Consider the following 237,256-nt stretch of genomic DNA (forward strand, 5'->3'; position numbering starts at 1 on the left):
TTGCTGGAAAGTATTTCATCACACCCTTCTTTTTTTCATTACAAGTTGTCAGAAACCAGTGAATTAAACAGACCTCTCTGCTACTTTTCACATGGTAACTCACTTAATACTTACAGTATTTCACCTCTCAAAACATAAGGATCTTTTAAAGTACATTTTAAGTTAAAAGAGCTGCAGTGTTTATACAGATTGATCTGCAGTAATCTATCCAGAGTTCTTTGCCTTGATGAGAGATATTTGAAGTGGTCCTTACTGTACTCTGAAGCTTCACCCATTGCATAAAGAGCTGCTTCTCAAAAGCCCGTGATGTACTGGGTAAAACATCAAGGGCAATTAGATTTAGCAAAATTATTCAGAAGAGGCCCAAGATCAAATAAACATTGCTTTTGCATGGCAGAGGGGAACACTCTCCTATTTTTTGCCCAACAACAAGGTACTGACAGCAGTGTTTCAAGTGGGATGGGTCCAGACTTTGATCTCAGCAGGGGGGCTTGTGTTAACCACCAGCGCAAGCTGCCTTAAAACCCACAGGTCAAGCAGGTATTTTTAGTTTTATTTTGAAGACGTAGAAAGATACCTTCTCTCATTTCAGCAGCAGGTCTATTTATTTGGGGGCAGGAAGGGAGGGGGAGCTGCAGACAGATGTATACATTCAATATTTATCCATTAAGAAAAACCAGAATACTTCCTGTGTGACAGAATCTCTCCCATTTCTTTTAATGACTAGCATATTATCTCATAAGTTAATAGTAAAAAAACCTAAAGAATAATGTTCCACAGAAGCGGTCCTACACATTACATTAACACTAAACTGTACTATTTTGAACAATTATTGCTGGTTATTTCAGAAGTCATTTAAAGGAATAAATCAGATCCATTCAACATTAGAAATACTGCCACACTGGGCTCAAGTTGTTTTTTAATCCAACAAAGTCAAATCTTCCAGGGTATTCAGCGGTCCCTGCAGCACAAACTGGCAGGACTGTATGCTTGTCTTCTGTCTGTATTTTTACCCTAAGGCCAAACAGCAGTGGGAAAGAGAGAGAAACACCACCTGTTTCCTTAGTTTCTCCCTTGGAAAGGCCTAGATGCAAAAGAAAAAGCAGTACTGGAAACAGCCTGCATGTGGTTATGGCTTTAAGCCTGCAAAACTTGCACACATGAGTTTCCCACCAGCTTGGATGGGAATTTTGTGCATAATCATTTCAGTGTCTGACCACAAAAGCCATAATTGGAATTAAAACATCAACTGAACTGTTAAATATCCAGAACTTTGGCACCAAGATAATATGGTTTAACTTTAGTCTGAATAAACGACATTTACATCTCTATATTATCTTATGTGATGCTGGGCATTTTTGTAGACTTTCATTTACTGCACAGAAAGAATAAATTAAAACTTGCCATATATGGTGGTAATAAGGATATTACAAACCCATCTTTTAAATGTTAAAACAATTCCCCCCCAACTCATGAAAATTATTTTTAAAAGAAGAGAACAAACCACAATATTTCCTTGTATTTATTATAAAAGCTTTTTTTTTTCCCCCCCATGGTGTTTTATCTATCTATAAAAGGCGAAAATATTTTGTATGTAAGCCTCAACCTTTGGCACTCAACAAAATGACTAAGTTTCCTACAAATAATTTCTGTTGCCCTTTTGTTTACCAATGTGCTCGTTTCCCATAATCCCCTTGGGAAGACATTATATCCCTGTGCAGATGTTCAATGCTATAATTGGGCAGCGTTCAGTAGAAATGTCATCAGTGACACAACACTTTAACAATAAAAGAAAATGAAACAGACATCACAAGGGACTCCCATTTCAAAGCAAACCTTCAAGGATCTGAATGGGAAGCATATTTTCCATTTTACAAGTTCTCATTTAAATTACAAAAAGTACATTGACATTTATTTCCTGAGCAGATGAGTTTATCACCAGTTTCGTAATGAGTATCAATGGCAATTGAAATTACAATTCCTTTCATACTGAGCTTCTTGTGATAAGTGCCTTGTTTTACTTTCCTTCTCACACAGATCTCTTTTATTCTGACCATAACACCCAACATTTTGCATATACATGAATTTTCATTATTGCAAAGACTTTTTGATGAAACAAATGTTTTTGCAGAACAGCACAAAAAAGCCCTGTTCAGACTAGTGCCAAAAGTGATTTTCCCATCAATCTAGATTTATTTGTGTACCTGATCTCATGCTCTAAGAAATCAAAGACAAATAGCAATACTGACTCTGCTATTCCATGCTTGCTATGGGCAACAGAAGCCGATGTGCCAGCAAGCTGAGTATGAACGCAGTACCTGGACTCATGGGAACTGTGTTGAAATGCCTTTCTGTTCTTCAACAGTTACTTTCACATAAATGAAAACATGAGAGTTGGCCATATAGCTATTAACTGATTTCTTCTGGCTGTTGTGTGACCACCCAGTCAGAAATCCAGGGACCTCTTTTCTGTGAACCATCATCTCACTAACAACCAGCCACACGTAGATGGATATCGAGGGAGAAGATCTCAAGGCGTGTCTAAAAAGTTTCAAAACCAAATTCTGTCCTCAGTTCCTCTACAAGGAAAATCCTACTGCTTTTATACAGGCAGGAATTCAGAGAAATTACACGGGTTAAATTCAGAAACAGAACAAAATTTGGTTATCTGTATTCCATCAGCTTAGTACAGAAGACAAGTAAAACTGGCTTCCCCACATTCTCTCCCAGAACTTGGGTGGTGGAGATCCCTGCCCAGCTAACTAGCAGATCAGCCAGAGATGTGTTTAAGTGCTACCACAGGTATTCCACAGGAGAACATTTGGGGCACAACAGCAGCAAATGAGGGTATTCCTACCATGCATTTACTTTCTCAGACTGAGAGGATGCACTGATAAAGTTGATAGTCAATAAAATAATACCCAGTTTTTGTTAAATACTCAGCAAAGGCAATACGTGAGTGAAAGTTTTGTGCTGTCTGACCTCACGTTCCCTGTGTACAGAAGTACAGAGTTTAAGAATCTCCAAAGAAGGTTCAGGAGAATGATCCTCAATTAAACTCATCACAGCCAGAGAAGGTTTTGCATTTGGCTGCAGAACAAACAAATAAACTCATGTAGAGTAGCTTTCCAAAGAAAACTTTGAAGTAACTGTCTGATGCAGTCTGAAGTATAATGTGCTAAAGAAGCCTCAAACAAAAACTTGCAGTCCACAATGAGGCAGGGCAGAGGGAGGCATGGAAAAAGAAGTATAAAATGGAGCAAAGAACTCATACAATATGTCCTCCTTCAAAGTACCATTAATATTTGTAACTTAGGAAGCTGTAGTTTGCAGGTTTGTTGTAAATATTTCTGTGATGCAGTAGAAGAATACCCATATCCAGTCTGCAAGAGAAACAGGCTCTCAAAATACTTTCAGGTAACACAATTCTCACTACTTCAAATGCTACAAGTTCCTTTTTTTCTCTATAGAACTGGAATTCTCTTGGAATTTCTGTAACCTACTCTGTCTCTATTTCATGCCCTTCTAGAGCTGGACAACCAAGCACCACACCTAATAAAACAACAAATTGCTCAGATGGAGTGACAAACATAGGAGGAAGGACTCTCTTAATCCCCAGAATGTCACTCACCAAACTAATACTCCCCTTTGCTGCTGCACTCACACAGAGGAACAAGAGAACAAAAAACATAGAACTCCTCTCCTGTCTTTCCCCAGCAGACTTTTGACCCTTCCAAGAAAGATATTCCTGAGATTTTACAAAGTCCAGCAGGAACTTGTTTTTGTTATTGATTTTACATGGAAGCCAGACAAACGGTGCCAAGGATGATGGTTTGAAAAAGCTCTAAGTGACATTGCTCACACGCAACCTCTAATGACAGGGAAAGAATAAATATAATACCACAGCCATATTCTGTGCCCTCTTCAACTCAAGCCACCACAAGACTTTATTGCTTTCTATAGATCTTGCTGCTCTGGCAGTGTCTTTTCCCACCTTCTCCAGTCCTTTCATGCAATTGCATTTTCTTCTGCCCTAAAATCAAATACTTGTTCAAGGCTCCATGTAGGGCACAGCTACATTTCTTACTTCATTTTCTGCTGCCCTCCTCCCTCTCTCTCCCAGATGTTCCCTTAAAATCTCAACAGTCTCCTTACCCTTTCCTCTTAAGTTACTCTGACAGCAAAGCCAGAGTTTCACCATATCCCCCTTCCTCTTTCATCTATAAAAACAATCCATAGACTCTGCAGTGATCTCCATATCTAGTGGACATATTTTTTCCCCTCTTTTAACTATTGGCATAGTTGCCATAAGCTGCATTCACTTCTTCAGTGGCACACTGTAAATCCTTTGGGGCATTTGCTCAGCATATTTTCTCCTCTTGCACTCCCACTGTGAATAAACCGGCAGAGAACTTTGGATGGATTAAAGCAAATCTGGCTCAGTCAATTTGTGCTTATGCTGATGTGAGGCAGCATGCAGCAGATTTCAGCTATGAAAGCTTTCTATTTTTTTTTTATTTTATTTTTTTAGGAATATGAGGTCACATCAAGAGACAGGTGTCAATTTGTCTGCTGAATATATCTCTTAAATATAATTCACAGTTCCCTATAACCTTAAAATAGACCTAATTCAACATTCTCAAACACCTCTGCAACTTCAGTGGAAAATCTGTGTAGGGAGGTAAATTCTCTTATCTCACCACTGGTAAACCCAAATGATATGCTTCTGATTAGTCCATTTGGGACTGGAAACTGCTAATTCAGCCATAAGTCAGAAAAACGTCACATGATACGTGACATTAATGCTACAGTGGGTCAGAGCTGGCTTCTGAGGGGGAAATTATTCCATATGGAACATGAATAAATCACACAAAGCCAGAATGCTAAGAGGAAAGGGAGGGGAAAAAAAATAAAAATGGGAAAGGGCAGTGGAAAAAGGTGAAAAATGATAAATAGGACAAATGGATCAATTTTATGTGGGGGGTTCTGAAAATCAGCAGGCCATACATTTGTTACCTGTTCCTACCTAAAAGGGCTCACACTAACATTGGAACTCTTTAAAATAAAAAAAATAAAAGAAAAATGAAGGAGGGAGATGGGATAAAACTTTCACGAAGGTAATAACAGAAATGTGGCTTTCCCAGATAACACGTGTCTATGAGATACTGATCTGTTATTCTTGATTTAACAGTGGAATTTCCAGAATTTGTGAACATATTTTATAAGTTACATTACCTATTTTATGATGAACCAGACATCAGTTTGTACTTCAGTATATCAACAGGAACAAAGCAGCTGGGAATAAGAAACTCAAGAACCTACCCTACAGATTCTTCCGCCGTATCCCATAAACTTGGATTCTTCATTCAGATCCCTTAAAATAAACTATCAAGGGCAGGAGAGGGTGTTGAAAACAGCTTTTGAAAGTTATCTGAAGTTCTCTAACATACTACAATGTATGTACATCTGTGCTGGCTGTAACAGATGTTGGAAAGTTTGCTTTTTTTTTTTCCCCTCCAAGAGAAAAAGAGACAACCAGGCCTCTAACAGACCCTCTTTGATCTCACCTGGGAGGAAAGTTATAATGTGTCCCTGAGAAACTCTACAGTTCAGGCTTAAAAGACAAAAGAGAGGAAAATGTGAAAAGAGCAGGAAGCAGAACATAAAATAAAGCAAATGGGCTTTGAAAAGCAGCCTGGTTCCTGGGAATGGCACTCTGTCTAGTTATGTCCTTGGAAGGTTGTGTTTTACGGAAAAAAAAAAAGTCTCAGAGATGTGCCAAACCACTTGCTTTTGATTTGGGTGGCAGCAAATGGGACATGACAAGTAGAGCAGAGCTTAGTTGTTACGCTGCCCACAGCAAAGAGAGAACCACTTGGAGGATGACAAGAAACGAAGAGGTGATAACCTCTGAAATTGCCCATCTACAAAAGAAAAGGTTTCAAGAAAATTATATTTTAGAAAACACAGCCCATCAGTACACACACAATGTTAACAATTACTCTCACTGTAATATTTTCATTTCCTGAAAACACTAACAAAAATTCTACCTACTTATTATGATTAATAGTCTTAAAACTGCAGCCAAGAAAAAGTGCTGGGAGTTAAAAAGGTTCTGAAAATCTATAATGGAAAATTAACAGTAGCTCCTGCGCTTCAGAATCCGTCCACTTATGTCATTTGGCAGGAGCTGCTGTTGTCCCATTGCCATCCTGCACATGGTGGAGATGCAGCGCAGGTACTGCAAACAATTATGATTCATTATCACAAACAAATGTTGCTTAGGATTTTTCAGCACAATATTTTCTTGTTTATTTTCTCTTCCCCCTTTATTAACAAGGCAAATCCTTTTTCACTGCTTACCCTCAAGGGATTCTGTTATTACAATTACTTTCATAATTATAATTGTAGTGCAAATATATGAAAAAAGTCTAAAATACTGTCAATATTAGAACACAACAGCCCATTCCCATATTCAGGGACCTGTTGTATTACTATATTATTCAGCACGGCAAGCAGGACATAAGAAGCCACATTTGAGAATACTCAGTCTAAATAAAATTTGCTCTTCATACTCAGAGCCACGTGAGGTCACGGTGTTCCAAGTAATGGAATTATCAGGGCAATGATGACAGACAGGTGAAGTTCTTGAAAGGCCAGGCCGTGTTCAGCACACAACCCTCCAGAATAGATGCTTCCAGGAACATTTCCAGGCTTGGGCTTAGTGCCAGCCAAATACACAAAAGCAATTCAGATATAGTTATGCCAGGCTTCCCAAAGTTCCTGGTTCCAGACACATGGCATAGACACACCTAAACAAACTTAATATCTGGGTAGATTTATTAGCCTAGGCCCAGTCTGACATGCACAGAGATCAGAGCAGACAGCAGGATCTGTGCACCTGCATTCACATCACACACACTGAGCTAAAAAGCCCTCCTAGGGCAGAACCTGTTCAGAGCTGGTTTGAGCAGTCCAGGACCTGTGATTCTATCTATATGCAAGCTGGAGAGAATCATCAGCAGATGAAGAACTGAAGGCAGATAGCATGGACAAACAGCATGCAAAGACACAGAAGCAAAAATATTTCTTGAGAGATCCACAAATTTCTGCCACTTTTTCAACTCAAGATGAAAATCCTTAAGTTTACAGCTAACCCCCTCCTTTGTGAGAGATACATCAACATACATCATATTTTTCTCGCTACTGGGGTAAGTTTCGTCATAAAAATATGAACCTCAAATTCCACATAGTGAAATAAGGGAAATGAAATTAGCAACAATATAGGAGATCTCCTAGATGAATTGACAGTCATTAAATACTCCAGTTGGCCAAAACCTTGTTCTAGTTCATAGGAAGTTAAAATACACTTCAGTAATAGCTCTGAAATTGTCGCTCTGCAGACATGAAATCTAGTTTGCATTGGGAACATTAAAACTTATCTTGATTTCCATAGATCAAATTTATGATCTTAGTTTGGTTCACTGGATATCAAGTGTCAATTTAAAGTGGATGTTAAAGAACTTTAATTTTCAGCCCTCCTAAAAGAAATCCCCCCCAAGCAGTCAGCAAAACAGATCATGTTTCCTATTCCGAAGTTCTACTTATAGAACTTTGATGCTAATATAAAACTCTTTAATCTGTGGCATAATCCTGAAGATAGCATGCTGAAACTTGAAGGACACCAGCATGCAGATGTTTTAAGAGACGTGATTTTAACCCCTGGGCTAACTTGCTTGCCAAGACAATTAAATCTTTTAACATGTACATTCCTGAACAGCCTTCTGTTAATAGTACCTATGGGAGATCAATGTTTCCTGCCAACAAGGGTCTGATCCTGAAGCTACCACACCTGATATCTAGACAGGGTGGAGAATTTAACAGGAGGCTTGGCAGTGATTGGACAAATGGTTAGCAGAGCCTGTTTTACATAATTCCTAAAAGCTTTAATGAAAACAAACAAAGTGACCAACACTTTCTCACATACTCCATTAAAAATTTTGAAAACCATCTCAGGTTTGTATGTCTGATAAGTGGTAAAACTCACTCAGTGGGTCATCACTTTAAAACAAGAGAACTGCAAATAAAATGAAGCAGATAGACAAGGTTTTGCAAAGCCAAGGCTTATGTGCAGTGAATGCATCTTACATTTAGAAAAAAACCATGGTCTGTGTATAACTCTTCTACTTTGTCTTCAAAATTAAGTTAAAAAGGTACAAAATGACAATCAAAAAAGCACACTGCCATATAGTTGTAGAGATATGCTTCTTAGCATGACCACAATGTTGTATATGCAATCTCTTATAAGATGTCTGATGTTGAGTTCAATACTTATTCCAGAAATCCAAGGGATGTGAATTGGGAATTTGTGCTGGCCACTCTGCTGGTTTGTTAAGAAGCACTTTACCCTGTCATTTTTGAAGTGTACTGAATCTTCCCATTGTGGAAGAGATGGAGAGTGACAGGTTGCTGAGGTGCACTGTCATTTGATGTCAAGATCATTGTAGGCACAACCCAAAGAATGAAGACTTTCAGGTGCATGTGAGATTGGAACAATTGCTTCATAGAGCTCATTTCACAAGAACATATAAGAGCAAGGAGAGTCTGAAGAAAAAAAAAAGGCCGATATAAACAGCACTAGTAAGCATTACATTTGATTATGTATCATGGCTGCAACAATTAAATCTGTCAGAAAGCTGCCTGTTGGAGGCACTCAGATTCCTTTGTAATTAGCACACTGGTAAAATCCAAATGCCAAACCCTAGCAACCTCAAGGAGCGTGCAAAGGAGCAAAGTAACATAGCAAAGAAGTGACATCTAGGTGACCCTTTTTTTCCCTTACAATATCAGGCAGCTGGAAGATTGCTGCTCCTGGAGAAGGAGGAACAGGGGAAGGGGAGAAAGAATTACTGAAATCAATGCTTTGAATATTGAGTACTTCTGTAACTGAGACTTTGGCCTTGAGAAACTTTTCAGGACCAGGAAATAAAATGGGAAGAAATTTTATCTTATCTTGGCTTAATTAGTCAGTGAATAGATATCATCTATATACAAATAGTTGTGTCAAACTTAAAGCCTATTTTGACCTGAAATTTTCTGAAACTTGAGTGCTCTCTTGTTGTTCTTCTTAAAGATGATCTCAGAAAACAAGCACAACTTTGGAACCATTTTTGAAATGCCTGTTATTGATCTACATTAACTTTAAAAACTGTATAAACTTGTGCTCTGCATTTGCTATTGCTGATCCAAGTTAGGGTTGCTTAATACAGTATGTATAGTAAGGCTAAGTGCTTTGGAACCAAGCACAATACTCTGAAGACTTCAATAATTTGCTCTGCATAGGACTTATAACAGCATCAGAGTTCTGATACACTTGAGCTGTTTAGGGTTAGGGCAGCTGACTGCTCAAAGAGCTGGCCTTTAAAGAAGTGTATATTCCAACATAGAGGAAAACTGATTCAGACCTCCTCTAGCAACAGATAAGAAGCATATGACTGCATCTGTTTAATACTCAAAATTCATCTGAAGTTCAGAAAAATGTGAAAGGGAAAAACAGTCTCTTTCCCCTGGTTTATGTTTTGGAGAGTGATACAGCAGTAATGGTTTTTGTGCCTATGAAATCATGACTTGTAGGAACCTTTAATTACGCTTTGTAATAAACCTACTTTGGATTCACAAAGTTAAGCTTGAGAAAGAAAAGCATTTCCAACTCAGCTACAGTTTTGATGTGAAGGAAAAGCTGCCAGCTCAGCAAGCCTAGCACCTCCCTCCCTCCAGTCCCTGTTTGTAACCTCCTGTAGGCTCTGGCTGTACTTCTGAGAGACTCTTGCAGCCCAGATATAACACTGTAGCAGGAAGAGGCAGTTGAGAAACTTTTTGTTCTTGTTTGTCACACAGACAGTTCCTCAAAGCTGCCCAGCAAGCTGGAAGGTTTTAATTGCAGATTTTCTTGTTATTTAAAAATACACACCATTCTTGTTTCTAGCTGAGCAGCAGCAAAAAGCCTCTAGTCTAGGAGTTATTCTACATTAAAATTCTAAGCCTCTTATGGGTCATGATCTAGAAGGGCAAAATACTACCTACACTCAGACTGTAGCACACTGAACAAGATTAAAATTCCTGATTTTAATCTCAATTTACATAGAGAAATATTGTTTTACACCTAGATCTAACTCTAGTCATCTTAGCACACATCTAGAGAAAAGCAGGAGAGAAGAGGATGCTGAACTTCATACTGCCTCCCATCTCTATAACAAAATAAAGCGATAGAGAAGTTGTGTTTACACAGATAAACTCACAGTTAAACGTATTTCAGCAAGTTTCCAGATTTTCTTTGCTTGCTTTTGTACACTTTGTCCTTCCTGCATTTTGAGATTTAGAGCACAGTTCACATTTCCTAAGATTTACCCTTCACTGGAAAAAACAACAGAACCCACCCCACTCCCCTCTCCCCAGCAGCATTTTACAGCAGGACAGATTGCTGCGATTCCTACCCCTTTATTTCTTCCACTCTGCTGTGTGCCTTTTGGCACAACAACAAAGCTTGAAGCAACTGGGGCTGTAATATTCAAGTATTCCCAAATGTCTCTGGCAGTCTTATTTCTGCTAATATTTTGCAATTCAAGTTCACGCAAATTTACATGGTCAAAATACAACATGTGGAAACAACTGAAACAAAAATCAGTTCTTTGCAATACCAGTGCTCCATTCAGAAGATTATCTCCCTCCTTGAAGATACCTTTATGAACCAGTGCGAAGGGAAAAATTATCTTTGCATAAACTGCCAAAGCTAATACAATTGTGCATGGTCAGTGATTAAGTGCCATTATCTCAGTTTCAGACATGAGGCTTCATAGAGCAGTCAGTCTGGTGCTCTGTTAAGCCTCTAACAAAAGCCTACAGCCCACTGTAATTGCATGCAACAGGTTATCATATCAGCTGAGACATTTCTACTAATTTTCAATCTGCAACACTATGGACAACTTTCTGAAGTCTACTTGCAGCCTGATCTTTTCAGTGATGCCTAAATATGATAATACAAAGCATGTCATATCCCATTGTGGAAGACCACTGCTTCCTTTGAGGAGAATGGCACTATCATAAGGCCAGTCAGAAACAGGCTGGATTACTCAGCTCTTACAGTAACAGCAAACCAGTCAGATAAAAACTTGGAAATTAAACAACTCTATTCCTGATTTATTTTCCCAGCTATAAAATGTGGATAATTATCAGCTACTTATCAAGTGCAATTTGCAGTTTAATTGATATTTATCACATCCCTAGGTATTCCTAGATAAAAGGTGTTAAGCAGTCTTTGCATATTTTAATGAATAATATTGGGTAAGTAGAGAACAAAGGACTCCAAAAATTAAAGACAAATTATCATCTGTTTAAGGATACTTTTTGTAGTAGTTTCTCTAGAGGACCAAATAAATCTGTCATATTACACCACTACGTATCATAAGAAAGACATGAAATCTCACCCAAAGTAACCAGGCAGTACAGAGAAAAAGATATTTATAAACAGCTGATAAAGTTAGAGGAATAAAAATCCTTATTGTCAGTGACTTGCTGCTTTATTTCTCTGCCCCCTCCACATACTTCTTCATCTGGGTATTTAAACTTTAATTGTTCGGAGACCAACTCTCACAGCTTTATTTATAACAATGAATCACCCTCCATAATAATTTTGGAAAATGCCTGCCTGAGGGTATTCCATTCTAGACAATGTTCTGCGACAGTTACTCCTGGCATTGCACAACCTCCCTCTTACCATCTTTCTCATCCAGATAGTAGACAAACATTCAGAGCTATAGAAGCAGAAAGGTCCAGGGAATTTCGACCAAGATTAATTCCTAGATGAAGACCAGAAACTGAAATCCATCTGCTTTATCTGCTGGACCACATCATCACTGTGACAAGCCCTAAACCTGGTCTTTCTATAATTGCTAGATGGCACATTGTGCTCTGCAGAAAGGATCACGTGGCTAAGGGCCATACACTCTGTATTTTGGAAACATGAAAAAACTCTATTCAAAATGATTGTATATGGTGCAAACAGACCGTTGGAATGACTGAAACCTAAACACCAAAAATTGTATGGTCAGCTCTCCAAAGACTCAACAGAAGTGTGAAGTTATTTTCATATGTCATTCAGAGAACAGCTCAGTAGCTTGCAGGAAGGTGGAAATAAATGCAGCTCTGTGCCAGGAGCAAACTAGTTATACCCAACTAAACCAAAATGATGAAAATGCTCACAGCGTGTTGTCTGTGCTGTTATATAGCTCTTCCATGTAATGAGAATGTCATAACATCTTAAACTTGCCTATAAAGAAACAGATGACAATGATGGAAATACTGAAAGCACATAGCTAACCTCTCCACATGGTGACATCTCCTAGGAAAAGGAAGAGAGAAAGAGCTGTCTCATCACTGCTCAATTTCAGACCAGCTGGGGAATCTTTAGTGATAGGGATCAGCCATGTAAGACACACAGAAACCACAAACTGGTAACAAAACCAATTAAAAGCTTTGGGTTTCAATTTTCACTTTTATTTTTCCTTCACTTTCCTTAAAGATTGATGATAGTGGATATAGAAATCCTATATTTCATGACAAGTTGAGGGCAGTATCAGCTTCCCCTATCAAGTCATCCATAAATATTCTCTGACAGGACAGCACAACTCCCCTTTTCAGAGTATTGTTACCCTTCATTTATTCTACCCAGCTACAGAAAGTGGGCTTAACAAATAGCCAAGCAAGCAATTTTGATAGCTTACTTTCTACTTCTATGTAGATATTCAAGGAAGCTTGAAAGCTAGGACTACTCACTTTGCATGCATCCTTATGACATCGTATTAGAGAGAAGACTAAAAGAGGGATGTGGTGCTTTAAAATACAAATTCAAGGAAGTAAAGCTGAGGTCAAGAAATAGTTGTCCTGATTCTAGTCAAATTTTTTTTTCCTCCCTTGACCATCCATGTGGAGCTGCAATAATTCAGCCCTTTATTTGGCTCTGCAAAGCGCTAAGAAATGCTCAGTAAATCAAACGGGTGTGAAGTAAGTGCAATAAGTCTAACCCTTACCTTCCACGTACAGAGATTCTGTACAAAGGATCTCTGCCTGAAAAGAAATGTAGGTTTTTAAAATTAGATTTTATATACTAAGGGTAAAAAAAAAAGGATCTGAAGTGCTTTCTAAGTCTAGATGTCACTGCAAGATTTCTCTGAATTAGAGGATTTCTTGAAGAACGTAGATACAACTGTATGTGAAGAGAAGCCAAACATGTTTCTATACACAGTATCTACATTGTTCACAAGGCAGCTTCTGATTCCAATCAAAGTAACCTAGGACTAGCATAAATGGATGGCACATAACAAATGGAAAAATCAAAAGGTGGCAAAGCTTCTTGCTCTTCTCCCTGATTCTCTACAGCTTACCCCAGGCATTGTGACACCTTAATGCCATTCAGCAGCTAGAGGCAACTGATCTTCCTTCCCTTCCTGCATGCTCAGTACGTGCTGTAGTTCAGTAGTTCCTTCTTCTCTCACTATCACATTGAATTTTTAAAATTATTTTTAAATATTTTAATTATTTTGGTTGCCCTGGCATCAAATTAAAGTCTGAAACTGTACTTTAAAATACATGTTCTGTTGTGCTTAATTAGCACCCATCTCCTGTTCACTCACTGGGGATCCCAGGAGCTACTAATATTAATGTAAATACTGCAGCTTGACAGTAATTGCTGAGCCAGTACCACCAAGGTACTAATTTCTCTCACAGGTAAGGATTTTTTGTTAGTTTATTCACACTTCTGCCCCAGTTGTTACCACCACAAAGAACTGAATGCAACATTTTCAGGGAGAGGTGGTATCTTGTATTGGATCTGCCTACAGGAAAATACAGCAGTTCTGACAACAAAGCAGCTAAAACAGGTTTAACCTAATTATGTTAACCACTTTAGCAATTTAAAAGAAAAAAACATGTTTGAGTGGAACAGGGAGAAAATGGTAGCACAGAAAAGTTACTGAAAGACACTTAATCTAATGAAGTCAATGCACATGCAGTTCCGAGGCTCCCAGGAAACCACGCTGACCTTTCCATTGAATAAATTACCCAATGTAGATATGATATGGCAAAATTAAAAGCAAAAAAACCAGTGTTTTTTTTCCTCTCTTCTGTTTGTCTTTGTTTTAAAACCATTCATAAGAACAAGGCAGCAACACTGAGAGTGCTGGTACTTTCTGAATTCACCTATTTCTGTTTCTTTACAACTGCTTTCATGGTGAAACCAAAAGCAAAAACTTCTCGTACCTTTTTGGCAATGTTAATGGAAAATATCCCTTGATCCAAAATAATTATTACTGAATTAACATTTGGCATATGGTCTTTATGACCAAATGAGCTACATCAAAGAAAGGATAAGGGCAGGGAGCACCAATATAAATACAATGACATTAAGCTCAGTAGTTTAGGGCAAAAGGGGGCAATACAGCTGTGAGAGCCATCTAAGAAAGACAAGAACTTACCTTGTTAAAAAACCCTTACTTTTAGATTCTAAAAAGATGAAATAAGTTCCTAATCTAAGACAGCTATCAAAAAAGGCTACCAACACAAGATACAGATTAAGGGCTTATTGGGCTGGATTATTGGATATGAATACACATCAAGTTAATCTGAAATTATGCCACTTTCAAAACCACAGGAAAACTCAGTGTTCACAAATTAACAACTAAAAGACAGAACTTTCACTTTTGAATTTGTACTCTGCATTTTTACTTACTCAAAGGCCTATATCCCTAACATCTACAGCATTTGAATGCTTGAGCATTATTAGATGGAATTCCCCAAGGTATACTTAACTCACACAAACAGTAAGAAATTTATCAATGGGAAACCATTAGATAAAACCTTTTTAATTTAAATTAATCGTGTATTAATAATTCGTGTGCCAGTATCCACCATGGGATTTTTACTTCACCTTTAGAGAACGTTCGATTGATAACACTGCCCCTATGTGGCCACAATAGCATATTAATAGAAAGCAGTAGGCCCTTAACATGTCTTTCCTGGCCTTCTTCATTCATTGGCTGTTCTGTCAACATTTAGACCCTCAACTCAGGTGCATATTTTACCCTTCACACTACATAGCTGTATAACTATTATTGCCTTTTGCAGCTGTGAAGAAGTTAAATGCTATTGCATTTAACATAATTGAAATAGCTATGTATTTGTTATCAGCATGGAACAAGAGCCTGCGTGTTGTGGTGCTAAAAAGCTGCACCAGTAGAGGTAACCCACTTCCATTGTCACTACTGCTGGAACACACTGCTCACTGCCCATCTGGGCTCACATGCACTGTTTGGTCTCCATCAATGCTCAGCATACATCAGTGGAAGTCAGTACGTGCCACTACTCCCCTGTATAGAGGAATTCAATTCCACACCTTTGTTTGAAACACACTTCCGTGTCAGACACCACCCTATTGGACAGCCCCTCTGCTGTAATACAACCAACATCCACCTCTGATACCATGGGCCAACATAATAAAATAGCAGGCATTACTTTTGGAACAGACTTATTTATATCTTTAGAGTCTTCTTATACAATTAATGTCTTTTTTCCCCCCATTCCCCACAGAAATATAGCCAGCAGCAGGCAGGAAGCTTGATTCTTCCAATGATTTCAGATGGAATTTAAATGAAAGATTACCCTTCTTAATTGCAGCTTCAATAAATCTTAATCTGCAGAAAGCAAAAAATGGAACTGTTCTACTTGAAAGAGGCACAGGGAAGATATCTCCTCTGGAGACATGTTCATACTGCTTGACAAGACCAAAGGAATGAAAATGAACAGACGAAAAGAGTAGAAATCCCATGTGTTTATGACATCTTTGACACAAGACAGTGAAGCAGCATATTTCCCACGATATAGCTTGGTTGTATTTATGAGGATAGTACAAAGCTATTCTGTATTAAGGTCTGGACACAACCTGTACTGGAACTATGAGCTGAATTATAGAGTAGAAGAGGCTAAAGGGTTTCACTTATGTCTAGCTCTGTTTTCCTATGGGAAAACTACTGCAAACTGTAACGAATATGAAGCTACCTAGCACTGCATTCATTATCATTTTTAGCAAATACAGACTTAGTGAGATAAAACAACGGGGAAGGATACACACCAACATATACATCTAAACTCTATCAAACAAATTAATGACACAATAGACTTTGTGTTACAACTAATTTACATTTCAATATCCCACATATATCCCCTCTGTTGACTGTGCCCAAAGGACATGCTTTCAACTTAGTTACAATCTGTTCTATTCTGCTACAGATTCAATTTATATTAGTTTTCAGATCTACAGACTTATATGCAACTTTCAGTATCAGGAAGGATTACCACATTGCCGTGGGGTACTAGGCTGAAATGGAGCATATGGCTAATAATATTGTTATGAATCTGTGCTTTAGGCTACAATCAATTGCCTTTGGGGTTCTTATTCTTAAGAAGAAAGGACTGAGCTGTACTCACCCTTCTTTTGGTGCAAGAGGTTTGGAATATATAAATGCTTTTGCACACTTATTTACAAGCTTCATCTACACAAACTACATAGTAAGAATGTATATAGGATTCTGGCTCTTCATTCTGTTGCCAATTTTTAAGCATTTTTTCCCTGCTATTGTAAGAAAAAATATCAGTGTCTTTGTATTAAGAATATTTAGAACCTCCTGCTTCAGTTCAGTCTCAATGAATTACTTAATTTTTATGTACTAAAAAGAACTAAATTTGAATTACATTCTTGAAATAACTCCTTTCAAATTGTTGCATCTTGGCTAAGAGTAACCAAACTGAAAAACACTGGTGTGCAAAGAGAAGCTAAATTTACATTCCATAAGTGGGGTAACTTGAAGAGCTGAGAGCCAATTACATCAACAATCAGTTGCAATCAAAGCTTCAACCTCTCTTCAACAGGCTAGCTGGCTTGAATTTAAAGCATCAGTTAAACTGAATTAGATATTTGCATGTGTAAGAGTTGAATTAAAAACAAATTTTAAGAGTTATTTTTGCCTTACAATGTACAGAAGGCCCAGATTTTCACCTGATACCTTCATGAAGATGTGGAACAACAGGATACAGATTAACAAAATTATGTCAGGGGTCTGGAAAGTGTCAAAGGGTATTTAAGTTGAATGGAAAAGTGGTATTTGGAGGGATAGATTTACATAGAATTACTGACCTGGACTTTCTAACTTCTGTCTCTACTGACAATCCCCCTTTCTTTTCTTAGTAAAATGAGAATAAAAGAATTTTCAGAGAGAGAAGGGAGAGCTGAGATTGCTTAGTACTTTAAGTTCCACAGCATGAAAAAGCAAACCCTGCTGAAAAAAAAGAAAGAAAGAAAGCAGGAATGAAAAGACAGATTTACTGAATAAAGGAGCATACGTAGATCCTCCAGTTCTGGAGTGGCTTTGATTTACAAGCCATAAATAACAAACCAAAAAAAAAAAAAAAAAAAAAAAAAGAGAGAAAAACAACTACACAACCATTCTTTTAATTAAGACTTCACATTATGATTACTTTATCTTTCCTCAAACAAAACTAACAATCTAACATGACTGTGCTTAATTGAGAAAAATAAAATAGTGATTGATGGCATTATAGTACTTAGTCACCTGAATATGAGAAGTCAGCAGATGCAGCTGACAAGAGCAAGATTAAAATCAAGCCTTACCCAATACATGGCCCTGTCCTCAGGGGACCATGCTGCTATAAGGTGGGGCTGATCATGTTTTACAGTTTGGCAATACTCAGCGTGGATTGAAACAACTGGTGTGTATAAAAACCCAAGCACTGAGCTCACACAGGTCTAAACACCACAAGTGATAGTACCCACAAAAAAATACAGAAGCCGTCAACTAACCATAAACTGCAAACCTGCATGTCTGAGCAGGTCCTTCAACGTGCTAATGATATTCCTTTATAAGTACAAGTAGTCATTCTACACACACACTGAGGTACCCTGTCTCCAAAGACATGTGCTGCGTTTTGCAGGTACCAGTTTGCACACCAGCCTGCAGAACCATTAAAAACATCTCAGGTGTGAGAAAGCTACGAGGCCATCCCTGCGCTTTCAAGTAGTTTATGGCAACAGTTTACAAAGATGTTAATAACCATTCACGTTTTTAAGACCTCCTCCATTCAAACCACTGCAGTCAGAGCGCTTAGCCCATATGAAGTACCCTTTCAAAGAAGCGATGATTTAAACCCTTCCCCCATCTCTCCCTCTCGCAATCTGAGATACATTCTCCCTGTAACTGACACTTTCTCATAAGATTTTATTTTGATACATCTTTTGTCCTGCAATGTTTCACCACACAGCAGCACTCTGCTAATCTACACTTCAATAGCAGAATCCACCAGAGGTACAGGTTTAAATAGCACATATTGAGACGGAAACAATGGCTCTACAATAAATAAATAAATAAAGCCCTATCACACACTTAAAGCCAAATGCCTGCTGGGACTTTGGTTCAAAAGCACGTTTGGAAACTGATCCCTTGAGAAGATATGTTTGTTACAGTGTTTGGCCTCAGGATTTAAAAGGATTTGCTTTTAAACTCTTACTTTACTGCAAGTATGTGACTGGAAGCCTCAGGTGTGAAAGTCTTTTGATGAAAGGGACTAGTGTGTGCCAGATACAGTGAATGAAAAGCATTAAGACTAGCAGGAGCTAGGAAGTGGGAAGCAGAAAAAGGAGGTGGATGAAGTCCATCAAGTTTAAGGCAAGCAGATGCTTGGAATGCAAGTGGGGTGGGAAAAAAAATACAACACAAAAGCCCTTGAACTCCTTGCTTTGCATACGTGAGAGATTACAATAACAAACTTAGAGAACTGAGCAAAGTTGCAAGGAAGGGTCATTCCCATCTAATCAGGTAAAAACTGGGCTGCAATCCACACACAGCTACTGATACAGGCTGATATGTTCAACAATAGAGATCAGTATATTAGTTTAAGGGTCAATATATTAGTTTAGCAAAAGGAAACAATGAGTACCAATTTTAAAACTTTCCATTTCAATTTTGTTTGGTGTGTACAGCCTTGTTTTCTCTTAATTCTGCTTCACAAGAAGCATTGGAGTCACAAAAGACAACTTTATCTTTTACACCCTACAAGTGCAAGGACATCTTCCTTAGATTTCACGTATATTATTTTGTGAAGTTGCTTGTTATGGCCTAACAAACAAGGGAAATTTGCCAAATTGGAGAAAAACAGCTAAAGGTCAGCCAAAAGCCTCAATGATAAACCAGAAGGTGGGAACAAAAATAGGGAAAAAGTTAGCATACAACTACCCTTAATGCAACCACAAGCGTCCAGAAGAATATTAGCATATGTTAATGAGTTCTTGGAAAACTATGAATATGTATGAAAATCTATTGCATATGTAGGTGTTAACTGTTCAAATGTATAACTTGAACTGAGAGCACATGCTTGTAAAGTCACCCAGTACCGTGAGGGTATTTTCTAACACTGCAATGGAGTTAGAGACTGTCCCCTCAAGCTTTCAGATGACACAACTACTTCCATAAAATGCTGCAGCTGCAAGGAATCACAGAGCTCACTCAGGCCCCCTTGCTTTAATAGTCCAGTGCTGTAAATTCTGACATCATACATTGTAAATTCTGATTAAACGTTCAATGTATGGTGTAAGGCATAAAAAAAAAACAAGCCTTTTCAAAACGTGCATTAAGAAATCATTTCATTCTACTTGTGGTGCCCAAGGATGCAAGCACAAATGGAGAAGCAGGGAAGCTTTCAGGCCTATAAAAACCAGAAACAGAAGCTCTGCAGAAACTCTTACCTCTGAGAGGTTTCCCTAGCATTCTACATCATAGATCACGTCTAATATAAACTTGTGTCTAATGCAAGCTATTTAAATCCCATAGTATTTATTTTATGTGATGTCAAAGCACTTCTGGATTTCTCAAATCAGAATCAAGAAACAACCTACTATTAAGGAGCTGTTATTAGGAGCCCAGTCAGTCTTAAATGTAAAATACTCAGACTTGGGTAGGAACTTGAGTCTGAGTATTTCAGAGAATATCTTAAATGCTACATTAACATTACTCTGAGTCTCCACGAATATTTCTCTTGTGAAAGTAAAATAATTCTAGCTTCCTTTTTACAATTCACATAACATTCCAAATTTAGTGGACAAATGATATTTGTAAATACACTCTTCCATCCCTCAGCTACTAACAAGCATACAGCTGTTATTTTACTTCAAACAAACAAACATTCTTACAACAGTGACTAAGCCCCCAACAACCATCCACAGAACCCGATTTTAATCATTGTATGCAGCTCTACCTCGTGGCCAGATGTGTGTATTGCAATGCCGTTAGCAAAACAAGCAAATGGAAACAAAAAAAACAGAAGCTGTTTGCAATAAAATACTTTCTTGGCTGCTTTGGCAAGTGACATCAAGTGCATCAAGTTATCATCTAGTCCCAAAGTACAAAATGAATCTTTAACCCTAGTAGTGCCATTGCTCTGGGGATATCTCACTCCTCCATTTCACTTTCTCCACCACCAGCCACGGAGTCTCTCCAGTTATGACTGGGAAGAACAGCGTAGAATTTAGAATTATGCACAATTCAGTTGGGATATAATCGTGTTTTTCTCTGTTGAATGTTCATTAATACAGGTTGTGGGTCTTTTTTACCCCAGTTACAGCTAGCTGAGATATTCTGCACACACAGCATTAAATGCTGAAGTGCCCATGTTGACATTCTCTGTATTTCCTTTTTCTATGGATCTCTTTCTGAAGAAATAAATTGAACTGACATAACACCAATGGTAGAATACAGAGGAAGAAAATGCTTAATCAAGGCAGACAATCTTGAAATCAGCAGCTCATGCATGCCAGGAAACAATCTTAGGCAGCATTTAGAATGTAACTGACTTTTATTTCTCTATATTAGGGCATCTTGTGGATTCTTATTCATTATGCAGAACTGCAAAGTGCAAATATAATTAAACTCAATAAAAGAAACAAAGTGGAAAAAGAAAGTTGTGATACTTAGTTAAGGATGCTACAGCAGAAGACTCCAGGAAGCAACAGTGTAATTCCTTTAATCATAAATAACAGTTGACTAGTCTGTACCAAAGTTAAAGAAGCTCAGCATCCCATCACAGACCAGAAGCTATCCTAAGAGTCAAGTCTCATCCATTTAATCCCACTAAACTACTCTTCACCAACCTTTCTTTCAGGTGATATGTTATTTAATGGAGCAAGTAGTTTTAAAAACAGTTCTGCACAAGTTTAACTGTAAGAGAAGGTGTAGTTGAAATAAGAGACTCTCAGGTTCTTAGTAATTGTCTCCATTACTCAAATAACGAGAGTTAAACATCCACAAATCCTTTAAGAATCTGAAGATTACATCACATTCAAATTGCTATTCCAACTACTGTTATAGAATTAGAATGTAGTAGATCCCACGGAGTTCTATCTTAAAGCAAGCCTAGGAATTTATGATCTTTTCAAGTAGAAGTTCATTTAAGAAACCCTCATTTGTCAGAATTTGACTTCCAGCAGTTGATGAGATTGAGCCATACATTTTAATCAAGAGTTGATTAGTGTTTCTTCTCTCCCTTCTTTCAATAAAGGCTCGATAATATGTTCTGCCCAATAACCCTATACTCTATTACTCCCAATTGAGACAAATGAAGTCTTGGTCTCTTTAGACAGCCTGATTTCCCAAGTACACATCAGTTGATCACTTGCTACATTGTCTTGTAGCAAAACTGTTTATTATATAGGTAAGTTTCTATTTAGCATACCTGAAGTGTATGATTAAAACCAGAGGTAATCACATAACTCGAAATTCACACTGAAACAGTGGTTTGCATAAAAGGACTAATAAGAAACGTAACACTGATGCCAAAAGTAACCAAAAGCTCTACGCAGGAAACAAGATTGCAAGGGATGACCAGCAGATGACAGCACACACTTAATGTTAAGTTGCTTCCAGCCTTAAATCTCACTTAATTTTCCCACTTACTAACCTGTATGAATACACCTATAACTCATTAGCTACATCCTATAGCAGAACACATGCAAACACTTCAAAGTATTCTCATAACTAAAGTATATTGGCACAATTAAAACAAGCAATTTTTTTTATTTTTTTATTTTTTTTAAATACACCAGCAAAACTCCTGCTTCATGATCACAAGCCTACAGAACACCTTGATTTTGTTTTGGCTTATCTCTAAGTCAGCAGGAACAGATTTATCAAATGCATTTTGAAGACAGGGCATTAGCAGAACTCAAACTAAGTAGCCATGTATCATCACATGCTCTGAGCCAAAGTGGCTCCTATTTTTATATTCACTTTCTGAGAATCTCTCACTATACTTAATGTCACCTACCAGGTGCCACCACTGAGGTATTTACAGTGAGTGGGGCTAAGATTCTTCCTCTATTCTCCCCTTCCCTAAGTCACTGGTCTATTTATTTTCATATCGTAATCCTTTCCCACTGCTTTGGTTCATCCAATTTAGAGAAATCATCACACTTCCTCTTTTCATTACATGTGCTTAGTACTCTTTGTATAAAATGAATACTGACTGGATCAAAAAATATACATATTTTTGATAGGAGAAGGTTTAAGCCAAGGCACTAATTACAGCACAGATGCAGGAAGTTAGATTCTGATGATGCAATCAGATATAAAAGAAAATAATACATGGTCAAAGAGGGAAAAATGATGCATTATACCCTCAAGAAAGGGATTTGATTTGTTTGCCTTTTAAAGTCAACCGCTGAAGCCAAATGAGCTGATATCCAGTTTTAATGTATGGAGAGGAACATCTGTGATGGGGATGGTCCAGAATACACAGCATATGGAATGATCAGACAAAAATCCCATTTCAGCTTCAGAGGAAAAAGGCAACCCTCCCCTCCAACTACAGATCTCAACAAGAGCCCCACAGAAGGCAGTGTCAGTGGTAATCAGCAAGCACTAATGCATTTCAGATGTATCTGTAAGTAATACACCTGTGTTACAGTCAGCACCTTGGCCTGTTACTGTGCTGAAGCAGCTACTTTTACTTTTAACAGCAATAGTAAATTCATTTCCTTTGAGGAGCAGGAAAGCAGAAAGCTGTAACTCACATAGAGCAGAACTGCTATGGTACGGTTACATACACAATTCAGTACTTAAATGGGATCTAGGAGAGGTGGAGTCAAGCTCCAACCCTTCTGGGAGCACAGCTAAATTACCTTCACCTGTGCTTCCACAGCTGACTCGTTGCTTGCTTCATATGGTTAATCAGTGGTTCAGGCTGTGATCAACCATTTCCCTTACAGCAACCTTGGTGATTTTATAATTTTATGTTTGGGGCTCTGATGAATTTTAGCACTGCAGACTTTAGTGATAAGTTTATTATGGGTGAATCATGATATAAAGTAATTAAATATAGCAGAACCTCAGTTCTTCCAGTATATCCAAGCAAGTTTCATTCTTTCCAACTCATGACAAAGGTTGCATACACAATTCTTTCCTGCTAGCATAAGTATTCAAGCTTTTACTATTGACAGAAATCAAATCTGTATTAGAAAATCAGAACCTTTTACAGAAGAAAAAATGAAGTTTACTCAGCCATAAAGCTTGTTTAGTGGAAAACAAGAATTAATTCAAATTCCAGCATACTGTTCACTTTTAAAAAGCATTTCTAAAAAACCCTTGACAGTATTTTTACAAGGATAAATCGATTGCATGCTAGAAACCATATTTACATCATTCTCTTCACAGCACCCCCTCTGACTAAAAGCTAGAAATGCCAGATAAACTGTCCCATTTCTAGGTGGAAAGTTGGCACCAACATTGACAGTTAACTCTAATTCTGATTTCTTTCATGTGGTATCAAAACATGCGAAAGAGACACCTGTTACAGTCTGATAGTCCACCAACCATCTCCATAAGCTGTTAATATATAAAGAACCTTTTCAAAAGATCAACTCTTACCTTCCAACAGAAGTCTGAAAAGCTCTTTATTTCAGTTCTCGAAAGGACTCTATGAGATAAAAGAAGTTTAAGTTAATATCCTTTATGTTTTTAAGGCAATAAACATACTGTGATCTGACAATTACATTTATAAGTAAATCTCTCCTTCCCCCCAAACCTCCCAGATTTTTTTTCTTAGGGAGAAAAAACAAATGCGAGAACCCTTCATTATCTTCAAAAAAGCTCTTCTAATGCACTTCACCATTATTATTGTTATTTCTCATGGAGAAAATTGATGTAAACAGATTTGTTTTTCCTAAAACACTTTTTTATAAGCACTTTTGTTAGCAATTAGTGTAAATGCATAATTTCTAAACATCATCCCTTGTATATCAGGCTGCACAATAGGCCGGTACCAACCACAGCAAGGATTTTAGATATTCTGATTCCCAGTGTAACACAATGGAAAGCACAGCAATGATAGCAGAGCAGCAAGGTCCTAGGCTGTAGCAAGTGAGGGCTTGCTCAAATGCAACAGCCATAGGCACAGAAATAAAGGAAATAAACTGCTTACCCTCAGAAGGCCTCAAGAAAACAGGGATCTCTATCAAGATACCCCCATCTCCACTGCCAACACTTAAATGAGGGCTGGATCCTGGCTCCACTCTTTCCAGTCAGTCAGGTACACTGCCTGCACCTGAGCTCCCCTGGGTTGGCCCTGCCTTCCCACCAGGTGCTCCATCAGTGCTTCAAGCTGTGACTCAGCATTGCTATAACACCCAGCTTCTGATCCCCTACTGGATTGTGCATCTACTTTCAATAAATAACAGGATTGCAACATCTACATAATTTTTTTACTATACATACAGCATTTTTCTTCCCCTTGGGAATAACAAAATATCGCCTTTTCCTGAGTTACAGTTTTTGAATGCTGAGCAGACATTCTTAGTCAACAGCTCACATGTTTGTTAGCATTTATTGTAGAGCATTACTGAAAACTCAGTATTAAACACCAGAGGCATCTTAAACCAGGACTAAAGAACTACAGTAGCCTTTCAGGAAGCTGTAATATCAGTGATATTTGAAATTGGCATTTCCCACCCCAAGTATGGCATTGTGCCCATAGAAGTATCCTGAATTCCAGCTTCTTCTCATTCTCATTTAAATGCAGTTCTGAATCATGAATATACAACTGTAGATACAGCTAAACAAATCTATGCAGGTCACTTCAAACTTTTTTGAGGGAGAAGGAATAATGCATCCGAGTCACTTCCTGATCGAAAGACAGAACAGCTTGTAAAGCAGTTCTGACATGAAATACCCCTCTTTCTTAAGCTCAGAATATAGAACCAGCCACTAAACTCACATGGACAGTGGTGAATCGACTAGAATGGAAAATTAGATTTGTACATGTCAAAACCAGAATAACCTATCAGAGGTAAAGGCAGATTCAGAAAGGCTAATAAGGAGAACAGCAAAGAATCCTTTTTATTGCTGAAGTGAGACATCCAAATTAACACAAGACCATATCTGTGCAATTAAAAAGACCATGACATAAAATAGCAAATGTTCAAATAAAAAGTAATAAAACATTAAAGTTCCTGTGAAATCTCAATCAGAAAATCAAATGCAGGTACTCAACGAGAAGTGAATTAGGTAATTATTTTAAGGTTTAAGATCAAATGCTTTTTTATTACTTTATATTTGAACACATACATTAATATCAAGTAGTTTTGAAGCAAGACCATAAGAATTTACTCTGGATATTTAAAAAAAGGCAAGAGTTTACTGCTTGAGACAAACAGAACAAAACACAGAGCACTACAGTTAAGTGGAGGAGATTATAACAGCAAATTTTACAGACCTTCTTGAGCACACAAAGAGCTAATCTAATTCCCAACTACTTTAAATTACACCTGTGGGCAATGACTGACCAAGAATCACCTGTGACTTGCATAGCAAAGTGAGGGAAAGTCCAGTACTGCTTGTACACATGTGTGTATTAGAAGGAGAAAGAACAGAGAAGATCAAAGCTGCACTGATCATCCTTGCTGGACTAAGTTAGGTTCTTGCCTGCTGATCCCAAGCAAGAACATCTTTACCATTGTTTGCTTTTACACACAAATAAGACAGGCTACCATTTTAGTTACTACCTTCAGTGCTCCTTTGTTACTGATGACAACACTATGACTTAACTGTTCAAATCAGAACACAGTACTTTGCTCATGGTACAACACAGAGCAGCCATTTTATTTCTGGATGCTCTTTCACCAGTCCCATAAAACAGAGAGGGATTGCTAAGAATTCCAAAATGTTCTTGGGAATGTAATTGATTTCTAATGTAATAAAGATCTGGCACCTGCTGGATCTCCAAGAGCAGGAACCTGGCATGATTTATTCTTCTCTAAGCAGTTTATTTTTAAAAGACCCTGGAAAAATACTGCTTGAAAGGAAACATTCCATTCCCACAACAAATCCATTATTTGCTCGTGTCCTGATTACTATAATTATTCTTTATTCATTTTGAAAGATACTATTATGAGAATTCAGACTTATTAACTTGTGACAGGAATCTGAAAGTGCTAAGTTATTTTACAACACGAAGCACAAAACATTTATTGTTTGCATAATTTTTCCCCCAAGTCCTTTGAATGTCAAAAGCTATTTCCCCATACAGAAAGGAAAGTACTATTCTTGGAAGACAACACAAAGAAAAGTTCACATTCTCAGACTTCAAGCCATCCCTAAAATAGCAAGAATACGCGTACCATTGTCTTACCTCATTATTTAGATGGAGTAAATTAGAATTCTGAAGTCACATTCGGCTTCTTACCTTTGTCTAATGGGTGCAGAGCAGACAACAGAAGAACAAAGATGCACTTTTAAAAGGAATGCTCACCTTGTTCCAAGCCCATCTAACAGTGCTAACCATACAGTAAGAACAAGCTGCTTCATTTGTCCTACATTAAGACAGTGAGAGACCTCAGAACTAATACACCAGTTGAACAACATGTTGTGTGCTGTTTCCACACAGCTGTCCCCAGGGGGTCAGAGCTACTGCTAATTCAAATACAGCTCACAATTGTGACCACATTGCTCAGTGACCACTGCGGCTTTATTTGTAACTGCTATTCTTTAAGGTCATGTTTAAAGTAGGAACTGCAGAGAAGAATCATGCTTAACTTGCTCATTTGCAGGCAAGCAGGGCACTAATTAGATACAAGTGTCTGTAAAAGCTTTAGGAACAGGCACTAATTTGGTTTGCAGCTCTGGCACTGAGGAAGGTCAGCACGTGAGGCTGATTGGGCACACACAGAAAGAAGACTGAATAGGAAACATCATAGTTTACCATGCATGATAATAGCTTACCATACATGATAACCAGCATGATTGCAAGTCAAGTTGGACTTGCTTGCTCTTTTGTGGGGCTTAAGCTGTGGGCACAACAACATTTCCATTTGGGATCATACATGATCTGCTCTGCACGGGCACACTGAACCACATTAAAGCAGATGAAATCAATCCCTGTGAACGGCCCAGCACTCTGCACTACAAGAAGGGCTCGAGTGAGCAAGAGCAAAGCACACAGATCCTGAGGAGCACTGCAGCACCCTGCACTCACCTGCAGCATCCAAAAGTCCACCCTCCTGCCTCCCCAAGGAGAGGAAGACCAAGTGATGAATAAAGCGACCCATAGCAGTAGCAAAGCTAAGAAGCTCTGCTACAGGCTCTCCCACCCCACAACCCATCAGCCTCCAACCAGACAGCAAGCAGAGCTGCACAGCTTCCCATCTAATTGAGCAGAGCACGTTGCTCCGGCTCGTTGCTTCCCTTCACCTGCCGAGCACTGATGGGCTGCTGGCTGGCCGCCTGCACGCCGGGTTTGCAGCGAGCTCGTGTTGCCTTCAGCAGGTGGGACGTGCGCTGCAGGGGGTGCTGGAAAACGGCTGGAGGAATGCTGAGAAAGGACGAAGGGTGCTTCACCCCGAGGAATTAGTTAATTTTTAAGTGAGGTATCAGCTTAGCCAACATAACTTAATTTGGCAAAAGCGACTTTCTTCCTCGTGCCTTTCTCATGGTCTGTAGCAATATCACTATGCCTGGTGGGCTCAGTGTCCAACCTCCCCAGACCCATTTAAGGGCTGGCAGCTGGGAGAGAAACACATGTGCTCAGAGATTGCCTCCTTTGAGTGTTTGCTGATCCTCAGAAAGGGTAAGGTGGTTTTTATTACTAAACTATGATAATTCATTGTTGGATTGTGGTAATTTCTTTCTTGGGTAGTCTAAGATCTGGTTGGTAGCAGTTGTATCTCCTGCCTTATGCAATACAATGTGTTGTATTGTATACATTGTACATCTAGCAGTGTAACTCTGTATGGGTATGGTCTCAGCCTATTAGTATTAAGATGAATAGTAGATATTGTTTGTATCAATAATGAAAGTGTGTAGAAAAAAGCTTTTCTTTCCAATTGCTTTCCCTTTCTCTCAGTGTAATTGCTGATTGAGAAAGGCCTCTCATAATGGGAGGGAAGGATCATGACTTCTCAAGAGTAATATAACTTTTTTTTTTTTTTTTTTTTTTTTTTTTTAAAATCCCCAAATCCTTAAAACTAAACTTTTAATGATTTTAGTAGTTTTTCTTGGCAGTGTTTCCTTGTGCATTCTCATCTCTAAGCACAAATCCACCATGATACCTGGAATGATGACCATGCTGTTATGTTGGGTGATGGGTTTTGAACCATTCTCTTTCTTTTTCCAGGAAGATTCTCAGCTTGAACAGGCTTCTGAGACATAATTAAAGGTAAGAACTTCAAATCCACTGAAACTCTTAAGTGTTTGTTACATGCTTTTAGTTATCCATAATTGAATATGTAGCTAAGAATTCAGTCAATTTGTCTGAAAGTATTTCATCTCATTGGCTTCATAAAATCTCCTGGGTCAGTCATTACGTTATATTTGCTGAATACCTTCTCCTCTCATCCCTTTTGTTTTCCAGTTAATGCTTAAGCCTGTTTCTATGCAAAGGTGAATGAGAAATGAACAATCTGTACCTTGGTTTTGTTTATATACACTTAAGTCCTAATCAAAACTTTTATGCTGAAAATATTCGGGTTAATTTTAAGCAGTACACTTAGCAGGTTTATTCATGAGTAAATATTTCCACGATTACTTTTGTCATAGAACATGGAGTTGAAGTGGAATTTTAGTATATTACTTTATTCTGTGAATGTAAATGTAATAGGAGAACATAGCTTTTTTTTTTTTTCCTTTGTTCTTTTTAAAAATATTGCACAGATTTATGGATTTAATTAAAGGGAATTTATCAAGGCATGACTTAGAAATTGATTATATGAGAATATAAAACACAGATACTTCCTTTATGTTGCTATCCCTTGGGTTTCTGTAAGATTATTCAATGTTAAGTTGATAAATCTTACCATAGTTTTGGTAACTCAACTGCTCTGTTCAAAGCTGTTTGAAGAGCTTACTGGATTCTCAAGTCTGAGCTAAACCATTTCTTCTGGAAGCAAGCTCAAGAATCTTCATACTAATGCTAGGAATTCATAATTATTAAAAGTAATTGTTAACAGCTGGATGATCTTACATAAATACCCAAGTCAGTAGCCATTTTAATAATGTCACTCTCTACTTCTGTTTCCTTGAATCAGACTGTGATGCATAGAAGTCAAAAGATCATAACCTGTTGTTTCAATATGCTCTACACCCCAAGCCAGTCAGTCCTCATGTATTTAACATTGTGAATGCTGTACTAATTGCCTCTCAAGCTACTACAGGCAGCTCGAACACTGTATGAATTGCCATTCAAGCTGCCACATGCAGTTCAAACATTTGCTTATCTACAGTATCGAATAGCTGTGACTCAATAAAATCATGGCTATAATGAGAATTATGAAATTGTGCTCCACTTGTAAAAATACTCTTTTTCTTCCCCCCTCTCTATCCTGATTTAAGATATAACAAAGCGTCCTCTCACTAAGGATACTTCATGAGTGGCTACATAGCGAGTCTTGCTTTTGGTCACAAAAATAAGCTTTTTAAAGTTATACCTTCTCAAACTGAAGTCACTCCAGGAAACTCAAAGGCTTTTTGTTAGAATCAAATTAACTGCACATCCTCTGTAGTGTAATTATAGAGTTTTTGCTGTTTAATTAAGGCAAAGAAGAATACATATTGCTCTTTCTTTGTGTAACGCTCCAGTCAAAATAATAGCACCCATGTTTTGTACCTCTTCTGCTTAGTAGTGTAAGTTAGGAACTATTATTTCTCACTGCTGGAATGTGAACCAGAGCAATTAACATCAGATCTTTTCTTCCCTGATAAAATTGTATATGATTTTCTTTTAGTTTTCTAGTCTGATTAGTGATTATTTTGACTGTGCTTGTTTTGTCCATTTTAAGTCAAGAAATAAAAATTCTCAGAAGTTCAGTTGTTTATCTTCCTATTGCTGGGGGAAAAATGTGAATGCAAATAGGAAATAGCTCCCCAACTCCACACCTCACCCATAACACAGATATTAACCAACTAGTTAGCAACTCTCTTTGCTTTCTAAAGATGATTTGTAAAGCTTAATTCAAACAGGGCAGTTATCTTCAGCTTCAGTGAAAAGATTAAGTAGAATCCCCAAAATGAGTAATATGGAGCATACACTATCGTAGCACAGGTTTAGCAGTAGAAGAGAAAACAGGTTAGAGTTCAGCAGAGACTCATTGCATCTACTAGTGTTTATGCTGGAACTTTCTTAGTGAGTGATTGGCTACAAAGGGACCATTCTGCTGAATTAAGAAGTGTTTGAGAAAGGATGCTCAGATCTTGTGTAGCAGTAGGAATACAGGTGATGCCATCTAGCAACTTCACCAGTTCATGTGGTGTTAGGATTTCATTCAGGCTCTAAAATTACTTAATATGGCTAAAATCTTCATTTTCCCCTTGTTTAATGGATGAGTATCTAAAAATAGTGCCCTTTAAGCCTCTCTAGCTTAACAGCAAACAGCTCTAGTTGTCATGACAGGGCATAGCTGAATCAGTTATGCTCAGTTCAGCAGTATGAATGCAATTATAAGATTTGGGGCTTTCTGTCCTCCTCAAGAAGGAAATCCCAGAGTACGTAGAAATATTTATTGCAGTAGTATGCTCTAACTTTATACTTGGAGAGAGGTAATGATATTTTTTTTGTTGTTTATGATGCAGTTGAGAGGCTTGCCTGTGCTCAAAGGAAATAGACTATAAAATAAGGTTATGTAATTCATACAGGAATATGGAATTGAATGCTGACTAGTACTGATTCCTACTCAGCATGTGGGATTTCTTTCTTGGATAACAGACCAAGAACAAGGAGGTATCAACAGCTGGTGAGAAAGTGCTTCTCTCTCTACTGCATAAATGGGTCATAACTTATAACCCCTCATTCTTCATTAATATGCAGTTAAACAATTTATACACTACTTTATTCATTAGCATATAAATTGCCACCAATATGCTGCATTCCAAGAGCAAAAATAAACCATTGTGAGAAGAAAAAACTACTGCAGAATGTATAGTGTTTTTTATATCTATAGATGCTTCAGTAGTTTTTAACCCAATGGAATTAACTTCTACATTGCTTTGATATGCAGAAGTGCTGCTGTGATCAATTCCTCATCACTGTAGCTCACTTCTATTTCAAAATATTTGATATTTTCTGAAATTAAATCATTACTTCCTGTTGGAGAAACAAACAAATATCCAATGTGCTTTGAGGTTTACCAGCCTGTGTGAAATCAGATCTCACGTCTGAACTGACCTGTTTCTATCTGGCTGAACAGAGATCTGTTAGTTTCTCTCCAGACTGTGCTGAGGGTTTCAGCTGATTACTTTCCTAAGTACTAAGCACAGAACTTCTGCCTGATAATGGAGCTCTGTAACATGAACATCTGGGGAAGAACAAGGTGTCTCATTAACATTCTTGCAAGCTGCACATGTAGTAGGATATTATGGAGTTGCTGATAGTGTGACCGTGTATTTTTGATAACAATTAATTAGCAGGCTTGATCTAAAGCACTGTAGCTGCAGTCTGGTACTCACACAAAGTTCTCTTGACCTGCTGTTGTAACTTTTGCTCTCACTGACAAGACAGATAAGGGATGGTGGAGGGTAAACTGCAAGGATACCAGAAGTATTTATGTCACTAAAACTGAACTTCAGCCTAGTTTTAAAATGTTTTAACTTGTGTGGCAGATAAAACAGCCTGCTTGAGGCCATTTTAATACCTGTATTTACTACAGCATAGACAAACACTAGAAACTAATATAAATATGACCACTAGGCCTGTAAGAAAGCATGTACGCAAGGGATACAAGGTAAACACCCACAAAATCCATAGGAAAATACAAACAAAGTCAGCCTCCTGTAAGCAGTAGCACATGTGATTTTTAGCCTTTGTGAAGACAGAAGTGCTATTCAGATTCATTTATTTATCCTTATTTCCTTTAGTTTTAATGGAATGGTAATTCTGGATAGTTCAATGATTACTCTGCTGTGAAAAGTTAGAAACCATGTCAACTTTGATGCTGGCAGATAACTTCGGTAGATAGTTGAACTTTTTCTTTTATTATATGATCTATTTTTGCGAGGTAAAAACCATGACTTAGATTAACTAAGTGCATATGAAAATAAAAAATGCTGAATGGGCAGAAGAAATGACTGCTCAAATCAATATGTAGTTGGCTACCTGAGCAGCTGCAGATTGCATCCTTGAGCAGACAGATGGCCAGATTCTCAGTTGTAGCTCCACTGAGGTCAGTGGATGGTCAGACTTGCATAAACAGAGCCGGACCTGTTCCTGTCCGAGGCAAAGCCAAGCTTTTTTTTTCAAATTCAGCAGTGAAAAGCTCTAGAACAGCAATGAGCTCCTAAATACACAAGCATCTGAAGCTCAAGTAATGCCACTGCCTGTATTTTGACCACTTAATAGTACTTTTATAAATGCTTCATTTAACAATGATTTCCTGTTTCCTTTTAAGTTATCTTTACCACTTATTGTTCCCAAGACAGCTGTCTAGTATTCAGGTGCTCGTAATGCTTTCTGAAATTTAATTTGGAGTTGGTATTTTCCAAGTGAAGGGCAGTAAAAGTGACTTACCTCTTCTGTCTTGTGGAAGGATATTAAAAAAAGTTCAGGAGTTTGTGAAGTATATTCGAAGTGCTGAGATGTGGCCATGAATAATTTCGCTCTTGGAGGCCTGTAAACTCCATTGAGTTTGGAGGCTTGTATCCAAAAATCGTTTTCATGGTAAACCTAGTCTGTGCCAGCAGTGATGCAAAATGGGATGTTAGAAGTTAGCAAGTGATGGACAATATTGTGCACAGTCCACCAAAACTGTGGTGGGAAACATTTAAAGCTTCAGCTTTAAAATAGATTGCAGAGCAAATGGGAGCTGATATTTGTGAAAGAGCAAACAGTTCATTCATGTGTAACTAAATAAATAAATAAACAGTTCATCTCACAAGCTAATTTCCAGACAGGTAAGGCTGTCTTATTAAATCATATTTCAAACTGTGCTAACCTACTTTACTGTTACAGTCACTTCTATTTTATCACATTAACTAGAACTGTAGTTTCAAATGTTCGCAACGCTCATGTTCAGGCTTCTGTTCTGAGCAAGGCAGCCTGTTTGGTGCACTGCTGTGAGAGGAAGGATTCTTCTTTGTTTCCCCCTTTCTTCTCTTAATGAGATAATTTATCAAGCATGAGTGAAATTCTGTTTCCTTCAACTCTTCTAGAGGTAACTGCAAGGATAATGGCCCTAATAACAGCGCAACTGAACTGCAGAAACAGATCAAAATGTCGTCTTAAAATTTAATTGCCAACAGAGCCATGAACTCTGCACACTACGGTGGAGAAAGCCAATGGGCTCATCTTATGCAAAAAGATTAAAAACATTAGGCTCTAGGTATTAAGAATTTTGTTGTCTTTTTTGGAATGTGCTGGAGTTGACTATGTGGTTTTATATCATGTCAAACTATTCTGCAGATTAGATGATGTTACATTTTGCAAATTAATTCTCTGAAATGTGAACAGGGTTTATAATTATATTTATTAATGGGCTTGTTGTAGATCTTAATGAATTAAGTTAACATAAAAATAACAGAGGTTCTTAGCTTTAAGGGAAGAAGCCAGAACTACTGGAAATAGGTTTGAAATAATAGCCAGCATTTTTGAGATGGCTTGCTATGGAGATGTTTATATGTGGCAGGGTGACAGCTTCAGTCAGTGCATTTTGAAAGGGGTAGAGGTTTTCCATGAATGCTTCTGGGATTTGAATTGGAGGTCTGTGATGTGGTGAACTATGGTAGGAAAATCCATGAAGCTTTTGATGAAAAAAATCAATGTGTCATCAAAGAGAATTTTAAAAAATATCTACTTAATGAATTTGTCTTACTAACTCTATAAGCGACAATCTATTAGATTAAGATATAAATACCAGTTTGAATCCTCTCTTTTAGAGGTGTATTATTAGCTTCTCGGGATTACAGTTTCAGGTAATTGAATTGTTTCTCAAGGAGACTTTGTTTTACAAGAACAAAGCTTTCTTTACAGTCTTGCTCAAGACATAATTAGAACAATTAAGTCAATTTAGGTTAACCTTAGTGGCAAATAAACCCACAGATATTAATAAGAGCAGAATCAGCTTTGAACTAAGCTTAGGCATATTTTATTCTTATTCCTTTGAAGGCACAAATAAAATAATCTCTCTCACATGGATAGATTTGCTTGTTAATTATCCACAGCATCTGTAGCATAGAATTCACCTCTATGCTGCTTAAGTTTTGGCAGGACAGAAGTATGACTGCAATCAGAAAATTGCATAAAAACACTTTAATATCTTAAACTACCGTGGGCTTGATATGGTGAACTTATCTGTAGGTGCCTCACTGAATGCTTCCAACAGCCAATGCAATGTCCCTCTGTTATTTGTCTCATTTCTAGTACAGACATTGTCAGTGGTTATTTGCCAGTCAATAAATACTTTGTCTCTTTTCCAAGCTGTTGTTAGGGCTCTTAGATACTGTTTTATGTGAAATGCCATTTGGTACATTACTATTGCAGATTTTCAGTGTTGAAAGTGCAATAGGCCTCACTTATAGAATTATCTAACAGTCTTGTTATTGAGATAGAGGCTACTTGGAAAAGGATGATATTATTCACCATTTTGAGAAGAGTTACCGTTCCCTGAGGAAATGCAAACATCCCACAGTCAGTTACTTTATTCAAGTGTAATTTAAAACCAGCTCTCAAGCATAATGGGATGTTACAGCCAATATTTATTTTTCTTTCATTAGATAAATAGTATTAAATTGCAATCCTTGAGAAAATTGTACAGACTGTATCACATCTGAATGTGTTCGAGCTTGAGACTTGCTCAGGCAAATTCTCATCGTATTCAAATAACCATCATTATGCAAATAAGAACATCCTTGTTGCCAAGCAAGTTCAAAATGGATGTTTGTTTTTTATCTTGATGAATTATATTCCTCCTGGTTGCAGACAGCTACGTGCACCTCAGAAGAGCTGCACAGGTTCTGTTTATTCTTCAGACTTCTCTTGCCTGTTGCACTCTGAATTGTTTGGTACTTGGATAGGCTTTAGTAGTTCTTCCCATGTATCTTGCTTGAAAAGTAGCCTAGCCCAGATTTTCTTATTAGTTTTTGGACTTTTATTGTTTTTTACCAAAGTTGCTCATAACTATTCTTTTTAATGAGTCAAGCAGTGTCAACACGAGGTCATTGATTTCAGGAAGAAGCCAGCACTTCATAGCAGTGGAATTATTTGTTAATGGCACAACTGAATAGTTTATCTGTTTAAAGCACATAGCATACACCCTTTGTATCTTCCTTAAATTGTTAAATCCTGAAGAAGTGTGTATGTGTGTGTGGGGGGGGGGGGGGGAGGTAGTGATAGAGTAGATGTTCCATTATGCAGGGGGAAAAAAGAATGCGTTCATTCCTATATAACATCATTTCAGATATAATGATGCAATTTATGTTATTCTGTATCTGAACCAATATTGTTTGATTAAATCATCTAAACATGCATTGCTGAGACTCTTACTGTGTAACAATGACACTAGTCTGACTAATGTTAGTGTAAGATTGAGTTTAAAACAACTTGAAAATATGCTGGACTTTTTTTTTGTTTAAAATTGCAATTTAGGAAATCAGTGCCATAATGCTCTCACTCCCACTCGTGCTCAGTTACGCAAAGAAAATGTGTTTTTTTGACCTACATGTAACCACCTGTATGAGCCGATGTTCATTACAGTAGCAGAGAGGTCAAATTCTTGACCTTAGACGAGACTTTAAAAGTCTGGTATGCTACAGAATAACTACTTCAGGATTAAAAAAAAAATGCTAAGAGTATATACAAAGCTTATATGTCTCTTAGGAAACAAAGTTAGGCTGATACCAATAAGCAAGAAGCTCAGCTGTATGGTAGAGATTGAGTGTCTCATAAATTTGAAGTCTGCAATTAATCTTGTGGCTGAAACGTAAGACTATAGGCAAGGAAAAGAAAGTTTCCTGGGTTTTCAGACAAGTCTTGTGGACAAGATCCCATAAAAGCTTAATTTCCCCTAGGCTTGAGGAGACCGACACGGATATCTCCAACTATAGTCTGCCTTTCTCTTTGAAGCTAAGTCATAGTGCATCCAAGAATGGAAAATGTGTGAGCCTGGAAGAAGGAGAAATAAAAGGGAGTTAAATCATAGTGACTTGGGCATGTGACTGAGAATGGGGAGTTCACACGCTGCATACCTGATTACTGGTGAGCACTGAATATATAAAATTAACCTGAGAAAGTCTCCTAATCTTGGAGAGTATCATGGAAATGCTTGTACTCTTATTTCCTGAAGGTAATCTCCTATTTTATTGTGGTCTAGAGAAGCTCAATAAGCACAGTTCAGATAAGGGGGGTCTTGGGTAGTATAATCTCAAAATAAGCACAGAAAACCCTTTCCTTGGGATTTTAGGTTTATTTATTGTGTTTCTGAAACAATCTGAATGCTAGCAATCACCTGGCAAACTGCTGTTTATTGTCTGATGCAGCTGTACCCATTTATTTTGCAGTTTAACTAGCTTCATCTGCACCTGATTAACTACAGCTGATGAACTCTGAGCAGCTGTAACTAATTAGTGCACTCTAACAGAACTTTGGGAAGGTCAGTTTTTCAGATATGGTACTAGGAGAGTGTTAGAAATTCCTGAAATGGCTGGGGATTTCTTTGTCTTTTTTTTCTTCATATGTTAGCACTGTTGTGGTTATAGTATCATTTGTTAGCATTCACAAATTCCTACTTGACTTTTGTCTACTGGTGAGCACAGGGCTGATGTTTTTAAAAGCTTGATGTGCAGTGACTCTAATATCCATCTGTTAGGTATTAAGAGTTAGAATCTGTCAGGGTATATTTCCCTTCAAGTACCTTTTCCACTGTGTTGCTTTCTTTGACTCTAGTCTTGCTCATCAATATCATACTGCCATTCACACAGAGAAAATGGGTGTTTTTGTCCTTAAGTTTGTAATGGATTCATTTTCTTAATCGACCATTTTGGTATTATGGAAGCTGATAAGGAAAGAAAAGATTGTTATGGAGTGAATCAAATATAAAATCCTTTCTGGAACTGAACTTGTCTTCTGCACAGCTTAGGTGCATATATAAAGCTAATTGGAAAAATGAAACTATGATAAAATACTTATTTTTTTAAAAAGCACTTCTAGGCAATATATAACTAAGAGAAACTTGGTTTTGCTCCTAACTCTAGTAAGGTGTTTTGTAATCCGGATTGGTTATTCCATTTCCTGTTGTGTTTAAAATTTCCATTTTCCTTACAGTATTTTTATTATATCTTTTTATTTGTAAGCCATATTGTGATGGAAAATGCTATAAATTGAATGCAAAGCATCAGGAATGTATATAAATCACAGTAGTGATCGTGACTGGGGTATTTCCTGGGAAACATTCACTCTGTAGAAGATGTTTGCTTCTGTTCATTAACCTCAGGAAGAGCTAACTGTTAATGGCCTTAACCACTCAGGTGTGTTTGCCCTCAGTAGGCTGTGAGCAGATAGTTAAGAACTCAGACTGCTGTATTTTCAGAGGATTTTATTTTTGCATTCATGTTACTGCAATATGGGCACTTGCATGGAGTTAATTTCCTTGCCTGGTAGATTGAATCAAGCTTTCTGAAAAAGAAATCTAGATTCTATTAAAAACTGACAATTTCAAACCTTAAGGGAGTCATAGGCTACAGGTAAAGCCTTAGGAATCTTGGCAGGGCAATATTATCTGGGAAGAAATTATTTTTGAGGCAGCAGGCCTTATTATTCTGGACATATCAGGAAGCATAAATGAATTTAGCTTCAAGAAGCCACTGTCAGTAATGGCTGACCTTGATGGAACAAAGGCAGCTTAAAAGATGACGGTGTTCAGTGCAGTACTCTACTAACAGGGAGAACCTAAAATGGTATTTGGAATAATGCCACAGGAAGTTTTAGACTATATTTAATTACTGGGTTGAACTTCATTCTGGGCATCTCTGACTGGTTTCGTGCAGGTTGAATCAGGATAGGGTATTGATAGGCTAGTACTTTGGCAAGCTACTTTTTTATATCGCAAAACAAAAACTTGCTCAAGCTTTGGTGGCAAAAGTACTCATTTCTTTCAGTGGTATGAGAAAATAAGGATAGTCTGCCACTTATAGCTAACACTATAAAAAGTGCTGTAGTTATCAAAGCTGTGTAACTGCATGGATAGCGCTCTGAGTGACCACTCAAATAACAAAAATGCAAGCTATGTAGTGGAAGGGAATTTGCAGATGCAAATATACAGTAGGATTAACATTGTTCAGCATAGTGGAAAAAAGACATTGCTCTGTTATCATATGTCATCTTCCAAATGTGTTTTCAGTTGGCTGGAAGTAGTAGGAGGGGCTCTAAGTACAGAACAACAGGCTGCTTACCATAAGATATCTGTGAATTGATGTTTGATAAGTTGGAATTTTCTATGAGAGATTTTCTTTGGGAAAGATTCCCCTTAAAATTATTTATCTCAAAGAATGATGAAATTTCATTCCTTTGGAGGGGCAGAGGGTCAGATTAACTCATCCATTTTTCTTTTTCCCTTCTAAATTGGAAGTATGTTGATCTATATTGTCTGCTTCCTCTAGAAAACTAGAGTTTAACTACTTCATTTGCTTGTTCCCTTTCAGCCAGGCTCCATGATAGTACTGTGATGCACTAGAGTGCAGTATCAGTTCAGTGCAGTGGATTTAAATATTTACACTTCATTGTCTTGGTAGAAACCGAAAGAGAAAACCAACATTTCACTTCCACCATATGGGCTTTTTGTAGGCTGTTGGAGTTGGTATGCAGCTTTTATTCACAAAAGGAATGTAGCAACCAGCAAACTTGTGCCACTTTGGGGGGTTGGGGACTGCTAATTAGAACAGCAGTGTCTCCAGACTGAATGTCAGCAACTCCCTTCAGGTGGAATTTAGTGCATCGTAAGGTAGCCCTTATAAACCTTATTTAATAACAAGAAGCTGGATTTTATTATCTCCTGAACCATCTTCTTCTCTCTTTACTTTTTAGTTTTTCTGCTGTAAATTCATTACAGGTTCTAATGCATCAGCTTTTCAATTTTCTATGCAATTTTAATTCTTGTTATAAGGACTGACTTCCAATAGTGCTTTTTATTTTGAGTTCAATGTTCACGAGTCTAGTGTTATTTCCCTCATTCCATTTCCTTCTCCAGCAGCTTCAACTGCAAGGACAAGCAATGTTTGTAGTGTGAAGGTTAGAAAACTCCAGATATCTTCATTTGCTTTCTCCTATTTACTGACTCCGTGGTTTCAATATGAAATCTACTATAATGTGGAAGCTGTTTCCAGTATACTGTAATGGCTTCCTACCATATGTTCTCCCATCTGTGGTAAGGGTGAGGGATCTGGAAGTGGGGGGGAAGAAAGGAAGGCAAAAACTTAAGAATGAGTTGAACTGTGTGCGATGTTTCCCTTCCTTAAAGAGGAAGTAAATATGTTTGTAAATATGCTTGGAAAGTGAGTGTGTTTTGCACATCATGAATATTTTGTTCTCCTGCTTATTCTACGTTATTTATTAATTATTAAGGGTTTTCTGTAGAAAAAATAAGGGTTATGAGTCCTAGAAAAATTAGCAAAACTGAATACTGCTCAGCAACTGTAACAGAACAAATGATTTGAAGTCATTTCAATTGATTGAAGTGATTTATTTATTTTTTTTTGTCTTGGAGGGGAGGAGGCCTTCAGTGATGGTTAACACTCTGGACTTTTGCTATGGATAAACCATAACAATATTTTAAACAGAAATGCTTTTGAATGATGTGTATGTGTTCTGCGTGTTCTTCTGTCTTATGGTACTGAGAAAATTTAGCAAATTAGGTTTGCATTTTAAGAGGTACACTTACACAGAAGGTTTAAATTTGAGTCTATATGTCTTTTTGTTTTGCTACACTTTTTAATCTTCCATTCATAAATAGTTTAGAAAGAACCTATAAATAATTAAACTGTAGAAACATTATAATATGGTTATAATTATAAAAGCTATAATAAACAGTTATATGTGTCGATTATTATCTTTTAGATAAGAAAATGAGTTACACGTCTGACTCACAATAATGAGGCTTTGTTCATTCATGCATCGTGAAATGTGTAGCACTAGAGGTCACTAACACTCCATCATTAGCGAGTATCTACTGCAAAACGTGGTTGAGTCTGGTCTTAGCAACAAGCCTGTTTTGCTATGAAGTTCAGTAATATTTGTACTGCCAAACAGACAACTGTTTTAAGGTCTAATGTATACGCATAAGTAGACACCATATGTGTTTACGAATATATGTTTACAAAAGATCACAAACAATTCAGAGCTGCTTTTTTTTTATTTGCAAATTTGGATTTCTCATTCCTGCCAAATTCCTGGGTTGTATTCTGTTTTGTTACAATTTCATTCTAATATGCAGCCAGCCTATAAGTGATTATACCATATTTCACTGAGTCTTGGGGAACCACACACCTTTTAAGTCCATCTCCCAGCATGTGGCACTAGAAAAACATTGTGTCTTTGCTCTTGGGCACAAATTGTGAACTTAGAATTCTCTATTTATTTTACTCCCCAATTATCTGGCCCTATACACAGTATTGTGCAACAAAACAATGTTTTTCCTGACTGTTATGTTAAAACTATCAGTTGAATGGCATGAAGTTACGTATTTAGATCCTTTTAATAAAAATTACTTTTTTTTTCAGTATTTGCCTCTATTCATTATTTAGACCTTCAGTTTAAAAAAAAAAAAAATCAACAAAACACCAGACCCTGTATGTCATCAAAATCACTGTCAGTAATGGCTTATTAATTAAATGTGAAAAATTGTTGGGATGGGATTCAGCAGGGATGATGGAAAATAACTTTTTTAATGTGCCACATGCTGGGATGTTCTGATTAGATGTGTCTCATTCAGCCTATATTAAGATAAGGACATCTTAAAACAGCAGATATTCTATTTCTGGCTCACACTAGAAACACTGTAGGCTGTTACTGGATGATAGGGTAGGTCTCATTCCTTGTCGAAACAACACTAGCGTGTAGTAGAGGTTGGTATTACAACCATAATAGCAGAAGAGATGTGGCAGTTGTCTGTAAAATGAAAAATGTCATGAAAAAAGAAACTGGGGATTGATTGATTTCTGCTCTTTTCCAGTGGAAGTTGGTTGAGATGTTTGTAGTGTGGGTTATGGGTAATGATCTTGCATGTAAGGTGCAGCTAAGCTAGGGATGTGGTTTACTTGAGGGCCAGAATGTTGATGTCAGAAGTTATGAGTTCAAGGGGAGACCTATGAAAGGAAAAGTTACCATTTTTCTAAATGCATAGAAGACCACCTGTGGCTCAGGTGTTGGGTGCTGGGGAAGAATTCAAGGGGATGATGTATTTTGGCCTTGTTCTTGGCTGTGCATGCAAAAAGTGTTTGCTTTTTGAATCAGTGGGAGGCAACATCAGGCTATACAGGGTTCTCATCTGTCCCATCCCTATGCTCTCATTCATTTGATATCAACAAAGGTATGTTAAAAAAAAAGCAGGCAGTGCCTGCAGGAAAATTTCTAAATCCCCCCTACAGTCATGTTAAATGGGCTTCACCCTTTCAGCAGCTTGTGAAACATCACATCAGCTTGTCTGTGGTTATGTCTCAGAACAGTCATGGTGACATCCTCAGTTCTACTGTCTCATGATCTCTGCTGCTATGAACAACTGTCCTTTTTGAAAGCTACACCATTGAGAATATTACAAGATTTCAGACTGGACACTGTCCATGTTAGCAATGGCACAGATTTGTCTTTCAGGTTCTTTCATCTGTTATAACTTCCAAAGTGCTCATTATAGTGCAAAGCATCTCACTGCTATGGAGACCTGAGTTGGGTACAACCAGGCAGATGGGGTTTTCATTTGTATCTATTAATTTTCTTGTTTGTTTCTTCCCATAGTGATTTTCTGCCTGATGTGTACACTTACTGGTTAGCCTATTTATTGAGATTGAGTTGGTTTCTGTGCCTTACAAGATTTTGGTGCATGTAAATCTGTGCATTTTATCATACTGTGAGTACTGTAACTTGTAGCCAAAGCTGCCTTTAAAATCTTGTTGTTAGATGAAGCAGGTTACTGTATTAGTTCATTAATTAAATAAAAGGCCTCTAGCTATACTTCTATACTTGTCTATTAGAGTGCTGCTGATTTGACTGATAACAGCTAAAGAAAAGTGACAAAAAAACCTTTAGAATTCATATGGAACCAAGCTATTTCTGAGTTTTCATTGGAAACAAGTAAAGGAGAGTGCAAACTGACTGACATCATCTACTTTTTCAGCCATTGTGAACTGACAGCAAGCCCAGCAACATAAAGTAGCCTGATAGGAATGCTATTCTCCAAGAAGGTTAGTGTTTGATCATTAAAGAGATAGGCACTCCAATGGGTATTACCATTGACAGTAGAACTACAAGCTGTCAAATATATTTTTATTGGAGCCCTGCAAAGATTTTGAACTGAATCTGACTCTCTCATATAACAAAAGCACAGTAAGCAAAGTGATTTCATTTTATTTATTTTCTTGAGTTGTATGAGTTGAACAGATGAAAATTAGTTTTAAATGTATTAAAGATTTAATGTCTCATTCTGCCTTCACTGAAACAAAAATCTGTGTGTTGGTTAATGTCAAAAAGGAGTAAGATCCAGACATTAATGTGATATTGAAGAGTGTGATTTAGTTTGGTCTTGGTGGTGTCTTCTCTTACCACAATCTGATTTTCATATTATTCATGTGGGAGCATCACAAAGAGCCTTCAGCTGCTGCCTGTGACTCATCTGGCTGAGATGCAGTGTGCACACGTGACAAAAGGAAGTCCCTTCCTGAAATACTCTGTATAGTCTAAGCAGAGAAAAGAGAAAACGGAGGTGATAGGGAAAAAATGAGTGATAGATGCATAAAATAGTAAGTTCCACAATTGGAGCAACCTATATTTTGTTTTATGAGCAGCCATTACAGTACAGCTACTGCATTGTGACTGTTAAATGTTTTGAACACAACACATTAAATTGTATAAAATTGCCAGGAGGTCAAACTGATCATGCAGATTTCTTTTCATCTTCCGAGTCTATAATTCTAATTGCTCTTTATTTTGAATGTTGTGTGATAACAAGCCCAAATAATCCATTTCAAGGTCCTCTGTGCACTCTTGAAGCAATTGCGGGTGTTAGAGGGAGGAATGAAAATCTGCCTCTAAAAATCAATTGTAAAGTATACAGGGGCTTCAGTGCAGAGGATTTTTCTCTCATTTTGGAAAGTAAAAAATATTTTTGGAGAAAAACATATAACTGCTTTGTTTAGAAGGCCCCTGCTCCATTTAACATGCCATGCTATTCCATGTCTGTGGACAGAAAGAATTATTAGAATACAATTGGCTTTTGAAATGACTTATTCTTAGATTATGGGCTGTGTTTAGTTCCCACATCCTTACATATGTATATACATCTTTTATAAATGACATGTTTTTCTACTTTTTAAACACTTAGATACTGAGCAAGATTTTTCTCTGCTGTGGAAACACATAGGAGTGAAAAAGAGTGGGCAAAGATATTTCTTTCCCAATCTACCTGGCTATGTTCTGTTCTTTAGTCTGCTCTTCACTGTATCAATAGGACCTCTCCTAAACCTGTACTTCCAGGCTGTTAGTGAGGGAGCATTATTGTTGGAGCACTAGAACAGGCTGTACAGAGAGACTGCAGAGTCTCCTTGTTAGGAGACATTCAAGACCCATCTGGATGCCAACCTCTGTAACCTACTGTAGGGAGTAACCTATTGTAGGGAGCAGGCTTTAGCAGGGGGTTAGACTCAATGGTCTTTTGTGGTCTCTTCCAACCTCACCAGTTCTGTCTCTTAAAAAAAAAAGAAAAAAACAAACAGAACAAAGGAGGTGAATCAATGAACTGATTAGAAGAATTAGTAATTTTAATTAAATAAAGCAGACTGTATCCATTGATATATTGCATTGACGATGAAACAGGAAGACTCAGAGTAACGATGGATTTTCCCATTACTTTGTCAGATATAGATTTTTCTGCTTTTCTGGTCAGCCATAGGTTGTGCAAATGCAGTTTTGCAAGAGTCTTTGTTGCCTTTTGTTTTCCTAAAGCCTGTTTTCCCTTCACAACTAGTTGTGTGTTAATTGCCTGGAAAGCTTTAGACATGTTTGCTTTGCATATTGCTAATAAAGAAAGATGTTTTCTCATTACTTAATAGTGAGAATGGATATTTTTCCATGAGCAGTATCTAGGAAAGCTTTCCATCACTGGTCACAAAGCGTTAGATGCCCAGGCTAGAATTTGTCTTGTTCAAGTGTTTTCACTTGTGCTTAGAGTGAGACATCAGAATTGGGACACAATGCAGAGTGAAACTTTACAGGGCGATTGCGTGAGAGTTGCATTCTTGTCTTTAGCACCTGAAGGCAACAGATTGCTCGTAACTAGGGAGGCCTTGTGAAGGGTTGGAGCACGGAGCTGGTTAATGGGGACAATGGGAGAGTGGAGAAGGGTGTTGACAGGACACTGTGTGTCCATTACTGACTACTGAAAGTGAAGTGTCTGAAGAGTGTTTTGAAGTGAAAAGGCTGGTGAGGCATAACATTTAATAATTAGTTACTGACCTTTTAAAGTGACTTTTACAAACATAAAGGAAATAAATAATAGGTTGAATTTAGTTTTATTTTATGAAACAAAATCTCTCTATGTTGGGTAACACTGGAAGGTTTTGGGCTGTAGGTTGTGTCAGTAGCATTTTCTGTCTTTTTGTCAGAGTTCCTGTTCCGATATGGTGCATTTGCTTCAGCCTCAGTGCCATTTCCAGAGATCTGTTCCATTTAGGTCTGGGATACCCCCTGGGATTGGTGATATTTCGGAAACTGACACTAATTTACAGGATGGATCTGCACTGTCACCCAAATACAGCATTTTCTCACTGTGTGGTTGAGTGTGGTTTTGAGGGTTGGCAAAGTATGTAGAATCAAAGTTTATTTTGAATGACCTGCTTTAAAGCTTCAGCAGTGCAGATGTTGCTCCAGGAAAATATTTGCATTCCTTAGTAGATACACCACGAAGGGACAAAGTGGTTGCGAGTTCTTGTAGCTACATTTTTATTTATCTTGTTTAGAATAGGCTGCAGCAAATTGGGTTTTGCTGCTATTCTATCTGCCAAGCATAACGCAAATCTCATTATTAGGCTCAGCTAAAGGTTTGGCTTAGCAGAACTGTTGTAGCACTCATGTCTCCTGCAAAGGGAAACCTCAGTGCAGTTACTTACCTCCTTGTTCTTCTGTGATTACTATTTAGATCAACTGTACACGTTGTTTCTTCTGTTCAATAGGTACAATACACAATACAATAGGTATTGTGCACTTTATTACGGAATCTTCACGTTATTTCCCCATTCTGTCCATGCGTTTCGTTCTGCTCACGACAGATTCAGTAGACGAAGGAGAGCTCCCAACCCAACCACGTGCGGCAGCACACATTGCCAAAGCAGCGTGCTCTGCCGGCTCCGGCAGCCCCAGCTCCGGGATCGTTTGGGTGCCGGCAGCAGCTCAGCGGTACCAGGAGCCCGGTTCGGGGTCTGTCTCCTGCAGCTCTGCCCTGGGCTGCCGCTGCTCCGCTCCCGGGCGGGCGAAGCCCCGTCCGCTGGGCAGGGGGCGGCGGCGCTCGGTTCTCCGCTCCCCTTGGACCGGGGCCGGGCCAGGCGGTCCCGCTCCGCCCCGTTCCGCCCCGCTCCGCACCCCGCTGCCCTCGGATTGGGGCTGCTGGGCTGCCCGGTGCGAGGCGGGGCTTGGGCGGTGGGCTTTATTTATCTATTTGTTTTCCTTTTATTTATTTATTTATTATTTTTGGGGAGGGGGGGGGATATTTTCGCGGCGTCTCTCGACTTAAATCTCTGCCACTGTCAATAGCAAACGCGGCTCGCATAGGATGGGCCGGGGCCGGCGGAGGCGGGCGGGCGGCACGGACCGGGCTCCAGCCGCGCTGCATCCGCTCGGGCTGCAGCTCCCCGCCGGCCCCGAGCGCATTGAGCGGTCTGCGGCCATGGCTTTCGGAGGGGATTCGCGTTCTTCCCCTCTGTCTCGTGCAGAAAGTCTGACAAGTCTATGAGGAAACTGAGAACTTCAGGAAAGGGGGAGGAAAAAAAAAAAAGCAAAGAGAAACAAACGAGCGAACGGCAACAGCAAAACCTGCCTCCGGGTTCGGATGATCTCTGGGCTGATCAGCAGCAGCCAGAGGTAAACTTTCGTGCAGCAGCGCATCTCCGGGCTGTGCCTGTCGCCGGGGCTCGGGCTGCGAGCTGAACGGTTCCTATTTCTCCGTTGGAACGAGCGGGTTTTACTTTCACAGCGTCATTTGTCTTGAAGCTAGGAGGGAGGCTAGGGGAGGGCTCGAGGTGAAGGAGTCAGTGCTTTCTCCAAAGGAAATGCTTTTTGTGCTCAAGATGACCTCTTCTGAAAATGCAGCCTCTCCAGCGGACTGGTTGTTATTTTGACTGGGAAGTGTGTGAAACTGAGCCCTAACTTCCCACAAACCCTTAGGATGTGCACTTCTGGGATTAGCAATATGGGGCATCTGTTATCACCTCTCCTCTTGAGCCTGGCAGCTCTTTTTTCCAAAGGTAAGGCTCCGCCTCTTCTGTCTGTCTTACTGCATTTATTGCATCTTGGTTCTTGTTTGTTTTCTATATGTCCCCTCTCTCTGTGATGCCTTGAATGTTGACACTGATGAATCAAGACTGGAGGTTTTGGGACAAGTCGAGTGTTGGTGAATAAACAAAGATATCTAGATGGGAAATCTAAGTGGCAAGATGTTTTTTACTGTACCCTTTTATTGGGGCGTTTGTTACCTGCAGGGTGAGTTTTTGATCCCATCGATGCTGGTGATCACATGAGCTGATAACTCAGTTGTGGATTGTGAAGGGTTTTGTTCAAGTCTGAAATCTTTGGGGTACGGGCTGCTGGATTCAGCTGCTCTGCTCTTATAAAATAAAAAATTTGATAAGACTTTTCAGACTTGGAAGTGTTTTTTACTGAATCAGAGAAATACGTGCTTGCTAGAATGTTTAAAAGCTGTGATATGAGCCTGAAGCAGGCATCTGGTATTTTGCACACTGAATAGAGTTGGAATGTCCTGACAGCATGACTTCGGAAGACTCAGTGGTATCATGTTGCCCTCAAGTGTGTTTACAGTAAAGAAAACCAGCATGTAGACAATGCACTTATTTGTGTGTGCCTTTAAAGACTCTTTTGAACTTGTCAATGATGGCCCCAGCCAAAAGGTGAATGCATTTTTGCAATAGTTAATTTAGATGATCACTCCTGTGTAAAGTAAGTTGGGACAAGCATATGTTTCTACTGAGAAGGCATTGTACATTAACAGCTATATCCTGGCAGGAAAAAAAAATTGAAAGCTCCCATGTGCTCAGTCTTCAGTGAGGAATAATAGCATATGCATTTAATCTGTGAGTTTGCAAACATACTGATAAGGAGTTCTGCTCAGAGACAGATCACTGATCGAATAAAATAGTGCTAAAAGATGTCAACACTTTCCTTTTTGATTGAGCTATTTTTACTAATAACTTTTTATCCAAAACTGAACTTAACTGACAGAAGGCAGAATACACAGCTGTCTATTTCTGGGGTGGTTCCCTATTAAATAAATAAACAAATATAATCTTTTCTCCCTTAGAACAGGTTGAGAAAGAAAGGAACAAAACTGTGAGTCTTCTCCAGTGTTACTTAACTGCAGTGCCTACATAAGTACAGTTTAAAAGTTGTGATTGGAAATGCATTAGCAGCAGGAGCTGGAACTCTGAGTCTTCTGAAAATATTACTGCTTTCACTTGGCACACAAGAAGCTTTTGATTACCCAGCTAGACTGTAAATCATGTACTTCATTATAAGCAATATGAGTACTTTGGACAGGCTAACAATGCAGAAAGAACATGAACTTTTTCATCTTATTTTTTTGTGTGTGAATTTGTTTCGATTTGCAGCTTTAACACTGCAATAACAGTGTTTGACTGTGATGGCAGCTTACTGAAATCTCGGAGTATGAGTGGCATTGTAGCCCTATGGAGTTCAGTGCTTTCTTTATTGCTATCTCAGCAACTATAACACTCAGATACTAATTTGTCCTTAAGTGTTACTTACATCTCCTTTGAAAGATAAACAGGCAGAAAATTGAGCTTGGAAAGGAGGTCTCTCAAGTAGAAAGAAAATGCTGTAGAAACCAATGGGTGAGATTCTTTTCTGGATATTATGAAGTCTCATTAAATCTGGTATTTCTTGAAACTGGATAGGCAAGATCCCATTAGAATTACTGGCATTTTCTGTTATTTATTTTGCACTTCAGATATCTACATGCTGCTGTATGACTGCTGGGACTTTCTGCTCTTCAGTAATACAGATATCTTCTATCTTTAATATAATTGTCTGTTACTTAGCATGAACAAAGACTCTGTCTGCACTTCTCTGCTTTAGTACACTTTGGAAAAGACCAGAGCGTTCTAGAGATTTACAGTATGAAATAGACAATGCATGAGGTTGATTCTCTTTGCCCCCTTGAAACAGATTAAAAATAAACAGCAGGACTTACTTTTTACTGCTACGGGGCATGTTTCTTTGATGCTTTTCTGTTACTAGTAGAAAAACTCTAATTTATGACATGATAAAGTTTTCCTAAAGAGATACAGAATCTTCTAACCTACAACAGCAATCAGCTGTCTATTGTGCACAGGTCTGTTGCTGATTACTCAGAACCATGGCAACACACCTTCTCACTGTACAGTTTCAGGTAATAATGTTGAAGACTTGAGAATTCTATTGCAGTTTTGCTTCGCTTTTATCTTGTATACGAAGAAAATAGCTCCAGCCTGAGAAGTGAAATGTTGTTTTCTATAAAGAGCTTCATGTTCTCATCAGAACAACTTGTCACTGATGATATAATCCATGTTTTTTAATAAGTTTTTCAGCCTTAAAATATAAATGTGCCTGTATACATATATATCTATGGAGAGAGGGGGACAGAGAGGTTGTAAGGCTATGTAGTTGCAATTAGGGATGGGTACGTTTTGCAGCCTTGCCATTGACTAGGAGAGTTTTGGACCAGTCTAAGGGAGCTGTTGCTTGCTCTCAGGTAGCTGGGCTTGTTGCTATTTGGCATCACCCATGAAATGGAGTCCCCAAAAACCTTCATTTAAGATGTAGCCAAGCCCAGCTGATGAGGGAACTGACACTAATAGAAATAGGTTCATTAACATGGGCATTTTGTTCCCTTGCTAAAGGGAAAAACCTTTCATTGGCTTTGCTGAGCTAGAACAAAATCTGTAGTACTGTAAACCCCAAATTTCATGCTTGGTACAAATTGATTATGTACTTAAATCTCCTTAAATATATATATAGGATGTGTATTTTGAGACTTAAGACTAAGAAACCTTTTACATTATGAATATATGTTGTCAAAATATTCAATTTCAGATCTAAATTGAGAGCAGCAAAACCAAGAATACTATAGTGACTTACTGCCTGTGTTCTGATGGGCTTTCCATGTTCTTTGTCATCCTGGGCTGAAATTGTCCTGCAGGTTTCTTTCCAATGAGATCTCAGGCCTCATAGCTGCTGTTCTCATCTTTTTTTTTTTCCCCCCTTGGTTTTTAGAAAACCATGGCTTGGCAAATGTGTTGGGCATGATTGCCTTGTACACCCTGAAGAGTGCTCTGTACAAGCTGTGGATGTTCTGTTTGCAGTGTTGCCCATCACCTGTTATGGGAAGGCTGGGGAGGGGTGGGGGGGGGGTGGGGAGGGGAGGGTGTAGAGGATCTCCAAGAAACCAAACCCCTAAAGATTTAGTCTGGCATTTTGTAGTATCCTTTGAAACCTCTTGAACCCATGGATTCTTATATTACAGAATGTTTTTGTCTTGTTATGGCCAAATTTCCTCTTTGCTGCTTTACTCATTTTTTTGTGATGATACCTAATAGCAGAATATGTTGATTATGCTGGAATACTTCAGTTATGACTTCAGTAGGCTGAATATACAGTATATCCACTGGCTTCAGTGGGAGCAGTGCTGCACAAAGAACGAGGCAGCTGAGCTTCTTGGGTGTGTTCCATCTTCAGAATGCTGTGGGCCATTTTTGATGATATTTGTCTGCAGACTGAACTGACATTGAAGTGTGCTTTGAACCCAGTATAAATAGAAACATGGAAAATGAGAAGCTGAGGAGTGCTACAACTTGTCTTTCGGCACTACTTACTTTGTATCATTGCTCTGGAACACTGATAGCAGAGGGATGGAAAACAGAATTGTACATGAGATTAAAATTGAGGGTTATTATATTTGATTTAAGATATTTCTCTCCCCCAACCCCCCTACGGTGTCTAGATGGGAGTTTGGAATTGAATTTCAATTCATGTTGACAGATTTTGATGATGATGATGAGGGACGTGTGGTTTTTCTCAGGGTAACTGAGCTGACAATACTTGTGGGCAGACTCCTCCCAGGCACCTGCTGCTCTTGCTGTGCAATTGGTATGTATAGAAAACACACTGCATGCTGATTTCAGATGGCTGCTACTTAGGTGATCATAAAGTACCAGTATGGTCAGTAAGAGTATTTCTCTTACGCTCTGTCTGTACACAGAAATCAAAACAGGTTAACTTGAAAATACAAGAGAGAGAAGAAATCTTTCTAGCTTAAGGTTCAAGCTGTTTCCATTAAAAACAAAGTTCTTGTACTTTGCCTCAGCTGCACTGAACTCACTGTCTTCTGAGAAATTATGTGAGGGAAGGGGAAACTGAGATGCACGTTGCTTTCTGTTTCTTGCCAGCGTATTTCTGGGAGAAACCCAGTTCTGGTTTCTTTTAGAAAAATAATAATTTCAGACTAAGCTAAAAAAAAATTCTACAGCTAGACCCATGTTTTATTTGTCAGCTGCAGTACTGGCTTAATGTGATTTGGCTTCTAATATTTCCCTGTAATGTTCTCATTTTTTACTTGTGTCTTTTCTATTATTATTTCCCTGGGACTGGCAGGCTTTGTGACACCAACCAATGTTTTGGATGTTAATAAAAGCAGCTTTATTCAATAAGGATGAGTTTTATTTAATAAAAGAATCGAAAGATAACCTGACTTCTCATGCTGCATTCACATTAAATCAACCTCCTGAGGTTGTTGTGGATGCTACATTTAGTGGCAGTCTTTCACTGGTCCTGGATGCACAAACCTGACTCCAGACAGACTGGTTGCAGAAAAGCTTCAAGAGGTAACTGAGATTCATTGCAGGTTTGGTTTATAAAGTGTTACATTAAAATACTCGATTTTCACCCATCTCCCTAATGTTGCCAGCTGCAATATTAATGGCAATTGAAAATGAAGTGGATTTTAAATACTTCAGAGATGTTTAGATAATGCTGATTATTATGAGTGGATTAAGGTTCATATTTGAGTATGTTGGGCTACTTTGGCCTCCTGTGTGGGGAGAAAATTTACTCTAGAAAGACAATTCATTCCTTCTATTGCATAGGCTTGGTTCCAAGGTAGGGTGCTAGTCTGGTCCTGCAGAGCTAATGGATTGAAGCCTTCATACTCCAAAGTGTACAGCCTGTGTGGTGTTTGGGCAAGCCTCCATTTTTCCTATTTAGTAGCGCAACTTACACAAGAAGATGACATAACTTCCAGATCTATGGTATAATATATTTGGGCCCATCTGTAGGTCCACAGTGGGTGTGAACCAGAGCATATTTAAATCAGTATATCTTTTCATTGCCTCTAGTAAGCTTTAATTCAGAGTGTAGACAGTTTTCTGGTGCAGTGTTGTTCAGACGTGGCCCACACACCAGTAGTGATTCATGGAACATCTGAGCAGTGTTGTGAAACCAGTGCCAGACATCTCATGCATGCAAGCTAGAAAAGAACATGGAGAAAATAAACGTAGAAAGGATGCATTCAGAGTGCATCCTGATTTCTCTTTGGTTGTAAGCTAAAACATTTGTGACAGTACTGTGCAAGATGGTCCATGTTTCTTTCAGAAATGTTAGTTTGTTCTTGTCCTTAAAAGGTTTGATGAAAAACCACTGTAGTGAGGCTAACTGTAATAATTTAAAGTATATTTCTCTGAACTGTTTATTACCTTAATACTTTGGACACAGCAGTTGATAATGTGAATGTTTTTAATCTACTCCAGCACAGGTTTGCTAAAGTCAGCATTGAGTAGTGGCTCAGTGAAGCAAGGTAGTAGTCTACTTGAGTTGCTTATGACATCTGTGCTGTAGGGTCAATTAACTTCCTAAGAGGCTCCTACTGTATTCTCTGGGGATGAATGTTGGCTTTCACACTTCTTGACTTGATTTTCTTTCTTTCTTTCTTCTTCTTTTTTTTTTTTAATAAAGATTTCTGGAGGTAGTTTTCTGTACTGCAGATGATAGATTGCCCACTTGAAAGATGCTCAGCAAGATGTGCTCATTTTTGGTTCTTGTACAGCCCATGTAGAAATGGTTGGCAGTCGCTCTACTTAGACCAATGCCATCCTTAAACTTTACAAAATGTAGGGCGTTTCCCTTCCTTCTGCAGTCAGTTCTTTCTCATAGGCCCTTCTAGATCCATCTTTAAAGTTAGAATTGACCTGAAAGAAATCTTGATGTTGTTTCAGTGGATTGTATCTTTACAGGAGTTTGCTTGCATTCATAAGCCTGTGCTGCTGGCAAATGATGTCTTGATACAATCAACAATATGGAACTTAAGGCAGAATCAAGCAATCCTGGTTCTGCCCAGTGGAGGGCGGAGGTTCAATGTACGTTCTGTAAGTTTATTACCACATTTAGTTACTTTGTAAGCAGCGCAAGTTGAGTATTTCTAGTTTTCACTGCTCTGTCATGTTTACACCAATTTTCTTTGCCTTGTTCTGTTTAGCATCTCTGTTAACTCAGATCATATGAGTTAGGCTCTTTGTTATGTATCATCTTTGCCAACAGAATTTGGCTCAAGTGAAAATAACTTGAAAAACTTATTTTAGAATAACTTGGTCTAGCTTCTGTAGAAGAGGATGGAAAAGGAGCATTTGCGAAGGAGGTATCTCCTAATCTAGTAAGCATGTTAGTGCACATCACAGACTGACTGGACCGTGTCATCTAGATTCTAGTGGCAAGAATGCTTTTCCAAGATTAATGTATGCTTCTCAAAATCTGTCTTTGTGAGCTTTGTGGTATCCCTGTTAGTGACAGAGCTGTTACGCCTTCAGTGACTACCAAAAGCAGGGTATTGCTTTTTAAAGACTGATACACTGATTTCCATAGATCATTTGTTTGTTTACTGTGGGTTTATCAGTTAAGGTTCTTTGATTCCATACCCTTGTCCATACCACTGGGCAAACAGTTGTACAGGGATCATGACTTCAGCTGTGCTATACTCTCTCCTTTGTGGTTGACTGTGTCCCCTACAGCACTTGTCTGATAAGAGATGATTTCTTGCATACTGAACACTTGTGCACAGTAGGATTCTGTTATATACTTCTGACTCTTTGACACCATCTGCCCACTAAAGTGGTTTTAATGGCTTTCCACTGAGCCAGGCTGTACTACAGCCCTGACAGCATGCTCCTTGTTCTTAAAAAATAAACAAAATCTCTTTAGAAAATCTATCTGTGAACACTGGCTTCTGTAAGAAAAATGTTGATTACATACCACTGCATATTCTGGAATCAGAAATATCTCCTCTTGATGAGTGTTAAAATAGGAAAATGACTGATGGTGCCAGGTTGGTTTGTTGTTGTTTTTAACAGTCTTATTAAGCATTATTTCTTGCCCCTCACACCCCACCTATGTCGGGGTGGATCAGATATTTCTGTGCATTTACAGAAATGCAATAATTTCACCTCGTTGGCATGCTCTTCTTCTATGAAAGCTGAGCAATGCAGCAGTTTGCTATGGTGATTTAGGTGTCAGGGTACCCGCTGGCTTTCTGTAACCTTTGGAAAATTACTTCAATTCCCTTTGTCTTCCCCTTTGTCTACTCTGAATGCAGGTTCTTTAGAGAAGGAACTGTTAACTTGCTGTTTATGTAGCACTTGCCCCTCTTCTCGGATGAGATGTACATTTTACCATGCTAGAAGTGATTAATTACTAATGGCTTAGTTACAAATTGGAACATAGCATTCTGATTGCCCTGGTCACTGGACAGTATTAAGAACTCCGAGTTTTGTTAGAATAGAAAATAAGAGCATGTTAATGGAAAATTAAAAATGAGATGAAAGTTCTCGTCTGAAGCATGTGTTTCTTTTCTATGCCTTATTCTGTACTGCTGGTTTGTATAGGGAGTTAATACAAGATATGAACTTCTGTTTCTAGCTGCCTGTGTACTAGAAAATAACATATGCTAAGACCCAATAAAAACAGTCTTCTGTGATATTATGTTTTGAACTTTTCAGTAGGCTGAGAGATGTGCAATGCCTTCATCCCAGAGAGGGGAAACTAAAAACAACAAAGGAAGAACTTCATGGCAGTCATAAATCATTAGCTGTGAAACTTCACATTGGAAAAGACATTTACCTGTGGAATACGTATTTATTTATTTAGGAAACTGACAACAGTTCCAAACAGTCATTTAATAAAAAGTAAAGAATAAATGCAACTATGATGTTTTTGAATGTCATCTTTACTGCCTTCAGATTTTATTTTTATTTTATTCTTTATCAGAGTATCTGCTTCTTGGCTTTATGACTTGCTTCAGGTAGACAATATATGGATGGACAATGTCTATCACCAGAACAGTCCCAGGTAGTCTGATGTTCCTTACGTGTCTATACTACAGCCCATAACATTTGATTTGAATTTATTAAAACAGTACCAAGTTCTATCCTAATAAATAATATAATTATCTTAATGTTAAGTAAAGCATTTTGAATCAAGGAGGTGCAATCCAGTCTGCACAAAATATCTGAGAGTCAGAGCTGTTTTTGAGGTGATTCTTATGAAATTTAGAAACATCTCTAGTGGAGGACAATGGGAATTTTAATTTTTAATTTCAAACTAAAATATCAAAATGTCAGAACTAACCATAACGTAGATCAAACTTAATTCCTCCTGTTTATTGTAAACTCATGTTACAAGCAGGCAAGATGGATTTCTGCTTTTTTTTTTTTTTTCATAATTGTGTATTGCTTTTTTTTTAATATACCTTCCTTTTAATAACAGAAGCTCTTACACTTTGCAAATGCCTTTAGTGTCCTTCCTTGACCTGCTGGCAAAAGGTGAAATTGATGTGGGTTTTGTTTACTCCTCAGTTGAAACAGATTGCAAAGCTCTTCCAAACAGACCTTGCCTTCTGCCCTGGTGCTGGTAAGAAAAAACGTGGGTACTGCATTATGTGGTATTACAGATACCCTGCAACTTAAGGGAAAGTGATAATGATGTAGTATTTTATTCTGCAACTAAAACTGTGTTAAATGCTGTGAAGATATAGAAACAATAGATCTTTTGGAGTCAAGGTCCAGATTTAAGGAGGAAATGTGGTTGCTGATCTCAGTGCCTTGGGATTCAGCTATAAAACTCCAAACTGAAATAGATACTGCTTATCTATATGCTTGGATGTTTTGATGAGTGAGCTGAAAGGGTTTGAAGTGATCTTATTATTTTTCATCCAGCCAAAATTCTGCAGCACTGATAGAGACTGCAGTATGATATTGAAGATCACGTGGGTATTTCTGGGAAGAAATTCGGACTTTAATTCCTAGCCCCAGTCATGTAGCTGTGGTCACTTTCAGTTACCGCCAATGGCTGCTGTTTCAAGTGTTTCCAAAAAGCTGAGCATCCCCTTTTCATAATCATGGACCTGGGCCAGCCTAGCAATTTCTCTTTGGCTTTCTGTTCTGTATTGAGCTTTACAGACCACTATTGTATGAGATTTCCCACATCTGCCTATCATTCAGGCAGTTCCCATTTCTTAGTCACTTGTTTTTTTTCTTTCCTTATGAACTGGAGCTGTGACTAAATTGGTTAGTCTTAATGGCTCATCATATCTTGTGTGGGCTTCCTGTTTCCGACCCCTGTTTTCTCTTCCACTGCCAGAATGTACACACTAGTAGACAAATGCCATCTGGGAATTGTAAATCTGTCATCAGTACTACTGCTATGGTTTGTGTGTGTAGAGATGTGAAGACTATTATAAGGGCTGACTAATCTGCATTGGAATTGTAATTTTTTAAAATGATGTCCATCTTGATTCTTGAGGCATCCAGCTTTTGGGTCAAAATCTGTAAGCTCACAATGGTGTTTTATTTTATTACAGCTCAGTGGTTAAACCAGCATGGGGTTAAATGGCTGTTTGAGCCATGGACCAATACCTAATTAGTCCTTGATGGGATTCAAGTAAATATTTTTGTTGTGTGAAAGCAGTACTGTTATATTTCTTTCTAAATTCTTTTTAAGATGTCAGCATGTAGCCTTAAGGATGTGAGAGAGAAGTAAAGCTTGTCAGCTTCCTTGCCTGCACAGAATTAGTCTGAGCCTATTGGAAATGAAAGGTTCAGAGAGCACAGATGGAATAGATTGAAGTAGCAGCTTTGAGTGAATTGAAAGGGCAAGTTTACTGGCTAATAGTGATCTCAATGGGCAGAAAGATACCCAATAGATACAGATTGTAATTGTCAGACTTTGTAAAGTCCTCGAAAGAACTGCTCAAGGCTTTTTGCTTTCCAGTCCCAGCCTATGGTAGCCTTTTTTTTTCTTTAATTTCAACTAAGATATCTTTTATTCCCTTGTAATAAAGGTAAAACATGGAAGAACGTAATAATTATTGGATTACTGAGGCAAAAACTTTTCTCTCATTGGTTTTCTGTTCTCTTAAGATAACAATATTGTACAGATGCATCTATTTAGAGATTATTTCTTCATTCTGTGGATGAAAGCTAGATTTGCAGAAGCATTTTAATTTTAATTTAGGCACCAAAGTGAGTAGTGAGATGTTAAGTTAGTCTCAGCATTTTGATGTGTGCTTTCAAGAAAGTCCATCCAGAAATGTCACAGTGGGAGGTAGTGAATGCTGAATGCTGCGAACCCTCCCACACCAATCCAGGGAGTAGAGCAATAGAAAATCTGGGTCTGAATCATCTGACAATTTTACTACAGTTCCCAGCTCAGTGGACAGAATCTTGGCTGGACTTTAAGGACGCTGATACAATATTAGGAACTATTAATACTGCACCAAAATTTAATAAAGTGATCTTTTAAATTTCAGCTTCAGTTGGCTTCACTTAAAGAAAAGAGTGATCTCATACTTAACAGTTCTATTTAAACAGTACATTGACTTAAACCTAGAAAAGAAGTGTAGACTCTGCTTTTTAAATTTTTTTTAAATACGTATTAATCTCTTCAAGTTGATCTTTAAGAAATGCAATGAGCTGTTTGAGATTTATATACCATTTTATCATATAACTTCCTAATGCCTCAATAGGAGACAGAAAGTGAATAGTGGACTGGGTTGCCAGTCTACGGAAGGTGCAGAATCATTTGATATTGTACTGTTGTTTTCATAAATGACAATGTGCCTTTGTTTTTAATTCAGATTTTGTTTCACTGTTCATGGTTATCTTCTGCTGTCATATTAAAATCTATTTTGAAATTCAAAGTCACTATCAGTGCAATCACTAATACCTAAAATTCTTCAATCTCTCCAAACACCTACTGTTCAAATTACAGAAATTAGGGTTGTTTTAAAGCCATCTTAAACTGATTTTACAGTCATCCCCTCTTTAGATATTAGAGCCAAGACTGAATTTTGCCTAAAGGCTTGAACTGATAACAGAAGCTTTCTACCACAGCCAGTGTTTTTGCTATCAAGTCTTCTCACTTATCCTACCAAAAATTTTCCTGTAATCTTAGCAGTTTCATATATCCCTGTAATGTTCTTAAAGCAATACAAATACCAGGTAAGATTATGGGAAAAATACCAGAGAACTGTAGTGTATGTCCTGTCTGCAGAGGGACTAGAATTTTAGGAAGAACAAGATGGCAATAAATGATCAGAACTGTCAGTGGCCTGGGAGGGTAGGAGCAGTATCTGTGCTTAATCAGTCCTCCCCTTGCATCCCATTGATTTCATTGTTCTTAGGCCTTTCATTGATCACAGAACTGAACAACCTTCTCCTTTTACTAGGGTTAAACAAACTAACGATACCATGCTAGGTAGTTTGTTCTCATTCCCAAACAAAGGTTTTACACATATTGCATGCACTGTAAAATCTATATCTGCTTCCTAAAGTTAAATTCTTGCTACACTGATTCAGGGCTGGTTAATCTCGCAATATCCACTTCATTTTTGGAGTTCCTCTTCCCACAAATTGATGCTCCCAGAAAGAAAGTGGTGCTTGTTTTTCCTCATTTTGCTTTCTTACACTAATTTCTTATAATTTAGAGCGTATTGTGAAGTCAGATTTGTTTCAAAGCTGACCAAGCTTGCAGTTTTCAGATTATTTTTTTTCCCCTCTTACTTAGATATCCACAGGCCTGCTATTTTTCTCATATGCTTAGAAGCTGCAGGTGGGTGTGCTGATTGCATACCATTTCAGAGGTGCTGGCTACTGAGACATGATTTAAAACACTAGAATAATTCAGTAGTTTCTCCTGTGAGTTCCCATATGGGCATATTGTTCGGAGGCAATTTTCCCTGAGGGGCTGCTCATCTACATAACCCCATAGTTAATGTACCAAAGACTGTTTGCTTAGTTTTATTCTTTTGATGGAGCAAAAAGAAAAAAAATGTTGGTGGAGATTCATTTATCTGTTTTTGGAATATAACATAACATGTTCATAGAGTCTCCATTATATTAATGTGGCATATTAATGCTGTTGGGTGCAGTTTTGATAGGTTTCTGGTTTTGTTTTTCTGCACTGAAGACATACGGGGATGTAATGCTGTCATCTGGAGTTGAGAGCTAAATGCTAATAACCATATTCATACCTAATGAATTCTTGAATGCTTCCTCGTGGTTGAATACAATAGATCATTGCATGAAACCATTATTTCTAGCATCTGACAGCTCCTGCACCATCATCAGAGTGCTCACCTATTCCACATATCATCTTTTCTTTGGTAACACATCTGATAGGTTTGAGCACAAAGCAGAATATTTTAAAAAAACTTATATTAAGTGTATTAAAAAGGAATATGTGAGGCAGTGTAATGCTATTAGAATTTGATTATTAATTCAGGAGAAAAAAAAAAGGAGCAAAATTAACACAACCTTGGCTGAAGTTTATAGCTTTGAAGAAAATGGGGCCTCAGAGGAGCAGTAAGGACTCAGGTTTGATTAAAGTGGGATTTCAGAAATTCTCTGCACTGAATGAAATAAAAAGGTATTCAATTTAATTAGATAGTACTGTGGAGGGAAGAGAGGTATTTCTCACCCATTGGCTTTCTATACAGCCTTTAAAACATGGAGTACGTCTGTAACAGTTTTGGTAGACTTATTTTTTCAACTCAAGGGAATTATGCTGGATTTATAACTTTCTGATAACTTTCCTTAGACAGACTGGGGAATGTTCCTATTAAAGCACACAAACTTTCTGGAGTCCAGCTCTGTAAGTTTTTTTTTTTCCTGATGAGAGCAGTTCATGTTGGGATCAAATACCTTTGAGAGTGAAATGTTCAGAAGGAAATGCTGATTTTTCTCAGGATTTCCTGTGCTGCTCTCTCTAGATAGCTGCTTGTCTGTTGTGTCAGAAGATGCCCACAGAGTCTGGAGTCACTATACTAATGAAGCTTCTTTTTGCTGTAATGCAGAGAAAGAGACACTTTTCTTGGGTTATGCCAATATTAGTGATACAAAACTTAGTTCCAAAAACTTATAATCAAGCAGAACTATGCCTTACTGTTGTATAGTGCTTTTGATCAGGTGATTTCAAGCTACTTCATGAAGAAATTTTATGCACAGAGAGGCTAAAAGAACTCAGGTATGAAAACTGGCACAGCCTCAGTAGACTGGCTCGTGCTTCAGATGTAGGTTAATCGCTTTGGATTAGCATGGCAGCTCATGGGTCAGAATTTGTCTTACTCTTAGGAAATTTACCTTTTTATTTCTTGCTGAAGAGCCTGGTTAAAATCCATTAAGTATGGACTGAATGGCTTATTTCTCAAAAACTTGAAGGTTTGCTTGAAAGAATGGAAGTTTGGAGTGCTTCATGTTTTACTCTTGACTGGTTTGGATGTACAAAGAGTGTTTAAGAGTTCTAACAATGAAATAAGTGTTATACTGTTTAAATGTCTTGATCTTGAGATGGAAACAGTTGTATGTTTTCCAAAATGTATGGCTATTCATGTGTTTTTTTTTCCCATCACTATAATATTAAACTTTGATGTCTAAAAACTTAGATTAATCCAAGTATTCATTAACAGAAACAGAAGCAAAACATTTTAAGATAAATATATTGTACCAGTAAAAGAAGCATCTGCAATCCTTTGTTAATAATAGCCCTCCCACTACCTTTAAATATCCGACTGTGGTAGTGGTTTATGTTCAGGAATCAGCTGTAGCAATTTGTGTAATGGAGAAAGCAACTGTTACGGAGCAGTGCTGAATGATCAAATTTTATTTGTTCATAAAAACCTTGGAGGTTAATAACTTTGTTTTGTGAAACAGATGCTTAATTCTGAGCCTGGGCAATTGCCTCTTTTATGTTTGGAGAGGAAAAAAAAAATGGATGTTTTGGATTACAGTTGACTGTGTAATTGTATACGACAGATGTATTAAATTAGCCTTTCTCAAAGCTTTTGGAGTTCTGCCCCTCTGAACTGTAAATTTTACTTGACTTTCTCATTTACAGGTTGCATGAGACCATTCTGTGCATGTTTTGCTTGTCTTGAGATAAAATATTCTGAATTTGCTATGAATTTACAGACATACATATGGGTAGAAGACAAATTCTTTAGCATCTATGATTCAGACTATGAAGTAATAGGAGAGAAAGGAAGGAATCCTTAAAAAGAAGTGCTCCAGTGCTTTTGATTTGCCTAAATCCAAAACTTGCTCTCTATATTTAATGTTCCAGTTTGTGCCACAGCCTGCTTTCACTCTTTGAGTGCATGAGGGCATTCTGCATGCATTTAATGAACCAGGCACTTCTGAAGTCTTATTAACAATATCTCAATTGTATTTGAGCCCATGTCCTCATACTCTGCTGATGAAAACAGGACAACCTTTTATAAAATGGGATGCTGTGTGTGTGAAGGTAGCAAGTGTGGAACGTAGTTTTCATCTGATTTTCAAAGAACCCCTACTAAATTCAGCTATGTCTCACCTTTATGTGAAGGTGGAGCAGTTTCCATGGAATTACTATGGGTTTACTTTGCCTTAACAGGAAACAGAATTTATTCCCTTGATTTTAATAGGAGAAACTTTAAATAGAATCACTTCTGCCTCCACAGCACGTACATTTGCTACATGTACTTTCCCTGGTTCCATTTCCTGATATGCTAAGCATTTTCTGAATCTATTCCTCAAAAGCTGGCATCTGTTTTTGACTCTAAAAATGACCTTAAAAGTTTGTGCTTGAATTACCTGTTTTATGTCCTCATCTCTCCAATGTATCAAGAAACAGAACAGGAATTTCTTATTTGGAGGGAAGATCTTTAATAATATTTGTTTCTTGTTAAAATAAAAAGTGGACGTTAAAAATATTTTTCAGTGGAAGTGCCCACTAATGAAATAACTGTACCAGATAACAGTTTAAAGTACAGGTAGCTTGTAACAAGAAAATTAACGTTCTCCAATGACAGTAGGAGAATTTATGCTTACGAAAAAATTAATCTCTGTTGCTCTCAGGAAACTGAAGATTTCTGTAACAGTAACTTGTCCTAAGAATGGAAACTTCTTTGACTAAATGCATTCTTATGTAATTATAACCTGAATGTATTCTTGAGACATTTTCAAAGGATACTTCTAAAATTTCCTCTGATGATAGTAGAGCATTGAATTCAATTAATTCTGGATTGAGTGCTTATTTTTGAGGAAGAATTTGATTCTTGAAGACCTCTTAAGAATGAAAGTGTAATACAACACCAAATTTCTTGAGATTTAGCGAGATCATTTTTCACAATTAGAGTTAACTGATGGTATTTGATGTCAGTTTATACCAGGTCTGAATCTGGCTCTTGATCCTGGAGATCCTGTTGAAACTAGATGTTATTATTTGTAGGAATATTCAATCAATTTCATTGTTTTTACTCATGCCAATGGAAGAGGAAGCAAGCTTGGCATTGGCTTTTAGTTTTTTATTCTGTTCTGTAGTAATTAAAGAATATTTTGTGTTCACAAATGGGGAAGAAAGCATATATATTGGCCACAACTGTTTTTCTACTGCTCACTTATCTGCCCTGCAAACTAACATAATGCTCAAAAATGATTCTTCTTTTGGGTGATTTTTTCTTATTCTTTGGAAAAGTTGAAATCAATTCTGATGGATTTATTAATGGCTCTCTTAATTAGTTTGTTAATGGCTATTTTTGCAAGACTGGCTGCGTAAGTCTTATTATTCCCTGCTGGTTAGAATATAACTATTATTGATCTTTATGCACTGTGCTAGAGAAAAATACATACAGATTTACTGTTAACAAAAGAAGCTTTTGAAGTTAACTCATTCAGATTTTGGGAGTGCATTTGTCTATGTCTTATGAGTTATTATTGCTAATGGGAGTCATACATACAGTGGGAGTCGAAATCAGCTATTAACCTACATAGCAAGCTGTGGAGTATTGTAAATCCTTCCTGTCTATGTTATGGTGTGATCCATTTGTGTGACAAGCAGGATGAAGATAAAGTAATCATGTATCTTTCAGACTGAAAGACAGCTGGGAGAGAACAGGCACAGCGGGGCCTCTGCAAAGATGAAAATTCTACCTTCCTACCAGTTAGGCTGTCTGCTTTGTACCTTCTGACAGTGATTTTCCTCTAAAATACTCCTTTAAACTTATTTGAGGAACCTTTCATTAGTTGTATTTCATTTGCTTGCATAAGGGAACTGTAAAACTCTGGCAGTCTTCCTGCACTTGTGGCAAGTCAGTGCTGTTATTGATCACTGAGTTGAAGAACAATGAGAATTAAGTTCAGGACTTTGATTAATACACAACACATCTTTTATCTTCACTAGATTAGCATAATCGTTGTAGTCTGCGAGTGTATTTTCACTCTTTCAGTACCCTTCTGTAGCAGTCAAGGAATTAATTGCGCAAAGTGAGGAGATGATTATTTGTTAAGAATTTTGTTTTGGTTATTAAAATCTCAATCTCCTGCTGAGCCTGCAGTAGAGCCTTGCCAAATGGCAGGAGTAAATCTAGGAGTTGGTGATACAAAGCTCTGAATAATGGTAGCTGATTATCTTTCTCATTTAGATATAAATTTCTTCCGATTAATCTGGAGGAGACAAATGGTGGGGCAGAAGAAAGCAGACTCTTCCCACTGTTCTGGAAGCCTGTAGCTGTACGGATTAAAGTGGTTTGGTGTGAAGGTACTCAAGAAGGAAAGGGAAGGAGATGGAGGGTAAATGTAAAGGTTATTTTTCATTTGGAAAATAATTTCAATAGATCAAATTTGTTTCATGACAGCTGTGCTAGTCTCACTTTATTCCAAACGTATACTTAAATTTCCCTGGCTTGGCCTTGCCCATTTGTATTTCTAGGGGAATAACTTCAGTCTCGTGTTTGCTTTCCAGTGTTTCAGAAACCTTTATAGTAGGAACACAAATTACAGAGATGAGATATTCTGACCGCCTTCAGTTGAAGGATGCCAGAGGCAATCAAAGGGCTACTCGGCGTAAGGAGAGATGACAGCATCTCTCCACACGTAGAACCATAAACACATCTGTGGAAAGAAATACTGTGAAGTTTGTTAGCTGATAGTTATGGGTTTGCTCTTCCTTATTTTCTAAGGCAGCAACACGGGAAGGATTTTCTTAGGTGAGTCTTGGGATTTTACTGTGAATGAAGGGAATATTCTGGTTACCTTTTTCTCTTCAATCACTAATCCACAAAACATTCAAACTTAATGGTGTATCAGCCTTTGCTAAGCCATATTCCCTTTTCATACAACAGAATGTGCACAAGGAGCCATGTATCACAAATGCCTCACCAAGAATAATTATATCAATATATCAGACTATCAATATATATATAATATTATGGTTTGCAGAGCATTATACATACCCCTGTGCTACTTTTTCTTCTGTTCTGCTCTGTCTTTACACATCACTAGTGCAGTGTTTCCTCTGCATCAAAGAGATGTGGTTATAAGGCACATGCTCTGAACCTGTGTAAGCAGAAGCTTTCATTTACTGTCTACCTTTAGGGTACACTTTATTTCACTTAGAATAAATTATCATACGTTTATCATTAGTTTGCAAGTTATTAATGTTAATATAAACAAATACATGGCACACATCTTCATGAAGATTACCTTTAAATCATGTAGGGAGAATAACAAGCACTTCTGCTTGTTTTATTTTTTAAAAGAGATGTTTTCTGTTTCTACATACATGTATGCAAATGTCAAGAAACTTGCCTTTGATTCCTTGTTAGCTCCAGATTAGGAGGGGATTATGAGCTAAGAACAAAAAGAAGTCCAACAGCAGGAAAATCAACAGCCTATACAACTGAAGCCAGTGGAAAGCAGAGTATGTTGAAGTCTTTAGTTGGTAAACTTGCTGCTTCATGGGTTTTAATGAGGAGGAGATAGTATGGTCCCAGATCATTTTTCTCCTTTACTTTCATTTCTCTGTAAAGCTTTAAAGCATTTCTCCCTCCTAGTGTTCATCTTACCCCCTGCTTCAAGATTGTTCTCCAGATTCTTCTTCCTCAGAGGCCATCTGAGGAGGAATGCTTGCTCTGAATGTATGTTTTTACTCTTGTACAATATTATTGTGGAATCTGCAAAACAGATTCAGGTCTTCTCCCTCTACAGGCTGTCTGTCCATCTATATATCATGCATGTTTTGCTCTTAAACAGAAAATCCCTTCTAACAGCTGTGATCATTCATGCATGAACGCAGCGTTTCTTCCCATTTTACCAAAGGCTATTGTGAATATCCTACTGGAAAACGCTGTGCAGTAGTACTGATAGGCATGATTAAAACTATGGTTATGTTCTTCTGCTGCAGAATTGGCCATCTTGTGCTATTTGATACTTCTCAAAAGTTATGGATTTAGCTATGAACTGCACTTTCATTTATTAAATTAAAAAAACCCACAACTTTAAACTTATGTGGTTGTGGAAGAAGCTGAGCATATTTGAGTCTTTAAGGCTTACATATGAAGGCAAATAAAAAGAAATCCTTAATATTTCTTTGTAAGTTATTGCAATTCATACTTCGTGAGACAGCTATAGCCTCAGCCTTTTTTCTCCTATGAGATGTATTGAATCTTCAGTCCTTACTTACAGGCTTAAACATTAGAGCCACAGTTGTTTTCTTTGTGACTTACTGTTTTGGGTTGTAGAAAGTGTTCAAGGTCAGTGGAAGTCTCTGCTGGCAGTTTAGCTCCTTGTTTATTTTTCTGCAAGTTGATTTAGACAACAATATTTATTATAATGCCATCAGCATCCTTGAGTAAGGAGTGTTATAAGAACATAGCATGCTATACTGTTTAGTTATTGACTTCATTTCTGGTCTGTGCAGACAAGAAGTGCTGTGAAAGGTAACTACAAAACTGAAACTGCAAACAGTGCGTGTATCTACTCCAAGTATTTATTTCCTTCCCAGGCTCACCTGATAGACTTTGTCAGTTTCTGTAGGGTGTTCTACTGCTGTTACAGTTAATAAAATACCTGGTGCTATGCTGGGGTCTTGACTTTAATATCTTTTGTACTGTAGATTCCCTGAATTGCATCTTTTTCTGCATTTGCATCATTCTTATTATCTTTAATGCAGGTAGGAATGAGATGAAGAACACTCAAGTAAGCTATGAAAGAGTCAAGAAGACTTACGCTGCCGTTTTTCAAGTAGATCTTGCATTAATGTAGCTCCTTCCTTTCGTCCACAAGTTTTTCTGCCTATTTCCAAAAAAAACCCAAAAAAACCCAACAACACCCAAACAAGCTTAAACCAAAATGCAATTGTTCAGATGCTTCATTCACTGAATATCAGCTTTCATAATCAGGCTCATTTATTCATTTTATGCAGTATTTTTAAGGTGTTATAACACTGCAGAAGCATGTTTCTCCCAAATTTTGTCATAACAAACAAACACAATTTATTCTCTTGGCACATATTTTTTTTTTCCAGATTATGAAAGAATGATTAAACTGGATTTTTCTTCTAACTCTAGCTCTTATTTTCCCCTCTTGGGAGAAGGGTTGCTGAGCTCGAGCTAATGGATGACTGATTAGAAAGCAGTACAGCATTTCTGCTATGAACTTATTTTGCTTTTAAGTACTTTTGTCTGAAAAGCACATCTTTCTCCATAGCAAGATGCAGTTGGAGAAGTGGTTTTTAAGAGTGAAAAGGTACTCCAGTGCCTGCTTTGCTTTTTTCTTATTTAATCTAAAGCATTAAAGTAACTTACCCAGTCTCTTTCAATGAGTGTTGTTCAAACACAAAGATACTATGAAATAAGCCTCACTACAAATCTATATTCTTACTAAACAGGGCTGGTTGTAACTCTACCTCTTTAAATGCTATAGATAACTGTGAAAATATCTCATTGAAAGGCATATGGAGAGTTTCTTTTTATTTATGAGTGTATTTTTCACTTTTCTGATGCATCTTTTTATTCTGCATGTCTGGAGCACACTCTATGCATGGTGTCCTAATGTCTTAGTTGCACTAATGTTAAAACTGCTGATGTTTTTACAGCTTTGTCTGTTGTAGCTCCTGCAGATAGATGAAGTTAATTTGATTGTATCTTGCTGTGGACTCTTAACTAGAATTCTGAAATCCAAAGGCATAGACATGATGAATATTACAGGTAATTACCAATAATATCCAGCAGAGAATGAGAATTAGAAACCTGTTTAGAAACAGACAAACTAAAGATGGGGGAGAGGGGGAGGACAGAAATCCATGGCAAGTGGTTGAAAGTTAATATATAAAATCACTTTTTCATATACCTTCTAAGGAAACTTTTCAATCATCTAGGCTTACCTCCAGGGCAATTGGATTGATGATCAGAGAAGACTTTTTCCTTTTGGAAATAAGGAACGGTCTGTGTCATAAAAGTCAAGTAAGATTTGACCCTTTGTACTAGATGTGGATCTGGTATAAGCCCCAGGAACTGATGCATTTTACACTTGGTTTATAAAAAGCCCCTTTTTTGTCTGCAGAACTTAAGACTGGATCTAATGCTTGGTTGTTTCAAAGAGCTAACTAGTGCAGAAAATTCTTTAAAAATTCTTTAATGTGAGGTATTATCATAAGGCCAAATAACACTGCCATACCAGATCATCTTTGCATTCTTTAATCCATCTCTTTGCTTAAAGCATCATATTTTCTTTCTAGCGAGCCTGAGTCAGATAAGGCATAGAGGAAATGTTGGATGTGTTCCTTGATATTCAGTTTTCCAACAATTTTATTGGCAAACTGACTTTCCAAAGGCTTGGGACTATGATGTTTTCCAAAACAACCTGATGCTGTAATTTTATACTGAATATTAAAAACCACATAGCATGTTCTATGTGCTTTCTTTGGTAGGTGATGAAATGATCTGGATGTTTTAATAATGTCTGGTAAATTACTTTAATTTCCCCTTTTGTATGATTAATAATAGGCTAGATAGACACATGGATAGTGTCTACTTCGTTTGTGGATTCATGTATATATAAAGTAATATGAAGCTAGGATGGATAGAGAAACTAATAAGAAATCATAATAATGGTAACAAGTTAAAAAAAATAAATCATAACCTCAACATTAAAAACCTTTTAAAGATTCAGGGTTTGGGATGTGAAATCATGGTTTACTTTTACAGCTTCAGTTACTCACTACAGAAAATTGATGCTCAAGACAAAAGAGGCAAATTCTTTTGAATGGAATCTTTTGCTGGAACAATTGTCCTGGAACATTTGGTTCATCCAAGGATTTTCCTATATGCTCTTTGTTCTCATTGCATACTTGTCTCACTCAGGGAAAGTGCCATTACAAACCAATAAACTTCTGCTGTACTTTGGCTTTAGATTTCAGTTTGGTTTCCTTGGGGTCAACAAATTCCAATGTCAACAACCAGAGTATTTGTTTGCAAATTAAACTGAATCAGGACTTCATAAAATCAATTACTTAAAACTATAGGTAGTGTTTTGTAAATAACTACCAGAGAGTCACTCAAAAGGAAAAGCAGCAGCAAAAATTTTTTCATGGATATCTCTTCCTCTGTATGAGCAACAAGGACAGCTTGCTTAAATGCTCCTTCACTAAGCCTGTGGACCTTTGCATTCAGCATTAGCTTGTAAGCACAGCATTACTAATGTTCCTCGTGTTTTTGTTAATCACAGGTCTGCCAAATCCAAGATTTAAAATACAACTCGGTGCATATCAATGCTTTATTTTTGTTCTTAATTGTGGTCCAAAGGCCAGACTGAATTCTTCAAACTGCCTATTTCACAACATGCAGTTTTCCAGTATTTATTTAGTGCAAAGCTGTAGACCATACAAAGTAATCCCACTGCAATATCAACTCGCAAACAATTTTATAAAGCATCTTTAATGCAGAGTGTTACTGTACCCAGAGGTGTAGGAGAGCAGTATTAATGCAGGCATGATAGTTCTGAGTGTTCATATGAGTCCTCAAGGAATAATAAACAGCTTGAAATAACAACTGACAAATTCTCCAGATGCTTTTTATCCATGTGTTGGCAACTGTGTTGATTCCAGATCAATGCAGGGTATTAAGACATTTATATGATTGAGCTAAAAAGCTGCCAGGTTGTACAAGCATCAAACTTGTATAAAACGGGAGACCTGAGTAAAGCCAATTGTATTCTATTTGGAAAATTCAGGAATAGAACTTCTTGGTAAAATCAAAATCTTTCCACTGACAGTATTTATTTTAGTTCAGTATGTGCACTGGCAAAGCTGACATATTTCTAAGTCTCTCGATTACTGGAATCCCAATATCTGAATATTTTTCTGGTATAAAATGAGAGTCCTGGCAGTAAGGTGCAGCAGAAACAAAGCTTTTATTTCACATGCAATCCCAACAGACCCCAGAGCATACCTGTCATAACAGTTATCGGTTTTGACTCATGTTCCTGGATCAGCACAACTAAATGTTTCTTACTGATGCCAAAGTCTGGCATCATGGAGCTTTGCTGCAAAGCACTGAGTATACAGAGTAGTCCTGTGGCAATCAGTTGTTGTCTTGGCTTGTATCATGGAATGAAACCTAGACAAAGAAACTGATCTGAAAATGATGAAGCCTTCTGGAAGCCTTTTTAATTGGCTGTGTGGAGACCTGGATCACACTGTACATATTTACTGCACATGTCAAAATCACATGCAGTTGAATAAAATGGATTCATTTGATCTTCTTGAAATTATTTGATAACCAAAAATCAAGATGGCATCGCAGACCCAGCTAAGAAATTGATGCAAACTGCCATAAAGTGAATTCCTATTAAGTTCAACATTTGTAGACTTCTACTTTTTAATTTAAAACTAAAAAAAATTACATAAGTAGATACAGAACCGTACTCTGTTTATTACTAAGTCATCGACATCAGAATATTCATGTGTTAAAATCCAAATGGATCAGTGAAGCCAAATACAGCATAAAAGATGGTTCAGATCTATGGATCTTTGCCAAAAAAAAAAAAAAAACCTGCTTTATTTTATCTGCCTTAAAATCTTCCTGTGCTACATTTGTGGCTGAAGCACAATGGGAGAACTGTACTTTGGAGGTGATAATGAAGTCAGAGCACCTTTGACAGATTGCCACTGCATGCTGGCTTATGGTGGGCTTTATCCTTTTCATCTCTTGAATTTTTTCAGCACGTGGAAGGTGTATTTATCTACCTGTGCACCTTCATGTACGCTTCAGCTTTGCTTTCTTAGTTAATTAGCCTTGGTATCTGTGGCAGAGTGCTAGCAACAGCAGAATCTGTGACAGGGACTCAAACTTGCAGAGCACTCTACATAGCTACCGGAGTAATTTGTCCTGTTTCAAGCAGTCAGAGACGGAATCTCCACCCAGGATGGCATTTACCAGCGTTCAGGTGCTTCTTTACTTAGTAGATCATTAAAGCATACTGCAACTGATCATTTTGAAGACTGAATCTACTGTTGTAAGGGTGCTTCTGTGTGTGAAGTTGGGAAACTAGGTGAGCTTTTGGGTTTAATTACTTCCTACCTGAAGCTGGGGTTTTCTCTTGCCTCAGTGAGGATATGTGCTTGTAAATGTTTTTAAATGTTTTCTCTATGTGCTAATTATTGCACTTCAGGCCCTGTAGGATAAGGACAGAATGTGAATATCTCCTTTTGGTGTGCCTTTATTAACTTTAATAGAGCAAAACAAATCTCAAAACTGTTGTTTCTCGAGTTCTCTCTGTCAACATCTACCAGTTCTACCTTTAGTTATTCTTCTTGTGTGTCTGTAAGTTACAGACTCCTTTATGCACCTGAACAGGATCTCCCAATATGTGGTACAGGCTCTGCTTCACTGGCACATATAATGAGGTCAAAATTGAAATGTTAGATGAGTCTTCCCTTCACAAAACTACAGATCAGAAGTAACAGCTTTGAAGTATTTAAAACTAGGCACATTGCTGCTGATGAGAGAAGGTCCCTGAGAAGTGCATGACAGCTCTGTCTCCTGTTCTGCAGGTGAAAACCACTGCTGAGCTTGACATTGGGGATTTTATGCTGATTGCCTGTGACATGTAGGCTCTTAGGGTGAAGAGAGGACTTCCATCAGTCTAGCACCCTTCATTCACATGTGCAAACTTGAAAGATTCTTAATGCCCAAAAGAGAAGAAAATACCACCATTGTGTGAGGAAATCAGAACAATCTGGTACCTCACTTCTCACGTGGCCTGGCTGACATCTGTTGAGCTACCCCCAAAGTAGTTCTGTACTTGAGTGTGGTGCATACAGTCTGATTCCAATTAAGGGCTTCTTTTCCAGCCTAAGGCAGGAAGTGAGCTTACCTTTCAGTAAACTAGCAGCCATGTATTCCCAGGAGCGTATTGACCATGTTTTACTTGTTCCCCTGCCACTCTGTCACAGTGAGATGAGAAGCATTGTTTGTTCTTTACTCCCCTCCTCAGTGGCCAAGGTAATGAATCTCCTGCAGTCTGTCAATGTCTGCGTCCTCTCCACTCCTGCGAGACATTAAGCAAGATAAATGGTGCTGTGTAATGACTGTGTAAGAATTCCAGTCATGATTTGTCTAGGTGGGCAGAGCAGCTCCTGGTGTAACACACCATCATCCTGCAGATCCTATTTCAGCTGGACTTTGAACTTAGCTTTTGATGTCTAAACTGGAGCTCTACTCCCACAAATCTCAGATCAAGTGAAGTCTATTACAGTGTCTTTTCTTGCATGGTCATTTCTCATTACCTCCTATTTTAGAAGATAATGGATGCTGTAAATTCTCCCTTAAGAGCACCTGTGTTAGTAAGAAACTGTGCCTCAGAAAATGAAATTCTTCCACTCTGTTAAATGCTCAAATTTCAAGGTGTAGAAGCTTTCCAAGTAAAAGCTACTCAGTGCATAGTTCCTCTGTGAGCAAAGTGCTGTATGCTCAGAAGTCATATTGTGTGATTGCCTTTTCCTTAGGTAAACATAGAAAATAGATGTGCTAAATCTGCTTTTCTAGATACTCAGATCCTTAGTTATGCTACAGCTGGAACTTTGAATTGGACATTATTCTTGTGAATGGAAATAGCTACTAGTGAAAGCTCACATCTTGATCAGGAAATGTATAATCACCAAGAAAGGTAGAAATTCTAACAGCCCCTCTGAAATTTCTTGCTGATTTGAGTAATATGAAGTTTTCAGAGAAAGATTAAAATAATAAAAGGTTTTTGATCACTCACTTGTTCTAATAATACCTGCCCACTGTGAACTGGTAGAAGAACAAAACTTTCATGTAGGCTAATGAACATAGGATAACAACTTGATTTAAACTTAATTTCACCATGGCACAATGATCAGCTAATTGATCTCCTCTACAAAAGACTGCAGGTCATTAAATACTAGAAAGGATGATGTGAACTGAGCTGTATTTTGGTCAAGAAAGAAAACCATTATGGTTTGTAGCTTTGATTACATTCTTTGTCTTCAGTGATTATTTCCTTTTAATTCACTGACTTATGAACGCAGAATACTAATGGTAAGAGGTCATCCTAGCTAAGATTCAATCAAAGGGGAATTATTTTTGGATTTTGACTCTGTTTGGCTGTAGTTTTAGGCTTGAAATAAAAAATAGCTGTAATTGGGTTTGACTGAAATAAAGTTTCTCATCTTCAAATGAGATGCAAAAATCCAGCATAGAGCAATCAACAAACAAGACAATTGTGTATATCAGAACACAAATCATAAAGATGTGGAGTTAAAAATCTGTGTATATTCATAGAGCACTGTCATGTCTACTCATCTTGGTCTCTGGGAAGTTACACTTAGTGGATCTATGTGGCTCAATAAAGAGAAGAATATATCTGACTTCTATGGTGGATTGTACAAAATCGATGTTAAGAGCCACATAAATACTTCTGCACTACTTTACAGTAGTCTCTTGTTTGTCACTCCAGATTGAATAGGCAGTGGGCAGTACTGGATGACCTCTGGTTCACTGCCAGATCCATCCTCAGGTATGTGGTACCTGAGAATACTGCTGGTATGTCTGTTCTGATGAAGCTGAGTTTCTTTATAGTTCATATCAGGGCTTCAATTAGTACCAAAAGGACTGCAATTTATTTATTTATTTTTTTCTAATCTTCTGATGAAATCATAGTAGGGCCAGTTGAAAATACTTGTTTTTTTCTTAGCACTGGGTTGGGATTTAGTGAGGTGGAGCTGAAATAACTCTCTAAGGAGCTTCTCTATAAATGCTTTGAGAGCTAATACTTCACCCTGCGCAGTATTAAAATACTTCCTCTAGGTTTTTTGTCCCTTTTCTGTGCTTATGAGAATTTCTGGTCTTTGCCCTGTTATTCCACACCCTTAAATAATGGGAAACCTTTCCTACTCAGGTCTCAATCAGCCTGCATGCTAATTAAGCTAATTGGCAGAAATGTGATGCACTCCCTTAATTACAGCTGCAGTTTTTTTTTCTTAAGAACAACCTTACTGCAATTTTTCTTCCATTAAAAAAAAATAAAACACAGCCCTCACCTCCTAATCTTCAGCTATTCCGTGTTAGGATTGCTAATACATTTTCAGAAGAACTTGTTAAGGTGGCTCCCTGTCTTCCTTGTGTTGCTGAGACCTCTTACTACTACTGAAGCATGCCAGGTAGGCAGTTTCTTCTCATGAGAGGATTTCTGGTGAATAACTGGTCAGAAAGTGGTATCAGGAAACGCATTACTGGAGGGCATCAAAGTATGAATACCGTAAGGAAAGTTTATGGAAGACCCTCACAAGCTGATTTAATCGAGAGCAGCCTTGGAGTTTTGCTAGGTCAAGCAATTAACCAAACCATCCCCTGGCGTGGGTTCTAATTAAGTACTGAGTTCTTCCCTGACCCCATCATCCTACCTAGTGATCCCACCTATCAGTTACAATAGCTCTGAAAGGATGACCTATTATGTAATAGCTGCAAATCCTGCTGAAAGAAGTTTATTCATACTTTCTGTTAAGAGTTTAGTGCAGACAGGAGAAATCTCAGGATTTAAATTGAGCTATTTGTAGTACCTGATATTAACGTACTATTTGCATTTATAGAAAAGGCCTCAGTTGTTTATGAATTAGACTGATTTCATGTTCTGTTTTGTTTTTCACTTTGTGTGTGTGTGTGGGAAATGTATCTTCTATTTTAATTTCATATTTCCTGTGGATTGTTGGTTTTATGCATAACCTTTTGCATCTAGTATTATTTCAACTGTGCTGCCTTGACTTATTTATAATCAGTCTCCAAGTGCAGTACCAGATCCAGTCGTCTTATGAAGAAGTAATTTTTTGCCTTGGGCCCTGTAACTAGAAGGGAATAATGCTTAAGCAGAGACACATACACAGGAAAGAAGACAATGACTTCTAACACTGTTGAAATGTCAGACCATGACCTTTAAAAAGACTGAAAGAAACCAGAGGGCATAAGCCCTAAGGGATGTTTCTGCATGAACGGGAGTGGGAGTTGACTATTTTTGTATCTACAAGAAAAGGTGAAATATTGTTGCCCTTATTCATTTGGTCTAAGGAATTTATTACTGGAAACTTCATTGCTGAAAACATGTGCTCCTAAGGAGGGATCACATCGTGCCAGTCTTCTTTTCAAAGATTAGATCTGTGTATATTTACATAGGAGGACTCACTGTAATAATACCTAAGTGTAATCTGGAACATTTCATGCTGAACCGCTGCAGCTATGAAGTATTTACTTTAAAGCCTTGTAGTAACAGCAAGGCAGGTTTTAAGTTATTTTGTACTGAGGAAGGTGCTGCACACGTGCACAGCAGAGATGTAACATCAACCTGAAAGGACTGGCTATGGGACTGCTCAGCACTCTGTCTGCTTGGGCTGCTAATTCTCATGGGATGTGATGCGAAAAGGTTTTTGTTGGGAACATTTATCTTAATTCTGTACATTAGCTGAGATTCTTTCCCACCAATTGTAAATGTCTCCTCCCAAGATATCACCAATGAACCTTATCTGCCTGCCTTCTTCAGGCTGTGTTGTAAAATTATTTAACATACGCAGAGGTCTTCAATTTCAATGCTTGTAGTCTCATTAATGCTACTTGCTACCTGTCCAATCTGAAACCCTCAAGACTTAAATTTTGAATGTGGCATCTCTGTGAACCGTATGTAATTTGGGAGAACACTTCTAATGTGTCATTTTAATACTTTTGCTTTCCTTCACTTTCAGTGGTTTGTCTTGGCTGATTTATCCCTGGATATTTTCTAAAGTGCCAGGCAGTAAATGTCTGTACGCTCTTGTGATTTATTTGAGCAGTTTTGAACCATTTTTTCTGTGATCAGGAAAGGAATCTTATGTATTTGTAGACTGTGTGCATAGATATTCAAAGCCTAACAAATTTTAAACCAAGTAAGGTACTGTAAATTATATTAAATAATCAGCGATTTTCTGTTTTGTCTTAATTATGTTTGTTGTCTTCACAAGTCAGATTTAATCCTCATCTTTGTTATCTAATAACACAGTAGTTGATAGTGGCTTGTGGATCATGGTAACCAGTCAGAAATATCTGCTCAGCTATTTATTCTATTTATCCAGTGATTTGATTATTATCCAGATAGGTCAATGAGAGATAGCTAACATGTTCAACCATGCTTTCCTAAGAATGGCTCCTCTCAAACTCTAAAAGATTCACCTTTATTACATGTTTAGTAGCTTAAAAAAAAACCTGATACCTCTTCTATGTGTCTCTTTCATAGAAAGGCTGAAGGAAGAGCCTTCCCTTGAAAGTTATAATTGAAAATGGAGTTTGAGAAGAAAAGTTTTGAAGGCTTTACATTTCAGATTTGTTCTATTTTTTTTATATACAACTGTGTGTAAAATATATGAATACATTAATGTATTAATATTCATCCTTGAGACCTTATTAGATTTTTCTTTCATGGGTTCTCTTCAATATTGATGGGGTGTAAGAAAATTTCACTTTGAATTGACTTGAGATCATTGTTTTTGCTATTTTTTTTCTAATCAGCTTAGCTGGACATCTGAAAAATTAATAATTTACATGAGCTTAGAGTAGAATATATCAAATTGCAGCACTGAGTCTATAAATTATTCCTACTGAATAAGATCTAGTGACCAGTGCAAGTTCTAAATGCAACTTAATTTGGTTAATGCCTTTCTATTGGTTTTCTGCTCATAGAGAAATCCTACCATCTGTCTTATTCTACCTAGTAGATGCTGCTCTTTACTCTGAGGACATTCAATTAGTAGACTTCATCTTTCAATCTGTTATTTACTAGCAGAGATGGGAAGCATCAGTCATTATACGATGCTAGAATGTTTGCACTAGGGTTTGCTCATACCCACGGAAATGTAGATATTAAAAGTAAATTAAACCATTTTAAATGTGTGCGTGGATTCACGTGTGCAAATGTGTACTGTGACAGTGGTGAGGATAATTACTTTGGATGCTCAGAGAATCAGGCTCTGAGAGCTTGCAATGACAGGGACTTCCATTTGTGCTCTTTGTAAATGTGAAGACCTTCTTGGCAGAAAATGTGTCTGTAATTTGTTTTATATGTAGGATTGTTATTGTTTCTGAGCTTTCTATTGTAGGCTTTTCACCAGTTCCTCTGAAATCTTTTGTTCGAAGCTTCTCAGTGGGACTAGAATGCAAAACTATTCATGTCCATGTAGCAGGGATTTTTAAGTATCCAGGATAATTACAGGGTAGAGAAAAATAATTTGAGCTCTCAGTGGTTCTTGTGCAGCTCCCCTGCAGTCCTCATTGCTGCTGAATTTCAAAGATCCTCTATGTTTTCTAGGAGAAACATCCCTGCAATTAAATAGACAGAGTCCTCAGCTCCATGCCTCACAGCATCCTCCTTGGAGGATTGTGTGTGACACCAACGGTTTAACATTCCAATTTCCAGTCAGGCTTCAAAAAAACCCGAATATTTAGCTGTGGCAGATTTTAATATGACCTTTAGAATCTGCAAGGAGATGTGAAACTGGCTCAAAATTGACAGAGCAAACTCATGAAGAAGTGCTAAAGAAAACACTGGAGGGTTTATCAGGCAGGGGAAGGGAAAAAGTTCCAGTTTATCTTTCTATTTTTAGGTGTTTATGGAGTGTCAAATGCTGTAGCCTCTGTATCCTCATCGGCTTCTCTACAAACTGCTTTTACTTCCATCTCATAGCTATTTGAAAGAGGATTTTGTAAGGTAGAATCTGTTTCTGAATAGAACTGTGGAGATTTACGTGAGCAAAGAACTCTTCCTAAGTTTGGTTAAATGAATACTAGATGAGATTGTGGCCCTCGTATGTGTGTCAAGGTGGACCAGTGAGCTGCTGTAATCAACACGCAATGGTGTGATGCTATCTTATGTTTCATGTCCTTTTGTTCCTTGTATCACATGCAGCTGATGGATTGGGGACTTCTCTCTCTGTGATTACTGATATTTTGCATCTGGAGCTACAGAAAAGTTTTAGTTACTCTTCCCTCAGTACTTAATGTGACTGTATTTTTTTTCCCATTGTAAACTTTGTGGTGTCCATCACTGCTTTGCCCTTTCATGTTCAGGCTGACATCCAATCTTGTGTGAAAGTGTCATATCCTTTCATCTCAATATTTTTCTCTGTGATTATTACTTTGCTGCCTTTTCAGGTGGGAACTTTCCTTTGTTATGTGATTTCTCTCTGATCATTTCTGTATCACTTGGTAATATAAAGCTGTGTGTGTTCCTCTGTGGCCCTTTCTGTTTAAATGATTTTTTTTTATCTGTCTGTCAATGTGAATAATAAAATAACTTCAGGATTGTTCATTTCTCACCTAGTAAATGATGGGATGTAGTGTGTCCAGACATCAATGATAAAGTTATGAAAGTTTCTATAAACTTCAGTAAAATGAGATACTCCAAGAAAATAGTTAATCACACTGTACAGCTGTTGTCAAAAATCTTTTGACTGATAATCATATTTGATGAGCCTGATTAACAATAGTGAGGGACCCAAAACTGAACACAGTACTTTAGGTTCAGTCTTACCAGTGTTGAGTATGGAGGAATGATCACCTCCTTAGTCCTGCTGGCTGCCCTATGTCTGATACAAGCCATAATGCTGATGGCCTTCTTGGCCACCTGGTCATACCCCTGGCTTGTGGTCAGCCAGCTGTCAAGCACCCCACAGCTGTCCAGCCTCTGCCCCAAGCCTGCAGCATCGTGATGTATTACATCTTTTGCAAAGACAAAATTCCAAGGCATTACATATGTGGGAGAGGAAAGATGTTTGAAGATTTAGTGTCCAAAAGTAAAAGGTTAAATTTCTTTCTGGACTAGGAAGTACCACCTATCTCTATCTCAGTGATGAGCAGTAAACTTCGTGTATTTTATTGCCATTCTAATCTTGCAGCTGGTAAGGCAATTTTCCTAAGTTATTCCCTTCAGTCACAAGAAAAAAAGCAATTATTTTTTGTAAATGGTAATATTATATAATTGATTGGAAGAGTGTTTATCATAAATGTATGGTCATGGATAAAACACTTTAGAAATAAAGTGTTAGGGCAATGAAATCCCAAGGATCTGGCAATACAGAATAAAGTTAGTGGTCTGTCAGATTTCTTCAATTTTCTGAAGCTATGGTCAATAACATTGCAGTAAAACTGAGCTATGAATAGTGTTTTTGTCGTTGACTGAAAGCGGCTGTTACATGATACTAAAGAAATAAAGATTTAAGGTTTTTTAGCCAGACTGCAGTACAAAGTTAATAGCCTAATCAAGGAAGCAGTCTGAACTTTTGGAGGGTAAATGCAGCATGTTTACAGTATCATGTTCAGGGATATATTGCATGCATGAGCCTTGACTGCATGGGAGAAGGCTGAATAAGCTGCTGGTTTTTGATTTTTATTTATTTATTTTTTTTTAAATTCACTGACCTACAAGGAATTTGCTTCTTCCATCAATGACAAGTACTTTTTAAACAGTGTCAGGGAAGATTTACTAAAGAGAAAGGAAAGAAAACCACCCTCCTACAGCATCTCATCCCAGGTGGCCACTGACTGAAATCCTCAACAAACCATTCACAGCATGAGAGATCAAATACAGATGTAGTTTTAAGGCGTTGAGACATAATAGCTCCTGGCATAAGCACAGCATCAGAATTGGGTTGTATTGGCTTGTTTCAAACTGTTGCGGCTCATCTGGAACCAAAGTACTGCAACACTGGTCCACAAGTTCAGTAGGTATTCTTCAGTAGACCGCAAAGCAAAATCATGCACTCTAGGACAGGGTCGGTCCTTTGAGTTCAGTAATGCTGCACAGCAGCAGTCCCTCAGGACCCAGCATTGCCTGCTGTACTCCTCTGGAAGAATCTCTTTTTCCCCTGCAGTGTCTCAGCTTAAGATAGACTGATCTTATAGCTTGCCACAACTAATGAATTCCAAGTTGTGCAGGCTGCATCTAAATGCTAGGAATCTATCCTACTGTGGATGGACTGAACTCCTTGAAGGTTGTTCTGTTCTTTATTTTTTTTTTCCCTGGGTTATCCCTGTGGAAATATAATTGTGATGTTATAGGTTTGATGTAATATTTAGGATAGATGTTGTAACTGAAAATTTTGAATCTGGGTCTCATCCAAAAACGTACAAAATTGTAATCTTCTGCAATTTTTCCTCTTTGCTTCAAACATGCTTAATGTGTACAGAAATTGCCATGGTTGCAATCAAGGACTCTGGTAGTTTTTGTGTTTAATTTCCTATCCTTCAAAATCCTTGATAAACTCTCATGGTCAAAATCCAGATGGTAGATCAGAACTCAGTGTAGTGTTTGAGCATTTTTTTTCCCCCTGTTTGTGCTGATTATAACTCTTCCTAGATAAAGTGTAAAATCGTTTGAATGTTTGGCCTTTGGCTGTTTGGAAAGCTGCTGTCAGCTTCCAGCACAAATATGAATTCAGTTCACAGTGACAGCTTGCTGGTACGGCAAAGCACAGCCATGAGCAGACCAGTTTGCAGTCTAAAAACCAATGGACCCATCTCAATCTGCTGGGACTGTTTCCTTTTTTTATTAAGCATTTCTTCTATTCTGAACAATCATTGATTTACAAACTCTGAGGAACGCTGTCCTGTGGAGATGGGGAATATAGAGGGAAGATTTTTTAATCCCTTAGGTAATTAAGCTTTAAAATAAATGATTAAAAAATTATGAGGCGAAACACTCTGTTAGTTTTAATATAAAAATAATGTACTTCTCCCTGTGGAACGCAAGGAAGGGAGCTGCAATCAAAATAAGGGAAATAAAAAATTGAATACCCTGTGCTTTTTTCCTTTAAGTTGCCTCCTTGATGCCTCGCTGTGTTTAATGGTGCTTTGCCAAGCTGTTGGGAGGAGGACAAAATGAGCATGGAATTTATAAATGGGACATTAGATGGAGGAATGATGTTATGGGCTGGGTGATATGAGGAAGTAAAGCAGCAGAACAGATTTTGCCTTAGGGTTGGGTAGGAGAGATGCATCCCTGCAACTCCAAGTATTAGCAAAGCTGTTTAGAGTTGTTAGATCTTTGTTGGGGGACTGCTTAGGAGAAGGTCTTTAAAAGCTATTGCTCACTGGAGTGTATGGAGAGAGAGAAAGTGGAAGCCAAATGATACCAAAGCCGAAAGGTCAAGGCTAAAGTAAAGTTTTGTTTGTTTGTTTGTTTGTTTGTTTGTTTTGCATCCAAAGAATTGCTTTGGTTTACTCTTAGAGGAAATGTTTTGGGTTTCAAAACAGTTCTAATGTTCCTGCTCTTATCTGGGTGAGATCTGCACTGATGGCTTTGTTGTGGAGGTGCATTGCTGATGGGGAGCAGCAGCATGGCTTCCTCTGCGCTCATCTGCAAAGGCAACATTCCCTCTCAGGTCCTCCTGCTTGCAGGTGGAGAGGATGATTGTTGCTTTGAGCAGCATTTTCCAGTTTGTTTTTGGTGAACGGTCTGAAACCAGTTTTTAAAGAATACCTTCCCATAGGATCTGAAGGTAACAAGCCTCATCAAACCTGTTTGAGCCATTTTACAGTGAATTGCAGCACATAAAGGAGAGATTGGTAGTTAGAAAGAGCTGTCATCAGGTTAGGCCAGTGCACTTCCTAACTAGGCAATAAATATTTAGGTCAGATTCCAAACAAATAATAGGGGCTCATAAAGCATCTGTGGAATAGACCACGGGAAATTGGGTTGCTTTTGGATGTCATCCATGTCAACCTTTTGTCACTTTTCTGAGTAAGGTTACGGATTTGAATTTACTGTGGCAAAATAATGCAATTTATAGCAGAATTAGACTGTGAAGACATGAGCATGAAGGTCAGATGTTCAAACGGGGAAGGTCATATTGTATTCACATCTGTATTTTTTAACAGTGTACGTCTTTGCTCTTTGGGACTGACAGTTCTGAGAAAGAATGGAGAGTTGATTCTTTAATATGATAGCCTGCCTCAGGTAATTGCTTGGTGGCACAGTTAAAATAGATGCCTCACAGTGAGAGGCTCAGTGTCATTGAAAATGTTCTTTCCATGTGCAGTGGTGTACAACCTACAGATAATGCATTTGTATTAAGGAACAGCGTTAAGGTTGGGCAACAGTGGTGATATGAAGCTTGATGGTTATTTACTGGAGGAAAAAAAGCTACCCTTTTTCATACATGCACTTAAATAGAAGGGGCCATAAATGGGGTGCGAATAGAACTCTGTTTGAAATCTTGTAGTACTGGAGTATTGTAACAGGGCTTTTGTGTATTGTTTATTGTGCTAAGTGTTCTCCAGGAGAAATTCAGCCTTGTGCTGGAAGACACTTAATTTTGTTTATAATTCAGGTAATTTTGCTCTCCAATAACAAATGTATATTGCAAGTGAAGATGTGACCTTTGGCATAAGTAAACCAATTCAAGCTTCTCTTTGTATCTATCTGTCATATAGAACATAGAAATCCCTACTGCTTTCCAAGCAAGCTGGATAAATCACCATAGGCTACTTCTGCATGAGTTGATAATGCTTATTATTGCCACTAGTACCACCCACAGCACTGTCAAGCCACCATTAAAGTCAGGTAGGTTAAGTCACAGTATGATTTGAAGATTTCATCTTTTAAACTCTCCTTTCCTTTCAACAGTGACTGAGAGTCGAGGGATCCTGGAAAGCATACAGAGGTTTTCTTTACTGCCAACTTACTTGCCTGTGACATATCGTATCCACAATGCAGATGTTTCCTTCTTTCTTAAGGAAGCCAACCAGGATATTATGAGGAATTCTAGCTTGCAGTCGCGAGTGGAGTCATTTCTCATCTACAAATCCAAGAGGCCACCTGTGCTAAATGCCAGCTATGGACCTTTTTCCATTGAACAAGTAGTGCCCCAGGACTTAATGTTGTCTTCAAATCCATTTGGATCTACCAACAAGTTCTCATTTAATTGGAAACTTAAGGCCTTCATAATGAGTGACAAAATCTACCCTAGCAAGCCCAAAGTCCAGGTCCTGTTCTACATTGTGGGTAGGGACTGGGATGACTACAGCACGACGGAGAGGCTGCCCTGCCTGCGGGTGTTTGCCTTCCGGGAGACACGGGAAGTCAGAGGCAGCTGCAGGCTGAAGGGGGACCTGGGGCTGTGTGTGGCAGAGCTGGAACTGCTGCCGGGCTGGTTTAACCCCCCCACCGTTGTAGCTGGCCGTAAGAAACCAATGGAGCATTCTGAGGGGAGTCCTGTGGAGCTGTACTATGCCATACAACCAGGAGATGAGAAAGGGGAATGCACCAAGGAGGATGTAAGGAAAAGTAATGGGATCCGATCAGGGCGCAATGACATTGATGAGTCGGGACCTCCATTGCAGAGGATTGGAAGTGTTTTCCTTTACCAGACACATGCAGTTCCTTCCTTAAACGAAATGAGGTTGGATAATAATATTGCCATTTGGTATGCACCAAAGACTGTCAAGCAAGGTGACATCTTGACTTTCCTTGTATCTATTGCTAAAAATTCAACAGAAGATCAATTCACGCTGAGGTAAGGCTATTTTTTCTTTTGTACCTTTCCTTTTTTTTCCTACTCTTGGTATGGGAAGTCGCTTTCTCATGTAAGAATTTACCCAAAATTCTTCTATTACTTCTCTACAGAAAATGAATTACAGTTATTTGACTTGATTCTTTGTGTACTGCTCAGTCTAATACTGTATGAATTGCTGAGATTTGATCTCTTTCAGTGTGAAAGGATAATTTCAGCAAAAGGCTGTAGAATACTATGTATAAAAAAATTAAATTAGTAGACCTGGGTCTCATATATGTGCTAATAGGAGATAATATGTAAATTCTCCTGAACTGAGGTTTGTGGTGCTTCTAATCTCCCATTGAACTCATGTTAAGATTAGTAAAGCTCAAATCCGCAAAGGTATTTATGGGAATTGAGCAAAAATTAGGCATCTGAGATGGATTTATATGCTTAAATACCTCCCCACAGCTTGTTGTAGGCCTGTCTCTGTTTTATACTTCAGAAACTCAAGCGTGCCATTACTGACATACAAAGACCAAGTCTGGAAATGAAAAACACCTGCTTTGAGTATAACTTTGAAGTTACACTCTAAGTGCCACATTGACTTGGTTACTTTCCAAGGTTTGGGATGTTAGTGGGAAGTTCAGTGCAACTGCTGATATCATCCAAGAACAAACATATCCAAAATAGTTCAAGAACAAAGGCTGTCAGACTATACTGTGGTAAACTGAGGGCAGTTGTGCATTACATGCAAGTGAGATTGCCTGGTTGTCTTCTCAAGTCTGAGGCTCTGCGTGATGGCACTGTTGTGTATCTGACAATACCGTGGATGAATAGTGGGTGCAGAGCTGATTTATTTCTTTTAGCCCTTATAAATGAGTCACAGTAGCTCCATCAGAAGTGAAGCCATGTTGTACTGTGGTCACACAGGTTATTGCCAGCTATTATAATATGATGTAGACACTAGATTTATTCTAGGAGACATGGATTTGGTACCCAATATGCCATAAGCTTCCAGTGTGATTTTACTCAAGTTAGTTGATCTCTCTGCTTCTTCATTTTGCCCTTCTCTAACCTGGTGGGGCTGGTGACAGTGACTGCACCATGCCGTGTCCTCTGCTGCTGCAGTGCAGTACAGCTTGGGCATACAGTGTATACATGGTGATGGATATTGGTTGTCTTCATGGTTGCTGCTCCTATGCTGCAAATATCAGTAGTGTGAGAAAGTGCTGCATCTACTTGGTCTTTTTACAGTACTGACCTCTCTCATAAAGGAAAGCAAAGGTTTTCCCCCATAATATAACTATTAGGAGAAAATTGTACTAGTATTAATCTTTATTTTGAAACTGTCTCTTACATTTAGGAGTCCTAGCCTGAGTGGCAGCAAAACTTGGCAACTGTATTCATAAAGCAAGGCCAAGGGCTGCTGGCAAAATGCTTTTACCATTGCTTTTGCTCCATTGGACTGGAAATAGTGACTTGAACAGATGGAAAATATAGGATGTAGAGATCAAAAAGGAAGCAACAGTAATGTAAAACAACCACAAGTAAAACAAAAATAAAATACATAACTGTACTTTTTTTCAAAATAATTATATTGAGAGTAAACTCTATCCCGTCTTCTAATGGGAAACAATCTCCAAGGTGATCATTGTGGAAGATGCAAAATACTAAGTATATAAGCTAGTGTTGGGTGCCTTTGCTCTTCTTTCTTCTCAGACTGCTCTTCTGTGCAGTAAAATATTTAGATTGGTGTATGTGAGATGGATAGACTGTTTAATTTTGTGGAAGAGTTGGGGCATAAGGGTTAATATCTAGCTTTTGTTTTTAATAAAATAGAGAAAATAAAAATACAACTTGATTGCATGGATGGGAGAGAGAGAAGGAAGGAGATAAAATGGTGAATAAATATAGATTACTGCTAAGCCCCAGGTTTTGGGCTTATACTGGATCACTGAGCCTCGAGAAACTGATTTCTCAGCTTATATCCACACATTTGCTTCCCCTTTGGTCTTAGCTAAGTCACTTATCTTCTCTGAAGCCATTTTACCATGGCTAATATAAACTAGTGTTTGAAGATAAACATGCTATATACGAGCAATGAGCAATATCTTCCCAGTGAAGCAGTGTTAAATGCCCTTATAGAATAAATAAACATTCTGTGCCTTTTATTCTATTACTTAACCTTCTTTTGAGTGCAAATTGTTTGTTGTGTTCTTCGTAAGTGACCAGGTGGGAGGGTTGTGTGTGGTGTCAGTTTTAATACATCCCAGCCCAAAGAGAGCAGCTCTGGAGTCCACAGCCCTTTCTTAATGATCAAAGGCAAACCTCAAAGTCCCTTGATACTGACCAGCTCTGGACATGCTGTCTACACTGTCACAGAAACTGTTTTATCATCATTTAACATGCTGATGGCCAGAGAAGGCTGATGCCCTTTGTCACCTACAAGAAAACACTGGGTGCTTTAATAAAATGCTGAGCTCTGAAATTAACTTTCAGAGGAGTCTCAAACTGTGGCTGAAGATGGGATGGCACTAGTGGTGGGGATGCTGCTGCATGGTGATTTGGATTAAAGGGGAACCCTCAGACATGATGGGTACAGCCACAGGAAATTCAGGATGGAAGTACATTCAGCCACAAGTTTTGAAACATGAACTTTTAAACTTTTTCCTTATTTGCTAATAAGAAATCAGCAATTTTTATCTTAGAGAAGCAGTATGTTCTACTGATATCAGTGAAAACTTGGGATCTTTGGCTAGGACATATTCAAGAAATAGAAAGGGTAGCTGTAATCCCAAACCACAAACAGTTATCTGCTTGTTTGCTTCTACAATAGTAACTGATTTGATTATTGGCCAAAATTCTATTTGTATTTGAGAGAGTAATATATCCTATTGCCAATGAATTGGAATGCTTCTGTTGTTTAACTTTCCATAGCATCTTTCTTTTGATGTATGCATTTTCTTGATAAGTGCTAAAATTTCCTAAGGAAAATAAACTCTTAAGTGAAAGAGAATGGGATTGGGTTTCAGTTAAAGAATCCTGCCTTTATTTCTTGTATTCTGCCATGTCTGTAGCACTGTGGCCTTCATTTTCTTTAGATGCTGCTGCTGAGTGAGTAGCTATTAGAAAATATTTTCATTTGGAGCAAATCCAGTTTAGCTTCACTGGCAGCAAGAAATGTCCTATTTTATACTAAGCTGGTCCATTCCATTCTAACCCTTATATTGTTTTGAGCTTCACTGTCAAAATCTATCACTGGATTTCCAGAAGAAAGAAGTAAAATGTATAAAATACCATTATTCCTATGAAAGAATAGAAGGTTATATTTGAAGCTTGTAAAACAGATACTGTTTGAAAAGATGAACTGAAGTTTTGTGTATGATACTATTAGATTTATAAACCAAACTCAGGAGCCAGGCACCCTTTTTGTAAAGAGTTTGTTGTCTGGCTGTGGTATTTTTTAATGCCTTCCTTCTGTTGATAGTTGTGTGAATGCAGTGACTACTGTGAAATTGTGGTACTGAATAAGCGATGCCCATCAATAATCTGGATAAACTGTCTTAAAAAGCCCCTGGAGTTTAGGTTGCATGAGCTTCACCTATTTTTTCATTTTATCTAGCAATCAATAATAAGCCAGCAAACATGAAAAAGGCTGCATAAATACATGAGGGTGGTGGAGCCGAGATCATTAGCACTCAATTTATACAGCAAGAAAATTTGAACAAGACTGACATTTTATCAAATTGCTTGTATGCTGTTCTAGTTCTGAGCTAAATCTTTTTTTCCCTAGTCCTGAATTAAATCATATTTTAGTGGTAGAAACAATCAGGCAATAAGTGGTGATCAGGAAGGTTACCAGCTACATAAAACTCTGTAATGAGATGGGCTTTTCTCTATGCCTTAGGTTTATAGGGCTATTTGATGGTATCCCCAACCTGAATATGTACATGTTCTGCCAGATTGAGAAGAATCCTAATGTGCATTTTTCTCTTCCCTTGGTAGCTTTGATTTCTTCTGTCATTTAAGCTGCCCCATCTGCATTTGAATTTAAATACATATACATATATGTATGTATATGTAATGAAAATCTTTTCTATGGTATATTCAACTGCTTCTGCCCTTTCAACTACTCTTCTGGCCTGATAACGACAGAAAGCATTGGCCCCTGCCCCCTCAGCTGCACATTTTCCCCTGCCCTGTCACTTTTTGGGAGTCTTTGCTGTAATCTCTTCACCAAGAGATGGTACTGCTGGGAAAATGAAGTTTCTCTTGGCAGTATGACCTTGTCAGGCCAGAAAGTCTGTATCTGATTAGCAACTTCTAGAATTTATGTGTCTAAAGTTAGAGGTTGGATGTCTCTGATTTTTAGGAGGTATAAAAAGTGCGTTTCCACCCACTGTAAGGTTTAGTTAGGGATAAGGATTTTTTTCATTATAACTTTGATTAATTTAGGGAGGCTAAGAACATCAGCTTAAATTGGTTGTAGGAGGCAAATATTTGTTGTTTGTTTGTGTGTTTGTTTTCCTTAGGAATGAGGAGATTTGGGGCAATACGAGATAAATTTCTGGAATAAATGTCATTGAGTTTTATTTTCTTCCCATAGAACTTCTCAGTTCTCAATGGAGAAAATATTAGAGGCTCCTTTGTGGTAAGAAATGAAACAATATGAAAGAAGGCTGTCAGGTCTGTGCTAGATAAATGGAAGACAGATGGTAAGTGTGATTGGCACTGACAATGTGTGAGCTGCCTTGTTTGCAGGTGCTGCTCCTGTCATCCATCACACTTTCACCTAATAGTGGGAGATGTCACTGTGATGTACTTAAATTCCCAGCTGACGGATAAAGCAAAGCCAACAGGAAGAAGGGCTTGGGTGAGGGCAGTTTACTGGGAGCAGCCTGACTTTAAGGTGTGTTAATACAGATAAAGAAATATCAAACATTTTGTTTTGAGATAACACGCAGCGTGTTCTGTCCTGCTGTATGCATGCTCTCCCCAGTGTTGTTTGATCTGTGTGAGGATTTCCCATTGTTTTATCAGGACCAGGGATTATATATTTCACACCAAAGACTTTTCTGAGGGAGCCAGGGACAGCCCTCACAGTGGGTCACTGCCCATCTGCCTCCTGTTTCCTTGAGAATGAAACTTTCATGTTGTTGTTCTGGGACAGGGAAACATGCACCTTTAAGGAAGTTCAGAGGCTCACAATGCTGAGTTCTTGTCATCTTTGGATGTCTATTTATAAAGCAAGGCTTATCCATAACCCCTTTCAGAGTTTCTTTCTAGGTCTGATGTGCCCCAGTTGCAGTGCGGTGTCACCCAGTGACAAAGTTATACAGGTCTTTTATCAACCCGCCAACTGTCTGTCAAGAATCCCTTTGCCAGGTCTGGTTGTTGTGATGAACACATCCATTCCAGTTTCTCATACTTCACTTTTAATTACTGACAAGTTAGGAGCTGGATACTGCGTCCTGCGTGCTTTTCATATATTCTTGTTGGCGCTTACTCTGCTTGTGTTAATCTTAGTGGCCAAATACATCTTCTTGTTAATCTTTGGATTAATGAACTTCCTTCCCCTTTCTTTAACATGCTAGGAAAGCACTCTGTTCTATCCAGGTGAGCATTTTTTTTTTTCTATTTTCAAAAATACTTTATTAAAATAAAGCACATTGAGGAATAGAAGGCATTTTCATGAAGGTGGGGGAAATCTTCTACTTGAAATTATCATTGGCTTCTCACATTGTTTCATCAGCTCTTATATCCCATTGCATTCAAATCCTGTAAGAATAGAGGAGAGCAGAACTACTATTATGAAATCAGCATACATGCTGGCTGATTTATTCAACCCACAAAGAGTATCGATAGTAATAGCTTATGATAGATATTCATAATGCAAAATAATTAATCAGACGTGCATTATTGTAGATCAAGTCTGATCTAGGTAGGTAACAATTTAAAATAATGAAACTAAACTGCACCTACTTGCAACACATGGGGTATTGCCATTAGAATATGAAAAACAGCGCCAGATACTGAGTTTAGATATTCTGTATGGTTGCCCAAACTGATCCTAGAAGCTTCTTTACTGAAGCACAGGGTTAGTGTAATATTTATGGGCATTTCATAGCATTGTCTGCAGAGTTATTGTGGGAATAATGTTAGTTTTCTAAATTTTGATTAAGGTTGACATATTTAGAGCTTGTTTCCAAATTAAGTAGTATTTTGTTTCCATTGGCTGTTTAAAAAATGTATGTATATTACATTCTCATGATCTGCAAAACCAAAAGGCCGGTTCTCCCCAGATTCTAGCAAGGACAGTGCAGTGGATTTGGTGCCATGCAAGCTGTACTGGGGAGAGATCCTCAGCTTGGGCAAGTTGCTGTTTTCCATTACAATGAAGTCAAAGGGTCTGACCAGCAAAATATTATGGAGCTACTTAAACGGTTCTCTGTGACTCATCTATGTGACTGTGCATTTATCTGATGCAAGGAAATATGTGGAAGTAATGTAGGGAAATCTTAGTTTCCTACTGTTGTAATTGAGGCCACCTTATTCCTTTTTCAATGGTACTGTAAGGTTGAGTTCAACGTGCCTTATAAAGCTGAGCTACAAAAAGGTTTTTTTTTGCAGATCCTTGAATCTAATACCCAAACTTTTAAATGTTTGTGTATAAAGACTGTCGTCTTATTTGAGGAATTACTTGCTTCAAGTCTGCATTACTCAAGCTAACAGATACTGAAAATGGCTTTAAATCATTGGGTTTTTTTTCCTTCCTTTCTTGCTTTGTTTTATATATATATATTTTTAACTGATAGGAGTGTTTGCCCCCGGTTAGTGTTCATGTGTTAAAGTATTTTTTCTCTGCAAGCAGAAATGGTAATAGATGTTGATTTGCGTTACCAATGTAAAATAGAAAAACCTCTATGTTAAAATACCCTTTCAGAAATGTGCCTGTGATCTCGCCTTTGCAGACACAGTAATTGCTTTGCCAGTCTGTAGGTTGGAGCAATCTGTAAAAACTAAAAGAAAAATGTCTGTCTCCACCAGCTGAAGCAATTGTTTGTGGACGGATTCAAACCCAGATGCAGAAAGTCAATTTTCAGCATTATCGCTGTAGTTCAGGGAGACATTTAAATAGGCCTTCCACTGCTGAAATGGAAGGGGGAGGAAGGTGAGCTATAGATATGTGCTAAAAGAGAAAGGAGGAACAATTGAAGAGCAATAAACATCAAAGCTGCTGGAAGCAACAATATGAACTTACAGCTGAGTTTCAGCAAAAGCAGTTATTGTACTTGACTCTTTTGTATCATGTATTCTAGTAGATTCCTTTCGACTAAAATGCCTTCCTGTGATGATACTTCACCTTCTTCAATATCATTTCAATCTTTAATACAGGTGCTGGAGAAGCAGAAAACCCTTTTTAAGAAGTGCTGAAACATTTAGGCAAGTGTTAAATTCAACATTGCTAGGAAGATACTGTGAGGGGCAAGGTGGGCTGGAGGGGAGGAGAAAGGAGGATTGAAGACAGGGTGCTCAACCTTCAGGCCAGAGAATGTCAACAGGTGCCTTGCAGAGGAAGAATTTACTCATGTTCATCTGGAAGGACTGACTGCTGCCATTTCTCTTTTATTTTCAGAGATACATTAATTTCTCAATGAACCAAATGTGATGGTTCTTTGCAGCTGTGGGGGAAGATGGAACGATAATGGCTGTTTGGTTTTTTTTGGAAAACAGGTTCCAAATGTCAGTCCATAAATGTTTTAAAATAGGAAAACATTTGCCACAGGGTTGCAAATGAGCTGTCTAAGGCCTAACTGAATAAATAAGTTAACTGCAGAGAAGAATTAAGAGAAAGAGGAGATGGGTAGAGAGAAGGGCATTCCCCAAGATAAATTAACATCTGTGAAATAAAATACTTTTAAATGTATGCTAATGGCCTAAATGTTTCCATATTCAATTAAGTAATAAGTCCCCAGTTGGCAATATCATCCCCAAACATTTATTTACTAAGTGAAGGCTCCGCTGGGATGGCAACGGTGCCATAATGAACTGACATGGGCAGTAAGACATGATAATGCCTACTTCAGAGGGAATTACCACTTTCATAATGCAATTTACAACAGGAATGTAGTTGTTAGAAGAGCTTTTTTTTTTTTTTCCTCTTCATTATGACAGTGTAATTATGACTCTAGTGGCTCAATAATTTCAAGAGGAGTGAGTTACCAAAGCTTTTGTACTGAGTGTTCTCAGGCACTTTTAATATGGGACTAAGTGCTGCTGCTTTGATAAATAGTAATCAAATGGAAGGTTTACACAGAACAGCAGCCTACTTAAAGCTGATCTCATCCTCCTTCACCACTTTCTACTTAGAATGCACTTTATGTTATTTCTTTTTCTGTGTATAATTATTTATCCATTTGATCCAAAAACTCAAAACCATGTAATAGTTGTTGTAAATCGGTTTAGTTCAAATCAGCCATAACTATAGCAACAAGCTCTGTTAAACTTCATAGACTTAGAAAAATCTGACTCAATTTTGAAGTCAGGAGAGCTGAAAAAAGAAAGGAATGTGTGGCTGAATTGCCCAGTGTCAAGTCAAGAGCAGAGTTGATTATTTTTCCTCTTTCACTGTACCAGAATGCCTTCCAGCCTCCCTGTTTGATATATTAAGCACACCAGCAGGTTTTGAAGATAGGTCAGACAATACATGGGGAATAGCTAGGATTTTTTTTTCTTCCATCTTCATTTAATAGACTTTTGTTCTGTTTGCTCTCAAAAAGAACCAATAGCTTTAATATACAGTTTCTCTCTTCTGCCATCAGAATGCCAATGTGATGCCTGATGAACATACTCTCAAGAATCCTTTACCTAATGGGCATGTTAAGCCTAGTAATTATCAGTTGTTTTTCTGCTCTGCTATATATTGTGTTCAGTAACAGGTACACACTACACTGAGAAATCTTTCTGTGGGCCAGTGACAGGTTTCTGATCAGCCTCTCTTCCCCTTGCTATGGAACTGAACAAATAGATGCAGCATTCTCGGCCACTTTCAGTGCTCAGTGAATACAGCTTGGAACATTGCTGTTTTCAAGACCTTACCATGTTAGTAACCAAAATGTAACACTGAATCGACCTGTGGTCCAACATGTATATCCTTTTCATGTACTGTATGTGCCACACAGGAAAAAATGTTGGAAGAGCAGTCTGTGATTTCTGGTTGATGCAAAGGGGGTGCAGCCCTCTGTTTCTGACCCTCCCATGCTTGAACACAAAAGAAGGGACGTGTAAACCAAGAAAAAGCAGTTTAGCAAAGTTGATGAACATCATGTTTGATAACAGTGGTAAAAGATAAAAAGAGTTAGAAAAATAGCAACAGACAGGCAACAGGTTTATTTTTTTCACCTGATATGGCATAAACAATATGAAAAGGTCTTTAAGCAGGAGATGCTCTCAAAGCAGAAGAAACAGTGCTTTGATAACACTGATTTCAGCATAGAGTTCAACAGACACAAGCTATTTGTTCAGGGCCTCCAGCAGTGATGGTAGCACTGCTCATTGCCAGAATGAGCAATTGTTGTATTGCCTTGTAAAAGGAGTGTATAAGCTACAGGTTTATGCATAGATTTCCATCTCTCCTGCATAGCTGGAGTACAAAGGTAGCTTGCTTAAACTTATCTCAGTATCAAGTGTGCTTCTCTGGGTGCTTGAGATCCTGGCTGAAGCACGCTGTGCTTTCCTTCCTGCTCATAATTCCTTGCAGAAGTAGCCACAGGAGCTCGTGTATACCTAGGTTTTGTCCCAGGAGAATTTCAAGTGCAGGTGGAGCATTCTGAAATAGGAGCTTGAAAATGCACCCTGGTATCTTGGTTTTGACGCAGCCAGTGATGCCTGTCTAAGTGCTGTAGAGCAAGCTGGGTCAGAAAAAGGACTTAAGATTGCCTCCAGCATTTCCTGATGTCTGGTTTACTCATCTCTGTGCAGAGCACTGGGAATTGGGAAAGCCATTCTTAAAGGAGTAATCCTGCCCTTTTATAAGTAACTAGGATGCCTAATTGAGTCCATAAATGTAACTCCCTGATCACTCTCTTAAAGGTTGCATGCAGTGTAATGTTCGTGGATTTTCAAGTGAGCAACGTAAAGTTGGAAATGAGTTGCAGCCTGTATTTAAGAAGTCATAATTTCTAACTGATTAGATATCACTAAATCTGCGTGGCAGCATATAATCAGTAACAAGCCCAATTCCTATTAGGATACTCTTATTTATGACTGACCAACATACCCTCATCTGTCATCACTTCACTCTTACAATCTGTTTTCTAAATAAAATCATAACTTAACCATATGTTTGACAGAATTATGTAGCAGCTTTAGTGTGTTTATTTTTCACTCTGCTGTATGTATCAGTCTACACTCAGACTCAAAGTCTGTTCTTTATTACTGCTGTAAACTCAACTGGGCTATTTGTATCCTGTGGGCATTAAGAGAACAGCCATTTAGATTCAGATTTGTCCAGTGACTGAGTGTAGGAAGCAGCATTTGAGATCCTTAAGATATGCATTACTTTTCCTTCACAATGATTACAGTTTAAAGGTTTGGGATTTACAGAAAATTGTTTCACAGAACTTATAGTACACTATTTTATTTTTCCTTTTATTGGCAATCAATTTTTCACAAGATGAGGCAGAAACAAGTCGTTCAGATGCCAGCCTTCTCTTTGGCTCTTGGCACATCATGGTTTAATCTTTGAAGAATATCTTATCAGCTGATTGGGCAAATTAAAACCTGGCCGGCTGCCATATAGAACTCAGAAAACAGCTGCTAAATCATTGTGCTTTATGGGGGAAAACTGGTATGAGGTGAAACACTGGATATAAACAGTGAGAGAAGACGATATATATATTCCAATCCCAACAAAAACGACTTGATTTCAGATACATGTCAGGATTTCTGTGCATTGCTTTTCAGGTAATAATTGTAGCTATTAAACCAAAAGAACTGATTGTCTCAAACCTTAATACAGTCACAGGAGGAGAAAAATGACATTGTACCAAGGTAGAAAATGAGTCCTGTTTTTGTTCCAGTCACTTAAGCACACTTTGCAAATGGAAGTCATTCAGATAGGCTGCAGCTGGACTTGGAAAGGGATATGCCATGGGTTTGGCACCTGAATGTGTTTTGTTTTGATTGTGGATGTGGAATTCTTCTTTCTCTTATGGATAATGCTTTTGGAATTCTGTCCAGCATCTAAATTGCTTTGTAGCCTAGATGCTACTGATTGCTAATGGTGGTGTATTCCTATTGTGTTTATAAGCTCTTGAAATTGAATTATGGTTAAGGTTTGTGTCAGAATGGAGGCTGCATAGTTGGGATTTCTAGAGTTGTCACAGAGCCAGCGTTTGTAGGACCTCACTCAGCAAAGAACTGTCTGCATGTAGTTACTTTGTCAACGTGAATGATGTCTTCCAGGGGTCAGCAGTAACAAGCTTAGTGATATAAAATATAAAAATAGGTTTGTAATTGGCAAGATGAATTAATCAGGTGACAAACATTTTCAAATTATAACTTGCATATTCATAATATAAGTAATGCCATCTCTTCTACATTCCTTTGTGTACGCTAAGAGCCACTTCTCGTATGGAAACCATGTACTTCCTTGCACTGTCAAAAAAGTTACACTTCTTTCATTAGCAGTAATTAGTAACCACATAGAGAACTCATCGTCATTGGTCTTAGGCAAGAAAGATGTGGCAGCAGCATTAGAGCGGATCCTTTTCTCTGGACTGCAAAGTGGAGGTAGGCTGTGCAAACACTCCTGAAAATGACAGGGACAGGTTGGTGCATCTGACAAGTGAGCTGAGGGTGAAAAAAGTAGTTGGGTAAAAGCAGGTTGAAGTGTAAAATTATTATTTAGATGAATGAATTTGGAGAAGCTTTAGTACCTTAGGAAAGCTAATAGGCACAGTACCTCTCAGGGTGTAAAAAATGAGTGGTTCCTCCTGTTTCCATGGGAAATTTATAAGATCAATTATACGCATCTGTTTGGGAAGATTTATTAAACTTCTGAAGAAGTTTTATAGACGTCTCAAACTACTGGTGAAAATGATGTGTGTTCTGGAAGCAACATGGCTTGTTTTGAGATGCATTATGGATGCTGCAGGCGTTTCCAACCTTGAATAAATCATTTCAAGTATTTTTAACTACCTGTCTAGGAATCTTGAAATGAGAAATAGGCTTAATAAATAATTTATTGTGCAGAACAGGAGCAAATATGTATACTACACCCCTTGATTTCCAAACACATCTTTCTAAGCAAAGCCATGTGATTTAACACGCCTTTGCAGTACAGTGCTGGTTTAGTTATGTCTTAAAATAGACTTGTATGCAGTGAACCTGAGCTATCCTCAGTGACCAATGAAATCAATGGGCAGTTTTCTAGTGATAGTAATGTCAGCAGCACGATTTGGTGCTCTTGAGTAAAAGCCTTTTTCAATTCTTCTGGTGCTAGAACTGCTTTGCAGGGGCTGTTATCTTATTAGCTAGCACAGTTTTGAAACAGCTCCAGTGTATGTCGACAACAATGGCTAGGATTTCTGAAGGGTATTCTAAGGAAGCCAGAAAGAGAGTAATGGGTAGAGAGATTCCTTAATGATGAGTAAATCTCATGGTTTTATCGAGTGAATGCTAAAATGAAAAGAGCAGAATAGCGCAAGATAAGAAATGCTGCAAGTGGAATGGAATTGGTGCAGAGAACTCCTTGGGAGTGTGGAAGTAGGAAACAGGGTTGAAAATGGCTTTTTTGCAAAGATGTAAATTGCATCTGTTTTCTTCGTGAATTAGTCTTTCTCTGCAATGCTGCTATCAGTGGTAGTTGTGCTTCATTAGTCCCTAATTTTGAGGTCACATGTGAAGACAGTTTACAGCTCAGTTGTCAGTCAGTGCATAAAAAATATTCCCAAATTTCACTCAAAATTTGCTCTTCAAGGGAAAACTTTGTCATCAGATGATTCACTGTAACTGTATGTACCTCAGTTATTGCATCCCTGCTAATGCAAAGAGGATTTGTTTAGCACACTGCTTGCATTTGACTCCCAGGTGCTGTTAATGGATTTTCTTGTCTTCAGAGTGAGTTTGGTTTTTGACCAGGTGGACTGAAAGTTAATTAGTGCGCCATTTAATGCTGTTGCATTAAGTGTGTGCGTATATATATATATATATATATGTATATATGTAGTGATAGTTCTGTCAGAAAGTCTCCTAGAGGGAAGGTCTTCAAATTGCCTTCAGGAAGCCTTGTCAGATTAAATCGTTGGGGGTTTTGTTTCTAGCATGCACTATTTTAGTCAATCTCCCCCAGCAGTCACTCCCTGGCTTCCAGGCACATATTTATGGAAGAGGAAAAAATTCTTTTAGAAAAAACCTGAGGCACATTTGCCCTTTGTTACCCACAGTTCTCCCTCTACAGTGAAGATGTCCTGCATGGCTCTGTTCTGTGCGTGCATTCATGCCATGTGCCACAAGGGACCCAGTGTGCCCACGATGGTTGTGTGTTCTAGCTGATAGCATCTGTTTCTAACACTCGAGCAAGAAATGTCCAAATAAAGATGAAGAACTACCAGTGTTTTTGCTCAGGAAACATCCTCTCCAGTCAGACTCCGCATCCCCATGGAGTGGGGAGTGGGTAGGTCTTGTTACATGTAGTGACTGGTGGTTTTATGCTGTCTTTTCCCAAAGTGGCTTTGCTGCAACAAGCAACTTCTTGATAATGTTTGCAACAGAAGCAAAGAGTGATTCCTAGAAAAAGAAAGCAACCCTATAGGAAATTTCGATCATTGAAATATAGCTGAGTTACAGGTTTTGCCATAAGTGTTATAAAATCCTAATAGACAATAGTCCTAATAATAAGACAGCTTTATGATGATGATTGCTAAAATATTTTTGCCTGACTATAAATTTCAATATGTTTGCTTGCAAAAGTAATATGTCAAGAGAAAAAACAGTCTTTTCATCAATCTATTAGCGGCAGCCAGCAGGTCTGTCAACTAGAAGGGGCTTTTTATACCATAAATTATGCTTCTTTTTCCATTTCTCAAGTCTGGAAATGGCAGTTCCAAGGGAATCTCAGTAGCAACAAAGAGGAGGATGTGATTTGCTGCCTTCTTTCCATAAGAGTTCATGCAATTACATATTTGTTTTCCCAAGCCCTATATTGGCCTTGTGTGACCATGAGCCCCCTTGGACTCCCCTTCATATCTCTTTCACCATGCCATAGCATGGTGATAAGGAATACATTTAAATACCAGCCACACTTGCCATCCCTCCCTCAACTCTTTGGTTTCTTTGTTGTTGTCATGGCTTGCTTGCTTGTGCTCTTTGCTTTCAGCAGGTGTGTCACATCATCATCAGCTCTCTCACAGCAGGACCCATGGTGGCAGGGGCCATTGTTTAATTAGTCCCTCTACAAAGTGCCTCAAGCTGCAAAGGCAGTTGTTCAAAGGAATGTGCAGTGGAGCGTGACGCACAGAGCTACCTTTATTGTGGACTTGAAATAGGTCTTCAAAGAGAACTTTTTCTATAAAGATTTTGTGAAAGGTAGCTGATGAGCTGCTAATTTCAATGAGGTAGAATGAGCTGCAGACCTAATTTTTCATTACCAATGTTTACTGATTCGTTTACCTCTGTACTTGGGAGTATAACTGTGTGATTTTTAGAATGATAACATTGTATGCAACTTATGTACAAAGGAATTCTAGCTATTGCCGGAGAGACATTCTTTATGGAAAGCATACCTGCCCTTCCTCTCCCTTAAACTCATTTGAGAAAAAAATTGATCAAAGAAGGTGAGAGTAACATCTGTGACTCTTCACGAATTACTTGGAAATACCTTGATGTGAAGGTGAAGCGAGGCTGGGTTAGCTCTGCTCTTGCACTAGAAATCTCTAGTGTTGTATCTGGGATCCAAGGGATGTGGTACTTTTTAAATCAGAGTGGTTCCACTGCCGTATTGTTATCAATGGGACTATTGTCCCTGAGCCTCTTCAGTAAATACAAGACCAAGGTTAACATCTCTCTGCTGTGTTAGCTCACTAGGCTTTGTGTTTTTTTTATTAATGTGAATTTTAACCCAGTAGTCAAAATACCATTGTATTATATTCTGCTAGCATCAATTCTCTGTGGTGTTTCAGTTGGTCACAGAAGTAGGTGAGACTTGTACAGTACGTTTCATGGAATAGAACATACTGAATGTCTCAAAATGCCTACTATGAGAACAAATCTCTGTTGCTACTGGTATCTTGTTTGACAAAATAATCCTTATTTTTTGTGTATTTTCTTAAATGGATAATACTTAGTCACATCTAGTTTTTGCTATCATATTTGACACGTAAGTGTTAATGTTTGGTTTGCATCCTGAGCGTACTTTGAGTCTCTTTGTTTGCCCTCACCTACTTTGCTCTGATCTTTTTTTGAACATTAATTTTGAACACAGTGCTGTCAATATCACTCTAAGACCTCCTTCCAAAACAGGTTTGAGTTCTGCAAATCCACTTGGCAGGAGAGCAGAAGTTAATTGATCAGAGGCGAGGCTTAGCCAGCATACATTGGGGTTTTACTGGATCTGAAAGATGCCTTAATCCCCAGGCAGACTATTAATTTCCTTCTTACTACAACCATATGGGTTTCCCATGCTGAATGGTAGTGTTATGCTCTGTTATAAAATCCTTACTTTCTAATAGGAGCGTGGGGATTCCTGAAACTAGAGCTTACATTTCTCGTGATTTAAAGAATGAGAGAAACTTGATTTCTGACAAACTCATGGTTGAAATTATTTTCCTAGATCCTTTCTCTGCAGGTTTTCTCTCTGCATCAGATTTATTCAGCTTTCTTCTATCTCTCTCTCAGCACTTTGTTGTTCATCCATTTCATCAATTGTGTTGATGTTTTGATTGTATGATGAAGCAGCTCGTTGCCAGGCAGATTTAGTCCACCAGCTGGTAGCCAGCAATACAGCCATTTTCCTCTCAGAAACAACAGCCTGCTGGCCATTTTTGTCCAGTCTTTAGGGTGTTAACATTTTGGATGACTGCTCCTGCAGAGTGGTAATGGTTGATAATTTTGAACAAGTAAGATATGTATGTAGGCTCACCAAAACTTCTTACAACATTTATTTTTCAGAAAAGCAACCTCTAAAATCTGTAAAAATTACAGTGTGTTAAAGCTTTGTAATCTTAGATGCTGACTTTAACATCAAATAGGAGAAAAATGTTGTATACACTCTAATTCTCACTCAGTCCATATTTTAAGCTTCCATATTTCACTTTATGGCAATTAGCTTTGACCGTGGCTATGAGGTCAGTAGTGTTTTCCTACCCATCAATTCCACAGTAGGTTCACTTGAACAATTGTATGTGGTGAGGAAAAGCCTCCGCTTCCTTTTCATCTTTCTTATATTCAAATGCACAAATAGAATAAATGAGTCTATGGAATTGCATGAAATTTGAGGCTGAGAGGAAGTGCAATTATTAATTTTTCAGGATTTACATGTGGAGAGGATTACCAGCTGCTTTTGTGTTCCTACAAAATAGCTCTATCTTGGAGTGCAACTGACAAGGAGGGTTTTGTGTAATTCCGAGTCATCTGTGTTTCTGCTTACTTGGATCAGCCCAGACCTCCTCTATGATTCTTCCCACATAAAAATCAGAACCATAACTGTGCTGCGACATGCACCGGGGTTCACTGCTGCAACTGGATACAGGCAGTACTGTGTGTACCCTATGTTAAGGACAGAATAATTTTGAAGAGTGTCATTATTGTATTAATTGAACTCTCTTCTGCATCAGTGGCTGTGTTGTGATGTTAGGGTTTGCCTGCAGCAGAACTCCTTGCTATTATTTAGCAAATGTTGTTTTGGGAGCCACTCGTGCAGATGACACAGAAGAGGTTAAATGTGTCAGCATGGATATATAGCATACAGCCCCAGATTTTATGCATGTAACAAAAATCACTATTTGATTTGCTTAGTGAATTTCCATTTAATGCTGATAGCAACACTTTGAAGCAACACAGACTATTTCTCTGTTAAAGAATTGGAGCCCTTTAATTATACATTAGTTTACATTTTCTTTACTGTAGATCTGAATTGGTAAACCTTAAGTAATGCCATTAGGAATCAGCAAAATTGCTCCCACGAGTTTTTGAAAAAAGGCTTTGCAGACTCAGGGTTTTTGCAGCGCAGCTCATAATATGCTGCTTTTTCTTTTGCTTCTCTGATGCTGTTCTTTGAACATCTGACATGTATGTCATTGAGTGAAGGACAAACAGTTCATATGGATCCATGTGTCTCTTTTTTTATTAATTCTGGGACAAGATAATGCTGTGGTACAGCTCGCTGTAAATTGCTGCTGTGGAACCTCCTAGAGGGGTCTGCATGCAGGGAATGGATGAGAGAATTTGTATTTAAAGTAACTGTATTCACAGTGCATATGATGTCCAGAAGATGGTTTTGTCTGCAGCTGTGGGAAGTTGCTAGGGAACGTTGCTAACTCATTTTCGCTGATCGGCCTTCGTTAGCACTACTGAGGTAATCTTCTCATTCCTTACTCAGTGATACTGTCATTTTGTTTTGCATTAGGATGTGATTTGGAAGTAGCTCAGAACTGTCCTGCTTACAGATTTTGAAATAAGCTTTCAAATGATGAATTGATACCACATCCAAGCATTGCATCCTCCACTAAGACTGCTCTGAGTCTCAAGTTGTCACTGTCGGGAAATGAAAGGGCAAATTCAGAGCTGAGACTGACCAAAACAGTCTTGCATCAGACTCTGCTTTACAGGTAAACTCAGAGAAACAGACTTTCCCCATCCCATGTGGATAAATATCCCAGGGTAACTTCTCTGTATAGAGCATGCCCTGATGTCTTCAGAGAGATGAGCATTTCACCTGCTTGCTGTAGCTCTAAGTCTGCCAGGAGCCTCAACCGTGGTTTGAATCTGAGCTGTTTTCTCTGTGAGTAACTCCAGAGCTTTCCTGAGCCACTTAAGTATTGATACACACTGCTGTAGCATCAAGCAATCTATTCCATCTGCTGGCTCAACTTGCAACTCTTCTGGCATCTCTGACAGGCACAGCCTCTTCTGATGCCTGAGACTGCACAAGAGCACCAGGCAATTTGTTCCAGTGCTTTGCCATCCTCCTTAGTCATAAAAAGCTTTCTTGATGTGTAAATATCCCTTGTCACAGTGTAATCCCATTGATTCTTGGTAGATACAGAGAATATTTCTGCAACTGTCATCTTTGGAAGACTCATGCTGTGTGGTCCGTCAGCCTTCGCTTCATTCACTGCGCTCCTAACATTCTCAGCCAATTTAAGTGAATCCAGAGCTCCTTCTCTTGTTGCATGCCTGCTCAGCATAGAAATGTATGCACATTCAGAGACGCACACACATACATGTAAATGTCCATACAAAATTGTTTTGTTATTCCTTGCTTGGTTTTACTCAGCCTACAATGGGTAGCTGGATAATCCCTCATTATGCACACCTTGTGCTCTGGATGGCTCTCTGGGGATTGCTCACAGTCAGCTCCCCTTGCTTGCTTTGGGTAGCTGCTAGCTGTTTTTTCACCTGTAACATAAGGTAAATGACATTCGATTTTCTGTGCACAAAATCCCCAGTCATTTGGTAAGTTTTCACCCCCTTTTTAAAGCAAAGTCTTATTAAAGAACTTGTCTGAAGCACAGGCAGTGCTGTTAGCTGTTTTACTGTTGCCTGGTCAGGAAAGGAGGGAATACGCTGCATTGTTTTCCTTTTACAGGCAATTTAGAAGGATACATTTCAGACTCTACATCATATTTTGCATTTATTTTGGAAACTGTAGTTGGAAGCAGTCTGTTGGGCTCCCAACCACTTTAAATCAGCAGGCATTGCTATTCATCTTCGTCTTTCATTTCTGTAAACAAACAGCTTCCTTCACATACTTGAATACATAAATATTTAGTTTAGCATTGTTGCTCGTTATTTCTCAGTTTTCTATTCCTGTAGGAAAAAGTGCCATACAGCCTGGAGAGGTGACAGTAAATCACTGCTCCATTACAGTACTCTATTTGGTGAGTAGCTTGGGGTAAACAAAGTGTGGACTCCCTTCTCCCTCTCAAACCATGAACCTTAAGACGGTATCTCTCCTTCAGCATCTCTGTCATTATCATATCATTTATATTGATATATGGCTACAGGCTGGAGCACCAGCTTGTCCATCAGCACAATAATACCTCCTCAGAATAACTCTTCAAAGTAATATTGCCAGTTGTAATAGTGGTGTCTTATCTAGCCTGTTACTGAGATTTTGCCTCTTGGTAGCCTCTGTTTCTATAATGTCATTTCAGGATACACCACTGCTATTTTCTTCCTGCTTGCTTCTTTGCCACTTATCTGGCATTGCATATATTCCACAAGGTGAAGGCAGCAGAAAGGTTCACCAGCCAGGCTGCTACACACCCATGAAGTATATGAAAAACCTTTTCTTTTGTGCTGGGAGTCCCAGGATGACAGCTGCTGGGATCCCTAGGGAGGCACAGTGCTATTCTTATTACTCACACAACTTCTAAGGTTTGCTTCCTGGTCTCTGACTCAGGGTTTGTTCCACAAGAGGAAGCTCCAGTTCTGCAGAGCATCAGAAGTTCTGGTTCCTACTGAGAATTGGGGTCTCTCACGACCTGTTTAATAAACCAAATAGAGGTCAGACTACAGACCATATGTTTCTCCTATAAATTGATTTGTAAATGCTCTTCCCTTTTAATTCTCCAGACACTGGTGTATTTTGCATAATTTAATATTAACTTCCTTTTTGAAAGCCACAGGCATAAAATCTAAATCTGTATGCAATGCTTGCATTAGTATATATATCTACAACAGCACGCATGTAAAATATAAACACCATGGACAGTTTTCTCAAGTCCTAGAGATGCGTATTACAGAGAGATCTTTTTCACTTAACTCCTGGTATGCAAAATTCAACTTTTGAATCCTAAATCTGTCCTGTGCCCTTGTACTAATTGAAATAAATCCACCTGGACTCTATTCTTTTGTAATATCTCCATTTGAACGAAGGTAGTTTGGTGTCTGGGTGGAATGGTTTTTCCTCCTGAAATGTTAATTAGATGGGGAACATGTTATACTTTGGAAAAGCTGCATTGCAAACCCGTAGATAAACAGATTGATTTAATTTTAATCTGCTTTCGTGGTGATGCATAATGATAACTGGTTTCTGTCTCACAGGGCTGAAAACCACAGACCTTAATAAGAGTTTGTGGGTATATTATACAGCTTTAAATAGCTTATGTTGTGCTAGATCGCTCTCCATAAATTATTCTCACTCCATCAGTATCTCAGGGACTCCCGATTCTCTTCTGTTGTGGATTTTCAATCAGTGAAACTATTAGTGTAACCTGAAGAAACTTTAAGGCATCTTCTGAAAGCAACTGACAGTACTGGTTTGTATATGAAGTAGTCAGTTGGGAAAATAAGTGCAAGGCTTTCTAGCCTTGCAGAAGCCACTCTGTATATTATATCCTGGTATCCAAATATTCATTTTTATAAGCTGGGTCAAGGTTGGTCTAAAATGAAAAGCTCAGCGTTCAGATGGTTAGTATGAGGTCTCTTGATATATGATCCAGCTAAAGCCAGAATGATTGGCAGCAGTCTACAGGACTGGGTCGTAAGACGTATTTTTCCATATCTGCAATGAGAATAGAGAACCCTGAGGTTGCTCAGCAAAATTAAGACCTTGGGAAGGGAGGAGGTTGCTTCTGGAGGTGAAATATTGGCATGCAGATGTCATGTGGTCTTTGCTGGGTCAAGATTAGGCTCTGGGCAGTAAAAAGCACTGAAGATAAATAGAAACTCCCTCACGTTATTTCTGAAGAACTTTCAGCAAACATAGTGATGAGTCAGATCTGGAGCACGCTAAGTGGCAGCAATGTCTGCTTGGTGCCTGGGAGGTCTTGAAAATATACCCTTCTGCAAACAGTTTATCTGCCACCTTCCTGACACCACTGGTAATAGGATGATAACTAGGGGTAGTACCAGTGTTAACAGTCTCTCTCTCTCTTTATTTTTTTTTTGCCTTTGCTTTAATGTGGAAAGTAGCTCACTTTCTCAGAAGCAGCGTGAAGAGTTCCCTTGGGCCTTTGCCCTGAATGCTTGCAGGAATAGAAAGCTAGATTTAATGTCATGGGTCTGAAACACCTTTATTTAGAGCTGCTTAGGGGTTACACTCTGTTTACACTCACTTTGTTTTGGAGTGAAGCAATATGTGTTATTTGTGTGCTGCATGCAGGACACGGTCAGGACTGAAATGAGGAGGGGGAGCTCTGCCTGTGGCACACAGCTCCTGCGTGCTCCTAACCTTTCATCTCTGACATGTCTAGAGGGTGAATTTGTGTGTTCTGGCTCTCTCTTTCCCTTCTCTGTGCTATTTCAAACCAGACACTTTGTCGGCAGTATCCCGTGGCACTTAGCAGTACACGTGCTGTAAGGCTGTTATTTTTCACCAGCCAGCTGTTCCACTTTATACAACACTTAAGTAACAATTTCACAGCCATTATCAGCCTGCAGTAATGACATGGGCTGAAAGCTAAATGCTAACTGGTTGTAAGCCGCAAAAAGTGGGAGAAGCTAAAATACACTTTGATAAATGGAAAAGGACAATGCCTGCGTTCAAATCAGCTGAGTTGAAGCCTCTTTTATCACTAGAGTAAACAGTGGTTTGAGGATCATGAGATAGAACTGGGAATTGCTATCTTTATGCACTTAGGGAATGTATTTGCTTGATTTCAGGTGTGATGTATTGATTGTGGGACTTCCTTCTTCTTTTTTTCTTCCTCCTTCCCTTGCTTTGCATCCTGCCAACACTGATGGGTTTTCAGGAATTCAGAGCTCTCAGGGGCTTTGTTTGCTGTGATTGATTTGGGGTAAGGACTGAGCTACTTACAAGGCTCAGAACACTGCTCCAGAGGTAAATAACAAGCTGTGGAAACTGCTATGAATATATTTAGCTGAATAAACTCATTGTATGGGGGGAAAAAAATGGAAAAGTTTAGTAAGCCTTTTCTTTCCTCCACTTTGCCACTGTGAAATCTGGCCTGAAGTAAAGTGGTGGATATGAAATAATCCAACAGCTTTACTTTCTGCTGCCCAGCCATGGTATTTAAAGCAAACTTTTACTGAGATGTACATAACTGTTAACCATGAGCAAATACATGAGAAACTTGTGTCATCAGCCTTTTATGTGTATGGCACTTGGGAAATCTTGCCAGACTGAACTGTGGCTGAACCAAGAGGCTGCCTCATGAGCACTCTTAGAAGTAGTAGAAGGGTCGAAGATCCAGCTTGCCCTGTGACAGCCAAACAATTCAATAAAGCAGATTTGAAAGACAGTAACCAAGCTCTGACAACAGCCTTAGTGTTTTCATGTCAGGTACCTTCAATTTTATCTGCTGACAAATAGCATACCTTCAGTTATTATTAACCCTATTTCATCTCAGTCATCCTTTGGTAATTGCCAAGTGCTTTTGCCATCATAAAATGGGTGAATAAAATTCTGCAGTTCCTCCTAGAAAATAGGAACTGCAGAACCATCTCATACTGGAAGGATTTGAGCCAGCTCCGTTTCCCCTGAAGTGGGAATTGGTTTTTCTCTCATGGATCTTTGTTGACACCCAGCAGTTTTCCTTTCTAGAAGTGGAATGGGAAGGTGGGGCCAGATACAGGTCACTGGCACTAGCCAGAGCCATATGCTGAAATGTGTTTCATCCAGATCATTTGGCCTTTTTCCATCTCCCTCACTTTCTCTGTGATGCCAGGAATGCTGTTCAATTTCCACTTTTTGACCGTTGGTGTCTCATCCTGAGGGACATTCATGGTCTAGCAACTGCACCTGCTTAAAATACATTTTGTAACATTAGCATAGAAACAGCCTGAGCGCAAATTGGCAGGCCTTCACATTGTCATTCTTCCAGGTATGCTGAAGAAATTACAGCTACCGCTGTTGAATTAGTGGTAGAAGAAATGAAATACATTCTTTACTGTCCAAGGTGGTTGAAGAAATACTTTGGCTTTTTATTCTGCAAATTTATGTGATGTTGTCCTTCAAAGATCTCATGAGTAGGCAGAGATGGTAGTGTTTGTTCAATTGATATTAGCATCCCTATGTGGCAGCAACAGTTCATACAAAAAACATCACATACCTTTTTGTTTTATCCCCTGGAATTGAGAATTTGCTGTAAAAGTGAATGGATTTTGTGTATGAGATTTTGAGCAAACAATTAAATTGTCATTTCCTCACGGCTCATATATGAGGCTGTTTGACCTCAGTGGGCTTTGTGGCTTTGTAAACATATCTGAAAACAAGATGTTAAAAATAACTGAAACTCCTAATTCGGCAAATTGGCTGACATTACATCATGGAATAATTCAGTGGTACCTTGAGATATTTAGTTAAAGAGTGGGAGAAAAAGAATTAAGGAACTCAACATTGGCTAAGAGGAAATTTGATGTGGTTCCTCTTCTCTGTTGAGTATCTGAAACCAAAAGCATTATGTCAATTTGTCCCAACCAGAGGTCATTCCAGCCATCACTGCTGTAATGTTTTGTCATACATGGAGATAGGAAGCAGATTCTTTGGGAGTCTTTTGGAGAAATAAGGATATTTATCAGAATCAGAACTGATAGAATGGGTTAAACCCAGTTGGTACTGAAGGACAGTGAAGAAATTTCTTGTATTCAAAAAGGCAATGGAATTTTAAAAGAAATAAAAACCAGAAATATCTTCTTGAAGTAATGCAGAGTGCTGCTGGGGGATTTTGCTTGTGCCCTGAGACCTGACTCTCAGCTCCTCCCTCCAGTTATAAACCCTACAAACAACCTGACTTGATTTTAGGGCACAAATGGTATGTTTTTCTGCTATACAATAGCTTTTACAGTCAAAGGAGGTGTTTACACACTCAGTGATGTCCACAGACTGGATAATAGAAAAGCAGAATGCATCCACTCCATGATTCAGATAAAGTCGTAAATACCATTAGTTCAATAAGATTTTTATCATGGTAACATTTCCTTTTAAATGTGAAATGCTAAATTAATTCTCTCATCTCTTTTTCCTTGTAATCCTGTCCAACTCTGATGAGCTGTAGCATTTTTTGTGGGGTAGTGAGGAGAAAGTGAAGCAATAAGTAGCAGATCAAGCTGGTGAACTGCACTCTTGTTCCTCCTAGGGCAAAGGTGAAGAAAGGTGTGAATGTTTTCAGCATAAGAGCCAGCAACCCATACTTGTGGGATATCAGAGAGAGTGTGGATTATACGGGGAAATATGCACCAGCTGTTATTGTTTGCCAGAGAAAGTCTGCTGCCTCTGAAAACAGGTAGGTCATCTCCAGCATTCTTCCTTTTAATAACGGATGGCTTTTCTTGTCCCTTTTCAAAGTATTGTGCCATGGTTTTAATAAATTTTATGACAGAGAATGATAGAAATGCTTTTGGAAAAGATGAGGCTATCTTTGTTTTGTAGAGCATTGTGAACTGTGCCACGTGTTGAACAGAGATTGTTATTCAGTCTTAAGACCCAAAGAAAGTTTTAGAGCTAGTAGGAAATACTGTTTTAAACAGTGTTTAGAAGAATATGCTTCCTATCTCAGCATTTGGTTGTGACTTATTTAATCTCTTCAAATGATCTGCTGCCAGGCATTATACCATGGGTAATTATAGGGCTGTTTGGGAATTTATTTACTTATTTTAAATCCAAATGTTTTAAGGGAAATCTAAAAACTATTCATAGCATAAACATCCCCCCCCCCCTTTTTTTTTTTCTTCTCCAGTGAGATTTAAATGAGATTTTAAACTGAATAAGGATATAAGTTTTCCATTTTCCATTCCCGTCATGCAAATGCTTAGCTAGGACCCTGAGCTCTCAAACAGCCATTATCTGGCAGGTGGACGTTCCTATTCTAGTCACAACTGAATGCTTTAGTGAATCAATTTTTATATCATTTTCTGCTGCTTGTTCATTGCTTCTGGAAATGTATGTCAAGTGTGTGTTCACAAGGATCTGACTGCCTGCCATATGTATTGTGTTTGGTATTGATGTTAGGAAGTTTACCATGCAACATGGGAATTCCAATTCACATGTCTGACTAAATTTTATTGCTTAGAGGGGTGTACACAAGTGTCAACACCACGCCTTCCTATTTCTTAGCACAACCTGTTACGTTCTTTAAAATCCCGCTTCAAGACTACATATAGACAGTGCAAATATTTTCACTGCCTGAAATGGGCATTGCATCAGAACCAAAAATTATGTCAGCAATGAGTTTCCCATCACACTTTATCTTGTTGGGTCCATGGAATGCATTTGCCCAATTTGTCTTCCTCATCAGGAAAATATAATGCAACATCATGGGTAAATTGAAGCTTAGCATCTTATTTCCCTTTGATATTCATCATTCACGAGCAAGCTTTCAAAGTGACCCCTTCTTGTATTTTCATGTACTGAATACAAGCATGGCTTTATGTTTATTAAAATACATGTGAGTTGTTATATGTTTTGGAAAGAAATTCAAGAGCAGACAAGATAATAGATATGTATGCAACTCATATTTAACTTTTGTTTTTACTTATTTCATGTGAATTCAGCGATTGAGCTTTGTGGGCTTTTGTATTTTGAAAACAAATATTATCATCAAACATATTTGCAATTCAGTATATTTTCCTCATTAAGTTTAGTCATGCCTGCTTTACTATTCATTTTAGGAAGAATGATCAAGTGTTACATAGGAAAAGAGAGTATGCTCAGTATTTTATGGGAAACAATTTTTCCCAATTCCAGACATGTTTGATGAGACTAAATATGCACAAATGGATAGCAGTTAAATATTGATGCATTTACCAAATTGTTTGCCTCTCTAGTTCATTTACAAATTCTATGAGCACTATTCACATAGTATTTACTAATTCTTAAAACTGAGAGATCTGATCATATGAATGCAGAGGTGGCAATGTAATTAACAGGAGACTCAGTGCTTTAGTGTTTCTAATAATTTTACATGGATCAGAAGATAATGTCGATAAAGCTAACTTATAGTGACAGGTGTAATTTCACAGACTAAGGAGACACATGTGCAAGTGACAAACTTAACCAGGATGCCCAAGTGTTTCTTTATCTAAGTTTGAAATATATCAGTCATTTTATTTGGAGAGGTTTTGGCACCTAAAGCTTATCGTAACAGGATTAACATATAAATATTATCACAGCCAGCAGGGTGTTTTCGAATGAATATTAACAGCAAATATTATGAGTTTGTAGGAGAATAACTAATTAAGCCCATCTGTCAAATATGATTTGAAGTTCTCAGTGCCTTGCTTGTTATGGATTTGTGACTGTGTTCCAGATTACTGGTGAAGCAATTATGAAGTTCTTCCCAATTCTTCTGATTTCATTCTCAGATGATAATAATTTTGTAACACTCAAAATCCTGACCGATGATGTTATTAAATGGGCTTAATAATTGTATCATCTGTACAGCTTTTCAGTTCTCCTTTGAGGACTGTCTGTCTTCCATCTCTATTTCCATGTAGGCAACCGTTAAACCAAATAGAAAACTGTGTGATGTGAATTAATCAGTGGCTCAGAAATATGACTTGGGGAAAATTTAAGCAATGATCAAATCAGGGAATATGAACCCCAATATGCATCATCCTTTACTTCTTCTTTTCGGAGGTGACTGATATTTGATCTCCTTAATTAGGTGAATAGAAAGATAAGATCAGGTACAGCATTGTAAGAGTGTTTTCCTTGACTGTTGTTGTTTCTCAGTGTTTCTGAAGCTGAGCATCCCTGCTCAGCTCTCTAGTGAGAACTGATGAAAGAATTAGCAAAAATGCGAGATCTGGATTCTTACCTGTTCTTCTCTTTTGTTCCCTGTTTGATTGGAAACAGACTGGGCGCAAAGGATTTGGAAAACTATTAAGGCGGCAAACGATGTAGTCTTACTAGATTTTATAACATGCCCAAACCAAACTTTAAATAATTTCAGAAAATATGTCTAAGATATATTCAAGGACCTCAGTTCCTTATTTGGTAAACATTATTGATATCACTTTCCTATATCTGTAGCTGTGGAGACGATAAGCAGGATGTTCTGCTGTGATTCCAATGGCTACGATAATGCTCTGAAAATATTTTGTGCTTAGATCCCAGAGTACAAATGTTTGACATCTTATGGGAGAATAAGTTGTCGTTCTCTGTACTTGTGGAAGAGTGAGTCCGTTCATCCAAGCAGGTACAAAATAGGCAAAGCTTGGCCTCCACCATGTAGAATCTTTGTCTGAATATGGTTGTTTACTTTTTTATCTCCAAATTCTCACCTTATTGTTGGAAATGTTACAGAGGTGGCATTTCATCTGGTACGTTCCTGATCGTGCTTTTGGGTTACAGCTGTCTGGCACTGAAGGCTCGTACTGCTGGTAACTAGATGCTGGTCATGCTCTTGGTGGGGAAACTTACTTTGATTGTGAACTACAGGGTGAATGATTCAGTCTGTGATAACACTAACACAATAAGAACTATCAACAGCATTTCCTGGGCCATCTCCCTCATTTGTTCCCATGTGTCTCTTTGTTTTCATGATAATTGTATATTAATGCTTAATATTCTTATCATATATAATAATAAAAGAAAGTAACTTGATGTTAGATAGGAGGCAGGAAAATAAATGGCATAATTTTCTTAGATTTTCCTGCTCAGTGCTTTATTTTTATGATGTTTATACCTTTTACCTTAATACTCTATATATTTATCATTTTCACATCTATTATGGGATCTCATGGTAAGTTATTTAACATCAAGCTTTTATGTTGTAACAGCAGCAAGCTGCTGCCTCATTCTCGTACTTGTTGCAATTGCCAGTACGTTTGACAGACTCTGAAGAATGCTATAATTCTAAAATGGTTCTGAATGCTCCTGCTTATTGCAACAAAAGCAATGAATGTGACATAAATAATAGCCAGATAGGCTCAATAATTATATTGTGTGTCTTGTTGGTGGTCATAAAAATGTTTCATACACACTGTTTCATGATTTAGATCACCATTATTATTTTTCTCCTTGCTATTCATGCGTTCGCATGCCTTTAACAACTAGAGGTATTTTATTTCTTGGAAATAAATTTTTCTACTCATTGAAAGTACAGAAGTGGTACACACTGAGGCAAATACAAGCTCCAGTGTATGCTGTCCCATTGCAGTGTGAATCACTTGAGCTCATCATGTGGTAATGTTTCCTCATGAGAAACCTGTCATTCATCACAAAGAAACTGAAGCAAGAAAAGGCCTGTAGAAATCAAGCCTGCCTTCAGATGGGCTTAACTGCAAATATGGTATTAGATCAGGACAAGCAGAGTCAGGATTGAGGAAAGGGTTGAGCTAGTCTGTATGTTTGTGTATTTTTATGGCAAAATATCTTCAAAATATTAAGTGATACGGAAATGTGTATGATCATGAGCAAAAGAGGTTTATTTCTAGTTTTTAGGGTCTGAACAGATATCTTACATAGCTCCAAACTTGCTTTCTGAGTAATTATTCTATCTTAAAAAACTAGCCATTCCCTCAGCACCAATGAATTGAGGCAGATATAATGTGTTTACTTAACCCCGAAAGAGCAGAGCTTAACCCTTCTTATGCTTTCCAGTAATCTAGCTGTAAAAGCATTTATTGTGGTTAGCTTTGGTGTTTCATACAGTTTCATCCTTCTAAGAGTTTGTATTTTGTGATGATGTGAAAGTAGTGATGATCTCAGAAGTGCTGCTTATATTTCACGTATTTGAAAGCAATTAGTCAAAAAGATTGTTTCTCGTTTTAAAATCTGAATGTGGCCTCTGAGAGAGCCCTTTGAGATGTCAAGGCAAAATACATTTGTGTGAACCAGTCCTCAATGCATCATTCTTGTACATGCTGACCCACTTCTTTTTTTTTTCATTCTTAAAAATATTTTATCAGGGAATACTGTGCTTCTGTTGAAACTATCCTACTCAGTGCTGATACCCTAATTACAAAAGGTCTATAGTTATTATCTTAAGGCAAATCAAAAGGTGAAATATTAATGAGCAACTATTAGATAAACGCAGATGCCCCAGATATGAGTAACTGAGAAGAGTAATTGAAGCTTTAGTTTCATAGCCATCATGCCCTTAGCTTCTAAAGGTTGTATTTGGGTCAGAGGAGATCAGGGAAAGAGAGCCATGTTATTCAGCAGCAGCCCAAGCTTGGCTGACGTTGTAGGGCTTGAATTCTGTCTGGTGTTGGAGTAGCTAAAGGACATTTCCAATGGTCTGGATAACCTCATGCATATTTAGTGTCTTTATTTTTACCCTGGTGTTATCCAGCATGATAAATATCATTTTAAACCTGAGGAGGAAAGATTTCCCTTAAGAACCTTAAGGATTCATCATCATCATGCTTGCTCTATGTTTGCCGTACTTATCAGTGGAATCCTTAAAGCCTGAGCAGCCCCGGGGCTCAAAATAACAATTCCACTGGGACAGAAACAGTTTGCTGCCTATTAGAAAGGAAACAGCAACCGAGTAATCTTCTGTCTACTAAAAAATCTAATATTGAATGCAAAAATGTGTCTTGTGGAACTATCTCTGACAGGGCTGTTGATTTTCTGTTCCTTGGAGAAAATCTTGTAAGAAGTAATGCTAATTACTCAGACTAAAATGTTACGCTGAGAATGCGCCAGTTACTGTTGAGGATTCTTATTTTTGGGAATGAAAAAAGGTCAGCATAGACTTGTTATCACTTGTATGTAAGCAGAGAGCAACACTTGGATCAGAAGGTTAACAGAATTATGTAATTCAGTTTAGTATCTCCATAAATTGTTAGGCTATTCCTGCAAGTACAAGGATGAAGTTCACTGGGCATTTGAGTTAGACATCAGCTCTGAATCTATAGATTTGCTGGTTATGTGAATGAGCTGGGATTGCAGTATTAAAGATTCATATGTTGTCTATATGAACTGATAATGCAGATACAACTTATCCATTAATTATTTCAAATTAGTCACCTCTCAGTCTTTAATTGCATCTGTGTGGATAGGATAAGGCTGCTGTCCCAGCTTGACAGAGGCATAGAGAGGAAGTGTGTTGAACTTTGAAGACAGTTCTGATAGTAATGCACAGAATCACCTGTTAGGGTTTATGGGCATGGAGTGAAATGGGGTTATGTAGCTGGGCTTAGAATGAATTGCATAGAAGTCGATACCCTGAACAGGGAGCTGCACTGAGCTAATAACAAAGGCAATGCAGAAGTCAATGGCACGCTGCTTTATGACTCACTGTGACTGGGGAAGCCTTAATAACTTGCCCAAGGTCAAACAAGGTGTTGACAGAGCGGGAGTCTTTGTGGGTGTCATTGATTCTACCATGCACATACATATATATTTGTAAAGCAACAACAAAACCCCCAAGCTGCAGTAGGGCAGACAATGAAGGTGTCAGTTCCTATAGGCAGAGCTGTCTGTGATCACTGAGTATTTTGGCTTACATGAAAGGAGTGTGTAATATGATTCATTCCTCTTATTTTCAGGGATTACCTGAAGATAATAATCACATGTGCAATTAGCTGAATGGATGACTATCATCTCCATTCTTTCTTGCCATAATTTCTCTGGCATTTTTCAAATGCACGTGCCTGTCTTTCCTCAGATCTGTCTGAACTATCTGCAGGATACCTTAAATGTTGACAAGATACATTCAGGGGTGGCAAGGCACTATCTGTTATATGCTTTTATTTATTGGGAGCTTTCAAAAATATTAGTGTTGTGAACTTCAGCATGGGGACTGTGGAGCAGGATAAATATTCAATTTGTACTGTAGAAAGTGAGACAATATTGCTTTCATCTTTTATTTCTTACACTGCTTTTCTAAATCAACTGTAAAATCAATCCTGAGGCATGTTTCTGTTATACCTTAATGCAGCAGTCTCCATACGTTTATTTATAGTGGTGCTGGCATGTGCAGATGTGCTCTTATTCCATATAAAGGTGAAGACCATCATACCAGGAGTCCTAGAAACATGTCTGTGTGGCATAGAGCAGTGCTACATGGGGCTAAATGGGCTGGATCTACCCAGCCCTGCTCACATCATGTTAGCAAATCGGACTGTATCACATATAGCACATCACTGTGGGCTCAGAATGTACAGTGCTGAGTGGTGGTACTTCTTCATTTTCAGTTTATTTGAAACCTATGTTTAATCTTATACTAGAAGGAAAATAATTAGTTTGAATAATTTTTGATACAATTAATTTACTCCAAAGTGGCAAATATTGTACCTGGAAATGAATCGATTAAGAAATATTTCCTCTGAGATGTGTTTTCTTGTTAATTGCTGAGGCAATTAATTTCCTGACAAACATGTAGTTTTTTTTATGTAAAATTATTAAGGTGAGGGAAATGAAAGGCACAGAAAAGATGATTGTGATAAAATGCTAAATTTAGGAAATACAATGAGTAAAATTATAATGTATATATGTAATATATGCATATATGCATTTGTCAACATCTATAACAGGAGAACTTTGAAATGTTTCAGAAGTTAGGACATCTTAGAATTAATCTCACATGAATATTCATTAGAAAATGTTTTACTTACATGAACACATGGTATTTTTTTCCACAGGGCTCTGGGCAGAGGAGAATTTGGCAGACAGATTCTCGCAAACCTCTATATAATGTGTTTTTAAAATAATGTCTTTCTTTTCCTCCCTGAGACTTACAGTTTAAAAATATGTGGGCAGATTTTCTGAAGGGAAAGAGAATATACATTTTTTTTTTTTTTTGCAATGTGGATGTAAAATATGTCCAAATACCCAAAGAATTCCTGCATCGCCAGTTCCTGAGTTCTCTATGGGAAGCATAGAGCCAGTAGAAAGTTCTTCAATTTTATCTTTCTTTTCCATTCTAAACATTTTCTGGTCCGAGAAAAGCCATTCTCCAAGCTCCACAGCACATGGCTATATGGTTACAATTTTTATTTGATTTTTCCTCCGGTATTACACAAGATCGGCAGCTAATGAATGGAGAGCTGTACAACAAATCATCTTGAATGGTTTTAATTATTCTTGTAGCTGTCAAAAGCACAAGGAATATACTCCCATACTTTCACTGATTACTCTATTTCATTTAGAGATACACTCGCGCAGTCGGTGCATACATACTGTCTATATGCAATTCCTTTTTCAATCCTTTTAGGTTGAATCAAATATGATTTTATGCACATTAAATACCAAGAACATGTGCTCTGTGAAAGAGAGAGGGCGTGGGTGTATTCTACATTTATTTTATGTATTTCAGTGAGATAAACCCCTGATTTAGTCCCTGAGAGTCTCAAAGAGAATTACAATGTCTTGATGAAAAATTACTATTTGTTCAAAAATCGAGCTTTTGTTCTCATGAATGACATGAAAATAAATATTTTTTTGAGTCTAAGAAACAAATTGAGTAGGTAGAAGCTGTCTCTGCATGCATGGCATCAGAAATGTCACCTTCTGATCAACCTTTGAGCTGGTGGGCATCAACAGCTGGTTTGTAAAGGTAGTGCTTTTGCTTTTTACATCCTTATTCCTGTTTAGGCCCTCTTGTTATGCTTATGTAACTCTCCTAGTTAAATATCTCCTGCTCAGGGATTTAAAGGATTAATCTCGTTTATGAAAAGAAATGCTTCTGCTGCCTCTTGGATAAACCACAAATAAGGATCTTACTCCACAATTGTAATCACAACTTGTAAATTTACTGAGAAGGGTCCTAATGAACAGCTAATGACGATATGGGTCCTTCCTTCACCAACATAGAAATTGAGGATGAATTGAGGATGAATGCACCAGACAGGTTAAAACTACTGTTGCATATATGCCCGTGTATATTGGTTTACTGGCTGGCTGGGGTGAAAGCTGATACTGATCTCACTTTCACTTAAAAGACTGAGTTTTGTGTGTTAGGAAGATCCTTATAATGAAATACACTAATTGCATTTCTTGATTCACAATTCTAACATTCCTTTAATGTACTGATGGGTGTTACTTGCTCAGGCTCCCAAGTGTTGCACCACTGGAGCTATGGAAGATCTGTGGCTTCCACTCATCTGGAGCCTTACTTTTAGCTGGGGTGTTGAAGAGGGTGATTCCTGGGAACTGGAATTGTATGTGTTTGAGCCATTGTTTGCTTCTCTTTTTCAGTATTTATCTTTTTGGTAGTACTGGGATTTTATCATAGTGAATCTGAATGGCAATGAAGCATTGCCAGAGCACCGCCAAGGAGCGCAATAGGGAAGTAGGTCAGTGGGAAGGAAGGAAATGCTGCTCTCCTGACAGTACAAGAGGGAATTGATGATGCGGCTGTGTAAGGTGCAGATCACAGCATGCACCGACCTCATGGCCAGGTTGTGAGAAGCTAATCTTCCATTGGTTATAGGTAGCTGTAAGAGCTGCATGCTGTCTTCCTCCAGAATCAGGGCAATTACCAGCTACAGTGTGGAGTGCTGTAGGGAAGGTTAGCCAGAGCCATTTTAAATAGTCATCTCCCAAGGAAAAAGCAATCTGAGGATTGTTGTTTAAACATCTGACTGTGAGGAAATGTTCCTAAACACCAATTTTTAATTGTGAGTACTAAGTCGCTCAGATTCTTTGTCTTTAAGAAGCAAAAATCTATACTTAAACCAAACAGAGAAGTAGCATTTTTTGATCTGTGAGTGTGCAGAGCTCTCCTGTTCTAAAATTAGAATGTCAATTTTACTGTTAAGCCAGGGGAACAAGAAGCTCTACATGCCCTCTGAAATTAGCAATGAAACAAGTGTATTGAACTCATCTATAGCTTTACACCTTCAGGGCAGTGGTTGGAGCCAAGATAGACAATATTTCTCCAGGCTGTCACAGTTCTTTTACAGGAGGAAAAAGAGGAGAGTGGGGAGGGAGTTTCTTTGTTCTGATCTCCAAATGAAATAATCAGCTAAACTTTTAAAACCATCCAGAAGATTAAAGGACACTTCAAATAGTGTACTCTGTCAAGTTCTAATTTATTCTTCTGAATATCTCTTTCCTAATTGTGATAAAACTAAGCTAGCAGTCATGCGCTCTGTTGAAAGGTGCTGTCACTTTAGGGGAAGGTGCTGCTGGAGAAAGGGAGTGCGGAGGGAGGTCTCTCATGAAGCACAGACCTAGAAAAAAGAATTAAGGAAATACTTTAATGCTTTTGACTTTCTACGGACAGTGCTTGGGAAGGATTTAATATTATGGAAGGTATGCATAAATTGGTGTCCTTTTGTTGTAGCAGAGGCAAGTGTCATTGCACAGGCGGGCTCTGAGAGGTGTTATTAAGCAGATATGAAGGCAATGGCCATAAGCAGCTTGAATTCTCATCGTCTTCAGCAAAACTTGAGACTGGATGGGTCTGCTATTTTAGAGAGGTGTCAACAGCCAAGTATATATTCAGGTACTTGAGCATGCTATGCAGGCTTATTACTAATGATAGGTGTATATGATATTTTCCCATGAAGGAAAGAATTTATGCTTATTTACATTGTAAATAGCATTATTTTTACCTGTGCTATCTCAATATACGATTGTCATTTTTAATAAGTAAAGCAAGTAACTATAGCTAGGCCAGTTTTTTTCTGAATCTCATTGGTTTTTCTTTGCGGGGTAAAAGGGAAATTTTGGTCAAGTTTTCGTAGTAAATGAGCCTTATAATATCACACTGCCTGTGCATGTGTGGTTTTGATTTGACAGCAGCAAAACTGAACGAAAGGTGGTTATTTGTTATGTTTCATGAGAATAGGCAGACAGTAGAGGAAAAAGACACTGGAGTCCTCAGGCAGCTAAATTCTTATCAATAGCTAATTATGGAAAAATCTTCAATAACGGCTGTACTTTCTTGGACATGAGAGTCAATCAACTACGAGACAGAGCTCTGTAGGATACTAGCTTTTACTTGCTCCATCTTCATGAAGCTGCTTTTTCATGCTTATGTTATTCACAGAAAATCTGGCCTCCGTTGTGCAGGCCTGGCTTCAGTGCACAGCAATTGTCAGTGCGGCGTTACAGTGCTGAAAGAGCCCTTTGTCAGAAATAAGGTAGGCTGGATCTGGAGTTCAGTAAAGGTTTGACTTTAATGTATCCTAAAAGGGAAGAGAAGGGGAATTATTAGATTGAAATCTGGTCTGTGTCTTACCTCATTGTTAACAATGTGAAGCAAGAACAAAAGAAAAGCTAAAAGCCACAGCTCTGGAAACCAGATGTGAGCATCCCATTTCACTGGATTGTAAGGGAGGTGTTCCCTTGGCCCTTGGCTCTCCTGTTCAGTGTCAGGACAGGTGCGCTTGTAGGGCTCTTTTCTCCACTGGAATTAGGCTATAATCTCTGTTGTAGGAGAACATGGGGTGCTGTAGCCTAATGCTCCCAGTTCCAAGAGTTTAGCTTCCTAGCTACTGCAACAGATGCTGCAGTTGGATTCTAATCTGAATAACATCTTCACTGCTGCACACCATTGCCCTTTTTATCCTCTCTCTATTTTCCCATGAATTGGATTTATTTATAAGTGCATCTCTCCTTGTAGCACTCTCAAAGCTGAGAGCTGATAAAGTGTGGTTCAGTTTAATCCCACTGTGAATATCTGTAAACCCAAAGGATGTCCCTACAAGTACAGTCACTGACCTCAGCCAGACCAAACCACAAGTGCAGGGGTCACTCCACATGAAGTGGTTCAGGGCAGAGGGGCTGTATGAAGCTAGGAAATCTGTAGAGTCCTAGAATGACTCAGGCATGAAGGGCCCTTAAAATTATCTGTTTCCAACTTCTCCTTGCTGCATTCAGGGCTGCCAACCACTAAACTCAGCAGTAAATCAGGCTGCCCAGGGCCCCATCCAACCTGATCTTGATACCTCCAGGGATGGGGCATTCCTGTTAGTTACCAGTGCCTGTTCCCCTGTAATCAGACAGTTACTTCAGAGGTCAGTAGTGTCTGAATCTTGCAGTTCCATCTATACTGTGAGGAACTTCATAATGTTTGATTTGAAGAGCACTCGAACATCCGCAGTGGCATGGAGGCACAGCTTGCTGGCTCCATTTGACTCCAAAACCTGAACTGTAAATTTTCACATAGCAAATGTCTTTGCAGGGGGAAAATAGAAGTTAAATCTTCAAGGTTAAAAAGTTTTATCTCACTTTTCACATTATTGCTCAGAAGAATTAGTTTTGGAAGTTAATAAACCACATGTGTTCGCCTCATACAGCTATTTCCCTCTCTAAACAAATTGTTTTTATTGTCAAAAACACAAATTTAGGCACTGTGATCGATATCATCATTTTATGAGCTGTCTGTAAAGGGACTTGAAGATGCAGCCTTGCTTGATTGTCTAGGAATAAAGATTGATCAACCCTGTTGCTTCTTGTGTATAGATCTTCGGTTGATTCACATGCAGTATACAAAGCAAAGCAATATCACCTCATTCCTCTTCAAAATAACATAGTCAATAGCTTTCCTTGGTGCATTTCTGCAAACACTGGAGACTACAACCCCTATTAATATGGTAAAAAGGGCAAAGAGAGGAGGAAAGCACTTTGGTGTTGGGGTCTTTCCCTGATAGGAAATAATGTGATTTAAATTCCAAATTTTTCTTGGTTCACTTCACAAAAAGTATTGAGCTGAGACTGTTAGTTTTTACCCCTTTGTGTTTTCTTTTACTGAATTAAAATGAAGACAAGAAAAACAAGCATGCAAGATGGTATTGCTGTATTTATAACACAGGTGATATAATATGCTTATGCACAATGGAGGTCATCTATTGTCAAATTACTTAGAACTTAAGTAAGCTAAGAAGTTATGTGCCTTGACTGCAGAACTGGGGTAAGATAATTTCCCCATTCTTTGTCTGCCTTATTAAAACTATAAGCTCTTCAAGGGACAGATGTCTTGCACTGTGACACTTGGACCTCATAAGGTAATTGATTGATAGCATCTGTGCCACTCTTATCCTGAGAATGGGACTGGTCATTATAGGGTGTACTGTATGGGTGAATGTGTAGGTCACATAGCTAAACAATAATATGATGAAATCCAGAATACTTAGGAAAGAAAATGACTGATAAGATGTATAGGAGAGTCAGTCTTTTCCATAGGCATGTTAACTTCTCTTCCATAGTCTATCAGGAGGCACTGCATTTAAGTTCTCCCATATAGGTTCATTGACCTATAATCCTACTGAAATGGAGTGGAAAGCCCATGAAAATTTCACTGCATTTGCACTCAAGTAGCATATGGCCATGGTGTTAATTAAAAGAAAAAAGCAATGGCCTGCCAGTCTCCATGGAGACTAAGCATGCTGAAAGGGGGGGAGGGGAGCATAGAATAGTTCATCTTAGGTTGAAACACGAAGATCAAAAGTTGTTCTAGTTAAAATGCTGCACAGACTTCAACGTGCCAAGTAGAATGAGATGACATTTTGTACAAAGACTTTGCAAAATCGTTCAGATATGAGATTAAGAGAACGTTTCCTGTACCGTTCCTGGTGGGTTATTGGAATAGATCTTGAGGGATATTCTCTGTACTTCTGTTAAATTTCTACCAGAAAGCATAACCTCAAAGGAATAATATCCAACCTGGCAAGATGGAATTTTGTTTTACAGGGTACTATTTGAATTCTGTTAGAAGTTCATCAAAACTAATTCAAAGAAGATCCGGCAAAAATTGAGACTTCCTGTGTGATTAACATGTCTGGCTGGCATTTAAGTCTATAAAATAAGCTTTCCCAAACATCTGCCCTAGGAGGACTGGGAAAGAGACTCTTGGTTTTATTGATAGCTGGTAGACACTGGTTTGGTGCTATTTTTCAGTCTTCTGGAGAATAAAAAAGCGTGAATGTGAAGCATTAAAAATATCTGAAACTGGAAAGAAATTAAGGTGCTTGCTAAATGCATAATGGGAAGCAAAAAGTATATAGCAGTAATGTATCAGTGATATCCAGTTCGGCATGTTTTATGTGTTATTAGCAAAAAAAATGCATACTGATATGGGTTCTGGGATTGAAGAATTGCTATTTTGACTTTTTCTGTCTCAGGTAATCATGTTCTATAACAGTGTATTGAGGTCAGAATTGTGAAAGAACAGTAGCTTACTTTCTTGAAAATCAAACCAGTCCTTCTGTAAACTACAGTACTTTAGAAACTCAGATTGTTATGAGATTGGATACAATTTTTTCATCCTCATGCCCTTCTGCAATGCTTCTAGTATTTATTACGTATCTCCTAACTTCCTCCTTGTTCCAGAATATCCAGCTCCTCCCTATGTTCTCTCATTAGAATCCAAACAAGCAGGCAGTATCTCTTGCTGAATTGACACTGGCACTGTCAGAATGGAAGTGTCAGATAGATGGGCAGACAAGATGCCTCTGTAAGATTGTTTCCATGGGAAATGCAGTATAAAAACAAGCAGAAACATCTGGTTCTTCTTGCTGCTTATGATTAGGATCATTTATCTGGTCCTTGGAAGCTGAGAGCTGTTTTCTGTGATGTTTTGATCTGATGGATTTCTAGATAGATTTTTTTTTTTTCACGTGATGCTCCCGTTCCATAAATGTAACCAAAGATGTTTGATAGACTGAGAGGGAAAGAAGAGAAAATAAAATGATTTGAATGATCAATGCAGACAATTCCTCCTATTATTGATATAGTAGCACCCAGCGAGGATTTTGGAGTTCTCATTTGTTGAGCAAAACCTACAGGAGGTTAAGTCTAAAACGTAAGACTTTATTTTCCTTTTTGTTTGGTTTCTAAATGTGCCTGAAGAGGGGTTGTGAGACTGAATCTTATTGCTGTGAGATGGAGTTTTGCCAGACATAGAGTCCCAACAGGAATTCTATATTCCATTTTTTTTTAGCATTATTCAAACAAAACTTAAGAGGTCCCGTCCTTTGCTATCAGTGGGCCATAGCTGAATAAATATCTCGTTTGGGAAAGACTTGTAAGAAGAAGGAAAAGCACAAAATGCAAAAATGAATTTCATACAGTATCGCCGTCTGCTTTGAAATTGCTTTCCTCTGTTGATAAAAAAAAAACCCCACAACTGAACAGATGGAAAGGGCCTGAAACAAAGGGAAAACAAAAATGGTTAGCGCTGTTATCCAGAAAGTGTTTGAGCAAAGGCAGTCTTAATTTGGGCAAATAAATGAAAGATTGGCTCACAACATTTTGCGAGATGAATTAGAAAAAAAAGAACATGACATTGTCGAATTTGCTTTTATGAAATGAAGCAAACTTGAAATGAAAGGGAAGACATCTCATAATGTAGGTACAGAGCTCATTTGCTGGCACTACCAAAAATACAGATGGTTGTGATAGCTGCTAATGTGTCTCAGCAACCCGTGCAGCATTTTTCTTGTCATGTTCTGTGTGGGATGTGTCACTAATGGACTGCTTTGCCTTGCCTGTTGTTTTTTTTCCCCCTAGAGTCAAACTGATAGAGGATTCCCTGAGTTTCTCTATTTGCCTGGTGTAATTTAGTAACAAGGTTGGCTTGTTTGTTATGAATGCTGTTTTGTACTTTCCTGACCCCTTAATGGATTGGCATCAAGATATCTGCTTGAATTTAGGGGCCAAGTTTTTTAAGCATCACTTCAGAAAGGAATCCTTTATTTCCCTAGGGCTGAAAGAGTACACCTAACTTTTTAGTACCATTCTGTTTGACAGGATGTTCATATTGGATCTGTTTATTCTTCTCTACTTAAACTCCCTTTGATAAAAGCTAGATGTGTAATTAATTTAATAGCAGCAGCTGGGTCAAAGGAATTATTCCATTCCACCATTAGAGTTAGTAGGAATTAAGACATTTAATTTGAAGTCTATTGTGCATACAGGCGTTTTCTGTTTCAAAAGGAATAATTAGAGCTATTGTTAAATTAATTGCGTTTATCTTTGGCCAGCTTTACATCCTGGGATGGCTAAGAAAAAAATAGTTAAGACGTTTTCTCCGCTTCATCATCACTGTGAACATCACAGTAGCTGCTCAGTTTCAGTGCACGGACAGCTTTGGATCAGTCGTAGTCCAATTGCTTTGATTTTTGTGATTAGTGCAATTTGTAAATTGAGACTGCAGCTAATATTCACCTGAAAAAACATGTGCACTCCATTCCTTATTTGACTTCAATCATACAGCCAATTTTTACTAAACTTATTTTTTCACTTAGATGTTGATGCTCACTGGGCAGATTCAAATGGAATGCACTCTGAAAGTTAAAAGCCCTAGGCTAACCTCTGCTAGGCCAGCTTTTTGCGTGTGATTGCAGAATAGGAGAAACTTCTCCCCAGCCCCCCAAAGGGAAACAAAAACCCTCATTCTTTTATATAGATGAGCCCACAGAGCTCTTCACAAACACTCTGCTATGTTCACTTGTAACATTAATTTGTTTGCCAAACCTCTGTCTGGGTGTTTAATTTCATTTAAAGGACAGTGTGAATAGCCTCTGGTGCTTAATTTAGAATTTATACGAATTCCCCCTTCTCTTAGATAAATTCAAGTGAATGAGACATCTTCTATGTGAGAGGGAAGTTGTTATTTCCACCCCATTTATAACCATGTTTTATTTAGAACATTCTAGTTCTTCTCCTCTTGGGGCAATATCTAAAATTCCTTGTCAGGTAATTAACTATACTAGAGGCATCAGATTAAAACTTCTAAACACATTCTTTTTGGTTGGAGAATCAGTATTTAATGAATTAATCCTGTGTACATCTTCAGTAGGAGCTTGTTGCTCATTTTCTTCCTATCCTGAATTGCAGGAGTTTTTGCAAGTTCTCTGTAGAACATAAGTAGGAGGAGGCATGCAACCCAATCCTCTAATGCATGCCAAGGGTCCAGGAATCCACAGACCCGAGGTCCATGGGGTATTTCAGCTGTTGACACTGCAGAAAATAGGGGAAATCTACCTCAGAAATTAGACATGCACACACAGTAAAAGATGTGGGAGAGAACTAACTGGAATTTCACTGTCCATGTGGAAAAGGACAGGAGTGACCGCCTTCTTGGAAATAGGCGCTGCTTCATTGCTTGCACCTATACCAAAATTTGAAGCTTGCTTTGACTGGTCTGTTATATTCATATTGATTTTACAGTTTTCCTTGCAATTAACAGATAAGGTGCTTTTCTACCTCCATTCGGCATGTTATTTATCCTTTCTAGAAAAGGGTTATTGCAAGCTGTCTCTTTTCCTGGCAAAATCCAATACATTTTCTGATCTCTACTGTAAAAGTGGGCCAAATGGATTGTGCAGGGGAGTCATCTGTCATGCTTCCTTCTTAGTGTCTTGCAGGAAATGAGTAGCTAGGAAGAATATACCGAGCCTGGAAGATGGTATTTCCTTCCTTTTGCTCAACCCCAAAGAACAGTCTCAAAGCAATGAAGTTCATATTGAAGTTCACAAGTTCTTTCTCTTTAACTTGTTTTGTTTTAATGGTAAGGCTCACAAGAAGTTTGTGATATATTTGATGGGGCTTTGAAAAGAAAAACCTATCAATTCAGTTAGCATTGGCACGGTTTGTTTTATTCAGTTTCAGTTCATTAGCATGCACATACTTAGTCTCCTCTTGATTACTCTTGCTGCAATGCAAGAGGAGGTGGGAGATTAGCCAGCGAATCTAATATTCATCTTGTAAGCAATAGATAAAACCATGGTAAAGTTAAAGAGGGAAGAAGAATGAGTGCCCTTCACAGAGAATCACAGGCTGAAGTAGTGAACCAAAAAGAGAGAGCTCATTTTCCTTTAGATTAAGTTTTAGAAATCTGCTTTTTATGTAATTACTGTACTGCTAAATTCTCAACTTGGTAGCCTTCTATAAGGCCAACCTACAGTATGTGCTTTATCTCTCCCCTTGCTTCCACTTTACTGAAGTATTTAAGCGTAGTCTTAAGTCTTATTGCCATCAGTAGGACTTGAACACTTGCTTCACATTCACTGTGACGCTTTCTTGAATTTTTTATTTAAAAATAATCTTTTGGTGAAGTGGATTTAAGAGCAAATTTTAGAATTAAAATGGGAACAAATTGAAAAAAAACAAGAATGATGAAGTACAAAAGTACAAGCTATGGAATCGTAGCAACACGGATTTTATGTCAAGGGATACAGGTAAGGATCTTTAGCTACATTAAGTCATTTGACATCCTTCACTTAATAGGATAATACTAAATTACAGCAAAGTCTGGATTAACTATCACTTAAGTCAACAGGCTCTTCTAGATTTACACAGGCTGTTGCTGTGATCAGCACCATTGGGACAAGCAGCCTTGGAGCTGAAAAATACTGTTGGGTCCTACAATAAGCATGAAAAGATTTTTAAAAGTGAGTAGTGATTTAGCTTGCATTGAACTTGTCATCCTCAGCATAGAAACGTCATAGATATCTGACTTTCAGAAACGATTGAATGTTGCTATGTAGGGGAGAGTAGGAAAATAAAAACATTTGGACACAGTGCCCCAGACAGCACAGTATATCATGCAAATCTTGACCAAATGGAATAGAAATCTTCCTTCTTTTTTTTCCATTATTTGTCCAGTTTTTTTCTTTTTGCTATTTTGCAGCAGTGATGATGTAGAACAGATAGAGAAGAAAATTCTCTCCCCTATTTGTCATCTGGTTTCAGGGTGACCAGTAGGAGATAAATCTGTCAAGTCTTAGACCAGGCTATTGTGGCAGACTTTCTTGCTGAGGACATAATACCTCAGGGACAATGGTAAGAAAGAGGATCAGTCAGCTTCAAAGTTGTGAAGTGACAGTTCTCTCTGCTCTTCTGAGAGGTTACTGTTTGGTTACCTACAGCTGATTTTAAATTAGTGGACATAGGAGCCTGAAATGTATTAGAATAGGAGTTGGTTTTTTTTTAAATGAGAGAGAGTTTGCATTGCAAAGGTCACCAACATTGGCTACTTGACAGCAAGTGATTCTCAGTCTATGAAAATTAGCACATTTTAGCTTCTAACTGATAGATAGATGATGCTGCATTCAACACATTGGGGTATTTTCGATATTTTAATAGCAAGCTTGACAGTGTGGGCATTTATTTCATAAAGGAAGTTTATGCTAGCCTGGTATAACAGCCAAGTGAGCTGACTAAAGTTTGGCAGACCCTATTGACTTTTCTAATAAAGAAATCACTTACCACAGCATTCTTGCTTAAAGAAACAAGAGCAAGAATGGTGAAGAAATAAAACCTTTAGAGAGAGAAAGAAACTGTTGACAACAGCTTTTAATTTCCTACATTTAATCAGCAGCGCTCAGCTTTTGCCACCACTGTAACATATAACACAATAATACTGGTAATATATTCATTACCTGTCATTTACTTGAGCTCCCGGAAATTAGGAATGTGCAGAGGCTAACTTATGCATAATGCTATAAGAAGAGAGTGGGGAGTCTATGGAGAGTGCTATGCCTCAGTCACAATAAAGTAATTCCATGGCAATTTTATTCTAGACTTTCTAATTGGCTTATTGACTGAGGTTTTCTGGTCTCACTCATATTGCAGATTTCCCAGTGGGAGCCTCATAGTTTGGGTCATCGTGTGTTACTTGCAGTATAAACTACTTGCTGTGTTTTGTGCAAACCTGAATCCATAGTGGCTGTACAAAATTGGTCTCTAATGCGAAGCTTGCTGCTGAGCTTCGAGGGGCCCCAGTATCAATCATGGTGGCTAAGCATAGAAATAGAAAGGCACAGTGAATACAGGATTTGACTTTATCATCTAGACATGAAAGGTTACCTTATGCCCATACCACTAGGTAAATAAACCCTGGGGTCATTTAGTTAATCCTTACCATATTACCACAAAAACTGCATTGTTAATTACACAATGTTATTAATTCTGAACTCATGTGTATTACTTCTCACTTCAGATTTCCCAAGTATTTTATTAGTGGAAAAAAATTATTTCAGATCTTTAACAATAAAACATAGTTGTCTGGCATGCTTTTGGTTTAATATTATGATGCAAAATTGATTGCTTGCTTTGATAACTAAGAGAGCAATTTGTATGCCAGAGGTCTTCAGGAGTGAGTATTCAGTGGATTAGGAAACAATGTGCCACTGTGTGTTGCATCTGAAGGTATTACTGAATAATGGGCAGAGGATGATGTCCTTCCATCAAGAAATTCTTGAACAGGAAAGAAATTGGTACTATAGACTTAAGTCTAAGCAGCATAAAGTAAATTAAAAGCAAAGCAAAGCAGCAGCAGATGCAGAAAAAGTAAACAGATACTTCATCTATTTTATTTTCGTTTTCTATAACCAGTTTCAAGCACAGTATGTTCTTCAGTGTGATCTTAGAATTGTTTAGAGGACCTAAAGTTTCAAACAGGCTTAGAAGCCATTTAGTTTTAAGAGTAATCAAAGTCCTTAAGATATTCCTATGCCTGTTTTTATCCTTGTGTGCTTTAGAGTAGCTATTTTGTTTGCCTAATGAGGCTGTCTCATGGTGACCATTTACACTTTTAGAGGCCACTGCTTCTGGATTTTCTGTTTTATTATCCTTCAGAAGTAAAATTAATTCTCAGGAATATTTCTAAGTCACATTGCCCTCCTCAAAGCCTCCCCTTAAGAGCTCTCCCAAGTTCACCAACGGATTAAGTAGCTTGTCTGTCCAGACCTGATCTATGCCACTTCCCTTACCCTATATCATTCCTGTGCTTCCCTCAATGTCCGTATGCAGGCTTGCTGTTTTTTCATGATAGCATTGCAGCCTCCTGGGGTCAGGAGCCATCTGTTGCTCAGTGTTTGCTACCACACCTACCACACTCTGGTGTCTGTATCATGTTCTGCATGACCTCAGCTGAAAAAAAAAAATGAATAATTAAGTATGTGTATGTCCAGTAGTGCAGAACTGAGTTAACCATGTCATTGGGCATTCTCCTGGGAGCATTTGTTGATGAGAAAAATTTTATGAGCAGCATTAATCAGATGCTCTGCTCTGCTGCTAATCTTGCTGCAGTGAGTGGCGGTACTTGGTTTTAAATTTAGCTTTGCCTTTATAGCATTTATCCTTCACTTCCTAGGTCTTTATTTGCCTTAAAATGAATAACATGGAAATGAAGTACTGCAGAGGAGAGTTTAGATTTTTGAACTACAGCAATATTTGTTGTCCCAACCCTCCCAATTGTGTTTTTCCTCTACTCTAAAGCTGTACATGGACCAAGAAAATGAGAAGTGTGCATGAATTCTCCAAAAGTTTGCCTCACAAGTGATATTTATTACTGTCCAAGCCAACCCTTAGCAGCTGCCTCTTCTGCTGCTGTATATTTATGATTGGGTACTTGGATCTTTTCAAGATAGCTTCATAATAAAGTTGTACTGTCCGAGTTATCTATGTAACACACAAAGATTTATGTACCTCAGGCGTGCATGCAGCAGACACAAGTAACCTTGAAAATCTCCCCATTAAAATGCATATCATTTGGCAAATACCTTTGTCGATAAACCTTAAAGAACAAGCAGATCTTAGATTTGAAGTTCTTTGCATCTGCAGGTAGACCAGTTTTCTGTGCTCGTGGCCTCCTCCTTTGAATGAACTTTTGTACGTGTGCTATGTAACAACTTACGTGGAGAAGTGATTTTTCAGTGTGCGTGGCTTAGCGCCCTGTAAGACATCTCCTGGTTGTCTAAAAAAGGTGCAAAATTCAAATCTAAAAATATATCCGAGTGTCAGACTAAATTAAAATTCCTGCTTCATTAAATGTGTGCAGCACAAATAAAGGAGGTCTTGGTAGAAGTAATGCTGCTGCTCCTGTGTAAAACTAAGACTGTGAAGTCTCAAATCCCTTTACAAATGCTCACGGTATTGGGTTCGTGGTATTAAACTATAGGGTTAGGTCTTATAATGCTTTGGTATAATTCCTTATTTGCCAGAGTACCTGCTTCTGCTTTCACAGCAGTCATTACTGCCTATCTTCAGAAGGAGTTTAGGTTTCATACTTTTCCTTTATACTGAATCTTCCATTTCCTTCCTATGACATAAATACGTGCCAGATGCTGCAGCACATCTGTGATTTGCCAGCTGCTAGTCTCACATGATATATCAAGTACAACTATGGTCAGCTGGTGTGTGTAATGTGAACACATACAGCATATGTAGCCTCTGTACTGGTTAAATTCAATGTAGATATAGTGACTTGAACATATATGTCTGCAGTGTTTTTTTCCTGCCTTTCAAGTTCAGCGCTCAGCCATGTTTTAAGGAGAGATTTCAGCAAAACAGCTTTTTAGTATGAAATTCTGAGAGCTTTGCATTCAGACTAGGATTTTTGCCATGGTCCAAATGCATTCCTGAGCCATGACACAAAAGTGTTGTAGATAAATGTCCTGCATTTTCCATTTCTGCTGTTTCAGCAGTAGAGATATCAGGACATCTATTTCTGAGCTGAGAGCCAAAGTTTCTTTCAAAGCACAAAATCCAGTTGATTTCTAAGTGGGCAAGTCAGCTTCTGATACGGGAGCATGGATTCTGCAATAATTAACCGATTCCAAATATTAACTTTATAATGCAAGAAAAGTAAGGGAAAGCATCTCTTCAGTGGTGAGAGGATATTTTACTTCTTAGTACAAGGGGATGGTGTCCATAGGAGAGGCAGGCGCCCTGAAGGATGGATAGGTTTCCCATGTAAGAACATGTGTGATAAATTATTCTATTGCTTCGATGAATTCGAGCATGCATTGTCATTGCACTCTGAAATATTGCAACTATGTGAGGCCAGGGCAAGTTTTCCATGGAAAATGATAATGTTCTTCTTGCTTTATTTTAATTAGTATTTTAGTGGAAGTGAGAAATTCGCTGATTTATGTAACTCTTTAAACCAGGGCAGCAAGCTTCAGAATAATTTATTTCTTGACACATACATTGGAGTGATGTTGAACACTTTTTTTGCAACAGTTTGCAATCCTTTTCTGCGGAGCAAAATGTTCACCTCAAACAGTGGAATTTCACAAAGTCATCGCTGGTTTATACGCTTCACAGTTCTTTGTTATCTTTGCAGCCTTGTTTGTGAATTCTTACTATGTGGCTTCAGCAGGCATGGACATTTGTATGCTGTGCTGAAGGACTTGTGTGGATTGTTTTAAGAATATGTTTTTACCAAGTTTAAGGGGGGAAAAAAAAGATAATAGTGATAGTGATTGCAGAAAATAGAAGCACAGAAAAATGTGCTCAACCAGAGAAATGTGTTTTTCTAAGTGGAGGTTGACTTGAGCATGTAATTTTGAACTACTTTGTGCATGAATGCTGTCTTAAGTTGAAATTATCTGCTCTGTTTAAATACCTGCTTGAAGTCTTTGCTGGCTTTTCTGCACAGTGAATGCGGGAGAGATCAGCGTCAGGTAGTTTGTTGGAGGGGATGTAGCAGCTCCATGGCACTGCAGAGTCCTGGTGAAGGAACAAGCTCAGCTTGTAAAGCTGACCTTCCAGAGAGCATAAAGCTTTTTCCTATATCAACAGCTGGCATTGTAGATTTGTAGGCAATTAAGCATTGTTTTGCTCTAATGGGTAGGATAAGTCTTGCTGGGAGGCAGCAAAGTCTCCTCTTTATTTGCTTTCTTTTTTGCCTTTCACTTCCTGGTCTGAACTGATCCCTGGACATAAGCACCTGAGGCTTATTTTGCATTGCAAAGGTTTGCTGCTGTCCATGTGGTGAGGAAAATATAGGTTAAGCAGATGGGCTGCTTGTCCCATATTGCACTGAAAAAAATAATAATTCTACGTTGTAGTAAGTCTTAACATGGAATTGCATGTTGAAGACCAAAATAAGAATGTAACGCACAAGGCTGAATCAGTGCTTAAAGAGTGCAGCCTCTTCTGCTGGGTGAGCTACTCCTCTACTTGAGCCCTGATGTTAAGCTGCAAAAGCCCAGCTATGATGGAGGGTTCACTGAGGGATTGTAAAAACGTGTTACCTACCTCCATTCTGGATTTCTACTATCCATTTCAGTCTCCTGGTGACTGTTTTATAAGTTTCAATCTGTGAGTAACTGAGTAATGTCTCTTTTGGGAATGTATTCCTCAACAGTTAAGTGCTGAGAATGTTCCCTCTGGGCAGTCTCAGCAGTCTGTTTGGGAGCATCACGTTGCTTCCTTGCAGGGATATAGGAAAGAAAATAGTTGCCCAGCAGGAAATGTGCCACATGTGGTGGTGTTATTTGAAGAGGCTTCAGGAAGATTGATTTAGAGCTTCACCCTCAAGGTGAAAGTAATTCCTCTCCTAAGGTAAGGACAGGTCCACAATGGGATTGCTTACAAAAGAATCTGCATTTCTTCTGTGCATATGGATGTGCTCATGCTGCTTATTTGCCATTCAAAATTGAAGCTGCCCTGCTCATCCTCTTTCACATGTTTATTAACTTAGCTTATTAAAGAGGCAGAGTAGAGAAAATATATGTGCAATATCTATTTACAAGCAAACAATCTACAGAAGTATTCTTGTTAAGGGTCTTCCAGGAACAGATTATGCCTTGAAAGAATAACAGTACTTAACAGAAACTTCATCTGGCAGATATCACACCTGATTTTTCAGGACATGGTGTACAGGACAGTGTGGATAGTGCTATGAGGCATGTATATTTCTAAAGCTTATCTTGGTCTTGACTTCCACGTGAATTCTTCTTTATCATTCTTCACATGATTAGGTTTTACATAATAGCACTTGACAATTGATCTGTGTTCTTTCCTAAAAATAAATAAATTTAACTTACTTTCGGGAACTTTTACCTTGGCTTTAGATCCCCTGCACACTGCAAGTTGTGGAGGGACAGACTTCATCCAGCAACCAGATCTTACGTGGCCTGTGCTGAGCATGCATTGGTGTGACAAGGGGCTCTGTAGACATCCATGTGTCAGTGAGTTCCAGGACTTATGAGTGGCTGGGGCATCTGAATGGTTTATTGAACATACATTAAGCAAAGGCAATGCCACAGAAACATTAGCATGTGCTGGTTGCATTTAGCTCCTATAACTTACAGTGAAGCGTCATGTCGTGTTAGTAATAAAAAACCCCACACAGTTTGTAAAAATAAGTGAATTTTAACAGGCAGAATTCAATGTGGTGTTTGACATACGCTAAGAGGCCAGGACATCAGGCACTTTATGAGGGCTGCACGGGGTGCTGTTTAGCACAGTGCACTTCAGCAATGTTTCACTATCTGTTAATCAGATCTGAAGGTTACACATTGTTTTTGTAAAGTCAGCGACAATTTACCACCACAAATTATTGAAAGTGATAATTCAGTGGGGTGATTCATCTACACCATGCTCTTGTGTTTGGGGGGGGGGAAGCGTAGCTCTCATGTTGTTTAGCTGCTGGCACAAACTGACTAGCAATTGTCAGAAAGCATTTATTTTTCTCTCTTGACATTTCCTCCAAGTAACATGTAGTAGATATATTTCCTATAAATTATAATACTGCATTTTTCTCCTTTCTTCCTCCAAATTGGTGAGGCATATTAAGCACAGGGAGAAGCAAACATAGGCACATGGTGGGTTATGACCCTTAAATCCTTAGGGGAATTCCTTCTGTGAACCTGCAAGCTATGGTGTTTGGAAAGCAGCTCTGAAGAAAGGTTATGGAGCCTCCAAGAGTTTTGCAGTAGCTCTTTGGAAGTTAAGAGCACTCAAAAATTAGCCCTTAGAACTGATACAAATAGCGTATGTGAGCGACTTAATGCCTCTCATAAAGTCGGTTTAGTTTGCATGAGAAAAATAGAAGAGGCAAGAGTGTTAGTAAGTTCCGTGGTATCTCGTAGAGTGACATTATATCAAAAAGTGAAGTTGAAGGTGTATACATGTAAGATGTGTTCTTTAACCTGAGTTAGAAACTGGTGTCATCAGGAGCTGGTCTGGTTCTGGTTTCATTCGTGTCACTATTGGAAGTAGGAACGAAGAATGTTTTTCTCCACAGATAGATTCTCACCGTATCCCACACCTCAGATTGTTTTGTCTGATTCATGTTTGCAGACCACTTACCCATAGCAGCTTAATATCTCAGTAGACCACAAAAGGACTATGGCCAAGGACTTCACTTCTGTTTCTCCTAGAAGTGATAAACTCTGCACATCTGACAACTTTATGCAGCACTGCTGCTGATGGTGGGAAGGTTTGGAACCCAGTGAGCACTGCAGCATTTGGAAGTGCTGGCTGGGTTTAGCATGAGCCCTGCAGAGTTCAGGAGCCCTAAGGAGGTTTCCAATTATCTGTACTTCCACTGGGACGAGACAGTGCTGTATAATCTTAGAAAAGCCTTCCGGTAGAAAGAACAGCTGGAAAGGAGAGTTCATGGTAGGGGGAAGGATAATCTTAGGTATAAGTCAGTACAGCTTAATTCAGCTTTATGCCTGGCTGTCCGCTCTGATCTCCAGCTGGGCCATTCCTCACTCAAAGCAGGCAGGCAAACTTGCAAAAATGTATTAGCTAGTGTGGAAACAAAAGGTATAGGGTACAAAGAGAAAAGAATTAAGCATGAAAGGAGGAGAAATACGGAATTGTGGTGATATGTCTTTTATGTCTGGAAATGACCCAAGAATATTGGGTCAGAATATGAAGAACTGCAGTGGAATCAAAGGGCACCAGACCTGCATTTCTTAAGGGTGATGGTGAGTTCAGATTTTGTCTTGAGTGTCACTGCAGCACGGTCTGATGGATATAACAATAGTCCAAGGAGTCAAGGCTATTATAGTGGAAACTGCATCCTCATTGAAATGGCAAAACTCCCATTTATTTCAGTAGGGACTGGGGTTTACCTCTTCTCTGAGCTCTTTTAGTAATATGCTCTGGCTCCAGTCTTCCACTGAATACCAGCGTGGTGCCAAGCAGGGCTGCCCTGCAGGGCCAGTGCTGCTCCCAGTCTTGGAGGCAGGGGGGCAGTCATTAGCAGCTCATCTGTGCCCCACTGCGTGCTGCAAAGGTCCCAAATGTGCAAGTCACTGCATTTCTGTGTTTTGTGGTTTTTTGCAATGTGTGAAATGCCTGCTGGCTGCACCTGCATCTTCATAAGGGCTGTGCATGAAAGGCGCTAGACAGACCTCAGTGTTACTGTTATTATTACTACTATCAAAACATTTTCTAACAAATGGCCAGAATCATATGTCGAGATGCCTAAACATATGGGTAGAATCTGTCTTAAGGCTAATTTGCCTCTGCTTTTATTTTTCTATGAACTCTTTTTCTGTCACTCCCTCCTTCTGTGTCTGAAATAACAGCTACCTCTGCAAAATTCAGGGCTAAGGCTGCAGCTGGCGTGTATGAAGATTTCTTTTGCTCCCACAGCGAGGTGTATAATTGACAGTAATGGCTGTAAAATCTAGAGCTCAGAGACTGGGTTGTTGGTTTTTTTTTTCCTTCTGAGCCATCGCTGTGGGAAATACAGAGTTTGATCAATGGCTGAACATTTCAGACTGGTATTAATAAAAGCAGAATGTTAAGATCCATTTCAAGAATAAATTGTCTAATTTGGTTTATAATCCTAACCGTTGTTTAAAAAGGAAGAAGAGTAATAATGAAAACAAATTGCTCTTGATTTAAATATTAATCTTATATGGTAATTGTGCCTGAATAAATATTTCAGTTACAGAGAGTGGATTGTATTGTCAAACACAGGAAACTGTGCTGTGTCTGAATTCAATGCCCTGTATTTATGTTTTGTAAAGAAGAGCTGAGATGCTTTGAAAGCTTTCTTCTGCTCTGCCTGCTCTGTGTGTGTCACAGCAGATTATGGCGTGCCTCCATGAGTGATGTATGCTAACCATAGGAAAGGAAGGACATCAAATTGTCACAGACTCCTCACTGAGGTTGCTTCAGCCAGATCAAAATGATATATATCTTCATAAAGCCAGCAGCATCCATAGCACTGTGGGCTTAGTATTGTCTAGGAATGGGAAGCGCAGCTAAAAATTCTCTGTTGTAGTTTCAGGGAGAGCTTCTGTAGCTGATACTGTAAGTTAACCTAATCTAGTCATAAAATTACGTGCCACCAAACTTATCATGTCTATATAGGCAACTTACATTTCCAGTCATTTAGAAAACTGTGACGTCAAGAACTGCCTTCCTTTTTTCATCACATTTTGCTCTCCCTGGTGAATCTTAGTGGTGTCTTCACCACTGAGTTGGTGAGGACTGGAATCACTTCCTGCACAGTCCCCAGATTTGAAGAGCCTCAGAACAGATTAATGGAGGACTTAATATCTTTATGTGGAAGGTATCAGTGATCTAGTTTTGCTTCTTGCGGATCCTAGTTTAGCCCTTAGTAGTGGTAAAGTGGGCACCAGTAATTTGTTCTTGAATTTGCTGCTTCTAATTTTGCATCTCCTTGAATTTTGCATAAGATTTTGCCCCTTTTATGAACAATCAGTAAGAACTGTGAATTATTAAGAAAATAATTAAACTATTAAGAAAATAGTAAGAGGTAGAAACGTATTTGGTGGCTCTTTTTCTTTGGAAATTGTCAAAGAAAGGCGTGATTCATTTTGGTTTCAAACCAGATATTACTGGATTTTTTTTTTTATAATGAAAAAGAAATTGCTCTTTTCCGTTCCTTCCGTTTGAGAGATACTGCCATTTATTGTGTATCCGAGCATGCTGTGATGTGGAAAGTAATCCATATTGCCTTTTAAATCCATGTTAGCTGTGCTGGTGTTCATGAGCAGCCCACTGTATACAAGTTGTACTCCACTTTGAGAAGCTTGGTAGTAAGAGGGAGATTTGTGTCTGTGGTAACATTCTGAACTTTGGTTTACTGCTTTCTTTATATAGTCAGGATATCTGGGTGCAAAAGTGTAGGTCATGCTCTTAATTATGTGGCAGACCTCTTTTGAGGGTTCCGTGTTCCTACGGGGGTCATTTTCATGCAGCATTGAGCAAAGATCGGGAGTAATTCTCTCCAGATGTAATTTGGTGAATTTACTGAATTGAACTGGTGAATTTGCTGATAAATGATAGTCCAGCTCAGCAGAATAGTTAAATTCATTCCTATTAAGCAAAGTACTTACATATATCCTCACCTTATAAACCCAGACTGACCAGGAAGAGACTGAGCGAGCTTGTTTCAGTGGTTTGCTGATTAGGGGTCAACTTCTGAACAGTGGCTGTAATGCAGAGTAGTTGGCCATGCATGTCATGGAGTGTTTCGGTGAGCATCCAAAAGATTGAAGCCTGTTTTTTTGTATTTGCTCCTTTGGAATGAGTGTATATATGAATGCTTAGGGAGTGTGCAGCATCCTTCCTGTCAGAGGATTAACTGCTTCCTCGTTTCTACTCTACTGGCAGCCTGCTTCCCAAAACCTTAATAACCCTCAGCCTCTACCCTTGTGTCCAGCTTTGTTTGAATTGGTCAGTTGTTATTGGAAGGAACGATGGGCACACAGATTGATTGCACAATCCTTCCATTCTTAAAGAACCTGGCTAAAAACAAAAAGGGCCCATCAGAGTCATATCTGCCACTGTAAGAAAACAGTATTTCTCTTTTATCATATGTCTCAAAATTGGACTATGAATCTATAGTGCAATAGCAGTGAAAGTATAAAACAAAGAAGAGTCAATAATTCAAGCAACCTAATATTTAGGCGGCTACCATGAAATGAACTCCTGCCTGTGATAGTTGACTTTTTCAGTTCTGGCTTATTGTCATCTGCACGTCTAGCTGTGCTATTTATGAAAGGAAACACGATTCACAAATTTTAATAAAAGGGGCACATTTTGCAGCAGCTCTGAGTGAATATTGATCTTCACTCACTGCTTTCTATGTGAATGATTTATGAACCTGTTGAAAATATTAATGTTTGCTGGCGTTAGTGAATTCAAAATCCTAATAATTAGGGTCTCCCTTTCTTTTTCTCCAATTCTTTAAAATCTAACTTTCTTTTTAGAGGACTTAATGCACAGCATTCCACTGTCAAATATAAAGGCTTTCTAAGTGTAGTTAATGACAGTTTTACAAGTGGGAGCAGTGCAATTGTTGCTGTAGCCCAGAGCCCAGCGTTGGTGGCTGTTTCCCAGAGAGCCTTCATTTAAGATCCAAGACAAGTGTCTTCAAACATATTGATAAAAGTGACTTAAAAGTCCAAATTACATTAAATTGAAGATTGTCAAATACTGATGAAACTTATATGATTTGATATTTTCACCTTGATGTGGGATTCTCTTGTTAGGTTATGTTTCATGAGCTATCTCCCTAATTCATGTTACGTCTGTTTCTCTCTCCTCCAATTTTCTAGTTGTTGGTTTGATCATATTACTGTTTTTTACTGAAAGAGTGCTTTACTTTTGGAAATGACAAACAGCTGTGTTGCATTCTGACCACATACTGAGACAAGGAAATGAGGACCTACCATTTCTCAGCCTGCCTAGTTAGGTCAGTGGGTATTCAAAGCCCTCTTAAATTTATCTGCAGAAGAATTCTTTTGTTTACAGCTAAATTGAGGTAAGAAAGGAGGCTGGAAGTCATTTGAGGATGCAGAAATGTGGAAGGAATAATTCTGAATGAGAGAGCTATTATCAGCCATTACATGTTTCCAGAAGGTCTGCAGACTTATTTAATGTTTGGCTATGAGGACTTGTTGTAGGAAGCAGAACTATGTTTGGCCTGGCCACAATGTACATTTGAGTGTCTGAAGCGTGCCATGATCCAGTTGCTCTGAAGAATGGCTCATAGAAGGCTTCAGATCCAGCCAGGGTGGCTCCTCTGACTGCTTTAACCATTGGAATAATTGAGTTCTGGAGGAGACTTTCAGGGCAATAGAAGGATTAAGAAGCTCTAAGTACTTTTATAAAATGGAGCTTGATAAGTTTATCAAGAGATTTTATGGTTGCAGTAGCAGGAACAAATCCATATGGACCAAGATCTCTTCCTGCCCAGATCATCATGTAAGTGCAGCTCTGTCTTCCTTCCTGTGCTGTCAGCTCTTAATGTAGAATGAGCGATCATAGCTTTCATATTCATGTGATGTGTTCTTCGTGCTTGCTTTGGCAGCTCCCAGACTGTTTGCATATAGAAGATTGGGACTGCTGAATAATCAATTGTTTATGGTCATATAGAAAATATAGAACTCCACAAATGATCGTAGTTGAGTGTACTTGTGTGCATAAATCAGTGCAAATTGTTTCTGTTGTTTGGAGACACACTCTCAATTATCTTGGGAGTACTTTGCTGATCTCAGGGTACCTTCTAATGGATAATTCTCTGCAGCATAATAGTCATGGTCATAACTTGCCGTTACTATTTTATTCATTGTAATTCCTTGGAGAGTATCCAAGGATTTCCAGGCCATACATCTCCCCATATATCTCACTAATCCTAAATTCAGGTGAAGCTAAGCCTAAAAAGGCATGTAAAGTCAGGTGCGTGAACAGAGGATGCAGTGCAGCCCAAAACGATGATACTGCTTGATTTAATGGAATAGTTCATGCTAATGAGAATGTGGGTTCTGTGAACTTCTCCACTGACACATCTTTTAATGTCACAAGTGCATCAAAAGTAATGATTTGTTTTGACAGAGCCTAGAATTCAACTGCAAACCTCTCTCATCATTCTGTCTGTATGATTTCATCATGACTATCAGATTATCCCAGGGTGTACAGTGAGTAAATATCTGCTCAAATACCAAAACTATGCCATAGCTGGAAAAGTGAAAGGGAATCTGAGCATTTCCTATCACAGAAAGGATTCTGAGTTCTATACTTCTTTGGAAAACGATGTGCAAATATTTCAACTCTCATAATTTAATCCAACTTTGAAATTGGTCCCATTCTGACAAAGTATTAGACTAAATGGCTTTCAGAGGTCCCTTTCCAAGCAAGATCATTCTATATTTTTAATATGTTTCAGCCCAAAGATTTTTCAAAAGAGAGGGGAAAAGGCAACTGCAGTTATTATCTCTTTGGTTAATTTTTTTTCCCCACATTAATGCTTGAAAATAAGTTAGAAAGATACTTGAAGCTCTTTAATATCAAGGAAGCTGGAAAGCATATCTTTTTTTAAATTCTTGAACATTTGGGTTTCTTTATTTTAGCTGAAATGAACTTTGCACTTTTGCAAGAAGTTTGAGTTCAGCAGAAACACTTTCTCTACAGTTCACAGCAGAGGAAATTCCTATAGCGAGGATAATAATTTCATATATTGAGTATGTTCCAAAACAGGCACTGATTTTAAAATATAAAGAAACGTGGACTCTTGTGAAATGTAGAGCTGCTTCCTCATATAATTATGTTAAACAAGTGTGGGCACTAATAAGCAAGATGTGGAATGGATATGTTTCAGATCTTACGTTGGAGACAGAAAGAGCCAACGTGCTGAGATATTGGATCTTCCCATCTTGATATAAGACTACAATTGCCACAATAGAAACAAGTAAGAGAGATAATTTTCCAGACTTATATAGCCCAGATGGGCATCAAGGAGAACAGCTGATGTTTGGGTCAAGGATCATAAAGTACCAAAACACTGCACCTTTGCTGTGAATACAAAAATAATAACAGCCTTGTAAAGTATCATTTACTTGGGGAGGCTCATTCTTGAAGTACCTTTTAGACAAGTTTCCCAATTTTCTCATGCTGAGGATTCTTCCTGACCTTTTAAATATATTATGTTTGCTAGAAAAATAAAAATAAATGCTGCATCAATGGCACTAGTGATAAGATTATCTAAGAGATTCATCAGAAGATGCACAAGAGATGCAATCATGAAAGGTAATAACAGGTGGAGTTAAGGGAGTAAAATTTTTACTCTTCAGTGCTTCATAGCTTATGTGATTGGTTTTCACCAAGACTGTGATCGCTACCTGGAAAATGTTGTAAACTCTGTAATGGGCACTCTGTAGGAGGCAGAATTAATTCTGCATATACCTATTCTGCATGTTCCCTTTTGCAGGGGGCTCATAGGATGAGAATCAGTGACTGGATTATAACTTTGCTCAGTGAGGTTTTGCCTGATGGTATTTGGGCTACTTGGGCATCAGTGATTTATGCTGTGAGTTTGTATGCTGGGTATACTCAAGAGCAGGTATCTGTGGCACTCTCTGACTATGAAAATCTTGGGTCTCATTCCTTGCTGGTTGATTAGCACTGTGTTGGTGTGGCAGCTCCCTTTTAATAAAGGATTTGTTTCGTTTTCATGAGACAGTGATGTTGAAGTACTTGCGATATTGGTAAATGTCTGGGAATTTGTAATGTGAATGAAATATCCAAGGCTTTTTCTTTTAGAAATATTTAAGACTGGTATCAGACATGGACTTATGGGTCATGATCTGGGAGTAAAACTCCTATAGCTCTACAAGTCCCAGGCAAACCAATGATCTGAAAGTAACATATCACATCTGAATGCACCAGAGAGTTATTTAATTGTGGCTTTTAGACTTGGTTTTTCTACTCACAAAATCGGTTACTTTTCTCTTATTTGGTATCTTTGTCAGTTCAGAAAACAATCATCAGTTTCTGTAGCTGTCTTGTGCAGCACTGTCTGAGCCTCAGATGGACCCTGTAGAAATTCTCCCAATTAATAATGATCATTTTCTGCTATATACGCGCTTTACTCTTTTGCAGCTTTATCACATTTATGAGTTGTGCTATATTTATCATTACTTTTGTGCTGCGAACAGTAAAAAAAACAGCAGGTAGAGAAACCCAGACTGACAATGTCTTTGCAGGTTTTGTTAGGCTTAGTGCTGTCAGTAAAATTGTTTTCTTAACCCTGCAATTCAATCCCACCTGCACAGTAACTGTGGCTTTTCTACTGCTGCCTCATGATTGGGCTACTTCAAAAGCGCTTGATGTTTACTGACGACTGTGTTGAATAATTTATTGAGTGATTATTAGACTGGATGTAATAAAGTCAATGTTGATTTATCATCCCCTTAGCATAATGTGGTAAGTGATTACTGGATTTATTATGTCAAGAGATGCTAGGAATGATGGTTCTGCACTGAAATGCTGGGCTAGTGGGGAATTACTTTTTAGATTTATACAATATTTTTAAAAATGGTTAAATTTAATGTACTTCTGAATGGTTTTAATTATTTGGGAAAAGTGCTATCAACAGCTGGAAAATTGTATAGTGAATAATTTATATGAAAATAGCAAAAAAAAGCACCAAAGTCAAATAAATAATTCAGTAAATGTTTCTCGACCAGCACTGCTGATGCCACGTTCCATAAAGACAAATTGATTTTTTTTTTAAAGAACTTTATTACCTGATTAGCAGACTCACTTTTGGTAATTTTTCTTGCTAGTTGCTTCACTTTTACACCGATTCCTTAAGAAAAATGATTTTTCATCACTGAATTTTTAATACTAAGATGACAATGAATACAATTAAATTTTAACGTTGTACTCGATGTATCACCTTATCTTAATGTGTCAGTGTTGATTAATGATCTTCCCTGTAATACAGTGGGATTGTTTCTAGACATATTGGATTGCTAAAATTCCCTCTCACCTTGGGAAAGTCAGAACCCCGTGCCTCAGTTTCATGTCTGTGATCAGAATATTTCATCCTTTTTGCAGTTTGTTAAGACAGGTATCAGGGGCTGATGTGTCCAGTACATATACTACTTTACAAGTAGTGTGTGTTGCTGGTGTTGCACCATATTCTTTATATTTCTTTCAACATAACTCTAAATGTTTTGTAAACTCAGGCATTTCATCTTCAATAGCAAAGGAGAGGTGAAAATCTTGTTTGCCAGTTAGGGTCATATCCACTGAATGTATTGGTGGATCAAGCATTGGATGTGTGGAGCTCAGCAGCTGAGCCAGCTCCTCAGCTGGTGGCAAGAAACATCATGTTGTTAGCTTGTGCCATTTAAGACCATTATTCACCATTCAAATGAAGATGAAGCTGAATTTAAGTCATACTGCTGCTGCTGAATCTGAGCAGTGGCAAGACTGTAAGCCATCCATAAACCCTTTCTGCAAGCCAACTGATAGAACTGGAAACAGCTAGCATGGTGTGTTATCTACTATGGCAAAATAATATATTATCTTATTTTTACCCCAAAATTTGTACTTATTTTGAAATGACTTTATTTCTGAAGCTGTTGAGGACAGCCACCACTCTGTGGTGTATAAGTCATCCCTTTTTATATGGGAAAACCATTTTCAATTTAATTTTTTCTCCTGTAAAATGGGAATAACAGTTTTCACAAACTCCCCGAGGTCTCTCAGGGTCAGTTGTGCTGGTGGCTGCTTTCTTTCATGCTGGAAAGTTTTTTGCAGTTATCCATGGAAACATTTCTTCCTTTTCTGAGTGCTTCTGTTCCACCTCAGCCTGCCCTGTGCAGCATTTCAGGCCATGGGTTCTTTCAGTACTTTGCAAGAGCAGTGCTGGAGACATGGGTACATGTGTGGAGGTAGAAAATAATCAAAATTGTCTTCTTAGCTCTCCCTTAAGGCTCTTTCATTAACATTCCTATGATATATCTTATTTAGCATATTCATGGCTTTAGGCTTCTCGTGTCTGTGTAGCCTTCTAAAGACAGTGACAAAACTTTGTATGTCATATTATGAGAAACATTAAATGCCCAGTCCTTTTAGTATATTCAGAACAAATCTTGTTCTGCAAGCATTATATAAAGATCAAAGCTGATATCATAGCTAGTGAAATCATGAATGGGATGCCTGAATTGACTAACTCCCAGCATCCAGTTGCTATTCTTGGATTTACTGTCTTTCTGCTTGATTGTCCTGCTGGGCATACCAACACTACAGACCCAGAGGAGTGGCTTTTTCTTTTACTTCAAGAAACTTGACATAATGGGTTAGGTGTTAGAAATTGGCCATGGGCCTTGAAACCAGCCTGTCTGATTTAAAAGGAGTCCCAGGCCGAAAGGGCAGAAAAGAGATGAAATAAAAAACCATTGGCCTTATTTGGGGATGTCAGAAGAAAAAGGTACGGAATGGCTCTGCAGAGGAGGAAATACTCCCCCAGAGAGAGGACAGTGTTCTGCATTCTTAATTTGTTCAAATTGCTTGATCTCTTGGACAGGAAACAAAAGGCTGTTTAAGAAATACAGTGCAGACCTGCTCGTGCTGTCCTAGCTGACAGGAGGAAAGAGCAGCCTATTCCTTTCCAAGCAAGTTTCCTGTTTTATTTTTCACACAGATTTTCTGGCTTGTCTTTTGCGTTGAACTGAGTCTGTTTTTACGTGGGTTTACAAGACACATGGCTCAGCAGGGCTCTGTTCACAAGGAGAGTTTATTGGCACCACAATGAACTCTATCACACCTTAACAGTAAGTCTCAGAAATAGTGATCTCTAGAGTTCCTTCATCATCCTAGTGAAGGATTAGTCTTGAAGTTATCATCAAGAACTGTTCCACTTTGACTACTCCTTAGCTCAGCTCAGATTGCTGTCATTGAGTTTGGCCAGAAATTAAAGGAAAACACGTTCAGTATTTTGGTTAATATCCTTGTAGTTTCACAGCATGGGAACAGTTATTTATACAAATCATGCTCCACTTCTGTCTTCCCACCTTTTCCATTCCTATTCACGCTTCCTTTGTTTTCCTAGTAATTTTTGCCCTTTTGCTCCTGTGTCTTACTCATTTTTTCTCCTTTTCTTCTAATCTCTGACATACCTGGAAAAAGACTGAGTTGATTACTTTTTTTGATGATCGTTTTGGCAGTTTTAAGTTTTCCTGTCATGTTCTGCCCTGCGGTTCCCTCCTGTGTGGCAGCGGCTCATTGCTGTGACAGGACACATTGCTGGTGACAGCACCAATACTGCAGTGCCGATGACTGGTAGCAGTATACACCAATGCAAAAATAAAGACAAGCACCCTGAACAGAATCTCAAAACCAAGGTTCGTTATATGATGATTTAATTAGTTCTTTATATACAGAAACCGTGACAGAACATGTTGTACAAAACAGGACTGCTGCTAGGTATTTATAGGCAATGTGTTGCCCATTCCTGCTCATACAATTAAGGTAACTGAGTTTCCATAGCCACAGCTGTATGCAGCAGCTTTCTGATCCTTCCTTGGTCAGCATGAAATAAGACTGCATTCAGTGCTAGTTTAGAAATGGTGCTCTTTTTTTTTTTTTCTTCTTCTTTTTTCCTTTTTTTTCTTACATGAAGAAATGAGAAATTGAACACAATACATTCCATTTTGGAAACACAGAGGATCCTTTTAAATTCTACCCAGGATAGCAAAGACTCAATATACCCATTAAAATACAAACCTTAAAGATGATCAGATTAAATTCTTCAAGCAGTAGCTTTAGATAAAGCATTGAATTTAGCCAGCATGATAAAAATTCTGAGTATCTTGGGAAGAATCCCAAACAGGGGCTGTTGTCAAAACTAGCCTTAATAAAGAATATGCCTAATGTTCTCTGTTTCCCACATCAGCTAAGAAAACCTGCTGGGTTTATGAGCACTTTTTTTTCCTGACTCTTTAATCATTTTCTGAAATGTTTTCTTTTTCTCTGTGCTCCCCAACTAAAGTGGCTTGTGACACTTCAGTATTGTCCCCTTCTTTCACCCCTTGAATGTCACCCTGCTGAAAGAAATCCTGCTCTTTCCTTTCCCTCTGCACTAGCACTGACAATTCTTTGGCCTTCAGTGCTTCCAAAGTAAAAGCACTGTCATTCTCAGTGTTCCCTGGATTTCTGCACCATTAAGAATTTCTGCATTCCCCAACAGCTTTACAGTATATTGAGTATTTTCATGTCTCTATAAATGCCACTGGACTATAGAGCTCACCTTGCCAAGATACGCAATAGAAACTTTACTGCATTGCTTTCTATACAGTAGCTGATTTTATTACAAGCTTTGGAGGAACAGCACCTTTGAGCCCCTTTCTAACCTCCTCTCTTTACAATTTTGCTTTATGATATTCACTTACGAGGACTGTGTAACCTTTTATGAAGGACAGCATATAAAGACAAAGTAACATGGACAAGTTGTCAGTAACACCAATATTGCCAGAGTATCCTGGAAAGTCACGCCTAAAGTCTTTGTTCTTTTCTGGTGTTTTTACTCAAGGATTTTGAGTCAGATTGGCCAATACTGAGTAGTCCAGTTTTGTAACTCTCCCACATCTGGTTAAATTAGGTATTCCTGGTTTAGATGAGGGAAAAGCAAAATATCCAGAAATCATTTCCATGTTTTCTGACCCTCTGCTCTGAATTGCCCATGTTTACAGATTCCATTCAAAGCTTTAGCCTCTGTTGTGTTCCTCTTTTTCAAAAAGCAGACCATAATTTTAATGCAGTACTTTCCCATTTCAATGACTGTCTCCCTTTACATCTGATTGTATTTTGCCTTAGCAGGAAATAGCAATTTGCTCATCAAGGAGAGAGCCTTGGAGTCAGATTTTTTGGGCTGTGCAGATAAACTTGCCTGTAGCTTTAGCCTTGAATTTATGTTGATCTGCCTTTGTTTCTTTAACCGTAAAATGGAGCCGTGCTTGGTGATCCATGTCCCTGAGTGTTACTAAGTCACTTGAATGTATGGAAAGTACTCTGAGATCTTAAGACAAGTTCAAATGATTAATTATTAAACCCATCATCCACCAAATCCTCTTTGTGGAAGAGCCCTAATCCAATGTTTTATTAACATAAAAGCAATTATATTACTGTCTTATCAGTCATGTGAATGGAACCTTTATTTCTCTTGCTTGCTTCCAGTGCGGATGGTCCTTCTTCTGAAATCATGCAGATTGATTTTGAAATTGAAGACCTAACTGACCTACCTGAGACCCAGCTCATCACATGGCAGGTAGAATATCCTGGAGATACAACATCTGATCTCGGAGTATCCAAGATTTATGTCAGCCAGAAGGACCTGGTAGGAGTTCTCCCTTTGGCTATGGTAAGAGATTGGCATTCTATGAGTTTTGAATTGTGGTTTACAGTTCTCGAGTCTGATGGGTGCGAGTGATCTGCTGAAAGCCTAGGGGATGATTTCAGTTCTTTGAGAAACAAATCCTATCATGTGAAGTTTGCTTCGTATAGTGCTGCAATGTTTGAGGGCAAAACTCAGCTTCTTGTGGAAAGCAGTGCTATGCTCTCTTTGATGTGTGCACTGACTTCTGGGAGTCAGGGGCTGAATTTGTGGCATTCCCAGTGCTCAGACTTCATGCTTATTTCATGGAATAGCATCCCTGGACAATCATTTGAATGTGATGAGTGTCTCAGTTGAATCACAGGTAGCATTATCTTTGTTCTAGTGTTAAGGGCTTCCCAAATCACATTTTTTTCTGCCTTTCAATTCTGATTCCAGGATTATTTTAGAATAAGAAAAGTGAAAGTCGTTGTATGACTTCTGAGCGATTTTGAATTCCAAGTACAGTGTTTTTTGAGCTTCCTCTTCCATCTGTGTTTCTTCATTGTCAGGGATGAAGTATAGCAGTCTAATCCGTGACTTGCCCCATTTTGGATTTTAGACAATCTACTAAAAATATTGACACAGTATTATTTAACAGTGAAAAGAAAAGCAAAAAAATCAATCTCAGAGCCTTTAAAAAAATGTAACCTGGATGGTTGCCTAGTGATAGCCTGTTAATTATGCAATTACTGAAAGCTGTGAAGTTGTTCTATGCACTTTCAGATTCAAAGAGCTGATAATGGCTATTATTATAATTTACCAACTTTTTAACTACTCACATGTTGTGATGCTTTATTTCACTAGAGATATTTCTTCTCATTTGTAATGGCTCATGCTTTCATTACCAAGCTGTATGTCACAGCTGAAACAGCTCTTCCCATCTTGAATCATGGCCATCTAACAAGCAGAGCTGTATATCTAAATCCCTTTGTTTCACATGGCTGTTTTTATGGACTAGTTCCATAGGTAATCTTTGTTGTTTTGCTGATAGAAGAAGAGCATTTCAGGTCTTCAGATTGGGCCCTGATGTGCAGTCACATGAGTACTGGAGTACTGGGGACTAAGGCTGTAGAGGTGATCTGATTTACATAACCATACATAACCGTGCAGGGGTTGGTTATCTTAGTCTCTTAATGAATAGATTAAAGAAGTTATTTTTTCTTTTGGCTCTAATGGTTGCAGAAAATATTGGATCTTCTTACACATGTCCATGATCCGTGACTTCTTTAGTATAAAGTAATACAGTGGCCAAAAATAGCTCATAAGAAAAAAGACTGATTCTCCTGCGAATTGCTACAAATCAGCTCACTCTCTTCATTTCCATTAAAAGAAGAAAAAAGGCAGCCCAATTTCAAGAAGAACAAAATTCAAAGGTCATATAAAGTCTATAAAGTTATCAGTAGGTGGCATTTTACAAGGTGACAGGTGTTGGAATAATGGGTAACAGAGAAAGCAAAGATATATGGCTGAGATCTTCTAATTACTGACAGACTTGGAATGGTTTTAACCTTATTTGCATTAACTGAAGTGTCAGGGAAGAAACTCTGGGGTATCACAAATCTCCAAATATTTGTGACATCACACTTTTTACTCAGGAAAATGATGATTCGGGTGCAGACCTTTCAAGATGTGTAATTTGGTGCTTCAGATTTCCCCGTGAACTTAGCAGAGCTGGTTTGTAATTTTAAATTTTTAAATAATTGTAATAAAAAAAAAGAATAATTTATTCGATTTAGGATGAAGCGCTATGAAAGCAAAGCGCTACGTTCTCTCCTTCAAGAGACTGGGGTTAATTTGGGTTAGTGTTTCTGGGCTTCTTAGCAGAACACGTAGTTTCATGTTTAAAAGCACCGAAAAGAAATACTCTTGAATATTTCAATTGCAGATTAATTTTTCAGAGGAACCATTTTACTGCTTTAACGTCAGGCAGAGCTTTGTTGTTTGTTTGTTTGTTTTTTAATAGACTCACACATACCACCTCTGCACCAACCTTGTTTTTTCTGTAGTCTTTCTTGACAGCTATTATGGATTTGTAAATTACAAAGTGGGAGAATGGCCAATTTAGAGCTACCTGATCTAGTGGTTAGCAGCCCTGCCCATAGCTGAGGCTTAGAACTGGATGAATTTCTCTTCCAACCCAAGCCATTCTACGTTTCTAGGCCTTCTGCTGACAGTATTAGGACACTTGCTACAATCACCTCGCTGTTCTTCAGTGCTTATTTGTTTGATGACATAATAGCATTCCAGATTTTGAGACCCCTGAATTTCCCTACACCAATACCAGCAGCACAAGCTGCAGCAGAACGCTCTAAGATGTTGATAAAAGCTGTTGGGTGCATTTTAGGGATGTGTGGGTACCATAAATGCTGGCATTCCTGACACTTTAATAACACTTTTTCTAATTATGAAGTGTAACAAACAGAACCAATCTTGGTATGCTGTGCATGGGACCCCAGGCAGCTCTTGTTAGCAGAACAGGAGTAGCATGGGAGAAGATGTTTAATTTGGGAACATTTTAAGAGCCTGTGAGCACCTTTCTGGATATTTGCAATGCACGATCCTTTTGTTCCCTTAAGACTGATGAAATACAGGCAAAGATGTTTATCCAAGGTTATAAAAAAAAATGGGCCTTTCAATGTGATTGCTTTGTGGTGCCATGTACAGCCACCCACAAAACCACTGGGAGTATTTATGTGGTATAATTTTCTCCACAAGCCCAGCTTGTGCTGTCATTCACACATTCCTAGCATTACCACCATCCAGTCCCTTCCCACTTCTCTGCTGGCTCTCTTACTGAAGGGTCTGTGTCTATGGGTAAAATGTGTTCAGAGAACTGAAGAAGAGAGGTCTTAAGTACATGCTGATCAATACAGTAATGATAGAGTTCTGGACTCAGGATGCCAGTGGTACTCCATGGTAATTACGGCAAATTTGGCACTTTAGGGAAAGAAATCTAAGAATGGCATAGTGAAGAATGGGAAAAAGATAAGATATACATTGAGACACAAACCCAGCTCCTCTTAAGAACTTTGAAATATGGCAATAAAAAGGCATACGGTCCATTTGTTCATTAATTATCTTGAACATGCTAAACTACCGAGATTTTCTGAGTTGAGGATGGGCAATGTACTGTGACTGCCAGTGAGAATGTATGTTTGAACCTTCTAGAATATGATGTATTATATTCTATTGGTATCCAAAAGAGTCAGCTTCCAATTCCTATTTGACTTCTTTCTGGTGTTTCTTCCCTCTTCTATTTCTCTCCTTTTTGCTAGGTGATGAATGATATGGGTTTAATCACTCAAATTGCACATTTGCTGCTATTGATTCTTGTTGTATTTTAAACATTCTGTGAGCTTTTTCATAATTGTGGTGTTCACCTTTTGTTGAACCTTAATGATTAGGTGAGGATGAGAGACACATGAGCTCTGTAGCCATCTGTGTACATACAAGATAATCCCTAATGAGAAAAGCAGAGGGCAGACATGACATGCTGGTAAATGGATAAGTTGAAATCCGTTCTGTAAATAATAACAAAAATGGCGAGTGAAAATATACCTTGTCTGTTCTTTAACTGAACAGTCTCTGGACCTGTAAATTACTTGCCTTTGCTGTGCACACGTCTTAAACTTACACTGTTGGTGCCCTCAATTTGTTTAATATATGTATTCAGTATATGCTCTCACTGATAAGGAATTGGGGCAAAATCTCAGCTTCCATTTGTGTATATTCCAGTAGAGTTATCAAACAAACACTGAGTGCAAACCCTATCTCCCATTGCATGTTCTTTTCCTCGGACCCCATTAGGCACATTTTGGCTTGTGAGAAGCTATATTTATGGCAGTCATATTAAATAAATTTTAACAAAAACCTGAACACAAATTTAACATTATACCTTTTGGATAATTTATTGATTCAACTTGCTCCTGGTGTTCTTTATAAACATTTAATAAAAATGTTGACAGGAAATAAGCTGTTCTACCATCAGCATGAGGAGCTGGATGAATAGACCAGGTAAATAAATAAACTAAATTGCTGCAACAAAGAGGTTATCTATTATATAAGAAGTATTTCTGTATTAAAATAATTTCTAATAATTACAGGAATCAGATGTAATGGCAGTAGCAGCCACTGCAGGATTAAAAATGCTTATGGTATTATTGCTCATATAGATTTATCTACATTAAAGATTGCGTTTTTAGCTTGTACCATTTATATTCCGGTAGAGTCTCGATATCAAGCTCAGACTAAGCCACCAGTGTGCTCAGTGCTGCATAAATGCAGATTTAATTGTAGCCTCGCCCTGAGGAAATCAGAAGGCAAACAGAGGAAGCCAAACCATCAGGATAGCAAAGAAGGCCTGTACTGGGGGACCAAAATAGGATCCTTACTATCTACCATCTCAAGCTTGCTGTTAGGATGCTTTTAGGTGAACTGAATGCTTTCCTGAGAGCTGAAACCTCAATCCCCATCCACGTGCATGATGCAGTTGAGATCTCATAGGCCAAAACCAGCAGTTCTCTTGAGGGCAACTTTCATTAACACTCGTGCTGACACTCAGCTTTGTGTGTGAGATGTCTACTTTTAAAAATGTAGTTAAAATAGTATGCATTTCTCAAGAAGAACCGTTTAAATCAAGATGATATTAGTAAATCTGAGACAAAGTCTACTAAAGGAAAAGTTACTGCAAATAATCATTTCCTTTTCATAAACACATCCTATTGCTTCCTATAATTATGTAGGTCAAGGCCAGTTTCTTCTCAAAGAACAGACTTCTCAATTCAGGTTGTCACTGTAACTGTTGATGCCATGGATCTTCCTATCTCTGAAAGCCCACTCTATGGATTGGTTCTCTGTGGTTCAGGTCACTTCAACAGGAAATATTGAAAAGCCAATTAATTAGTCTTTCTGTGATGCATGAGTCCGTTTAGTTTCCATTTCACATTCTAATAACTGTAATGAGCCTGTACAGCTAATAGGAAAAATGTTTTATCTAGTAAACACATAATAATCCTTTATGCTTCAGAAACTAATTGAATCATAGATATGTGAAACTACAAGTCATATTTGCTTCATGGAGATGTAAATTTTTTATGTCTTATTGGAGCATGTGATACTGGCATCTATCTGTATCCAAACAAGAAAGCAGTGAGCTGAGCAGTCCAATCTGGTGTGACAGTCCTGGTATTCCAGATAGACTGTTTAAGAAGAGAATATATTCAGTTGCAAGGGGAGTAATGTGTAGAGTTTATTTCTCCATTACCATCACCTGTTAAGAATGACATTGTTTGGTCCTCTACTTATTATTACTATTATGTTAAACACTGGCCTTGCTCTGGCAGGCTCCTGCTGCCTAACTGCCAACAAAGCAACAGATGCACACATCACTAGAGCACAGAATTCTGGTTTGCATACAGGGTGTGGAATGAGAAAACAATGCAAGCACTTGATAAGGTGGTTGTTTCTGCCTTACCTCCAGAATCTACTGAATGCCATATTCTTTTGATATTTTTTTCCTTATGGAATTACTGATGACACCGTATCTCTTAATATTTGAAATAACAAGCATTGTCAATTTTCCTTTACAATTAAATTTTCCATTGACCTGTTGGGTGTGCAGTTAAATAGTAACTTTTATTCATTGCAGATGTTTTTGCTACGTAAATTACGAGCAAGGAAAGCCATTAAGCAAGTTTTCCAGCATCAAACATTTTTTTTTTGCGAAAGGTTGCTGTGGGTTCATGGAGAACGATCTTAAGGATGATGATGTTGTTTAAGACAAAAAGTTAGAAATCTTGTTTTTGTATCTGGAGCTGGAGTTGCTTGCTGACTAACACTGTAATCACCTGTAATAATAGCAGGCAACTGCCACCCTGGTTTTGTCTGAGTGGGGGAATGAGTAATGAGGATTCAGACTGGCTGCTGGCAAAGCTGCTGACAGCCACACAATTTGATGCGGAACATCGAAAATTAGGTTCCCTAGAGTAACAGGAACAAACACAGGATATTTTTCTTACGAATTAAAGTCTAAGAAAAATGGCTTTGCATAACAGCTGCTGTTCTTTCTTAAGTGCAAGTTACGTATGTTTTTCTTGATTAGAAGCGTGTGGTTGTTTTGGGGTGAAATAAGCTCAATCCTTCAGCCCTTGACAGTAGTTCTGTGTCGCTCTGAGGCTGAGTGATGCTGTGAAACACAGAAGGTACAGGAAAACAGCAGATACTGCAAGTTCTATCCAGAACTTGTCTCTGCTTCAGTGGATGCAGACTTAGAAGATGCAGTCTGTCCATCACTGACCCAGTCTTGTCACACTGCTGGAAAGCCATTGGCATTAAAGTGTTGTGCGTTTATAATAGATACGGCTTGGTGGTGAACTGAGTTTTCAGAAGTATTTGAAGGTTTCTGAGCTGTCTGGTTTGAGGCAACTGAAAGGGACTTTATTTTCAGTATGCAGGTAATTTTAAAGCCAGGATGTTCTGAATGCCCCATGCTGAGCAGTCAGGATGATAAATACTGGTAAGCACTGAAAGCCTGGCAGCGTCTAATCTGGATTACTTTTGAATATCTTTATATCTGTATGTTAATCAGACTGAATACAAAAGGCATTTCAAAAGTTGTAGGTTTAAAATTTTATTTAATTTTTAAATGAGGGATGGTGTTTGCCTGCTGTCACTGAAATACAGTCGGATTTGGTTTATAGAAAAGAGATTTATTTCTGTTCCTCTTTTGTTTTATGTCAGGTTTGGCCCACAGGATTTTTAGGAGTGTTGCCATACAAGGTGGTAAATATTCAGAACAGTCTTTAATTCTGACTGTTACATTGCTTTCACTGAAATCAAAATTGCAACTTTTTCTTCTGTGCTCAGATTCAGTGAATTTAGTCACATCAGGACACAGAGTTACATTGCTTTAAGAATTTCTCTTCATATGTGTATGACCCCTCCTTCCCCTCCCTTTGGATCAAGTCTTTCTGAAGAGCACTGAGCTTTGCAGTGTAACTGAGGCTGAAAAGGAGCCCCAGATGTTACCTGCACAGCTGAAGATGTCTTCATCTTCTCTTTATGCTCTGGTCAGGTAGCTACAGAAAGCAACACGTCTCCCCTTTGCCTTCTCCTCTCTGGGCTGAACAGGGCCAGCTCTATTCTCCTCTCCTTTATGCCCACAGCCAGCTTGGTAGCCCCATACTGGCCTTGCTCCAGCCTATCAATATCCCTGACTTGAGCTGCAGCCTCTGTTGGTTTCCCACCTTTTAATTTATGTGGTTATGAGAAGATTTTTCCCTTTTGGCATAATGAGAGGGATGTTGCCTTAATTGGTTCCCTTCAGATTAGTGGTTTGAATAAAACATAGCTGAAAAAGGAGCAGCAAATTTCTTGCTTCTGAAATACATCCATCACCACTGTTAGAGCAAAGCAGGCAGATATCACCATATTTTTCAGCTTCTTGACATCATATTCATCTGGTTTGTGATTCTAAGGGGCCAGGGCTTCCCCTTTTTCCCTCTCTTTTGAGGATTAAAGCTTTTGAAATTATTTATTTACAAGCCATGGAAATCTCCCCAAAATGGATTTTAACAAGTGTGTAATTGGATAATTTGACAACTGGTAAGCTGAAGCCCCAGAGATCAGGAATTACACTTCACTACAGAATAGTCGTACTTCATGCAGAATTAATTAGATTTCCTCTAGATTACAAGTAGCAAGAAGAGTAGTCAATTAAGAGAATTATTCTCTGACTCTTCCATCCTCCTTTTAATTGTCAGCCAGTGGTATTAAGTATTCTTTACTCTCTGTGGGATATCCTCAGACGCAGCACTCCAACCAAAGAGGGTGAGGGACAGTGGATTAAACACTGGGCCAGGATTTGGAAGCAGTGGGCACTGTATGCAACTGACGCTCATTGTGAGAGGCTGTTTTCTGGGTCTGAGTGGTGCTGGCTCCATGGGAGGCAGACAGCAAGGTGAATACTGGCTCCTGACCAGGTGATGATAATGTATTTCAGCAGCGTTGCTAGATTGAGTAATGCTTACCTGGCTCTCAAGTTGGGTTGCTACTAATGCGTATGTAGCTGCTCTTCCTTTTCCACTGGGTATTTCTAAAACCAGCTTGGCCCCTCACCTTAATCCATCATCCACCTGTACTAGACCAGCAAAATGACCTGTGGAGGGGCAGATGCCACTTCAGCCAGTACCACTCTGGAAATGACAGGTTCTGGAGCAAATTTTGGGCAAAACCAAATCAAAGTAACATCCATCAAAGGATGGGTGTGTGGATGTGGACAGGGCATCACTCTTTAGCTGCACCATGTGGGAAACAATCTATTCTGGACTTTCCTCTCCCAGAGCAGGGTCTGCAGCACGCAGCCAGCAGAAGTGTTACCTTTGTGGTGATTTTTGTTGTTTTGCTTTGTGTAAAGAATTTGAAAAGCTGGGTTTATATGCAGGATGTGTCTGAGCCTTCTCTTCCTAATTAAGAATGTATGTACAGGGAGCTCCCTGGTCCTGTGCCGCCTTTCTCTTTTCTTTCACACTGTCTTTCTGCATGGGACAGCAGAGTCTCAGAGGGGGAAATACATTTGTTTAGGCAGGGATAAAGCAAAGCAGAAGGCTGTGATCCAGCTGGATGCCTGAGTCATGCATTGTACTGCCTAGGGAGAAGTTCACTTAGTGGACTGTGCAGAAGGATCTGTTCAGGTGCAGCTGAGCAGCATCAGAAGGAGCAGTATGAACTCATGGTTTCCAGGAGTGGTTCTGCTCATGTTGAACCAGGACCACAGGGACGTGTCTAAAAGTAGGTGGTGTGGACCCAAACCATGCAGAACTGAGTTCTCAGTGCTTCATGTTTACTGAATGCAAAGAAAAGGAATGTGCAGGGGGATGTTTGCTTTATTTTTATTGTGACCTTCAAAAAGGGATGAGAAAAAACAAAGTAAAATGTTAAACCTCTCTAGCTGAGATTTCAGAGTACCAAACATGTTGTTTTGTAATTGCTGATGTCGTTGGTAATTGTGAAGAGAATACAGAAAACTGAAGACCTCAAAATGTGAAAAGCGGTCTTTTAAAAAACCTTGACATTTAAAGAGCCTAAATTGTAGGCATATAAGAAATGTAAATGTGAAATTAAAAAAATATATATAGAAATATCATATTCTTTTTCATACCACTTACTTGCAGCTCTATCGTAACATAACACAGTGACTACCCTGCAGTAGAATTCCGCAAAATTACTACCCTGGAGATACAGTAGTCACAGTTCAAAGTGACTTTTTTTCTGCCGTGCTAAACTTCTATTTCTTAAACCTGTCAGCTCAGGACAGTGTGGAAGTATTTAAACCACTATATTTTGTATGTAAATTGGTCACGACACTTTGAAAAATAGGTTATAGGACTTTCAGATGTGTACTGTAAACTGGTTTGGGTTGGAAGGGATCTCAAGGATCATCAGGTTCCAACCCCCCTCCCACAGGCAGGATTCCCAACCAGTAAATCAAGTACTGGATCAGATTGACCAGGGCCCCATCCAACCTGGATGTCAATAAACTTAGGTCACTCTGAAAGTAATTTATCCTATTTGTTTCCTATGTGTGAGTAAGCTCAGATAATGGAGAACTTCTGCTTTCTTTGCAGAAGGGCTTGAAGAAGTAATTTGTGATTATGAGACCCAGAGAACAGAAATTTTTACTTGGATTCTGAACAATAAACTCATCTGGATAAAATAATAATTAAAAGGCCCAAACCTTCAGTATTTCTCAGTAGGATCAGCTTTTTCTCATTGTCTGACATGTAAATGTGACAATATCCAGGCTGACAATTATGTTTGTTTGTTTTCCTTTTGAAAAATTCATGTACTCGGATCACTCTGGTTGCCCTTATCCTGGCCCAGCACAAGGCTGTTCTGTATTGTCTGCTGGCATCTGTGCTATGAAAGGAAAATGTAACATGATTAGTCCTCAGGCAGAAATTTTACCTTTTTCTTTTCAGGAGGAAAATCTGCCAAGTTAGCCTGTTTTTATGACATTTCTGTTTAGAAGAGCAGTAAGATTAAAAAGAAAAAAAAGGGGGGTGGGGGGTTTCCAGCTGAAAGAAGATATTCTTCTTTCAGGATGAATTCAGCCAAATTACTGGAGACAGAGGAAAGCAGTCGTTCTGCAGTGCAGGCTGATATGGCAATTTCTGGCATCCCAGCAACTAAGGATGAGGTTGAAGCTCATGGAAACTAAGATTCTGTGAGTTTGGGACATTAGACATCAAGAAATAGGCTGATAACTGGAAAAGATTGGGAAGCAGTGCTGAAAATGTTTTTCTCTGACTTCCATGCATCCCAATAATCCAGATTAACAAGAATAGGAGGCAGCACCACCGGGGATGGTTTTAGGAAACTGAGGAGGCAGGTTTCACTGTTTTGCACATCTCTTATGGACTCTCGTAGCCCAGGAGACTTCAAAGCTTAAGGTCAGAAGGTATGGCTCTGCTATTTATTTGGGTGAAATTGCACAGGGATGTCAGTGAAGAATGTATTCTGCTGAGAAGCTGAGAAAAAAATTCCAGAGTAAGGAAAGAACTGAAATCATTTTTCTTGCAAATCCCATTTATCAGTGGTACTGAGGTTTCTATGTGGAACACTGTCACCTTTCCCTGCCCTGCTACAAGCAGAATCTGAATAAAACAGAAGCCAACACTCTTCCAGAGACCTTGAGAGTTGATCTGATTTCATCACTGTAGTAAATTCCCTCTGGGCAGCATGCAACCTGATAGCCAGGCTTTTTTTGCTTTTGTATTCTGGCAAAGCACCCCTTTCTGTGGCTGTGACACTGAATGGTTTAGCATGACCAAATAAACAGCTGGGCAGTTATCACCTCTGCAACATCTGGCTGGCCAAGAAATGCCCTTTCTCCCTTGTGAGCTGAGTTTGATCCAGCACTGTCAAAAACAAGATCACCTGCTTTGTTATCTCCTGCATGCAGCAGGAGGTGATGCTCTGATCATCTGTTGGTTTTCTATTTATATTCTCTTTGGATTTACAGATTTTTTTTTGTAACTTTCTGAAGTGTCCAGCCTGGATGCACATTAAATGTCGATGAGTTTGCAATAGTAAATTTTTGTTCTCTTTCTGGTAGGGAGCAAATCTTAATTGTAAGACTTCTTGCTGATGATATCTGACAGCAGTTAGTAAATGTGAATCTTCTAAAAAAAGACTTGATAACTAGCCAGACTATTAGTAATACTGGTAGCATGTCATGGTACAATGTCTGTAGATACACTGGGCTACTTGTTTACGAGCCCATAGATGCTCGTAGCTTATCAAAGTAAGGGCCCCTTTACTTTGCCATGTCATTAAAAAGCAGTTTGGCTGCACAAACAGAGCTGTAGTTTCTGCTAGTAGCATTGCATTTGGGTCTTCTTGGTGTTTTCAGACTCTCTAACAGTACATCTGGCAGAAGGCTGTTGTGTAGGTTTGTATTTTAGAATCCTAATTCTGGACAGCAACAAATATATCCTTAATGTAATGAGGATATTTATATGCAGTCACAGCTATGCTACAGCATATAAAATCTGAATTACAAGAGACAAGGATTTAATAGCATGAAAAAAAGGACACTATGTAATCTCCAAGAAGCTATCTGAAACTTTGTCGCTTTTTAGACAAGATCAATTAAATAATTTTAAGTACTGACATGGAAGCACATCTTGATAACTTCAGTTGCAGAATCAAATGAAGGTATTTCAGTTCCTCCTCCAACACTAGGTTCTCTAAGTGCATTTAAGCAATTCAGTCATTTCTAAACCCAGCTGGCCCATCTGTGCATCCACTTCTTCACCTGTGTAACAAGGATACCAAGGAGTTTTGTTCTGTTTCTCTCTTTTGAAGTAGTGCTAGTTGTAGTTAAATAATATTTCCCAAGCTATTTGAATTCCTCCAGTAGAAACTTCTATAAATGCTGACAACAGAGGGGAAGAATTCAGGTTCTCTCATAAACTGCATACACTAATTGTTTTAACTTCATACCTATCTTCCCACTGCCCTCTACTGGATGTCTAATCTCACCTTCCCATGGATGTAACTGCATCACAATTCAACATGTGCAGTACACATGTGAATATCTTTGTATTCACTGTTCCTTACTTGTCTGATTTGCACTGTTCCTGACCAACAGAAAGGTCACCCAAAGTAACAAGAACAGAGAATATCTGTTCCCCTTCAGAAGACTCTACATGTACTTGAAAATGCATGTCTGCTCAATTCTTTTAGTAGTGTTAATTAATGCGCAGAGAGGACTGAGGGGCAATTGTAATAAAAGGAAGGGTAGGAAGTAGCCAGGACAAGGAAGGATGAGAATATCACTGTAGCTGTGTTCCATTAACAAACTGACATTTAGAAATACCTGCCACTCGGCTCTCATTGCCTCTTCTGTTTGTTTTTCTTAATTGGATTAATCAAGAGATGCTTCATGCACAAATGGTTCAAAGAAAGCGTTTAACTAATTTCCCATTTTTAAGAATCTTAATACCAGGAAATATTGAAGAGTGTTTGCAATAGGTGCCTAAAGAACCTAACAGATGCTCATGTTGCATTTACTAAATAACTCTTTAGAAGATAGCACTTCTGTGATCTTAGATAGACCTGCCCACTCTTCATAAGGATTGCACTAGCAGTATTTCAGTGGTATCACAAGATGGAGCACTTAATGTGAGAGATTCTCTCTCATGCCATATGGAGCTGCTCTGCACTGTAAACACTTTCTGACTTTCTTTCCACCTGGATATTGGCAGGTAAAACATGAGTATGCATAACTGAGATGCCAGGAGAGTGCCCATCAGGATGGGAGAGGTGATGAGAGAGCACCAGAGTGCCACCTTGAGAAGGAGCTGGTAGCACTGGTGTCCCCATGGCCCCCAAATCCCCCTATAGGATGGGATGGTCCTCAAAAAGAAATCACATTCCTTTTTCCTGTTCAACACCAAAAAGCCTCTGAGAAACCTCTTCCCATTCGCTGAATGTTGAAAGAAGAGAAATTGATGTGAGCAGTGGTTAAATACAGGCTGATGCTGCTCTAAAACATGGAAGATTTGGGATCAGCAACTTTGGTTTATGCTGTAGCTTTGAGATGCACTTGGGGCATTTGACAAATAAGTCAACCCAAGAAAAACTGCTGTGGAAAACAAGCCTTAGTCCAGCTGCAACAAATGTGAGCACTTTACCTTGTCACTGTATCCTTGAGGGTTGTGGAAGAAGGAGAAAACTGTCTGTTAATGGGCTCCAATTGGTTTTATTTAAAGCAAGATAGATCTCTGTGGTCAGGAAGCTGTTTTTGTTTTGTTGCTCCTTTTTGTGCCTGTCTGATTCTCTTTCCACATCAATTTTCTGCCTTTTGGTTGAAACTCAGGAGAGAAAGCCAAGGCGAGCATTTCACACCTTGCACGTATAAACGGTTCATATTGCTGGAAAATCCCCAATGCTGAGCAAATGCAATTATTTATGTAAGAAGAGATCCACAGGAGCTGTACTACTATGTGACCACAATTCTTTATGGCTGCACAAATCACTTGCAGCTGCCCTCCTCTAAACTGCTCATAGGAGAAAGGATTGATTTTCAGAGTTTGCTGGGAAGAGATGAAAATGAGTTTGTTAATAAAGATATCATTATTAGAGCTTTGAGCCACGGGCCTCTTGGTACCTCTGAGCACACCTATAAGGCAGACTATCAGCCTACTCAAGTAAGCTGAGTGTTTAAATGAAGAAAATGATGCCCTGCCTTTGCGTTGGGTATCAGTGCAAAAGGGTCCTGAGAGATCATCACAGGTTCTTCAAAGTATATTAAAACATACTCTTCCAGTTATCAATTGTCCACACTGGAAAGCATGCTAAGAAATTAGATTTACCATGGAATTTAGAACTCATAAAAATGTTTGACTTTTGTCTATTTATAAATGTGTTTCTTTTTTTTCTTCTATTCAGCACTCAGAGAGTATCGCATTGCTTAATTTTTATAACCATGGCTAACTTCTCTGCAGTGAGTATCTCTGAATTTAGTGGAAAGTGCTGCCAAGGACATCTGAGTGCAACATAATGACCACAACTTTTCCATTGCTTTTATCTGTACAGCTTAGTAAATGGGTAAAAAAGTCATTACTAGCATGCAAGAAAATTGCAGCTATATAATTAGTAGATGGATGTTTTAGATGGAAGAAGAAAACTATTCAAAATGATTGTATATATATATATATTTTCTCCTGAGAGTCTTTTTGCTGCTTCTCAGTTGTTCTTCATATGAAAGCATTACCTGAGCTTCCAAAATGTGTGTATATTTTGTATGGGGAGGAGGGGGATATTGTTATTCCTAAGATAAAACCACAGTTTGGACAAGCAATAATATTAAATATTTCTCTGAGCATGTCTGCAAAGCACAGGAACTCTACTCCAAATTTACCTTGAGGTAAATTTGCTAACATCTTTAGAGTCATAAAAGATAAAGGTGAGATGAGGAGCCGAGGGGGGTGGTCAAGAAAAAACAAAGCGTTTACCTGTAGTGAGCTCAAGAATCCTGGAGGGTACAGGGCATGGAGAATGCACATAGTCACCTGTTAGCTCCATCCAGGTACACCCAGACTGTGCTAGAGAGTGGAAAGCAGAATAAAGTCATGTATGTGAGTCATATCTCAGTAGCAACTAGCTGTAATTGCCCACCAGAGGCAAAGCTGTTGCTGGTGTGTTGTCCATTAAAATGCTTATTCACCATCATATGCTAGTAAGATGTTTAATGCAGTCTTCCTCTTGTAGGAGTTTTAATGCTCCCATTCTTGCCTGCTACACATGTCAACAAGTAGATATAGGTTATTTGTAGAATACTACTTCTCATTTCCTTCAGCATTTTCATCATTGTATCTGCTTTCATTTGTAAGACAAATCCTACTTCATGCATAATTTCTATAAACGGCTTTAGTTATGTTTCTAAGTACTTGTGTTCAACACTGGCAACTGATCTTCTGGGATCAGCATTTCTGGAGGTGAAGCTTCTGTAACAGTACTTGTGGGATGTTGTTTATGGGTTACAAATAGGTTTTGGTTGCAGGGAATTAGATTAATGAAGTAATGCAGTGTTTATTTCAGCCCGTCAATGCTGTTTAGGTGCGTACAAAAGTGAGTGCTCTTCTTGAAGACCTGGATGTAGGATGTTTCTCTTGGGCGTTGCTGAAGAATAGATAGGAGCGTTCAGAACATATGAAATTCATTTCCCGACTGTATCAATAAATACACTATTCTTTCTCTGTGTTCTGAAATGGACTGTGTTGAAAAATTGCACCAAAAAGAATCCTACATTTATGCCAGCAAAATGAGTAATTGCACTCTGAAATACCTCTTTAAGGGCACAGGTACCCATTTTGCAAATGTTAATGAGCCCATGCAAATGCTGGGTGTGAGGAAAAAAAATAGGCATCTTTTGAAAATTCCTCCCTTCAGACCAGATTCTGTCCTTGAATATGCACACTGAATTCTCATTGACTTTGATAGGCTGCGCATGAATACATATGACAGAAGGATTTCAGCCTTAGAATTCCTTCTCTGCAGCTTTCTGCTTAGCTCTAACATTAAGTTTTTATTTTCTATTAGTATGTCTGATTGGAATATTCCTGTATTGTTACCTTAGATAGAAACTTTTTTGAGTTGATTTAATGCTTTCTTTAAAATTACTATTTTTGAAAGTCACTTAAGTGAGATGCCTACCATGATACAATAAATCTTTTCTATTTTATTCGCTGTGCATCTGGCAGATAGCTGATACTACACCTTTAGAAATTGTGTCTCTGTATAGTTACTACTAAAAGGACATGGTGTTTTTCCTTACATAGAAATGAAGCACATATAATCTGCCTAACATCTGTAATTTAAGGAGGAGCTCCCTGCATTGATTTGGGCATCAACCTATACCTTGTTAGATCACTGGATCTGCATACTGAATTCTACTCAGCTAATAAGAACTAGGTGGATTCGCAAGTGAAGCAAATCAGCTGGAACCAGCTGGTGGACTAAAAGAGATTGATTTTTTTTAAAGCATTGACTCCCACTGGTGTGATTTGATGTTACCCACTCCCTCCTGCAAGGCGTGAGATCTTGTTAGCCTTGCTCTGTTTGATGAAGGTTTCGATCAACAACCGCTGCCCTGCTACTGCCAGTGTGTACTGCCTTGCTCAAACCATCTTTTCTTCTTCGTAAGGTGGACAGATAAGGGAGATAGCCAGAACTCCCTTCGACTAAGGTTATAATGGGGTAACCAGAGACACTTCTTATGACAGACTGAGTATATTGGCATGGCTTGTAAACTATTTCAGTGTAAGCCTGTTTCTGATTGTAGTGTTAAGAAAGTAGATTACTAAAATGCATTCATTCTGTTAAGTCAGTTAAAAAAAAAAAAAAAAAAAGAATTAAAAAAACCTAAAAAATCATATTATGCAGAAAATATGGAAATGCCTCATTTGTTTGCTGATGTCAGATTTTAGGGGATACCAGCAGTTGTTACAAAACCTCAACTGGGAGCAATCAGTGTCTCACTCTCTATGGCAATTTTTGGAAACTAGTTTGTGATTGACTATTTAATGAAGCAGAAAGTAGAGTTAGGTTTGTATTATAGGATAATACTGAAATGAAATGAAATCTCATCCTCAAAAGGAAAAAAAACACCCTAACTTTGTAGTTAGTCCTCTCCTTCAGATGTCTTCATTTAAATGCAAATAGCAGCTTCATCCACAATGAAATAATAATAAAAAAAAAACCCTCTTTTTTCCCTCGGAAACAATAATGAGGATAAATTTAAGTCATTTCATTTTTGTAATAAGATAATCCTTTTCAATGCTCATGGTAATATTGTGATAAAAGTTGATTTAAAAATTATTATTTTTGGATAGAGCATGTATTTTTGGCTTTGTAATTCATAAAATGGAAGCGAGAATTCTGAATTCACTGTAACTCTGCCTAGATGCTGCTCTTGGTGTCAGTAAGTTTGAGAATCTGATTTGGATTCTACTGAACACAGCGAGCAGGTACCCCTTAATGCTATCTGCGACTAAATCTTGGCCCAGACAGTCACCTGGCCAATGTAAATGACTCCATGGTATCTGTAGGATTTAATCACTCCAGGACTGGTTGCACTTGTCTAATTTCTTGACTTCAGCAATGGCAGAAGAAAGGGCATAATGTCAAGATGGCAGTGAGATTCCTCGAGTATTCTGTCTAATCTTTTACTTTCACTCAGCATCTCAGTCATTCTGGCCTAGGCTGTACAAAAGATGTCCATCTGTGGTGAAGGTAAACTGACACTGGTTTTCTGTATTCTATAATACAGAATATGCATGTCTGTTTGTAAGTGTAAGTGCAGTGATTATATATCTGATAAAGTAGTGTAATTAGCTGTTAGCATGGACATTTGATGTCTTCATCTCTCAGTTCTCCTTGAAACACATTACCTAATCTTACTACGTTTCCAGGCTCTGAACAGTTTCAAAGTACATCTTTTGCTTTAAAATATCCAAGAAAAACAAACAAAAACATTTCTTCCATCAGTAACTTCTTACTGGTGTGAAGCCCAGCACAGATAAAATGCAATGTTGGAAAGGAAATAGAGCTTCTTAGTAGTACTATATGTGTCTTCTTAATCACCTATGGGCATTCCATTGGCAGAGCACATGTGTACAGCAAGTGCAATGCAGCAATCAAAACATATCTTTATTATTGTATCCTTTGTTTAGCAATAATCAAATTATTACCGTAACTATTCACAGATAACAAAACACCATTTGATGCAGTGACTGAAAAAATGGGCTCCCAACTTATCACAGGTGATTGGCCAGTCTTTACTTGTTTGTTCTTGGTTGTTTATTTACTCTTTTTTTGGTCTGTGGTAAGTTACATCCAGACTTTGTTTCACTTTGAATACATATTTCTAAGGATATTTCATGTTCATTTCGTTAAGTCTTGATCACTTCTTCAGACACCATTGTTTGAGTTTTTTGTCATTCATTTTGAAGTCCCTGTAAGCACACCAGGGCAATGAAACTTATGTCCAGGATGGTCGTTACACTACATAATGGATATAGATTGCCTGCATTTTGCTTTTCTTTCTTTTGCATATTTTTACATTGTTAGACCTTAATTATCACATTAAATACAATAGTTTCCCTTTATGAAGCCAGAAGGGTTTTCTTTACTGTGTAAATGAGTGGTTCAATTACCCTCCTACTAATGGATAAAACGTAATTAACATTGTCTTGAGGCTAATTTTCATTTATGCTGACATTCTCCATAAGCTGAACATCATTCTCTGAAAAAGCCAATGTGTCACTTTTATTAGCCCAGTTTGCACTTTAACACCAGGAGAATTAATTCAAGATACATTAACGTACTTAACTTCAAATACGATGAAATGATCTGATGACAGAAGATAACTCTAACGTGTCCTTTATGAAGTCATGTATTTTGGTTGTGTGAGTGCTTGATAAATGTGAATTTATTTAGATGTGTGCACCTTGTGAAAAGAAATATGGCGTAAAAAGTGTTTCTAAGCCAGCTGCAGTTCATAAACTGGACAAGGTTTGCATCCTTGACATGCTTCCACGTGTCAGTAGTAGCCAGAAACCCATTTTTAGGTGGACGTTTTTCCATCAGCTATGTTTTCTTCAAAGGCCACGGCTTGCAATCATCTCTAAAATTTTATGTCCGAGAAATATTGATATTTCTTATGTTCTCATAGCAGAGCTACAGAATCATTTTTTTCAGGAAGTTTTAGGGCATATTTTAGTGCTTAAGGAGCAAAAATGCTTCAGAAATGTATGCAGTGTTCCAAATCTTAAATGGCTGTTATATCCCTAAATGTTCATATATATCTACTCTACACTGATGTGTATGAGATAACTGGGACTTCACTGCTTCTGCACTGGGATTTTACAGTTAGATGCTTGTTAAGAAGTGTTTCCCAACATTTAGTGTATATTATCCACTTTAATCCTAAAACTCCTAGTTCTAGCACTATCCACAGTTCTTAACAGCATCTCTTTTCTTTCCCTTTACTTGGATTAGGGCTTTGAGTCTGCATAGACATAGCAGACCTATGAAATCTTGATCGTTTCCTGAAACAATAATAAGCATGGTGATGAGGAGAGACTGCAAGGTTGCTGTAGTTATGCTTTGCCCTCTATCAGGAGCATCTTTCTTTAGCAGTAACCTCTCCATGTAAGACTGTGAAAGCAAGAGGGATGGGAGGGTGGAATACCAGGTGTGCAGGGGGTGATAAACTCAGATAGTACTGCATCATGACAGCAAAATATACTGCTTTGTATAGAAAAATGCACCTTTAAGAGGGACCCAGACATTCCTGCAATGAAAAGCTCAGCAACTTCAACTTCTGCCGGTGCTGCAGAAGCAAGAATGAGGAGTGTAAAGCAGGTTCCCCAGCAGTCCCCTTTCCAGCCCTCTGCTTTTGCAGGGCTGACTGTCCCCACTGCAGGAATGATTCTTGCTATATGCAAAATTAGTCACCTCGAGCCTTGCCATTCTTTGAGATACCCAAGACCAGGGTTTGGCATTAGATTCCACAGAACATGGGTGAAAGTTGGTCAGTATTTCAATGGTGTGCATACTAGTTTGAAAATATGGCTTGCTCAGTGTTGAATGGATCATGGAAGTTCTGGCAAAAAGAACAAGAGCCACTAGGAATGTGGCACAGACACAACACAGCTACTTTATTTCAGCGTATTTTGAGTAGTTCTAGCTGTGTACTGAGAACGTGGTTTACTGAATCTTGAAAAAGGAAAACCACATAACTCCAGAGATAAGACACAAAGCAAGAGATCTTTTTTCCCTTCTTTTCTGCATTTGAATGTATTTAGAGAAAGAAACATGTTCAAAAATTCCAATCATTATGGCATTAACTATATATATATATATTAGTCACAAGGTTGTTAGAAGCCTGGCTGATAAAGTTAAAATGAAAAGATGCTTTTCTTCCTGTGGTGCAAAAGCTGTCCCTGTGTACAGCTTGTGTTAAAAAACATCTTCAAAAGACCCATTGGCTGGTCAGGATCTAATCTCAGCAGGAATTCTCAACCCACCTGCCCCTTATTGCTCTCGTTAAATCAGTGTTCCCAGTCTGAGTGCATTTAAAGGTCTGTCAGCACTTCCATTTAATAACCGTCATATGAAACACGTTGGCCTCTTTCTTTGTATTGCTCAGAGGTTATCAGTACACTGTGGACATTATCGTATTTTACAGAGTATTTAAGGAACAACAGGATTTAAATTTGATTCAACAGTTTGGTCTGAGATACTGGATTAGCATTTCAAATATTTTTTGTGCTAACTGCTTGAGTAAGCCTTAATTATTTAAAAGTAAAACGCTTCAGAAAGAGGTGACATCTCTAACTGAAACAGACGTCAGTGCTGCAAGTTAACCACAATGATTTGCTGTCTATAGGGACCATTGCAGTGATCAGAGATAGCTTAACTATGGTCTTCCTTTCTCTTCGAGCTAACATACAGAGGGTGTTGGTTTGAGACATCTCATTTACTCTGAAGCTTGAATACAAGAGGTAGCTTAGAATGTCTAGGTTACATGGGAACCAAAACCATAAGTTATCCATTTGACTACAACTTGAATGCAATAAAATGCTCTTGGCAGTGTGAACAGCAAAGGGTGGATGAAATCTTGGATCTAAATATCATTCCAGTCAAGATCAAGTTCTATTCATTATTTCCCTCTGTGTATCTTCCTCTTGTCTTCAGTGCCTTTTCTCTTGCTTAATCTGTATTTCTGCTTTGGCTTTGTAAGCGCAGTTTCAATCATGAGCCAAAGGCCGTGGGAATAAAATTAAAGCCAGGAGCTTTAGTGCCATATTGCCTCCAGTCCTAATCACCTTTCTGCTAAGCAGCAGGCCAGCATTGGCATCTCCGTATTTCAAACCTGAAGTTGCACTTTACACAGTGTTTTGGCTACTATGAATTGTTCAGTGAGAAAAGGATGTCATGGGCTGTACTGTTGAACTCTATTCATCCTAATGCAGTTTCTGAGCAAATCCCTCCATGCCGTGTAAGTAGAGCATTAAGGGAAACAGCACTCAAGATGATGCTGTCAGATGTGCTTTAATACCACAATCATTTATTATGTTCATGTTGTATCTTTCATAATAATCACGAATTTGAAAGCAAACATTTATGTAACATAAACCTAGCTTAAGATAGACTTTAGAGTTTAGAAAGCTTCAAATGATGTCCAGACTCCCTCACAGGTGCTTAAAAAGCTTAAATTCTCAGTAAAGGGTTTTTTTCCCTTTCTTTTTTTTTTTTTTTCTTTTTTCCCAATGAAATCTGTTCCTTTTCCTCCATTTCATCTGCCTGGGTAACTGTATTTCCCTGAGGTGGCTGAGAGAGGGATATTTTTATGACTTGAAACTTTGCTCTTCGACCTCTCTGAAAACCTGGAGGAAAAACCCCAAGAGCCCAACAGCCTTCAGGCTCATGTCTAGCAGAATGTCTGAGTGGTGGCAGCTTTGTTTTAATAGGCTGTGTCTGCTGAAGGCTTTAATAGTACTCTATCTGCTCAGCATTGCCTTCATTGCTACCAGATGGACTTTCCCAGTGCCTCAGATGGCTGGAGCCTTTTATAATACAGATTAAATTTGCCCAGAAGGAGGCATATATGAAAGGAGTTGCCTAATACCACTACAGGGATGTATCTTTCACACTTTGATTTCCTCTTTGGGTGCACCTTGGAGCCATAATTGTTTCATTGTTTCTGTGGCTTCAGATTGACCCCTGAAGTTGGTACATTTCACACTACCCACAACCACGATCTGTTGGCCTCACTAAGGTGTCTGAGGGCAGATGATGGGAGAGAAGCTGGGTATCAAAGTAAGACACAGATACTTAGCTCAGGCTAAGTGATCAAGCTCCTGTTGAAATAAGTTTGATACTGGAGGTTCAGGACAGAAAACATTAGTGTCCCTTGTCAGTATTATGTAGTAAGCCAAGTCTTCTTCCCAGATGTGTAATCTACTGGTAGATGTGTAGCAGATGACTTCTTCTGAGGCTGAGCTATATGTGGCATAAATCTGTTGATGCTTATAGTAGAGAACATGGCTGCAGGTTTTAGTTTGGAAGCTTTCCTGTTTGGCATCAATTTTGTTGATTATTTTAGCAATCCTTGCACACATTCCTTTGCCAGTTTAGGAAATAACTGGAAGCAAATTTTATCTTAGAATACACTGTAATTGCAGAGTATGAAAAACACTATGCCCAATTTATTAGCTATATTCATAATTCATATTCTTATTTTGGCAAGGGCAGCCTACCTGGCAAGACACAGCTCATAGGAGTTTTCCTGATGGTGCCCTATGGGATCGGGACCATGGTCCATAGTGTGTTTGGGGTTAAAAAAGAAGCTGTGCAAAGTTAAAAAATAATGTTCTTCCAACTCCCATTTGACTTCCTTGGGCTTCAGCAACATTATTCTGATGTTAGAAAGAAGTGAAGACAGACATTTTTACCATGTCAAATGCTTGAACTCTGATGCTGAAAGAATATGTCACCATGAAGCTGTTTTGACAATTAGCACCCCCCTGCCTCTTCCATATCAAGTCTCATTCAGTTGAATGGCAACGGATTATATTTTGTATAATGAGGCATGATCCATCCCAAGTATTTAGCATAATGAAAGAACAATAAATCTATCTGGAGGTGTCAGCACAAGAGTTGGATGCTTTACATTAGCTAAATAAACTGTGCCTCATTATATTCAGGAGTTTGTGTGAAACAAGGAGGCAGGAATTGTATTATTGTGTCTCCAGACAATAAGTGGTTGATAATTATTTTAAAGCATTGGTGTGAATAAGTTGTAATTCATTTGTACCTCCCTTTTGTCTGCTGTTGAAGAAGGCTTGAGAAATATCCGTGCTTGTAAGCACTGCTATGTGCCTGGCACTGACAGATGTATCAAACACCAGCCTGACTTTATCTAGAAAGCAGATTTTGATAGCTTGGTATGATTCAGGTCATTGGATAATTCAGTGCAAACTGCAAATCTTAATGCTATTGACAAAAGAGGGAGCACAAATAGACAGCACTTTTATAAATCCCAGGCCTGTAAGTAGCTTTCTTTTCACAGGTTTGTAGTAAATGTTCTTGAAAGCTATCTGGATGGAGAGGCTGGGGGGAGAGCAGATTGACAGGTTGCCTTTTCAGATTCCTTGCATCCATGTTTGCCCTGAAATCATGTTGTAGAAGACCTGCTCTATAATGGAATGTAAACCTGTGCAGTGTAGAAACTTCTCTGAGTCAGATTCTCTTGCAGCCTTAACAGGTAAACTTGTCTGGAATGACTAGGGTCACTTGTTTTCAAGCAAACATCAAAGTTTTTTTCTTTAAAACATGTTAAAAAGTAGCATATATTTAAACAACAACAACAACAGAAGCCAAATTACCAGTGCATTTAAAATTATTGTCAAAGTGAGTAGCAGTTGTTTCTGTTTTCAGATAGTGAATCTGCACAGGGCTGCTCTCTGAAGTTTCCAAGTTACTTTTAGCAGAGTTCAATCCCAGCAGTCACACACCTGTGGCATTGTAGGAACTGAACTGATATTTTGGCAGATGGGAAAATCAGGGGATGTAAATACTGGTATTAATCATTCTGTCAGATTTGAAATTGATTCTTGTGCATTTTCTGCTTACTCTGTGATAGTAGAAAAGTTTTCTTTAGATGCATGTTTCTGAACCAGAACAAAATCAGAATAAAACTAGTCAGAGTGTAATGTGTACATCATCTGCAAAAGCTGTGATCAAAGGCAGAACTTCTCCATATGCCATTGAGAAGCATCATGGCACTGATCAATAGCTGGCTAGAAACTCATGAGATTTGAATAGGCAGAGTGATGACGAGTGTATAGAAATTGATAGTCTGGCCTCATTTTTTTAAGTTTTTACCAAGGGTGTTCTTGCCTTTTCCTTCTTCAAATGCTTTAATTCTTCATTGGTTATAGTTTACTTAGAGCTTCCAGGTGGGGTTCTATTGGCACCTGTTATACTCATATGTAACTATGGTAACAAGGCAAGAATTAAGATTTGTGGTCTTCCAATACATATTTTGCCTAGGGTTAATAATGACCCCAAAGTTGGCAGCACTTAATATCCCCAAGCAATTACAGAAGGACTGAAAGGAAAATGAAGGAAGATGAATGATAGCTCTGGACATCAGAAACCATCTAGAAAAGAAAGCGAGTCCTCCTGTGATGCATGGTCAGCAATTTACATACCATCCCTTCCTGTCCAGTGGCTCAGCCCTCATCAGACCCAAAGATGAGCCATTCCAGCTCAGTCAGCAGAAAACCAATGCAAAAAAGTTCACTTAACTCTCTGCTAGTACAGCAGGGACAATTGCTCCGCACAGGGGCTGAGTACTAGGATAGAGAAAGGGCTGTGGTTGTAATCTTTTGCATTTCTCAGGGAAGATTTATATTTGTATTTCACAGTAATGTGAAATTCAGATCCTCCTAGCTGCTGCAGGAGAGAGTGCTCCAGCACTCTTCATGGCAGCTTTCAGAGATGTCCAATAAGGACATTAGAGATACTGCAGTCAGGTTGTCATGTGGATGTGATACGGCATTCTGGTAGAGTGCCTCTAATATTAGGAGACTGTAAATGCTTTTGACCCTCTGACTTAATTAGAAGTATTTGATATTGGTTCATTGTAAAAGAGCTCCTAATGCTATTCTTTGCTTTCGATGTGGTCTGGGTGGGTAGCTTTTGTCTGTTTGTAGCCTTTAGCAACCATAAATACTACTGAACCTGCATGAAGTCTCTACACACCCACCCACCCACACATAGCCTGGAAAGGACCAGGTGATAATGTGAATACAGATTAAATTTCATTTTGAGTATTACTTTTCTGATTGCAATTTCGCGTCCTCCCGATGAAGTGGTCTGTGTTTTGTTTGCATTATCAATGGGAATGCTTTGAAAATTGCTCTGGTGCTCAGGAGAGCAGGAGGAAAACATTGCTTTACGGTAAGCATTTTGAAAGAATGTTTACACCCAGAGCATCAAATTAATTTCCCTAAAGTACAGACTAAGCTGAGCTGATCAAAAACCAAAAATGATCATTGGTTTTGCACATATTTGAATACAAATAATTTAGTTTCAGATAGTCTGCAGCAGCTCATGATTATTTCCATGTTTTCTCAAGCACAAAATAATTATTTTTAGGCTCTGTTTTCTTGGTTTCATTAACCACAGAATAGGATGTGGCATCCCTTTCTCTGGGATTCATCTGTGTTCAGAGGCAGCTCAGTGACCATCAGAATCAGGGCGAAGCCAAGACCTCATGCTTCTGAGCACGGCTGAGCTTCAAGCAGTGGTGGTAGAGCTGCAGTACATAATTCGTGTCTTTTATCTCAGGTATGCGTGGCTGGAGCATCTATGCCATGTCTTCTTTTGTTGTCAGATAGCAGATCTTCTTCACTCAGGACTCAGTTCAGGTCCTTATTCTTGGCCTGTTTTGCCTGGGAGCACTGTGGGATGTGCTTGGCCATCAGTTGAAAGGAGATCTCTGGGTCATCCCAGGATGATCCAGCAGTGATGGTGTTGGGGACAGAAGTGCTTCATGCAGGCTGACTGCAAAATAAAGGAGTCCCTGAGGAATCCCTAATACATAAAAAGGGCATGGATCTTAAAAATGCAAAACAACATCTATTTGTCACAATGTGATGGTTTGGAAAGCAGTGCTGGGACTCCACATTTCACATACTGTGCTTCACCTTTTATCCTAACAATGATTTCAATGCAATTTCTAAGTACTGTTAATATTGTCTCTGAGTAGACAAATCTAATTTCAAGGAAGTTAAAGTAGAAAAGTTGACATTTTCGAAGCAAAGATCAAACTGTGATGTGAATGGTTAAGTATGACACCCACATCCAGACTCTGAATTGCAAGGAGCCTGATCACTGCAAATGCTCAGCACAGTTCACAGGCAGCTTGCTTGTATTGAAGTTTAATAGAGTAAAGCCACTTATTTAAAAGTTGGTAAATATGGATTTTAGTGAGTAATGGCACATAAGATTTACAGGGTTGTGCTTTGGCCTCATAAGACGTGGCCAACAGTCTTGCATCAAATATGGTGCTTCTAGAGCCAGGTCACTGCCTTGTCACCATCATGTACTCTCATATAGAGATGGACAATTGATTATTCTTTGCTGTTGGCATTCAGACAATGGTATTCAGGCTACTGAAGATGGCGCTTTTGGTAGATGATGATGTAGAATAAATAAGCCTCATATGGAATCTCTTCTCATCGTTATAAAACAGCAGAATTTAAGGTCTGAGCATTACAGTTTAATGTGAGAAGAATATCCAAACAGAGGGTTGACAGTGTTAACAAAGGTAATATTAGATTTGAATGAGAAACTTTGTACGGTTAATTAAAAATCAAAGACACAGTTATAATAGAAGTAATTATCCAAGAGTATTAAATCAGTGGCAAGTCCGAGCCCATAAAAGAATTAATCAGCAATAATTTAATAATTTATATTGAGGGCTTATATTTTCCAGTAGTACCAAAATCCATTCCGCTAATACAGTTCTTCAAATCTATCTGTGAAAGTCTGAAAGCTGGACAATAGATGGACAGCTCTGTGGGAAGAAGTTTGAATTTTGCTTTTAAACTACAGTTACAGCAGGAGAATACAGTTCCTATCAGGAGAATTGCACGGGCTAAGGCTAAAAATATTTCTGATCCACTTCCTTGGGTCTGACAGTGACTGATAGCAAATCCCATTGTGATAATGTAAGAGCAAGGAAAGCTGCTTTCAAGGCTATGTACCTCAGCATGTTTGTGATCCAGAAGTGTTATCTGTTCTATTATAGCGTGATTTCTTCTAATTGCTCTTTAAATTGCAGTTGAAGTCAATCTATGCAAACGTTCCTGTTCTCTGAAGCATGATTTAGCTGTTATGTGAACAAACATATTCTGTTTGTTTTGAGGTCTGCCACCTGATAGCTTTCCTCTTCTCTTTTGTGATGTGGTGAATCTAAGACTCTCTGTTCCCCATCTCCAGACCAGTGACCATCCCATGGATTTCTCTCAGCCTCTCTCATTCATCTTCATTTTCTACCTGGCTCTTTTGGGGCCCTTCTCAATTGTTCTAGATGTGAAGAGCAAAAAAACTTAAAGCATGTTAGAAAGGAAAAGCAAGAAAAGGTAATCTGCTTTTTGTGGAGCGGAAATTCTAATACAGAAAGCAGAAGGGCATAGAAGTAGCATTGATTGATGGGGAGATTGTGGTTACCATTTACCCACTGATAAATTATCAGCTCAGCCTAGTAAATTCTGCTCTAACCAGATCTTACTGAAGTCAGTGCAAGCCATCGCAATAACTTTGATGCTTGAAAACAACCTTTTGTTGAGCAAAACTGCTATTTTATTGGCATAGGTTAGAAGTTGTGTGCAGTTATAGCTGCAGGGCCTCCAACTCCTCATAGATTTTGAACCAACAGGAGAACCTAAGCAAATAAAAGCCAAAGTCAGATTGTATCAGTCCCATGTGTCTGGCAGCACCTTGAAGAAGAACCAAGCTTTTATTGCTGTCATCTAAAGATTTTCTTCTTTTTTTTTTTAACCCAATAAATAATCTTGTCACAAACCAGAGCTGAGCCTACTGCAGCCATTTATCAACTTGCCTCATGTGGGAGCAAATGTCTTCAGGCAGTCTGTATGGCTGGTAACAGGGTGATAAACGGGCACACCAGGCACAATGTTGGCATCTGGCATGGTTATTTATCAGATCAAGTGCTTTATAAACTCTCCACGAAAGGCTTTGTGGCTTCCCTTTCCTTCCTAAATGTAAGCTCACCTCTGAACACATTGGAAGAAAACAATAATTCCTGAAAGTTCTTGCAAAAAATGATGAGGACCTTGAGGTGCTTTTAGCTGCATTTAATTAAAGTTGCACTTGATCATATTGCAGCAATATCATCTTAGTTTCCAGCTAATTTTTGCTTTGAAGTCATGAGATACACTGTGGGTCCCACTCCTTTCCATATGTCTGACCTTGGAAACAGCTTTCTGTGCAGTCACTGAACACTGCAGATAATAGTATTAATTATTATTGTGTTACAGACTGGAACTGTTCTGGTTCACAACTTCATGATCATGAGAGTCACTAGTGGTTAATATGTGATTGTTTCCCAGATTTTAAATAAGAGGAAACTGAAGGAAACTGCCACTCTTTCACAACATTAGAGGAATTACTGGCTAGAGATCTCTGTATCCATAAGATTAGGAAAATACTTCAAATGTCCTGGTTACAGAATATGTAATTTAATGTCAAGTCTAGAGTGTATTTCCTTGAGGACATTGGATTGACGTTAACATAAGTTCTTTACCAATCATTCCAGGCAGATTAGACTTTAAACAATTGTTGCAGAACATACAACAGAGTCTTAAAGTCATTGAATCTGTGGCATGCATGTTCCCCAGGATATTATTACAAGACTCTTCATGTCTTTTTCCTAATGGCTTTTTGGATCCTCTGCTTTCAGCCTGCCACAACCAGCATTACAAGTGTCCAACCACTCTCTTTTTCTCTGTTATTAATATCTTTTTTTTTTCCTTTGTAAAACGTTTCTGATCATTCTTCTGTCTGTCTAATTGCTTCTTAAGTTTATTGCTTTGCTGTGGTGCTTTTGGGGATTTTATTTCCCAACTGGTATTACTTTTTAACCACTCATGTAAATCTGTATCAGTTCAGACTCATGCAGAAAAAACAATTTGTCACAAATCTGCATCGGCTAAATCATCAAAGCAGAGCTTGTGGGCTCACTCCGTTCTTTCTCTTCTTTCTTCACCAGATCTAAAAATACTCTGTCTCCAGTCAGTTCTTACAGTGCCCTGTGCTACAGTCTCCATGTATTGCTGGGGAAATAAATGTGTGGGTCAGTTTCTTGGCACATCTGCAGGATCAGTTATACCCCAGTTATACCTACAGAGGATCTGGCAGTAGTTGTTGTCACAAGCTAATCACTCTGAAGCTGCAGAGCCACTAAAATCCAGGCATCAAAACATCTTCATGGGCTTGCAACTTGTATTTTTAGGGTAATAAGATTTTGGTTTCTGTGCCATATCATATATGTATGTCTCCAAATTTCCTGACCAAAACCATATGTGTAGAGATGGAATTTTGGGTCCCAGGTCAGGACCTGTGGCCTGAAAGATGTCATCCATGGTGTTCTCTGTTCTGGAAGTTCCTGAGGGCAGATGAAGGGCACTAAAACTGATGACAGTGAAGCTAGAATTTGCAGTGCAGTTGACTAACCAGTATCACCAGTGTAGCTTGTCTGGGGATACCATTGGCTGGGTGCAGTGGTGGGAGGTACAGTGCACCTCAACTGTGGGATGATGGTGTTACTCCAGAGGTAAACATCACTCACCTAATTCTATTCCTAGAGTCAGGACCCTTCTCAATGTATGGCACAAGGAATGCATGAGTTCACCCACAGTGGCATGAGGGTCTGTCTTCTGTCTTGCCCAAGCAGAGACTAGTGTCCTTATTTGGTCTCTGCCATGTATTTTTTTCTGAGGACATACTGCGACCCAAATTCTGCCCCTGGGCACCATGATGTCCTCACGAAGGTCATAGTCACATGTCCCAGAGCAGACTTTGGCCCCATTTGCCATATGGGAGCTGGAACATTATATGTATATTTTTTTTTCTGAATGTCCCTATTGTTTATTTTTGTGTTTCTTCTGCTAAAAGTTCAAATGAAGAGCTAATTACTGACCCAGCAGAGCTGGCTGGCTGCAGGCATCTCTGCTGTGAGTCTGCTCATGAATGAATTTTTGGTTTTGAGGCAGGTTTCTAAGGCCCCTGTGGTGGTTCCAATTTAGCTCTGTTTGTTTATTACTTGACATTCCTAAAAATGAATGTACTATTAAAACTACAAAGCCCATCTGCAAGGAAGCATCAAAATAGGTAACCTAGTCACTTCTCTGCAGGGTGACCGGGACAACATAAATTCTCTTGCTCCTCACAAACTTATTTCCTCTCTGAGAAGTGATCTGTAAACACAGAGGGAATTGAATCTATGTATGCGTTTATAAACACCACATGTGCACCTTGATTTACTTGTTTTGGTGGCAGATCTTGCTTGGCTTCACAGAGTTAAATGGTCAGAGACAAGAGGAACAACCATGCTTTAGAGACTTGAAACTTTCTATAGTCACTATGTCAGAGATGAGTTTTAAAGAGCACAGTAATGTAAGTAGCTCTGTGGGTGTCCTGAGTAAAAACATGGATGTGCAGGTGAAAGAGGTGACTGGTTGGTATTAAAAGCTGGGAAAATTGCAGAAGATGATAGAGCAGCTGGGTGGGATGTGGCAAAAGCGTCACCTTTGAGCTAAAAATAAGACACTTGCCTTGTGCGCCTAGATTATGAAGCTCCTTGAAACACCAAGTGCATCAGTGCTGCATGTTGGGTGTCTGAGCTTTGGGCAGTGCTGGGAAAAGCATCACAGAGAAGAGGGGTCCTGTGTGGATATTCATCATCATGACAGCTGCATCAGTGTGGCTGCTGATACCTCTGCCCACGTGAATGCAGATTCAAGAGGGTCACTGTAAACATGAGGCTAACAGAGGACGTGTGAGTCACCAAGACAAACTCATGGCAGTAGCCTGGTATGTGAAAATAATTAGATGTCTCCCAGCAGGGCTTGAAAACACAAAAGAAAACTGCATAAAGCACTGACAGACGGACCTCAGCAGATGCATCATCCCACATTACAAGATGATATTGAAGTTGTTTTCAGGTGTGAATTCGTTTGTTGATAAAACAGCAGAAAAATCTAAGCACACTGAGAAAATAAAACATCAAATCTCCTTTTGTTCCATCTGGTTTGCCTATCTCAGAAAGCTCTGATGGGCCTGATTCCCACAAGGCCTGTGTCTGGGGAGGCTTTCTGCAGAAACCTTGCTCTGCTGTTCATGATATACCCATCCTTTACATCTCTGTGATAAACACTTAGAAATATTTTTTTTCTGAGAGAAATATTTTGACTTAACTGCTGGGACTGTTGACTCACCTATGCCTGGAGTATCAATATTTCTAGTTGGGAGCTGGCAAATGTGGTTATGTGGGAGGAAGAGAACAGACAGCAGTGTAGTGGAATTGATAAGACCTGAAGCAGTGATGGAGCACCTGGTGGGAAGGCAGGGCCAACCCAGGGGAGCTCAGGTGAAAGCAGTGCACTTGAGTGTTCAGAAGGGGTGCAGCCAGGATCCAGCCCTTCCCAGCCCTCATTTAAGGGATGGCAGTGGAGGGGAGGGTATCTTCTTGGAGATCCTTGCCTACCTGAGGCCTTCTGAAAGTGAGCAATTTTTTTCCTTTGTTTCTGAATCCTTGGCTTCTGCATTTGGGCTTGCTCTCATTTGCTGTAGCCTAGGATTGTGCCACTCTGCTATGATTGCTCTGCTTTCCATTGTATTATAGCACTACAGCACCTGAGCAGGGAGGTTTTACTGATGAAACTACAGCTGCAGTTCTCTGCTGTGTCACTGCAAATTCCTGTGTTCTTCATTAAATTCAAGTGGAACAGTAGTTTTCCCCTATTTTCCATAAGAACAGAAGCTCACCTGTAGAAGCTACATGGGAGATTACCTCCTTCCCTCTCTCCTCCCCCTGTTTGATTCCTCTGATTCCTTCCCATTTCCCATCTCCTGCTATTCCTAGCCTCACCTCCCTTTCATTTGCCTTTTCCTGGCTGCAGCAGTGTAGAAACATGTTTGTGGCTGCAGCAGGGAGTCCTCAGTAGCCCAGGGCCCTGCCCCTGTTTGGGGACAGCCATAGTGGAGGGACCAAGGGAGGGACATAATTGTTGTCACTGCATGTCTCTGGAAAGAAGAGAGTGACAAAAAAGTAGCTGTCAGGCTTGTCTGCTGGATATGTCCACATCACAATGGATGCTGTAATCTGTTTCTTGTTAACCATCCCCCAAGGAGCTGTATGGCAGATGGGAGCAGGGTTCTCTGGCCATGCCCTTTTGTGTTCCCTTTAGCCCACCAAGTGTATGTGGGTTAGTGCTGCATGGGAGAGGGAAAGTGTTTATGTGCAGCTCAGAATCTAGCTCAGGAATGACAACAGCAAGTGAGGGAAGAAAGAGAAGCAAAAGGTGTATTAGACAAGAGCTGTGATTTTTTGGGGGGGATTTTTAATGCTTCCCTCCATGATGTCAAAGCTCTCTCAGTCAGTTTGACTCCAGTTATTCTGGCTCTGCTACACACTGCACCAAATATTTACTCTGCTAAATTGCATTGCTAGAATCTCATTGACGTCTTTTCTTTGAAGTGATCTCCTAAAGCTTTCATTTTGTTGCTGGAAATCCTGACATCATATCCCACCGTCTGCCCCTGACAGAGCTGCAGACCCCTGCAGGCACGAGCTTCCGCATTCAGCTCCTTCACTGCAGGCCTGAGAATCATAAGAGCCTTCATGCTGGCATGTCAATCTGGGAGCTGAGATGCTGACCCTATATGTGAAGTTTTGATTGGGTTTAGCTAATTTTGCCTGACGTGTCCCTACCAGTCTCACAAGTCTCAGCAATTCAGTAGCATCACACAAAGTATATTGGTATACCTCCAGCCCAGCTCTCCTAGCCCTGTTCCTCTGATAGGCCACCCTTAGGCAATAGGACATCTCTGTCCTCCCATGTCTGCTCAGGGAAAGCAAGGAATCCCTACCCATGTTTGTTGGTTTGCTTTTTGAGGAAACCTTGATCATCACATAAAGCTGTCTGCTGAGAAACCAAAATCAAGTATGCAGACCCAGCTTCATGGAGATACAGTTTGGAGCCTGTGAATTAATTAGCAGTTTCTCCAAAGATCTATAGCCTGATGATTCACAGCCTTCATAGCTGCTTGACTTTGATAAACAGGCAACATACATGGCAGTTTCCTGTGATCATAGTAGCACTGCAAGCCACCAAAAAACAAAGCAGGACTTGCCAAAAGCAAGCTAACACAATTCCTAAATGCCAGACGTTATAGCAAAATTTTAAGCAAACAAAAATTTGCATTTACTCAACAGATAGGGGAAAAAAAGTGAACTTGCATGTGAAGAATTTGACCCCTCACCTACCTGAGAGCAAACGGAACCCAGCAGAACCTCCTCTGTTTCCATCATAAGCTGCATTCCAATGCGCTAATCTTCTTAGCTTCAAGAAAGACTGTGTTTTGAGGACTGCAGAATCAAACAGTTTGAGGAGTAAATATGCCAGTAGAGCTCTTAGTTTATGCTGTTATGTTTGTCTTACAAAGAGGCTACGTGCTGTTCCAGGAAAGAACTGGACATCAGAGTTTATTTTTCTAAGGCTTTTGCAAACTCTGTTTGGAAATACTTGTATGTCAGGTATGGCGTGAAATGAAGTTGTTCGTGTTAATTCAGGAAATAGGGTATAGCTTATAATACTCAGCTTTGGAAACAACTGCTGCCCATGTTGTATGCCTGCTGTGCTCTTAGTGAAATCCCACTATGGAACTGCAGCTTCTGAGCTTAATTCATTCCAAGAAAAGCAAATATTGATAAGTTGGCTTCAGTGAGGATGCACCTGCCTGCAAGGCTAATAAATTGGCCTTATGTCTTTGCTGAGCCACCATTGTATCTTGGTCAGGCTGCAGGTGCTCTGCTGCGTTTTCATGGTGACTCTTGGAAACCCACCAGCTTGGTTTTGTGTGTGACCTTTTTGGCCCATCGATATTTGACTGAACTTCAAAGAGTAATATTCACTCCTCCTGGACCTTCTGGATTCTTATTACAATTTCCCTCTTATTCCTTTGTTTGTGATGTTTCCTTGACTGTAATACCCCATCAGTCACAATTTCTCAGAAACAGGAATTAAATAGACAATTCTTGGTTTGGCACCTGTAAATCACTGAAAAGGTGGTGATTGATCCTCAGAAGAAAATGATTATCTGTCAGGCCTATTAGAGAGGCTGCTATATTTCATCATTAAGTTTTAGCAGCCTTTGCAGAACCTGGATAGGGGACTTACGATTTTAATGTCAGTGATTCCTCTCGTATTTAAAGGAAGAATTTTTTTCAAACTATAGAAAATACGTGCTTCTGTGAAAATTGAAATATAATTAACCTTGCGGTTTATATTGGATTTATTTAATTGCTAATATTGTTTAGTAAGAATTTATTAGTTAAACTCATTATTTTTGTTTACACTTGCAGCTGAAAAGGCAATTTGAAAGAATGTTTTTTAGCTGACAAGTCAGGGGAGGGCTGCATTATAAAACAGGGTAGCAGGGCTGGAAATTATTTTCATGTTTGGAATAAGCTTGTGCGTGATTTGTGCACGGCTGGCTGGAGGGTGTGTGTGCGTGCATTGCTCTTACAATTCAGCACTTGCCTCTTTTTGCGTATGCTTTGGCTTACTAAAGGAGAAATTCACTTCAGAATAAGATGTATCAATAAGAGAGGTCATTCTTATGCAACATATGTCATGAAGCCAGCAGCCTCCCCTTGAATTTGCAGGAGACTGTCACTGGTTACTCTCTTCCTAAAAATTCCTTTAGTCTCGACTCTCAGATTCTGCCCTGAAATTGGGAATGGTGTGAATGTCACTTCTCAGAACAACAGTGTGAGATGGTCATTGTCATGTCCCAGTATCTGGGTCTCCTGCTGCATCTTCTGTGGACAGCAAAACACAGCACCTCAGCTATGTGACAATAGTATTACGTGAGTCCCTGAGTCGTGTTAGTGATCTGGGATTACAAACCAAAGAGGTGAGAGGATTAATCAGTAATAAGAGGTTAAATGCATGTAATGTTTGGAAGAAAGTGACTCTTGTGTTACTTCCTCTCTATGCCAACAATTTTAGGCTTATTATCATATGTAAACGAGGTAGGAAAAATAATTCAGCTAATCAAACATGGATTTTGTTTGGCTTTGAAACAACTGCCAACAACCTGAAATTTGTTTGTTTGCTCAAGCTGAAGTTTCATGATGTTCCCAGGCAATGTAAACACAGCCTGGAAATTGGTCCCCACCTCTCACCCCAGCTGTGCCTCCCCAGACCCTCCCCATGTCTGGACTCCCATCTGAGGAGTGGTACTGTGAATCAGAACAAGAAATGGATCTGGCAGAACCCCCTCCCCAAAGCAACAGAAGAGATTGATTTTTGGCCACATGGGTTCTTTATTCTTGCTGGCTCTGTATAAGCACTGATTCTGTCCCAATGGAGGAGGTATGAGACAGTGGCTGGAGAAGACACCCCCCTTTGCATGGCTTTATGAACTTTTCAAGGGATCGCAGCCTGAAAAAGAAGGAAAAATATATTCAGACATTTATTGTGCCACCCATTTCTTTCTCAGCCAAGGTTTTGCAATCACGTTTTGCTATTAAATAAATAAATAAATAAATATCCATTTTTCCCTGTATAGCAGCTGTGTGAAAGACTCAGAGTCAGCAGGTAGATATATCCAGAGGAGCACACACCTGGGTTTCATTTTCTGTTCCTTTTTACTCTGTGTCCTGAAGCTGAGCACATCTGAGCTGTCTTGCTGGTACTGAATAAAAGCAAAAACCGTTTAAGTAGCAATTTCTTAAATAAAACATAATTAATATGCTTTTCTACTCCACTCCGATCTTCCATTCCCACTGCAGATTTCACTCTTCACAATGAAAAGCGCAAGCATTAAAACAAACAGTTGGTTTTGATGTTCATGTCAGATTCTCACATTTTTGCATTCAGGTTTCATCATTCTCAAACAGGCGGCACTGTCAGCTCTTTCATTTATATTGCAGGCTTCAGAAATTATTTGGTGTGTGTTTTATTTTCTATCCGTGGTTCCTTTGGGCATAGGAGAACTGCAGCTAATTTTTCAAATTCTCCTTTCTATTTTTTTTTTTTTTCCCTTTGCATCCTAAAAGATTAGGAACCACAAGGCAGGTAAGGAATTCAGAGTTCTTTCATTTACTCCAAGCTTTTAGACCAAACACAATGACATTTTAGGCCTGAGCTCAAGCTGTTTGCAAGCTCGGATCTGACAATAATGTAATACAAGCAAGGAAATTTGCTTTGGAGCATTTCAGCTCCTCTCTACTGCCGTGTATCTGGCCTCCCCAGCTGCTTCTAAAACTTGTACTTCAGCTGCCATAATCTTATCATTAAAGGTGGATTTAAGTTTTAAGAACCTATGAACAAACCTTTGTATTTGCAACCAGAAGCTGGGAGATGACTCTGCATTTAAGGTGCAAGCTCAGCTTTACTCTCGTGTCGGCTGCTAATCCGGTACAGCCAAGTGTTGGGTGCTGTGACCTCCCAGCAGCTCCTTCAGAGGTGCATCCTTATTGCTCAGCTGCTGCTTTCTGACTTATCAAATCCCTCCTATGTTGTTGTTTTTGTTTCCTACCCTTGCAGTGATAGCATAAGGAAAAAAACAGAGTTTGACCACATCCGTGAGGATGTCAAGCATTTATACTTTATTGGTTTAGAAGCTTACTAAATTTAAACAGAAGCATTAACATGGCCTTAGGCTCTCTTGACAGTTATAAACTCTTCCTTGGGGGGATTTCGGTAATGCTTTCTAATCAGCTTAAGGAGTTAATTAAACAGCTGTCACTTAGCTTCTTAATTCTGAGACTTGATGCTAAATAAGATTTGAAATTAGTTATGCATGACTGAGGCGTGGATCCTCTGATACAAATAGGATGGCTTGGCTGCTAGCTGAAGAGGAGGAAAATCTGGGCCTTTAGAAATAATAATGGGAATATTCGTGGTGGTACCCTGGATTAATGCTCTAATGGCTGATTAATGAAAACAACAGCGACAGCAATAACACTATGAGGAAAATGGAAGGTTATAGTGTCCAAACAGGGCGGAGTTCCGGGCAGCCATTCATTCCCATTTGCTGACATGCCCAAGAGATTTCCGTGATGATTTTGGTCTCCTCTCTATTGCAGTCTGTCAATGGCAAACCCAAAAGCCAAGATGCATATTGAAAACAAAAAGAACCAAGCATTGTTTTAGAAGCTAGACATTTAGCCTGGAAATAATGTATTCTGCTGCTGTAATCAGAAATGTAACTGGAGGTCTGCTGTGCTTATGAAACATGATTTGTAGAGCTGCAGTGGCTTTATAATACTTTTTTTTCCCTGTTTACTGTGGTAGGACAAGTATTCCTCCTCCTGAAGGGTATGAGCTGCAGATCAGCCCGAGTTGTTCTGAGGAAATATGTCTGGAGGTCTTTTTGGAAAGCAAGCTGGTGCCTTCTTACAGCTGTTTGTGGTGGTGTGAGCCTTGTGAGGGCTAACAGGGATTCAGCATTACAGCCTTCTGAATCTTGCTAAATACTCCTGGTATTTAGAAGAAAGAACGCTGACAATCACTACCAGCTTTTTCTTTGCCTTTTATTGTTAAACAAAATGTTTCTGTTATAAGGCTGATGTGGAGACTCGAAGCTGAGTGTGAATCGGTCGTATGTTTATTTATTTTAGAAGCCATTATTAATACAAACATTAGAAAACAATGTTTATGGGGAGAGGAAAAAAGGGAAGAAGAGAAATGCCTTATGATTTATAAAGATATTGTTAAAGTTCTTTCTTTCACCCCAGGAATTATAAGGCAAGAGATATCCGAAGGGAAATTAAATTGCAGAGAAGCTACCAATTAAAACTGAAAGACTAATAGGTGTTCCCTTCTGCATATCTACTTAAATAGATACTTACTGTGTGCATCTTCTGAATATGCTGCTGCTGGAGGGCTTAATATGCTCAGTTATTTAATATGAATTTCTTCAGTAGGCAGAGAATGCTCACTCCAGAATCTTCTTGGGAAGTATTACCATTTTTGGACGCAGTAGTAATTTCAGAATAAAGATTACCTGGTCTTCCATTTCTATTATGAGAGAAAAATGTTTTTCTCTGATTACTCTTACTGTTTCCTTTGCTTATTTTAGGAGGCCCATGTATGTGAATTATACTTTGTAATGGTTAGGGGAAGATGGGCAACTTTTTAATAGCTGCTCAGGGAATCAACCTTATGTGGTCTCATTACATAGCTGTAGCTTTGCAAAACCTGTAAGTATTCCCATCTTGCAGTGCCCTAACGCGATATCTCACATAATCTGTGTTAGTTATGGATAAAGAAAGTAATATTTCTTCAGAATATTCCGTTATCACTTAAGCAGCAAAAAGTAACACTTTTAAATTAGAAACTATTTAGATTTATAGCTTTTACATGCTGAGACTCTGATCCATAAATCTCTATGTAGCTAAATAAGCATCATGTTTGTTTCCTCAAATGAAATAATTTTCATATGCTTTCACCATGGGAACATTAAGCCCTTTCTACCATTAAACAAATGACTGAAAAAACATTTTACTCTGCCCCCGCTGCATAAATTGGTGTAAATGGTTATTATGCCTCTACGTTGAAGGGAAAGATGCAAACCAGGTGCCTAAAGAAGCCATCCTCCAAACCCCTGCATGTGGAGGTACTGAAGACTCTGCAAACAGAATGCACAGCTCAGTTAGTCCAGCACAGCTGCAGACATTGCCTGCTTGCTTTGTGTTTGTTTTGCTTTAGAGAAGTACTGGGTGATTTGTTTTCCTGGGACTGGGCACGCACCTACTGATAGAAAATCACTGTAGTTATTGCCATGAACTCAAAACAGTAATTTTTTTCACTCCACTTTTCCACTGGGAGAAGTAAGGGATGGACATCATTATGACTGCCTAAGAATTAGCAGCACTGTCATATGCTGAACACTGTGCTGATTGGACTGAGCACAGTTCTATAAACACTTTGATCGTAAGTATATGTGAATACAGACCAAAGTTATAAAATCTTGAATCTGGAACCTTTGGTTTTAGAGATAAAACATGAATTTACTTCCTTCTCTTAGAATCGGCTATACATACACTTATCTCCTAGTATTTAAGCAGGAGCAGCAGGTATCACGTATATTAGGATGGAGTCCCTATTCAGAATGTCCAAAGCCAGGACTCAGAATTTGGAAACTCAAAAGAAATTCATGAAGCTTTTGAGGAACGTTATCAGTTACTAGTTCTTACTACGGGAAATTACATTTGCCTTTGGTGAGCAGACCTCATTAATCACACTGTTTCAGAGTCTTGGTTATTAAAACTCTTTACTTTATAAAATAATTACAAGGTTCATTTTGTAACTTACTGACTGGGGGAAGAAGGGCATTCCTGCTTGGTGGAGCAGGTATTTTCAGCTTGGTGCTAGTTGCAAGCAGCTAGGTATGTGCTATGGCCTCAGACAGTCCCAATGAAATGTAATTCGTGCCCAAATGTTTGTGAGATAGGAACCTAATGCTTGGATTCTGTAATTATCATGGATGCTTAATAGCACTTGTTATGTCGAACTGCCCTATTTCCAGCTCAGTGGAGCCTACAGGAGAGTGGCAATTGGATCTAAATAACCTGCATGAGGTAGCTTCGCTGCGAAGCTCAGATCTGAAATAAATAAGAGAATCTGGAAAATTAATTGCAAATCCTCTTCTGAGCACAAACTTGCACTTGTGGTAGATGGGCCTTACAGTACAGTTCTCATCTTGATATAAATTATAATTTCAAAATATCCGAAGGGCTTTTGTGCTGAGGGAGGGAGAGGATTTTCATAAATTCTCTTTCTGTGAAATCCTATTTCACCCTCCCCTAAAGATCACGGTGAAGATGGAGAAACTTTAGCAAAGCAGCTATCAAAAGAGGATGAGCTTTTCTCTTTCTTTAAATATTGCTTTGAGTCTGAATAAGGTATCTCTGTATCTTTAAGTGATAAGAAAAGGTCTCTTTGATTCATACCCTTTAGATGAGAGAAGTCTCAGCTTCTCCTCCTTAGCCCAAGAGGCAGTAGGGGGAGTCATCATCTCCCGGTAACTTAATTTCAGTCTCTTATTTTATTGTCTTCCATGAGTGAAATCAGGTCAATCTCAGAGCTCATAGCGTGAACTATTTAGGTAATGAGCAGCTAGCACTTGGGGGGCTTTGGAAGCATTTATTTCACAAGAGACAGCTGAAATCAAGAGTCTCTTGTTCTACAGGATAGTCTATGATTCGTAGGCACAATTCTGAAAAGCTAGGAGAACTTTTCAAGAGTGAGCAATATTCTGCAATAAGGAGGTGAAGAATACAGGGACCAATTTGAGCTCCCTGTGTATCTTGGTACAAGTGAATGGTACCTGCTGTGCATGACTGACATAACATCCAGGTAACTAAGGGTGCTGCTTAACCACTCTAATTCCCTAGGTGGTAGGGCAAGAGAGCCCAGACCTTTCCTGTCATGAGAGGCACTGCCTCAATCCCTTGTCACTAGATGTAAACTGGGGGACATGGGCCAACACTGCATCTTCAAGACCAGTCTAAACCCTGCATTTGCAGCTAGAATTTCTTTCATATGTATGTTTCTTGGATAAAACAGCCAAACTTAAGGTATGCTATTTTTATGTGATCAGCATGGTCATTAGTGAGCTCAGGATGGAGTCTTCACTGTTGCTAGAAGCAAGAAACTTCTTGTTAGCATGGTACAGCGCCATGCCTTGAGTGCCAGGCTGCTCTGACACTTGATGAGCATTCATGAAAGAGCAATTAGGGTGTGGTGAATGTCTTAACAGCCCTAAATCAGAACTGGAAATGTGGCTCCAGGGTTGAAGGGAGGAATTGTTTTTCTTCTGCCTGCCATGTTTGGAATAGTTCTTAGAATTGTCTTTAGAAATGAACATAATGTTGATTCTAGGTGGTATTAATGAAGTAATAGTGAAATATGCTAATCAAAAGGGCTTTTTTTGTCTCTTAGGAAGCAGAGATCCTGAACACAGCTATTCTCACCGGGAAAACAGTGGCTGTCCCTGTCAAAGTGGTCTCTGTAGAAGATGATGGGACTGTGACTGATCTTCTAGAATCTGTGGAGTGCAGATCATCAGATGAAGATGTCATTAAGGTAGGCTCATACTGCTTCACTGCACCAAGGGAGAGACCTAACAAAACAGTGATGTACTCTAATGTGACAAGTTCTTTCTTTTTCTAACTTTTCTGATGCTGAAAAACTAAGGTTTATTATCACTGTTACGTCTAGGTTGGTTCAGTGGAGCAATGAAACAAATGGGAAATTTTATTTATTCCAATCTATGTGTCAAATACTTGGAACTGCCTGTCACTTCCCACCTTTGGAAAGTATTTTCAGAGTTCACGCTATCTCTGCTTTTTACTTTTCTTTTACATGGATTGTGTGGGGTCAGGAAAGTTGGCAGCTGATCTTGTAGGAAAGAAATAGTTCCTCTGAAGTTAGTTAGCCACACTTGTACAGGAACCGTGTGACTCAAAGCTTGTGTCTTTTCTTGGTACTAAGTCAGCCATGTACTACAAACACTAGCATAAAAATTGTGATTCTCTGCAGCTAGTAGAGTCCCCCACAGAAAGCATGTTCATGGACTGGGACTACTTGATAAGACACTTGACTGATGGATTTACTCTGTACAATAGATATATAGACTGATTTTCTTTGAAAGACAGGGAGCAGCAGGAGACAATATAATGCCACTCGTACCTCTTGCTCTCAGTGCATGCTTCTTTAGGAAATGATGAGGAGACAACTTGCAGGAAGCATTCTTGTTGTAATCATAGAGTCAGGATGGACCCTCAAGAGACATCCTGATTCATGGAGTCATTCATCTCGTATGAGTAAACATTAAAAGTTTATAAGAAGCCCTGTTAATGGTTCATGTATGTTAGTTGTAGTGGAAGCCACAGACAACCGTGATGATTGTTGGAGATACGGTGGGAGGTGTTCCAACATGGTGACAGAAATGTTAGCTCATATACAGCAGCTTATATGCGTTTGCAAACTTATCCATGACTGTCACAAGAGAAGACAAAATGAGAGACATGGCTACAAATATATACATTTATATGTATGTTTTTTTAACATAACTAGCGTATCACAAAATGATTAAAAATACTCCAGGCCACCCCTTCAGCTGCTGGAAACCACTGTTTTCCCATTAACTTTTGTGAACTGCACCATATTGAGGACTTGGCCTTTGTGAAATTTGCCTTAGACTAAAGCTGACTGGAATGCTAAGCATTCTTCCTCTTATGTTCCTTCATTTTACTTTAGATTGAAATGGCTGAGGGTATTGTTTATCTCCAAGCAGGCCTCTCTGGGCCCCATTAGCTGAAAATGACTCTTCTTGGTGGAGGTAGTTGTCTTTAAAGTAAAGGAAGAGCGCGGGTGCTTATTTGTTACTGTCATATGGGAGAACTGTTGGAAGTTTGATATGTAACTTTATGTCACAGAGGGAATGACAACCTGGAGCAGGGTAATTGAAGAATAGAGCTGGGTATGGGTTTAAATGATCTCCCTTGAACTTTTTCTAAACAGATTTAACTTTTTGTCAAAATGATGCAAGGTTGATACTTATTGGACTTGTTTTAAGCAATTTCTTCATGATAATTTCTTTTACACGAGATGAGCTTTTGCAATTTAGAAGTCCATCTTCTCTTACGTTTTCATTTTAGAATCTACTCAGGTCTTCTATTTATCTGAATAGCCACCATGCTGGCATTTTCTGATTAAATGTCTTTCTGACTGTCTTAATCCAGACAACCTTTTTGCTTCTATGGAGCTCCTTAGAATCTGATAAGTCTGCCAAATACAGCAAATTGATGAACAGAATCTGAGTTTTAAAATGTAAAGAAATAATTTGTTTTTCTTGCCTTGTGCTGTGGAAGTTAATGAGCTAAGTCTTCACTCACATAAATTAATTAACTTTTCAGTTTATTCAGAGAACTGGAAAAAATAATTTGAAAGCAAATATATCATTTGGAATATATTTTAAACATTAATTTTATTTTCCGCAGTTCTTATTTATCAAATTGTTTTGTTTTGGCCTACATAAATCTCCAACTGTTTTGGTATGTAATACGTTCATCTCTTACCCTGGCAAAGCAATTAAAGTGGTAGTACTTCCTATGTATATATCTGCTATCTGTAAATTCATTAATGCACCTATAAAAGTTTGTGTGCTTCTAGTATATATAACCTTTCACACTGATGCTAATGACAAGACATTCATCAAATAGAAAATCTAGTCAGAGATAAGATGTTCCAGGCTTCTACAAAAATCCCACTAGAGTTCACTCCTCTGCAGCAGAATGGCAGATTTCAGGATCATTAAAATGAGTCACCAGTTTAAAGTGAGCTTTTAATTGAAAACGTCTGAGTTTTCAGTTTACCTGCTCTGTTTCAGGCCAAGCCTTATTCACAGGCATCTTATGTAATGAAGATAAAGTTATACAATTAGTGGCCAGCCTTCAGCATGCAACAGTAATTAGAGTTTCTATTCTCTGGGCATTAGAGAAAGAAAATAAAAAATGGAAGAAAATGTCTGCTTTAAGTGCCCATTGAAATATAAAGTTTTAGTTTCTTTGCCTTCACTGTTACTGGTTTTCAATATATTTGTCACGTAACATCTTTTATTCTTCCTTTTTTGTGTGGTTTGATGATGAATTTAAGCTCATTTTACCTGCTGGGTGTTGGTATCCCCATTCAGCTTCTAGTTACAGGAGCCACTATTTTATTTTATGTTATTACTCACTTTTTTCACTGCAGACTTCAATTGCATCTACCTGAACCTGGTTGAATAAGTCAGAATTTAGCCCACTTAAACAGTATCACTAATGGCCAAATATGGTGTGAAATGATTTCGCCTACACTGATGGAGCAACCATTCCACAATAAGGGAGGCAAGTTACAGACTGTTTCACAAATGAGAATGGCCCCTTTTTTAGCCTCACCAAAGCACAGAAATCTCCAAAGCATCACTTTTCGGTGCTTTGCATTTTCAGTCTTTTCAGGTAGAGATGTAAAAAAACCAGGCTGTTCCAACCACATCTATGTGGTAGGCAGCTACTCCCAATCAGGTGAAGGCTTAATAGCTGCTTTATTTTGATTGCTTTGGATTGTGTGAAGGAGGTAACAAAGCACACGGCAATTTCTAAGATATTACTGCAGACAAACAGAACTTCCAATAACACTTAGCCTGGTTTTATCTGCAGCAAAATAACTTCTTTCTAACCAAGTGATAGACTTAACAGAAACTGAAGTATCAAAGCATCTAAAATAGCCTGAAGCAAACAGTGTTTTAAAACATTAAACTTTTAGCAGCTGTTTCTCTTCTTACTTACTCTGCTGCACTTCAGGGGAAAGTTCAGTTCTTTTAAAGTTGGTGGAGTGACAGAGTATGAATTCAGAGGAGAAGAGAATCGGGTCCAGGATTTTATCTGCTCCCTGGTTTAGCACTGGCAGTTTCAGTGCTGTGGCTTCTCTCTCTCCCATTTTCCCTCCTAAATAGCCACTGTAAGAGTGATTTGAGATGCATGCTATAGCTTGATTGAGTTTAATAGCTCATCCAGTCCAAAGGAAGAAGACTTTATTCACCCTGGCCTGGGGTTTGTCCAGGGAGGAGAGGCACAGGAGGGAGAAATGCAACCTGCAGTGGGGGTTAAGCAGAGCAGGAGATGGAGAGCAGTGAAGAGCGAGCCCCTGTTTCAGAAGCCACAGTCTATTCCACTAGCTAACCACAGTGTGAAATATTCAGGAGAGGTTGTCACGGAGGTTTGATAACTCAGGGTTCAGAACATCCAAGTGGGAGGGAAAAGTGGATGTGGTCAGTGTAGTTTGTTTTATGTTATCAAAGAAGATACTTCCCCATCAGCAAATGGGATGTTGTTTAGATTGAATGCTTGCATAGAATTGTTTAGGGCTGAATTTATCATGGAAAAATAAATCTCTGCCTTGAGGTTTGGGCGAAGATCAAGTTCAATCTGCCATGGTTTTCCACAGTATAATGTGGTTTTTCTCACCAGCTGAACTGCCTTGTTTCATTCCAAATAACTTTGATCCGTCTTGAAACAAACATTTGATTTAAGCCAGAAAATGGATGTTTTTATCTTCTGCAATGTCTAAGCATTTCATTTTGATAGAAAATGATGAAATCATGTCCTGTCATTTCAGCTCAATTTCACTATTGCTGACATCAAAATCTTTCTGAACTTTTTACCTTAGGATGCAGCAATGGTGAGAAAGAAAATACTTTTCCTGGTCTGGTATAGTAAACAGGATACAGGACAAACTCAGAAGCACATGGTACTCAAAATAAAAGTTGGGTTTAGTTCATGTGCTGGTGATGTTGGTTTTCAAGGGAGAAGGAACAATGCCAGTATCACTCTGGTATGAAGAGCAGGCATGGCAAAGATGAGTTTTGAATATAGAAGTGATGTAACAGTCCCACATCTCTCAGTAATCATCCAAAACTCACCCAAACCGTTATTGGAGTTGTTTGCCTTTTTCTGAGGATCTGAGTGAGGAATTCTGTTGAATAATGTGTTGGGGATCATGGCTTCACTACTTAGTCACTGATACAAACTGTTTATGATGAGATAAAGACAGCAGTGATTGTGAGATGCTTGAAAGAAACACTGATGACCAGGCTTGTAGAGCTGTTGTTTTTGCAGAAAGGTAATTTCAGATTTCTTTGTCATTCTTCAGTCTTTTTCCTGGTGTTGGAAAAGAGGTAGTTTTTCAGAAAAAAAGATTTGAAAGTCTGGAAAATGATCGATTTCATAGCTTGAGCATTTGTATGATCTGGCACTGTATAGGCATTTCCTTGCTGTCACGTCGTTAGTCTGATGCCATCCATGTGGAAGGCTTATCCTGGTCCTGTGCCTGTGAATCCCTCTAGTGAAGATACTCGGGAACTGTGGTGAATATGATCTTCCAAGTGTTTTGCCTATTTCTGAGAGTCACATTTGTACAGCAAAAAAATACCCATGTAGAAATGTCAAAATCAATTCTCTTTTCAAAGGGGATTATGTGTCTTACTTTTTTCAGCTGCTTTCAAAACTCAATTCATTGTGTGCTGTATCCCAGCACTGAGAAGTGTTCCATCATCTCAATAAAAAGAGATTGGATGACCTCTAGAAGGACTGATGTGAAGACAAAGTAAGGAGTAGACAAGCTGAATACAAAAAGAAATTTATTTCCTTCTCTATTCCACCGGGCTAAGCCAGCAGTGCCTTACTGAAGCGCATGATGTTGCACTGATATAAATGAAAGCTAAATTGGGCTCAGAGCATCCAACAGCACCTGTCTCCAAAACAGAAACTGGCATTAATCATTATAACCTGTGATTCTTTAAAAAGTTCCCTTTAGCTTTAATACTCATTGTGTTGTTCAGTTCCAGTGCCCGTCTGCCACTTCCTTTTAGAAGATGTGTTTCTTATAGCTCTTGGTACCTGCTCTAAGCCATCCTCCAGATGATGTGCTGCTTTATTGCTACCTAGTAAATAGTTACAAGATGCCGCATTGTCTTGACTTCAGCTGGGATAGAGTTAATTTTCTTCCTAGAAGCTGTTGTGTTGCTGTGTTTTGGATTGAGGATGAGGAAGATGCTGGCAACATGCTGGTAGCCAGGGATGTTTCAGCACCTCATGCTGCCCTGGCAGCAAGGAGCTGGGGGTAAACACATGGTTCATAGGGGACACAGACATTGCCTCTAAGTATTGGGTAGGCTGAGATCTGCTGACTGAAAATTTCATTCATTTTATCCAGTACATGGACCATTTTGCATTAATTTCTACATCCCTGACGTAATCTTGAAACTTTTCCTGGAGCTGAATAGATAACAACATTGTACAACAGGCCACAAGCTGAACAACTTTAACTTGGGTAAGATCCACCTTGAGATGGATTTCTCTCTCCAGAGCTTGACTTTGTTGATGCTGTCATGACTAGCAGCCAGCTAGCAGTATGCAGCCCTTCCACCAACTTAACTCAGCCTCATCTCTCACTCCTCTTGTGATTCTGTGGCAGTTATCCAGTTCCTCAATACTGTCTATTGCCGTTACTTATTTAGTCCTTGCCATTTCTTAAATATATTTCTTGGTTTTCCTGTCCTTACCTACCCTTTGAGTTGTCAGCTTTTGGCCTTCTTGTATCAGTCCCCTTGGTAACCTATTCTGAAAACTTTCAGACAATGAAATATTCAGCAGTATCCTAATGCCTCCTAAGGCCCATATATAGCTGACGCAGTTTCTTATTCAAGAGGATCTCAACTTTTGCTTAGAGAGCGAGGTAAGCTTGGGCACAGTCCAGATGTATCCTGTGAAGGGCCAATTCATCGTTTCTCTGAGATGTTTTTGGTGTACAATAATTAAAAAATAAATAAATTAATGCTGTCCTTAAGTACTTCAGCAGCCACGTTTTAGAGGCAGATGCTGTGGAGTGGTTTCCTTCTGTCAAGAGCAGTGCAGTCCTGGCCTGTGTGCTCAGCTCTCCTCTGCTTTCCCATTCTGACATTCGGCTACCCGCTTACATGTTCTCTTTGCAGTTATTTATAACATTGATGTAGTGCTTCTGAAAGACTTCCAGGAGCATGAGAAAGTAAACAAGTAAAGCACATCTGAAAAATGCTTTTAGATGTCAGAATACAAGGGGTTATTTGAGTCCAGTTTATTTTAATAAATAATTACCTGTAGGAGACTCATTCTTTACACGTGAGGGGATCTGGTCTCCTGCATACTCTGAGGTTGTGGCACGGGTGTTGTATTTGTTTGCAGGAGACAATGATGCTGTTATTTTTCTCCTATCATCTAACCATAGAAATGCTGAACGACTTTCCAATTTCAGCCACATTTTGCATTATCACTTTAACTTACTGTTGGATTGGAGCTATTTAAACACAAAATCCAATTAACTTTACCAGAAATTACAAACCTAAAGACTGTTCTTAATGGTTATTCAAGTTTATTTAAAGTATAAATATGAATTGTGAGCAGATGGGGTATCAGAGAAAGTTTATATTTTCTGCCAACTTATATAATCTCTTCTTTCTAATTAATCTTAGTTTAACTGCAATTGACTATCACTCAAAGAAAGAAGTCAGGCCCAGTCTCACACACACATACCATTTCTGCTGGTGATTAGATCTCATTTCAGCCACCGAAAATCCAATGTGAATGCAGTTTAGCTCATGAGATTGCTTTGGACTTTATTTGATGATCAGAAGAGTCTGCTCCTTGCAAAGAATGCTTTTTGTGTCTGTGTACAGCTCTCACCATTACTAGAGGGTTTGGCATCAGCTTAATGCTGAAAGCAAAGATCAGCCTGAGCCAATTTTAGCTGTCTCAGTGCCGTAGCCATAAGTCAGCACATGTTTCCTTGAAAGTTCTTCACACGTTTTGATGACGCTGAGCTGAGTTTCGAGCTTGTAACAAATCTTGAAAGCAGCTGTTTCCCTAGGGCTGAGAATTTCATCACAAGGATTTCACACAGTTCTATAGACAGCATAGGAAGCAGTCCCTCTGGCAATGCTGCTGTAGATACTATGCTAATTTTTGAAGACACCTTGACAACTAGTTTTCCAAATTGTGCCCTTTGTTGCCAGGTTAAACAATGTATGTGTCAAATCCGATCTCCCACTCTCACTCCTCTAAGTAGATTCAGCTGGGCTGCATTCATTGGTATTTATTTCTTTGGATCTCAGGCTGTGGGAAAGCTGTGCACAGGTATGAGTAACTTCTTCCTGCATTTTTAGTGTCTAGATCCGACAGCTATCATTTGATCTCACAGTTTCCTCCATTGGCTGGATTGGATTGTTTGTTGTTGTTGAGACTCTGAGAAAACGGAGCTCATAAAATGAGATGTTCAAATTAAATGTGTGCCCACCACAGAAAAAAAAAAAAGTGTAGAAAAGGGAGAATGGAAATTAGTAGGGGGCATGAATCAAGATGATCCCAGGACAAGATGAACTGGGAGAGGACTTCCTTTGCTTAGCAGCACAGGAAACAAATCAAAAAGTCATGTGTTGTGGTGATGGGAGGAGAAGGGTTATCTGCAGTGGAAGAGTCTCTTTCCCTCTCTGTCATCAGCAAAATATGAGTCGTGTGCTTTACATACAGTCAAGGGTGAAATGCTCAGCTGTTTGCAAACTTCTAGTTTAAAAAATTGTGTGTAGTCAGATACTTTTGCCAGAGGTTGCTATAATATGTCAAGACCATGACAGTCCTCTAGGGCCATTAGCTACCCCATGGATATCCATGGATTTGGTAGTAATCGACTTTGTCTGTTCTTTCATTTACTCTGTGGGCTTTTAAGTGACAAGACCCAAGGAAGAATTAGAAAAACAACTTGGATTATAATATTGAGGTTTTGTCTGTGATGTAAAGTCACTGAGCTTGAATAGTCTGATGAGAGCTGAGCGCTGGGCTTCAGATTTTATGGAAAACATAATTCAAGAGATCACTTTAGGTGCAAGATCAAGATGAAGTCTATGCTTCACCTTGGCAAAGTCTGGCAGTGAGAGGCATGTCCCACCAGCCCTAAAACAGGAAAGCTCTCATTCCCCTGCTAGCTGCAGTAAGCAGAGAATGTTCTGCTGCATCCTCAGATTCATCATAATAATACAATAATAATGCATCATAACATGTAATGATTACACTTTTCTGTTTCAAAATGCTTTAGGTGTAAAACCCTCCGTTCAGCCCCACCTGTTATCTGTAGCACACAGGATGGAATCAGTAGGAGCACTTTCATGCTTTCTGGAGCCTGGTGTCTGTATAGATCAGTTTTCTGCTATCAGATTTTATGGGTGCTTCAAGGCTGCCCTACAGTTTTAATCAGTTTTAATGAGCAAAATGTTAACGAGGCTATCAGTCAGGCAGGTCTCACTGGATCTTGGCATCTTTCTCTTCCTGGGAATGCCCCTGAAGCTCTTCTGTCAGAAGCTGACACTGTAGTGACCACTCCAGTTATATACAGGGCTTTTCCACCTGTAAATTTTCTGTACTCCTTATAGCATGACAGGAGTGAAGGTGGGCCAGAACTGTGGGATCTAGAACAACTGAGTACATCACCTAGGGCTGGGACACTCCCTGCTTGTCTAAAAAGGGAAATAAGGGGAAAAAAAAGTGATGAATGTAATGGGATTCTGCCTGCACTGGTATAATCATAAACCAGAGCCAGATTACTGAGAGTGGTTCCATTATAAGGGTGGAAATGGGAATAAAATGAATGTCAGTTTCATAGGGAATGGGGCACCACCATGATCTCCCACTGTCTTAATTGTCTGTTCCACTAAACACTTATCTAACTAGCCTGGGGCTTTTGTGGGGTTGCATCGAGTCTTTCATTTGTTAGAGTCATATTATTCCCTTTCACGTGAAATGTAGCTCAAAATAGAGAAAAGAGCAGTTTCTAATTAAGCTCCTGCCTCGATCCATTATAGCTTCTGAAGTGATTGGAGCAGGGAGATAAAGAACTATAATGATCCCAGTATGTAAATATAGATGTAAAGTTTGTTTGGAGGGATGGAGGTTAGAGGCCAGATATCGTGAAACCAGACATAAAGCCTCTGGGTAGAAATTCAATCAGTGCATTAGTTATCATGGATTTTCATAAAAATAAAGTAATAATGCACATTCATGTTTCAGTTCATAAATGTGAAGTGACAGGCTATGACTTAGCCACCGAAATGATATTATAGACCCAAAAAAAGAATAATAGAGGAAATTGAGAAAGCAGAGGAGAGGGTTGTAATAGAATTGAGCATCGGCATAAATAAAAATCATGAAAGGGAGATTGATTTAATGCAAGATATGAATGTCAGAAACTCAAGGTGTTAAAAAGATCATTGGCTAATCTGGTAAAGAATCCCTAAGGCTGCAAAACTTCTAGCTGAAAGAGCCAGATCTGCTTGAAGTAGATGAATGTGCTTTAAAATTGTATGAGGAATAATGTATTGGGGGGAACATGCTTCTGCTCCACACACAGTCCATTAAGAAGTTGTACAGAAGAGGAAGAAGTGTGCATTGATCCACTGGAAAATTATCTTTTCCTGTCTGTACTGATAGAAGATTTACACATAGATATGGGAGTGAGATATTGTTCTAATCCAAAAAAGTTAAGTAGCAAACATTTCCGTGCTATCTAGTTACAAAGATTTGAAAGAAAAGAATTTTAGTGAAATTGAGTTGGCCAGTCTACATCTGTGAATGGTGTTTTCTACATTATTTAGTCAGGATAGGCACGGATGTCATGGGAGTGATGTCTCCTCTTAAGTGTCTGCTAATGTGGAAAGATTTATGTTAACTTGCAAAAGTCTTTTAGGCTTCACACATACCCATCTATCACTGCAAAGATGCTAAAATCTGCCTTGTTTGCACATGTCTGAGGGAAGAAGGCTCGAGGTTCCAGATGTAACTGTGCAAAGTTCTCCTCACAGTAGCTGAGAGTGACAGAACAAATCTTTTTTGGTACTGGTTTGTGTAAAAGAAATGTAGCAGCCAATAAGTTGAAGTGTGGCTTGGTTCTCGTAAGTCCTACAGGCACAAGTAAATGAATACTGAGATTTTGGAGCAGTCGTACTTCTGTTGATAGTGCTGCATCTTTCATTATCCCTTCATTATATGATGTTCTGCTTTCTAAACAAACAGAAACAAAAGTCTTGGGAAGGCTCTTAGCAGCTGGGTGCCAGCCCACTGGAAAGTCCATATACCTGCACAGAGTCTGGGTGCAGCACAGCCAGAAGAGCACAGGGAGGAACTGTACATATCCTGAAATTTTCTCTTTCTATGGTATGATTTTTCATGGTGAGGATCACCTCTGCTTCTGAAAAATATCTGAATAACCTTAGTGAGTCCCTCATATCATCTTCCTGGGGCAGACGGCCCTCATTGACCTGAGGGTGAAACAGGGAGTGAAATGGCTCAACTACAAATCTCACAGCAGATAATGAATTCCCAGGGCTGTTCAGGAGGCTGTGTGGAGCCTGTGGAACATCACTTGCTGTAAGGAGGTGATCCCTCTTTGTCAGTCTTGCCCTCCCTATGAATTGGTGAGCAGCGATCATCAAATGCATGCAACTTTTTCATAGCAGATCTTGAAGCTGAGTGTAAATGAGCAGTGGCACAGGAGGAGGGTGGCAGGGCACCACCAAAACTTCTACTCTGCTACCAGTGACTGTATGCTTAGCCAACATGGTGATACCAAATCAGCACAGCCTCTGCTCTGCTTTGAGTGAAAGAAATAAGTCTGTGAGCAGCTGGAATTGCAGTAGCAGTTTGGGCTCTGTACACTTGCAGTAATATTTAGCCCTGTCATCTGTGGTCTGCTCAGCCCACTGATGAGTGTGAAGGATAAAACCAGAGCGGTCTCCTGCCAGCTCTCTGTGCTCAAAGCTTGGCATTAATATGTGCATTTTTCCAGGGGACTTTACATATAGTTGGGCTGTCCGGTTTGTTCACCATGTCTGGAAATTAAGAGAAGGCACAGCTGCCCAGCTGCTCCAGGTGCCTGCCATTCAGGCCAGGGTATGCTTCTGCAGGGCGCTTGTGGATTAGCATAAGTTGAAGCAGTAAAGTCTGATGAAGCTGAGCATGTCTGGCACATCATCAGCGCTAAATACGTGAGTGTTGCTGGGTTTTGGCCATGAGGTCTTTGTAAAAGAGCAAGAGTATCTGAAATGCCAGAGATATGACATCTGTCTTTGGGCTGGGAAGCCCTGTAAATGAGTGAAGGCATCATGTGTCCAGCAGAATCTTCAATCCTGAAGATCCTTGTGGTGAAAGCAGCTCCCCTCACCCTTCCCTTCATGGGAATGTCTTCCTGAATGTTTTCATGAACGGTTCTTTGGGGTAAATAAAATTGTCTATGGAAGGAGGTGAATGTCTGTCCAGGGCACTGAAGAACTTGATCTGTTTTTTAATTTCGCTATTAATATAATTCATTTCTAAGCACTTAGACCATGCAAGATGTGTCAGGGCAGCAGGGCAGTATGCTTGCAGATGGAGTATCCTGTCTATAATCAGGCTATTTTTCCTTTCGGTTGCTTGAAGGTAGTTCAGATAACAAAATTCAGAACTCACCTTGATTTAACAGTGAACAGATACAATGTGTGAGTGCTTGTCAGGTTGGAAAGAGTGTGAAAGCATCTGGAAGATCAAAGCAGCATGACTCCTATCAGAGTCAGTGGGGTACAAGCAACTGAAATCTTACAAAACGCTTTCACATTGTCCTCTACCTTCCATTCCCTGTCCTCGCAGAGGCCAGCTCTTGGTACGTTTTATTGAATGTGTCCCTATTGTTACTTCACTGAAAGTGAAGGGAAGCTCAATGGAGCTGTAGGCTCAGGTTAGCAGCAAGATCAACTGTTTTGAACTTGAAGGCCAAATGGCACCTTGGCTGTTATGCCGTGTAACCCTATTAGCTACATTAGGGCTGACAGGGTGAGAGCTAGAGCACAGTTTGGTTTTCCCTTTGGTTATAGTGACAAAAGCTGAAGTTTTTCTAATCTCAGATCCACCCCAAGTGTGTTTTACAAACTGTTGTTGCTTTGCTGACTTAGCCCCAAGCACATCACATGTCCCATATATCTGGTCTGTTCTTTTCTGACCTGTAAAAGCCATAGCCATGAGGCACGGACACTTGCTCTTACCACATCTATGACTGTCTCCTTCTGTACGCTTATACTACATAGCACCTTTCTCTCACAGCAGTACTGAACTTTGTGTCCGAGGGGAAGCCACTTAAACATTGCGTTCCTTCAGTTGCACAACGAGGATAATAATATCTATGCTGTATAATCATATATTTGTATGTAAAAAAATATATATAAACACACGTGTTTGAGACTTCACTGGAATGTACTTTGCAAAACATTGGAGGCTTTTTTTCTGCAGAATGCTGAGACACTTGGATAATAGGAACAGTTCAAATGTAGAATGTTCATCATCATCACCATTGTTATTATTATTTTATTAGAGTGTGCAAAGAAAGAGATGCGGAAATGAAATAATATTGATCTGCAGTAATTTAACTGATCCTAAATCAGGTCTTTGTTTAGCTGTGTGAGGAAAATAAGATGCCTTCGCACCCATCTTTTTAATATTTATTTTCTTTGTATTTTCTTGATTTAATGAAATGCAATCAATTTTCAGGCAATGGCTTGTTTTGCACATCAGAACGCAAAAGCAATGTACGTTATTGTCACTTTTGCTATAAATACAGGTTAGTGTAATATGCTTAGTGTTTTTTCACATCTTATTAGGAAAGAAGAGAGTATGAAATAGCATTTGCTTTGTCTGTGTGCTGCAAACTTATTTAATTGTGTTTGAAGAACGTTAATTATGTTGCCACAAAGACTTCATCCTAAGTCATTGGGAAGGATACTTAACACTGGAGTCTGCTTTTGGCTCCTGTTCAGTTTAGAAGAGCTCAAAGGTGGCTTTAACATTGTTTGGATTGTTCTGTCTTTTATTGTCCAAAATACACCACAGACAAGAGAAGTTGTACCTTACATGTTTCGTACCTGAATATAGAGCTTAAAAATGGCTAAATGTTTTGAAATGGGTGGAGGGGGGCCAGGTGTGGAAACCATTCCTTTTTTCCCCCACTGCTGCCACAAGGCTGATCTTTCCCCTTCTTCTACTCTGTTATTTTTACCCAACCTTGTTCTTTGCCTTTATCTTTCTTGAATTGCATCTATTTATTTCAGAAAATTTTCCACACTATCAGAATCGTTCTGAATGCTAATCCTGTTCACTGAAGTACTTAATACCCCTCCCTGCTTGGCATGATCTGCAAATTTAATGAAATTAATTAAATGGAAATTAAACTAAAGACTCCCATTGACTTCAAGGGGCACTGGAGTGAACCCAAACTGTCTTACATCTTTAAGAAGTGGTTCAAATGAAATACACTTATTGCTTTACAAGCCATTTTTGTAAGGGGAAAGACAGATGCGTGCTGAATAATTCAGAGTCATTGTTGCTGACTGAGAGAGATTTAACTAATTTATCAAAATAACGACCTTTGTTCACAAAGGGGAGCAAGTGGCTTTGGATTGTTTCTGTCCCCAGAGGGATGCTGAAGGAGCTTGGGTTTTGCTCAGCATCGCTGCAAGGGGCATGTGTAGGGATGTAAAATGAACAGTGAACATTAGCAGCTGCAATGTTTGCAGGTGGTTGGAGGTATGTTAGAATGATGATGAGATTTTCCTTGAAGAATGGTAGAAGCAGCACGGCTACTCACTGTGTGGAATACCTGGGGATACCAGGATCACCCCCATCCTGTTCCCAGCATGCACACATAGATTCATCACAGTTGTTTCTCACCCTCTCCATTAAAACAAAACCACTGAGCAATGAGAACTTGACATCTTCCAGAAATGACTGCAAGGAGAGCATGCACCCAGTAGAACAGGCAGAGAAGGCAGCCTTGTGTGGAGTTTGGTTGATTGCAAGCAAGCTGAGGGCAGCTTTTTGGAGAGGAGTTTGCTAAAAACTGGTGGACGGAGCAGTGAGCCCCCAGCCGTGGCCGCCAACTTCAACTCATGTAACCATTGTTGCAGCCTGATGTCGGTGTGCCACATCTTACTGGTGTGAGGAGTGGCAGGCTCACAGCAGTGTGCCATTTTGCAAACCAGTAAGAAAGTTATTTATCTTCAGTTGTTCAGAAATAGGCATCCATGACAAGAGAAGGTTGTGGTAGTAGGTCAGGAAAGGACAGAAATCCCCTCGTTGCTCTCATATCCTAACCCACAGCTCTGGTGGGAAAGGATGTGCTCTCCCATTGCAATATAAACTTCGCAGTCACTTTCATAGTGAATGCTGTTTGGAAAGCATTCTCTGGCATTTCAGTCTGTCCTTGCTGGTTGATGCCAGCTTTCCTCTCATACTTATGTGTTATGGCTACGGTTGTGCTGTTGGAGCAGCTGTCTTGCTTAAATGCTCCTCTGCAAATGATTTTTGGCTTAAAAAGCCATAGGTCTCTGTGAGAAATCTTTCATGCTTTGCTGTTGCATTGTTTCTCTCCAGGCACTGCAAGGTGTTGGCCAGCTTTCTCGAGCTTGGCATGCATGCATGAGTGTATGTATATAGCAACAGATTTTTCCTTATTCTTCTAAGTGGTAATGTTGGATATCTGCCTGCTTGCCAGAGCAAGAGAACTAGGCTTTGGCTGTGCAAACTCAGTATCAGTGAAGGACTGAATCTTTAAGACTGTTTGAATCCATCCTATTACCAAGATGGAAATCTCTTTGTCCTTGTAACACTAACCTCAAAAGACTGCCATTGCTAAACTCATTTCATCTCCCTTTCCCTGTGTTGAAGTGACTGAAGTGCAGTGCATTTGCTCAGGATGGTGTCTAAGTTACAAAAGTAATTTCAGCAGCATTTGGTCATTATTCTATTAAACACAAGCTGAGCTGTGCTTAACTCAAGAAGTTGCCTGCAGATCTGTGCTCATGGGACACTGAAGTCTGAGAACGTTGAAGAGTTCAGACTCTCTTCTCTGCTTTCATCATGGCCTTTTCTTCTCCCTGCGGGTCTTTTCATTTGCTTCTCCTGCATGGCTCTCACCTCCTTTAAGTCAGTGGATGCCTAGTTTCAAGCTTGGCTTGGGTCAGACCAGTTCTCAGTGGTGTACCTCATTAAAATTTATGTATAACCCACTGCTTTTTGGAAAGAAATCTGAACAGGACTCTTCTTGTTCAGGGGCAGAAGTGCTTGCCCTTTAGGGCAAGATCAAAGCCTACCAGAATCAGAGAGAAGTCTGAGGTCTGGATGAAATCCTTGGGCAGCAATATTACGTCCCTAAAGCTCCAACCACTAATGATATTCTCTGAGGTAAGAAGTGCTGTTGTCCTCATTTAATGGATGGAAGCTCTACTGAAGAGTGATTCTTTGAGCATCCCATTCAATCTGTTACTGGAGGGCCTGGCATGTGACCTACTCATGGCACCTGTGGCACGTCAAGGTGCAGAGATGCCCAGGATAGTGAGTCTTCCCCTTTCCACCTGACTGCTCTTAGTATTCTCCTGTCTTCCCTCCTTTATGGCTATTTTCGTCAAGAACACGGCCCAAACTTCAGAATCCATTTGCAAAAGTCAAAGTGTCATTTCTGAGTTTTCGGTAACCACCTGTCGCCGCAGCACGAGCTGCATAATTAGAGCTGACAGTCCCTGTCTAGAGATTTTTTGGAAGCTGAAAAACTGAGAATGTTGTCAAAAAAAATAGCAATGCTTCCAGTCTGCAATGCAGTGATGGAGATGAAAGATGAGTGATTCCTAGGAGGCAGAGCATATATCAGCCCGGTGCCTTTTGCTAACCAGTTTAGAAGTCTAACTAGTTTAGAAGGCTTTACATTTCTCATGTAACCCTAAACAACAAGTTTTTAAATGGCTTCCCTGTTTCTTGCTTTTTACTAAACCAAACAAATAGCAGCTTCCATAGGAACCATGCTTAGTTGATCAATCAGTTGATGCAAAAAAACCAACCTCACCCAATCATTAGACGTTATTCATGTTTTAGTTTTGGAGACTCTTTAAAAGAGAATCTTATTTTTTCCAAGGGAAAAAATAAATGTAATTGGAGTCAGTGATGAATCTTAGTGTGTTCACAGAGCTGAGTAACATGCAAATTTTGGAATAACATATAAAGATTTTGTAGGTGGGCATGTTACAGGGTGGAAACTGGTCAGCTGGTGAGGAGGGGATTTCTCTACAGGTGTTGGTTAGAAGATATGTTTGTAACACTGTCATCTAGGCTGGACTTTGGGAGCTGAGCTAGGGACCTCCTGATTTAGAAGTTTCATCTGAAATGAGGTAGCTCAGTCCCATGTCTTGCCTGGCTGTGGGATCCCGCACTGCACGGCTGTGTGTCGGGGGGAGCTGCAATGCATTCTGCTCAGCTTTGTTTCCATCTCACCTATGCCATTAAGAGCAGCATAAATGTAATAGTCATTTGAATTTGCTCATGAAGTAGAGTTCTCCTTTGCACTTGTACAGTCTATCAAAAATGACTGGGTAAGGGTAGGTGAGAAATGACTGGAAGTTTGTCTCGGGGTAATGAAGAGAAAAATTGGAGTTCCTTAGGACAGGCTTGTTAGCATAATTGTGATATATGTGATGGCAGTGCCAAAAAGGAGAACTCAACATAGCCAATGGAAATACTGTACTATGTAAGTATTATAGAGTTTGAGAAAGCCCAGTCTTTCCAACTGCCTATGCTGTTAGGCTGCAGGAGTAATCTAAAGCACTTTACCCTCCATGTCTATTCTCAGACCCCTGTTCCATGTTGCTTTGCTCATTTTCCTCTCCTCAAAGGGGATTTTCATGCATGATGCACAAAGCCCTTACAGTGGGCTGTTTCAGGCTGTGTGTGCCTCAATTCCCTTCCTCTTCCCAGCTCTGCTTCACTGATCTGAGTTGACCAGTGTGAGCCTGTGTGTCCCCTGGTTCTGTGCCAGTGTGTGGTCCGTCCTATTTGTCCCTCCATCAGCTCTCCTCCACTTGGCAGCAAGTATTTATCACCCATAAAGGCAGCCTGAGCATCTATTTTCTTTTTGTGAGTGTGAAGCATGGTTGTTCTATTGCCATTATTCCTCCTTAAGCTTTACTGGAATGAGGGGAGAAATGCCATTCTCAGTGTAGTGACAAACCATAGGGTACTTGATGTGTTTATCATTCTTCTCCCGCTTTGCTTGGGCAACCACAGCAAGTGATACAGAGTTCATGTGGTTTTCAGATCAGGAGAGAGGTAGGAAGCTGTAACTTCATTAACATTGGCAAGAAAGTGTTGTCACATTTGTTACAGCCAACTGTGGCTTCTAAAACCTAAGCACGAGGTGGTGGGTTGAGCTCATAGTACTGGCAAGCTGTCAGACAGCACTCGTCTAACGGAACGCTGGCACTTCTGTGTGCCAGCACTGACATCCCCATGTCCCCATGATGTAGGGCAGCAGGCACTGAGGCCACTCCATCCTCCTGCTGACCACGTGCTGGCAGCACTGATTTTTTACAGAGCATCCTCCTGATGATCCCTGCACTCCCAACAGCAGGAGCAGCAGGTGGGCAGAGAGGCATCACCTTCCTTTTTCCAGCTGGAAAGCAGGGACAGCAAGGCAGCCAACAGCAATAGGGATGGCTGCAGCCACAGAAGGAGCAGAGGACAGCAGGAGTGAATGAAGCTGTTTGATTTCTTGTGGCTTTTCCAGCTTGCCAGGGATCCTGAGGTGCATCCCACCAAGCTGTGCTGTGCTGGTGGAGGTCTCTCGTTGGCTGCTGGCTCCTAGAACGGGTGGAAAAAAGGGAAGGACTGTTCTCTAACTACAGAGAAATGATAAGCAGTAGGAAGATGTACTTGTGTAACCCCAGCACCTTGTTTCTTATAAATTAAGCTTGGCAAAATCCTTATAAAACAAGGGGAGAGTATTCCTCATTTTACAAATACATCACAAGCTGATTCAAGCCCAGATTCTTTAAGAGATTTAACCACCAAATTCCCCTGAGTTCAATGGGAGTAAAGACTTCAAAATCCTTGAGAGTACGAGTCTCAATAAATTATACACAGCTATCTTGTAAGTGTGGGCTGGGAATTAATCCCAGACTTCCAGAAAGCTTGTCCTGTGCCTTTGCACCCCTTTCTGCAAGTGAAAACATCACGATTCATTTCTCTAAAGATACTCCAGATTGTATGAAGTGATTGGATTTTAATTGAGCAGAGTTTTCATGTGGTTTTGCTTTGAGTTGTGGCCCCAGCTGATTAAGCTTATTGGAAGAAATTTGACAGGATATATTCTGTCAGAATTTGTAGTTCTGTAAAAACGGCTTCAAGAAATTATGCAAACTTCTCTGGAATTTCATCTATGAAAGAAAGAAAAAGAAAATACACCCTAGCAGGTTCCTGTTGTGTCAAAGAAACATCTTGTTTTGACATTTCCACAGTGAAGTGTTTTGATTTTTTTTTCATTTTAAAATAACTTTTTCCTTGATCTCATGGTACTTTTACATAATTTTAATCATTTGAAATTGAAATGAAACTGGATTTCATGACCCAAAAATGAAACCAAATATAGGTGTCTTGAAAGCCCTCCTACAGCGAGACTTCATGCTGCAGGCAGCCTTAGTGCCAGCCCTGGGGGAAGGAACCACCCCACGTCCCTCAGAGATCCACAGCTCAGTGGGGACAAGGAAGAAGCTGCTCCTGTAGGTGTCACCTTCACAGAATCACACAGAATGACCCAGGTTGGAAGGGACCTCAAGGATCATGTAGTTCCAACCCCCCTGCCTAGCAGGGCCACCAAACCGTCTCTAACTGCATCCTTGAAAAACACAAGGCTGTGCAAATCCACTGCATGGAGGTCTATCTGATGGCTCCTAGCACTGGAAGTGAGTGCAGAGCCAAGGATGGAGGGAAAAAATCCACAATTATATACTCCAAATCTCAATTTATTTATTTATTTAAAGTTGATTCCTCCGAGACACTTTTAATGAGGGGATTTTCAGTTAGTTACACCAACAGGCTGCAAATGTTCTGTCAGATCCATAACGTTCACAAAAGAAGTATTAAACTTGCAGCTAGAATTGGATGTTTGCCCAGAATTGTAAGTTGTTTTGAAATGTGCTATTTTACATTTCGCTCAGGTGTATTTTTGCTGAGGGTTGTATATTGATAGAGCTGTAGAACAAACTAAAAATCCCTTAGAAATAAATAGGCATCAGAGCTCTCTTCATCAATATCACCTATAATGTGCTTCAGGTGGATTAGTGCAGCAGAAAAAGAAGTATCAAAGAGATGTTCTTCAATTGCACATCTCATTGCTAATGTCTATTTTTTGCTGAACTTCCTCTGAAGCATTGTCAGCAATGCTTGCAGTATGGTGCTATGGAGATGAGTGGCGGAAAACAAGCTCTTAGAAAGGCATTTGGGTAATAAAAGCAGATAGGGTTGTGGATAGCAGCATTTTCTGGTGCTGTGCTGCTGTAGGAGAACTGCTGCAAAAAAGTGTGGATGCTTTGAAGGTTTGCGCCTTCCTCACAGGAGATGCTGGGATTATTCCTCAAGTGCAGCAGTTCAGTGGTTCTTAATTCCATCATCATCCAGGGTGGCTCACAGACCTGCTGCGGCTGGATCTCAGGATGGTGATTTCACATCCTCTGGGACATCTCTAGACATACAGTGGGCTTAGGGCAGATCTACCCCCTGTGCTGCTGCTTCATTGCAGCCATTTATCTGCATTGCCTAATTTCAGGCTGCAGTGGGTTATCGCGGTAACCGCACTCCTCCAGCAAAGGTGATTAAATGTGGCTCCGCCTCCCCTGAGTCATTTCTAAGTGACTTATGGAGCTAATAACAGCCTCATCCTTTTGTACCTTGGTACACAGCTTGTGTTCTGGAGTCTTTTATAGCTCAAATGAGCTGCTTTTGCTTATTTATTTCCCTCCTCATTCATTTTTAATGGTTATAAGAGACTCCTCCATTCTTCTTCTGACAGCAGTGATTTAGGCAGGACTCATTAACATAACTTACGTTACTAAATATCACCATTTATGCTGGTAGACCAAGGAAAATGTGTGCAGTGCTAAATCAGAAGAGATCCCATGAGGTTGCCAAGGTGGCAAGGCTGTGCTTGAAGCATGCTTTAGAAATGGAAAGTGCTTGTATGGAGGAAGGAACACTTCCAGAAGCACGGATTGGAGACAGTGTCCCAGAGTTTTTCCAACATACAGAGACTGACTTTCCTAATTGGCCACCCGTGAAATGGCTAAACCAGAACTGCTCCAGATGAGTTTTATTTTCAAGGACTTATTAGCTGTGATTTTGTAAGAGATCCAACAATTATTGTGGCAGAAAAGCAGTTTCCTATAATGATTTTACTGTTGTCCCATGGGAATTTAGTAATGATAATGAAGTGGGAGAAGACTGTTACAGTTATTTCTGAGAGCTAATGTTGAAATACTGTGTACCTCTTCTGGGAGTTATGGTGTACATTTCCCTTTCCCTCTTTCCTTTTAGAAATAGCCTTGAAGGAATAGCCAGCTACAGAGATACCTATCTACCAGAGTTGCCTTATTCAAAAGGGTAATGGGATGAGCAGTAAAATGCTTTTAGGAAAGGGATGGAACCAATGTACACTACAGGAGGCAGAGGGTAGGAAGGATGTGTGATTTCTGAGGAACCTTATTGCTTCTTTCCATGTTTCTCCCAGGCTGACTGCAGCTCTGCTTCAAAGGGCTGAGTGTTTTCTTCCACTGATCGTCTCTCAAACCATGAAATGAGGATAAATTAATAAAATCTCATTTGCCTTTCTTGTGATCACACCTGAAGAGTACAGAATGTGAGGTGTTTTGAAGGAGAGAGAGCTGGCATCTTTACACATAACACAAACAGGCGTTTTAAGTAAACATAATAAAGAAGAGCCTCAGTGTAGCAGTAACCCCTCCTTTCTGGTCTGTGATTGTTTGCCAAGGAAAGAGAGTTTGTGTGTTCAAGTGATGCAGCAGCATCACTTTTGCAGCTGTAGGGCTGCTAGCTGAGGTTTGGGCACAGCTTTGGATGTACAGAACTGCATTTGGGACTGAGGAATGAACACTTATGGTGAAGATTTTGTGGCAGGAATCATCACAGTGCCCTGACTCTGCTCCATTCAGAGAATAGGGCTGGGAGGCTGAATTCAATGCAGTGCTGAGCACTGCTGAAATATCCCCTTCTACACATTTTATAGCACTGATGATTGAACTCTGCATCCAACTCACCAGAGCCACGTGCTTGGTATGGATGTGGCGTACCTACCAATCTAAGTCCTAATCCTGTGCTATGCCACCAATAAGGGACCTATGACCTCTGCTGCCCCAGCACATGGAGATTAAATGTGTGTGTGGAGTTGTTCACTGATGTAAGGAAAAGAGGTGGAGGTGCAGGAGCCCTGTGAAACCCAAAGTGCTTTTATATCCTACCAAGTTTATGCCCAAAAAAGCCATTCACACCTCATCTCCCTTAAGAGATAAAAGTCCCCTCGGTCCTCATGTATTGAGAGAATTTGCAGAGCATCTTGTGAGTACAGCTGCCCTTAATTAATAGCAGGCAGCTCAGCGTAGATGTGTGAAAGGCCCCTGTGACACAAAGCCCAGAAAGGCTTCAGCAAGAGAGCACAGCACCAGAAGGATTTAATGGCATTATAATGTCCTTGTATTACAGCGGCCACAGCATGCAGAAATGTACTCCAGCACTACATTAGCAGGGAAAGAAAATCTTCTCCTTCCCTTGGGAGCCCTTTTCACCTTTCCTGAGAACCAAGGAATGGTCATCCCTGAGGGATGGGAACTAAAAGGCAGGAGAAAGGGAAAGGACTGATGGTGGGAGTCCCTACATTTCAGAACCACAATACATCGCTTTTCCCTGCACTTTGCTCCAGCCCCTCTGTAGCTCCCATTGCATTTTATAGTGTGTTTAGTGGTTTTCTGTTTGGGGGCAAAGCCTTTGCAGCTCTGTAGTTAATAGCAGGCTGTCGGGGAGCTGTCTGTTGATGGAGTGCAGACTTGCTCACACTCTCGTGCACACGCATCTGAGGGTATGTGCAGTCGCTCCATCCATGCGTTTAATAAACTTGAGCCACAGCCATTGCTGCTGTGTGTGGTGAGGCGTGTAAAGCAAGAGCTGCGGCGCAGGAAGGGTTGGTGGTTAAAGGCTGGTTATGTGAATTAACGCAAAAGAAAAGGAGCTGCTCGACAGAGTGTGGGGTGGAAATCCGCTTCAGACTGAAGAGACGAGCAGGATCAGAAAAGAAAGCATCAGCAGGGCTGCTGTGTGTCCCCATCAGAATGACGTGGGGCAGCCTGGGGGTGCAGGACACTGGGGATGCTGCTGCAGGGCTGCCTGGGGCTGCCAGCTGCTGGGCTGTGCTCACAGCTCTCTGCTCTGCTCTGCATGTGAGTGTTTGTCCTGCTGAGCCGAGGCTGAGCCCCGTCCAGCTCGTTCCACAAAATCTGCACTCATTTCTAACAAACAGCTTAGAAAACTCAGTCTCAAAAGAGACAGAGGAGCTCGATGTTTCTTTCTTCTCTACATCTTTTTCCTCTTTCTCTTGTGCTGGAAGATGAATGGTTCGGATGTGTCTGCAGCAACACAGGCACGGCTAATCTGCCTCTCTATTGATGACCTGTTTCTGAATGTCCTGGCTGGATTTATGAAAATGTACTGTATTTTGCACCATGTTTTGATGTTGCTCTGTTAGGACTGCATGCAAACTGCAGCAGAACAGTGATGCTTATTCATTCCAGCAGTGAAGGGCTGGCTGGGAGCTGAATGAGCTCATAGTTGTTGCTGTCTTCACTTACAGAAAGGGAAATGGGAGTAAGTGGGTATCCCAAGCCCAGTCTTTCTTTTTTTTTTTGGACTATGGTTTGTTTTATAAATCATTCTCTTGAAAGCACAAGGTCACGGTATTAATTTAATCTTTCACATAGTAGGTTCTTAGGGCTGGATTCTTGTTTTAACTCACTCCTTTTCTAATAACCTCCGATAAAGTCGAAGCTGAAGTCTCTTTGTCAAAATGTTCTTTTGCTATTGCTTGAGCATTAATGCATTTAAAATCTGAGTCAGATTCCCATCACTTACTGGAGTAATACACCAGTCTCTGTATTGTCTGGGAGAGTCTCAGCCTTGCTGCAGCTCCTGTGTGCTGAGCTGCTCTTCACATACAGGCAGCTCAATGAAAGCAACAGCCAAACCCCACCTGCGTGGTGCAGGAATGCTTCAAAGGCCACTGCTCCCACAGGGAAGTGTTACCCAGAGGGAGGACACTTGGCAGGTGGCCTGGCAGGAGCCCTATTGCACAAGGGCTGGGCAGCCTGGGGCAGAGGACTCCTCAGCTGGGATTTCTGTGCTGCAAGGCGTCTGAAATCACCAGGAAATGGTTTCAGCCCAAGGCTGATCACCCAAGGGAACGTTTAATTGCCAAATGTGTGAGCTCACTAAGATTCACAAATACAAAGTGTTGCTGGCTGGAAGCAGAAGTGGTGAGCAAGGCACTGAAACCTATTAGCCAGCTCTGTGCTGCACTGAAGAAAATCCTTGTCTTCAGGCCATTCACTTACAAGTATGGCCCAACCTGCTGCTCACAAAGGTGGGTGAGGAACCTCAGGGCAATCAGCCCCAGGCTCCCTGCTTTCCTCAGGGCCACCTCCTCATCAGGTTAACCTCACAGGTGGAAATCATCACATTGTGACTTCTTGCTGGGGAAAAGAGGAAAGGTATGGAAAGCAGCAGACATTGCTTTATAGCACATGGAAGAGTTGTCTGGTCTGAGAGCAGTATTTAAAATAGAAAAATGCAATAGGGATAAGTGCAGCGCCAGCAAGGAATTGAAGTTTTTAACTCACGGAAGCAAGGTAGTATGGGGTGAGAGAAGGAGCAGGTGTACCAAGCACTGCCTGGAGCTCTATGCTTGCCTGCCGGACATTCTGCTATTGTTGCAGGTGGGAATTATGATGTAGTTCTTGTCCTGAGTGTCTTACTCACATTAGTGTGCATTCTGTAAGGATGCAGGGGCAGTGTCTGCTCCCCTAATTCTCCCAGAAGGGAAATGTGCTCAAGCCTCCAGCCTTTCTCATGGCTGTTTCTACAGGCTCACTTGAGGCTACTCCCACAGCTCTGCACTCTCGTTCTCAGCTCAGCATTATGCTGTTACTCTGTGCTCCAGCCTTCTGTGAGGCCCTTATGGTACATTCACCCATGCCTTGAGGCTTTTGTGGCAGCAACTGGCTTTGCTTGCTGTACGGCACAGTGAGACTGGATCCCGACAGGAGCTGTTAAGAGCTCCTGTAAAACATGCTAACGTGAGAATATCCCTAACAACATAATTCTGGCTGTAAATAAATTCAACATTCTCCTGCTGAAACCAATGGCAGCTGCAAGATTCTGACCTCAAGACAGCTGTTGATTGCAAGGGAGGCATTGGTAGAGTCATGATAACCTTTTTGTATATTACCTAAACTCAGAGAAGCAAGGATGGAAATGGATTTGCTATGGACTGACTGCAAGGGGGGTCTGTTGTTGTTTAAAGATAATAATATTAGAAATGCAAATTACCCCACAAAAGCTGTTGATATTTAAATACAATTTAAATTTATTTAACATTTGAACAGAGAAGTAGAAAATGGCATTAAATTCATAGGATGAGACTGCATTCTGAAGTCAGAAGTATTAAATATATCCACAGAATGGAATAGATGGCCTGGCTGGTAATGGATTATGAAAAGAGTTCAGGGTTTTAATAGATCATTCCTTCAGATGATCAGCACGGTAAAGTGGTAGTTAATAAATTATTTGACATGTACATTTAGTCATATATTTTAACTAGCTGTAATGAACAGGTCCTGTCAGCTCACCTAGATGCTTGCAATAGCTGCTAAATTGCTTGAGTGAGATTTAGTAACTCTCAGCAATATTGATGTCTAGAGCTGTAGGCAATAAATAAAGTGACATCAGGACTAGCTTGAGCAGTATGGTGTGTAAGACCTTTGTTGGGTTTGCAGTGGAGGTGGAGCTGTTTGGCCCAATGAACATCACTGTGCATCAGTGTGAGTCCCTTCCTGGTGATCAGTATTGGACTAATGCGATCACCCCACGCTTGGCACCCATAGCAAAAACTCTTTGAACCAGTTCAGAGATGACTGGACAAATTTGTCCCCCTATTGAATTGCATAATCAGGCAATTAGCCACCTGTCCCTCCCCCAGGGCAGGTGGAATTCCTTGTGGGTGGCCCACAAAGTCAAGGAGGAGGACAAAGAGGAATCCTCTCTCATTACCATTGTTCCAGGGCAGTCCTAGTATGGAATGGGAAGTAAGGACAGAAAGATGTTCTTTTATCTCAGGTTATACTAGAAATGTTTATAGCAGAGAAAGCCTACCTGTTAAAATAATTCCAAATTACCCAGGCTGTTAAGGGCACACCAGGCATGTTATTCCTAGTTGTCCTCTGAACTCAGAGCTAGCTTAAACTTATATTCTTTTTCTTCCTCCCACTCACTTTCTGATGTACTTTATAATTTGAGAGGAGACTCATTAATAATTTTTTTTCTTCCTCCTTTATTTTTTTTTTCTTCAGGTTTCTGACAGGTGTGACTATGTCTTTGTCAATGGGAAGGAAATGAAAGGCAAAGTGAATGTCATAGTTAATTTTACTTACCAGCATCTGAGTGCCCCTTTAGAAATGACAGTCTGGGTTCCTCGTCTCCCGCTGCAGATAGAGGTCTCTGACACAGAACTAAATCAGATCAAGGGATGGAGAGTCCCCATCATCTCTAATAAGAGGTAGGTTTCGTTAGAGGATGTTCATTCTGGGTTGTGCACTTGCCAAAGACCTGTCAGAGACAGTGGATCTGAACAAGCTCATTTGGCCTTAATGCAATTCCAGAGTAAATTTGAAGGTCACCGGACATTTATTCAGTAGGCTACTTCACTGGTCTTATAAAGGAAATGGAAGCTGCAGGTTGCATGATCCTTCAGTGGAAATCAATTTCCGTTTATAGTGCCAGGGACTGAGACTAAAAGAGCCAGATGCAGGGTTGGCTATGGGAGCAGCAGGAGGCACCCACATGGACCAGCTCTGGTTGGGCTCCCACCTGGTCCACAGCTCCAGGTCACTTTTAACAGCACAGTTGGTGCATATTTATTTTTCACTGATGTTGGTCTGGTGACAGTAATAAGCATCCCAAAGTCAGGGTTCTGCTAGAGCAGGGCTTTAAGATTGCTGTCTTCACCCACAGATGTGAGGACAGGATGGTGAATGGATGCAGGCAGATCTAGGCTGTCAGTGTTGTAAAGAAACAGAACAAATGGATAAAGTGGGAACTTGCCGTTCTCATCTGATGATGAAAACACCACTTATTACCAGGTTTCTGTTAGTATCAAAGCAGAGAGGTGAGGCTGTTTGTGGAAAAGTGATTCCAGCCTGAATGCTGTGCAGAAAAAGATATGTAAGTAGGTGCAGACAGATATTTCCATGGCAACACCATGGGGAGATCCAGAACAAAAAAAAAAGTGAGGATGTCCTGAAAGTAAGGAGTTCAGTTTGGAGAGTGTGAGGGAGATTTGAAGAGGACAACACAGCAGTAAAGCTGGCAGGCTGGTGACCCAGGCAGCATGGATGCCTCAGCTGTGAACAAGGGAAATGGGATAAAACTAAGGTGACCTGGCTGAGTTCAGAAATGCAGACAGAAGCACTTTCAGCAGAGAAATAGAGGGGGGGCAGTGGCTCTTTGTTCCACCACCCATGCTACAGACTAATGTCAGCAAGAACTTTCCTTTTTCAAACTCCCCTAGCATCAATTTCTGTTAATTTTTGGTTCTTGATTTTGTACCAGACCAGCCAGGGACAGTGATGATGAAGAAGAGGACGAGCGGAAGGGAAGAGGCTGTGCCCTTCAGTACCAGCACGCGATGGTACGGGTCCTCACGCAGTTTGTGGCTGAAGCTCCAGACCCTGGTGGCCAGCTGAGCTATTTGCTGGGTTCTGACTGGCAGATCGACATTACCGACCTGGTGAGCGACTTCATGCAGGTGGAGGAGCCGAGAATTGCTAAGCTACAAGATGGACAGGTTTTGGTTGGGCAGGAGCTTGGAATGACAACAATTCAGGTAGGAAAAAGCTAAGTATTTACTCCCTTTCCTCTGTTAACCCATCGCATCTGAACTGACGTGCTGATCACGTGTAATGCAGCTTCTTGCATTAGCAACAAACACTGGAGACAGATTTCTGAATGGAGCAAACTTGCAGCAAGGACTGGAGGACACCAGAGATTGTTTTCTATTCATGTCTTGTGCTATGAAATACTCACACTGCAGTCCTAGGAAATCTAGCCCAGCCTGTGTAAGTCTAGGTTATGATTATTCTTGTTTAAGGCCATTTCTGAACATGGAGCCAGCATATGGGTTAGCATGAGGCATGCAGCCGGTGGAACATCTGTCTTATCCAAACCTACAGTGACGGAGGGAAGGGTAGAGTCAAAGTTAACTCATGTTGGCTGAGGAGTCGATGCTGAATCACATGGCAGTGAATCCCTGCAAGCCTTTTGAGCCCAAGCAGTGTTACAAAACATAAATGTTACGGCACATTTCAGAAATCACATAAAGCAGTAATAATAACATGCACTTCTAGAGTGATGGTAAAAGATCAATCAGTGACAACTGAGCTGTATTCTCCAGAGGTACACGTTTTGTTTCATCTGTTTCAGCCCATATGGCCAAAAATATGTCCAGTAAATGCCATTGTGCCTCAGTGTCTCCATCAAAAGCAACTCACCTAAACTTGCACGTTGGGTCATTGGCAGCTTTTCACATATTCTTCCTGACATGCAAAGAAATACTGGCCCAGGAAATTGGGTCCAAGAGGGAAAGAAAAAAGAAGAATTCTGTATACAGTACTGTGACTGTTTCTTGTAGCAATATTCAGTGGAGTAGATAATAATGTTGTTTATTCTAAAGATTGTATGTAAATCTTACATTATTTACATGTTATCCAATGACATGATCATTAAAAAAGATAATTGCTTTTCGCATAAAGGTTGCATTTAAAATACCCAATATATCTGAAACAGGTGTGGCTATCATATCAGAGATGTGAATAGCATAGCTGATTACAATTACCATAGTAAAAGATGCTATAAGAACCCTATTGATGCAGAAGACATATAAAATGTCACTATCTCTTTTTTTGTCATATTTTACTAGTGTCTCTCTGTTAAGAGCTAATAGCATTTGTCTGTGTAACAATAGCTTTGCATCACCATTTTGCTTGGTGCCATGCAGAATGGCTGTAGCTAATTCTGATTTTTCTTTTCAGATCTTGTCCCCACTTTCAGATGCTATTTTGGCTGAGAAGACGGTGACAGTTCTGGATGAGAAGGTGACAATAACTGACCTGGGAGTGCAACTGGTAACTGGATTGTCACTTTCTCTGCAGCTCAGCCCAGGAAGCAATAAGGCCATCTTTGCTACAGCAGTAGCACAAGAGCTGCTCCAGTCTCCAAAACAGGTACTGTTGTTCACATGTACTTTGTTGTGAAAGGATGCTGCTCTGATTCACTACATTTAATCTTAAAGCTGAGGGGATTGAGCAGATTTTTATTAACAATATACCAATAAAACATTTTCTTTATGGTCACTTCAGGTCACCTATCAGGTACCCTAGTAGAAAAACAAAGATCTCACAAAAATAGCAAAGTCTAAATAACACAAGTCAGCAAACAAGCCTGCCGCATCTGTCTTGGCTGCAGCCCTTGCATAACACATGCAGCTCAATGATGTGTCATAAATAAGCAACAGAAGTTACCTCATACACACACACACACACACACACACACACACACACACACACACACACCTTTCTGTCCCATCCAGCTCCTGTCACAGCAGCGGGGATGATGCCAGCAGCATTGCTGAGTTCAACCTCCTGTCAAAGGCAGCTAAATCAGTTCTAAAGTCCATCTTTAAATAAGAAGGTATTTTGCATAGTGCCAGACTCTTCTTTTTTTTTTACCATGTTAAGTGTTTGGGGAGCATCCTTTTCATTCTAAGTCATTACTAGAATATGATGCATGATTAAACATAAATACATACTTAAATCTTTTTTTTCCAGTTATTCTTAGTGCCTGTATCAGTGATCACTGTTATATGATGTTCCCCTCTCTTCAGTCAGATCTTTGCAGGCTCTCCTGGGCGTGATAAATTTTGACATGTGACAAAGGGGAATGGGAGAGTTTTCTCCCCAGTGTCTATTAGCTTTGCTCCTACCTTTGCAATGAGGTTATTCTGTGAGTAATACCAGACCTCCCCTCATTTGTCTTCTGGTGCTAAGAATGATTCGGCCAAACTTTGCTTTGTTTAAGCTCCTGCAGAGCTGAAATCCTTATGCTGAGCCATCCGTATGCTGGCACAAATACTAAGGGCTTCTGAACTTCATCACCTCTCCGTCAGGTCTTGCTTGATAGTTGTCCTTGTGCTGTTGTCTACATTTTAAATTTAAACTTTTTTCCAATCAAATCCATCACTCTGAGACTAATGTCAAGGATGCACTGGGCTCTTAACTCTTAAACATGATCTGAGCTCTAAAGGTAAATGAGCACAGCATGCACGTTTGAAATCTGGCCAACTGTTGAGATGCTTTAATTCATCTTTGGATCTTATCCTTGGGATACAAGATGAGAAATAATGCAGAACTGCCATCTTTATAGGGTGATAAAAATCAGGCTCCCATAGTCTTCCAGGAGTTAAGAAATCAATGCCAGGCGGCTAGAAATAAGAACAGTGAGCTAATCCATTGCTGACATGGGGAGTTAAACAAACTACCTTGAAATCAACCCAAAAGCTGTGTTTGATGGTATTTAGTCCCAGTGTGCTGCCCAGCTCCCATAAATGGAGTCTGGATGAGTCCGTCTCTTGATTCAGGACCACAGTTGGAACGATGCTGGATCAGTATTAAACCAGCAAGGAATCGTGCACCTTCTGCTCTCCAAGGACTGACTCCACTTTGAAAGACATCTGATTCTTTCCATCACTTAGTACATGATGTCCAGAGAACAATCCCTATAAGCAGAGCGATGCAAAATTATTACATGATTATGCAGGTTTAAGCAACACAGTGGGAGGATGAGAGCCGATGATATAAATTCCATGCGGCCTTCAAGAAACATCCAAAGATTAATAAACACAAAGCCGGGATTTATGACAGTGTCAGCAAAGTCTTAGGGCTCAGTCCTGAAATAGAGACAGAAGCAAATCTCCCATTGAAGCACAGGGAGCTTTATGGCTGTAAGGATTTCAGAATCAGGCCAGTAGATTATGCACAACACAATCCCCAGAGACTGGAGGCCTGTCCTCTGTGATTTGAACAGGTAAACGACAATGTGCTGGAAATGATTTAACAGAAAATGATAAATATTTATTCTCTTTCTGTATGCTGAGTTAAAATGTAAATACAGTCTGTCTGAAAAGCTGTTTATTTAAAGAAACAAGACTACGGTAATGCCCTTCCAGCAAGTAGGGTTATCAGTAGGTTAGAGGATTGGTTGGCTGTCTGTCTGTCTGTCCATCTCAGCAGGGTGAGCCCAGCTGCTCCAGGCAGAAGCTCCCGTCAGTTTGGACACCACAGAATCTATTCATCAAGCCAGGAGTTTTTTTGGTACGGTACCTACAGTGTTTGAGCAGGTGCAGGTATCCCAACCGAAACAGAGTGAGTCAAACCATCTGAAGCAGGAGTTGGATTCTAGTGGAACTATCTGAATTTTACCTATAAGCAATACGTATGTGAACACCAAGATTTTCTCAGGTAGCATGACCAATCAAAATTGAAATCGACCTGAGAGTCCTTGGAGGATCTGACCTTCATAAATGGGCGAGAGCATGTTTTCTGAAATGTGGGAATTGCTTAGAATATCTTATTTAGAAGCTAAAGGTCAAGGCTCCCAGAAGACATTATACACACAAATACAGAATTAGTACCCAGGTCTGACCCAATTGCTATTCCATAAGCTTCCATGTACTGTGAAGTACACAGTTTGTGTTGCTGGGACACAGGATTAGATTTCATTACTGGCTCTTTTAATTGTTAACAAGCATGAAAATCACTCCAGCCATTTCCTCAAGTAGTAACTGGTCTGTTTTCTCTGCTTGTACAAAACATTTCATTGCAGAGACAGAAACCGAGGACTGGATGTGTGAAGCCACGTATGGGTCTATTTGCTATATTAGATGTGTTTTAACATGTGTTGTGTGTAACAAGAGGAGACTTTGTATTTTAAGCAGTTTAGAAATAACGCAATATATTTTTTCATTTAAATATACAGCAGTAAATGATCTCAGTAGCTGGTAATGCCTTCTGACATGCAATTTATTATGGTGCTGTAGATTCTGTGGAGCCCAGGGGATACAGCTCCCTTAAGCACCTTTGGGGAAAGAAATCTTATTATCAATGAGTGTTTTAAACTAGTATTTCTCCTAGCGTTAATTTTCTTGCTCTGCTTTTTTATTTCTTTTCTGGTTATAAATGGTATATGGATCTTGTGAGGAGGAGGAAGTAGACCGGGACAGAACATATTTCCCTCGATGTTTATTCTGAGTGTGTGTGTATTTGTTTTATATAAAATAGGAAGCAGCCATCAGCTGCTGGATCCAGTTCAGTGATGGATCTGTCATGCCCCTGGATATTTATGACTCCAAAGACTTCTCCTTGTCAGCTACATCTCTGGATGAGAAGGTGGTCTCCATTCACCATGACCCCAAGTTCAAGTGGCCTGTGATTGCAGCTGAGACAGAAGGCCAGGGGACACTGGTGAAGGTGGAGATGGTGATCAGTGAATCGTGCCAGAAATCCAAAAGGAAGAGCATCCTGGCTGTTGGAAGTGGTAGCATTAAAGTGAAGTTTGGTCAGAGTGATGCCAACCCTAACATCAGCGATAGTAAACACAGGGGTGCTGGTGTCCACCTAGAAAATCATGCCAGTGACCGGCGTCAGAAAACCACTTTGCAGGAAAGAGCTGGGCTGGATGGTCAGTATTACAGCTCGTCCATGGGCCAAGAGCAAGGCAAAGGCACCACCACTCAAAAGTCTATTCTAAGTAAAAAGGAAGACAGAGAGAGCCTCCTGGATGATGACAGTCATCTGCAGAACATCCCAATAGATTTCACGAGCTTCCCTGCACAGGTGGATCTGCCAAGAAACGATGGAGACTTGGAAGAGAATGACCTGGTACAGACCCCCAGGGGGCTGAGTGATCTAGAGATAGGAATGTATGCTCTGCTTGGAGTCTTTTGCCTGGCAATTCTGGTCTTCCTTATCAACTGTGTCACTTTTGCTTTGAAGTACAGAAACAAACAAGTTCCCTTCGAAGAACAAGAAGGCCTGAGCCACTCTCATGATTGGGTTGGGCTGAGCAACAGGACAGAACTTCTGGAGAATCACATAAATTTCTCATCTCAACAAGACGAACGTATTACAGCTATTGATAGAGGAGTGGACTATGAAGAAAGCAAATATCTCCTCAACACAAATGCCCCCCAGAACATTAATGGACAAGCTTTTAGGCCTACTGAGTCCACATTCACTGAAGGGAAAGAACAGAAAAGTGAACCAACTACTTCTCCTACCTCTAAGAGGAAACGGGTTAAATTCACCACATTTACCACCATCTCCTCTGATGATGGATGTCCAACTGTCAACTCAATCTTGATGAGCAGTGAAGATGATATTAAATGGGTTTGCCAGGATATGGACCTGGGGGAGTGCAAAGAACTTAAAAACTATATGGAGAGATTACATGAAAATGTGTAATAAGACACAAAAGACTATTTGGTTTGGTTTGTTCATATGTTTTTCACTCACCTTCTGCCTTTAATTTTGGGTAGCGGGGCAAAATGTTGCATTGATCACAAGAATCAGCTGATGGGTAATAACACCATGGAGCCCCTAAAAGCCACCCAAAAGCAGCTGGGAGAGCAGAGATCCTGGACAGCTCTTAAAATACAAATGCAAGTCTTCTCTGTGCTCAGAGATGGGAGTGAGAGATGTGTGAGATTTTTTGATGCATGGTAACATGACAAAAAACTTAGCAAAATAATATGGTCTCATTCTCTGAGCTGTCCCAGGAAATCAATAAATATAACAAACTCCAGTGCAGTTTGGATATTACAAAGTTCGTACAGCTCTACTGTTCAATATTGCAAGCTTTGTTTAAAAGCAAAAAGAAATTGGACTAAGAGTAAATAGATCAACGAAGAGAGAGCATGTCATTCAAGCCACATGCAGGGCATATCCGAGATTGTTAGTTTAAAGCTGACAAAAATAACAACGTGAGCAGAGCAGCTCCCGGAGCTGCAAAGTCATGAGTTTCCAAAGAATCTGAAGGGGAAAATGGAGTAACTGGGCTGTTTGCAAACCAGCATGTTTGCCTCCCAAGCGCTGAGAATAGATGCACATATACAGTTAAAGCTGAAACTGTCTTTTTAAGTAGGTGCCAAGGTAATAAACTTTGCCAGCCAATTTTCAGTATTTCTTAATTTGTAAAATAGGAGGAGATATAACCTATACTCCGAATACCGCTCATTGAAAGGAAGGTCCATTTTGGAAAGTTTGAGGGAACAAGCTATTTTTAAAAGCCCACTTTCTTTGATTGTCCTGTTTCAGATTTATATTCCCTGCCACTTCCCTGGAGCGCTCCCAGCCGGGTACCCTGAGGGCACTTGCTGGCATCAGTCATATCTGGAAGCTTGGAGGCTTCTCCCTCCCCTTCCATGCATACTCGCTTCTCCATGGTGCGCTCTCTCCAAGCACAGGCACAGTTGGTACCATGCTGGTACCTGCTTCATGTGCTGTCATTTACCAAAGTTGACCGCTCTCTCTTGGGTAAGCATGACTTGTGCAGGATTCAGACTCAAACAGCAGCTGTCTCTTTATTCATCCCCTTCCCTGGGAGAGGTCAGGTTATTTGGTTCCTTCTGCTCACACTCCCCTGCCCAGCACGTTTAGAGGGCACTGAAAGGCCACAGAGGAGTGCTGCACAGCCAACACTGTTGAAATCTGAACAGCTAAACTCGGTAGATAACATTTGTTTCTCCCAGAAGTGATGGTTATCTTTTGTTTTCCTCTGATAAGGATGTACATATGGTAACATTTCAGTGATTTCCCTTGGAGTCTGGTATACCCTTCAGCCCTAAAACCACAGCATTTATTGTGCGGTCCAAAAGCGGTTTCCAGTGACCAGTGGCAAAGTGCCAAAGCATTAACTAAATTCTGGCTTATATTTCAAGTTTTCCTTTCTTTTCCAGAGTGATCCCCCTTTTATTATTAAGTCTCTTTCCGTCATTGAATCTAGGTTGCTCTATTTAATACACACCCACCCTCCCACAAACACTTAGATTGAATCCCTCTATATTTAGAATGTACTGTAGATTGTAAGAATGTAATATATATATTTATAAATATGCCAACTGTGAATAAAATTTGCATTTTAGTGGCTTCATCTTTTTTCCTGCTCTGAACACCTCTCTCCTTTCACTGTCAGAACATTTACCCTGAAAGAGACTGGCAGCAGCAGGGAGACACCAGTGAAATGGTGAATTATGACTCTTGGCAAAATCTCATTACAAAGTTTTGCATTCTGCAGCGCTGGTGGGAAAAGGTGTAACACCAACAGCACGTTATACAACAAATGTATTTGCAACAAGTCACTCTTTCAAGGCTTAAGACTTGATGCAAATAAATATGTATGCATATCCCTGGTGAGAGGGTGTCATATGTGAGTTTCTGATCTGGATGTGTTTGGAAAGATGTACCTTTGGCTAAATGCATTTGAAGACAATACAAAGAGAGTAAACAAGTGTAAATAGGGTGAATGCAATGAAGACCTTGGAGATCAGTACCTGTCTGTGATTTGGATACATGTGTTGTGCAGTTCCACACAAGATCTGGGAAAAAAAAAAGAAAGAAAGAAACCTGGATTACTGAGTCCTGTGCAAGCTTAACACTGGCTGCAGCAGTGAGGACAGCACCAGGCAGGGCCCAGGCTGGCTCTGCATGAGTGCTTTCAGCTTCAGGCTCGCAGAGATGCCCTGCAGCTTCCCAGCAGGTTCAGCAGTGTGCTAACCTACTGTTTCCATTCCTGGGCTGTTTTGGGTGCTTTTTACACATCACTAATTGTGACCGCAGAAACTCACCCTCAGTGACGTGGAGGTCAGGGAAAAGGTGGCCAAATTTCAGCGAGCCAGCGGTCTGTGCAGATCAGATTCATGCATGCGTACAGGGTTGCGTTGCAAAAGCATCATTCTGTGACCAGTCTTTCTCCTTCAGAAGGAGCAGGTAATAGCCGTGCTGAGAGCGGGCTGTCAGACTTGCTTTACCAATGAGCTGCAATGGTAAATCCAGATTTCTGTGTTAGCCGCCTCTGGGGAGTGTGGAGAACTAACAGCAAGTTCATCTGGTAGCACAAACCACTGCAACGTTCTCCTCGGATGAAACAGCCAGTAGCAATGATGCTAAGGATACTGACATTCAGATTTATGCCTTTCTGCTTGCTCAGACATCCCTAACGTCTCTTAACAGCTGCAGCTTGCTATTATCCATAGGGCAATACTATAAATAATGCCTAGTACTAGAGTGCTCTGTCTGTAGATCTCAAAGTGCTCTGAGCAAGGCGGATTCCTTATTGGCATGGAGAAAACTGGGATTAAGTGTTTTGCCCAAAATAACATAGGAAATCTATGGCAAAACCAAACAGAGGCATCACTTCTACACATGCTTTTCAGTGTATCAGGATTGTGAGCTCAGCTCAAGGAGAAATCAGAGTGGATTGCAGCTGTCAGCATGCAAGCAAGCAGACTCAATCTGCTAATAGATTAATAACTCAACTTGCCGTAGAGATTGTTGTACGTATTTAAGTATGTATACATCTGTCATGCTATGCGTGTATGTATGTATCTGCTTTTCTCACAGTGCTTTTCAGGTGAAAACTTCTGCACCATGAAGCATCTCAAGGGTGAAACCTCGTGTTTCAGGCCATCAGACAAGAATCCTGTTTGGTGAGTGAAGGGGGATAAACTCTGCTCCCTTTCATAAAGGTGGTGGTAGGATGTAAGTGCTTCATGCACATTTTGCAGCTGTGGCTCCCATTGGCAACCTCTCGAGCCTGAAGAGCCCTAGTGATAGCAAGCAGTGATATTAATACCTTTTTTTTTTGCAGTTGCCTCCTTATTTTCACATTTGAGTCTCCTTTTATGTGAGTGTCTCATTCTATGTGAGTAGCTCGACTGATGGCCTGATACAGGCATTTTAACAAAAGGAACCGTGTCTGATGCAACCTGGCTTTCTTTTTTTTAGATGCTCTATGCATAAATACAAGGAGTAGAATCTCAGTTGTCCCATAAATCAGGTAAGCTGGTTCTTCACTGTCTTTTTTAAAGGCTTCCCCTTCAGCAGTCATATACGTATATATATAGTGGTTTAGACTAAGCTGCATTAGTACACCAGCAAATTCAAGGTCTGAGAAGTGCAGGCAAACAGTTGCTCTGGAACAAGAGTTCTATGGAGGTAAGTGACTTGAAAAACCAAGAGGGGCATTAAATTGATGTGCAGCCTGCGCTAAGTAGCTCTAGAAACTACTTTCACACCTCGTTTCCATAATGAATGAGACATAAATGAAATGAGCACACTAGAGACACTTTAGTTCAGTTCTGGGTATGCTCAGCTTCTCCACGACTGCCTGCTGGCATTCCCCTGTGTCTGTGGGGACATTTCTTTGTGGAGGAACCTTAGCAAGAGGTAAAGGAGCCACGTGCTGCAACACAGGAGAGTTTCACATCACTTAGGAGATGAACTCAGCTGGACTCACGTGTATATCCATCAAACTAAGTCTGATAAGCATCACTGAGGAATTAACTTGGGTAAGCAGCTATTGTCACCAAATGTTGTGCTTAGAAAATGCCTCAAGCACTTTCAAAATACTCTCAGAGATTAATTTATTTAGTGCTTGGAAATCCAAGAGCTCTGTCACATATTTCTGGCTGTGTATTGTTAGCACTGTATTTCCTCCCATGCACAGCTTCACAGCACTGCAGTGCTGCATTTAGTGATTCATCTCACTGCCTACGGTACAATGTCTGCCATATAAAACCAGTTGTGTTTTACCGCCAGCCCATACTGCCAGGTGTAGAAGAGAACATCCCTGGTTGAATGAGAGACTTTAGGCCTGCAGGCTTTCTGAATGGGTGTTAGGTCTGCATCAACCATCCTCTTCACCCCACGCAAGTAAAGTCCCCATTCCATGAAGCTGGTGAGCATTACTGCTCTGCTTGGCTTCTTGGTGATAGCTATCATGGGTGAAGCTCAAAGCAACAGCAATAAGGGCCTAATTGTGCTCATAACCAGGAGCAATAGTCAGGCCAAGGTCTAACCAACATGCCTGAACTGGGATCATTTCCCACCTCTTTGCTGATTTGATAGGGAGACCTCTGTCAACAAGTCCTCCATTATGCAGGCTTCCTGCTCAGGCTCTGTGAGGAACAGCAAATTAAGCAGCCCACCTATGTAATATTAATGGCTAGAATAGCAGCACTGCTACCGTTTTTATGTACTGCCAATGCTCATTAAGAAATTCCTGTTGCATTTTAAAGATGGCTGGTAGATTGCATGCGACAAGTTCCTGCATCTGTCTCCTTAAAACAGCCCTGTGAGCCTGGAGGGATACGTTCAGCACTGACCCACAATCCCTGAACTAGAGCTCATCTCCTCCTCATTTTGGTAGGTGCAAATGAGGTTTCTCATTGTCCTTTCCATTCTGCTTCTCTAACGCTGACTGAGGTGGCAGAGCTGGATCTCAGCAGTCTGGTGCCTGAGCTTGTGGCAGAACCACCGATACCAGCACCAGAAAGCTCTGCTTTCGAAGTGCAACAGGGACTTTGCTTATTCCTGTTCACATCTTTATTCCTAATAATTAAATTTGAGCTTCCTGAAGACAAGATATTAACGACCCCCAAAACAATCCAAAGAGTTCTGTTGCTCATTCTTGGGGGTAGGAGCCTGCAAATGTGACAGAGATTCTCCAACATTTTACAGTATTCAGCAACCTTAGATGAACTGAGTGAAAGAGAAATAAAAATAGTAGTAAAGGGGCTGTGCTCTCCATTAGCAGTGTTCAGCTTAGCACACTCTGAGGCGGTCTCCAACCCCCTTCAGCAGAAGCATAGGTTGATGATGACTACTGCTTTCTGCTGTAGCTAATTCCCCCATCTGCTCCTGCACATTTGTGTTTCAGGCTGGTTACATAGAGGCCAGTGCCTGGACCTGGTTTTGGGGCCCCAGCTGCTGCCCTGCATGGGGATGCTCAGCAGCCAAGCACAGAGCAGCTTCTGGTGTGCCACCAAGCCCAGGCATTCTGCTGAGCACATCAGCCCTTCTTGCAGCTCTATGCTGTGCCTGCAGACCCCACTGCAGGACTGGCAGGTATCAGCTGAACCAGAGCTGTGGCCTGAATAGTTTCTTTCACTTCCAAAGCTGGCATTTGGTGTTTTCTAATGGTCAAAATGACAGTGCTTCCCAAAGCCACGTAGGTAGAGAGAGACGGGGCTGCGTTACTTAGACAGTTTTCACTGTGTAAAGTAACAGGAGGAAAGGGAAGAGGGTTCTCCCACCTGTACTCATCTCACTTCCCTGTTGTTTCAGCAGAGACTTTGGCTGCCTGACAGAGGTCACCCATTATCCGTTCTTTCCTCATCAGGCCTCGAACCCAAATGACTGTGCTCCTCTCTGTCCTCAGTAACATTTTACAGCTTTCTTTCATCAGTCGCCCTTCTCAGCCCTAATCAATAGCTTTGCTCTCAGCATTTGGCATTGCTTTCTCTTCTGCTAGTCAGGATGCCAAGGTCAAATCTGCCCCTTCTGTATTTCTCCCTTAAATAATATCAAGCTGCTATGTATTAGCTCTAGATATTTTACTGTATTGAAAGATCCCAGTTACTGATCTAGCTGTGTACCTAGCTCTCAGCAGGCTTGACTACAGCTTCAGAACAACACTCAGTAGTGTTTCTTTTGCAAGGCCAATTCACACAGCTGAAGAGGCATTTTTGGCAGGCTGCAAATGAAAGCTCCAGAAGATTTTTTTTCATCGCCCCGCCCAGACCTCACACAATCACACAAACCCCTGAAGAGCAATAGGATTTTAATCATCTCTTCTAATTGTTTTGGTCTAGTACCGAGTCGGCTGCTGCTTGAATCCCAAGCTCCCCATGCGCTGCCCTAGGGGATGGCACTGGGTTATGCTTCCTGCTGCTGCAAAGCACCAATCTCGGATGGAAATGCCCCACTCATTAGTGACAGCTGCTGTTTTGGCTTTGGGTGGAAGCACAGGGTGGGAGAGCATCATCTCTACTGGGAGCATTACAATATGTGGGTATCTATCTGTGTGTACCTATGCTTTACGTGTGTGCAAAACAGACTTAAGCTGTCCCCGTTTCTAGCCTTAATTCATCCTTTGCTTACTACAAGTTCCCCATCCTCCACTTTAATATTTTCACTTACAGTACTTTGAAGAGCTCGGAATAGCTTGTCAGATTGAGACAGCTCTTGAGAAGTTTAATTTTCCTAATGCTTGTTGGAAATCCCCTTTCTGAATCTGCAGGAATATTAAGGTTCTTAGCGTGAGCTGCGCAGAGAGGGAATTTGCAAGAAAAGCTGTCAGTGAAATGCAATTGGGTTAGGAGAGGCTCGATGGGCGGCACAGAGCGGTGCAGATCCTTCTCTCGAGGAGCAAAGGATGCTCGTGGGCTGCTTATGTGAACAGGCAGAGGGTCAGGGCTGCAGGTGAGCTGCTTGAGGTGCAGATGCTCACACAGGAGTGCAAAGGTGCAGGCAAGCAATCGGCCCGTTTCCCTCCATCTTAAGCAGAATCAAAATAGTTAAGTGACACCGGAAAGGATAATAATTCCTCCTCCTCCTCTTTTATCACCTGCTATTTTCTACCTGAGGATCTGGACTCAAAGAATTACTGAAATTAAATTTAGCAATTCAAGCTGCCCATTGTTCCCTGCTCTGTAATGTGCCGGAGTGGCACCTTTGTATTCATCCATCCATCCCCATCTCCTCAGATGTGCTGCTCACACAATAGTTATTGTTGTAGAAAGGAGCTGGAATGAGCTCTTGCATTATTCACTTCATTTATTTTGATACAATATTTGGAGCCACTTCATTAAATTCTCTTACAATGTCCTGTCATTTATTTTTTTTCTTTCCTCATCTCCTTGCCAATGTGTGGCTCACACAGATAATATAACAACAACAATGTGGGGCGTGGGGAGCTGGGGGAATAGACATGTTTTCTGTGAAAGGGGATGGCTGTGAACTGGTTTCCTTCATCTACTGATCTCAGGATCCCCTTCCCCCTTTCCCACCCCCTCTAAAAAGTCTACTTGTTAGAAACACCTTATTTGCAAGCAGCAGATGTGGGCACTAAATACTCAGGGCTATTAAGTGTTGAACAAAGGGAGAACACACATTTACAGACAAGGTGTGGATACATGTAAGTAGGGTGTGTAAAGCCCTTACTTACTAGCACTGAAAAACACACGGCGGCTTCTCTGCCTTTTCAGTCTTTTCAGTTATGCAACAAATCAGGCTCCCCACATGACAAAATGTACTTTTTTTTGTTTGCTTTTTGATGCAGCAAGTGCTTGTGATCTGAGGTAGGGCCTCCACATTCACTCAGGGCCCAAGTGATCACATCTTGTGTGGCTTTGGAGCATCTGCTCAAGGTTGAGAGGCCCTGCCTGCAGTCTGGGGGTGCTGCTGGAAATCATACTGTTGCAAGTAGCCTACTATGCTGCAAGACAGTGGCAGATAGGAGAAGTGAGGGAATAAAACTGTAACAATTCCAGAAGTAGTAGGAAATAGTGGGACAGAGCTGCCAATTAAGCCTCAACTCTTCACTGCTCAGAAGCGTTCAGTTCATGTAAGCAAAGATGGGTGGGCAGGAGCCTGCATGAGGCACAGCTGTGATGTGAATAAACACACCCTGCTCCTTACACTGTGCCACAGAAAGTGTTTTTTGATGATTTAGCACTAAAATGTAAGAACACTCTGGTTGTGGGGACAGCCACGGCTGATGGGATGCAATGTCAGCTGCTGGGAAGTGGCGTCTAGACTTCTGTGGGTGCTTGTCTGAATAGAAAGTAATTAAAGAAGCACAAATAAATGTACAGCATCCATGGGGCTGATGGTGTGCCTTGAGCCGGGGCACACAGGGGTGAGCTGTCTCTCCAGATTAGGTGCTAGCACTGCAACCACACATGCTTTTCTTTTCTAGTGCATAATTAAACATATTGGAGTAATAGAGCTAGAACTGTGTTTACCTAACACCTGTAAACAGATATTAAGTTTCACCTTATTGTCCTTATGTTTATCTTTGCTGTTGATCACACAAAGCAAAACACCCGAGGGGAGGTTTGTGTATATCTGACCTGCAGAATCAACAGTGATCTAGAGGTAACTTTAGTTCTCAGCAAACAAGTTATAATTTTACTGCTAATGTCTGTGCTTTATTAGAATAGTGGGGTTTCTGTCCCTGACAGGACAGAGCTGCAGCTGAGAAGTCAGTTTCCAAACTCCTTTAGCAACAAAGACAGTAGGTCTTGAGCAGGAGCTGCAGAAGGGAGGAAACATTAAGACAGAGCAGGAATTGCTTAATGCCATACACCTGTGCTCACTTGGGGCAACACCCATAAATAGGAGACATGAGAAAGAAGGAACCAGTTGTGGTGGCCAGCAAGGTAAGGTCTTGATTTTACTTTTTTATTGGTGTTTGATAGCTGTGCTGATGAAAGCTTGTTGTTTCCATGGGTGTGTTTTTGGCACTGCAGAGAAGCTTCTGGCTGCTGCAGCACCCAAGAGCCATGGGGTTGTGCTCTCCTCCCAGCCTCTTAATGCAGGTTTCTGCAGCAGCATAAATTTCCCTCTGTGACGGATGAGAGCCGCTGAGCCAAAGGCAGCCAAAACTCTTTTTCATCCTAATTGCTCTGCAGACCGTTCCTCCTTAGAAAAGTGCCTTTGCTGAAATATTGCAGCATCCATAAATTTTATATGCATAGAGAGAGTAGTGTGATTATTTGGCTGTTTAAGCTGTATTTGTCCCTAAATGCAGAGCATGGTTGATATCTGAAAACTGTGTGTTGATTCATTGGCAGGTAAGAGGCTGGGACAACTTTTTGGAATGAGGATTGTTAACAGCAACTTCTTTGTAAAGGTTATTGTTAATTATTTGCCTCCCTGGTGGTGCCAGGCTTTGCTGTCTAGCAAGAGAAGCCTGCAGCTTGCCTCTGTCCTGGTGCTCTATGGAAGCCATGCTTGTTGCATGTCTGAATAGTGCTCCCCATAGCATTCCCATTGGTTTTTAGCATTGCAGAACCAGAGCAGCTCACGTTCTCCAGTTCCTCTTGCCTGGCTGTGCTGCCATGCAATGGCCATATACCTGAGGCAGCTGGGCCAGAGCAGCCTCTCCATTCTCACCAACCTGTTCAGTGTCTTAAACATGGACTTATTCTCCTTCTCAGTGGTTTTATTTCGGAGTGAATCAGACCACCCTGGCTGCCTTTACTTTTATATAACACTATATTTTCTTGCTAGAGGTCTTGTCTTCTGGAATCCTGCATTAACCGTTATCCTGTTGGTGGATTCTGCCTGGTAGTAGGGAGAGAAATTCAGACTGCCATTTCCTACACTTTATCCTATGCTTTATGCAGTGTTGCTTGTTTTGAATAATGCTGTGTGTATTCTCACTAGAATTCTGAGCCGTGGCCTTAACCTTCCCAGTAGTTCACAGTGGTTACAGCTGAGTTATTTGATTAAAATATTATTTTTACCAGCTGCTTGAAAGCACGGCAGCAATCTGATTTATTTCCATTGTTACTGCTTGTTTGTTTAGCCTTTGCAATGAAATGAACTTGCTGTTCGTTTAGTACTAATGCCAAGAGAACTATTGTATTCAAAAATAATGGAGCTTAATATGTAGTAGAATGCGCAATGAAATGTGGGTATTTTGCTCACACGGTTGTGTATGTACACAATGGAAATCATTTGGCAGCTTTATAGGGTGGTAATCTGCTTCTGCTGTGAGTGGGTGCTGGCAGCTTTTATCTGCCCAACATCACCTGCCCAGGCAATAAACACAGGGAGAGAATCGCTGGGGTACCCTCGTTATTGCAGTAGCATTAAGGGAATCATCCACTTTCGTCCTGTCCAACAGGTGAAGCAACAAGGTGTCATTTAAATTAAGCTTATCCTGCTCAATCCTAATAACTCAAAGCTAAAGCCCAAAAGGATCATGTGACTTATTTTATTTACTGTAGCAGAGATGCCCCATGAATCTCTCCCTCTTCATCAGCCAGATTCCACAATCTTCCACTGACCACTGCTTGCAGCAGCTTGATTTTGCACCTCCACAGCACAGGAGGTGTTTACCTGATTTTCATGTTACAAGCGAACATCTACTTCAGCTGTAAACTCTTCTGACATCTCTGATGGATATAATTATAGTGCTCAGGGGGACTTCTGGCCTTGCCAGAAATAGATGGAAACAGGGAGACAAGCATTTGCAGTCAAAAGGAGGAAGATGCTGGGGAGGACAGTGTCTGTGTTGTGCGACAGCACCATGAAGGAGCCTGCTTCATCTCCTTGCTTTCATTCTGCTTTGCTTCCTGTGATTAAATCTCTGTCTCCCCAGAAATCTTCCAGTATTGTGGCATATTAATGGATGGGAGTCCTTGCATGCACAATTATTTGTTTGCATGACAGCTTTGTTTGTGTGGAGGATTAAGGAATGGCCCAGTGCAAGGTCCCAGCCAACAGGTGCTGTGCTGTATGCAGTGGCTCTGTGCAGAGCTGAGGGTGGGCACAGGTTTCTGTGGGGTCTGAGGCCAAGCCAGGATGTGCCCTTTGCTTAAGGTAGGGATTCAGTAATGTATTTAAGAATGGAAAAATGAGCAGCGAGGAAACAGAATACTGTGGAGAGGAAAAATGCAATCTGGGTGAGGCTAAAGCCTGGGGAGCAGTTCTGCTGTTCACTCACTGTATGGATATCATTGCCTGCTCTTCTCTTTTGCATTGTACCCCTGGCTTACACAGCTGCTAGTCAGCAGCAAGTGAAGCTTAGGGGTACCTGTGGCCAGTTTAACATCGCACTTCATCTCTTCATTGACACTGAACTTTTGTTAAGTAATTGCAGTGTCACCTGTGGGTAGCTGTTAAACCACAGCAAGCTTCTGAAATCAAGGATGACTGATATTGTGATGATGTGCACATAGCAGTGACCCTCCACACACCATGTGTGCAGTAGTTTGCTTGTCCTCCTTATCACTGGTACCTGAATTTGGGGTAGAATTTATCTCACTCAGCTGTGGGTGTCGAAGGGTCTCTCCCTCCTACAGAGACAACTGCCATTCCTCAGTGACTCCTCCTCACCTGAGGTCTGGTTGATGAACTGTTCTCTTGATGAGGCTCAGACCTCTCCACTGACCATTACGGAAATCTGAACAAACACTTTTCTGTATTTATGAGACACTCACATGGAAGTGAGATTAATCTTGCCAACCATAAAGCAGTTTAGAGGAAATTGGTTCCTGGCTATTTGTCTCCACGCTGAGGATTCATTTCTCTTCCATAGACCCACGATTGCCTCTGTTTGTGTCTCTACATGCAGGACAAGCATTCAGCTCACTCTCTCTAGCTTTACTGCTGTGTGTGCCCATTGCAGCACCATTTGTATTCTAACACTTCCTGTTCTTGTTATAGTGGCTCTGGCACATCAGTGCTTCTTTTCTTCATCTGAAAAGTTCATGGACAGGAATTTGGCCTCTTCCGAGTTGGGTCAGGATTGCTCAAAACCTTCCCATTTTCCTTTGAGCTGTGCATCAACTGCAGATGCCAGCAGAATCTCAGCACATCTCTGTTCCACGTCTTCTAATGAACTGGTTCAATTAACTGTCTGGGGCTGAGACTTTAAGCAAAACACAAAAATAGGAGCTATCCAGAAGAATTAATGACTGCCTCTCAAGCACTAGACCTGACGATCAATTTTTCCTCTTTAGAAATGGGCTTTAACTTTACAGCTGTTAGCAGCATGAGGTAAGGGTGCAGTGAGAACACAGACTGATTCTCTTAGACTGCTCCTTCCATGTAAAGCCTGCCGAAGCTGAGATCCTATATGCTGATTCTTGCTTCAGTGGGACGAAAGCATTTGGCCTCAGCAGTCTCAGACTGGCCCTTATGAACAAGCATTTGCATTCAGCCCCAGCAGTCACAGTGCTAGAGCTCACTTAGCTGCAGACTGAGCACAGCCCAGGATCAGAGGATTTATTCAAGTCCAGTGAATTGCTGCTGCATGGTATGCTCCCTTTCACTTGATAGTTCAGCTCCCAGCCTGCTTGTTGCCCCCCCCCCCCCCATGTGACATTTGGAAGAACACTGCATTGCACTGGCAAAACTTGAGTGTTACAGAGCCAGCGAGTGGGAGCCCTTGCAGTGCCCCATAGAGGCATGGGCAGGCATTGGTCATCAAGAGATCCCAGCCTCATAGAGGAGTCTAAAAGGCACCATTCTTTTAAGGAAAAAAGAGATAAGGGAAAGCCCTTGATTTCCAGTTTTACCTGCTAGAGAAGGGAGTGGCAGAAGCAGATTACAGAGGGAATGCTGTTTTCCTCATCATCAAAACAAATGCAAGCTTCTTGAAGGTAATTGATAAGTCCTCTCACCTTGCCCTGCTTAGCAGGAAAAAAGGGTTGAGGCCTTGGCTGAGCTTCCCATTAAATCTATGGCTTATGCCTACAGCACCCTGGGCTCCCATAGCAGTGCATCCCACAGCAGAGCTGGGTAGGGTGGCTGCTCCTGCTGAGCATCTGCCTGTTGGTAAAATCTGAGCTTGGCAAGCTCTGAAATGAAAGGGAAGGAGTCATGTCAGTGTGGAACAATGTTACCTTAACAATGATGTCCGGGAGACTTCCCCAGTTGCAATCTTAAACACTTTCTGATGTTTTATTCAAACAAATGATGTGCAGAGGCACCGCATGTTTTAAGAGTGGAAGGGATAGAAAAATGATCTTATTAAGTTGCAGAAAAGTAACTAAAAAGGATGGGAGGTGCACTAGGTAACTAGCTGCATAATGCCCCAGGGACAGCCAGGAGCATCTCCCAAGGCTACAACAAGAAAAGGTGCAATCAATGAGAAAAAGCAGCTACAAAAACCACCCTGAGCTACAGCCTTTGTGGAAGACATTAGAACTGTTCAGAATAGAATCATTACTGAGGTCACACTGAGGTCAAAAAGAGAGTGAAATGGCATTAAAACGTGATGAGTATTCAGGACATGGAACACTAATATTTTCCTATTTCAGAAAGCGGTTATTAAATGTCCCCTTTGCTTCTTTCTTTGGTTTTCATATAGAAAAGGAGGCAACTCTTGCTTGACCTTTAGAGTAGTTGGTAAATAGCTTTATTGTCACTAATGTTTAGCCAAAACAAACTTATTTATAACCGCATTACAAAGTGTCAGACAGCCTTTAATGCCTTTATTCACGTCAGACGCACCTTATAACCCCACAGCCGCTGATGCTGTTTGAGGAGTGATAGGTCTGAGCCACAGCGGTGTCACACTGTCTGACTCCTGAAGCTTTTAAATAGGGAACCAAGTGCTAATATTGTGTTCCAGTACCTGAGAGCATTACTACTTCATTAGTGTATTCCTTTTACATCCTTACCTTCCTCTTGGAGATACTGCCGGGCATTGCCAGGTGGGCAGATAGGCACCGTAGAGCCAACAGTTATTGCTGCTGGCTCCCATCAGCTGTGCAGCTCAGCACCAGCCCATGCAGGCCTGCTTCCTCCAGAGCAGCAGCCATCCCTGTGGCTCAGGAGTGCACTGCAATGGATGTGATTCCAGGGCATTTCTTACTTGAATATATTTTTAAAACAAAAGCTGAGTAAGAAGGTAGGAACCTGTAATGGATGGCAAAGGCCGTGCTCTGAGCATATAAGCCTTTGATATATTACTGGAGTTAAATTAAAGATTCCGTGACTTATTTCACTTCATTAAAGCTACTAAAATAACAGAACAACTTTTCCAAGGCACGGATTAATTTCTGAAGCAGCGCATTTCATTTCAGTGCCTTCAGTGCTTGATGCAAGGTGACTGAATCAGACAAATGAAGGAAGAGATCTCTATCTAGCAAGGTTATAGTTATAACTGGACTTATGTCTAAGGTTTGTGCTGAAGTACGCAAGAATGGAAGTTGCAGGGTAAGGAGTGTGCTGAAATACCATGGGAGGTGTGACAGAGCTGCTCCTGGAGCAGTATGAAGGGCTAAGGAGGCTGTGAGGGTGTTACGAAAGCTGATTCAGGTCAGATGATGTTCTCTGCTGTTCGTATTGGAAACTATTTGATTTTAAACAAGTGTTTTAAGTTAGCTTAATGGGAGTGCTTTAGGGGACATGAATTTCCTGGGCTGGACAAAACAAATACCGTCCTATATTTTTATAAAGGATGAGAGATCTTAAGCACCCTCAATATTTAATATCTAAAATTAGATGTCATTCCTGTGTCGGCTTTTGGTTGGTGTGTATCAGGCAGCATTCGTGGCACAGGGAAACATTGGGATGTGTGTGCATGGAAAGTCCAAGTGTTTGCTGTCCGGGCTACAGGGGCTGCTGCTCTAATGGGACTCTGGTTTCAAACATTAAAGCAACTGGGCTTGGACCAAGCACACACAGGAGGTTGGAAAGGAAATAATACATTCTGGAGTGATGAAATTACTTTGGACAACTTAATGAAAAAAAAATGCTCAGATCCCACTGAGCCATTAAATGATTGATTTCCACATGGAAGCACCCATCTCCGCTGACAAGCCTTTGACAAAGGCTTTAATTTCATGTGGAATGGTTTTTGACCAACAGATTAAAATGGCTGATGGGAGAAAGGGACTGAGCAGGTTATGAGCCCAATAGACAGGAGAATATGTGTCATGAAAGAAGAACAAAGTGCTGATGTATTCATTAAACACAAAGGCAGACCTTACAGATGTTTGGATTGCTTAATATTCAGGCTATGCTGATAGCAAATTATATTTGCAGGAGGAGTACGAACGCTTTTAAATCTCCCAATGTACAATTGAGCACTTTCCTTTGATGATTGCCTTTTTAAGTCCTGATATGTCAAGTAGGTTAATATCAAAACTGATTTCCCTGAGATCGCCAAGTAATGACCTTTGGCTAATTTGGAGCTCTGAGGCTGCTGTCAGGACTTTAAACAGTGGTGGTCAGCAGGAGATGGAAGGTGGCATCCCCAAAGGCTCTGAATTAATCCATTGACTCAGCCAAGCTAACAAACAGATCCTGGCTGAACATGAAGGGCTCCTACAAACTCTGGCATTCCTGATAACTCTTGTAACACTGTTAATTTCTAAGGTTAACACTCCAAATGCTTTGTTACTTTAATTATTATTGGAACCAAGCCCTCTCAAATACAGACTTTACCAAACTATTAAAAGAATGTGCTAATAACCTCATAGCCACATTCATACTCGGGAGTGCTCCTTTTTGTCTCATTCCTGACTTCTAAAATGTTTCTAAAATGAGCTGTAATGAGGCCAAAGAGGAGCTTGACTTCTGTTATCACTAACATCTTAGAGATCTGTATCAAAAGCCTTTCCCCACTTCCCCCCAGCCACGTGGTACAGCCCACCTCCAAGGCGCTCTGCTAAGAGTTCAGATCAGTATGATCTGTTTGCTAGAGGCTGGTGCTCAGAGCCAGCTGTTGATTGCAACATTGGCAAGGGATAAGAGCTGACAAATTCTGTTTGCTCTGGGAAGAAAGGGAAAGTTCCCTTTGCTTCCTTTGCAGAGCCCAAATGAGGGTCAGAGAGGGGCAGGACAGGGAACAGCAGAGCCAGCATGGCAGAGCTGGGAACTGCATTCTCCTGGCTGGGTTAAGCCAATGCCAACTTTCTGCTTGAGGGAGGACAAAAGTGGACTTGAAAACATCACTTTTGGGCCTTATCCTGGCTGAGGATGAAATAGGAATGCAGCAGTGAAGTCTAAAAGCTCAAACAGGTGTGTTATAGGGCTGATTGTGACAAAAAGTTAATTTGGGAAGCTCTAATTCCAGTAAACACGGGCTCTAACTGGGCTTTGCCACACAGTACCAAACTGTCTCTGCTCCTGGAGTAATCTTGCCAAGAAAGGAAATGGCACAGTAGTACCATTGTACAGGTCCACAGCTTTCATCCCGTTCCTGGGGATTCAATGGCAGAACGAATTGCAAAATAAAAAGGCATGTAATTGGATTAATTAACAGTACATTTCAAGGTCCTGAAATGCAGAGTTAGCCATAGGGATAAGCGCACAATACAGGTTTTCTCTGTAAACAGGACCCGTGCTATTTTTGGCTGTGTGTCTGTACCCCAGCGAGGTGTGTGCCTCGCTTGGAAAGC

The 237,256-nt window shown here is 39.5% G+C and overlaps 1 protein-coding gene and 1 long non-coding RNA gene across 7 annotated transcripts; one reads left to right on the plus strand and one right to left on the minus strand.

Moving 5' to 3' along the window:
• The first annotated feature begins 46,048 nt into the window (after positions 1-46,048).
• TMEM132D (transmembrane protein 132D) lies at positions 46,049-222,261 on the plus strand. 4 transcript variants are annotated; one of them, XM_085509479.1, is made up of 10 exons: positions 47,162-47,294; positions 51,140-51,207; positions 82,572-83,460; positions 107,706-107,852; positions 146,165-146,348; positions 187,208-187,351; positions 213,354-213,559; positions 214,612-214,885; positions 216,090-216,281; positions 219,393-222,261. In XM_085509479.1, exons 3-10 carry the CDS (start codon positions 82,700-82,702, stop codon positions 220,572-220,574), a joined length of 3,090 nt encoding a protein of 1,029 aa, XP_085365605.1. In that variant the 5' UTR covers positions 47,162-47,294; positions 51,140-51,207; positions 82,572-82,699; the 3' UTR covers positions 220,575-222,261. The 4 variants fall into 4 exon arrangements, with proteins under 4 accessions (XP_015733962.2, XP_015733963.2, XP_015733965.2 ...); XM_015878476.3 differs by lacking the exon at positions 51,140-51,207 and having other exon boundaries at positions 46,049-47,294; XM_015878477.3 differs by lacking the exons at positions 51,140-51,207; positions 107,706-107,852 and having other exon boundaries at positions 46,049-47,294.
• On the minus strand, positions 117,534-179,655 carry LOC116654113 (uncharacterized). Of its 3 annotated transcripts, none has more exons than XR_004309037.2 (3): positions 179,518-179,655; positions 160,883-160,972; positions 117,534-117,693 (listed from the first exon to the last, which is right to left on the minus strand). It is a non-coding gene; the product is annotated as an uncharacterized LOC116654113 (long non-coding RNA). The 3 variants fall into 3 exon arrangements; XR_014931958.1 differs by lacking the exon at positions 117,534-117,693 and adding an exon at positions 146,789-146,927; XR_014931957.1 differs by lacking the exon at positions 117,534-117,693 and adding an exon at positions 146,792-146,930.
• Positions 222,262-237,256: the final 14,995 nt, after the last annotated feature.

This window comes from Coturnix japonica, chromosome 9 (genome assembly GCF_054131305.1).
Source record: "Coturnix japonica strain WE chromosome 9, WE-NBRP24, whole genome shotgun sequence".
NCBI lineage: Eukaryota > Metazoa > Chordata > Aves > Galliformes > Phasianidae > Coturnix > Coturnix japonica.

Coding starts and splice junctions, on each gene's coding strand:
- TMEM132D (XM_015878476.3), top strand. CDS start 47,216: ATGTGCACTTCTGGGATTAGCAATATGGGGCATCTGTTATCACCTCTC. Junction 146,349..187,207: donor GAGTTCTCCCTTTGGCTATG/GTAAGAGATTGG, acceptor TTTGTCTCTTAG/GAAGCAGAGATCCTGAACAC. Junction 213,560..214,611: donor CCCATCATCTCTAATAAGAG/GTAGGTTTCGTT, acceptor ATTTTGTACCAG/ACCAGCCAGGGACAGTGATG.